The sequence below is a fragment of the Diabrotica undecimpunctata genome, chromosome 5 (genome assembly GCF_040954645.1).
Source record: "Diabrotica undecimpunctata isolate CICGRU chromosome 5, icDiaUnde3, whole genome shotgun sequence".
NCBI lineage: Eukaryota > Metazoa > Arthropoda > Insecta > Coleoptera > Chrysomelidae > Diabrotica > Diabrotica undecimpunctata.
The window spans coordinates 61,114,727-61,331,253 of NC_092807.1; the positions used below are offsets into that span (position 1 = coordinate 61,114,727).

Below are 216,527 nucleotides of genomic sequence, written 5' to 3' on the forward strand. Positions count from 1 at the left end.
GTAGAAATCTATAAGCACCCAAATAATTTTTAATCGGATAGAAGAAGGACTGAAAATTAACAAGACATGGATACCAATATTAAAATCCACAACAACCCTTCCTGACAAACACGAAGAAAGGAAAATTACTACAAACGACGACACGCCCCCTCAAGCCGAATCCAGTGGAGGGGAGGCGAGTAAGAAATATAAATGTTGCCTCCGTAGTACAACGCGGCGTCATTTTCAGGTTACAAGCGAAGCAGTAACATATTTAGAAGATGCCAACCCCTAGTGTTGGCGAAACGTCGAGAACCAATCTCAGAAGACAACGGCCTAACAGCCCAAACAAACAGTTTAACACGTTGGACGATGGCCGTGAAAGCCTAACGCAGTGTATAAATAAAATAGTTTCGAAAATTAAATAATGTATAAAATTATCGAAACAATCTTAAAAAAGCTATTATGATTTTTCCATTCTTTGATTTTTAAAACCAAAGTGACAAAAATCAGAACATATTAATTAAAAAAATATATTTCCTCATTGGGATCGAACTCGCGGCTTGTTCCAAATAGCGAGCTTTACTCATTTGACCAGTAACCTTAAATAAGAAGGCGGCTAATCAATGTCATTATTTGACAAAAACTTTATTAAGATAATTTTTTGGTTGTATTTTGTGTTTGTGTTTATTTATTTATTGTATTCCAAAAATGGAAAGGTTATTATGAATCATAGAAGTTCCACGAAGAATATTTATTTGTAAACGACTTTGGCATAATGTATATATCTACCCAATTAATATAAAATTATAATCATATTAATAAATATTAAATTTATTTTTAAAGGGAACATTTTTATTCTCGAGAGAAAAAGTGAAAGAAAATATATCTTATGTCTCTCTCTTACATATGTAATAATTTTGCCGATTCACTTCCGTACAAATTTCCAACGTCGAGCGAGCGTATAGAAGTATACCTTTAAAAAGTTTATAAGTAAAGGCCTACCATATTAGATTATTAACTTACAGATCAATTTGTAGTCTTTTAGATGTTCTAGAAACTGTAATGTTATTTAACATATAGAACAAAAAACTCAACTAACTACAAAGCACTAAAGTCCATTTATTCGTCCAATTGTTCGGTGAGTTTAACTTCCCAGGACAATGCAATACTACTCCCTCAAAGTAAAGAGGAAGTAATCTACAACGTATGCTGTAACAATTTAGTATAACCGCCAGAAAACTTAACATGTTAGTTTTCCTAAAAGAGACAAAACGCATGGTTAGAATAGCAAAATTACTAAAATTTAAATGGGAGCTGGAAGGTGGGATATTAAAACAAGTGATGGAGTTTAAATATCTATGCATCACACTATTTAGCTACGGAAAGCTTGAAACAGAAGTGAAAGATCAAGTAAATAAAGCAAATAGAGCTGCAGGTTAACTAAATAACACAACATGAAGAAATAAAAATATCGGGACAGAAATGAAAGGCAGAATTTACAAAACAGTCATCAGACCAATAATGAGATACTCGGTAGAAAGACGACCTGACATTGAGAGGACAAAAAGAATGTTACTAAAAGCAAAGCTAAAAACTGAAAAATTGCTGATAAGACACTATGGATCAAGTATGGTAGTGGATAGCATTAAGGACTAGCTACGATATAAGCCGAATGACAACAAACAGATAAGCAAAGTCGGCGAGAGACGGTTTCCCAATAGCAAGAAGATGAGTAGATAGACCACGAAAGCGATGGAAGGCCAACTTACTGCAGGTACTTTGAAAAAAAGATATTGTCGTGTTGACATAAAAAGAAGAAGAAGAAAAAGAATGAAAATTTTCTATTTCAATTCGTTGAAATACTCTGATAGGTTTACTATTCTCTAACACGTTCGTATATCTGGCTACTTCGTTAGTATTATTAAATTTTTACCTGTTTTTTAAACAATATATCAGATTTATCTGAACTTATCACATACTTTCTCTCAGACTTAGCCTACCATGTATATGTTATTTTTTTTTAATAATTTATATATATTTTATTATTTTAATAAACTTTTATTTTCCAATACAATTTGGCTTAATACGTTCTTAAATTATTATCTGTAATCTCTTCACTTATCGATTTTAGTTTACTGAATAAAGTTTAAGATATTATAAAAAAATTCCCAAATACTTAAAATGTATACTAAAGAATATGTACACAAGGTACTAGAGATAATCGTCATGTAAATTTATAAGTACTTATTTATTGTTTATGAAACTATAGGTAAGCACCTAACGATATCTCTGATTATTTACTTAAATATATTTTTTATATAAATGACTTGCTTAAATACATATACTGTACAAGAAATAAAATATCATGGAATAATACTTTCGATAAGCTTAATCCGATGTAAAGAAATTATCCAAAATAAATATGAGATAAAATTTTATAAAAAGGATAGTTAAATCGTAGGTAGCAACAATCCAGATACGCGCCTGATCAAATATAATTTAATAATGGAATACAAAAACTTCTAGAAAATCACAACAATACAAATGAATTAATTGGATTCTGATATCGACCTCTGATGTCAAACGAGGTTTAAAACAAGCTCCACATAAATCCAGTTTTTAGGTGTTAAAAAGCATCAAACTAATTACAGTTTTACTTAAAAAGTGAATCTAAGTGATTTTTCTCACCACAAGTATAAAATCTGTGAGTACAAATATTTATGTAACCTAAATAATTAACATAAGTTAAATCCACGTAAACAAGAATCAATTTTGGTTATACAGCAACAACTTTTTACCGCTACCGTTTATCAGTTCTGATATCGAGGGGACAGAACCGGTCTAGATTTTTGAGAATTATCGATGATAATAGGTTTGTTCCAACTCGATACAAAACCATTCAGTAACCGTTGAACGCATGTGCACTACATTCTATGTGTTCCAACTAGATTTGTACGATGTGCAGAATGATCCAAATATGTTCCAACTAGAAAATTGGTGATTCCGTAACAGTTTATGAACGGTCAAATCGATTCACGAATTTTTTAAGAACTGGCAGTTCTGACATGCGCAAAACAAACAATTTCCGTTTGCAGGTTATATTTAGATAAATATATTCTAAAATATGTGAGTTGAGTTGCTGTAAATATCTAAGTTTTAACTAATTTTAAATTACGACAAGGACTTTTACTAATTTTATAAAATGAGTGATATCGAAGGCGATAGTGATTTCACCAATGACGATATTAGTGAAGATGATTTAAAGTTTATATTAAACCAAGAAAGGATGAAAAACAAAAATTACTTGGGTAAGTAATAAAGTATTAAATATTTATACTTTTAGAAGTTCTTTAAAAGAGTTTTCCTTAATAATAGCAATACTTTTGTAAAAGTAAAAATAATATAGTACATATATTTCGAACACATATTAAAAAAATCATGCTCTTTTTTAATTTTAGAAGAAATAGTGGATCAATATAGCGAAAAAGTGTTTGTTGAACACTTTAGGACGTCTAGACATATTATAGCAACTTCAATTAGTGAGAGGTTTAGAGAAAGTCGCTTATATAATAACAACATGGGTCGTTTTGGAAATATTTCTGCTTATCATCAAGTAAGTGAAATTGAAATGTAACTACCATTACAAATAATTTTTAAATATAACTATCCATTTTAGATACTGATTTTTTTATGGTATATAGGACACCAAACTTCCAGTTTTAGAGATGTAGCAGATAGATTCGATATTACAATAAGTTAGTTCCGTGAATAGAATAATCAATAGGGTTACCATGTTTTTGAGTAATATATCTAGGGAAATATTGACATGGCCAACAGAAAATGAGAAAATTGTGATTGAACAGCATTTTCGAGAAAATGGTTTCCCCAATCTGATAGGTGCTCTTGATGGTAGCCATATCAAAATTGATAAACCTACAAATGACCCTAAATCTTACATGAATAGGAAAAGTTGGCTGTTTGTCTCAGTAGGATATATATATATACAAGGATTTCCACAGTTTTCACTGTATTCCTTCACTCAACCGTTTTCTCCAATTTTTCCTGTTTAGCCAGTCCCCTTCCTGTAGGTTTCTTCTGCTCATTGCTTCGTCCACCTCATCTCTGAAAGATCTTCGGGGTCTGCCTCTTTTTCTTCTTCCTATCGGGCTCCACTCTGTTATTCTATTTATCCACCGATTTTGGTCTGCTCTTCTGACATGTCCGTACCATGTTAATCTCTTCTGTTCGATGTAGTCTATTATGTCGGAGTTCATTCCCATTCTCCTCTTAATCTCCATGTTATTTATTCTGTCTCTTCTTGTTACTCTGCAGCTTCTCCTTAGGAATTCCATCTCTGTTGCTCTTATTTTGTTCTGAGTTTTATCTCAGTAGGATGTGTGTTAAAAATAAGACTTTATTTTAAAAAAAATCACAGGATATTAGGTGTAGAGTAAGTAAATCTACTGAAGGGTAAAGAAGTAGTTTTAATATGTGGATAGAATAATGATGGGTTAAAACGAAAAGATGAATCATGTAAGTAATTTGATTGCTTTCTTAATCTAAAGTAAACACCAAAATATTAGATGTCTATTGATGGCAATTGTTTTGCTCTTTTTACTGAAATAGTTTTTTTATTAACTTCTTTTATTCATTTGTAGATGCAAGTTGTTTGTGATCATAGAACAAAAATTCTAGACTTGTATTTAGGTTACCCAGAATCTGTCTATGACAGTAGAGTATTTAGAAATTCTACTCTAAATAATAATATAGAAGAAAAATGTGGGAGATTTTATATTTTATCTGACAGTGGCTATCCTTTGAAGGCCAATGTACTGACTCCATATAAAGATAGAGGAAATCTTACTCGTCGTCAACTAAATTACAATTTAAAATTGGCAAGAAACAGGTACAAAATTGAGCATTGCTTTGGCATATTCAAGCAAAGGTTTCGACAACTGTATCACCTTAAATTAAGAGACATTCCTTTTATGGTGCATTTTATTCGAGTTGCTTATCTTTAAGCAACAATTTTTATCTTGTAAATGCATTTCAATATTCTATAGATGATAACAATCCAAATCAAAATGAGAGGATTGAAGAAGTTGATTTAAATGTAAGAATGATTCGAGATAGGATAGCTAATACTTTAGCACTGTAATTATTTAATTTTACTTTTATTTTGTATTAATTTTTTATTAGAAAACTCGTTTAAATAAACCTGTTCTATTTTATTTAATAGATATTGTGAATAGTTAGTGACATAATGAAAGAAGTTTTGTGTAAGGGTTTAGATATAAGCGAGAAATAATACTACAGTTGATGGACCAAATGAAAGGCGAGGATGTTATGCTTAAGAGGAGAAAAAATAAAAAGGTAAAATAACCGAACTGTTAAGGAAACGAAGAGAGTATAGTAGAATGGATTAATTAATTCGTTTGAAATTTATCAATGACCATTTGACGGTACAAATACACTTGAAAGTTTGGAAACAAATTTATCACAAAAACCTGGGAAAATAAAATTTTTATTTAGCAACAAGTGTTTAAACAATACATGATATATTATTTGAAATACTGTTTTAAAACATGAATCAAAATTATTAATCGAACTCTATCCTACTTATGATAAAAAATATTTTCTCTACTTAAATAACATTTGTATAAAACATTTCAGTTTCAAACCCTGCACGTCCAAAAAATATGATATCATTTTTATCACTACAACATTTGCAGCTTTTTTCTTTTAGGATATTATTTTGTTCTTGGATCAAATCGTTTTTTCTTCTTAATTCAGTTAACTTTTCTTGTTCAATTTTCAGTTTTTCAGTGTAATACTGTTTTCTATCTTCCCTGATTAATTGTAGTGTCGTTTTTCTTTTAGTGCCAAATATATGGTCCATCTCTTCCAAATATTCAAAATATTTTTTCCACGACCAGTGGCTTTTTATCAATATATTTTTTATAGTTTCGTTCTATCACTCTCCATCTATTGGGGCAGTTTTCTTCAGAAATTTCTGGTATTGTAGTTTTTAATTCCTGAGCTATAATCTTCCATAAATGTTTGTTAGATTTTGTCTGTAAAGTACCTACTTTATCCTTATATTTATTATATATCTAACAATATTTTAGTTTGGATGGTTGTCTATTTAAATTCAGATTTGGGTGTGGATTCTAATGGTAGCAATCGCTGTGTTAAAACTAATTCATTGGACATATTTATTGATTTAACTGCGTTAAAAGCAAGAAACTCCATTATTTCCGCTACAAGAAAAACTTGTAAATATAACAAAATAATTATACTTAAACTATACTTACGACTTGTATCCATGATTGGTCTTCTCTCAAATTTTTAATTTTTAAACGAGCAAAATTACTCAAATATAAACAGTTTTATACGAGGAATGGAGGCCAAGTAACTATGAGATAAAGGTTTTAAAATAAAAAAGAAGAACAGTTTTACAAGCGTTCCAACTGGTATCCAATTCCAAAACTATTCAGAACTGGACATGCGCAATTCATCGTTTATGTACCAATACACGCATGATTCAAGAATACTACAAAACATCAAGTTGGAACAAACCTAATAATTAAAAATGGATAATTTTCCGCCTCTTGGGGCCCTTCAACAAGAACTAGAGCAAAGTTCATCAAATGCAAATATGAAAAAATCTTTTGCAACTGTCATAAATCAAAATATACATAAATTTCCATCCAAAACACAAGCAATAGTTTTTCCTTCGCTGGAAAATACAAAGTTGGAAGACTATCTATTTGCAGTTGGTGATTTATTTAATTTGCATTTATCTAACAAGCGAAACTTTAGATAACAATTTTCTACAAATTAACAAAGGAATAATACCTGTAAACTCTAAAAAAATTCAGGCTTGTTAATTAATGTCACCAAATGAAAGATTATTGATATCAAATGTTTGTCCTTTAATTCCACATTCAAATATTGAAAATGTACTTTCTAATTTGGAATAAACTTTGGTAACTCCAATAAATTTTTTAAAAATTGGTACATCAAATCCTAATTACAAACACATTTTCAGTTTCAGAAGGCATACTTTTATTTCTCCCCCAGTCTTATCAATACCCGACTCAATAATTGTGAATTACGAAATGACATCATATCGTATAATTCTGCCCAACTACTAAGGAAACTCAAACATCTCAAACACAAAATGTTGCTCCAACTACTTCAACTGATCCAATAGACAATGAATACATTCCTCTAATGCGAAACATATCTTCCCCGGATCCTATACTATCGACTAAACCGGATATCCATATTTTACCATCTACTCATGTTAAAGAAAGCACTGATTTTCAACAAATGTCTTACGATCCTCAAACAAACGAAATCGCTCTGAAATTATAACCCCTCCAACAAATGATACTTCAGTAAATAACCCCTTTCCAGACCCTAAATTAAAAAAGTCAAAGTCTTCAATCACAGACATAGGAACCATTAAAGTAACTGACGATATAAAAAAATTAGCTAGACGAATATATGAAGATACTTCAGTAAATCATTCAATATCTTATGAAACATTAGTAGATATACTGGAAAATGCTCATGGTATCCCTGACCCAGTAAGCTTAATAAAAACTTATACAAATGGTCTAGAAAACCTATTGAAACTTTTAAATCAACTACATGAAAATTTATCAAATATAAAATCAAAAAATAGATTCACTAGACTTCGAAACAAATTACTTAAATCCATACAATCAGAAACTAACACCGAATCCGATAACAAAATTGTAATATATATGTTATAATGGCTTTCTTATTTATCCAGTGGAACCTACGAGGGTATTACACTCGCCTTGAGATATTACAACAAATGATTAAAAAAAATACTCCATCCTCCATACTTTGTTTACAGGAAACTTATTTTAAAAATACTAAAGTTCATAAATTAAATGTGCATGTGCACTACACATGCACATATAAAAATAGAGAAAATGTATACCATGCTAGTGGTGGCGTAGCAATTTACACTCATCCATCCATCGATGTAGACATTCTTCAAATCAGTACACAACTTGAAGCGGTCGCAATTACTATCAAAGGGCCTTTAAAAATGAACATATGTAATATATACATTCCACCTACACAAAACCCAAGCAATAATGAAATCTCAGACTTGATTAAACAAATACCTTCACATCGTCTAATAGTTGGAGATTTTAATGCACATAGATACATATAGGGATCAAAAATAATTACTCCATTAGGTCATAGAATCGAAATAATGTTGGACAATTTTCAGTTAAACCTACTAAACGATGGAAGAAATAATCATTTTGACATTTCTACTGGTAAATCCTCTGCCATAGAACCTTTTAATATGTGATAAAGCAATATCAGCTACCTTATCTTGAGATGTACTTTCTGATTTAAATGATAGTGACCATTTTCCGAGTGGAATAACAAATCCAGATAGTATACAATACTCTTGTAATGTTGAAAAATGGAATATCAAAAATGCAAATTGGCAAGAGTATTATAATCTAGTTTTAAATGAAATGGATGCATTACATGAAATTTTACAATCAAATAATAATATTGATAGTTAAATTCAAGAGTTTTCCAATGTTTTATTGAATGCCGTCGAAAAAGCCGTTGGTAAAATGAATTTCAAAGAATTAAATTCGTCAATCCCTTGGTAGAAATCTGAACGTCAAGAAGCTATTGAACTTTCAAAAACAGCATTAAATCGATTCAGGAAATATAATACACTTGAAAATAAATTAGAATTCAAACGCACGAGCTAGATTTATAATTAAAAGAAGTAAACGTGAATCATGGAAAAAGGTTGTTACAGAATTAAATTCATCTACAACAATTAATAAAGTATGGCAAATGATACGAAAGATATCTGGGAAAATATCCCAAACCACATTAACTTCTTAGAAGAAAAACAAAAAATATACAATTCCCCTCTAGACATAACCAATGTTCTAGCTAATAGTTTTGAAAGATTCTCAAGTGATGATGTTCTTCCTCCAGATTTTTTGACCAAAGATAGAGAGGAATTGATATACCGCCTGATGACCTTTCTCCTTTAAATTATCCCATAACCATGGATGAATTAGAATACTCACTCAATAATACGAAAAACTCTTCTCCCTGTCCTGATAACATCCCTGCAATATTTCTACAAAAACTTCCTTCATCTGCAAAGGAACACTTGCTGAATATCTATAATAATATATGGAGACATAGCAAGTTTTAAAAAATCTGGAGTTCATCTATTGTCATCCCTATTTATAAACAAAATCAACAAAAATCTCTGTCACATTCATATCGACCTATTTCTCTAATTTGTGTTATGTGTAAAGTCCTCGAGAAAATCATATCCAACAGATTATTGTGGTTTTTAAAAAATAATGAATTACTTGCCCCGGAAGAAAGCGGATTCCGAAAATGTCGTTCAACACTGGATAATTTTATTAGTTTATAGTCTGAGATTCATAAAGCAATGGCATGTGGACAAAAATGTATCGCAGTATTTTTTGACATAACTAGAGCATTCGATACAGTTTGGCGACATGGTATTATTCAAACACTTAGTCGATGGGGAATAAAAGGTAATATAGCACAATTCATAAAAAATTTCCTATCTCATTGAACTTTTAATGAACGAGTTAACGGTACTTTATCTAATACAAAAATTCAAATAAACCGAATTCTCCAAGGATCTAATTTAAGCGTCTCCCTATTTCTTCTTGCAATAAATAATATTATCTCCACTTGTGACTTACCAGTAAAAGCTAGACTATTTGCAGATGAATTAATCATTTTTGTTAATGGGATAAATGATAAAACCCTTCAGACCCATCTACAGAAAGTGCTATGTTATCTCGAATTATGGACAAATTCCACAGGTCTTCAATTATTAACAACAAAATCAAAGGCTACGTTATTTTTAAAAAAAAGTTATATCACTCCAGAATTAAAACTATTTAATAAAGAAATATGTTGAGAAAATTGAGAAAATTAAATGTCTAGGCATGACATTTGACAACAGACTATCCTGGAACCACCACATTCATGATCTAAAAAGTACTTGTCAATCTGCACTTAACATTATAAAAACTGTTGCACACAACACGTGGGGAGCAGATAGTAAAACACTGACCCTTATGTACAAGTCATTGATTAGGTCCAAACTCGACTACGCTTGTATTATTTATGATTCAGCAAAACCATATATCGTAAAACAACTCGATCAAATACAAAATAGGGCTTTGCGAACTATACTAGGAATATCCTTAAAACACATGCTAGGCTTGACCTTCCTTTTTATGAAAGGAGAAATAGATACCTCAATGAACTTGAATTTAAATTTCAAAATACCTATTGTATACCCGATATGAACACTGTTCCCCCTTGAACTACTCCCATCCCATCTATCAATACCAAACTCTCCATATATAAAAAAGCAGATAACCCTCCCAAAGCATTATATTAATATGTCCTCCAAGAATTCAAGACATACAGTAACCATACTCTTATAGATACCGATGCCGCTAAAATTATAAAACTATAGATGGAGTGTGAGCAGCATTTATGTCTAATAAAACAAAAATATTAACGAAACTCTCTAAATTAACATCTATTTACACAGCCGAATTAACCGCTATACTCAATGCAATAAATTTTGTAGTAGAAAATAGTATCAAAAACCCTGTCCTGTCATTACTACGGATTCCCTAAGTTCTGTAATTGCTCTAAAATAACTTATATCCTAGTCATCCAAGTCTACTACTTATTAAATCAGCATTAAACCAACTGCAAACTATGAACATAAATATCAACTTTGTATGGAGTCCTTCCCATATTGGAATTGCTGGTAACGAAGGAGTAGATTCCTTGGCAAAACTAGCAATCTCGATTCCGGAAGCTGTAGAAATCAGAAGCATTCTACATCTAGATATAAAACCTATAATCAATATCTTAATAATCAATGATTGGCAGACCAAGTGGAATCATTCATAGAAAACATTCCATATTACCTTGGAAATCAACCCCAAATAGGCGTATAAATCAAACCATCCTATCTCGTCTAAGAATAGGCCACACCGCCATCACCCATAAACATCTGCTGGAGAGTGAATTAAAACCACAGTGCAACGTATGTGATATTGTGCTCAGTGTTCGCCATATTTTACTGTAGTGTCCTTTATATCGCATGGAGAGACTTCAATATAAATTACAAGATACCTCACAGGCAATATTAAGTGACGGAACTGATATGAAAAATTTGACATCATACTTACATTCCATAAATGTACTAAATAAATTGTTAAACTCTAAATTGTACAACGCCAATTATCTATAAGGCTGAGGCTGATATAAAAAATTCATTCAATAAAATGAATCGTCACAAAGTTTGCTTTTTCTTCCTGCTAGGCCTCTTATTGATGCTCTTGCCAGGTTTTTTGCTTCGCTTTTTCACTCGATAGGATTATTTTGGACAGTCACCTCGTCTTCTGGTTGTAGGTGCCTCTTTTTGAAAAGTACAGCCTGTGTCTTTTCGGAGTTTATAGCGATTTTCCATTTTAAACTTATTTAAGTGTTTGGCCGCTATCGCTGTGTCGTCGGCATACAGCCTTAGTAGTGTACCTAGTGTTCTAGGTATGTCTGCTGTGTATATCGTGTACAGTATAGGTGACAGTACCACTCCCTGTGGTACTTTAGCCTCCGTGTTACCGAGTTCGAATAGGACTTGTCCTATTCGAATTCTGAAACTACGATTGCTTAAGTACAAAGAGATTAGTCTTATCATTGCTCCCTTGTAACCATATCTTCTCGTTTTGTAGTTCAGTCCTTTATACCAGACTCTGTCGAAAGCTTTGCTTACATCTAGGAAGGCAGCTCCTGTAAATTGTTTATTATTAAATTCAGCTGCTATATACTCTGTTAATCTGAGTACTTATAGCTCACTGGAGTGTTCTGATCTAAAACCGAATTGGGCTTTGAGTATTATGTCTAGTCTGTTTGTTTCAGTTTGGAGTCTGCTGACTATTACTCTCTCTACCTCTCTACAATCTTGCTGATTGCAGGTAGTAAGCTTATTGGCCTGTAGTTTTGCGGTAATGTGCTGTCTTTTCCGGGCTGTGGTAACATTATGACATGGGCCTTTTTCCATAAGTGTGGGAATTTCTTGAGTGTTAGCATCGCATTGATTATGTTTGTTAAACATACTATGGTCGCGTTGGTAAGTATTTTAGAGCCCTGTTCGTTATTTGTTCGGGAGCAGATGCCTTCGGCCAGCTGTTTTTAATTATTTCGTTTAACTCCTATGGTTATGTAGGAGTGATGATTTCGTTTGGGTTTTCGGGTCTTTCTGTTTGTCTTTAGATTTCTTCTATGAAGTTGATGTTCTCGTCTTGGTGGTAATTTAATGTAATGAGGAGTGCTCTCTCTCTCTCGAGAGAGAGTACTCCTCACTACCTCTACTTTTTCCACTGTGGTGTAAACTATTCCGTTTTCTCCATGTAATGGAGGGATTGGCTTTCTGTCATTTCTCAGTATTCTCTGAAGCCTCCAAATATTTTTCATATTTGGTCCCTGCTCCTCCATGTCTTTTATGTGGTTTTTCCAGCTTTCACTACGGTGTTGTTGTAGTGCTGTTTTGACCTCTCTTCTGTTTAAGCCTATTTGCTCTGTTTTTGTCTGCCTGGGTTATTGTCCTTCTTGCTGTCTGCTTTGCTCTGTTCTTTTCCCTTATTAAGTCTTATGGTATATCCTTAAATCTTCCCTTGTGCATTTCTGCTTCCTCTTTTGTAGTGCTGTTTCTGTTGTGAGTGCTCGTGGATGATGTTTTCCAACTCTAGGACTCTGTCTTTTATTTCTCGTGGGTTGTCTATCACTTGAACTATATTAATTCCAGCGCTCACAAGTCTTTTAAAGTTTGCCCACTTTGTTTTTTTTTTGACTCCTTTGATTGTTATTTCTTCCTCCCACGTTTCTAGTTCTAATAGGATGGGGTTGTGGTCCGTTGTACCTTCGTTTAATGTTTGTAATTCTGTTTGTAGTCCTAGGTTTCTTGTCACTACAATGTCTATGTGTGTAGGAAGTCCGTTTCCTGGGTAATGCGTTGGGTCTGTAGGGCTCATTGCCATAACGTAGTCTTCGTTTTCTATGTATGTGTTTAGTATTCTTTCATTTCTGTTCGTAGCTCTGTCATTCCAGTTTGGGGATCTTGCATTTAGGTCCCCTATTATGGGTGTTCGTCGTTTAGGAACGTATTTAGGTCGTCTTCGATAAGTAGATCTTGTAGTCTCACGTAGGCAAATTTAATTTTTGTCCTTCTCCGCAAGAACTTCTCCTTGCCTCATTTGTACTCTTATTGTTGTTGCTTGCATAGTATTTAGTTGAGGTATTAGAATTCTGATGTGACCTACGCCTTTTTTCACTAATGTTGTTGTACCACCTGATCTTATTGTGTTATCGTTCCTCGATATGTCGTAGCTCGAAAACTTGATGTTGATAGTGTTCGTGAGCTTTGTTTCCTGTATTATCACGACATCCATTTCATATCTATTAACCAGTTCGTCTAGTATATTCTGGTTGGTCCTTATGCCTCCTGGGTTCCAGAAGCCTATCCTCAATTATCCCCTATTTGCTTGAATTAGACTGTGCTACCTAGTGCTATCTTTATGTCTGCAATCGCTTCGTGGACTATTCTAGTAACTAGCTCTTTCACAGAGCTTACTAGGTCATCTTGCTGTTGTTTGAAAATGAGAATCGTATTCTCAGTGCTTTATGCTTCTGCTGTCTGCATTTATTTACTAAACTTAAAAATCTAAATTGTCTATATTTATACGATTTGGCTCTGCATCGAAACGTCAATGGAATTTTCTATAAACATTTCAAGGTAACGATATGGTTCTCGTTGGTCGGTACTGTCTACCTGGAATTTCAGCGAAGTCATCTATTTTGAAATTAAGTAAAAAATAATCCTGGCAATAATTTTTATTTAACAAAGTAGATTACTCCTTAAGTACTGCTAAAAAGTCCATCGAGACCAGGTAATATTTTGATAAGTTTTCTTTAGAATCTTCCAGAAAATATCAAAGTACTTAATGTATATAACAAAATATGAAGCAGCTAAGAATAGACTGAGGCTTAATAATCCCCTTATTAAAACCAACTAAAGCACGAGCTGATCCGGAGTTATGTAGATCAATTTCACTCACTAACACGGTTTTAAAATATTGGAAAAAATAAATAAAAGATTGTTGTGGTTCGTAGAAAAGAATAACTTAATAATTAACGAACAAATAAATATATCGTTCTTCTTCTTCAAGTGCCCTGTCCGTTGCGAACGTTGACTATTAACATGGCAATTCTGATCTTGTTTGCGGCGCTTCTGAATAGTTCGACCGATGTAAGTCCGAACCACTTCCTCAGATTTTGGAGACACGAGTGTCCTTTCCTGCCTGGCCCTCGCTTACTGTCTATTTTTCCCTGGACAATCAATTGCAGTAGACGGTACTTATCGTGTCTTAATATGTGGCCTAGATATTCAAGCTTTCTTTGTTTAATTGTATTCACGATTTCTTTCTCCTTTCCGATTCTTTGGATTACCTCTCTATGTTGGTGACATGTTCGGTCCAGGATATCATGAAGAATGAGTCGGTACACCCACATTTCGACATAGTTTTAGGGGAAGAGACAAATCCCTGCATATGAGGAGCTTTTTCATATTGCTAAATGCTGCTCTAGCTCGTTCTATTCTCGCCTTAATTTCTGTGGCCTGTTCCCATTTTCCATTTACGTTGGTGCCAAGGTACACATAAGATTCTACATGGTCAATTAGTATGTTACTTATCCGTAACTGTCGAGCAGGCTGTTGCTTCCTGCTTATCCACTTTGTCTTCTTGAAGTTGAGGCTCAGGCCGTATTTCTCACTAACTGAATAAACTCTGTCCATTACCTGCTGTAATTCGTCTATGGTATTGGCAAGGATCATCGTTATCGTTATTTTCCATACATTTGTTAAATATTTCTTCGGAATAAATATTGAATAGGAGTGGGGATAATATACACCCCTGACGGACACCTCTTTTGATCTGCACACTTTCAGTGAGTTCGTTGCCAATTTTTGCTCTTGCTGTTTGACCCCAGTATAGGTTTGCCACAATTCGAATGTCCTTGTAGTCAATACCAGTCTTTCGCAGAATATCTATCAATTGTTCATGATTGACATTGTCAAATGCTTTTCTAAAATCCACAAAGCACAAATACACATCCTTATCAACGTCTCTACACCGCTGTATAAGCACCTGGAAAGCGAAAATTGCTTCTCTAGTCCCAAGTGCTTTCCGAAAGCCAAACTGCGATCTATCAATATTTGACTCACATTTATCATATATTCTTTTATGAATGATCTTAGTGAACGCTTTAGTGACATGATTGATTAAGCTTAAAAGTCGGTAGTCATCACAGATCTGGGCATTTGGTTTCTTCGGGATTGTAAGAAATGTTGACTGCAGCCAGTTCTCCGGGATTTCACCGCTATTATATATGTTGTTAAAAAGTTCCACCAACTTTAATATTTCGCAGGGTACATTGTCCGGACCTGCTGACTTATTATTTTTTAGTGCTGTAATGGCATCTTCTATCTCCGATTAAATGATTGAAGGTCCTCTTTCTCCTTCTCCATATAGGTGATCATCAGTCCTGTCAGATGCAAATAATTTTTCTATGTATGATTTCCATGTTTCTAAGATCGTTGATGGCTCCGAGATAAGATTTCTATCGCCATCTTTTATGCTGTTGGGTGACTTATTGAATTTTCTCTTGTTTGTCATTGATTTTATTTTTTTTTGTGCATAAATATATCGTTATAAAACCGAAATATCTTGCAGTATATTTTGACATAATAAAATCATTCGATATAGTTTGAAGGTAAGATATTTTGAACACATTAAGTCACTGGGGCGTCAAAGGCAATATTCTTCTTTTTCTTAGTGTGCCTATCCGTTACGAATGTTGGCGATCATCATGGCAATCTTTATCTTATCTGCAGCAGCGCGGAAAAGCTGCACAGATGTTGTATTGAACCAGCTTCTGAGGTTTTTTAACCAAGATGTTCTTTTTCTTCCTGGACCTCATTTTCCAAATATTTTTCCTTGCAAGATGGCTTGAAAGAAAGCATATCTGAATTCATTTCGCATATCTCCGAAGAACTATAACTTTCGGGATTTGATGGTGGTCAGTACCTCTCGGTTCTTATTCATTCTTCTGAGGACCTCCTCATTTGTGACTCGGTCAGTTTACGGGATCTTAAGCATTATCCGATATAGCCACATCACAAATGCTTCCAGTTTTTTAAACATATCTTCGTTCAAGGTCCACGATTCAACACCATAAAAAAGGATAGAGAAGACGTAGCATCGCAGCATTCTTACTTTTGTATCAAGAGAGAGGTTGTGACTCTTAAAGAAGGTCCCCATCCGATTAAAGGTGAATCTAGCTTATCCGATGCGTGCTCTAATCTCTTGGTTGTTGGTCCATTCTTCTTTTATTACAGTGCCGAGGTAGTTGTAGTGCATCACTCTTTCTACAGGGGATTGGTTGACGTAGTGGTGACCTTCTGTTATCCTTTTTTTGTTAATTTTCTTAAGCTTAAAAGGCGATATGCTCCATTTTATTTACAATTGTATAAGCAAACAAGAATTTAAAGTCCGAGTAAATAGTACTGCATCAAGCACAAAAAAAACATCAAGTAAATGGAACCTGTAAAGGATCTGTTATCAGTCCAATACTTCTGAGTTCAACTAATAAAATATTACAACATCTACCTTAACTTGTTAAAGCAAGATTATATGCTAACGATTTGGTTTTACATATATTTAAAAGTAAAAAATATATATTCTATACAAAAAACCTGCAATCTACACTAAACCACCTAGAAAATGGGTCTAAATCTGTGGAATTACAACTTTCTACAACTAAGACTAAATGTATATTATTCTCAAAATATGGGCATTTTCCAAATTCAGATCTGCGAATATATGGAAATAGTTTAGAGTATGTCGACCATATAAAATTTTTAGAAATGTTTTTTGTTAAAAAAAAAAATGAATAAAATTAAAATATTGAAAAATGAACATTATGCACATTAAGAAATATTGACAAACTATTGACAAACAGCTCAATTGAAAGTTTACACTATCTAACGGGTGAACCTTCTTTAAAATTAAGCAGAACGCATCTTTCGTTAGCTTGTGCTTCAAGCATTCAAGCAATAAAGTTGCATCTCTCTCCTTATCATATTATTAAAAAGCGTTCCAAAGAAACTTACATTGAAAGCAGTTGAATAGATCCTCCATTCTACTAGATAATTCGAAGGTACCTAACTATAGTCTGATATCCAAGTATCCAATTTCCAAAATTATTTGATGCGTTAACTAGAGCTCTATCTCCAACCTTGATGGTACCCCCTATACAATCTGAGTTAATTCCCATGAAATACAACAAATTTGAAACCTTTTATGCAATAATAAACCAATTGTTCCGTAACAAACTTTCTTGTTTTTCCGATTGTTACCACATTTATACAGATACAGATGCATTCAAATACACTAATGGTAAAGGATCAGCAGTTGTTACTTTAAATATTATAATAGACTTAAAATTAACTATCGTTCAATTGTATAATGTCTGGGGAGCTGTACACAATTCTACAAGCGTAAATTTATATAAGTGACCTCAATATCCCCAAAGCTATGATAGTTACTGATTCAGTCAGTTCATTACATACAATAAAACATCTGGTTACTAATAATTCCATATGCTATCTAATTCAACAAAAGTTACAAGCCAAACAGTAAGTTAGTTTCATTTGGATCCCATTTCATACTGGTTTACAAGGCATCGAAACAGCTGATCATCATGCACGTAAAGCAATACAAATTATGTCGTCGCTGTTACTAAATACAGTCTCGGTATTCGATATTAGGTGCTAAGTGTGTCGGAAAATAAAGGGCATCGGCTATAATCGTTTCTACACACTATTTAGACTACAATAAATTCACGATGTCTAAAAATCACGACTGTCAGTTAACGTTCGCTTATTTTCGTGTTGGGCACAGCAGAATAACTCATGATTACCTAAGTTCTAAATCAAATCAACCTTTATTTGAATATTAAATTGTGTTATGTATGTAGCACACATTATAATAAATTGTCTTAAATACATCAACGAAAGGCAAAACCATTCAATAGCTGAAAACAGCATACATCGTTAGAGAGTTGAGTTTCGCCAGAGTGCTGATATGTTAAGAACTCTACTTGGCCTTTGGGTGTGTACAAAAGGCCAACCTCCTAGAGTTATATTAGAGTATTGATCTGGAAACAACTCTACTGGCCCTAAGATGTTGAGCAAAGGCCAATTGCTTCTGCTATAGTGTTGATCTAGTGGCAGCTATTAAACAGTCTTGGAGTGTTGATCTGAGATAGAGTTGTTTCGTGACTAATTGTTAATTAGTCACTTTTCCCTCCTTGCCGGATCGTGAATTCCTTATCTTTAGCTTGTGTGTGTATAAACGCATCGTATTTTTCGTTTCGATTTTTATAACATTAATATAGTATTTATTTTTTGTAGGTATAAACAGTGGATCATAGCGCCGTCGATAAAATCGCCAGGAATAACATTTTAATTGTTATTGTACATATTATCTAGGATCTAATTTTATTTTGTTATTGTTTTTTTTTTCTAGTATATTTTTATTTAAATAAACCTGTGTTTTACTGAGTCTACTATATAAAAGAGCTACCGGTCAAATTAAGCATCAGTGAATGTAATTCTGTAGATTCCTTGTCCTTTGATTCAACAGTAATGAAAATTATCAACCTCTTCCACACCTGTCCTAACATTCTAGTTGTTACTCTCTCAAAATCTTTGCATACTCACCGGCGAGTTCTTTCTTATTGAGTGCCCTCCACAGAACCTACCAAGATCAATGAATACCATATGAACATACGTTTCTCTATTTCTATATTTTTGGTAAGAAGTATGAAAATATTAATTAACCCATTAGCGCCCATTTTTTTTTAAATCTTTAATTTTAGGGTTAATTAGATGAAAATATTAATAATTTAATCCAAAATATTAGGTTTTTCGGTTTCATGTCTTTTTTTAAATTATATGGTGTTACCATATGGTAACGCTGGGCGCTTAAGGAATTTTTATTATCGCTGAAATAATTTTTTTATTTTATTTCAATTTTTATTAAAACCAACGTTGCATGTTTGGTACATTGTTCGTCCAAATGTTGTATATCCGTGACCAGCACATTGCCTTCTACTGCTTGGTGTAACCAGAAAGGCCAATGCGATCAAAACGACGATATAGCAAGTTCTGTCTATGTAGACTAGGTCTTCCTGTATATAAGGGAGGTCTTTTATATCTTACGAAAAGGACTTAAGCCAATTCTCTCCTAAACGATAGCAAGGATATATCTTTTTTTTATATAAATGCCATGAATTAAGGTCAGCAACATTCAAAAACCATGTTACAATTGGCCAGTACCATTTTTTACTACGAATTGCTACCGAATCGGTTGAAACACATTAATCCATCAAGTCGGTACCCCCATATTTTTATTGTAATCAGCAATACAATAAGGCCGACTTACTTAAATGTGGCATTTTTATTCATAAGAAAATCTTTTGCCGTGCCCAATGCTGAACCACCACAACTCCTAGATGCCATTGTAACATCAGAGTTATCTTTCCATCGCACCAGTAACACACCGCTGTTTTTTTCTATTGCATGTTGTAAATAGCCACTATTTCTCTTAGAAAACTTTTTCTATTTTTTCCAAGGGACAGCTAGGTCGAATTCTGTTTTCCCTTATTTTTCCAAATGCGCCGTACCCCAAAAAACGTAGGTAACTAAATAAATTAAGTCCTGAGAATATTAAGTCCTTTATCTCTTCAAGCATTCGCACCAAAGGAGATGAACACTTGCCAAAAAGTTTATTAAATTTTTTATTTGAACGTGGATTTCTTCCTCGGTATAGGTCAAAGTTTACCAGATATCCAGTAGGAGTATTTAAGGACCACATTTTATAACCAAAGCGGATTGGTTTATTTCGTATAAATTGTTTACATTGATGGCGAACATCAGACTTTATCATAGACTCATCATATGATAGATTTTTGTTGGAACAAAGCTTTCAAGACATTTTGTTTTTATTCTGTCAATCAATATCCGAATTTTCCATGCTTTGTCATTAGGCTTTGTATTATCTTGCGAAATGGAAAACCTTCGAATTTGCAAAAATCTATTTAGCCCCATTAAATTAGAAACTAAAGTGTTCTTTACATCATCTTGGGTATCCCAATATATTCTCTTCGATGGTAATGGATTGTATCCCGATAGCAGGAGAGTACCTATAAAACAACGTATTTCTCCAGATGTAATGCATGGGTCAGTCTGGTTTATGGTTCATGGGTTCGTTGGGTTTCTTCCGCTAGGTAGTTTACTGTCTCATCATCAAAAAATATACTTAAGATATCAATACATAATATATTTTAATACCTAGAATAATCTTCTTCCGGAAACGAAAAACTTGCAGACTGTAAGCCGAAGCAAATTAAAAAATTACTGATTTTACTTACCTCTATCTGCACTTCTTCATTGTTAGTATTGATCCTTTCATTACTAGAAAGTTGTATTTCGGCTTGCACTCGTAGCTGCCTACCCCTAAAAATAAACACTAATTATAATATGTAGGTATATTATTATTTGTACAACTAAGCATCAGTTAGGTTATTTACGAATCCGCCTTCATCCTTATTTGGATCCTCATCTGTATCTGCACCATTTACATCTGGCAGTGTTATAAAAATATTATCGACTTGCGCGAATAATTTCTCGTCACCGTAAACCATATCTAGCGCTTCTGCTAACGAAAATCCACGACTGAAAAAAAAATACGGTAATGACTCCGTAAGCGCCCACCGCAACCATATGGTAACGGCGTACTTTGACTATTCCTGCCAAATTCGCTACATTTAATTGTTGATGAAATACAACAATTTATAATAAGTTGGGGTATAATAAACTTGGTTTTTTTTTTAAATATGCAAATATAGTTACTAGAAGACTATCAAAAATTACTTACGCAAAAACGGACGTCCATCTTTTTCTACAAACTTAAACCACACTGTCATATGACAAATGGCAAATTCTTATTTTCGTAATGCCAAATATATTTTTGGAGTTCGTTCTTTTTTGTAGGCCAAATCAGCAGCGATTTCCATCTTGTGTTCTATTGTGAATATCTTGTCTAATGTTGTTGTCAGAGGTGATCGTATAGTTTAATGAATCCTTGCTTGACACTAATTGTTGTATTTTCCAATATATCTATAATATTGCCAAAATCTAGTATATTGCGAGGACCTTGATTTCTAAAGAGGAGTGTTTCTATGTTTGTTTTTCGTACGATGATCTTCCAAGTGATGTTAAGGAGAAGTGAGGATAGGGCATCTACCTGTTTGAGAACAATATTAATTGTAAAAAAGATCGTCAGTTTTCCTTTAAGTCTTAGTGCACTTCTAGATTCCTCTACATCTCAGCCGATTAATGGTCTTTATTAAATGTCTGAATAATTGAATTTATATATAATTAAATTCCGTCATTTATTCTTGCTTGTAAGATCTTTTGTAATTTATACTGAAGTCTGTCCATGCAATATAAACGACACTCCAGTAAAATATCGCAAACACTTAACACAATATCACACTAGTAACATTGTGATTTTAATTCATCAGCAGACGTTTATGGGTGATGGTGGTATGGCCTATTTTTAGACGAAATAGGGTGGTTTGATGTAAACGCTTATTTATGATTGATTTCCAAGGTAATATGGAATGTTTACACCTAGTATAATCGCTTCAATCACTACTCCGTCATCGCCAGGGATTTGTTATTTTTTTATTTCTAAAAGTGCCGTTTTGATTTCGTATGGATTTATTTTATGCATTGGATCCCTGGTTTGTAATTTTTGACCCTGATCCCTGTCGAGGATTCGACAACACCTTAAGGATTTTGGTTCTATCTGTAGTACTGTTTTTATCTTTGGTTTTTATTATGTACATATTTTTGTTATCTATGTTGTTCGTATTTTGCCTCAAAACTTTTATACTTTTTTCTTTAATTATTTTGGTTATTTTTCTTACGTCTTTTCTGATTGATCGATGGATATCTTTATTTAATTTCTTTATTGTTGTGTAGTTGGAGCCGTATTTTTCCGTCAACTCTCTTCTTTTACCTATTAGCTCTTTGGTATTTTGGCCGAGATTTTTTTTATGGGTCAGAAAGGTCGGGCAGCACTCCTTTTCCGTTTCTGTTAGTGCCTTTGTTATAGTATCATTTGTTTGATCTATATCTTCTATTTTGTCTTGCAAGTCCTGTATATGTCAGGTTAATGTCTCTTCATAAAGGTTGTTGTTTTCTGGGGGAATCCATTTCTTTTTTCGTATTTTTAGGATTATCTTTGTTCTTTCCAATTTGACCTTTAATAGTATCTTAGCTCGGATTAATCTGTGGTCTCTTTTTATTGAAAATTTGTTGAGTACTTTGATTATTTTGTTTCTGTTTGTTATGATATAATCTATTTCATTTTTAACACTGCCATCTGAACTGATCGATGTCCATTGTCACTGAGGCTTTTTATCGGAAAATAGTTCATCATGAATAAATTTTCCTGGTGTAAAAAGTTCAGTAATCTTTGCCCTATTTTAATTCTGTCGACATAATCATACTTATCCATTGCAACTTCTGCATTATCTTATTAAAACTCCATTTTTACATTAAAGTCGCCCATAATTATTGTGTAATATGCTGGTGTGGCTTGCATTCTTTAATTTCTTCATTCGAGTGAGTAGTCGTTGGAGCATATGTCTGGATTTTCTTAAGGTTATATCTTGTATTTAGTTTAAAAATGAGGTATACAATCTTCGGGCGTGTGCTGATAATTTCAAATTAATTTTGTGTGTGCTTTCTATGTATAATAAATCCTACCTCACCATTTGAAGTGTCTTCTTCTCCTCTAAAATGTAATACTTAACCTGATTTAAGAGGAATTTGGGCTTCTTCTCATGATCTTAGTTCGTAGATGCCAATGGTATCCTATTTTATTCTTTTCAGCTCTTCCTCCAGTTCCAACATCTTATGATCTGATAATTATAAGAGTTCTAACATTGTATAAAGTAATACGCATTTGTCGCTTTTTGTAGTAGCCTGATTTTTTCCGGAGATTCTTAATACCCTCTGCTCCAAACTTGTTTCAACCGCTAACTTGGTTGGGGGTGTTAGAGGCGCTGGCGACCTTAGGCCGTTCAATAGTTTCGTCTTTTACATGCATAAGAATTAAACATATTTTATTTCTTTATTAAACAGTTTTAATTCTTAAGTGATATAACTTCTGTATTTTAAAATAACATAGCTATCGATTTTGTGGTTAATAATTGAAGACCATTAGACTTTTTTCATGATTCGAGATTCCCTAGTACGTCTTGTAGATGAGTCTGGAGAGTTTTATCATATATAACAAACTTACATTTTTTGACTTAACAAAAATAAATAATTTATCAGCAAAGAGTCTAGCTTTTAATGGTAAGTAACAAGAGGTAAACAATTTGTCAGGCATTCGTATTATGTGCCCGACCCATCTGTGTCGCTGTGTTTTATTGAACTTTACGACATCTGGTTTATTAAAGAGTTGGTATAATTTGAACTTAAATCCTTTCCGCCACTGCCCTTGATCGTTTATAACTCCAAATATTTTGCGGAGTATCTTCCGCTCGAATATTCCCAGAAGTCTTTCATTATTCTGCGTTAGAGCCCGTGTTTCCCCCCCGTATGTGAGGACCGTACTCAGCAGTGTTTTGTTTATAATAATTTAAGTTTTCCTTTGGATATTTCTTGCGTGAAATTACTTTTAAAGTCCAAAGTATGCCCTATTTGTAAGGCTTATTTGTCTTTTAATTTCTTTGCTTGTTTTATTGGTAGTAGTTACTAGCGAGCCAAGGTATGTGAAGCTGTCAGAACATTCAAAGATATGACTTTCAAATGCTGTTTTCCGTTCCTCATTTGCTATAGAATCCTTAGTAACCAACATTTACATGGTTTTGTCTTTTTTTCATTTGCTATAGAATCCTTAGTAACCAACATTTACATGGTTTTGTCTTTTTTAATGATTAGACCGGGGTGTAGGGTTGTGTTATAGAGGTAGCACCTTTTATCGGAACGACCACATCGAGCATCATAGATGGGAGATGGTTCTTGGTAACTGGTCCTCATAAGACACCTAACTCTCACTTATGGCTCCAAGTGCCACACCCCGAACAACTGCATTGGTCTGCAGGCTAAACTAAGTGAGGGTAGCCAGATATGGTGAAAATTTCACCGACCGATTGCCGGTATAAGCAATCTCACACTTACTAATCAACGGCTCTGGGCGGAAGAATTGGTAGGTGGTAGGGCACCCTTTTGTCCTGGGGTTGAGAAATCGATCTCGAAGATGGAGGAACCAATATACTGGTCAACAGCATAAGGATGTAGAAGGCAAGGGGAAACCACTACATCAAAGATCCCCATGGATATCCCTAGTAAAATCATCATGGTTTTAGAAACTAATAACGGTGTTACTGATCATGGCGCTCGGAAGCCAAGATCCGGCAGGGGAGAAGAAGACAAGGACTCTCAGGTCGTTAATAAGCGAATTCCTTGTCAAAAGAACGCAGATGAAAAAATAAGACGGTCCAACACTAGAATAGGAACAAGGAATGTTCAGAGCATGTTTCAGCCTGGTAAAATGCACAATGTTATTCAAGAAATGAACAGGTTGAATATCGATGTACTGGGTATCAGTGAAGCTAGGTGGCCCAACTCAGGTTGTTTTTCAACAGACGAAGCCACAATATATTATTCCGGTAGCGAGAATAACCAACACAGACACGGCGTGGCAGTAATAGTTATTAAAAAATCTAATAGAGCGGTGGAATGCTATTTACCTATCTCAGAAAGAGTAATGGTACTGAAGTTAGTGACATCTCATGCCAAACTGAATTTGATACAAGTTTATGCTCCTACGGCGAATGCCGACGAAGAAGTAGAATTATTTTATCGAGATATCGAAAAGGCACAAAAACAAGAGAAATCACGATAGTCCTAGGTGATCTCAATGCAAAGATTGGAAAGGGACAAAGCGGAAAGTGTGATAGGAAACTATGGTCTGGGAAATCGAAACGATTTCCCAGACCATAGAGGAGACCGTCTGTTACAATTCTGTCAAGAGCAGAACTTTATTATTACAAGCACATTTTTTATGTTACCAAACAGACGACTGTATACATGGCGATCGCCCGCAGATACATCGGAGAAAGTAGTCAGGAACCAGATAGACTACATTATGATCAATTAAAGATACCGTAATGCTGTTAAAGCCGTGAAAGCATATCCTGGATTAGTCTTGGCCTCAGATCACAATCCACTTATAGCCAAAATTACACTCACCCTTAAAAATATTAAAAGACATCAAAGAATCCCTACAATAGACACAAGAAAACTTAAAGAACCTAAAGTAAAAGAATGCCTCCAACATGAACTGCATGTGAACTGCAACAAATTGAACACAAACACCAATGATATTGACGAGTACTGGAATCGACTAAAAGATTGTCTACTGGAACCCTGTAAAGAAATACTAAAGACTTCCTCAAGGAGAAAAGAGGAATGGATGAATGACGAGATACTCAATATGATGGAACAAAGAAGACAATTTAAAAACAAGGATAACAATAAATACAGAGAGATAAACCACGAGATTAGAAAGACGATAAAGCAGGCAAAAGAAAAATACTTTGAAGAGCAATGCAAAGATATCGAAGACCTTCAAAATAAATATGATCTGTTTAACCTACACAAGAAAGTCAAAGAATTGACAGGACTAAGAAAACAAAATCCCACTTGTGCAATTCTGGATAGACACGGTACTGCTATAACACATACGGACGAGAAAATACAAAGATGGGCAGAATATATCGATGAATTGTTCGATGATGAAAGAGGAAATCTGGAGCACATAGAACTTACGTCAGAAGAAATAGGTTCATATATTACAAAAGAAGAAATATTGCACGCATTAAAAACAATAAAGAGTGGGAAAAGCCCTGGACCTGATATGCTTCCTATAGAAATCCTAAAAATTCTAGATGAGAAGCACATTGATGTTTTAGTGACACTCTTGAACCAAATTTATAGTTCAGGCGTATTACCCAAAGAGTGGTTAACATCTATTTTTATTCGTCTTCCTAAAAAGAAAAACGCAAGAGAATGCAGCGATTACCGCACCATTAGCTTAATGTCTCATACGCTAAAGTTACTACTTAAAGTCATCCATAACCGAATATATCACAAACTGCACATAAACGTTAATAATACACAATTTGGTTTTCGCAAAGACCTAGGAACACGTGAAGCTCTTTTTTCACTTAATATACTAATACAAAGATGCCTGGACGTCAATCAAGATATATACGCATGTTTTATTGACTATAATAAACCATTCGATAAAGTACGACATAAACATTTAATGAATGTCCTGAAATCAAAGAAGATTGACTACAACGACCTCAGGATCATATCAAATTTATACTATACACAGCGAGCAAAAGTACGTGTTAACGAACAGCTGTCAGAAGAAATTGAAATTAGATGTGGAGTAAGACAGGGATGCGTATTGTCGCCAATTCTTTTCAATGCCTACTCCGAAAAGGTTCTGAAAAAAGCTCTTGAGGGTAAAACAGCTGGAATAAAGGTAAATGGAGTTCCCATTAACAACATTAGATATGCGGACGACACTGTGATCTTAGCCGAAAACATTGAAGATCAGAGACTAGTGACCAGAATAGCAGAGTATGGAAAAGAGTATGGTCTAACAATGAATGTCAAGAAGACGAAATTTATGAAAATATCGAAAACTCAAAGAAATAACGAGAATCTTCTAATAAACGAAACCAACGTCGAACAACTGGACAAATATGCATACCTGGGAACAATGATTAACTCCACAAATGATTACAATCAGGAGATAAAAATAAGAATAAAAAAGGCTAGAGCAAATTTCAACAAAATGAGAAGAGTTCTATGTACCAGGGATTTAAAACTGGAACTAAGAGTTAGGTTGGCGAGGTGCTATGTTTTTTCGACTTTATTTTATGGAATGGAATCTTGGACCTTGAATGCGACATCAATGAAAAAACTGGAATCATTTGAGCTGTGGGTGTACAGAAGAATTCTGAAAATACCATGGACAGAACACGTCAAAAACAAAGAGGTTCTGGGAAGGATGAACAAAGAAATGGAAATTTTAAATTCAATAAAAACAAGAAAATTAGAATATCTCGGACATATTACACGTGGAGAGAAATACACCTTGCTCCAACTGATTATGCAGGGAAAGATCCAAGGAAAGAGAAGCATAGGAAGGCGTAGAATGTCATGGCTGCGCAACCTGAGAGAGTGGTACGGATGTACATCAAATGAACTTTTCAGAGCAGCCGTCTCAAAAGTCCGAATAGCTATGATGATTGCCGACCTCCGCCGCGGAGATGGCACTTGAAGAAGAAGAATGATTAGACCGACCTATTATGTCAGTGTCATTAAAGAAGTAAATGTGGTTTGGTGTATTTTTCCCGGATATCATTCGTACCATTTGCCACACATTATTAATTGGTGTAGATAAATTTATTTCTGAAATACACTTTTCCCATGATTTGCGTTTGCTTCTTTTAATGAAAAATATAGCTCGAAATTTGTGTCCTTTAAATTCTAATTGATTTTCAAGTGTATTTTATTTTTTTAATCGATTTAATTCTGTTTTTAAAAATTTATTGACTTCTAATTCAGAATTACACCAAGAGGCTAATGAATTTAATTGTTTTAAATTAATTTTACCGACGGCTTTTCCGGCAGCATTTAATAATGACATTTAATATTGACTATCAATATTTTTATTTGATAGTAAAATTGATATTCCATTTCACAACATTACAAGAGTATTATATACTGTCAGGAGTTGTTATTCCAGCTGGAAAGTGATCACTATCATTTAAATCAGAATTTAGCTGACAATGCTGGATTTGATCTTGAAAGGTGTACAGCAGAGGATTTACCAGTTGAAATGTCAAAATGAGTATTTCGTACATCATTTAGTGGGTTTAATTGAAAATTGTCCAAAAATATTTCAATTCTATTACCTAATGAAGTAATTTTTTTTATTCCCATATGTAATTATGTACATTAAAATCTCTAGGTATTCGACACAGTGGAGTTATTTGTTTTTTTTTTAAATCTGATATGTCAATATTGCCTGGGATTTGTGTAACTGGAATGTATATATTACATATGTTCAGTTTTGTATGCTCTTTGATGGTAATTACGACCGCTTCGACCACTTAACGAAGTTGTGTTTTGATTTGAAGAATGTCTGCGTCGATAGATGAATGAGTGTATATCACTACACTACACGAATTATGAATTTAGCAGTTTTAAAATAAGCTTCCTGTAAAAGTATGGATGGTGTATACTAGACACGTGTATTACCCTCGTACTTTTCACTGAATAATTAAGAAACCCATTATAATATGTCTTTTACGTTTTCATTATCGGATTCAGAGTTTGTTTCTGATGGTATAGATTTAAGTATTTTGTTTTGAAGTCTAGTATATTCATTTTTTGATTACCTATTTCAAAAATTTTCATGTTGTTGATTTAAAAGTTTTTATAAGTTTTTAAAAAACTTACAGAGTCAGGGGTACGATGATCATTTTTTAATATATCTGCCATAGACATATCTTGATATCATTCTATGATGTCATTTCATAAATTACAACTATTGAGTCAGGTATTGATGAGACTGGGGGAGAAATAAAAGTTTGTTGAAACTGAAAATGTGTTTGTAATTAAAATTTGATGTACTATCTAAATTAAGTTTTAAAAAATTGATTAGAGTTACCAAATTAAATCTTAAATGAGAAAGTGCGTTCTCAATAATTAAATGTGGGATTGAAGGAAAAACATTTAATATCAATAATATTTCATTAATTTACGAGTCTAATTTTTTTGGTGGTTTACAGTTATTATGTGTTTGTGAATTTGTAAAAATTTGTCAACTAAAATTTCGCTTATTAGGTAAATGAAAATTCAACCATTTGATATTCTAGAGGAGAAAAAATATTTTTGGTATACATTAAATCACTAACTGCAAACATATATTCTTCCAACTTTGTATTTGTATTTTTCAGCACATGAAAAACTAGTTCTTGGGTTTTCTATGGAAATGTAGGTACATTTACAGGTACAGGTATTTTGATTTGTGACAGTTGCAAAATTATTTCATATTCGTATTTGTGAATGGTTGTCCAGTTCATATTCAGGAGCCCCAACAGGCGGAAAATTATCCCTTTTTAATTATTATCGTCGATACATTTTAAAAACTTACTGATAATCGGTAGCAGTAAACAGTTGTTGCTTTATAACCAAAAATTGATTCTTGTTTACGCGAATTTAACTTAGAAGTTGATTATCTAGATTAAATAAATAATTGTACCCACAGGATTGATACTTGCGCTGCCGTGGAAAAATCACTTAGATTCACTTTATAATATGTAAAACTATCTGAAACTGGAATCCAGGAAAACGGAGTCTCCCAAGGATCGGTGTTAAGTGTAACTTTATTTCTTGTTGCAATTAACGATATCTTGGAACAATGTCAATAACCAGTTAAAGGAAGAATGTATGCAGACGATCTGGTTCTCCTTCTAAGAAATTATCTGACAAAACAGAACTCAGCTTCTGTAATAAAAAAACAAAATGCTTGCTCTTCTCATAAAAGTGAAAAGTGATAATTCAATTTTAACATTGAGTGGTAAGAAACTAAGAAATCAAAAAAATATGTTCTTAAAGAACTAGATGTAATTTAAAATACGGGACTGCGAGTTGCTTCGGGTGCCTTTATAACAAACCCTATACTAAGTATATGCAGGGAGTCAGGGCAAACCTCCTCTAGAATTTAGAAAATATTAAGTTTGTCGTTTGCTTGTAAAATTATATCCTCTCCAGATAACCCAGTCTAGCATAACGTTCATAACAATCGTTTCAGCAACTACTTCTCATCTCATCCCAATGCAATGCACCTGTCTATGAACGAATTATCCGATTACTTCATAAATATAGCATAATATTCCAGACAACATACTACCCTGCCGACAACCCTCGTCTTCTATGGACAATAAATAAACCACCAGTGATCACTGATCTATCAAAATTCAATAAACATAAATGCCCACCAGTCATATTAATAAACCACTTCAAAGATATTATGGATGATTTAGCTCTACCGGCTAATCTACACAGATACATCAAAAACAATGGACGAAGTGGGGGCAGCTATTTTGTCTAATACTCATAATGCTAAATTTAAGTTTCGTAACAACTGGACTATCTCCATTGCAAAACTATACGCAATCCTTAAAGCCTTAAAATTATTAACCAAACGGACCAGAGAAATTACACAATCATAACTGACTCAATGAATGCACTTTGTGACACAAAACATATACTCCATATGGTGCACAGGAAGTCAAAAACGTGGTATTAAACGTGGTTTCCATCTCATATTGGAGTACACGGTAACGAGGTTGTGGACCGTCTTACGAAGCAACGACAAGTGATGGTCAAGTTCAACCAAATAAAGTAGTGCCGAGTAATCCTAAATTGTGCTTAAAAAATATAGTTGTGCATGGCAAAACAAATGGTCGCAGTGTTCCGAAAAACTGAGTCAAATTAAAGACAATTTTTTACAAAAACAAGCATTTTTCTTACCTAAAAAAAAGTCATCTTTACTCGACTCCGACTCGGTTACACCCACCATATATATCTTTACCGAATCACAAGAGACAACCCCACATACTGCAACCAGTATCAAACCAACAGTACAGTAAAACATATTTTAACCAAATGTCAAATTTTCCAGGAAACGAGAAGTAAACTCAACCTTCCCAGCGACATGGGTGAGCTTTTTAGAGACAATAGTCATCTAAATAACATTATAAAGTTTTTAACTGCTATAGGTATAAAAGATATTTAAATTAAAATCCAGTTTGTATCACAAATTACATAGATCAATCTTCTTTCATGTTAGTATGTAATTAATATTTACCTTTCTTTGTCTTATAATGTATTTTTCATTGCTGTCGTCTATAATCTCAGTGGTTCTGACGACATTAACCCTTATCTGGGCAACACATTTTACTCACGTAACCGGCCAACTCAGGTTCGTTTGGCCCACCACTGTTTTTGAATGTACTATTCATATTTACCCATATATTTCTAATATTATTTTTTGATTTTTTATTTAAGTTAAATTTAAATTGTCTAGATTAAAAAAAAGGTGCTACTATAGTATGCGGTCTACCTCGAGGGTGCGATCTACCCGAAGGATTTGCACAAAATAATGAAACGCAAGAAAACTTTTGTAGAACAATATTTATTTAGAAGTAATAAACATTTGGAACCAAATAAAGACTTAATTAATAAATAAATAAAAACGAGAAATAAATAGATAAAAAGAGAGGTTAATGTTTACGCCTGTGGAAAAAGATTACGGTGTTGTTGCCTTTCATTATTGTGTGAAAACCCTTCTGAGGAAAGATTAAGGTAATTAGCAGCTTATATACAAAGTACTGACAAAAACAATCTTTACAAAATAAATAAAATGCATAAGTCAGAAGAATACAATTATTTTACTTTTATAAATTAATATGACAAATTAAATTATTATTAAGTATTACGTTAAAAAAAAACAATAAAAATAAAAAAACCATAGATTAGTCATTTATGTTTCTTTATTGCACTACTTACAAACTTTTTTAATTATACAGTGATCGTTACACATATTTGTACTGCATATTTTTAAAATTTGTTTTTGTTTCCTATCCTTTTTGTTGGGCACATGTGACAAGTTTTCTTTTTTTAAAACTTCCTGTAAGCATTTTTCAATACAATATTTTATTTCTCATTGTAGTCCCCTTGATTTTCTTCTCAAAATTTGAGGCAACACTAATTGTTCTGCTGTCGTTGTAAGAAACAATCTTCGCTTTTCATTCCATTGTGGATGTAAATCTGCCCAAGTAATAAATAAGGCTACCCCAGCCAGGTCTAAAATATTCACAAAAAATGCAAAAGGCCAACGGTTATTTCGTCTTTTGCATATATATTTATGTACCGTTTGGTCTAGTGTATCGACACCACATTTTGTACTATTATAATAGATTATCATATCTGATTTTTTTGTCAACATTACCTGCACAGTAAGCATTGTAATGCATGGTAGAAATGATTACGACACTTCTTTATTTTTTCGGAACGTAAGAAACAAGAGATGCTTTTGGAGTAAATCCAAAAATTAAAGATTTCTCTGAACGGTTCTTGTTTGGCAAAAATTCTCGAGAAACAAATCTCTTATTTTATTCACTGTGCCCCCAACAGTTAGTGAATTTGCCAGTAATTCATGTGCAAGAGCAAAATTAGTGAAATGGTTATCGCAAGTCACGTTCCTCTTAGAATTTTCCCTTTGGTTTCTTTTTTCTGTATATGGTATTCCACCTAAATGATAATATGTTTCCGAGTCACAGGCCCATCATATTTTCATGCCATATTTATCTGACTTTAAAGGCATATACTGCTTAAAAGGATACCTACCTCGATAAAGAATAAGTTGCTTATCTACTGTTATGTTTTTTCCTGGTAAATAGTATTTCTGAAAGTTTTGGTTGACTTGATTTCACACATCGCGTATTGCTGCAGACCTCGTGTCCTTATCGTCAAATCAAACAAATCTTGGCAAACTTTTAAATTGTTTTAACCCCATGGTAGCTTTAAATACAGTAGGTCCATAAAACTTACTCCAAAGTATATCTACATTATGAATGTTGGCATTCAGATGCCCTGCAGTTAGTAGTAGTACAATAAAGGCATATAGCTTTGTAGAGTCGCAGTATTTCAAGTTCTCTATCCCCAGGTCTTTTTCGGCTTCTTTATTTGTACATTTGACTATTTAGTTCACAATGTTTTCGTCCATAAACAAACGAAAAGAATCAACGGGATTATCTACACTTTGACCAGGGGCTAAGATTACTTTGTAAACTTTGCTTTTTATTATGTCACAGGTTCGCATACGTCCTGTTGATTGTGGTTGACTCTTCTAGTTAATTCCATCCTTAGTTTCCCAAATAACACACTCTGAAATCTGAAAACTTGTAGCTACACATTCTTCTTCGATATTACTCAATACTACTTGCTAATCATCCTTTTCACTTGCTTTCGAAAGATGATCTTCCATTTTCAGAGTCACTTTCAATGCCACCCATTTCAGCAGATTCTGCATCATCGGAATCCCATAAATTATTAGTAATATTTTGCAGTTTTACAGCTGATAATGGTTTTTGGGATATTTTATTCGAATTATATACTTTCACTGTAATTCAATATAATTTCAGGAGCTTAGTTGTCGACACCAACATCGGTATCAAACAACTGATAGCAGAAGCATTATTTATATAAAAATATGTATAGGTACCTACCTAACAACATTATAGCATTCCAACAATGATAAACAGTTTCTAAAATTCATTTAGAATATATATGACACCCATTGTAAGCCTCTCTTTATATTCACATCAAATAGAAATTTACATTGTTTGTTACACGTGTACATTTCACTATTGGATTTCTGGAATCCTAAAAGTCGTTTAGATAATCCACAAAAACATTACGTGACTGCCAGATTAACTTCTGTAAAAAAGATTTAGACTTTAGTTATAAATAAAAATAGAGTCCGACGGGCCCGTGGTGCACCTTTAAGTGACAAAATTCTTTCGACGCAATAATTTTAAAAATGATAATGAATATTTTGAATAGCTTATGACTATGTTAAAGGAGACATACTTCTAAACAAATTTAGTGGTGCATAAAATTCAATAAACTCTTTTTTATCAGTTTATGATAAAAAAATTGGCGTCTCGGGCCCATTGGACCCATCTTGCCAGGATAAGGGTTAAACAAATAAATAAAAAAAACTATCTGGATTTAAATTTTAAATTTGTATTTACGTACGACGTTTATGTCGTAATTTAATTTTGTTTTAACGTATTTTTTAAAAATAAAAATTTTGTTGTTTTAATTCATTTGATTTATTATAAAAAGGTGCTACATACAATATATCCAATTAAAAAATAAATATGGTAAAATTACAAATATTGTTTTTGTTGTGTTCATACACATAACCAATAATGATTTTTTTCTCTGTTTAAGTTGCAACATTATTATAGAGAATAAATAAACAGTCACAAATGCCATAGACAATCAACTTTCGAACTATTTTATGAGTTTAAAAAAAAAATCAGTTTAAATCTTTCACCTTGATTTATTATTTTATTGTTTCAATTTAAAGAAACATATAATTTATTAGAATAGCAGGTAGTAAAAAAAAATAATAATAAATTATAAATAAGACCATATCTCCATGTTTTAAAAGTTATAGCCGGAAATAGATAAATAATTTACAATGAATCCGTCAATGAATTTTTAAGTACGGTGGTGGCATTTACGCCGGCTAGTCGCGGGGGTGGCAAGACGCAAGCGCCTCAGAAATCGATCCGTTTTGTTGCGATATTGCATTCGAACCATTACGAAAATGTCAATTTCTTGTCAGAAATCTTGTGCCATATACAAAGAAAATGAAAGATAACAGGTCTGCACGTGCATGGGTAAGTAATTAATTGGTTAGTAGACGTTATTTTGATATCGAGCCTTGCACCTTATACCGCTGCTCGACTGGATTGCCATGCTTCATTGGTCTTGAAATAATTGGACTGTTGAATACCATGACAATAAAGCATTAATAGTGTTTTGTAGAACTTATATTTGATTAAAAAGTTGATATATTTTATTTAGTGTGGGTAAAATACATCGTTTTTTGTTTTATGATTCATGGTATGAACAAAACAATTCGATCTAAAACGACAATGAATTAGCTTCCATTACATTTTAAAAGTTGTCGAATTTCAATAATAATATTTAAATTTTCAATTGATATTTAAATAACTGCAAACACAGATTTACATTCTGACCACACTACGTCATTATTTGTGTTTATTTTTATTTCGTGAGGTTACATGTCTTAATCAAACTGCAGATTTTTGAAAAAACTTAGCTTATTTCTATAAAGCTTTAAAATCAGATCAAAATGTGTTTAGTAAAATTTAGCAATTACAATTATTTTAACAAATTTATGACTATGCATGTGTAAGTTGTTTTAAAATAATCTAAAAAAAATCATCGTTAATGTCTTTGACCGATGATAATATCTAACAGCGTTTATTTAGAATATTGTTTTTTATTTGTCCACAAAATTTCAAAATACTCATTACAAAAATGTTTTTTTTTAATGTTTATTGCACGTGTTCAATGTATATATATATATATATATATATATATATATATATATATATATATATATATATATATATATATATTGTTGTAGTACTCGTTTCTATATTTAGTATAATTTCCACTTTGTGAACATTTTTTAGTATATATTAATAATTTTTGAGAGTTTTCTTAGCATTGTTTTGAAGCAATTTTCTTGTGGCATCTTAGTACAATATAATATTTTTACCGAGAATTAACCAACATTTTAATTTAAAATATGTTTAAACATTTAAAGATATAAAACCAGCACGTCAAAATAAATATATATTTTAAAAGTAAAACTGTGGTGAATTCCCACTTTAAATAGTAAATTTTGCTTAGGGTAGAAAAACATATTTTATATGTTTTTTTTACAGTTGTCTGTGTTAAGATAAAATTTAAAGTTTTTTTATTAATTATATTTTCAGTATTTTATAAGTTGTTTTAGATATTTCGTGTATGTTTTCTAATTTGTATATGCAATAATTATAATATTTAGGAAAACCTGTATATCTGTTATATTACTTTTAACAAAGCGTTATATTATAACTTCATTCATCTTACAGTTCTCCAGCTCAATTCGAGCCTTAGACTCCCTCAACAAACCTCTTCATTCGTGACGGTCTGTACCTTCTCTTCTCCACGATCGACTTCCAACGAGATTTCTTGCGTCCATATCCACATCATCCTTCCATCGCTTTCTCGGTCTTTTAATAAGTCTGTTACCCTTCATTCTTACATGCAACATTTTTTTGGAAGCCTGTTTTCTTTATCTTAAAGACACATGGCCTGCCCATTGAACAGCGAACATACTGAGATAAAGGTGGTTATATATATATATATATATATATATATATATATATATATATATATATATATATATATATATGTTAATGTGATATTAAAAGTCAGAGGTGCGCCAAGCAATTAATTAGCTAATTAATTGATTAATTAAACTTATTTAAATGATGCAATTATGATTTTATCACACTATTTAATTCTCTTATCTCAGGGTTATATTCGTGCTTCAATATCTATGCTTTACATGTGATAGGTAAGGTCCAAAGAATACCGGAATAATAAAAAACATATATGATACAACATTATATATTGAAATAAAATTCACACTCAAATATCTTCAACAAAAAATATCTCATATAATGATTATCAAAATTTTATATACAATATAAATTAAAATTTTAAATCAAAATTGTTGTTCTAAATCTCCTGATCAAAATATTTCTATCTTTTCTAAAGTAATTAACAAAACTTTGTTAATAAAGAAAAACTGACGAATGGTAAAAAACTGATGATGAGTTGTCCGAATCCTTGTTCCTTGTAGCCTACACTATCTATTCTTAGCAGCTCCCTAGGTAATCAGCAATCTCAAAACAAATTATTGCCAGCCTCTCGTCTTTAATGATCTCCTTCAAATGCACGTATCGTTCAAAAGATGCTAGCCTCTTCTCCTCTCGATAAACTGAATATCTCGTTCCGGCCTGAACAGTGACTCTTGGAATATATAAGTAGAAAAGTATAACTTACAATATTTTACTGGATCAGCTTCCGTCAGATACACTTACTCCAAGAAAACTCACAAACATTCACTTCTAATGCTTACTATGACTTGGGAACCACCAGAGAACAACGACTGTTCGCCTTGCACCCTTGGAAAACAACTGATTTTTTTTTCTCCCTCAAAAATCTAGCTAAACTCTCATTCCTACATATTTATCCCACTTTTTTAAATCTCCTCCAATCAGAGTTCGTCACACTTATCCCCATCTACCATTTAGATAACAAACAACAATTTTACCTGCAATTATAAATTTTCTAAAAACTATTAACATGCTAATCGGTTTCTACAAATTCTTAAAAACTAACGGAGAATTATATTTTCTAAATATTCTATTCTATTGTCTTATCTGTACAAATCCATTTGGAAAACCCGCTCGCATTGTTTATGACTTCAGTTAAGCTCAGTCACGTCACTCGAATATATTTTACAAAGAAAATAATTTATGCATATATTAAATTTTATTTACTACAGGTCATCCAGGATAATGGATTTTCAATTGTTCGAAATATCTTTTATAGTTTATTAGTTGAATTACTTGCATTATTATATTTTGTTTTTTGAAATATATTAAGAGCAAACCAATATTATTTTCAATTTTACATAGCATAACAACTCCCCAGGATATCTTGAAAATTTATTTAAATGGTCTATTTAGTAATTTTTAATTTTATCTTTGGCTGATAAAATGAATCATAACAATATATATATATATATATTGTTATGATGTGTTTTTTGTTTGAATGATGAGCAATGAGTATTTTTAATAATATAATATATAGGGTTTTTATCGCGGTTCTCAAAGAATTAGCTTGTAAGTACTTTTTTTAATTATCTTTATTATAACTATTATGAAACACACATATATATCTAACCTAGCCAATGTAAATTAAAATAAACTATCTTTAAATTGATATTCTTATAAAACTAATTAAATTCTATAGACAATCTACAATTTAAACAAAACTATCTTCAAAATTGAAATTGTTATGACACTAACTAAATTATATTAACAAAATTTTGTACCTTTCTTTCACTGAATGCCTAAATGAACTGTTTTCCACTATATATATTCTAATCACCACTGAAAGTCTTCGTACTTCGGTTATCCTTGTTTTTGTGAAATTTCTTTTTTCAATTATCAGCTTCTACCAATTTAAGATATATTTTTCTTCACCAGCATCTATACACCACCAACCAAACCAGCAAACAGCATTTATATTTATTCTTCTTTTCAATATACCAATATCCAATTATTATAAGTTGATTTATACTAATCTCCAACCATAATATAATTTAATTTCTTCCAATATACCTTTTTTTATCTTCAATAATTATTTGTGTATAATTATAAATGTGCATTAAATTATATGCATAATTTTTAATCTTCATTTAACTCACTATATTAAACATTTTGACTATTTGTACTTGATTCACTGACTCTAACTAACTTTCATAATAAACTGCTTGACTTCTGACTAAAAAAACTTAAAAACTTCTTAAAACTCTTCTGACTGCACTATCTAAAACTTTTCTGACTAAAAACTTTCAAAAACTGCCATCTTGAATCCAAATCACGGGTATTTATATGTTTTTTGGATTTTCTAGAACTATCTCGTAAGATATCATGTTCCAATTTGTTCTATTTCATACTTGTATGAATTTTCTGGAACAAACCATTTCGCAAACATGGCCATCTCCGGAGATCCAGAGAATTCCATTCTTTTCTATTAATAATTTTGTTTACATTTAGGCTTTTCAGATCAGAATATATAATTAAATTAGTAACTTAACATTCTAATTTAATAAAATACACATTTCAAACAATATATTATTATAACCCACTTTATATTGTAAATATTCTTAAACGTCACTTCAGAGTATAAATATCTGTCAATCTCCGAGAGTATTTTTGGTTGCCTAAGCACATGGCTCACTTATATATATTTACAATATTAAAATACAACTTTTTACAATTATTATGCTAATTTATTAAAAATGCCCTCACATAAATATATTTTTATTAAATTCTCTAGTATATAACTTATTTAAAATAATCAAATACTTTTTTATATCTAATATTATGTAGTATATAACTTATAAATTATTTTCTATAAACCCCAATCGTCACAATACCCCAAAAATAATATTTAAAATAAATAATTTACTTATTATTTTTTTAAATATTAATTTTCTCATACCTTATTAAATTTAATAAATTAATAATTCAATTTTTTTTTTTTTTATTTAAAATGTGTTAAATACATCCCTGTTCGCTGTCTATGTCAAAACAGAGAACAACGGAGCACAGTTCGGTTATTCTATGGTCAAACTGTCATGTCAAATGGAGCAATGGATGCGATATCAGAGAATAAAATATAACCTTAATTAAAAATATAATGGATATTGTGTTCTGTTTATTTATAGACAAAATCTAGGAATTATTTCCATTCAAATAACTTTCATCAATATAAATTGGTAAGTTTTTCCACTTTATTATATTAGAAAGACATTTTTATAGCAATTATAGTATCGAACCCCAAATTATGATTTTTAGGGTATCAAACAATTTCCATATGTACAAAATTTAACAAGTATGATGTCAAATTTATTCAAAATAATGAAATCTACCATCTACCATTTAACAAATCAAGTCTATTGAATAAAATGGATATATCAGTAAGTCATTAGTGTTATTATATTCCTGAATGACTTGTGTCCGTTCTGGATCCATTTCGATTCCCTTAGTGTTAAGTTTATAACCTAGATATATGACTTCTTTTTGAAAAAATGTACATTTTTCTTGATTTATTTTTAGTCCAACTTTGTCTAATCTATTTATTATAATTTTTAGGTGTTTCTCATGATCTTCAGCCGTTTTAGAAAAAATTAATATATCATCAATGTAGTGAATTACAAAATGTTCATATTGATCCAAAATATCATGAAGACATCTACATAGAGCACTGCAAGATGATTGAAGTCCAAATGGTACTACTTTGAATTGATATACTACTCCATCTACCTGAAATCCTGTATACTGTCTACTTTTTCTTTCTAGAGGTATTAACCAGAAACTATGCTGTAAATCGATTTTAGTGAAAAATGACATTCCTGTAATTCTTCCTAATATTCCATCTATACTCATTGGTGCTTCAAATTGCTTTTCAGTAATCTTGTTAATATTCCTTGCATCCAAACATAACCTGATTTCACCTGATCTTTTTCGTACTACTACTATGGGGTTAATAAAACGTGTGTCTGCCTTCTCAATGATCCCATCTTCTAACATATTATTAATTGTTTTGTTTACTTCTTCTCTGTATTTATATGGTATTGGGTATGATTTTGTTTTAAAATCTTTTTCTTCTTTAACTTTTATACTATGGATATAATTTTGTGCAATTCTATTTTCTTTATTGACAAGTCCCTTGTGTTGCTGCAATATGGAAATGACTATTGATTTATATTCTTCAGGACAATTTAAAACTTTCATTATATCTTCTTCTTTACAAATAAAATTATTCTTCATTATGTACTCATTATTCCTTGCTTCCAATTTTACGCACTCCGCCTCGTAGGCATCCATCTGCTTAAAATTTCCATTCCTTAAATATTCACTACAATAATTATTCTTTACATTCTTCTGGGACATTTCCCTATCATCAAAATACATTTCTTCTTCATAAATATCATTATTTTCTTTTAATAATATCCTATCAACTCTTATTCCTTCTTCTACCTCATCTTTCTGCATAAATTTAATTATTTGCCCTTCCAAAGTTACCATTTTTTCTTCAAAATCTATCTTTACTTTCTTCTTTTCCAATTCATCATTTCCCATTAATATATCAACACATAAATCCTTGACAATAAATCCTTGCATATTAATTTCTTTATTAAGAATATTAAATTTAAAATTGGCTAGTTTATCAATTTCACCCAACTTCTTATTATTTGCACCAATAATTTTAATTTTTGGAATCTTTATTATATCTGATAGTTTTAATGTATTAAAAATAAAATTCTCCGAGACTAATGTACTTTCTGAACCAGTATCTATCATAATTTTAATCATTTTATTTTTGGCCAAAGCATTTATATAAATTAAATTAATAGATTCAATAATTTTCTCTTCATCTAAAGAAATAAATTCAGAAGGTTTTTCATAATAGCAATGGCCTAACTTGTAATTCAGAAAGTTTACTGCACAAAATTTGGATTATTAGAATTGTCAGATTGTATCTGACCACTTGGATCTGATGTCCTATGTCTTTCCCTACTATGACTTCTACTCACATTTTCCTGACTTGTACTACTTCGTTCCCTGTCTTCGCAGCTTCTATTCCTTCGAACACAATTTACCTGTCTGTTATAGTTAGGTCGCTCTGTATTTCTTCTATTGTCAAAATCTTGTCTATTATTATTAGTACTGTTATTAAAATGTTGTCTATTATAATTAGTATTATTATTAAAATTTTGTCTATTATAACTAGTATTATTATTAAAGTTCTGTCTATTTGGATTACTGTTAGTATTATTAAAATTTTGTAAACTATCACCATATCTATTATTATTGTTTTTCCTGTTGTTATTATTACTTGTCATATTGCCTCTTTGTATTCTTTGAATAAAATTAATGAAACTATCTATTGTTTGAATATTTTGTACAGTTACGGTTTGCACAACATCAGCATCAAAATGTCTAGATACATTTAAGACTGTTTCATCCTCTCTAAGTGGTGGTTCTAAATATTTTGCAACTGTTATCAATTTCAATGCATAATCTACCATATTTGATTTTAAATTTTGATTATACTTTCCAAAATATAGAATTTCTCTAAACTTGGCTTGCTCTAATTCACCCCAATAATAATTTAAAAATTTATTTTCAAATGTTTGAAAATTATCTAAATCATTCTCAATACTAGCAAACCAAGTTGCTGCATTGTCATTTAATGTCATTCTAATATAATCTTTAATATCATTAATATTATTCACCAATCTTAATTTATGTTTTAAACTATTTATGTATAAAATCCACAAGGAAAATAATTCCTGTAGCTGGCTGTATACCACGTATAACAAAAGAGGTTAGTCTTTGTATGTGGGTATATTTTATTTTATAAAAACCCTTAAAAGGGCAACATTACAAGCACGAACGTTTTCGGAACAACTGTTCCATCATCAGGTTAAAATGCAGGTTAACATGCCTGAGCCACCAAAATATTTGGGTAAAAACCCTTTAAATTGAAAAATGTTACCGAAGAATGTACATGATGTTTATAATATTATATGATGTTTAATATTTTAATTAGATTTTACTTCAGGTAACATACACCCATGCTTAAGTGAGTTCCAGTGTCCGGAGAGTACACCTCTTCAAACGGACTACGGTTGGCAACTGCAGTTGCCAACCGTAGTCCGTTTGAAGAGGTGTACTCTCCGGACACTGGAACTCACTTAAGCATGGGTGTATGTTACCTGAAGTAAAATCTAATTAAAATATTAAACATCATATAATATTATAAACATCATGTACATTCTTCGGTAACATTTTTCAATTTAAAGGGTTTTTACCCAAATATTTTGGTGGCTCAGGCATGTTAACCTGCATTTTAACCTGATGATGGAACAGTTGTTCCGAAAACGTTCGTGCTTGTAATGTTGCCCTTTTAAGGGTTTTTATAAAATAAAATATACCCACATACAAAGACTAACCTCTTTTATTTATGTATACTCTAGGATGCAAATTTTTTATATTACCAGAGAATTTAATCCCAATCTCATTTGTTAAATTTAAGTAAGGTCTCCCTATGTCTCTCATTTGTGAAATATCATCTATTCTCTGTTCCACATTTCTTATTTGATTACTATTTATTTGGATATTTTGTTGTATATCGTCTAATTTTTCTTCTGTGTTTCTCCTGTCTTCGTTAATTTTTACTTCTAAGTTACATTTCTGTAACTCTATTTTCTGTTCTATATCTATTTTATTATCTTGAATAATCCTCTTTACTTCTGTCCTCTCATTGTCTATCCTTTTCTTGTAGTCATTCCGTATACTTTTTATTTCATTTGCTACTTTTTTCTCTGCAGCTTCAAGTTTTTTTATCCATTTGTTTTACAATTTTATTATTATTATTTTCTATTTTCTTTTCTAATTTTCTATAATTCTCTTCCAATTTCTGTTCCATTTTTTTCATGTCTTCTTTGACTTCTTTTGAATTCTCTTCCAATTTTTTTGTATTCTCTTCCATTTTCTGTTCCATTTTTTTCATGTCTTCTTTGATTTCTTTTGAATTCTCTTCCATTGTCTTGTTCATCTGCATCATTAATGACATCAAAGCTGCCATATTGACATTTTCCTCTCTTTCTGGATTCATTTCTGCAGTATCTTGTGGAACTTGAACTAAACTCTCCTCTTGTATATGTTGTGTTTCTACTTCTACATCTTCTTCATTCTTTTTGCTTCTTGTACCTTTCTTTCCTTGAGACATTTTGAGACTTTACTTGTTCAAATATAATTAAAATTAAAATCTATACTTTTTCTTTCTACTGATAATTAATTTAATTATATGAGAGCACTTATCTTCCCAAACTAATTCTTTTAAATAGAGAGCCACCGCGTTGGGTGCCAAATTGTTATGATGTGTTTTTTGTTTGAATGATGAGCAATGAGTATTTTTAATAATATAATATATAGGGTTTTTATCGCGGTTCTCAAAGAATTAGCTTGTAAGTACTTTTTTTAATTATCTTTATTATAACTATTATGAAACACACATATATATCTAACCTAGCCAATGTAAATTAAAATAAACTATCTTTAAATTGATATTCTTATAAAACTAATTAAATTCTATAGACAATCTACAATTTAAACAAAACTATCTTCAAAATTGAAATTGTTATGACACTAACTAAATTATATTAACAAAATTTTGTACCTTTCTTTCACTGAATGCCTAAATGAACTGTTTTCCACTATATATATTCTAATCACCACTGAAAGTCTTCGTACTTCGGTTATCCTTGTTTTTGTGAAATTTCTTTTTTCAATTATCAGCTTCTACCAATTTAAGATATATTTTTCTTCACCAGCATCTATACACCACCAACCAAACCAGCAAACAGCATTTATATTTATTCTTCTTTTCAATATACCAATATCCAATTATTATAAGTTGATTTATACTAATCTCCAACCATAATATAATTTAATTTCTTCCAATATACCTTTTTTTATCTTCAATAATTATTTGTGTATAATTATAAATGTGCATTAAATTATATGCATAATTTTTAATCTTCATTTAACTCACTATATTAAACATTTTGACTATTTGTACTTGATTCACTGACTCTAACTAACTTTCATAATAAACTGCTTGACTTCTGACTAAAAAAACTTAAAAACTTCTTAAAACTCTTCTGACTGCACTATCTAAAACTTTTCTGACTAAAAACTTTCAAAAACTGCCATCTTGAATCCAAATCACGGGTATTTATATGTTTTTTGGATTTTCTAGAACTATCTCGTAAGATATCATGTTCCAATTTGTTCTATTTCATACTTGTATGAATTTTCTGGAACAAACCATTTCGCAAACATGGCCATCTCCGGAGATCCAGAGAATTCCATTCCTTTCTATTAATAATTTTGTTTACATTTAGGCTTTTCAGATCAGAATATATAATTAAATTAGTAACTTAACATTCTAATTTAATAAAATACACATTTCAAACAATATATTATTATAACCCACTTTATATTGTAAATATTCTTAAACGTCACTTCAGAGTATAAATATCTGTCAATCTCCGAGAGTATTTTTGGTTGCCTAAGCACATGGCTCACTTATATATATTTACAATATTAAAATACAACTTTTTACAATTATTATGCTAATTTATTAAAAATGCCCTCACATAAATATATTTTTATTAAATTCTCTAGTATATAACTTATTTAAAATAATCAAATACTTTTTTATATCTAATATTATGTAGTATATAACTTATAAATTATTTTCTATAAACCCCAATCGTCACAATATATATATATATATATATATATATATATATATATATATATATATATATATATATATATATATATATACATATATATAGTAGTAGTAGAAGGCAAACGAAATAGAGGTAGATCTCCCACACGATACACGGACCATATTGTTGCTACGATTATCAGAATGTGCTAGAATGGCAGAAGATATAAAAACGTGGAGGAACATTGGGAAATTGAGCTAATACCTTCATGATATCACGATACCTGCATTAGGTTAACGACTAAGAAGAAGAAGATATATATATATATATATATATATATATATATATATATATATACATAGATACTCGTATATATATGTATATATATATATATATATATATATATATATATATATATACCTGTTTCTCCTATTTATAGGACCTAGTATTCGTCTCAGTACCTTTATTAAATTTTTTGCAGTTCACAGATTTTTGACTCAATATCCAAGTTTCACATCCATAATAACTCACTATCGATCGGATTACGGTTTTGTCTGGTTCATAATGAAGTGGGCTGTATTGTCTAAGATAATTCTTAGATGATTCTTCTTATAAGCTCTGCAACGCCAATGTTGTCCTTTGTGATGTTGTCTCCTAAATAAATAAAGCCATCTACTTTTTCTAATCTGTAAACTGTCAGGCAGTGTCGTGTTGATATCTTCGATCGGCTTTTTACTAGGATTTTAGTCTTTTTTGTGTTTATTGACAGACCATTTGTTTAGCATGTGACTTAAGCTCCACATACGTATTCTCGCCTGTTGCTTTGGTTCAGCTCATGATTTTTATATCATCTGTATAGGCTGCCAGTTTTGCTGATTTATCAATAAGTGTGTTTCTGATATTTTTTTAACTACGTATTCCAGTACTGAATTAAACAGTGTTGGTACCAGCCCATCATCCTGTTTTAATCTTTGTGATTTAAAATGGGTCTGTCATCTTTAAAAACTGTACCAGGTTAACAGATTCCCAGAAATGGCTGGCGTTTGTTGGATTCACAGTAGGGGAATACATCCGAGCACATTTCCTCTTAGAAGAAGGAGGTCCTGCAAACAGATTCCTTTTTGTTATCCTGCCTACCAACTAAAACCACCCTCTTCTACTTGCGCGCAGTTGAATGTCGTACTCCGAAAGTGTACGTCTTCTTCTTCTTTTTTTTAATTACTGTTCAAATGTAATTATGTACAATATTCCATCCTTCATCTTCCATCTTCCATCTTCACAATCATCTCTCTCACATTAACAGGGCTCATACCTATTTTTCTATACATTCTGTTTCTCTCCACTGTCCATCTATTACACTTTAACATTGTGTGAGTAACAGTGTCAGAGTAATCATAGTACAGGCATTTTTTTGCATCTTTCTTAATCTATGAAGATATGTTCTGTGAGCATTTGCGTCAGGAAGTAATCTAGTCGCCTATAACCACAGCAGTCCACCCTTACGCCCGGGATCAGCATCTTGGTCCACTGATCAATATCTTGCCATACTTGCTATTCTTTCCATCTTTCTATTGATCTTTCCGTTTCTTCTCTTTTTATTTCCTTCTTCTTCAGTGCCTTATCCGGTCCGGATGTTGGCGATTATCAAGGATATCATGGTTTTGTTGACTGCTCTGCGAAACAGCTCCGCGGAGGTCATCCCAAATTATTGTCGGAGGTTTTTTAACTACGAAATACGACGGCGTCCCGGTCCTCTCCTGCCAAATACTTTACCCTGCACCGAGTTGAAGAATTCGATATTTTCTTCGTTCCGCATCACGTGCCCGACGTACTTAAGCTTACGTTGTTTGACTAAATTAACCACTTCTTTTTCTTTACTTATGCGCTGTAGGACCTCAACATTGATGACATGGTCCACATACGATATTTTTAGATCTTCCTGTATATCCACATCTCGAAGGCTTCAATCCGCTTTTTTGTGGCTTGCGTCAGTGTCCAGGCTCTAACTCCATATATTAACACTGGAAGAATGTAGCACCTCACTATCCGCATCTTGGTTCCCAAACTGAGATCCCTTCAGCACAACAATCTCAGCTTGATAAATGTAGACCGTGTCATTTTAATTCTGGATCTAATCTCTTGAGCGTAGTCCCGTTGTGAGTTGAGAGTAGTTCCGAGGTAAGTGAATCTGTCGACTCTCTGGATCTCTTCGCTGTCATTAGTGCCCCGGGATCTAAATTTGCACGGCTGAAAACCATGAATTTAGTTTTCTTAATATTAAGGTCTAGTCCGTATGTTATGCTCACAGGTATCACTTGGTCTAGTAAGGCTTGTAGATCATTTAGGCTGGTTGTTAGTAACACAGTGTCATCGGCGTAGCGGATATTATTGATGTTCACTCGAATTCCCATCTCTAGGTTTGTGAGTCCTTTAGTAAAAATTTCCTCAAAGTCCTCAGAGTATATATTGAAAAGAGTCGGCGAGAGCACACAGCCTTGCCTTACTCCGCGCATGATCATTACTTGGTCGGTCAGCTGGTCTTCGAACTTGACTAAAGCACGCTGGTTCCAGTATAAATTCATGATAACCCGAATGTCCTTCTTATTCAATCCTACTCTTTGTAGGGCGACGAACATCTTCTGGTGCTGACAACGGTCAAATACCTTTGCGTAGTCAATACAACAAATATAGACATCACAATTGACATCGCGGCATCTCTGAAGTAGGGCTTGTAAGGTAAAAAGTGCTTCACGTGTACCCATGGAATTGCGGAATTCACATTTTCTTCGCATTTCTTGTAAATTCTGGCATGTATAATTTTAAAAAAAATCTTAGGTGCATGACTTAGTTAGGTTGGCGAGGTGCTATGTTTTTTCGACTTTAGTTTATGGAATGGAATCTTGGACCTTGAATGCGACATCAATGAAAAAACTGGAATCATTCGAGCTGTGGGTGTATAGAAGAATTCTGAAAATATCGTGGACAGAACACGTCACAAACAAAGAGGTTCTGAGAAGGATAAATAAAGAAAGAGAAATTTTAAATATAATTAAAACAAAAAAATTGGAATATCTCGGACATATTACACGTGGAGAGAAATACACCTTGCTCCAACTGATTATACAGGGAAAGATCCAAGGAAAGAGAAGCATAGGGAGGACCTATGGGATATGAGTTGCTTAAATTATTGGTATCTGTCTATTAACAAAAAGACAGATACCAATAATTTAAGCATTTTATATTCATTATTGTTAACTTTGGATAAACATGAATCTACTAATACAGACAATTCATCATCAACAATATAAGTTTAATTATATATGAGATATATAATACCTCTACTACTTCTTCTAAAATAAGTCTTTTTACCTTTTCTGTTTCAAGTTCAGCGTCTATCAGGTATACTATTACCTTAACATTGTTATCATTAAGATCTAACGTTCTATCGTTTTAAGTTGGCAGTAACGAATTCACAACCAATTCTTTGTTTCTGATAAGAATGTTTCTAACCTAAATTTTATTTTATGACATGTTCTGTAATTATTTTAACATAATTTTATTTAAGTGTTCATGTATATGTGTTTTAAAGTGTTTTAAATATGTATTTGTTAAAGAACGTTTTTTAAAAAACAATTTTGGATAGTTTTCACCATCATTTGTAGGGGTCAAATGAGTTGCTCATTTCATTTGATAAACATCACGACAACCAACCTCAATTAGTGTAAGATGCAAAATAATTCCTTTTCTGTATTTTGTACTAATTTTGTTTATTGTAGCACCCTGATGATGCAAATAAAGATTTGCGAAAGCTTGGTTTACTAAAAAGAGTACTTCTTTGTCCTATCTTCCGCTGCACACCCAAATATTTGAGTTTTGTATTGTATATATATATATATATATATATATATATATATATATATATATATATATATATATAATATGCTCTCCCTACTGATCGTATTTCTATTGGGGAACCGTCTCTTGTGGTTTTTACTACTCTATTTGTTGTCATTCGGCTTATATTAACGTTCCATTCAACTCTTCTATTTCTTACCAAGTTGTTGATGTTTTCCACCTTACATCCACGTCGTATTTCTATCTATACATCTAGCTCTGTCCCATAGTGTTTTATCATTAATTTTTCTGTTTTTATCTCTGTTGTTTCTAACATCCTTTTTGTCCTCTCTGTGTCAGATCGTATTTCATTTCTTTCCCGATATTTTTATTTCTACATATTGTTTCATTCAGGCAGCCTGCAGCTCTGTTTGCTCTGTTCACTTTTTTTTAGTTTCGAGCTTTCTGTTGTTAAATAGTGTGATGCGTAGGTAATTAAACTCCATCCTTTGTTCTATTATCTGACCTTCCAGCTTTAATTTATATCTTAGTAAAGTTGCTGTTGTAAGCATGCATTTTTTCTTTTTTGGGGAAATTAACATGTTTTGCTGGCGGTTATATTAAATTAAGGATAACAGGACAAATCTCCCTGTCTTATCTCATGGCCAGCTTCAATACTGTCGGTTAGTTCTTCTTCTAGTTTTACTTTTATTGTGCTATTTTGGTAGACATTTTTAATCTTCTTGATTATTTCTAGAGGTATTTCTCTTGCGTACAATAAGTGGATAACGTCCTTTAATTTGACCCAGTCGAATGCCTTTTTAAGGTCCACGAAACATAGATATGTCGGTTTGTTGTATTCTAATGATCTCTCTTGCACTTGCATCAATATAGCGTCTGTGCATGATCTTCCCGACCTAAAACCTTGCTGTTCTTTGGTGGCAACTTTCGTTCTTAATTTTAGTGTTATGTTTATTAAAAGAATTTATCTGTAATTTTCCGGGTTCTATTTGTCTTCCTTTTTGAATAGATGTATTGGAGATTTAGTATTAGAGAGTTATTAATCTCAATGATTGAAGAATTTTATTATGTTCTATTATTTTTTGGATTAGTATTGAAGTTAGATGTTTATTTCCTAAACAAGAAGAAATCAAAAATCAATTATTGCATGCGAATGCTGCTCTCCTAGGGCCTCATCATGTCCAACTAGCATGGTTGCAGTTTTAATTGAACGGCTTAATGGCTCTGTAAACACCACAACGACTTACTCCTAGTACCTTGTTGGCATATTTGTGTCTTCAATTTTATCTTGCACTAAGGTTATTGCTCTTGCACAGCAATCCGTTGGTTTTAATGTCATTTTAATACAATTAAAAATTGTGAACTCAAAACCTTGTAATACAAAATTGGTCTGTTTGTTAAAATCAGTAAGATGACAAATTAATTTTTTGTCCCTTTTCGAACTTAAATTTTTGACTTCTTCTTCTTCTTCGTGCCACTAGGATTACTCCTGTTTGTTTGCCTCCTACTCTGTTTCAGTCGTTGTTTACTGTACATTATCTTTCCACCTTTTTGGCGGCCATCCAACGGGTCTTCTGCTATACGGCTTGTTATTTTTACAGATGTTCGCTAATCTATCTTGTCCCATTTGGTTTACATGTTCGTTCCAGTTTTTTTTTCTTGTTTTTATACACCTGTTAATATTTTGAATTTTGCCTTGTTCTCTTGTACTTCTGTTGGTTTGTCTGTCTCTTAATGATATGCCTGCTATTGATCTTAATAATCTTATTTCGATATTGTTGATTTGTTGTTTCGTATTTCTTGTATCGATCCTTGTCTGCGCTGCATATGTTAGGATTGGTCTTACTGTTGTCTTGTATACTTTCATTTTGCTTTCCGTGGTCAGATATTTTTGTTTCTTCATATGGTTTCTCGGAGGCAACCACTTACTCTTGCCGCTTTTGATGCTTGCCTTGTGGTCTCTGTTCTTATATCCCTGTCACTAATTATCTTTACTCCTAGGTAATTGAATTTCATTACTTGTTCTACAATTTTGCCGTCTATTTCTAGTTTGCATCTACGCGGCTCTTTACTGATCACTATACATTTAGTGTTTTCTACTGATATTCTTATATTAAGTTTGTTTGCTGTGATATTAAAGGTGTGGAGCTGCCTTTGTAGGTCATCTTCGTTATCAGCAATTAGTACTGCATCATCGGCATAACATAGTATCGTGATTTTATGCGCTCCCATGTGGAAATTTTTGACAAATACCTAAATTCCTATTGTTTGTAAGAATTGCCAAGATAGCTATTTATGTACCAAGGACACATGTATTTCCAGAATTGCAAGTTTCATGTGAATTCTATCAAATGATGTTATATAGTTATAATAATTTAATTCCACATTTCGTATCATTAATAATAATTGTTATTAAGAAGTTATTATTTTTTTTGTCTTTATGCCTTTGCGGGCCATAAAATGCACTTTATGCCAGCACGGACATAAAGTGTACTAGTATGTATTTAGTTACTAAGCAATAAAAACACAATTTTGTATTCAAAATAAATTTGGATATAATAGAGCAAAACTTGAATGCTATTAGTTATTATAATAATGTAAACGTTTCCACCAAATACACAAATAACCAAAGATATTAAATCGAAAATGTCAAAAACATTCTTATTTTAAACTTATATTGGGGCTTATTCTCATCGAAAATAGTCATTGTATTATGATGCCACAAGAAATAAGCTTTATAACAATATTAAATAAGTGTAGCCGTATAAATGTATATACGTTCTAAATTCCTCAAATTTTGAAATTTATAATCATCTTTATAGTTTGTAGTAAAATTTCAATCCTATCCAGATCTTGTAAAAATTACTTTTTGTTCTTTTATACCCAAATATGGTTTTTTTTATCTTGTAGTTAATGCATTCATCATCTAGTTATATCGCTCCAGGAAAATATTACAAAATTAATCAAACGGTTTTTTAATTAAATACCAATACTACAAAACTAATACTAAGTTAGTTTTGTATTACATAACGGAGCTTATTTAAATATATTCGTTCAAATATATTTGTTTATTACTAGTGCTATGAATGATAACTGATAGTAAAATCAAATATATCTTGTTATCTGTATCGTTGAACACAAGTATAAGTGTAAGATAATAGGGAAAATCACAAACATCCTAAATAAATGAGTTGTACTTAACATACCTGTGAGATTCATGACAACTAGATATATTTACACAATTTTTAAAAATAAACATAAAAAGAATCACTTAATTTTAGCAATTTACAGAGTATACTCTACCGTCTGTATAAATTACAATCCCAGTAGAGGACAAACTACCTTTTAGATTGGCAAGTCTACTCTTACGCTTCCTAGTATTTCTTTACTACCCTTAATTTCCTAAGAAAAGAAGATAACAGTTATATGATTCATAAAATCTCTATTTGTACTTTCCATCCCAAAGCCTAGACCAAAAGGTAGATAAAAATTCCTGGGGAAGGATAACAGCGACCACCACTGCTATGTTAAGGCGCACACTAAAAGAATCTGGAACGAAAAGCTGACAAGATAAACCATCAAAATCGTAGGACTATGATACCCCGTGGCTAGGAAGGGGCATTTCAGAACACGCAGTTTGGCAATTATATCCACTTTTCTGGCAGTGGAATGCAGGGTTTTACCAGTATATCTAATCTAGTCTACGAATAAGTCTCAGAAAACAAAACTCAGTCTTCAAATTTTAAGAGGGGAACGACAAAATATTTCTTCTTTAACTAGAAGGTTTTATTTCCACTCTCAAGAATATCCCAAATAGAGAGCTACCTTAACTATGCGTCGACTTTAAGAAACAAGCTGGCAACACCTCACAAAATGATAAATTGAAGGATATAGTTGTTATTATTATCTACAGATACTCTCTCATTAACAATTAACGCTTGATTCAAGAATCAAATAAGCTGACTCTATGTTTGTCAAAAAGCTGGAAATAAGTCAAAAAATACATTGATCACGTCTTTACTATTGTGGTCTATATAAGCTATAAATCTTCAGTCAACTTAGATTATATCTAGAGCGATAAATGATTCAAATTATATTGCTTTCATAGCGAAACATTAAACTCAAACCTATAACATAATGTAATAAACGATCAACGACAAATAATAAGCTGTAAATGGAAATAAGAAAGACCTTCTACGAGAAATAAAACTATGGTCTTATTAATAATGGCACATCTCAAGAAATAAGGCTAAGAAGAGGCCTATGTTTAACTTTGGACGCAGAAGGCTGAATAGTGGATGATTCCGAAACATATAAAAACATATTAAATAATGTGTAAAAGTATTAATAAACGTTTTAAGACAAATAATTACATAAGTTAAAAATATTTGATAACAGACGAGACCTTCCAAATCATTAAGAATAAAATAAATCTTTGTTAAACTGGTGTGCACCTGTAGATTTAAAGAACTAGTCCATATAGTGTCAACAAAGATAAAAAAGGAGACTCAAGGCTAAAAAAGAACAGTAATAACACAATATATGCAAGACATTTGAGAGCCATGATCAAAACAAGTAGCTGAAAAATCGGTTTAAAAAAATTAGACCCATAAAATAACATACAAACTCAAAGCAAGAACAAGAAACAAGACTGCACGGGAGCCCTTAAAACAAACAGAAGATACAGCAGCGACGTGAAAACTTTACTACTAGTATCTATATAAAGACGAATAACACCTGAAGCATATTTAATATAATTAGGATATGTTTCAATTACCTCTCAATGTAACCAACCTATTATAAAAATTTACATTACTCTGGTATATACGAGTTCATCATATTATAACAGCTGTTTTATTTGTTTTATGTAATTATAAAAGTTAATGTTCTTTTTAGGAGAAAGAATGGTGCTGCCGGCGTGGAAGTTGGGTTTCATGACATAAGAATTTGTTGTGCATAGAACACATATCGAATTGTTGCGTGCTCGATTCGTAAAATAAAGTAGCATCAAACTAGTATTTGTAAGAATGGGAAGTACATCGTCAAAATTTAAAAAATACATGCAGCATGGAGACGAGTTTGCAGCAATGCAAATTTACCAGAGTTCGCCTGAATTAAGGAAAAACTTAGATCCAAACTCTAGCTACGGCGAAAGCCACAACCATAATACTGCACTACATTATGCTGCTAAACATGGTATGTAATAATTTGTAACAATATTATTTTATTATAAAAATCTTTGGTACTTTGTATATTTTTATATATACCTATATTTCTTTCGTAGTTGTCATTTATTCGATTTGTTTTTCCAATATTTCTATTAACATTTTAAACAGTGGTTTTTAAGTCTTAAAAATTTAAAGGCGAATATAAAAAGGTTAAAAAGCTTTTAAATAGTAAGTTTCAATGATAAATAATAAATTGCTCCTAGTTCCACTTTTCATTATTTCTATACACAGTTGAAAAGTTAAATTTAGTGTATTTATCATAACTAAAGTTTATATCTACAATAATATACGTGCATGCCAAAAGAAGCGGGGCAGTCGAATATTCCGCGAAATTTAGATCGGCTGGAATAACATAAAAAAAGGAATATACCAAACACAAGGACCTTAACTTTAACATCTTAAATGGGGACCCCCACTGCTTTCATTACACACTATCTGACCCGGCGAAATTACGGCGACTTAGAATTAAATAATTTATCTAAGAAATTTACAGAAAATAAAACCAAAACAAAAACACTTAGCATGGAAAAAGTTGAATCGATTTAATACTTTCAGATAAATAAATTTTTTTTCGCGTTAAATAAATATACAACGATGACGCTTTTCCGACAATGGAATAATTTCCCATGCGCGAAACATGAAAAATCTAAGTTAATTCCGCAAACTTCCAACAGTTGACTCTGTGATTTGATTATTGTCATTGCAGAAGCCAAAAGCACGGAAAATTGTAAACGTTTAAAATTAAATGGTACTTTCGTTGAAATAGTTATTATTCGCAATATCAAGACATCCTCTAATTTGTTGATTTTTTATTCTTTGTTTATTTTTCTTTCCCCAATTCCAATGAAATCAAAAACTCTGTAGGATAGTTGACTATTCTATTTAAAGTTCTGATTTACAACTGTATCAACTAATTTGAACAAAAACAACTTTCCTAGAAGAAACTTCCGAGTAGTATAATTCAACCTACCAGATTTCATAAAAATCGGTCAAGCTATTTCAAAGAAGTGTAGCAAATAACTCTGTGACACCAGTTACTCTGTCACACTAATTTCGCTGTTAAAAAATAGGGATTGGTGATAAAAGGTGAAAATTAAGAGTTGTATGTGTTATTTATATACACATCATAAAAAATTAAAAATAAACAAAAAGTTTTTTAAAAAATAAACTTTACCCAAAGCGGTTTCGGAGGATTATGGCAACTAACACTGTCATACTACTATGATGGCTCTTAAAAATAGTGATTACGAATAGAAAGGTGAAAATTAAGGCTTATTCTATTTCTTAATCCCACACCATAAAAAATAAAAATTGTTGTAAATAAAATAAAACAAAATATTTGGGGTGAACCACTCTTACCATTACGGGTATGAAAAATAGATTACGACCAATTCTCAGACTTACCTAAGATACATCGGTCAAGCCGTTTCAATGAAGTATGGCAACTAACTCTCTCACATTAATATGACAGATAAAAATAAGGGTTGGTAATATTAGGGTGAAAATTAAGGATTGTATGTATTTTTAATGCCACATTATAAAAAAGTAAAAATAAAATTTTTTTTTTAAAAATAAATAAAAAAAATGTTTTGGGTGAACGACTCCTATCACTTGAGGATATGAAAAATATAATACGACCAATTATCAGACCTATCTAAAATACATGGGAAATTTCATAACAATTACGCCGTTTCGGAGGAGTATAGCAACTAACTCTGACAATAATATGGCTAATAAGCGATAGAAGTTCATAATAGGAGGGTGAAAAGTAGAGGATTGTATGTATTGTTTAATGCCATATTATAGAAAATTTAAAATAAGAAATTTTCTAAAAAATTCAATAAAATAAGTTTGGGGTGAACCACCCTTACCCCTTAGGAGTATGAAAAATATATTACAACCAATTCTTAAACCTAGCGAATAAATATGTAAAATTTCATAAAAATCGGTCCAGCTATTTTGAAGAAAGAAGGGCGACCAATACTGTTACATTAATCTGGCTATTATAAAAATGGGTTAGTAATAGAGCGATAAAAATTATAAAGCCTGTATGTATTTTCAGGCCGGGTCCGTCCGTGCCCGTCCTGAAATTAATCCCAAACGATAATTTTTGTTCTCGGCACTCGCGATGCGCGGACCGCACGGTATAAATACGATTTTATTGCTTTGTGAACACGAGTGCTGGTAAACAGACAGGCAGGAGATATTGTGGAGTTAATATGATATGGAGTTTTATGTGTATTACTGAAAAAAAAGAGTACTACGACATTTTGAACTTTTCGTGAAATTTTATCTTCCAATAATCCTCTGTATATTTTGAATTCTCCTTTAATTTTTCTTTTTTTCCACCTAGGATGCACACTCCATCTTATTTGTTTCCGCATTTTCTTTTCTTCCTCTTCCTTTTCATCAAGTAATAGTGACAACACAGTGAGATTTTCTATCCAAGCCGCCATATTTTTAACTATCTTTTGTACAGAAATATGTAATTAAGGTTTTCTCCTTTATTAGTCCCGGTACAATCACTGCCACAAAGCAGTTGTATGTATATTATAACATTAAAAATATCTGGACTCGACACTGAGACGAAAGGGACACGGCACGGATATATATATATATATATATATATATATATATATATATATATATATATATATAATCAACATTTAAGGAAAAATTTTATACATCCCGCAATTATTATCTGCTTTATTTTGGATAATTTTTCAATGAAAATACGATAAATACCTACCATAAGATTGGTTAATTTCAGCCAATAATGCTGTTAATTAATATAATAGTAATTTAAAAAAAGGGGCTATCTTGGCTGCTAAGGGTCCTAGAACATTGTTGTTTGGTTTTAAAAGTTGTGTTTTTTAACCAGCTTTCCAAATATTTTTTAGCCGTTTAATTTGAACTAACTTCGACAGAGTGGTTGTAAATATTTGTTTAAAAGTTTAAAAAGTACTATTTATTAATAAGTCTTGTATTGTACACAAATATAATTTTATTTATGAATATAAGTTTATTAGTACATGTCTTAAAGGCGAAAATAAGTCCTAAGATTATTAAGATCCATTTAGCCAGATTATCTGTACCAGCCTTAGCAATTAGCTCATTTTTCAAAAAATCTTATAAACAAATTAAATGTTACCAAAGCTATTCAACCAATCTGGCACATCTTTTGCACATAATTCAAACACGATAAGACTCTCAAGTTTAGGTTCATTTAAACAAATTTTAAAAAACAAAAAAAAAAGGTATTAACAATATGCAAAAACAGCGATTGTGTTGTTAATTTTGCAATAACTTTTTTGTTTATCGTCCGATTTTATTTTAACATTACTCATTTTGTGTCCCTTTTTTTATAAAAAAGTTGTCTGGTGACGTCAAATCTTTAAATAGACAAGTTTTCTAGTTATACACTAAATAATGAGTTTGAAGTTTTGATTGTTTATTAAAGAAAAGTTCCACTAAAAAATTTATGAATCCCTAGATGAAAGTCTTTTTGTAATATCAAATACTACACATTTCAACTGTCAAACCCGTCTATACAGTTGTGTCAAGTAAAAAACTAACTTAATTGACCTATCAGACGAAATACTCAAACAATTAAAAATAAAAATATAAAATGTCAACTCAGATCTATAAGTGAAGATCGGTAACTTTGAAATTGAAAAAGCGCTTAAAAAGAGAGAATAATAGAGAGAGTACCTTGCAAAGATAGCATTACCGTTAAGATGTTAAAAGAAGATAGAGGAGAAATATTAATTGAAGTATTGTACATTTTCTATTCTACGATTAATAAACATAATTTTAGAATGTTATATTCAGGAGGAAAGAAGCAAGGGCAAAAAGGGGTGGCATTCATGATACTAATGCATCTAAGAGAGAAAATTCTAAATTTCAAGCCAATATGAGAAAGGATGGCCTATGTAAGAGTCAACAACAAACCATTTAATATATCTTTTTTTCAATAAAATCCTTTATAAAAAGGTATATAAAAAACCCAGTTGGGCTATGTTAAATTGACAAAACGTTTTCGGAATAAGTATTCCATCATCAGTGTCTAGTTAATACATGGATGTAGCCACTAAATATGAGGGTAAAAACCCTTTTTAATTGCTTTATTAAAGTCCTCGTAGACATACCGTCTCAGGACTTGCAACTTAATGTAGAGTCATATGTCGCCATGTTACCAATCCAACGGTAACTTTACCATCTTAATTTTAAATTAGACATAATGTAAACTAAATTTCATTTAGTAATTTTTAAAGGGTTTTTACCCTCATATTTAGTGGCTACATCCATGTATTAACTAGACACTGATGATGGAATACTTATTCCGAAAACGTTTTGTCAATTTAACATAGCCCAACTGGGTTTTTTATATACCTTTTTATAAAGGATTTTATTGAAAAAATTTTTTAATATATGGTATACAGCCAAATACAGGAACTTAGTTTCCTTGTGGAATTTAATATATCAGTGTCGGAAAAGAGGACTTTTTACAACAAATTTTAGGAAAGCATACAATACACGAAAACACGAATGACAATGCGCAAAGACTATGTAACCAAGTAACAAGAACAAATTTGTTAAGAAGCTCAACAAAATTTGAATACCAATTTGTTTTTAATATTTAAAAAAAAGATTAAAGGACAACACAAAAAATACAAGGGCAAAACAAACGGAATAAAAAATTAAGAGGAAACAGTGATAATAGAGGATCAAAAATACAAGCAATAATACAGGGGAATTACTGAAGAGAGCTATTGACGGAGAAAACAACAGGAGAGAAAGTTAATGACGAGGAGGAAATGGTGCACGAAGAAGAAGCAGACGGAGTAGATGAAATAGAAATCAAAATTTCAAAAGAACCAACATTAAAGGAGGTTATCAAAGATCACAAAGAAGACAGTGGGACAGTACCAATGTGGATTCACAGAAAAATGATCTACAATAGATGCAATACACACAATAAAACAAATAATGGAAAAAGCAAATGAATATAAATTAGAATTGGAAATGTTTTTCATAGACTTCAAACAGGCATTTGATTTAATTAAAAGGAAAGGATTATTGACACCACTTGAAAAATTAAAAACTCCACATAAACTCAGAAAATTAATAGAAGGGGAATAATTCAGTATAAATAAAGGGATGAAACAACGAGATGACTTATCAACAATGCTATTTAATCTAGCCTTAGAATATGTACTACGAAATATAAATAAACGAAATCTGAGAACACGAGGTGGTCAAATAATCGCATATGCAGACGATATTGCTATTATTGCAAAGAACAGCAAAATAATGCAAGAAATGCTAGAAGAAATAAAAGAGAAAGGTGAGGTAATGGGACTAAAATAAATCAAGAAACGACAAATATGTTAAGATTAGGGAAAATTCCAATGAAAAAAAAATCAAAATAGGAAGTTCTGAGTTTGAAAAAGTAGAATACGTTAAATAACTAGGAGTTGCAATAAGCAAAACCGGAGAAAGGAAGTCCGCAATAAAAGAACAAATATTAGCAGCAAATAAAGCTTATTTTGAAAACAAACGATTACTTAAAAGCAAAACACTGACTAAAAAACCTAAGATAAACATTCATAACACCATAAATAGACCAATATTATTACATGCAGAAGAAACAATGACGATGTACAAAAAAGAAGACTTCAGAAGAGCGGAGAAAAAGATTATGAGAACCATACTGGGACCAATCAGAACAGAACAAAATAAATATGGAAGAAGAACAAATGCAAAAAATCAAGGAAGAACTTAAGGAAGACATCGTGACTAAAATTAAGCAATGCAGAGTTAGTTAGAAGGTTAGGTCAGTGACATACGCAATGATAGAATGGAATCCAGGAGACACAAAGAGAAGGGGAAGACTAAGATCAAAGTGACTACAAGAAGTTAAAGAAAACCTTCAAAGGGCAGCAGTCAGAGTATGGAGAGGAAAAACTAGAGACAGGAAAAAATGGAGAGATGTCGTCAAGAAGCTAACATAAATAAAAGGGGCTGATCCACCCAAGAAATAGGATCTAGAAAGCATTCGCGGTTTTACCCAACGCTGGGCTGTATAAACATTATATATATTGTACATTCTAATGAATAAAATTTTCATAAAGAAAAAGATAACTAACTGCTGGAACGAAAGACTAAAGCTATTGTTATTTAAAAAAGAGAATAAAGTATAATTAAAGTGCTACATACCCATAACTGAACGTTATGTATAATGTACTAACTTAAATTGTAACACCGAAGTAAACTTTAAAATTATAAAATTATCAGTCATAGGATCAAACTGGATTTAGAAAGATATGATAAGTAATCACCTTTTAATTATGAACCTATTAATGAAAAAAGCCAAGGAATATCACATACCCTTGTATGCTGCATTCATGGATTTTGAGGAAGAATTTAATATACTAGAATATTGAACAATAATAAATAAGACAACTATATATAACCTGAGCCAACTAAACTAAACCGGAGAGTCAGACAGGGATACCAGAAATGTTTAACCAAGAGCTCGAGGACATAATATATAAAAAACTAGACTGGAAAAACTGTAGTAATATTATAAAAGGTTAATACCTAAACAATATGCGATAGGTTGATGACATCTTACTCTTTCTAGTAAAAAGAAAGAATTGCAAAAAACGAATAAAGAACGAATCAAGAAAAATGGGATTAAAGATAAACTGTAATAAAATTAAAACTATAATCAACCAAAACGAAGACTTCATTGTTACAGTAGAACTAACAGACTCAGAATAAGTAAATGAATATGTATTCTTAAGACATATCAAATATCTGAACAAGAAAAATCAGAAGGAGAAAATTAAAAGAAAAAGCAAGCATATTGGCTTGGGCAGCATTTGGTAAACTGTCCTAAAATAAAAATACCCCCAGTATCTCAAAATGGTAGTTTTTAATTAGATGTACTACTTCTTTTTACATACAACTCTCAAACTTGGACATTATATATATATATATATATATATATATATATATATATATATATATATATATATATATATATATACATATATAACGCAAAGATCTATGCAAAGACTCTTAGCGACCACAAATCTCTCCTCAACCAATTATCTTATTTTTGAAATTGTTAAAAAAAGATTAAAATAAAGATTAACAGATGAAATAACCAAAATTAAAATAATTAAAACACACCACTATATTTTAAACTTATTTTTTAGCCCAAAGGCAAGAACATTTTTGTTCACCGTGGAACCCTCATTTAGAAATACTTCAGCTAAAAATTTCAAAACACAATCATTCGAATAATATTATTGTTCTGAAGTTTTTTTTTATTTTCAAATCAAAATATTTATATTAAAAAGGGAATCATTATATACTTATACGATAGAGTCAAAATTACCGTGTTTTAACAAAAATTCGTTCTTGGAGAAAAAAACTTTGTTAACAACTGTTTTATTAAAAAATGATTATCCTTTATCGTTTATCAATAAGGAACTTTCAACAATCAACCGAATAGAATAGAACAACTTAGAACGAGATTCTACAGCATACACAAGGAATAATACGAGGAAAATAACAATACCATACATAAAAGGATTATCAGAAAAACTTAAAAGGATAGAAAATAAATTAAATATTTTAACAACATTTAAAACAACAAACACATTGAGATCTATTTTGTGTAAAACCAAACCTAACAATGAACAAGAAAGGATAAAGAATTGCATTTATAAAATACCTTGTGAATGCAATCAGTTTTATTTAGGTGAAACATCAAGGCCATTAAATGTTAGAATATATGAACATAAATCTTATATTAAAAATAGAGAATTTGATAGATCTCAATAATGTAAAGACGCATGTTATAATGAACATAGGGTTCAATGTAGTGATTCAAATACGGATGGTAAAAAGAGAAAAATCAAAGAAGCAGCTCTAATTATGTTAAATGAGACCAATTGTGTCGCAAATTCCTCGGCAGAATGTAGTAGGGTCTGGTTACCCATATTAAAAGAGGCAGTTATTAAAAGGAAAATACCAGTATTAGTAAGTCAGTAACATATAGGGGCTCCATCATTTATGTTTTTTAAATAACAAACATATAAAATCCGAATTTGGTGTTTATTGAAAATAAACTAAATGCACGACCAAATACTTACCATGTCGGTATAGTATTATGAGGTTTTTTTTCTGGTTTTTCCCTCATAATAATTTACTATGGAACCACTAACATGAAATTTTTACTGTCATCATGGCATGTGTTTGTCTTTTTAAAGAAAAATTACATGCTATGATTTTTTCTGATGGATATTCTCAAGTTAGAGTTTATTTCATGTAAATGATTCGAATGAACTATCTTACAAGTAAAGTCGTACCAGAAACACAACTCAACAATATTGGCAATATCATTTTAAAGTCGTTTACTTTAAAATATATAATGTATGTCTGAATTGTCAATATAAATGAGTCAAACAAAATTAAATTATTAGAAGAATTTTTGACCAAGTATCTTTCCTATAAAAAAAAATAAGAGCGTTTTACGTTAAGAAAATAACATTAGGCTTATGCAGATCGCCATAACTCTCAGGAATGTGGTTTACTAGATTGTCAGAACTGCGGTTTACTTTAACTGTACAGTCAGAATAACAACTGAAGAACCACAAAGCCTTATTATCATTATGTAGTCTCAGAGAACGACATAAAATCGCTGACATACGCACACCGTATTATTTTAAGTTGCAATTAGTAATTAGATATATACATTCCAAGCGGTCCGTTTATTTGTTTTTAAATCTTTAATAGCCGGCAAAGTGCATGATTTAACTAAGCAATATTTTCTACTGATTTCTATGATTCATGGTATATGATATTCTTACCGAAAAACAAATAAACTGTCGTTACTATAATTAAAAAAGATAAAATAAAATTATCTTTTGTAAATACTATTTATTTAATTAAAATCATTTTCCCTACTTTTCATCTATTGTTTCGAATGGGCACTTTTGGTCAATTACGTTAAAAAACGTTAATTTAATTCATGTCTGTGAAAACAAAAATACAAATTATACAACCCTGAATCGTGCTTGCGTTCATCGTGGCATCGCTGCACTTCTATCGTCCATAAGAAATACATGGCCCTATCTCCGCAATGTTATTTTCTTACCGTGTAACGCTGTATAGTAGATTTCCGAAGTTGAAATTGAAACGTCAATAAACTTACTTTAACCTTTTGGCTTATTTTGGCTAAATTGTGGCTTACTTATATTTAAATAATAATTACTTCGAATGATATGCTTACAAGAAACCAATTTTTAAAGTTAATAAAGTACACAGTCGAAAAATTTCAAGTGTTTTTTTAGAAATCGAATATTATCAGCAAACTAAATCAACAAACGTCAGAGTAGCAATATACATAAAGTATTAGTATAAACTTCGATACTATACCATTACAAGTGACAACAAGAATTGTGGCAATTGCCGTCAGAGTCAGAGACACAACTAAATTTTCAATTTGCAATATGTATATTCTCTTAATCAAAATAAAAATAAAAATAAAAAATAAAAATAAAAATAAAAGCGTTTATTGCCAAATATAATTTACATGTCATTCATTTCATTCATTTTAGCCTTCTTTCTTCTTTGACGTCCCGCTCTTGCACCGTCAGCTTCTTGATGTTTTGACCTCTCGGCATCCTGGACTTCTTTGAGTGGATATGTCCTCGTCTTCTTCTGTAGGTACTAACTTATGGCACCGTAACTACTTCCCTGCTTGGCTGTTTTCCGGCAACCATCCGGCTAGACCCTGATCAGATGGTCGATCAGTCTATGGGTAGATCTATGCATCCTCTGGATCCTGTTATTCTCGAGGATACCCCTGGTCTTATGGAGTCTTCTTGTGGCCTGGTGGAAGAAATACCTGGTCCTTTTCTCGGCCACCTCCCTCAGTGGTGTATACTGGAGCCTTTCTCTGATGGTTGCGTTCGTGATTCTGTTCTCCCATGATGTTCCGTCGATGATCCGGTAGCATGAGGTTTCCGTGGCTTCTAATCTTCTCCAGTGTGTCTCTGCTATGGAACTCCACACTGGTACAGCATATAGCATCACCGATCTAACATAGGCCTGGTATAACTGAATCTTCTTGGCCTTGGACAGTGGACTGGTCCTAAAAATGAAAGGGAGAATTAGTCTTTTAGCTGCATTAGCTTTTACCTTAGTTTTTTGTGCATGCACCCGGAAGTTGAGTTTTCTGTCGAGGTGGACTCCTAGGTACTTGACTGTTTTTTCATCCTTGATTCTGTTGCCTCCTACTCTGATTTGGTTTCGTGGTGGTCTGGAACTCTGGCTGAAGACTATGAATTGCGTCTTTTGGGCGTTGATTTTTATCTTCCATTTTTCGGTGTACCTCGTGATTTTGTCCAGGTGGTTTTCTATGTCCCTGATTATTCTTCCTTCGTCTTTTCCGGATGCATACACTGATGTGTCGTCTGCATACAGAGCTGTTGAAGTTCTTGGATCTGTAGGTAAGTCTGAAACAAAAATGTTATATAAAATTGGCGATAGAATGCTGCCCTGAGGCATTCCTTCCTGAATGTCCTGGATTGCTGACATCTTTTGGTCCGCTGATACTTGGAATGTTCTGTTGGACAGGTAAGTGTCACAGATGTTCATGAGGTAGTGTGGTAGCCTAGCTTTGTCCATCTTGAAGATTAGAGCCTTTTTCCAAACCGTGTCATATGCTTTTTCTATGTCCAGTATGGCTAGTCCTGTCCTTTGTTTCCTGTTGAATCTTATTTTGGTGTCGCTGATGATTCTTGCTAGCTGCTCTTAATCGAAAAAGAAATACACTTCTTTATATAGAGGGCGCAGCAAATAAATATATAGGAATTATTAAGCGAAACAAAAATAAATATAATTCAGTATTATGATGAAATAGTAATTGAAAATAAGCCATACAACGATCCAATAATACATTTAATGAGTTTGAGCAACTCAAAACTGAAAAAATGAACTTTATAAAATTTAAAACAATAAGAGCAAATGGCAGGTATGCTGACAAAAAAGCTGAACCTGATTTTTAAAGAGAATTGGTGTCAACAATGAATAGCTTAATTCCATAAAAACAACCCTATATGAAAAAATATCAGTAAAATATTAGGATTCGCGTCTGATATTTAAATAATCTATACAAAAACAATAACATTTATAAATGTACAGAAGAAATAGGCAGTACGTTAGCCGCTGTTTATCAAAGAAACTAAAATACTGAAGAACTGAAGTTGAACATGAACTTTTTTTATTTGCAAAATACCCGCGTTAAACTGATAAGGTTATTAGCAGAACGGTAACAGTTAATTACACTTAGTAAATTAAAGTCTTTGAAAAACAAAAGTAGGTTATCTATAGTGTTTTTTAAATTTAAAATGTATTTAAAATTATTTGGTAAATGATATTTTAGTCTGTGAGGACTAAACTTTTCGCAGTTTTTCACACTAGCACACTAAGGTTCACTAAGGGGTGAACCGCACTCATCACAAGTTGGGCGCTCTTTCTTAAATAAATGTTCAAGAGAAAACTGGGTATGTGCAAGTCGTAAACGGGAAATAATTACTTGCTTTGGCCTGGATACCCCGGGTGGCTGACATGGTCCAATCTTATTTTTTATCTCCTTAAACCAGTGGTTCTTAACCTTTTCAAAGCTGGGGATCACTTGACAAATTTTAAAAAAGTCGCGGAACACCATTGTATAGGAAACATTAAATAAGGGGTGCAAATGTAAATACAAACGTAAATAAAACACGTTCTCTAACTGCAAATACATGCAAAAACAAAATATAAGGATATAAATATATTCTAAAAATAAAAATTAACAAAAAATATGTAGATTAGTAAATAAATTAACAAATTAGATGTGTGGGCATAACTAACATAATAACATAAAAATTACACAAATTTACTGCGACACTTGAGCCTGATGACTTTTTTACATGATGACAAATATTTGATGACAAATTTTAGAAAAATCCGGTCTAATATGCGATAACGCTACCCTTATTTCTTCATCAATATTCCCAAGTCTTTCACGTTTCTTTGTTTTTATGTTTGTGAAGGTTGAAATACCTAATTCACACAAGTATGAAGTTGCAAACTGTAGTAATACCTTTATTGCTCTTGTAGGAAGAAGTGGGTGTTCAGCTTGAACAGAATTCCAAAATTCTTCAAGTGACATTTCAGAAAACTTTAGTTTCAGAGTGCGATCCGTTGACAAGCCTACTAACTCTTCTTTCTCTTGTAATGATAGCTGGTATTTCGACATATTAATCGAGATAAAAGGATTTCGAATCCAATCGTAATTATCTGTATTTAGGGAAGGAAAGTAGTGATCAATTTTTTCTTCTAATGGCGTCAAATGTTCAATGATAACGAATTTCATCTCTTCAATATTTGCGCTAACACTGGGAAACATATCCAATGTACCTTTTTCGAATATGCGATTTTTCCAAAGAGATATTTTCTTTTGAAACCCTGATAATTTGTCAGTACAAGACAAAAAATTTGGATTTTCCTTGGACACTCGTGTTAATATTATTGAGCTATTTAAAAACGTCAGTCAAATATCCCAATTTGGCAAGCCAAATATTATTTTCTAAATATATTGCAAATTTATCTGTTGCTGTGTTTGTATATATGTGTTTGTTTTTTGTTTTCTTTGGTTATTTCTTTTTGGAATAGGTATCATGTGGAGTCATTCTGTAAGCTTTCGACTTTTATCTTTGTGGTGTATTCTGCTATTTTGTTATCAGATATATGTGTTTTCATTCAGATTTTGCACAATACCAATTTATGATCGGTTTCTAAGTGTATTTGTATCGTTCTTTGGGAGGAAAAAATGTATAATTAATACGTATCTCGTTTATGCTGCAGAGGTCCGTCAGAAGGTCTCCGTTTTCATTTCTGATATTTTCGTTATATCACTATTTTATTCTTGAAACTATATCATTGCCAACATGGGCGTTAAAATCACCAATAATAATTATGTATTCATCATTTGGGGTCTCGTTTATTACAGTCTGAAGGTGGTCGTAGAAGTTTTCCCTTGTGGTGGTATTTCTGTTGTTTTCTGTTGCATAGTTTGCTATCACACTCAGAGGTTTGACATCCAGTTTAATTTTTACACTTACTATTCTTTTAGAGGTATATTTACATTCTTATACTTGGTATAAACATTTTTTGTGTACTAACAGGGCGACTCCTTCTGTGGCTCTGGTTTCTTTCGCAACACCACTGTTAATTATCAGATAGTCATCTAGCATAATTTGACAGTTTCCTTTTTTTCGTCTCTTGTAGTGCACATATGTCTATATTTTTTTCTACAAGCTGTCTTGTAATTTCCTGCTCTTTAGTGTTTAGAGACTTTACGTTTCAAGTACAAATGCTAAGTATATTTCTCGTTTTCCATAAATTCGTTGTTCTCTTTCTCGCGTTAGTCGTCGTAATAAAATCATTCTTGTTTCGAGATAATATCCTGTTTTTATGACCTGTATGGTTTTTAAGTCTATCAGTAGGGTGCTAACCTGGCTGTAGACCACCTTCTCCTCTATCCGGGATTGGAACCGGCAATAATTCTGTCAAGCCACTTAATCCACCCATCAACACTGCAGACGGAGTTAGATTAAATATCACTTACAATTATAAAATCTCGAATAAGCTAGTAAACCTAGGGTGGAATAATCTAAATAAGTCAGAGAAGGTATAGTTGCAACGTTTTGCTGACACCTTTATGAGAGGATATGAAGCGGTAATACATACCATAACATTATTTCCTGAGGTAAAAAACGAGCCTTATAGTAGTTAAAACAAAACTGGTTGCACCAGTAAAGTAAACCTCAAGCACATTATCTAGGTTAGAATTCTGCGCAGCACTGCTACTTATCAGATTTATGAAAAGGACAATACAAGCAACAAATCGAAACGATATAGAAAGATCTACGTAGTATGATTTTACAATAATTCTGGGATAAATACAAAAAGAAACTAGATAATGGAAATCATTCGTAGCAAATATAGTAATGTAAATAAAAACTACAATACAACCTAACCATTATTCATTTCATTTAAATGGACATAGTAGGTACAATTAACAAAATAAAAAGAACATGAATTGGCGTTAAAATGAATTATAATCCTAAGCTCTAAATAATAGTTATGTACCAAATCGGTAAAATAACTCTTTATAGAACAGACGAGTTCGATAAACAGTGTTTGCTGACGTGGTGCATACAAAGTTTTGTCGTCGACCATAAAAACATTAAAAATAGTCATATTTTGTGTTATCTTTTTATTACACAAAAATACAAAAAAATATGTGCTTGTATATACAACAGTTTTGCTTATGTTGCGTTGTATTAAATACTAATGAACAATTTGGCATGTTATAAAAATTAATTCCTGAAGTGGAAAGTGCTTGAAATGAAAATAGTTTATTAACGTTAACGTTTACATCGGTATTAATATTACCATTAACAACTTCCCCTAAAAATTGTTCTTGCAATTTTAGCTTTAATATAAACAGATTCTTTGACATAATTTTTTGCCATCATATCACTTCTTCAGCCTCCAGGTTTTTTTAATTTTTTTTATTACTAAAACACCCCTTAAAAGGTGTCTTTTACACTGCAATCTGATTAGAAAAGTGAGCGAGCAGTTCTGTTCCGTCCTAAATTAATACTAATGAATTTTAAATTTCCTGACAATCAATTTCAGTCAGCTTGGTTGATATTAGCGGCAGATAAAGTTCTTCTTCTTTCAGTACAATAAAGTGTTACTTTACTGCCGCAAATGAGTACAATAGGTTGGTGATAAAATAAATTAATAATACGTAAACATTTTCCCAAAAATCCTTGTTTGATATAAAAAGTTCTAAAAATAAACGGCATGTATGCCGTTGCTAAAAATATTTTCTAAACAACATTCATTATAATAGAACGCCTACAAAAGATATATATTAAGTATATTATTTTCTCTTACATCCTATCGCTTGTTTTTTTTTTCAGGTATGAAACATCTACTTCGCACCTTTTTAAATGATTTGGGTGGCAACCCTAATAAGAAAAATGGTCTAAATGAAACGGTCTTACATTCTGCGTGTCAACTAGAGCAAACTAAAAGCTTCAGTGCACAAGAAAGAAGAGCAGCGTGTGTACATTTACTTCTTTATTGGAAGGGAGTTGTGTTAAATAATGGGGTACGCGAGAAAATGGACTTAAGTGCTCAAGATAAAGTAAGTACGATATCAATTAAGAGTATTAATCAGAGTCTTAATAGGTATAATAACCCGAATATTAAATGAAAAACATATTAAATGATAAAAATGTGGTGACACGAGGTTGATGTTGTAGAATATGACTTAAGGAAACATATTTTATCTCTGCTCGAAAAATGGTCAACTTGGTCCAACGGTTGAACCTTTTTTCGAGCAGAGATAAATATGTTCCCATGAAGTGATATCTTCCAACATCGACCATAGTCTATGAGTTGAGTATGCACTTTCATGTCTTCTCGGTAGCTTGACTTTTTTTTATGTTTTTTGGTGTGTAGAATCGATTTTTCGAGAGTACAATGCTGAAAACCCTTGAGATAATTTGTTATTAACAATGTAATTGTTTAAATGATTATATCTCCTCAACTATTAGAGATATTTAATTTTACCAAAATGAAAATTGTTTCTTTTATAAAAGAAATTGACAAAATTGCGTTTTGTTTTTTTTTATATTTTAGATTTTTTTTAATTAATTTCCTTTGGTAACTTGATCAATTCAGCCACGATAATGTATTTGACTACTTGAATTTGTTAATGATGTAGTTTAAATATCTAGGCATCAAATTATCTAGCTACGGAAAGCTCGAAACTGAAGTGGAAGATCAAGTGAATAGAGCAGACTACTTGAATTTTTTAATGATGGAGTTTAAATATCTAGGCATCACATTATCTAGCTACGGAAAGCTCGAAACTGAAGTGGAAGATCTAGTGAATAAAGCAAACAGAGCCGCAGGCTGCCTAAATGAAACAATATGGAAAAATAAAAATATCGGGAATGAAACAAAAGGCAGAATTTACAAAACAGTAATCAGATAAATAATGACATACACGGCCGAAACAAGACCTGACACAGAGAGAACAAAAAGGATGATAGAAACAGCAGAGATGAAGACAGAAACATTGATGATAATACACTATGAGACAAAGCTAGAAGTACAGATGTATGACGTAGATGCGAGGTAGTTACTATTTAAATGGTAATAAGCCACAATTAAAGGTTAAAGTAAGTTTATTGACTTTTCAATTTCCACTTCGGAAATCGTATATCAATCATTGGATATTCGGATGCATATAATGATGCTGCTAGTAAGTATCTATTGGAAAATCTGATAAAAGAACAAATACCTTTTATATAGAAATATGAATATGAAACTAAAAAAAAAATACAAAACAAAATAGCAACAACATATAATCAGAATGCATGAAAATCAAATTACAAATACTTAATTACCAGCAGAATGGAAAAAATTGTACAATACCCTTTGGAAAGATAAAGCGAACTTTAATTATCGAAACAGGCAACGAATGCCTAATCTTTGTACTTAAAAAGAAAAAGACTTATATGTGTTTATTATAGATCTTAAAGGTTACTTTTGAAACCGTGTTGTCCGTGTGTGTGGTATGTCTTGACGAAACAATTAAAAAGTCCTTAGACTTTTACGTAAGCTTATTTTAGTATTTTCTATTTTAGTTTACTGTGTCTCAACTACAAGGTTATTGACAGTGGGTTAATTTTGTTACTATAAATTTTACATTACATTATAATTTACAAGAACAATAAATTTTGTATTACAACTTAGTTTATCGAAGGAAATCTAGTAGAATCTAAAGTTTTAATTGGCTAAGCATCACATTCGTAAGATCTTATATAGAGTATTTAGTTCTGATGATGCACCACACCTTTAACTGGCAGGTGATTTATCCAAAGCCATCAAATACTTAGTCTGCAAACGAATAATTTGTCTCTTTTACTTAAGTTAGGTAGGTCTTCCATTGGTTTTGCTAGGATTTGGAACCTGAAAAGTGGTTTTGAGATTTGGTGCTAGCTGTATGGATTTTATGTCTGATTGGGTTATAATTGCTTTCTTTGCAGCAGTAGCGCTAGTCTCATAACATAACATGCAAACGTGTGAAGGAATCCAGATTAGTGTTGTGTTTGTTCCGAAAAAAGAGGCATTTTGTTGATTTACGTATGGCAGAAACTAATGGATCTTCGGAATATATATCTTTATTTGAGTCGATCGGGAACATTAAATCTGTACACATTGTGGTGCTCTTGGCTTTAGCTGGCTTTAGTTTGTTGTTTAGATTAAATAAGCATTTTAATGCTTTAAAAATGGCTTACAGCCCTTATGTATGAAAGTTGTTACAGAATATCCGACTCCTGTCTCAGTTTTAGATGCATCTATGTAGAGAATCTCATCATATGAATTTGTGTTGACCAGCTCTAGGAAAGATTGTCTTAGAATTTGGCTGTTGATTTAATTTTTGTGATAATTATTAAGCGATAGGTTAATTTTTAAAATGGGATTAATCCAAGGAAGAGTTGTTGACAGTATATGAGTATCTATTACTGAGAAATTAACCGGTCGTGAAAGGGTAAGTAAAATTTGAGGTAGTGTCTGGTATTTATTGTTAGGCTCACAATTATAGATATGACTTGTAAATTAGCTTATATAGGGTAGTTTTGATTCACAGACACCCTAAAAAAGTATATCAGAAAAGAAGTTTGGACTTGCGAAGCGAAAGGGAAATATACCTGTTTCACAGCGAAGGCTTTCGGCGGGACTGAATTTGAACTGCTAAATGAACAATGCTGTATTCTGACTAATGTCAAAAGTTCTTAAATTAGACTTTGATGCTGACATATATATATATATATATATATATATATATATATATATATATATATATATATATATATATATATATATATATATATATAAAGCACCCATAATCTAGTCGGGAGCAAATGAGAGATCTGTAAAGCTTAATAAGGATATTCTCATCAACTCCCAGTGATGGTTTGCTAGAGGTTTTATTAGATTTAATCTAGTTAAGCAATTAGCTTTGACGTTTAAAATCTGTGGTTTCCATGTAAGTCGATTATCAAAAATTAAACCTAGTATCTTGTGTTCATCAGCAAATGCAAGCGGAGTACCATTAAATGTAATTTAAGGTAATAATATGTTATGTGTTTTTTGACTGAATTTGAGTACTTTAATTTTTTCAGCAGAGCAATTCATACCAAAACTTATAGACTAACAAGTTAGTTTATTTAGTGCTTTTGGAATAATTATGTAGTTGTGAACATATCTTTACTTTAACAATTTAAAATCAGGTCTTTTACATATAAGTTGTAGTTCATTGGTTGTGAATATTCTTGTAAATATTAATAATAGTTATTATAAGCAAAGTGGAACTTGGAACTGATTTTTAGGGTACCCCGCTTTACTGAACATAGATTGAGGAAGCTTTTCCGTTAACTAATACTAAGCTGCGACCAAAGAGAAAATGTTTGATAAAAGATATCTTGCTTGTTTTGACAGGCGGTTGAGATCTCTGTTTGTAACATTACTAAGTTGTCAGCTGTGCTTCGAGATAGACGGAATCTGGATTAAGCTGAATCTAAAATTCTATGTTTTTCTAGATACCACATTAGTCTTTTGTTTATTAGTTATTCTAGCAACTTAGACGAATAATTGCATTTTAGTGAAATAGGACGGTAAGAATTTAAATTATTCGGGTAGTTGTTCTGTTTCTTGATTGGTATAACTACAGAGTCCCTTTATAATTTTAGAAATTTCTGTTTAGTACATATTATGTTAGGCAGTTTAAGAAGTTTTATAACGGCGGATATGGGAAGATTTTTGAGAAATTTGAAGGGGAGGTTGTTGGGACCTGCAGCTGATTTTTTGCGTATTAGAAAAAGATTTAGAAGTTTCTGTAGTGTAGAATGAGTATTTAAGATAGTAGAGTCAAATTTATTATTTTTAAGATTAATTTTTCTTTCAGACTTTGAAATGAGTTATTATGAAATATTATTAATAATAATGAATTAAAATAGAAATGTAATTCTTCCATGTTTATTGCCTTGTTTTAAGATATGCCTCGCCTTGGCTGGGTATTTACTGACTAGAACTTGTATTTACAATAATACATTGCAAAAAACGACACTAATTTACAGAGCGATAAGTACACGTTCACTCTCTATAAGCCAGTCCTGGGAAAGAAATATTGAATTTAGGTCAATATGTTGACTAGTTTACTAAAATAGCCAGAAGAGATTATTGCTACTTTTATGTAGGCTATTTAGTCAATATTTCTTGATTCGAAACGCATACATTAATTAAATTTTAAACTTGAATTATTAGGTACTAGATTAAAGTATTATTATTTATATTGTACATTTTATTTATAACATCATCACCATCATTCTGGCTTTACAACCCTGCGTGGGCCTAGCCTCCTTAAGAATTTCTCTTCAGTCATCCCTATCTATCGCCCTTCTCCGCCAAGCACGTATTCCCATAGTTCTCATGTCTTCGTCGATGTTATCAAGGAACCCAGGTCTTCCTCTTCTTTACTGACCAATGGTTCTATCGAGGAGCGTTTTTCTAGCTGGGTCATTTTGTTCCATCCGCATTACATGTCCTATCCACCTCAGACGTCCTATCTTAATATGTTTTACGATATCAGGTTCCTGGTATATTCTATAAAGTTCGAAGTTGTATCGTCTTTTCCACACTCCATTGTCATTCACTGCTCCATAGATTCGTCTTAGTACTTTTTTTTCAAAACATCCTAACATCCTTTCATTATTTTTTGTTAGAGTCCAGGTCTCTGAACCATAATGTTAGGACTGGACGTATTATTGTTTTGTAGTTTTATTTTTATATTTCTTGATATAATTGTGAATTTAAGGAGGAGATTGAGCCCAAAGTAGTATCTGTTGGCCGTGCAAATTTTGCGGTTTATCTCTGCGGTAGTATTATTTTCAGCATTAAGGAGCGCTCTCAGGTATACAAATTCATTCACTGCTTCAATGACGTCGTTTTCTATACTCTATAAGTGGTCGTAGGATTTTTGGTTGCGTACTTATTTTCATATATTTTGTTTTGTTGGTGTTTATTATTAAACCCATTTTTGTAGCTGATTCTTTTAATTCTACATACCCCTCTCGTACAGCGTTTTCCGTTGTCCCAACAATATTGATATCATCACCATAGGCCAGGATTTGCACTGATTTATTATATATTAAACCAGTGGTTGTGGTTTGTGACATACGTATTACTTTTTCCAGGGTCAGATTGAACAGTATACAGGAGAGAGTCTCTCTGGTGCAGTTCATTATTTGTTTTAAAAGGTTTACGCAGTTTCCCCTGAATTCGTACTTTACATTCAACTTTTTCAAGAGTTTCCAGCTCTTTCATTACTTTGAACATTCTTCTATTCACAGACTCGTAGGCTGGTGTGTAGTCTGCAAATCTGTGACAAGTATCAATGCCATATTCCAGTGTTTTTTCCAAAATTTGTTTCAGGGTTGCAATTTGATGAATTGTCGATTTATCACCTCTAGAACCAGCCTGGTGTTTTCCTACTATCGGTTCTGCATATGGTGCCATACAGTGACATAGTACTGTGGAAAATATTTTATACTCGCATTTAGAAGTGTAATTCCTCTGTGGTTAGAGCATTAAAAGATATCTTCTTTTTTGTGTATGGTGCAAATTATTTCAATCATTGGAGAGGGATTTCTGTGTCCATATTTCTTTTATAAAAGCTGCTGTAATGCCATAAGGGTATCATGGCCACCTACTTTATATAGTTTAGCTGGAAGATTCTCTATTCCGGGTGATTTGTTTCTGGCTAATTATATATATATATATATATATATATATATATATATATATATATATATATATATATATATATATATATATATATATATATATATATATATATATATATATATATGTTCGGATAAGTTTCCGCGGTCAGATAAATGAAACATTTGACTGTCAAACATTCCGATACCACTTCAGCCCCAGCCCAACATCATATTCAGACAGGCCACAAAATAGATTTCGAAAAAGCAAAAACCATCGCTCCCATCCGCTCATTAAAAGCGAGAATCATTCGTGAAGCTATCGAAATCGAAAAACGGCCTCACAGCTTGAACACGCGCGATGACGCGAAACGATTGCCGGCAACATGGCGACCCCTTCTTCAGCGACCTTCCGCCCACACCGCTCAGGCCACGTCAGTTCAGACCACGTCAGCGCATACCGTTCCCGCGCATACAGCGAGTATAAAAGCAGCCACACAGGGTAAGACCGGTTGTCACTCGACACTGGGGAGTAGGCAGATTGAGACCTCAGTGCCGAGAGACAGTTCTTGCAATATAGAACACGATACTGGTACGTCTCGAGTGAGGGGAGTAGGCAGATTGAGACTCCGAACTCGAACCGAACCGTATCCCTCTTGATAATGGCTCCAAAATGGGTGCCGAAACGTCGAGTTTTAAATTCTCAACGCGGTTCTTCCCGAGAACTCAGTAATTTTCATATATATATATATATATATATATATATATATATATATATATATATATATATATATATATATATATATATATATATATATATATATATATATATATATATAAATATATATACGCGAGGTTCCTACAGCCGCTTCCGCTTCTCGCATTTCGACCGCCATCGTTTTCTGTCCATCTATTGTTTTGGTATGTAATTTAAAGCTTTTATTGGCCATTTATTTTTATTCATTCGCTTCTCATCACCATACCACAGTAGTTGTCTCGTTTTAATTCTGTCTACTGAAATATACAGTATTTGTCCTCCTTCTAATATTTTTATTCCTGACATTATCTTTTTTGGATACACCACACGGTCTCCTTTTTTCGTGATCTGCCAAACTTCTGTCCCATAAGTCATAATAGGCTCTACCAAGGTTCTATATATTGTTAATTTCGTTTCTTGTCTAATATCTTTAGACGATAGTAGAGAGTTTAGAATGTTTACCACTTTTTTCTTTTTTTTTTACCGCGTTCTGTTTTCGATGTCTTTTGTGGTAGTGCCTTCTGGATATTACAGATCCGAGATAATTATATTTATTGCATGTTGTTTGTTTCTAATTTCTAACTCTGGATCTTCTTCATCATCTGCTATTTTAAGATATTTATATTTATATTGTCTTTGACCTATTCATATCAAGGCCCCATTTTTCATATTCTTTCTTTAGTTTTTTAAACATGTAGGCCATGTCTTCCTCATAATTCGCTACGACTACCTGATCATCTGCGAAAAATAAAGTTGTTACACATTTACCACCGCCTATGCCTATTTTCATTCCGGATACTTGTTTCCTCCACTACTCTAGCGATGATTTTTGCTAGTTTTTTAACTGCATCGTTAACTTCAAGAATTGTTGGTGGTTCCTTAAGTGCATGGTTAAAGTTTTTCCAGATTTCTGCATTGTCTTTTGGTTGCCTTGAATTCTTCTCTGTTAATGTTAACTTTCTTATAGAATGATCTGAATTCTTTCTCTCTGGTAAGGTTTTCTATATATTTAAGTTTAAGTTTTAAGTTTTTTAAGTTCCGTATTTAGGTGGTTTCGTTTTTTTACGAAGGCACAATTTGTGTTTCTATTTCATCTTTAACTACTGCTTCAATGTCTTCCTTTATTCTGGTCCAGTAGGAGTCTATATCTGTCTGGCCTTCTTAATTTATATTTTGATTCCTTAGTAGCCTGTTGGTGATGTTTAACGAGTACCGTTCTGCAATTGTAGCATCTCTCAGCCCTACAATTGTAGCATCTCTCAGCTTTTGCAGATTCCATTTTTTTGTATCCATTTTATTTTTTCTAATGGTGTTTGAAATTCTAGCTCTCAATATTGAGATCACTAGGCAATGATCGAAGTTTATGTTTGCGCCTCTATAACTTCTGCAGTTTATTACGTCTATTCCATGCCTTGAATCTATTAAGGAGTGATCAATCTGACTCGTTGTTCTTCCATCAGAAGAGGTCCAGGTTACCTTGTGTATGTTCCTGTGTTCAAAAGAGCGTACTAGCGACTGTCACTGTTCTTCAACTTTTCTTTTATTTCCTTTGGTTTGTCATCAGTTGGGGCATGTGCATTGATCAAACTGTAATTAAAGAATTTTCCTTTTAAGCGCAAATATCACATTATTTGGCTGTAGGCTTTAAAGTCAATAATTAGGCCTTTTATTCTTCGGTTTACAAGAAATCTCACCCCATCTATGGTATTTATAACAATGATTCAATTTAAATTATAGTTAAATTAAGTTAACTACATCGCTAGACCCATTTTCAGCAGAGATTCTTACATTAATTGATTGTATCGGATCCTTTGATAGTCCATTGTATCGGTCTATTCTAAAATACCCTTTATTGTATGTTTACTTTCAGAAATATATTAAGTTAAGCATGTTGGTCATTTTTAAAAACAAATACCAGTATCTCGCTTATTGAAGACCAACCCTTTGACCACTTATTTTGATTGACTGCAAATATTTTGTTTTTTCAATATTGTAATAATTTATATTACTTCAATAGGAATATAAAAAATATTTTTTAATGTAAGCCTTGAATAAAAAAATATTGTGAATATCAATTTACGTTAAATGAATAAAATAATCAATGCTTTGTTAATCCGTTGATATGTATTTTAAACAAGTTCGACATTTTATTTTGTATAAAATGTTGTATGCCTAGTATAAAGGTAAAACTAAGAAACTTCTTTAATTATAGGAAGGAAATACCGCTTTACATTATGCCGCACAAACTGGATTAAAAAGATGTGTAGAACTTTTATTAGCACATGGTTCTCCCCTTTTTGTAGAAAACAACGACAAACTAACTCCATGTGATTTAGCAATGCGAGGTTCCTTCCACGATATTGCTAGATTATTGGAAAGCAGGATGGTTTTTGTAAGTACACCTACAAATATTAATCAAGAGACGTAATTAAGAAATATTTTGCTTATTATCTGTAGATATATTGTAGATTGTGTAGAATAATGTAGTCTATTTAGCTCCTCAGCATCTTGTTCTACATGGTTTATTTTGTACATAATTCTTACCCTAATTTTTAAAATTTCGGAATGCCAATACTTTTAGTAGAAATTGACTTTATATGTAAGTTATACTGCAACATTATGCCGACGACACTAATAATAAATCAGCAAGTAACTCAATAGCGCTTTAATTGTGTAACTTCTTTTTTAATTGCAATTTGTATTTTTTTATTTTATTTATTACCTATAATATTTAGTCAAGAAACTGCTTGTGTAGAATATTTATTTTAAGCTCTAGTATTACCTCTATAAAATTTTTAAGAATAAGTGGCGCAATTAGTAGGCTGGTCAATTGTTTTTAGAGAATATAGACTTGTTGACCATTTATTCAACATTTTATTAAAGTCTGATTCTTCAGATTCATCTTCTGACTTAAAAATTCCCATAAAAATAATTTTCGTTTGAATTCACTCCGATAAAATTAAATAATAGATATATAGTTTTAGTTTAATTTATTAATTTAACTTCTTCTTCTTCTTTCAGATGTGTAGAAATGTGTGACAAAATGATTAAATAAATTTTATAATCCATTTTATACAAGTTTAGCTATACGGGTGTCAATAGTGCTCTACTATTATTACGTAGTATAATATAAGGTACTAGGTACTTTTAAATTGACTAAAAAGCCGAATGGCTTAAACTGTACTGTAAGTGTCCTAACCAATATTTTTTGTTAAATATTACAAATACATAGACAAAGACCTTTGTCAATAAAAAGTGCACTACGCGAATAGATCTTTTTTAGTACCCCAACCTGGACAAAAAATTTAATTCCAAAACAAAAAAAAAATCTCTACACAAACTCGGAAAATAACTAGGCAACACTAAGCATCAACCTTCTTTGTAAATCATAACAGAGGTACCAATATCTTTAAATCAAATACAAACAAGAGATTTCAAGCCACACTCCTATGAGGACTAATTTTTCCTTCCATTTTAGTTGAAAGAAGTTATATGTCTTGTGTCTAAATATATGTCCAAAATAAGATGTTTTCCATGTTTTAATAATTTTTATAGGTTCACCATTTCTATTCATACAATTTAAAAATTCATCATTTCTAACAAAGTCAGTTAATAAAATTTTTAACATCTCAAAGTTTTCTAGGCGTGATAGTAAGTCAATTGTTAGAATCTAGGCTTTAATGCCATATTGTGGGATACTGTTTTTGTAGCATTTTATCATGCGATATCATAGAGTTAGATCAAGATTTCCATTGGTGACAAATGTTTTACTTTTACAAATGCGTTTTGGGTTTGTTCTATTCCACATTTGACTTCTTGTTCCAAGCTTGAGGTCTTATGTATTCAGCATCCTAGATATTTAAACTTTTTAACTTGTTTAATAAGTTTGTCATTTACTAATATTTTTATGTTTAGATTATATTTTCTTGTGATTACCATTGTTTTTGCAGCATTAATTTTATGACCATATGTTTTACCCTCGGTAACTAACTTGTTCAGCATATTTTGTAATTATTGTTCATTTCCAATAATTAATACTGTATCGTCGGCATATCGGACGTTATTAATAATTCTTTCGTTGACTTGAATATATTCTGGTACCTCATCCATACCATGGACAGATAGGGTGAGAAACGAGGAAGTCCTAAGAAGAGCAAATACTGAGAGAGAATTGCTCAGCTTGATCAAGGCACGAATGATTGGATACCTGGGCCATATCCTGAGAGGGGAAAAATACGCAATCCCTCAACTAATTATCCAAGGAAAGATTGAGGGCAAGAGAGGAGTAGGTCGCAAACAAATGTCGTGGCTGCGAAATATAAAGAACTGGACAGGCGTAACTAACACTGGCGAACTTTTGCATGCCGCAAAAGACAGACGTCTGACCTTAAGATAATTCGCCAACACACTATAGGTGCACGGCACCATAAGAAGAAGAAGACCTCATCCAGAGCTCATGCAAATATCTTCTTGGAGTACAAGTTGAATATTAATAGTGAGAGTATACAACCTTGTCTGACTCCTTTTTGGATTTTTATATATTCTGAGTGTCCCCCATTTCTGTCTAAGTGCATGTTGGTTCTAGTAGAGTTCACGTATTATGTTTATGTCATTGAGATCGATGCATTTTACTATGTTTTATTGGGAATGAGCAACAATTTTACTTAAAAATTAATTTAAAAAAAATTTTAAATAAAATTTTAGCCTATTTTCAATAAAAAATAGTAAATTGAATTAGAATGCCAGAAAATAGCTTCAGAACAATATTGGGATCGATGGTTTGTTTGTGGAAACATTCTATTAGTTTTCATACTTGACTTTATTAAAAGCTTTTTCATAATATATAATACACACATTTATACTGGTTATAAATGTGTGTACCTGCAACCAGTATAAATATCTAGGAAGCATCATATCAGCAGATGGCAGAGTTAAGATAGATGTACAAAACCGAATAACCCAAGGGAAAAAATGCATCCGAATACTGAATTCATTACTGTGGTCTAATAAAATAAAGATGCATACCAAACTTCGCGTATACAGAGCAATTGTAGAACCAATTACTACATATGGTGCCGAATGTTGGACGATGACAAAGAATGAACGAGATAAAGTAGACGTTGTGGAAATGGATTATCTTAGAAGGTCATGTCGAGTATCGAGAATGGAAAGAATCAGGAATGAGGAAATACGAAACCGTGCAGGAATTAGAGATACTCTTTCAGATAGAATACAAGGAAGGCAATTACAATGGTATGGTCACGTGATGAGAATGGAGGAGGAGCGGTGGCCAAAGAAAGCCTTAATGTATGTTCCGCCAGAAAGAAGGAAAAGGGGAAGACCACCAAATTCCTGGAGAAGAGAAATTACAAAAACAATGCAATCTAGAGGCTTAGAAGAGGGAGATTGGAGAGATAGGAAAAGATGGAGGCTGAAATGCGGGAAGCGGCAATCGCCGTAGGACCCCCGTTATATGATGATGATGATAATACACACATATGGATCTTTTTGTTCATGGATACATTTTTTCATAAGCACAATGAAACTAAACAAGGCCTGTTAGGTTACAATTCCGTTCCTGAAATCAAATTGTCCTTAGCCCATTGTAAATTATGTTATGAATTGTTTTCCAATTTTATTGTTTTTTAATGCGTATTTTATTTCTGATGTTAGAATGGGTAAATTCTTGTTACAAAAGTTTCATTTTATTTCGATTTATCTCACATAGAAGAAGTCATTTGGGGAAAAAGAAAAAGTATTAAACTTCTACAATATTCAAGATGCCATCGACAAATCATGAAATATCTAGTGAAGTCTGGAACGTCAGAAAACGTATATAAACAGATGTTGTTGGCAGTTTGGAACAGTTGTAATTATTTAGTTAATATAAGTTTATAGTTGTCATTCTGTTAAACTATTGTAACAATTTCGAGTTTAAACTAAAGTTATTTTAAAGACATGTAACATTGGTGACAGCGGTAAGATGGAAGAGATATTAAACAATTAATTGTGAATGTTTGACACTAGATCTATTGATTTAATAAAAAAATATATACGTCTGGACTCCCGGCATTATTTTTTAAAATAAAAGAGGAAAAAGAGAAGCGTAGGAAGGTGAATGAGAAACGTAGACAAAAAGGGGTATAGCTGAAGAAGAAGCAAAGACAAGAATAAGAAGAGTTAAAGGAAAAGCGTGAGCAAGAAGAAGAAAACAGGCATAGACAAGACGAAGAAGAGAGGTTTAGAAAAATAGAGGTAGAAATCATAAATGGTTTGTCTCAAATTAACGAAAATTTTAAGTTAGAGTTAAGTCAAATTACCAGTAGAATATATAAATTCGAAGAACAACAGAATGACATTAAAACGATATTAGAACAACAACAATACTATTTAGAAAATAATTAAATTTGACCATAGCGCGTTGCGGTGGCTAATGAATTTTATAAAGCCAGACGGACAAGTTGCTAGGTGGATAGAGAGACTCCAAAAGTATAATTTCGACGTAGAACATTGAAAAGAGCGTCTCCATAACAATTCCGATATTCTTTTCAAACGGGCGACCCTGTTTTTAATATACCACTAATGTAAAAGACTGGAGGATAAAATGAACATAACCGAAGAAGTAAGTGTCCAGATAACAACAGTTACACAGAAAGAAGATAATGATTAGACTTCCCTGGAAGATCTGAGAAAGAGTCAAAAGGAAGATATCGAATTGAAAGTTATACTAGAATAGCTTAAAAATGGAGTAAAAGCTCTTTGGTAGGAAATAACCAAATAAAGTGGAACTATAAAGGCCTACTGAGATGAATGAGAATATATGTATCTTTCCAATGGTTTATTACATCGGAAGTGGGAAACTTTCGATGGAGTACGAACAGTTCAACAATAGGTGCTGCCAACATCACACATTAAAAGTATGTGTTGCAATTACTTCATAGCAGTCTTTCTGGAGAACATTTTGGTGTCAAAGGGACACTGGCCAGAGTTCGGGACAGATTTTACTAAATCAATTGTCGACGAAATGTAAAAGGGTGGTGTAAAAAATGTGATTTATATAACGGTAGAAAAGGCCCTAGAAAAGAAGTCGTGATAAAATGGTACAATATCTTTTTGAAGAGCCTTTAAAACGACTTGCAATGAATATTCTCGGTCCACTTCAGATGACTTCAGAGAGCAAACAAGTACTTAATTGTGTAATGGATTTTTTTTCACAATAGCCTAAAATTGTATTCCTTTCTTATTAGGAAGCAACTACATTAGCAAAAGAATTTATAACACACTTCATATCAAGATATGAAGTTCTTTTAGAGTTACATTGTGATCAAGGACGAAATTTTGAATTATAATTATGGCAAGAATTAATGAAAATCTTGGTTGTTAAAAAAATCGCACTACGCCTCTACATCCTCATTCAGACGGAATGATCGAAAGATATAATAAAACTGTTTGTCAATACCTTTCAATGTTTGTCGCGGATAATCAAAAATATTGGGTTACTTTAATTACTCTATTCCTGTTAGCCTATAGAAGTTCTGAATATGAGGACCCCAATTATTCTCCATCGACAATCTCTGGAAGAGAAATAAAGCTTCCTCAAGATCTTATTTTTGAAAGATTTTCTTTCTGCAAAAAGAATGTTCATCCACGATATACATCGAATTTAAAAGAAAAATTGTAAAATTTTATGAATTTGCTAGTAAAAATTAGAAAGTTCAAAGTGATAAAGTCAAGGCCAGGCTCGACATACATGCCACAGGTGCAATATTCGAAAGAGTTGACCCAGTATGGATATATGTACAATTCCACAAGTAAGAAAGGGCTTTGTCAACTTCAACGAAACTGGGAAGGCCTGTACACCGTCTTGCAGAAAATAAATGATCTAATCTATTACATCCAGTTTTAGTCTAGAAGTAAACCCAAGGTTGTGTTGTATTATCAAGAGATTAGCTCCATGCCATGGAACTATTATCTAAGAGTAGATTTTGTATATGTTTTTCATTCGTCGTTTATTTCTTCTAATGTTAAGACTTCATTAATAATTGTTAGTGTATCACACTGCCTCTTATTTCTACTGGGGCGGTTCGATAAGTACTTAGCCTACAAAATAACAACGAATATTTTGGAAAAGTGGTGATTTATTTCTTAACATAGTCTGATTTTAGCTCGATACACTTGACCCAACGATGCTCCCACTTTTTTAATTTTTCTGAAAAATACGTTGGCTCGAGGTTTGCAACGTAGAGTTCCATGATGGCGATGATCTACTCATTGGACTTAATTTTTTGTCCGGCGAGTGCCTTTTTTAACCTTTTTGGAAACAAAAAGAAGTTGCACTGGGGGGAGTCGCAATTCGACCAGTTTTGCCATGGCGACGGTGGAGGTATGAGCAGGTGCGTTGTCATGGTGAAAGGGCACTTTTTTCTCCTCCAAAAATAGGCCAAATAATTCGGCGTAATAGAGCCCTATAATCGTTTTGCCCTTCTACAGGTAGTTTATGTAGATCACTACTTGTGAATCCCAGAAAATGGCTGCTATCATCTTTCCTGGCAATAAGATAGTCTTCGCCTTCTTTGAAGCACGTTTGACGGGTGCTATCCACTGTTTTGACTGTTTTTTGGTGTCTGGTAACACCCATTGGATCCAAGTTTCATCGACGATTACGAATCGACGTAGAAGCTCCTTCGGATTACGCTTAAATACCATTAAACACTGCTCTGAAAAGGTTTCACACTTGAGCTTGTTGTCCGGAGTGAGCAAACGCTGCACCCAACGCGACGACAGCTTTCTCATGTCCAAACTTTCATGCAGGATATGACAGGCGCAATCTTTGGAGATACCTCCTGTCTCAGCTATCTCGCACACTTTCAGTCAGCCGTCTGCCAATACAAGATTGTGAATTTTTGACACGTTATTTTTCGTGGTAGCTGTGTATTCGAAATTATATAGATATCAGAAATTTACAGGAAAGAAGTGAAAAATCAGATCCAAAGCTTATTGGATTTAAAAATTATCAGACCTTTAGATTTCTCTTGGTCTTTTGGTCTAAGTAGTTCCAAGGAAAATGAACGATTTACAGAATTCCAAGTTTAGAGTCATCATAGACCACCAACGGATTAATGCTATCACACTTGGTGAACGTAAAGGGCCAAATCTAAATGGCGAAGGCGACAACCAAAAAATCAAGTTTAACACAAAAAATTGATTGGTAAACTAGTAAAGATGAGTGAAACGAGATGGTGATTCGGAAGACGAGAAATGTAGCTGAAGTAAAAAAATACATGGATCACCCGGAAAGGATCCGAAAAATTGGAAAAAATACGGTAAGGTTTAATAATTATGCTAACGATAAAAATAAGGGAACTATGAGAAGATCAAAGAGAGGATAAAGCTAAAATGAAGAAAATGAAGAAAAATAAAAAGCGATAAAAGTGATAGAATTGCAAAATAAAATAGATAGAATGGAAAAGGACAAAAAAAGAAATATTACAATACCTTAAGGAAATAGATACATATAACCAAAATAAAATAAAAGAAAAGGTACAAGATTTTTTAAACAATACTATAAGAATTAATACAAAGCTAAGGAGTGCAAGTAAAATTGGAAATAAAGCCTGTTTAATGAGCTTCTAAACGCAACGGACAAAGAAAGAATAATGAAAACCAAAAATAAGCTAAAAGAAATTAAGGGAAAAAATATTTATAAACTGTGATATGGACAAAACTAAATGTTCATACATAAATAAAACAGGGCAAAATCGCATTGAAGGCAAAAAAAAGTTAAATCAGATTCCAAAAAATACAAATAAATGATGAGGAATGGATATAAAATAAAAATTAAGAACCATAAAAAAAAAATAGAAAATCAAAACATAAACCAAAAAAACTAACAGAGGTAAATGAAACGACATTAACACAGGTAATGGACAAGCCGATGATTTGGATTAAAGATGACAAGAAAAGTATAACAAACTTGGGTTAGAGAAACAAATGAAATGAAAAAAATTAAAGAACTAATTCGAGAAATAAAGAAATATAAAATAGACATATTAGCTATAAAAGAAACAAAACAATTAGATACAGAAATAGTAGAAATAGAGGATATAATATTTTTTAAATGTAGTGGGAGAACAGATAGTTAAGAACAGGTTTTATGATACAAAAAAGATGGAAAAACAGAGTGATGAATTTTAATCCGATATCAGATAGAATGTGTACAATCAGGTTAAAAGGTGATCAGAAAAACATAAGAGTAATAAATGTTGATGCACCAATATATGTTTTACAGCAGAAGACAAAGATGCATTCTATGAACAGCTACAAAGAGAATATGAAAAAATACCAGGATTTAATATTAAAACAGTAATGGAAGACTGCAATGCTAAAGTGGGAAAAGAGGATATAGGTATATGAAAATATAACACTAAAATACAGCGATCATGACATATCGAATTATAACGGTCAAAGAATTATAGGTTTTGCGGCAGAGATCCAAATTGTAATAAAAAGCATACAATTACGCAGAAAAAATACAAACAAAGGAACATGGATTTCCAAGGATAAAAAGACAATTGTTCAAGTAGACCACACATTAACATAGAAAAACATGCACGCAATATAATAAATATAAAAAGTATAAAATCAGCGGAATGTAACTCGTACCATTTTTTTGTAAGAGCAGGATAAAATGAATTTGAATATAAAGAATGATAATAAAAACGAACAATGAATTTCCATTAAGCTAAACAAAGAAACAGAAATATTAGACTCGTAAGAAACGTGGAAAAGAACAAAAGAAGCAGTTTTAAACACAAAGAAAGAAACCTTAATGAAAACTGATAGAAATCACAAAACAAAAAATGGTATTATGAGGAATACCAAAAAATAGCCGCAGCAAATAAAAAATAAAAATAGAAAATTTAACAAATAATAGTTATAGCAGCAGACAAGAATACATAGAATTAAGTAATCATTTTACTAGGAATCAGTTCATGAAGAATAATGAAGAAACAATGAGATATGAACCAGGAAAAAAATAAGAAATTGGCAAACTTACTTGATATAACTATTAAACAAAAATCAAGAAGAAACGAAAATAATCCCTTAAATTAAAAATGATCCCATAGTAGTAGAAATACTTACAGAGAAAGAAACAGAAAAAAAACTAAAGGGACTAAAAAATAATAAAAGCCCAGGAATAACAGAAATATCGGTGGAATGATAAAAGCATTAAAAAAAGGCTACATAAAGAAATACATAATCTTATAAGAGGCATATCGGAAGCAGAAAAAATGCCAACAAAGTGGGCCGTAGCAAGGATACGCCCAATACAGAAAAAAGATGATAAAACGGGATGTGAAAACTGTAGAGGCATCGCGTTACTAGAAGTAGTTTACAAAATTTTGAAACAAATGATAACAAAAAAAGCTAAAGCAATATACAAAAAAGATATTCGGTGAATATCACAAAGGTTTTAGAATCAATAGGTCGACGATAGACCAAATATTTGCAATAAAAAAATACACACTACGTATTACGAACATAAAATAAGAGTATGTGCCCTATTCGTTGACTTTAAGCAAGCCTACGATAGGGTAAAGAGACAACAGATGTGTAAATTAAAAGAAAAGTTGGGCCTACCTAAATAATAATAATAACACAACAAACGAAATATATAAGGGTCATAAATCAAACAATTTTAAAACAAAGGAAGGATTACGACAAGAAGGCCCACTATAAACGACTCTCTTTATTATGATACTAAAAGGAATAATCAGAAAAAGTAAAATAAATGTGCAATAAACAATTTTTTAAAATGCACATCAATGTATAGCGGTCGCACTCAACCTAACGCTAATAATAACAAATACAATAGAACTAAAAATAATAATAAACAATATGACAAACTAGGTAAAAAATTTGGACTTCTAATAAACAAAGAAAAGACAAAATACATAATAATGGGAAAAACTGATAAAGAAAAGGAACACAATTTTACATTGGGATAGAAGGAGAAAATACATGTATAATTAAGGGAGCTTTAGAATTTACTTATCTCGTTAGTTACCTAGATAAAAAAGGGCATGAGGAAGGAGAGATAAAAGCAAGAATAGCCAAAGAAAACAAAAAGTATGGAGCATTACGATCATTTATTAAATCCAAATATGTCTTAAGAAAAAAATCAGAATCTACAAAACAGTTATCAGGTCTACAGCCACATACGCATGCGGAACATGGGTGCTTAAAAAATCAGAAATATACCTTTTAGAAAAATGGGAGAGAAAGATACAAATATATAAAAGTGTGAAAATAGATGGTCAATGACGAAGAAGGAATGATAAAAATCGTGAAAAACTGTATAATAAATCAAAAATAACGACGGTAATTAAAGCACAGAAAATAAAATATTTAGAACACATTGAAAGAATGAGAAGGGAAAGAATACCAAAAGCAAATACAAAATAGACGAAAAGGTAGACCAAGAAGAAAAAGAAAGAACGGTGGATATGAAGACCTAAAAAAAAGTAATATTGATAATTGAAAAGAAATCAATCGGTGGAAGTGGCAAAGAAACATATGGAAAGACTATAAGATGTAAGAGATGATAATGTATTTTATATGAATAAATGGTAATTGTAATATAAAAATTACCTTCAGCCTTAGAACTTCAAGGCCTGTTGAGCTTTATAAATAAATATGTAATATGAAAAATGTTTGAAGTATCTTGTCAATATTATCATATTTCGTACAAGTCTTTAGGAGCGTCTAGTGTATTTAAAAGAAGTATTTCAACGACTTAAATTGACCAACTTAAAAATAAATAAACTTTATAAAAAAAAATTGTAATTGGACCTTTAAACAATTAAAAACAATTTTGGGCATTTTGGTCTACTATAGGAAATGTAATAAATACTTTTCGTAAGTACGACAAGTACAGTCAAACCTTTACAACTTAAAAAACAATGCTGAAATTCATTCAAGTAAATCAGATTACATTTAGTGTTTTGAAACTTTTTAACAAACGAGTCTATACTACAGTTTCTGGACTTTTGCAGTTTTTAAAGCATATCTCTAAATAAATCAGAGGTTATCTACTTCACAACCTACAAAATGTTACTGGCTATATTATGCGCTGTTTAATATTTCCCTCAGTAATATTTGCTTCACCATTATCACTGGTGATATAGCGCTAAAGTGTCCGTTTTCTCTGAAATATCTCAACTCTAAACTAGTTAAGTATCATCTAAAATTAAAAGTGGACTATCGCGAAATAATCTTTAAAAAAAATTGCTTAATTACAAATTGCGACAATTTATCTAAAATAGGACAAAGCGTCAACAAAACGTAATATTTATAACCCCATTACACATAACTACAGAGTACACACAGAGAATTACACATAGAAAAATTCAACAAAAAATTACAATTTAGTCTGACACCAAATTATTAATTATTAATTATTTTTAATGGGAACTAACTACAATTGCTTCTTTTTCTTGTGGTGCCTATCCCTTACGGATGTTGGCTACTAGCATGGTAATTCTAACTTTATTGACGACCGCAGCTCGAAATAGTCCTGAAGTGGTCAAGGAAAACCATTTTCGTAAGTTCTGGAGCCAAGCTATTCTTCTTTTTCCTGGTCCCCTCTTTCCGTAGACCTTTCCCTGTAATATAAGTTGCAGCAGGTTATATCTATGATCGTTTCGCATTATATGTCCAAGATATTCTAGCTTGCATTGTTCACTGTGGATATAATTTTACATGTTTTATCCATCCGAGGTAGAACCTCAATGTTTATTGGTCCACCCAGGAGAACTACAATTGCAATTAAAAAAAATATTTTAACGTTTCGATTTCCACTTCGGAAGTTGTTCTCAAAATACAAATTATACAAATTATTTTTTGTAACTTCTAGTAATTAAACTTATTTTTTTTATTCATATTGACCATTTAGACATATATTATACATTTTAAAGTCAATGACTTTAAAATGATACTTTCAATATTTTTGAGTTGCATTTCTGATAACTGTATTGGTAAGTACCGTTCATTAGATTTCAAAAAGTTTAACTTTAACTTGAGAATATCTATCGTCATTGTATGTGATTTGACTTTAAAAAGCAACCTCAATGAATCATGACAGTAAAATTTTTTCTTCTTTCTAATTTGAAACTATACTTACCTCCTAGTAGTCAATTAATGTAACAGTGTTAATTACTTTCGATTTTTGTTGTTATTAAATATGGTAAATTTCGATTTAAATAATATCAAGCCACTTATGCCCCTATTTGACTGACGATATAATTTAATCAACAAGATTCACCAAACGAGAAACAGAAAGAAAAATTGAAACAACAAGATGTCAAACAGAACTATGAAACAGAAATAACACAAACACTGACAAACACAGGCAGTCTAGGTACCGAAGAACATTGGGAAGAAATCAAAACAAAAGTTATTGACACAGCAAGAAAAATCATAGGCAAGAAAAAGAAAAATAGAAAAAGGGAATGGTTCAATGACGAGTGTAATAAGGCCATACAGAAAAGAAATGAAGAACACAAGAAATATATGGAAAGAAGAACCACAGAAAGAAGGGCAAGTTACCAAGATGCAAGACGGAGGGCAGATAAAATTTGCCGAACAGAGAAAAGAAAATACGAAAACGGCAATATACAGAAAATGGAAGAAAATCTTCAAAGCAACAATATAAGACAGGCGTACAGATATCTACGCAATTTAAGAGAAGGATACAAACCCTGAACAAATCTATGCAGAAATCAATAAGGGCAAATAACCAGTGATCCTAAAGAAATAAAATCAGTCTGGAAAACCTATTTCCAAACTCTTTTAGAGACACAAGAAAATAAAGAGCATATGGATATGCATAACAATGAGGGAGACACCGAAAATAGAGAACCCACAACGATGGAAGAGGTAAAACAGGCAATACGAGCACAAAAGAACAATAAGGCTCCAGGTATTGACAACGTCCCCCCTGAGCTATATAAATTAGGTGGCGATCACCTAGTAAGATAAATGCATGTGGTCATGAACAAGATTTGGAATGACGAAATGATCCCTAATGATTGGAAAACCGGGATTATATGCCCAATCTATAAAAAAAAGGGACAAACTGAAATGCGAAAATTATCGCGGCATAACCCTCTTGTGCACGGCGTACAAAATTTTTACTTACATACTAAACAAACGACTCCAACAACTAACTGAAAATATTGTCGGGGAATATCAAACCGGTTTCCGACAAGGAAGATCTAGAACTGACTAATTATTCACAGTGAAAGAAATCTTAAACAAATCGTGGGAATACGACATGACGTCCACAACATATTCATAGATTTCAAACAAGCCTACGACTCAATTAATAGGAACAAGAACAGAAGAGGCGGCAGAATTCACAATTAAAATCAAGGGCAATAGAGACCGGACTAGAAATAAATATTCAAAAGACAAAAAAGTTAACACAGAAAAGAGCTAAGGAAAACAGACGCACAGTTGAATTAGAGGACGATATTGAAACGGTAGAAAGTTTCACATATTTAAGAGTTACATTAAACACGGATGGAACAGAAAAACCAGAAATCCAAAGAAGAATAGTAAAGGGAAACAAAGCTTATTTTTCACTCGATCATGTGTTTTGCTCCAAAAACACACACTGGAGACCGAAAATCAGGGTCTACAAAACTATTATCAGACCAATAGTACGTTATAGATGCGATACATGGGTGATGACAGAAGAGACAAAAAGAAAACTGGAAGTCTTCGAAAGAAAAGTCCTAAGAAAGATATTTGGACATATTACCGAAAACGGAATATGGAGATCCAGGTATAACCATGAACTCTACCAACTGTTCAAAGAGACACCGATCTCATAATTCGTTAAACTTCAGAGACTTCGCTAGGCTGGTCATGTAATAAGAATGGAGAGAAAAATTGCCGAAAAGAGCCCTTGATAGTAAAATGCAGGGCGCAAGACCAAAAGGAAGGCCACGGAAAAGATGGGAGGATTAAGTGGCAGCGGACGCGCAAAATTTGCTAGATGTGAGAACCTGAAGAAGATCGGCGCGGGACCGACAAGGTTGGAGGCATAGTTTGGAGGAGGCCAAGGCCCGATTTGGGCTGTAGCGCCATTGGAGAGAGAGATGATTCAATCAAGAAAATTAACATTTTTTCAATCATGACACTCGCTTGATAGAGATTATATATAAAAATGACTCTATTTTTGACCAGAATAACTAACATTGATCTTTCTCATCAGAAAAAATTAAAACATTTTAATTAAAATATAAATTACCATATTTTGCATTCGGAGATTTTCATAATTTTTTACTTTCGCTTTTAGGCAGGAAGTTCTAACGTAGTAAATGAAGACGAGATATTAAGTGAACAGGAAGTATACAGTGGTTTAAGAAGTCAAGATCTTCAGGAAGCAAAAGATCAATTATTAGTAGATACATCGGATATGTTGAAGGTACCACTGTTTACAGCCGAAGCTCTCTTAAGAAATAATGGTAATATCTTAGGAATAAATTTAAACAAGGAAATATAAATATAACAATTTATTGTAGAATGGTCAAGAGAGTTATTGTTGGAAAAATGGATGAAAGATCCAGTTGATTGTTGTCAACAGGCTGGCGTACAAGCCCCATCGTCAACGCAAACCGGTACGTCAATCGAATCAAGTACATCTACGGAGTCCAATGCAACTGAGGACGTAGAATTTCTGGTATGTATGTAAAATGTACATGGTTTTTTTATATAAAATATTTTTGTTGTAATCTTTTGATGTAAATATACGTGCTGTTTTTATCATTTACCAAAAATATTTATTTAATTATAATGAAAATGTTTATACATCCAACGTAGAAAGAAATGCATATCGAAATGGATATTCTATGATCATGAATATGTCGACAAAAGATAGTTGTCTGTTTGTCGGCAGTCATTAAGTAAGATGTTTCCCGAAAAGAATGGTTCCTTATAAGCCACTTTGTAATATATAATTTTATATTTGCAATTATTTGGGTTTTGCTTGCATTTATTCTGAGACCAACTTTTAATAAGGCATTTATTAATTCAAGCATCTGTTTTGTGCATTAGCGATGTTGTCTGTGATAATACCGATGCCATCTGTGAATCTAAAGTGAATTATCTTTCGACGTCATTATTAATGCCTCTATTTATCCAAGACAATAAATAAAACCAGTTTGTTTCGTATTCAACAACAATTATAAAAATGTTTTGGCAAAATCGTATTTTCTTGTCTAATTCCTCTGCCTACTGTAATTTTCACTTTGTTTTATGAAGTTTTACAGTTATGGTGGCATTACTAGATATTATGTAATATATAAGACTTCTATGTATCTGTAATCTACTCTACATTGTTATTTAGGTAATTGGGTAATTTACGAAACAATTTTGACCCAGTATAAAATTTAACTTTTAATAAACAAACTTACACAAAATAAATTATTACTCTTAAAGCTACCAGGCAAAAAAAAGTACAAGTCGACAAACTAGCTCCAATTAGGAAAATTTACGACGAGTTTGTATCCAATGTGTCCCAACATTACAATATGTCAGCATTCACCACGATTGACGAAAAACTCGAAGCATTTCGAAGTAAATGTTCTTTCAAAATTTATATGCCTAAAAACCGAATCACTACGGAATAAAAATATATACCTTAGTGGACGCTAAAATGTTTTACACTGTAAATTTTGAAGTGTACATAGGAAAACAGCATGCTGGACCATTGCAACGGGATACTTTGAATTTAGCATAAGTGTCTCGTCTTTGTTCACCTATTTTGGGATCAAATAGAAATGTCACGCTTGACAACTTTTTTATTAGCTTACCTCTGACGGAGATACTAAGGCAACATCGTCTTACTACAATTGGGACATTACGTCAAAATAAACGTAATACCTCTTCAAAGTTACTAGCAAGACCAGAAAAATCCATTTTGTTTTCTTTTAGAGATAAGTGTACGCTCGTTTCGTATTCTCCAAAACGAAAAAGAAATATCCTGTTAGTATCGACTATGCATTACGATGATGCTGTTGACGAGGAAACTGGCAAACTGGAAATAATCATGGACTAAAACGAAACAAAAGGCGGTGTCGACGTTGTTGACAAAATGTGCGAAGCCTACAATTGCGCTCGTGCAACTCGTCGTTGGCCAATGGTCATTTTTTATGGTGCCATTACCGTTGCTGGAATAAATAGTTACAACATTTACACCTCGAATACCCAAACAAAAATCGATAGAAGAAAATTCTTAGAAAATTTAGGATTTCGGTTACTTAGCCCACATATTCGTCGACGAACACAACAGCAAAACAATCCCAGGATAATCCGTTTACGTCTGTCTGAAATATGTGGTAGAGAAACTGAGAATATTGCTCATAGACGATGTACGTACTGCAGCACTACAAAAAGTCGAAGAACAAGATATTCTTGTGCAAACTGTAAAAAATATTTGTGTCTAGAACATCTGACGGGATTATGTAGGCATTGTTTTGAAAATTATGGTGCCCAAAATTTGGAATAGTTTCAGTAATCTGTGTAAATTTTGAGAAAGTAAAATTTTATTTTCCCTGTTTACTAACATACAAGTAACTGATTTATGTTTTAGTGGAACCAGAATTTATTTTTTTTTATAATTATTTTGATTTTATTAAAAGCCTGTTCATAAAAATGACACTTTTTTTTAATACCCCTTAAAATTATTAAAATAACAAAAAAATGATAGATTTCATATATTTGTATAGAGAATAATATACACAATTATATTATTATTACAAATATTTATCACCTACAGCTAAATTTCTATTTTTTTTTTATTTTAGAAAAAGTCGGTTTATTAGATCGACGTTATCGAAAATTTTAAAATTTTTCACGTTATCTGCGGAAGGCTAAGCATTCTCTGGAATAAAGCTATTCTGTTGATTTTGAAAATGTACAGATTTAAAAAAAAAAGAAATAAGCTACAATAAAATATGTATGTTGAAAATAATTAACATAAAAATGATCAGAATTGTATCCATAATACGACTGACGTAAAAGATCTGTTCAATATGTATCACAACTTAATAAATATAAGTTGTTCTTATGCACAATTGGCAGATATTTTAAAATCGACTGTGGTATTGAATAAATAAAGCTTCTGGGTCCTTAGTAACAAAAACTTATAACGAAATATATTTCAATTAATTAAGTACTTTATTTCGTTATATCACGTTTTATACATTTCACGACTAAATCGAAAAATATTTATAAACACAGGTCCGAGACCTACACTACCGTAATCTCTGGAAAACTGATCAAGAGTTGTTAGACATAGATAGATTAATAGGTTTGATGAGGTGGATTTTTGGCCTATTTCCCTGCGACCTTTTCAGTATTGTAGTCCTCTAATGCTAGATGACATTATCTATTCTGTCCCTTTTAAAAAGGTCTAATATTTTCGAGACTTAACCTTCCATGTAGGTTTTTGTCGTTACTCTTTCTTCGCCTAATGTAAAGAACCGCATATTAGCCAGGCTGTTACAGTGACACAAAATGTGCTCTGCTGTTTTTTCATCTAGGTTACAATCTGCATAAATAAATAAAACTCATATTTTCTAAAACTGAGACCCGCAGTGCTGACTCATACTACTTATTTCCATTTAAGATTGTATTGTAATCGAAGTTTGCAAGGGTGTTCATACTTATTTGCATTTAAGATTGTATTGTAATCGAAGTTTGCAAGGGTGGTCATATTATTTTTATAAATTCTTGTACAAAACAGAGATAAAAATGCATCGATATAATTTTTCTGTTTTGAATAACCCTGTATGAAGGGCCTTGGAATCTTTTGTCATAAAAACCGTGCTCCCATACATGTTCAAATCGAGTATAATATGTTTTTTGTTTAATTTTAGTGTGAAATCTGCCTTTTTACTGTTACAAATTGGGATCAACCAGTACACATGTCTTGCAAACATACCTTCTGCAAAATATGTTGGGAAACTTACTTAACCACCAAAATCCAAGAAGGCGATGCTCACCACATTTTATGTCCAGCTTTTGAATGTGATATTTTAGTGCCAGTAGAGCTAATAGAAAAACTAGTAACCCCAGAAGTAGCCAGACGTTACCTGCAATTCGATATTAAGGTATGTGACTTAAAATTTATTTTTAACAAAATTTAAAGAGATGTTCTGTTAATTACTGTTTTTATTCATCATTACCATATTAAGTATTGATGTTCCTGAATTTGTGTTACACCATACTTTTTAACGCAACTCATTATTGGTTATTAATTCTTTTTTTAAATTGGTTTGTTAATTTATAGCACTACTATATTTAAACCTGCGGTTTAATATTTCTTAAGGGAATGTTTGTTATTTGAAAATGTTTTAAAATATGTGCCCTGGTTTTTTTTTATTTTAATGTTATGTGTAATAATTTTTTATTTTGGATCTGTTATTACTTTTGGTTATGTTCAGCAGAAGTTTGTTACTTGGAAAAAGTAATATTAAGTACTGTGTAGGTTTCCATATATACACATATTTTTCCTCTTCGTTTAAATCTTTTTTATTATATTTTCACAAGTTTGCACGTTGGGACAACTGGGAATAAATAATATTAAGCAGCTGAATCCTCAATAAATCCCAGGATATAATTTCATAGTTGCAGCTATTCTAAAACACCTTCTTAAAAATGCACTCGTATTATTGACGTTAACATTTAACGATGTATACTTTGTCAAAATCTTGGAATGACTTTGAAAATCGTACAATCGGTACGCCCACTTGATGCGCAGCAAAATTACCAGAAATTATCTTAGTAAGATTTGGAAACTACGTTTAAATATCAGGTATTCAAACTCTCAAGTATTCAAGGACTCTTTAATTTTGTCCTTAGAAGTTGATCCAGTAAAAGCCGATGGAAAACTTCATAATAAGGTCAATGTAAGAGTAAATCTAGTTAATTCATCAAATGTATTATTTGCAATCATTGTCATCATCATGCAACCTCTTCTGTCCACTGCTAGACATATGTCTCTCCCATTTTTTGCCACTCTTCGCGGTTCTGTGCTTCTTGTTGCAATATTTGCAATAAGATAGAGTAATTATTGTTCATCAGACAACATGAACAATATTCTCATAATTACAAGATCATACTAAATCCAACCTAGATAAATGACAAAGAACTTTCGGAATTCAGTAAATCCTCTAATCCCAATATTCTTGTACCGATGAATGTTGAAAGTATACGACGAAAATGTAATGGCATGTCTCGAAAAACAGACTACCAATAGTCAGAAATACGTATACTCGTCTACGGTTGCCTTCCATCGATATACCTACTATTTTGTTTTTTGTTTTCCTGTTTTGCGAGACATGCCATTACATTTTACTTTTTTACTTTTATTATTTACTCGCATGAACTTTTTTTTATTTAATTTAAACGTTTTAAGGTTTGGCATTCCTTTTCTCAGGCAGCTGTAGCTTCCTCCGTGGTTATTGTTAGTTGTTGCCCTAGTAAAAACCACCAGGGTCTTCTAATTCTAATGCCACAAATTTGTTGCATTGGTTCTGTGGTGATCCTTTTCCAAGTTAACATGCTCCTTTTTTAACACCGTAGTACGGTATACACCGTACTGAGGACGACTAGTAGTCAAAAATATGTATATACGGTTGCCTTCCATCAATATACTATTTTGTTTATTGTTTTTCTGTTTTGCGAGACATGCCATTACATTTTACATGTATATATATATATATATATATATATTTATATATATATATATATATATATATATATATATATATTTATATATATATATATATATATATATATATATATATATATATATATATATATATATATATATATGTATATATAGGTTATTCCACGAATATACGACTATTTTGAATTATTGCGACAACGAATATTTTACTGTGCAAGTAGAAGTATGAAAGTAAATTGGTCTAATTATTATTCCAATAAAAAGGATCTACTGTTAGTATGACATTTAAACTAAAATTATTTCAGTTAATAGATGTTCAGATAGACACAAAATTGTGAAATTTATTCCGAAAATATCTAAATATCTATGAGGCCAAGTTCATCCAGTCATCCAGTCATCCAGTCATCCTGTCCAATCCAGTTCATCAGACATTTGGGTTGGTTTTCGGTGAAATGTAAACACCAAAGAGGCGTGCCGGGTTTCTTTGATATTACATTATTTTATTACTTTATTAGGTACTACAACTGTAATAAAAAGAAATATACTATTTTTAATATAAATGAAAAGAAATTGGCAGAACGATGGTTCAGAAACCAGAAAAAGAATCTAATATTTCACTTTGTTAGTTTTAAATATTTGTTTGCTTTGAGTGGATGTACTCTTAAAAGTTTCGAAAGTAATGGGTATAACATACCGGCTATTGATAGTTAAAGTACCGAGTCGTTACAGATATTAAAAAGTAACGAAAATTTACATACAGCTTTATATATCGCCGACTGATTTTAGCTTTAAAAGCCGTCCGTATAGAGGTGTCCGATAAGAAAGAGTTTAGTGTAGTGTATTTGTTTATTGAAGCCAAAAATGCCGAGACGTGTTTTAAATGAAGACAACTTTATATTTAATGTACTTTCTTATTTTATTGCTGAGAAAACCAACGGGGGCCCTTTGCGACCAGTTCAGTCCGTACATAAACGTGTGTGTGATGCACTCTGTATTAGTGAAACAAAACTAAAGTCGGTTTTGCAAAAAGCAAAAAAAAGTGTACAAAGTGAACAAAATGCCGCACAATATAAATCTCGCCGACAACCAAAGACTATAGATCTTCCCGAAGGTTGCAAATTTGAAATCCGTGAGAATATATAAAATGCGCGAAAAGAAAGAAAATTAGAGAATCAGTAAGTTTATTGGTGTTTTTAATACTAATTGAATATTCGACTAAATAAATTACACTATTTAATCACTTAAGTATTGTAACACTTCGTTTAAATCACTTAATTTAAAAAACAACTTGTATACAATACTAAACTCAATGATAGTAATTATATACTTTAAAATCTGAATTACAACTACTGTTCTATATTATTTATATAGAAATAAAAAATAAAAAATAAAAAAAACTATCAACTCTATATTATTTATATCATGACTATATTTAAATCTAAGGTTTATATCTGTCATAACAGTATTATATATTATATATATATATATATATATATATATATATATATATATATATATATATATATATATATATATATACAGTGTGACCCATTTAGATTGGAAACACCTCTATAAAATTTGAAGTTGTTAACCGATTTTAACCAAATTTTCTTTTAATGTCATGTAATAAAAGGTCTATTGCGGGACAAAATATGAAATATTTTGTTAAATTTTAACGGCAGTCTACGATACTTTTTCTTCGTCGAAAATGGAGAATTTGTATTAGCGATTTTTTTATTAAAAAAATTTCTACGCCACTGGATTAAGAGTGTCTTCATATAGCTATGACAAAAATTTCATTAAAATATATTTATTAATAACGAAGTTATGACAACTTAAAATTTTAAAACTCACTAAGCTAAGAGTCAAAAAAGAACACCCTGTATCAACAGATAACCATAAAACTAATTATTTTTCAAATAATTTTAATAATAAACCACTACTAAACAAAAAAATGTTTAAAATAGCATAAAAATTTAATGCAAGTAACGCACTTACATTATTATTAACTTTACATGCTACAGCTTTAATCTCAGTTGCCATGACAACGATATTACTGTATGACATTATTTATGTCATACAAATTTCAGTGCTAGCATAAATTTATCCATAATATCTGCAACAATATTTACTTCAAATTCTTTTAACAATATTTTGTGTCATGGCTGCAAGATTAAGTTTGAGAGACAAAATTGAAATTATACGTCTTTTGGGAGATAACGATAGAAGTGCCAGGGAAGTTTGTACAATATTTAATGACAGACATGTGGATCGTCCTAATATTAGTTGCGGTACGGCAAACAAAATAAATAGAATATTTAATGAATATGGTGCACTATCAAAACTAATTTTAAAAAATAACCCGTTACAAAGAAGAAGAGGAAATGATCAAATCATTTTAGATCATATCAGAAATAACCCTAATGCCAGTTTAAGGAATGCCAGTTTATATTTGAATGTGCCTCGAGAGAGTATTCGGCGATGTATTAAGGTAAATAATATTAAACCTTTCAAACCAAAATTCTTACACACATTACAAGAAGGCGACGAAGCAAAACGTTTAGAATATTGTTTATGGGTCCAAGGGGAATATTTAAACAATATAAATTTTCTAAAAAACGTGTTGTTTACCGACGAAGCCACTTTCACTACAAATGGAGTAGTATCATCACAGAATTGTCGCTATTGGACAGCAGATAATCCCCATTGGGTAATAAACTGTAAAAGCCAGTATTCTCAAAAAATCAATGTCTGGTGTGGTATACTGAACGAGCGAGTTATTGGTCCTTTCTTTTTTGAAGAAAACTTGAACTCACAGAACTTTTTAGAATTTTTAAACACCCACTTGTGGAATATTCTTTATGAGATTTCAATTAATGGACGATTAAATTTGTATATCCAGTTGGATGGGTGTCCTGTTCATTAAGCCAGAACCGTGAAGCAATGGCTAAATGAAAATTATCCGAACCGTTGGATAGGCCGGGGTAGTCCGTTGACAGATTGGCTACCCAGATCTCACAATTTTAGACTTCTTTCTCTGGGGAGTTATCAAACAAAAAGTTTACCAAACCCGTGCAAGAGACGTAAACGAACTTCGTACAAGAATTCGACAGGCATGTGCAGAAATTACTCCCCAACAACTAAGAAATGTAATTAGAAATATTCATAAACGCTACGACAAATGTATCCAATTAGATGGTGGATTGGTAAAGGCAACTGGGATTTAAACTAAAATTATGTTTCCATGTTTCTGTTAATACAGAGTGTTTTTTTTAACGTTAATACATAGTTTTTTTCTTAGTGAGTTTTAAAATTTTAAGTTGTCATAACTTCGTTATTAATAAATATATTTTAATGAAATTTTTGTTATAGCTATTTGAAGCCACTCTAAATCCAGTGGCGTAGAAATTTTTTTACTAAAAAAATCGCTAATACAAATTCTCCATTTTCGACGAAGAAAAAGTATCGTAGACTGCCGTGAAAATTTAACTAAATATTTCATATTTTGTCCCGCAATAGACCTTTTATTACATGACTTTAAAAAAAAATTTGGTTAAAATCGGTTAACAACTTCAAATTTTATAGAGGTGTTTCCAATCTAAATGGGTCACACTGTATATATGTATATACATGTATATATATATATATATATATATATATATATATATATATATATATATATATATATATATATATATATATATATATGTATATATATGTATATACATGTATATATATATATATAAACAAACAAATATCCAGTATTTCTTATATATATATATATATATATATATATATATATATATATATATATATATATAAATTTTACTACTTTTAGGCATTTGTGGAAAGTAACAAGAGCATAAAATGGTGTCCAATACCTGGTTGTGGTCGCGCTGTTAGACTTCCAGAAGCAGAGAGGACAACCACCAACTCAAATAAAAAACCGTTACCCACGACGTCACATGCTGTTGATTGTGGTAATGCGCATTTCTTTTGCTGGGAGTGTTTAGGTAACTGAATTTATTAATCTTTGTAGCTATTCGTTCTAGTGTGCATATTTTTAACTTCTCAGACCAATAAACAGGATGTCATCAAATGTTCTGTAGAAAATAAAAGTGTTCAAAATACTTCCTAAAAGAGAAAAAATATAAATTAGAAAATGCAAGTTTTAGGCACTGAATTAATATCTTCCAATTAATTTAGTAAGGTATTTATTAAAAAGCCCAAAAAATCTAAGCCTAGTTTTTGATTTTTCTAGAGATTTAAGCCCTAAAAATCTTACGAACAAGCTAAATTTTGCTGAGTTTTGCTGAATTTTGACCCCAAAAAAGATGCAGAAAAGGTTACCACTTTTACCCGCTTCCCCCTAAAATCTCCTCTGTAGAGGGGTATCAACGCAAAAAAATCGGTTTACCAAAAATCTGTAGGCCGTAAAAAAAATGTTTTAAATAAAAAATGTAGCTGAGATAATTTTAAAGAAAAATGTTTATTAACATAACACTTTTTGCGTAGAAAGAACCGTTATCTTAGAAACAACGCTTGAAGCGAGTCAAAATGCATTTTAAAGGTGAAGAGCGCAGCTTTTGTATGCAATGTTTGTGTTTTGCCGCAAATGAGGTCGGTTTCTATAAAGCTGTTTAATAAATAAACTTTGGACATGAGGACATTTTACAAAGATACTTAATCCGTCGTAAAAAGAAATTCAAATTATTCTGCTCGTTGGCCTATTAGCAACATCACTTTTTTTTTAATAATGAAGTTCCCAATATGGCAGTCGATATCAACGACAGAAACAATGTTTGTGAAGAGCGACAAAAGTTGCATCAATTACACAAGATCAAAAAAGTAGTAATTCTTTATTATATTATAATAATTTTATTTAACAAAACAATAAAAAAAATTGTATGAAGGTATGGAGTCCCATGGAGGTAGTAGTATAAAGCAACCTATGATGATATAAGAGCATCTTTAAATTACTACCCAGAGTGGTTTCTTGTGTTTAGGACATAAATTATATCGTTCACTTAGATATATTTAGTATACTACAAATTGTATACGCCCTCTTGTAGATAATAAAAATATTGATAATTTACAGATTTTATCAGTAGGCTGTGTAAAACGATTTGGTAGAATTTGGCATTAAGTGATCTTCGAATAGTTGAACATTTGGTCCTTGTACTTTTCTGATCTCATAGGCAAGGTTCTTGCGATTTGTTAGTATAAACACTTATGTTAGTGAATATTATTAGAAGCAATAAACAACAGATAAAAAGTAGTATTTTTTGAATTTCCTTAGGTTCTTAGAATATCCTAACATTCAGAATAGTTTACTAACGGAAAATATAGTATTAAGACTTTACGTAAACTCGAATATTTCATTTGAAGCTCCCAAAGAAACCGCTATTACTATCTTTTATCAAATGTGGTCGAAAACATTTGTTATATTCAGTGAAGGTCGATTTCTTAGAGATGATCTCAAACACGTTATAGATAAAACCATACAAAGAAAGTGTATATTTTATAAAAACGTTACAAAATAAAAAAAGTACAAGGGTTTAAAGTAAGGTAAATTCTTATCTAGTAATAAATCTTTGTGTTCGGGATTATAATAATTTAATTAATTAGAATAATGTCACTATTGTCTAACCCAGTTTAACACAACATTTACCATAAAAATTTAACAACTGGTTTTATTCATGAATATCGTATTATTGTTTTATATTCTTTCACCTACAGACAGTAGAAAGGAATAATAAAGTTGTGACCTAAACATTAGCAGAAGTTTATGGGGCTACTGCCAGAAATGGTTTTATTCGTACACGTCTGTTAGATCTATTACACCCTAAAATTATGCATATTATGTTTGAAAGCAAACTTTACGCTCTACCCTAGTTTACATTCCAAGTATGCTTGAACTCTAAATTTAAGGCAAAATAATATCGAAGAACTGTTTTTTGAAATACATTGGTATTTATGTATAGCCGTAAACAATAATCTGTTTTTGTAGGATAATAAAACATGGGCGGGTTTAGTATTATTTATTTTCATTTTTTTCCCAAGTTTGGAGTTCTTTTAAGTAATGTTGCAGGAAATATTTTTCATGGTCTTTCAGAAAGTACTAAGTGAAGTAAAAATTTCTAAAGAAGTTTCATCCATCGATGTTATATATTTAAAAAAAAAAAATGCTTATAATTATAATGAAAGTATATCTGAAGATGATGATATATTCTAACCTTAAACGATTACCAATTTGTCAGTGATTATCAGTGAATTGGAGGTTGATTAACTTTTAGCCTTGGTGTTCTAGACGACAGCCATATTGTGGGTAAAAGATGTGAGGGTGGATGTTTTGACCCATTGAAATTTTAAACTATGATTATTCTTCTTCTTCTTATAGTGCCGTGCATCTATAGTGCGTTGGCGAATTATCTTACGGCCAGACGTCCTTCTTTTGCGGCATGCAAAAGATCGCCAGTGTTATTTATGCCTGTCCAGTTCTTTATGTTCCTTAGCCACGACATTTGTTTGCGACCTCTCTTCTCTTGCCTTTATCTTTCCCTGGATGATTATTTGAGTATATATTTCGTACCTTGATCAAATTGAGTACTTCTCTCTTAGTATTTGCCTTTCTTAAGACTTTTATGTTTCTCACCCTATCTGGCCATTGTATGCGGAACATTCTTCGCAACATCCACATTTTGAAGGCCTCCCACTTATTAATGTAAAGTACTCTTAACGTCCATGTTTCGATGCCGTATAAGAATATGGACCATACATAGCATTTAACCATCCTGTAGCCGAGATTAAAGGAAAGATTGCGGTTACAAAGTAGCGGTTTAAATTTAATAAAAGCTTGTCTTGTTTGTTCGGTACGGCATTTTATTTTTTGTTGAGGATCCCATTGGTCATTCATCATCATTCCCAAGTATTTAAATGTTTTCACTTGATCGATTGGAGCATTATCTACTTGGAGTTTTATTCTTAAAAGTGCATTTTTCCTTATTGCCATGTGTTTAGTTTTTCCAGCATTTATCTTCAAGGTATATATTGTTCCTACGGTGTTTATTGTATTTAACATCAATTGCATATCATGTTCGTTGTCTGTTATTATCGCGGTGTCGTCGGCGTAATGAATGTTATTTATCGGCAACCCGTTTACCTTCATTCCACACTCAGAGCCTTCCAGTGCCTCTGCAAAAATGTTCTTCACATAGAGATTGAACAGCACAGGAGACAAAATACATCCCTGTCGAACCCTTCTTAAAATTTTAAATTCTTCTGTGTTGGTTGATTTGTTCATTCTCACTCGTGCTTTTTGATTCCAATAGAGATTCTGCATAACTTATAACATATCTTTCTCGTCAATATTAGCGCTATGTAGCATTTTTATCATTGAGTCGTGGTTTAGTATTAGACGCTTTTTCGTAATTAAGAAATGTTATGATTATATCCTTTCGTTGATCCATGCAGTTTTGTAAAGATAGTTCAAACATTTCTAACCATGGAGCTGCGCAAAGGTGGAGTCAAATTCACGTATAGGCAGAAAAGTTCTATTGTAAGTGGAATTATACATTGCATAGTATTATGCGTTTCGCATGAAAGTGGGGACTAAACCAAATTTCGTCTACTGCGCCGTGGTCAGGAGTGCTTGAACTATCTCTACAAGCGTATTAGCCCGCTCTTAAAACCAAATTGTGTCTCCCGCTTAAATCTTCCAGCTTTCTAAACATGTTTATTCTAAGTGTTCAGTATTATTTATATGTGCTGTAAACGTTTGTCTGTGTGTAGAGTGTTTCTGAGTGAACGTATGTTGTGTGTTGCATATGTACCTATTGTGTACGATACGATACAGGATGATGTATATATAGGGTTTCTTAGTCCACTATTGTTGGTATATTTTGATCTTTTTTGTGTGTTGTTAGGTTTTTGAGTGTTTCTTGACTCCTTGAGCTCTTTTCTCATTTTTTTAATTCAATATTATAAAATTTGTTGTTTATAAATAAGAATGAGTAGTCATTATTTGTTAATACCCTTTGTTTAGGCTTTTTCCTTCTTGAAATACATTTTTCCGTCGACCGTCCATTTATGATCAATTTTAACACCCCCAAAATCATTGATTAATGACCCCTATTAATGAATGATTTTCTATTAATGAACGATTTTATTATACGCAACACAACATACATTGCTTGCATAAATTATTTAAACGCTCTGTGATTGGCAACCTGTGGTGTAGGCAACCAAACATTGGTTATATTCCCACTAAAAAATTAATTTAAAATGAAGTAGCCGCTGTTAGTACTATCTGTCATTGTATGTCATTATTTACTTTATTGTTTAAAATTCTGTGTATTTAAAAAATCAAAGGATGGATATTGACGAAGAGTTTAATTTAACTCCACCAGAATTTAACTTCTTCTATCACAGAATTTACAGAGGTCCAAGAAGACTTAAATATAAATTTGTCAAAATGCTATACACCAGATAATCATTTATCAATATCTTCCTTCAATTTCAGTAATTGCACCATTTCGAATATTAATTTTTACTATAATAAAACAACCACTAAGGAAACTTTGAATAAAGTCAATGAAAGCTGAAAAAATTGTTGTTTATCGTTAAGTAAATAAATATTTAAACTAAGATATCTTTATTTCTGAAAAGTACCGTCGACGGAAAAGTTTTGTAACGAACTCGTGAATTAAAATGGCGATTAACAATCTCGAACATTAACGCGCTCGCTTCGCTCACGCGTTAAAATATCTCAATTGTTAATCGCCCTTATTAATACACTTGTTGGTTTAATAACTATTAATTAGAGCAATGGCTTTAGCCTTTATTATGTGTTTATTTTTTTGATGTTTATGTTGTAGTTGGAGTGGTAATTTAAATATCTGTTAGTGTGGGTTGCTTTTCTGTAAACTTTGATTTTATGATCTGTGTCTTTTTTGTGAGTAACACCTCCAGAAAATGGACTAAATTGTAATATCCTTTTTTATGTTTTATTTCATTGATTCTTCTTTATTGTTGACTTCCATTAGAAATTTATTTAAAGCTTCTAGTCTTAAAGGCCAAATGGAGAACATATTATTTATATTACTTTAACATACTGTGAGTTGTGTGTGTATTTATGTACAATGTTTTGTTCGAAATCCCCCATGAATATATCTGCTAATAATGGAGATAGAAATAATTATCTAGTTGTAAATAAGTATTGTCTTTTTAAAGTGTACGTATCAGTTTTAATAAAGCTATTAACATTTTGCAAACAAAAAGACAAGTAAAATGAAAAAGACAGAAAAGATTTGATTTCACGTTCAAAGCGTCTATGTATCTGTTGATACGTATTTCGACTTAATAAGTCTCATCAGAACAGTTATTCAAAGGCGTTCTTAACAAGAAGACAAGTCTTCTGCTTCTTCTGTCACAAGTGCCAGGTCTTATTCTTTGTGTTAGGTCGGAAACACGACCGGACACAGAAAGGACCAAAGAAATGCTAGACACAGCAGAGATGATAACCATTAGAAAAATCTATAGTAAGACATTATAAGAACTAGAAGTACCGATATACGACGTAGATGCAAGGTGAAAAACATCAAGGACTGTGTAAGAAATAGAAGAGTAGAATGGAACGATCATATAAGCAAAATCAAAACAAATAGGGTAGTAAAGACAACGATGAACGGTTTCTCTAGAGGAAAATGATAAGTGGAAAGTTTACGAAAAAGATGAAACGACAAAAAACGAAGAAGAAGAATTAGAAGAAAAGTTATAATTAGCTTTTCCTAAGGTAAAAACATCATTTTCAGATTTTTATTAACCATAAGCATGCTATTGCCTACAAAATCAATTCCAAGTAAGTCAACCATCAATTTTGAAAAACATAACCTACTAACAACAACTTGTTGATCATATATTATAGCAGATTTTTTAAAAATAATCTTGTTTTGAACAAATTCTGAAGTGGAAAGCGAAACTTCAAACATTACTTAGTTAAAAATGTAATTTTTATTACAAGCAATTGCAGTTTAATCCCATATAAATATAATATTTAAAATTATATTCCAAATATATTATTAAAAAAAAATAATATTAAATAAATAAATTTTAAATAAAGATATACCATTTTTCACACCTTTATTTTAATGTATTTAATGCTAGTATAGCAAAACTTATTTGAAAACCAGTTTTTAAATCGAAATTAGATGCAAATAGTTTATCCAGATACAAACTTATTATTCAGTCGATTTTATTATGAAAAAACTGATGATTTGTTAATTCATAAATAATAATTACAAAGCATAATTTATTTTATGAATACAGTCTATTTAATCATGCTAGTTATTCATAAGGATTTTTACAGGTGAAGCACACGCACCATCAGGTTGTAAACAATGGCGAGAATGGCAGCTAAAAATTAGTGAAATAAAACCCGAGGAATTAAAAGCTTCTTGTAGTGGTTCAGAAGATGCGGCAAACTGTCTTTGGTTGGTGACTAATTCTAAACCTTGTCCTAGTTGTAAAAGTCCCATTCAGAAAAACGAAGGCTGTAATCATATGAAGTGTTCAAAGGTGAGACATAAATTATTATTAAATTTGCAAAATTTCTGCGCATATTTATACTCCTTGTATGGTGTAATATATTGTTTTGTTAAGACTAATATATTGTTAAATGTATTCAACTGCATTTAGTAGTAGGAATCTTCGGATTTTGGAACTTAAAAGAAAAGAGGAAATGGGTTCGTAAAATTTTGTAAAAAATACAATTTTCACTTATAAATATGTGCATTTTCTTCTAGAAGATTATAAATTCTCTGGTAGTGTACAGCAATATTATTAAAAATATCGTAAGGTACCAAATTGACATATTAAAGTTACCAAGCGGTTTATAAATTCAATAAAATTCGTGAAAACTTATCCGAGTGCAGATATTTATTTCGAGCATGAACTTCTAGTGTTGGTCTTAAAAATAAGACAAAGAAGAAGAAAAATTTAAAAATTATAAAAAACTAGACACGATTAGCTTAAAAATAGTTAATGATTGAACTGTATAATAGATAGAACGGTAGTCTAAAATACTTACCTTATTCTTACTTACTATAAATGATTTACACTGATCTATAGAACTCTGATCTATAGAACCAATACAGTACTCTTTAGATACTTTTATACAAAACATACAACATTATTAACCTGTATGCGTCCACTGCTGGACATATTTCTCCCTTAGCTCTGTCCATCTGTCTCTGTCTTGTGCGTCTTGCATTCAGTTATTGCTAAGACGCTTCAAATCGCCAGTCCATCTAGTTGGTGGGCGTCCTCTGTTTCGTATTGCTTCTTGTCTTGGTCTCCACTCGACAATTCGTTTTGTCCATCGGTTGTCTGATAATCTGGCGACGTGTCCTGTTCAATTCCATTTTAGCGACGCGATTTTTTCGATGGAGTCTGTTGGTTTTGTTCTACGACGTGTTTCTTCATTTGGGATTCGGTATCTCAGAGAGACACCCAACATATTTCGCTTCTTACCCCTCTGAGTCACGCGAATCTTATTGACTACCTTTTTTGTGAGTTAATATTTTCGCTCCATAAGTGAGTACAGATAACACATTTTGATCAAAGATTTTCCTTTTGAATCATATTGGTAGATCTGATTTAAATACATAGTTTAATTTACCAAACGCTGTCGAGGCTTATCTTATGCGACGTAGGAGCTCACATGTTTGTGTATCTGTGCCCAACCGAATTATGCCCTAAGGACTTAGAAGATGTAGTCTGCACATTATCTCTTCCATCAACAGCAATATTGCGATTTAGCACCAGATTAGTCATTATTTACGTCTTGTTTATATTAATCTTTAGTCCGACCTCCAAGGAAGCGTGAATAATTTCTCTAACATTATTATTGCATCATTCATATCTTAAATGACAGCTTATCTCTATTTATGTTGATACTATGCTCGTTCAGACGTGCTTTCTTACAAAATATGTTCTAAAAGCGTCGTAAATAGCTTTGGAGAGTCGATGTCTCCTTGTCGTACTCGTTGTATACAGAATTTATTTGTTTCTTGTTCCGATAGTCTTACGCTAGCTGTGGTATTTTGGTAGATATATTTGATTATGTAGTGTAGCGATGGTCTATTCGGTATTCCGTCAATGCTTTAACATTTTCTGATGGCGTATGGTATCGAATTCTTTCTCGTAGTCGACAAATATCAATGCCAATGGTTTGTTGTATTCTGCAGACTTCTCTATCAGGTTCTTTATCACTAGTAACTGGTCTTTAGTGCTGTATCTTGATCTAAATTTAGCTTGTTCTCTAGGCTGATAGAAGTTTAATTTAGCGTCCAGTCTTTTTTTGATAATTTTTGTGAAAAGTTTATATATGTGTGAAAGCAAACTAATAGAACGGTAGTTTTTTAGATCTATTATATCTCCTTGCTTGTGTAATAAAATAGTAACTGCATTGTTGCATTGGGAAGGAGTTTTTCCTTGGTAAATGCATTCGGTAAAAAGCTTGCCAAAGTCTGGATAATTTTATTTCCACCTAGTTTTATCGCTTCGATCACTACTCATAGCCAGGGGATTTGTTATTTTTCATTTTTAAGGGTACCTTTTTGATACAAAATATACAGACAGTAAATAAATCATGAAACAAACTCATTAGTTTGCAAAGAATTCACATTTTACAATAATCCTGAAACAGTTCAATTTTTAATTTAAATGACGAATTTTTTAATAATATGCGAACATGATGACGTCATCAGATTTGACGGGGTGACGTAATTGTTAATGTAGGCTTTGTTTTACTGTATTTGAAAGGTATTTTAATATTATATTCAGTAATGGTATACTGTTATTTCAGTCAACTATGATTTCTTAGAAGTAAACAAAAATTTATATTATTTTTGAGTTTTAGAATTTGCTACTCCTGTTAAAAATGATGAACAACAATCTGTTGTAGTTTAATATTTTAGTTGGGACACCCAGTAGTTAATAAACTTTATGTTTTATTAAAAAAGGATAATGATAAAGAAATACACAAAAAACCAACACCAATTATTAATCGTCAAAAAATCAAGTTGCTATTAGTCGATCAAAATAAAGTTGCATATCATTTAAAATATCAGTTGTAGTTTTGTCATATACATAAAATTTCAAGTAAAAAAGTTTTAGAAGCAAATTATGGCTACTTTAAGCAAAACCCAACGCATAGAAATTGTAATTATTATAGGTTGTGAAAAACAGTTGCGAATTGTTTAATGCCATGTATCCAGACAGACGTTTTAACGAAGTTCATATACTAGCAAAATTAAATATATCTGTTAAAATGACACAGCTAGCGTAAGACTATCTAAACAAAAAGGAAATACATTTTGGATACAGCTAGGATTCTGGATAGAGCTAGGAGTCTGGATTCAGCTAGGTCTTTACAAAGTTATTCACGACGCTTTTAGAACATACTTGTAAAAAGGCAGATCTGAACGAGCATGGTATTAACATAAATGGAGAGAATGTCAGTTATTAAAGATTTGCAGATGATATCATCATTATAGCTGATCGTATAGATGATGCAATATTATTGTTTAAAAATTAATATCATGCTTCCTTGAAGGTCAGAGTTGAGAGATGAAACTCTTAATGTTAGAAGTATCGCAGGATCTCGCTGATTTCATGCAGCGGAAAAGGATTTGTAGACTTTTTGTGCAAGAAACTCGTTGGAAAGATAAGCTAAGAGAACTTGATAAAAGATGCAAGTTAATATTTTAGTAGTTCAGACAGTCACTGCAGAAATGGAATTAAGTATTATTTTAAACAACAAATAGAAGAAACATCTTGTAAGGATAAATAAAGAATAAAAAGTGACCAACTGAATACAGGTAATACCAACGTAAACATCATATGTGCCTACGTCCCCACAGGTAGGGGAAAATAAGGAAAAGAAAGAATTTTAAAGGGTGCTTGATTGCGAGATGCTAGAAATTCCTGTAGACGAAAAGAGTTTTATTGGAGGTGATTTGAATCGACATATCGGTAGAGAAAGAGCAGAAATAGAAAGCGTTAATGAAGGTTTGGGAATAGGAATAAAAAATAATAAAGGGAATAGTATGATTGACTTTGCAGTGGCATAAAATTTGACTGTCATTAATACGTTCTTTATGAAGACTGACGACCAGTGTTTTATCTACAGTAGCGGAGGAAGAAAAAGATAAGGAGCTTACAGTAGTTTTAAGAGTAGACTGCTGGAAAAGCTTAAAAAAAGATAAGGTAAATGACTGGTTGAAAGCCAACACGTTACGTATAAAATTACACGAGTGGTAAAAGATGTCCTAGAAAAAACATCTGGTAAAGGGACTCCTAGGACAAAGGATGCCTTGTTTGCTTGGAGAAAGTAGATCGAGAAATAAAGTTAGAAAAAAGAGAGCTACATTTGATATTTATTGATCTTGAAAAAGAGTACGATACATATGGGTTCCAGAGAAGTATGTATGGCTTGTGACGAATTATGTATAAGGGAGCGTACACCAAAGCAGGGACTGCTGTCAGATTGAACAAAAGCTTTACAATGACGGTTGGTTTGCATCAAGGCTCTTCACTGAGTACTTACCTGTTTAATATTGTCATGGATATACTGACAGAGAAAGTAAGGGAGGGGGCTCCTTGGTCAATGTTCTTTGCTGATGATATCGTGTTAGTGAAGGAGAGCAAAGCAATGTTGGATGAGACGGTGGAGTATTGGATAAGGGCTATTAAATAGGAAGGACTTAAGGTTAGCAGGTTAAAAACGGGTATATGTGGTTGGGAGGAACATAGTATTGTTTGTAAAAACTAGGACAAGTAGGAGAATTTAAATACCTTGGCTCCTACATAATGAAAAATGCGACAATGAATCGAAACATTGCCCACAGGATACAGGTTGGTTGGTTTAACTGAAAGCGAATAAGCGGGGTACTTTGTGATCGACAAATCGAGTATGGTGAGACCAGCGTTAGTTTATGGCGGTGAAGTATGGCATGTAAAGCAGATTCAGTAAAACAAGATAAGGATAGCTGTAATGAAAATGTTACAGTGGATATTGGGTTATACTAGAAAGGACAGGATCAGAAACACCTTGATTAGGGAAAGTGCCGGGGTGACTACAGTGTTAAAAAAGATTAAAGAAAAAAAACTGCAACGGTTTGGTCATCTCAGACTTGAAAAACTATAAAAACTATATAGGGTGAAGGATAGAGCTTTTGGAAGTTAATGGAAGGAGAAGAAAAAGAAAACCGATAAGAAGACGACAGGACTGTGTGGCAGAAGACTTAAGAGGGAAAGGTTTAGGTGAAGCAGATCCGATGGACAGAAATAAGTGGCTACAAAAAGTAAGGAACAGGGACCCCTGAAAGGGAAAAAGCTAAAAAAGAATAAGGACAATACGTATTGTCGAGTAGAGACCAAGACAAGAAACACTACTGAGCAGAGGACGCCCACCAACCAGATGACTTGACGATCTAAAGCGTATTAGCAGTAACTGGATGGCAAGTCGCACAAGACAGAGACAGATGGAAAGAGCTGGGGGACACCTATATCCAAAAGAAAACGCATACAGGTTGATGATGAAATCCCATATAAACACAATAATTAATTTAGATATGCCACAAGAACCTAGTTTCAAAACCTTATCAGCATTCATACTGTGATGCTATCACAATTTGGTGGGAATCTCCTAGACTCTTCAAGTTACTAATGAATAAAATCCAAGAAATAGATCTAGACCAAAAATTGATCTGCACTGTTATAGTTTGGTCATTGGATCAGAAATGATAAGTACTACATTCTTAAGGTTATAGTTTAAGTTAAATTAAAAGAAAAGAGTAACAAGAAGTTTAATTTGCTATGATGACATGGGACTTGCAGTAGAACAACTCACCTTCATTATTTTTCGTAAAACTACATAAAGTCATCCTTCAAAGTTTTGTTTTTATCCCGTGTTTACTTACAACTTTGCACTTAATATTTTTTATTGTATAAATGTTAAAAACCTTTCAGAGACATTCCTACTGTAATCAATTTTCGCGAAAAACGTTTTTAGTTAAATGAAAGCAAGTTTCATAAAGGGATAGCAATATTGCAAAATATTGATTCTATATTACTTATAAAATGTAATATTTGGGTATTTAAACTAAAAGTTCATATTTATTACAATTTATTTTACTTATCTATTTCCAGTGCAAATTCGACTTTTGTTGGGTATGCCAAGAGTCATGGAAACGTCATAGTTCTGCAACAGGAGGATATTTTAGGTGTAATCGTTTTGAAGCTGTTTTAAAAGCTGATGAAAAGCAGGGCACGCTAATAATTGAAGCTTTAGATCGTAATAATCAGATGCAGGAAATGTCCCGTTTTCTACACTTTTATACTAGATTTAGAAATCACGAAAATAGTCAAAAATTAGAAGAATCTCTTATGACTTGCGTAAAGCAAAAAATGGAAATTTTGGCTAATAGTTTTGGAACAACAAAGGCAGATGGTAAATAAGCTTTATTCTTTTTACTGTAGAATGATCCCAAATGTAAAATCTGGTTTCCTCACTATGTTTATACTTGCCTGTTAATTTTATTGTTATTTTAATGGTATTGTTGTGAATTTATTAATTGTTATGTCTTTAATTTATAATGTCTTTACTAATTTATTATATTGTTCCTACTTTAATTTATTAAAAGGCACGATAATTTATATAAGTTTATTTATCACTACATATACAATAATTTATTAGTAGGCGAGCGTAACAATAATACCGCGAGCGCGAATCTTCTTTATTAACTGTTTTCAAAATAAAAGTTCCCTCATATTTATACGAAAACAGCTGCTCTAGAACTTGATGGATGTTGACCTCAATTGACCTGGTTTCGCCTCGAATGGACAAGCCTAATTCCGGAAGATTCGAATGGAACCAGTTTTTTATTACTTGGGGTTTATGGTCGAAAAGTCTCGTATAATCTAAAACATATTAGCATTAGTCATCATATATTTTACAGTTATTTTTAGGCCAGGATAGTTATCGTAACATTGCCCCCCTCTTAAAAGATGGTTCCTCCTGGAACCTTTTCGGGACTGGAACCGGAACTGCATGCTGGTATCGGCAACTGGACCCTCTTTTACAACTTCCAGTTGTATAAAAATGACAAGGGACGGTTTTCTCTCCGCACCAGTAACTATGCGGATTGCAACAGACTAACACCTGGACTTCGGTGTCTTTGAAGATCTCCTCCACCATATTTCGGATAACCCTCCAATCTAATTGGCGGTACTCCAACTTTGGTATGGCTAACTTTTGCACGTCGGACTCTAGTACGTGCTCTCTCAATTGAAGTAAGGCTTCCCATACATCTCGGTAGGTAGGTTGGTCACGGGCAGTGTCTTTTGTCACCAGGTAGAAAAGGTAACGTGATGCATCTTGGAGCTTCAAGGTTTTACCGGTAGCTGGCACTTGGCATTGAAGTTCTGCAACTCGACCAAACTTCCTTCGAAAGACGGATGCCAACCCTGGTGCGTCTTTGATACTGGCCGGGATGGTAAGGGCCAGCGAGTAGTCATCGGGGAGCGCGAGTAGATCTTGCTTTTCTTCAGTGGTAACACCATGTCTCGCTTTACCGGTACCTCCATAGGCACCCATGAATTCCTCAAACGTGAGGTCAGACACATCGTAGACTTGGTTTACTTCCACTTCTTCATCTACGTCGTGGTCACCTTCGAAAGATGCCAACCGGTTATGGTGTACTATCATCGGCTTTCCCCTCGGAATCTTGCTTATTCGGTAGATGACATCGTTGATCTTCTCCATAATGAGGTATGGACCTTCCCAAAACTGCTGCAATTTGGGAGAACAACCTTTTCGCTTCTTGGGATTATACAGCCACACTTTGTCGTTCTTCTTAAAGCAACCCTTTTCGGCTTGTGTATCGTACCGTTTCTTCATTCTGTCGCTAGCGATCTGAAGGTGGGAACGGACCAACTCATGTACATCGTCCATTCTTCTCCGTAATTCGATCACATAATCTTCACCTGCTACATCTTCTCCAGGTTTACATCCAAACTCGAGATCACAAGGTAGTCGCATTTCGCGTCCGAATAGGACTTTGGCTGGTGTCTGGCCTGTTGATTCGTTAACAGCAGATCTGTAGGCCATTGTGAAGAACGGAAGGTATTGGTCCCAGTCTCGCTGATGATCGGACACCATCTTTGTCAAATACTTGCCAACTGTCCTATTCATTCGTTCTACCATACCATCCGATTGCGGATGATACGCGGTAGTTCTTGTTTTCTTCATGCCTAGTCTATCACATATTCCTTGGAATAGATCGCTTTCGAAGTTCCTGCCTTGGTCACTATGTATCTCCAAAGGCACTCCAAATCGGCTGATATATTCTTGGATCAACTTATCTGCAACGGTGGCGGCCTTCTGGTCGGGAAGTGCGTAAATCTCGACCCACTTAGTGAAGTAATACATTACTACCAGCATGTACTTGCCTCCGTTTTCACTTTCTGGAAATGGCCCAGCGATGTCCAAAGCTATTCTTTCAAACGGGCTTCCAACATTATATTGTCTCATAGGAGCTCTCCTTTTTCGGTAAGGCCCGTTACTCGTGGCACAAATAGTACATTTCTTACACCAGTCTTTTACATCGTCGGAACTGTTCATCCAATAAAACCGTTCCCGAATTCGCTGAAGGGTTTTCCTTACACCAAAATGCCCTCCCGATGGACTGTCGTGTAACTGACGAAGTACTTCCGCTATTCTGCTCTTTGGGATCACCAACTGTCTTCTCTTTTCCGAACCGTCATCATTTTCCAGGACTCGTTTGAGCAAGCCATCTTCGATGATAAATGAGTCCCACTGGGCCCAATACGTCTTAACTACTGAGCATAGGTTTGATATTTCCTGCCAAGGTGGTCGACGGTTTTCCTCTTTCCATTTTCGGATTTTCTGTATAACTGGATCTCTCTCTTGTTCTTCCCTTATCTTAGTAGGCGTCCAGTCGTCGTTGACAATCGTCGTTCTTAGCACTGCTGCTTCCTTGGATTCCGTTTTGTTGCAGTGGGAACACTCTGCTGGGCATGGCCTTCTGGAAAGAGAATCAGCGTTTCTGTGGCTAACTCCGGCCCGGTGCTCAATCTTAAAATCGTATTCTTGGAGTCGTTCGATCCACCTGGCTATCTGACCCTCTGGATTCTTAAACTGCATCAACCACTTAAGGGCGGCATGGTCGGTTCGGATTAGAAACTTTCTGCCATAGAGGTATTGATAGAAGTGCTCTACTGATTTCACTACTGCTAGAAGTTCTCTTCTCGTGACGCAATAATTCCGTTCAGGTTTTGAAAGAACTTTACTAAAATATCCGAGAACTCGTTCCTGTCCTCCTTGAATCTGAGACAGCACTCCTCCAATTCCCACATTACTTGCGTCCGTATCTAAGATGAACTCTCCTTCTGGCAGTGGATACCCTAAAATTGGTGCTGTTATTAAATGCTTTTTCAACGTTTCAAATGCATTTTGGCAGTCTATATCCCAGCGGTATTCTCTTGCTTCCTCTGTAAGTCGCGTTAATGGCTTAGCGATATCTGCAAACTTCTTAATAAACCTCCGGTAGTAAGTACATAGTCCAAGAAAACTTCTCACTTGATGTTTGTCAGTTGGTTTTGGCCATTCCTTAATGGAATCGATTTTTCCCTTATCCACGGCCACTCCTTCTTTACTGACTATATGACCCAGATAATTGACTTTACCTTGAAATAGCTGGCACTTCTTGGGGTTTAGCATCAATTGGGCAGCTTTAAGTCGATTAAAAACGTTTTCTAAATTCCTCAAATGATCTTCGAATGTCTCCCCCAAGACGATTATGTCATCTAAATAAACCAGGCATGTTTTCCAAGATAACCCTCTCAACACATTTTCCATAAGCCTCTCAAATGTCGCAGGAGCATTATAAAGTCCAAATGGCATAACGTTGAATTGCCACAATCCAGATCCTGTGGTGAAGGCTGTCTTTTCTTTATCGACTGGGTCCATTTCTACCTGCCAGTATCCAGACTTCAAATCTAAAGTAGAAAACAATTTACTTCCAGCCAATGTGTCCAATGTGTCATCGATCCGAGGCAGAGGATAACTATCTTTCTTGGTAACGTTGTTCAGCAAACGGTAATCCACACAGAACCTCGTCGTTCCGTCTTTCTTCTTAACCAGGACCACCGGAGAGACCCATGGACTCGTAGAAGGTTCTATCACCCCGTCTTTCTTCATTTCCTGAACAATCGTTTCAGCTTCCTCTCTCTTCGCCTGTGGTAATCGTCGAGCTGTTTGACGAATTGGCTTAGCATTACCAGTATCAATTTTATGCTTAACAACGGTAGTTCTTCCCGTCTTTCCTCCTTTCGGTACGAAAATTTCACGATACTGCCGAAGAAATTCCCTTAATTTCCTTTTCTCCATCTGATTTAGAGACTGTCCTGCAACTGCAACCATTTGGTCGAATTTGTCATTGGAATTATCAGATGTTGTCGCCTGACGGATTATGGATGTCACAGGTACACAAGTTCCTACCTTTGTCTCTTTCTTGATGGTCACTGGGTAGTCGTTAACATTGATAAGTCTCACAGGAATTTCTTTAGCCGAAGTCACCAATTCCTTTCCAATTATGATTCCACGGCCAACCTCATCGTCGTGGTTCCAAGGCTCCATCATAACAGGTCTCCCTTCGTCCACAATTCCCTGTAGCCGCGCTACTATGATCGTTTCGCTTCTCGCAGGCACGACTGTATCTTCTTTAATGGCTGCTTGCACAGTGTTGTCATTATGTGGATGGAGAAATACTTCCTCGTTGCCAACTTTGATTACCTTATTCTTAAAATCCAATTGGAATCCATGCATATTCATTACGTCCATTCCTAATATAACATCCTCTTCGATGTCAGCAACTATAACAGTATGGACAAACTTTTCTGCTCCAATTCCCAATTGTACTTGGATTTCTCCATGAATGTTGGCATTTTCACCTGTAGCGGTCCGAAGTCGCAACCTCGTTGGTAACAGTTTCTTTCGGCTGTTTATAACTGTCGGGCGTATAATGGTTCTGGTCGCTCCGGTATCCACCAACAACGTATGCTTTTTACCATTTATGTCTCCATCTACATATACACTATCTTCACGACATTTCAAAGAAGCTATTAGTATGAGAGGGTCTTTGGAAAAGTTCTGGGTCGAAGCTGCCCCCCTAAGGCTGACCCGTTCTAGTTTTCCTGATGGTGAGTTTCTTGATTTGCGTCGTACCTAGGGTGCTTACAGGAGCTTCGTACGTGTCCTATTTCGCCACAATTCCAGCATCTGATGGTCTTCGTTTTCTTGTATGTCATGCTTTTCATCATATTAACGAGCTGGTCAAGTTTATCTTCATCTCCTTCCTCTTTTACAGTCCTAACTTTACTGTACCCGCCAGAGGCCTGCGTAGCTGACTCGTATTCGAGGGCGGCGCATAAGACATCAACCAGCGTCTTGTGACGAGCTAATCGCAGTGTTCTCTGCATTTCATGATCACGAAGACCATCAATAAACGTTTGAACGGCCAATTTTTCCATCATGTCTTCGGGAGCTGTTGGATAAGCATATCGTACTAATCTGGCAATATCTACCTCATATTCTTGAAGAGCCTCATCTTTCTTCTGTCTACGATTTTTAAGCTGTGACTGATATACATGCTCCAAATGTTCGTGGCCATATCGCATATTTAACCTCTTCTTCAGTTGTTCGAAATCATCGGTCTCCTCTACGGCTATGGTCTGAAGCACATCTAAGGCATCTCCTCGAAGAGCGATAGTCAGGTTTACCGCCTTTTCTTTTTCAGACCATCCATTTGCTCTTGCGGCTGATTCGAACTGTTTCATGTAGTTGTTCCATGACGATTTTCCATCGAAAGTTGGGACTTTCACATGGACAGAACCTCCACTTCCTTCAAATTTCGGCCGTGTTTCCAACTTACATTTCGTCTCTTCTTCTTTTGTCTCCACTGTAATTGGATTGTTTCCTCTCTCTGCTGTCCCTGTTTCCTCCATCTTCCTTTCCATCTCTTTAATCTTTTCTTCGAAGGCCAACATATCGGCAGCAACTTGGTTTTTTAACGAAGACACTCTATCGTCAAGAGCAGATATCTCTGAAGTGACTTTAGAGATGTTAGCAGAAACTTTGCTTTCCAGAGAAGAAATCTCGTTAGAAACTTTGCTTTCTAAAGAAGCGATGTCGCCGGATACTTTGTTCTCCAATGATGCGATGTCGCCGGAAACTTTGGCTACATCACCAGAAACTTTGGCTACATCAGAAGAAACTTTCGAAATATCGTCAGAAACTTTGTTCTCTAATGATGCGATGTCACCAGAAACTTTGGCTACATCAGAAGATACCTTCGAAATATCGTCAGAAACTTTGTTCTCTAATTTCGAAATCGACGAGATAACAGCATCTTCAAATATATAAGTCTCTGGATCTAGTCCTTCTTCTAGCAAAGCGTTCTTTAGTCGTTGGACTAACTCAGCCTTTTTTCCGGTAGAAGCTAATTCTCTGTCTTCGAGATGTCTTCTTAAATTAGTCACTGTCAGCTCAAAAATGGTCGTCATTTTCACAATTTATAAATATTCACTTGTATTATTATTATAAGTCTAATTTATGTTCGATCTCACTTCTGGCACCATTTGTTGTGAATTTATTAATTGTTATGTCTTTAATTTATAATGTCTTTACTAATTTATTATATTGTTCCTACTTTAATTTATTAAAAGGCACGATAATTTATATAAGTTTATTTATCACTACATATACAATAATTTATTAGTAGGCGAGCGTAACAATAATACCGCGAGCGCGAATCTTCTTTATTAACTGTTTTCAAAATAAAAGTTCCCTCATATTTATACGAAAACAGCTGCTCTAGAACTTGATGGATGTTGACCTCAATTGACCTGGTTTCGCCTCGAATGGACAGGCCTAATTCCGAAAGATTCGAATGGAACCAGTTTTTTATTACTTGGGGTTTATGGTCGAAAAGTCTCGTATAATCTAAAACATATTAGCATTAGTCATCATATATTTTACAGTTATTTTTAGGCCAGGATAGTTATCGTAACAGTATTATTCATAATATATTATCATGTTCTAAGAGGTTGGCCTCTAATATGTATATCATCAGATTAATTGAAATAGTTAAACTTTCTATTACACCGCTATTTATTATTTGTATATTATATTGAAAATATCAGTTGGATGTTATGTATATATATATATATATATATCATCATCATCATCATGTGCAGCTTTATCAACCGTTTCCAATTACGGTGCAGCCTCCCTTATTTCAATGTTATTCTATGTTCTTATTATTATTCGACGATGTCTTAGTTATACGTTGTTCTAATAATTTGCGCTCATTTGCGCCCATATTTTTCTATCTTGTGCTATTCGAGACCACGTTGTTCCTGTTAATTTTCTAATATCATAATCCCATCTGAGATTTGGGCGCCTCTTTGGTCTCTTAGCGTTCCTGGGGTACCACATAGTTGTTCTAGTGGTCCATCTGTTATCTGTTCTTCTTGCCATATGTCCTGCCCATTGCCATTTCAGGGATTTTATTCTTTGGATTACATCAGTCACCTGGGTTTGCCTCCGTATCCATTCAATTCTTTTACGATCCCTCTTTGTTATCCCTAGCATACATCTTTCCATTGCTCTTTGAGTTACTTGGAGTTTCGACGTTATTTCTCTCTTTAATATCCAAGTTTCACATCCATATGTCAAGACGGGTAATATGCATTGATCAAATACTCTCTTCTTGAGGTATAGTGGCATTTTGGACTTGAAGACTAATGGAATTTCGTCCGAATGCTGACCACGCTTGTTTTATTCGTCTGTTGATTTCCGGAAGTAGTGATCCCGATTTATGTATGAGCTGTCCCAGGTATATGTATTCATCTACTACTTCTAGCGAGGTTTCATTAATTTTTATTTCCACGTTGGCTATATATATATATATATATATATATATATATATATATATATATATATATATATATATATATATATATATGAAAATTACTTAGTTCTCGGGAAGAACCGCGTTGAGAATTTATTACTCGACGTTTCCGCACCCATTTTGGAGCCATTATCAAGAGTGATACGGTTCGGCTCGAGTTCGGGGTCTCAATCTGCCTGCTCCCTTCACGTACCAGTATCGTGTTCTATATTGCAAGAACTGTCTCTCGGCACTAAGGTCTCAATCTGCCTACTCCTCAGTATCGAGTGACAACCGTCTTACCCTGTGTGGCTGCTTTTATATTCGCTGTATGCGCGCAAACGGTATGCGCTGACGTGATCTGAACTGACGTGGCCTGAGCGGTGTGGGCATGAGGTCGCTGAAGCAGGGGTCGCCATGTTGCCGGCAATCGTTTCGCGTCATCGCGCGTGTTCAAGCTGTTAGGTCGTTTTTCGATTTCGATAGCTTCACGAATGATTCTCGATTTTAAGGAGCGGATGGGAGCAATGGTTTTTGCTTTTTCGAAATCTGTTTTGTGGCCTGTTTGAATATGATGTTGGGCTAAGGCTGAAGTAGTATCGGAATGTTTGACAAATATAGAATGTTCGTAAATACGGTTATGGATTCGTCGGTTTGTCTGTCCGATGTATGTACGTGGGCAACTGGAACAGGGTATCTCGTAGACACCATAGTCTTCATTAGGGATTTAGTCTTTTACGGATCTGACGAGATTGGACAATTTGGAGTGAGTAGTGAAGATGGTTTTGATATTTAGAGGAAGAAGAGTTCTACTGATCTTATCAGTGACACCTTTAATAAAAGGTAGAAAGATTTTGGGTTGATCCGGCGACAAGGTTTCTTTTTTGGATGGAATGGGGTTTAGATGTTTTTGAATGCTCTTATTGATTTGGGTTTTGTGGCAGCCGTTGTGTAAGAGTGTTTGCCTTATTGAATTAATTTCGGATAACCTATAATTGTTGTCGCTAAGTCTTATGGAACGAGAAATGAGAGTGTTGACAACTTAATTGAGTTGGGCGGGGTGATGATGTGACTGGGCATTAAGATATCGGTTTGTATGAGTGGGTTTCCGGTACACGGAATAGGAAAAACTGTGAGGTAAGTTTTTCTGAATAAGAACATCAAGGAATGGCAAAGACGCTTCAGACTCAACTGCCATCGTGAATTGAATACTAGGATGTATTCCATTCAGGTGGGAGAGGAAGAGATCTAACGTGTCTTTACCATGAGGCCAAATGACAAAAGTGTCATCAACATACCGTAACCACCAGGTGGGTTTGAGATTTGATGAGGACAGGGCTGCTGTTTCGAAATGTTCCATGAAAATATAAGCTATTACGGGAGAGAGGGGAGATCCCATTGGGGCACCTTTAATTTGACGATAGAAATGATTTTGGAATGAAAAGTATGTATTAGACATGCAGTGTTTTATAAGAGATAGTGTGTCTTGGGGGATTTGATGTTTAGAGTCCAAGATGGAAATGGTTTCATCGATGGGAATGTTGGTGAACAAAGAAACAATGTCAAAACTAACTAGTATATCTGAGGGTGAAATAGAAATATTTTTCAGAAGATCAATAAAATGAAAAGAGTTTTTAACAAAAGACGAAGCTTTTTCGGCTAATGGTTGTAAGGATAAAGCGAGATGTTTCGACGATGGGTCTTAGGGGAACATTGGGCTTATGGATTTGTGGAAGGCCGTATATCTTTGTAATTCGGGATGATTTTTTTCTCTGGGTATAAGAGATTTTTTGATGTCTGAAGGTAGAGTAGACTTATTTATGATGGATTTGGTCGTTTTTTTCCAGATAGGTGGTTAGATCGTTTGGGACGCGTTTAGCGAAAAATACAATTTTAAACTTCCACTTAAACACCCTGTCTCTTTTTTAATATCATCATTTTATTAAAGCAAGTTGGCTTAAATCGTAATATTTTAAAGTGCAGAATCTACGATTTCTGTTTGTATAATTACTTAAGGACCACCCTGTATATAATTTGTTATTTCCTGATCGTGAAATTTTAAATAAAAACTTTTTTAATTTCTGGGTATGTCTGTGTGTTATAAATTCTTCTTCTTCTTCTTCAAGTTCCTCGCCTATCGGAGATTGGAGATCATTCTGGCAATTATAAGTTTGTTGGTTACGCGCCTGAATAGTTCAATTGAACTGCATCCAAACCATTCGCGGAGATTGCGTAGCCACGAGATTTTACGTCTTCCTACGCTTCTTCTGTCCTTGATTTTACCCTGCATTATATTCCTTAGTAGTTCGTATTTTTCACCTCTCATGATGTGCCCCAAGTATTTCAATTTCCAGATTTTTATGGAATTTAAAACTTCGCATTGTTATCTTAGTTGTTTGAGAACTTGTTCGTTTGTTTTGATATTGATATCATAATATTTTTAAAATACGTCGGTAACACCACATTTCGAATGCTTCTAGGTTTTTAATGTTGGATTTTTTAAGTGTCCAAGCTTCAACCCTATACAAAAGGGTAGAGAAAATATAACATTGAAGCATTCTTATTCGGAGCGATATATTGATATCGCGATTAAAAAAAATTTTTTCTCATTCTATTAAAAGTTGACCGTGCAATTTCAATGCGGCATCTTATTTCTTTTGTCTGATCAGTATCTTCTGTGATCCATGCTCCAAGGTATTTGTACGAAGATATTTGTTCAATTTCTGTATTATCTAGTACAAGCTTACCTTTGATGTTTTTTTGCTTTTGTAAATACCATGAACTTGGTTTTCTTCAAATTTATTTTTAGTCCATAATCGTTGCAATATATATTTAGTTGTTCAGCAAGGTGTTGCAGTTCTTCTAGTCTTCCTGTTAGAAGGACGGTGTCGTCAGCTTATCTCATGTTATTAAGTGGCTCAGCGTTTATTATAAGGCCCTCACTGACCTCGGCAAACGCTAATTCTGAGATGGCTTCACTGTATAAATTGAATAATAAGAGTGATAAAATACACCCTTGGCTTTACAGAGGTTACATATGATTCTAATGTCTCTACTGTCTATATTTTTATTTAATAAAATTTCTTTAAGTCGGTTATGCTGCACCTTGTCAAATGCCTTCTCAAAATCAATGAAGCAGGAATATACTTCCTGATTTATATCTAAGCATCTCTGCGAAAGAACACTTACTGCAAACAGTGCATCTCGTGTTTCCAGTCCTTTCCTTAATCCCATTTGTGTATTACCTATGCCTTCATCTAATTTCTTATGTATTCTATTGTGAATTACTTTTAAAAACAATTTCAAGGCATGACTCATTAAGGCTATGGTGCGATGTTCATTGCACTCCTTTGCATTGGGTTTTTTTTGGTAGCAGTATGCATGTTGATTGGAGCCATTCTTTAGGTATTATACGTGTTCTATAAATGGTATTGAATAGATCCAAAAGAAGATCAATAGATTCAGTATTCATAATTTTGAGTAATTCGATAGGAACTTCATCAGGCCCGGGAGATTTACCAACTTTAGCTTGTTTCATTGCATATTCAATTTCTTCTCCTCCTTAAATTCTTTTGGTGCTTCTGTTCTCTCTTTGTCTTTAAAAAGTTGTGCTATATATTGTATCCATCTCTGCCTTTTTTGGTTTATATTTGTTATAAGTGCACCACTTTCATCTTTTAGTTGCCTAGTTTGAAGTGTTTTTCTTATTCCTGTTAATTATCTATTTCTTTTCTGCATGTTAAAAAAGTAATATTTTTTCTCAATTTCTTTTATTTCTTGGCACTGCTCATGTAACATTATCTCCTTAGCTTCTTTTATTCTCTTTTTAATTACTCGATCAGTTTCATTATATTTATTAGGATATTTTGTTTTAAATGATTTTCTTTCATTCATTAATAGTAATATTTCTTCAGTCATCCAGTCTTTATTTTTTCTTTGGTTTTAAGTTTTCATTTGCTGTTTTAATTATTGCTACTTTTATATTTTCCCATTTCTAATTAATGTTATAACTACTTTTATTCAGTTCTTGGGAATTACGTAGATTTTCAGTAAGAGTTTTTACAGTTTGTTCCTTTGTTTGTAGTTCCCTTAATCTCTTAATATCAAATCTACTTTGTGTGGGTTTTTTAACCAGTTTTAATTTGATTCGTAATGTGACTACTATGGAATTATGGTCTGAACCGATGTCTGCTCTAGGGTCAGTTTTGGCAGACAGTATAAAATTATGAAATCTTTGTCAAATAAGGACAAAGTTAATTTGATTTCGGATTATTCGATTCGTTGTATCACCGGGAGATTTCCATGTATACAATCTTCTTTTTGGTAGCTTAAAAAGTGTATTAGCTATTACAAATTCTTCCGTCTGGCAAAATTGTATCAAACGGTCACCAGGTTCATTTATATTTCCTAGACCGTATTCCCCCACATATCCATCCACTCTTCCCTGGCTAACTTTGGCATTGAAGTCTTTGGCATAGAAGGCATTGTTATAAATAAATACATTTAATTCTTGCTTAAACGTCTCGGCTATTTGCCATTTTCAATAAGCACTTTATTTTACGAACATTACATTACACAATTATATTTTATGTATTTATATATATATATATATATATATATATATATATATATATATATATATATATATATATATTTCACATGTATAATGTCCTCCCTAAGAGTAAAGCATAAAATTCATAATTTTGTTTCTGATAGTGTTTGGAAAAAGTCACAAAAATAGGTCGATTTTTATTTATAAATTTTAATTGTTTTGTTGCCCATCTAATTGTTTATAGTTATGTAGGTTATAACATTATCGACTAAATATAAGACTATGTTGAATAGAAAAAATGAGTAGTCCATTAAGGGACAAATTTCACGGTTTAGAGTTTAGGTATCCTTCTCTAATTACGTTAGTGAATATTCGTGGAAATCTTTCAGAATAAATTTTGGGGAATGTAGCACATAATAATATAACAGTTATACGGAAAAGACATTTTATTTAATCAAATGTTCAAAATAACCACCATTATCCATCTGAGAGTTGCCAATTCGTTGTTCGAATCCATCAGTGACATTCTGATTATTATTATGAGCGATACTTCAAATGTCTTCTCTAGTTAGGTTAGGTTAGATATAATTTGAGTGGGCGCTTACCCATCTACTTGATCTAAGAAGTCTATTGTGGCTCAGCCGTGAGTTAAAGTTGTCGTTTCAGTCCAACCTTTTTAACAAAGTCTGGTATGGCCTTAGGTGACACTTTTACGAAGTCGTAGGGATCTAGTTCATAATGCTTAAATATATTGAGTCTTATCCTATCCAACCCTGGACAGTTGTACATAATATGTTTCGCCATCTCGTCATCAACCTACTAGTATCTGCAATTGGCACTTTGGAGAAAAAGTAAGACTAATCGACCAGTAGGATTTAGGTGGGGCGTTGTCTTGTCGCCCTATTTTGTGTATGTACACTAGTCTTTACAGTGGTCCAAGTCTTCGGTATATAACTTGGTGCTATCCTAGCCCTAAAAATTTTCATTAGAGTGGGCACTACAATGTCAAATCATTTTTGTAGTAGGGTAGGAAATATTTTATCCTTTCCAGGATATATAAAAGGAGCAAAGTGGTTTATGGTCCACTTTACATTCTCCAGTTTAATGTTAATTGCAAGAAATTCGCAATCGTCTTTCCTAGAATATTTAGGCTGTTCTAGGTGTTCAGCCTGAGTCTGCCCATCAATAATTAATAGAAAAACTTATATGTTTTTAACAAACATATAAGTACACTATAATAAACATATAAGAAAAACAAAAGCGCTTAGCTATTTAATAAATTTTACACACTCCAAAAATACTTTTCTTATCAATTCTTTGATTCATCAATAATTGTTGAACCTGAGAAATGGTTCTATACTAAGAGTTCTAGCGTTTTTATTGTAGATTTGGCAAAGGTTCCATCAGGTTTTTTAAATGGGCTTGGTCCCTGTGCCAAATCCTTAAAACCAATTTTGTAGATTCTCGTGCTGGCAGATATATCTGAATTACTATGACATAACCTTTTTCAAGATTTCCTTTTCGCTTTTCCTACCTCTTTATTGTATTTAGTAACAGTTTTTTAGTACATTTCGCAGTTACTTAATTCTTGGGATTTAATTATTATACTCCTTATTTATTTTTATATTTTTTCTTGTTTTCTGCTTCACCAAGAGGTTTGTCTTTTATTCATCTTAGTTTTGCTTGGGTAGTTCTCTTGGTATGCTGTGAATATTTTTTACCTGATTTGATCATTTGCCTCTTTAAAATTTATTAATGTTTTGATATTACCAATAATTGTATTTCCTATCTTTGTTAAAAAAATCGGTTCGATATACTTTCCAATTTGTACTTCGTATCTCTATAGCCAGTTAAGGATGATTTATCTAAGTAAGGTAATGTAAGGTAAAATCAATGTGTCCATGATCTTAGCTCGATGTCCAACGTCTTGTATTTTTTTGCTTATAAAGGTGGATTTATTGCCTTTATGATTTAGTATAAGCCCCTTCTCTAGAGTGTCGTTAAAAAGGTATTCACCTCTTTCGTTCGTCCTTGTACATCTTCATAGCATGTCATGTGAGTTGGCATCACAGCTAATGATCACCTGTAGTCCATTTCTCCTACAATGTTTGATTACTTTTCGTATCGCCATAGGATCAGTTGCAGGTTTATTACCTGGGAAGTATACACATCTTCCGTGCAGAAATCAGAACATAAGATGTGACTAATATCTTTCCTAAGTACAATACACGCTCTGGGTTTTATCATGTTTTATCCCATTTACGAATCTTCTACAAATGGTTTACTAATCAGCCTTGGCTTTTTGAAGATTTGCCTGTATGAATTTATATATTCATTGTTTCCTCTAGAGGAAATCCTGTCTTGAGGAGGCAATTTGGCCTTTAGAGAGGTGTTTAGTTGCATTTTCTTTTGTTTTCATGATTGCTGTTCTTATGAGAAGGAGGATGCTGCCCCTATCTCTTTAGCCGGTCCTCTTAAACTTTTCGAAGAGTTTGGGTATTTCCCACTTGCTTCTGTTTTTTGGGCCTTGATTGCTCTGAGGAGGAAGAGGTCTCCTTTCTCCTGTCATCCTTTAGTCTAATAATGATCTGACCAAAGACGACAATGGCTAGTGCGTTGTTTTAGCTAAATGATTTTCTTAGCCTATTTACATATATTTTGCATTTTATATAATTGCAATCAAAAATCTAAGGAGGTCAAATCTGGAGAACGTGGTGGCCAGTTATTAAACGCTCTTCAATCTATTCATCGATTTGAAATTATTCTTGATAATTCCGAATATCATTCGAAAAATAAAACAGGGTACTATCTTTTTAAAACTAGATGTTATTAGACGATATATCCGGATTATCTGTATGAAAAAAGATGACTACGAAGACTATGATAAGGTCAAAATATAAAAAGTCTCAGAAAACATTTGCATACAAATTGCCATCAAAAAAATATGCGTCCACTATCCGATTTCTAACAATTCCAGCCCAAACATGATTTTTTTGTGACACTTGTGTATAACATTTTTGAAACAAATATAGATTTTTTGAAGTATAAAAGCGTGTATTTTTTGTATGTTGAGATCTGCGTTCTCTTCCATCCAGCTTGGTATTTCTTCCAAGCAAATTTGTATAAAATATTTGACAATGTACAAAATAAAATAAATGAAACTATTGCTAGGGTTAAATAAATATTTAAAAGATCATTTAAATAATCTTATGAAACAGTAACATTTTTATGAAAAAATATTATTCATATAAATGACGCAAAAAAAGTAATCCTAGAGATCTTCCATTTAGAAATATAAATCAAAGAGTTGAAGGATTTCTTTCTTAAGGTGTTGCTTTTCAAAATAATGAATATATTCATATCTTATGGACACAGTGTATATAAATGAAGAACCTACGTAACTACGTAACGTTGTTTTGCTACAGGGTAACATTAGTTTCTCTATCTATCGATTGTGATCTGTACTTGATGATATGTCCATGCCAGGTTAATGTATTCTATTAATCAATTTTTTCTTAATAAAATTAAAAATATCTTTACTTTATTTTTTTATTACTTATTTTTAGTTTACTTTTCTTTGGTATGTATTTTGTGTATACCGTATGCTTATCAGCTCGTCCAATATTTTGGTGATTTTACTTGCATCTTACATTACCAATAATTTACTAATTTTTTTACCATTTTCTTTTGAATATTTCAATTTGCTTTAATCGTAGCTTACAAAATACTAACTTTCATTTTACAAACATTTATTAAAACTTTTTTACCTTTTTAGAAAATGTTGACAAAAGTACCAAATTTATAGAGGATGGTGTACGAGAACTACTCAAAGCAAGAAGAGTTTTATGTGGTTCTTACGTTTATGGCTATTACCTCGAAGACGACGGATACAACAAAACTATTTTTGAGTTTATGCAGGTAGGTTAATCATTCCTGGAAAAGAAAAACTATTGCTAAATGCTTATCATAATTGTATTTGCAAATATTTTTACATCCACAGTATTTCTATTACAAGTGTGTATAAATGTAATTGCCTTGCCAAAAAATCGCATTATTTATAAACACCATAATTAATACACAAATCTGCAACTAATTAAAAGATAAACTAAAGAAGCTTAATCTATCTACCTGGTAAAATCACTGGAATAAAGTTACTTGAACGCTGCATATATCAAACCCTCAGTAAACGTATTTACCTCTCCCGTTTATCTCGAAAATACACTCAGGTGCAAAAAAATCGATCCATGGGTATTATTTGCTGAAAAAAGAAAACGTTTGAAGATATTAGTTTTAAATTCGGTATATATGTAAAAGTATATGTTAGATTTAAATAATTTTTACAGATTATCAAAAAAAAAAAACATTTATTTATAGAGACATACGCCAAAACTCAAAAATACAAGAATGTTCAAAAATTTCTGAAATTAAGAAAAATATTGATAATAAATTATTATCTAGTGTTTTCCCCTCGGGCCCTTATAATAGCCTGTACACGTCTAGGCAATGAGGTAATTAACCTCTGGATATCAAATTAATCGAATTGGTCCCATATTTCTTGAAGAGCCGCTGTAAGTTCAGCCAAGTTGTTTGGACAGGGTACTCGTGCTGGAAGACGTTTTTCCATCATATCCCATAAATGTTCTATGGGATTGAGATCGGGACTGCAAGCTGGCCAGTTCATACGGACAATTCCCACCTCCTTAATATATTGGTTGACGGTTCTAGCACGATGAGGACGCGCGTTGTCGTCCATAAAAATAAAATTAGGTCCAATGAAAGGAGCAAAAGTTACCACAAGCTGATCTAAAATACTTGTTATGTATCTTGCAGCAGTCACAGAACCTCTATCTACAATAACTAAACCAGTATGGGCTTCTGAACTAATACCACCCCAAACCATAACGGAGCCCCCCCAATAACTTATTCTTTCCGCAATATAACATTGAAAATATCGCTCTCCGTGTCTTCTCCAAACCCTTTCTCTGCCGTCTGGTGACCTCAGACAAAATCTGGACTCATCTAAGAACAATACATTGCTCCAATCTGCATCACTCTAGTTTTCATGTTCTCTTGCAAAAACAAGGCGAGCTCTGCGATGTTTTATGGATAGTATTGAAGATAGGGCTGGCCTTCTGGATAATAAATTACCTTCTACAAGTCGTCGACGAACTGTCCATCTGCTTACATCCACATTTCTCACTTCGCTCAGACGATTTGCCAGTTCAACTGAAGTTAGATGCCGATTTCTCAAACATGATGAGACCAGAAATCGATTATCTCTTTCGGATGTTACCCTTCTACAACCTGATCTTGGTCTTCTTGTGAAGTTACCGGTGTCGCTAAAACGCCGAACTGCTCTTTGAACCTAAGAGCGACTAACACCCAACATTTCAGCTGCATAATATTGGCTACGACCATCTTGAACTAAAGTCACTGCCCTTGCAACATCTGTCGGAGTTAGAGACATTTAGAAAGAATAATTAAATAAAAATATAACACTTTTTGAAAATAAAATTACTACACTAGTATGGTTGTTGAATTAAAAACAACATTCAATAAATAACTAGTTGCTTTAGACCCTTTTTGACAAAAACCTGAAATACCAATTTGTTTTAAGAAATATAAAAAGCAATATTAAAAATATTATTTTATTTCTCGTATACGAGGGTACACCTAAATTTACATACGTAATTTAATGTCTTTAAAATTGAGTATACAACTTCAAACAAATAAGAATTAAGGAATGGATCGATGTTTTTGCATCTGAGTGTATGACAATCATATGGAGAATTTATAGAACATACCTGTTGAATTCCTATCTGATAATATCATCTCCACAATTATCACTGTAACAGGACTTTTCGAATCATATACTCATCGTATGTCCATTTTATGCCTAAATACGCCAACAGCTCGCTATTAGTTCCATCTTCAAAGGAGGCACGGCACATAAAAAATCAACAATGTCATCAATTTACTAAAAAAATCTGTTAAAAACTGTTAAAAAAAAAAATATAAGTGTTATTTATTTTTTAAACTATATTATTTGTAATTTATCATGTAACCTGTAAGCTGTAAACTGTAACTTGCGCTAATGATCATTGATGGCACATGCACAATTTATTGTTTTATCACAGTTTAACCCCTAAATCGCACCACCAAACTACTAATTTGCGTGTAAATTTGGATTTAGATTATACTTACCCCCCACTTTAAAATAGAACTTGTACCGTTGGTTACTTTTTCTTTTTTAGGGGTGAAAACGAGCCCTATTAGAAAAAATCATACAATTGTGAATTTAACAAATTTGAAATTATTTAATTATACAGTGACATTTAATTTAGATTTTTTTTTCTGTTTTAGTTTTTTACTACATAATTTCTACCCTTATGAAAACCACCCCTTGCGAAGAAATTCGAATAGTAGTAGTATTTTTTTTTTTCATTGAAACTATAAACAAAATAATTTTTTTAATCAAAATGGTATGAATTTATTTTATTTTAACTTAAAAAACAGCCCTTATTAAAAGCCACTTTTTAAGGTTTTAGTTGAAGGGGCTTAACCGAGTCATTAATCACGAGTGTATGCAAACTTTAAACAGCAATATATTAACCAATGTCTGTCTTACAGAAAAACAAATAAACTAAAATGTTCAAAAAGCAAAACCCATATTTATTTACTTTTTAAGATGTTTCATGCCACTAATATTATTTAAGTTGTTTTAAATAAAAGGCATATGTTTCAAAAAAATTTCTTTTAATTTAAAACCAAATTTTTTCAAAAATAAGCACTTTAAACCGATCAAACTTACAGATCATATAAAAAATACATAAATCAAGCATATACATAAATAAAATATTAAGCTTTTTTATACCTTTAAATACCTTTAAAAAGTTTTAATGAGTTTACCCCGAAAAGTGCTTCGTTTTTTGGTTATTGCAGATTGAAATATTCGATTTCTAATTTGACTAATAAGAATCTACTATTCAGGTACTCTGCTTCTACTAAGTCTGTAGACTTTATTTTATAAGTAAACAATTTTTTTTTGTTTTTTTTATAAGCTACATTTTTGCTTTAAACATATTTTTTTTTCGACAATGTGGTTTTTATTTTAAAAAATAAATATTTTCACTCCCAAATAATTGCTTATAATTAGTCAATTTATCTATTTTCGTACTTATTTTGAAAGTATGTGTTTTTACCCCCGAGAAAATGTGACTTTGACCCATAAGTAAAGGCAACGCTGGGCTTAGTCCAAAAGTGAAGTAGAGGGAAAAGGAACCTAAATCCAAATTTTTAATCAAATCAGTCGTGACGAGGAAAATTCCACTTCGGTCATTTACTAGAGTATTGAAACTAGCTAAGCCAATAGGTGTAAAAACCTTTGAATTACATAACAATCGTGGTTAATTGTAATAATATAATGCCATGAGGCGATGTTGTAGGATTTCATATAAAGGGAACACATCTTTACTGTCCAAAAAAATAATATTTATCACAATTTATTTTTAAATATTTAAATAAAACTCCCTGCCTGTCAAAAAGGAACAATATTTTCTCCAAGCTTAATTCATCATATTTTGACATCAAAATTAAAATAAAATTGACTGTATCTATTATTTTTCTTCGAGTGAATGCTTATACATTTTTCCCTTCATTTCCATTCTATTCTTGTCTTTGCTTCCTTCGCTTCTATTATCCTTGTGGTTAAAGCGTTTTGAATTTTTTTCATTTCATTTCCAACTAAAACTCTATCCAGGAGATGTTATTGATTTATCTGTTGTCTAATTTCTTTACTGCTGTTTCTATCAATTTTGGTCTATCCGACAATCGTCAGTTCTTTCATTTCTTTGACGGAGTAATACATTTTTTTGGTATATAATATCCATACTTGCAGTAATATATATAATAGATGGGGCAACTATTGCGTCAAAAACTTTATTTAAATATTATATTTAGTTTTTATCTTCCTAATATTGTTCAATATAATCCATACTGTACGTTAGTTGGCTTCCTTCGTTTTTTATTGTATCTTAGTCTATTTTTCCGTCATAAAAAATTATAGACTTAATAAAGACTTAACTATAGAGATGATTATATGTTTCTAATTTTTTTAATTATATGTGAAGAATTCGACAGGTCATTTTATTTAACAATAAAACACTGAAACCTTTTGTTTTCAAAACCTCCACAAAATTTATTATTATTGATTATCACTACAGCTGTTTCCACAGAGTGCCTTTTTCAAGTGATCTGTTATTTTGGGTATAAATAATAAAGATTATATAGTCTTTAACCGAATAAGTTGAGAAGAAGAGAACCGTTTGTTTCGAGTTGGGCATCAGAATTATGTCCGTATTTTTTAATTTGCTAATTTTCATAGATTTTAATAAAGATAGCTTAGAACCTGTATTTTGAATGTGAAGAATTTGAAATTGGTCATAAAAATAGTGATTATAGTCTAGAATGCGAAGTGCGTAGGTAGAATTTGGTTTTTTATTATTGACAGCCCTTTTGTGTTCTGCTATCTATTTGTTTGAAGTTCTACCAGTTTGACCGATGTAAGTTTTTAGGTAGTCGCCACATTTAAGTTTGTATAAACCACTGCGTAAGCTTATAGTTTGGGCTGTTGGTGTTCTTAATATATTTTCCTAAGTTGTTTGTTGTGAAAGAGTTGGTATTATTACTTTCTTTTAAATGTGTTTGGCTATTTTTGTTATGGTATGGTAGGCTGCCAATTTATGTTTTGTAAAATAGAATGATAGATTGTGTATACATGTGTCAGTATGGATAGGTTTATAAAATACGAAGAACTCATGTTTGTTTTTATGTTTGATAATTTTTAAATTTAGAAAATGTATGAATTAATTCTGTTTTGTTTCTATTGTATATTTATTAAGAATATGGAGTGAATTAATATACGGTAAGAATTGGTCAAGTTGCCTGTTATAGACAACCTGACCAATTCTTTGAACAGAAAACTGTCGTAAATTAGTGCATCTACTTATAAGTATAAGTACCATGGTACTAATACAAATATTACTGGTTTTATTAACTTTTCCTGCTCAGTAATACTTATATATTTTTAAATCTTCTTTTTTTATGATATTTCGAATTTTTATATAATATAGACATTTTTAAATAAACTATTTAAGTAAGTTGTAGCATAATATTTTTAACTAGTTGATTTTACAGAATGAGTTAGAAGAAGTAACGGAAAAGTTAAGTGAAATGATAGCTAGACCTTATTTGCGCACACCAAAGGCTGTGATAATTCAAACGTCTGCTCTGGCGAGAAGAAAAAGACACGAGTTCGTGAGAGCTATTGAACAGGGACTTATACCTCCTGAAACCCCGCCGGCACTTAGAAAACAGAAGTGTTTAGATGTAAGTTAACAAAGATTTTATTATAACACGGTTTTATGATAAAATTCTAGTTTTTATTAAATTTACCTATTAGATGATGTTTAGAAGTATTAAGTAATACATTTGCATCTGTACTTTTTGATTAATTTGGACACTGCTTTAAATTTGTATAAGGTAAGTTCGGGATAAATGGCCATACTTAAAGAGATGACCTGGCAATGCTTAATATTCTTTACATTTAATAACAGATATCTGCGTGTGTATAAAATAAAGACACTTTATATATCCAAACTGCAAAGTGACAACATATTATATTGCTTTACATTATTACAAATATATAAGTAAAACCATAGACATATAATACAAATAGACTTCTTCTTCTTCCATTGCCCTATCCGTTTCGGACGTTGGCTATTAACAAGGCTATTTTCAGGCCTCTGAACAGTTCGGTCGATGTTAGTCCGAACCATTGTCGCAGGTTATGCATCCATGAGTGTCGTCTTCTTCCCGGTCCCCTCCTACTGTCGATTCTTCCTTGGACTATTAACTGTAGCAACCGGTACTTAGTATGCCTCATGACATGTCCGAAGTACTCAAGCTTTCGTTTCTTTACGGTGAAGATTATTTCTTTGCTTTTGCCTATTCTCTGCATTACTTCCACGTTAGTGATGTGGTCTGTCCAGGATATCCGAAGAATACGGCGATATATCCACAGCTCAAAGGATTCTAGTTTCTTCAGGGTGGCTTCCGTTGTGGTCCATGCCTCTGCTCCATAGAACAAGACCGGGAAGACATAACACTTGACCAGTCTTAATTTTAGTTCCATTGAGATTTTGCTTGTGAACCACTTTTTGAACGCGTTTCGCGTGTTTTCAATTCGTGATCTTATTTCTGTTGACTGGTCCCATTTTGTGTTGACTATGGTTTCAAGGTATGTGTATGTCTCCACTTGTTCTATTTTTCGGTTGTTTAATGTCAATTGCATCGGAGGTTGTTGTGTTCTGCTGATGAGCATGCCTTTAGTTTTGGTTGTATTGAGTTCTAAACCATATTCTTGACTTGCTGTGTGTATGCTTTGCATGAGTCTTTGAAGCTCGTTGCAGTCATTTGCGATAATAACTGTGTCGTCAGCATATCTAATATTATTGATTACCTCTCCGTTTACTTTGATACCCTCCGAAACTTCTCCCAGTGCTTCTCTGAAGATTTGTTCAGAGTATATATTGAACAGGAGCGGCGAGAGGACGCATCCCTGTCGTACACCCTTTTTAATATCTACCTTCCCACTGTGTTAGTTGCCCATCTTTATCTTAGCACTTTGGTTCCGATAGAGACTGGTTATTATGCGCAGATCCTTGCCATCAATATGCATCTTCCTGAGCATTTCCATGAGTTTATCATGTTTGACCTTGTCAAACGCCTTGGAGAAGTCGATGAAGCACAAGTGGACGTCCTTGTGCATGTCTCTGCATATTTGAATTAAAACTTGCAGACTGAAGATCGCCTCTCTTGTGCCCAATGTGCTTCGGAATCCGACATGTGACTCCGATATATTTGCTTCGCATTTGTTATATATTCTATTGTGTATGATTTTGGTGAAAACTTTGGTAATGTGATTTATCAAGCTTATTAAGCGGTGTTGATCACAGTGTTTTGCACTTGGTGTTTTAGGTATGGCTACAAAGGTCGATCGAAGCCATTCCTCCGGAATCTCCCCTTTGTCGTAAATAGACAAATAGACTGAGTGCTACAATACAGTCGTGTTCTGCCAGTGCGACAGAGAAAACTTACGCAAAGTAATGCCTGCATGCCTTTCTAATTTGCCAGATTTATGGACCACGTGACCTAAATAATAAATGAGAAGGTCAGCTAGTCGATAAACCCCGCCCATTAAAAAGAGATGCAGGGACCCACTTGTGTCAGTTATCTCTAGCGCACTGATATATATATATATATATATATATATATATATATATATATATATATATATATATATATATATATATATATATATATATATATATATATATATATATATATATATATATATATATATATATATATATATATATATATATATATATATATATATATATATATATATATATATATATATATATATATATATATATATATATATATATATATATATATATATATATATATATATATATATATATATATATATATATATATATATATATATATATATATATATAGGTCAGCTAGTCGATAAACCCCGCCCATTAAAAAGAGATGCAGGGACCCACTTGTGTCAGTTATCTCTAGCGCACTGATATATATATATATATATATATATATATATATATATATATATATATATATATATATATATATATATATATATATATATATATATATATATGCTGTCACTATTTTTCCGGGATTGACTCCGCGTTGTAAAATGCTGGTTTTCTTGAAAACCATTGTTTTGGCGACGTTTCGGCAAGGTCTCACTTGCCATTCTCAAGCCTGGTGGATCTACTTCTCGTCGTTACTCGATTAGTACTGGTCGACTGGGCATTTCGGCGCTCGTTTAAATACTCTCTCGGCGGCGCGCGGGCTCTTGTGATTGGTCCTGCCTGTGTGCGAGTGGGCGGGGCCTTGTCTGGCGGTCTCGCTGTTTGTTTTTTCTGTACGTTAACTAAAGTTGAATTTTTTTGGACGGTTCTTTGCAGAGCTGGTTTCCATGTTGTTGGTAGTCTTTGGGCATCATCTCGAGTGTTTAGGTTATTTGGATGTTTTTCTATTTCTATGGCTTCCCTGATTATTCGCTTGGTTTTGTGTTCGATGTTCGCTAGCATTGTTGTCTGTTCTAGATCGATTGTGTGCCCTGTTGTTAGGGCATGTTGTGCAAGGGAAGATGTCTTTTCTTGCTTTGCAATAGCGTTTCGATGTTCTTCTCGTCTTACTTGAATTCTTCGATTAGTCTGTCCGATGTAGGATTTGTCGCAGTCTCCACAGGGAATCTTGTACACTCCTTGGTTTTCTAGTGGGATTTTGGTTTTTGCGGAGTTAAGCATATTAGAAATTTTCTTATCCGTGTTGAATATTGTCTCTATTTTATGTTTTCTTAGGACTCTACTGATTTTTTCCGTAGTGCCCTTCACGTACGGTAAAATCGTCTTAGCAATAGGTTTTTCTTTTTCTTCTGTTGATTCTTTGCTTTTTCCTCCTTGTGATTTTTGTGCCTTTTCAATTGTGTACGTGGTGAAGCCATTTTTTCTTAATGCTGTTTTGACCGTTTTCATTTCTTTGTTCCTGTGTTCTTCATCTGTTAATCTTTCTGATCTTATAGTCAGGGTTTTGATGACTGACTGCAGTTGTGCAGGATGGTGGTGTGAGTCAGCGTGTAGATATCTGTCGGTGTGTGTTGGTTTTCTGTATACCGTGTATCCTAAAGTTCCATCTGTTTTCTTGATTATTAAAACATCCAAAAACGGTAGCTGTTGGTCTTTCTCTAGTTCCATAGTAAACTGAATTTTGGGGTGGATGGTGTTAATGTGATTTAGGAATGTATTTAGTTTTTCTTCCCCATGTGTCCAGATAATGAAGGTGTCGTCCACGTATCTCAACCATAGTTTCGGTTTATACTCTGCCGTTGTTATTGCTCGTATTTCTATTTCTTGCATAAACAGATTTGCTATCACCGGTGACAGTGGTGAACCCATGGGTGCTCCCTCGACTTGTTTGTACCTTTGGTCTTTGTATATGAAATATGTGTTGTTGAGGCAGTGTCTCGTTAGGTTTAGTGTATCCGGTGGTATTGGGTATTTTTTTCCTATAATCTCTAACGATTCTTCTACTGGGACGTTAGTAAAAAGTGACACCACGTCAAAACTCACTAGCAAATGTCCCGGGTCAAGAGTCACGTCCTTTATACGCTCGATGAAGTGGCCTGCGTTCTTGACGTAAGAATCCGCTTCCTCTGCGTACGGTTGTAACTGATTGGCTAAGAACTTTGCGAGCGGCTGTGTGGGTGATCCGATTGAACTAACTATTGGTCGTAGTGGCATGAAAACAATGGTTTTCAAGAAAACCAGCATTTTACAACGCGGAGTCAATCCCGGAAAAATAGTGACAGCACATATAGCTCCCGCGGAAACCTCAAAACAAACATATACATATATATATATATATATATATATATATATATATATATATATATATATATCTATATATATATATATATATATTATATATTATATATATACATATATATATAATATATATATAATATATATATATATATATATATATATATATATATATATATATATATATATATATATATATATATATATGTATACATATAATATATCTTATATAATATATCTTTAAGGAATATGACCGTTTAATTTAATAATTCACTTACGAGTGCACATTTTTTTATATATAATATATTATATATATATATATATATATATATATATATATATATATATATATATATATATATATATATATATATATATATATATATATATATATATATATATATATATATATATATATATATTACACAACGCCGTAATATAACATAGGTCTACACGTTAGGATGCGCTTAGTCTACCTGGTATCATTTTGTCTGACAACATCTTCCACTCAACATTAGTTCAATGAAGCAGCGTGTTGTACTAAGTCATCCAGTTTTGTTTGTCTACGTAGTGTAAACCATACAGTTATTGGACACTTTAGAAACTTAAGAAAATTTCAACTTTAAAAATTCCTAATTCACATTGTTGTCTGCAGATTAAATTAAAATTTATACAAAACGTAGTCCAAACACTTTATTACAATATGGCTAAAAGGATTTAAATAAAGTGTTATCTTTTTTGTCAATAGATATTTATTAAAAATAGTTACAAAAATTATAGTTATTGGACAGTTTATTTAGTTACAGGACACTCAAAATTAGTTATTGGACAACTGCTTTAACACAATAATAAACTAGAAACAAATGATAATTACAAGAAAAACCAAATATTTCTGTGCAGTGTGGGGTACCTATATCGAACACACAGAACAACACTGAATTATGTAGAAAAATCGCAAAAACGATTTTTTCACATAACAACCAAGTTAAAAAAATGCCGCATATACCACAAATACCGGTGTATTTATATCTAATAACATATCCAACAGATGGCGCTCTAAGTCTCTGTTCTTGGTGACGGCACAAGTAGGCTGATACCACGTGTAGGCAATTATTGTGAGTTGCAGCTTGTTAGACCTAGAGACCGGACGTAGAGCGTTTATGCAACAGTGAATTATTTTCAGTTAATATAGTGTTGTTGAATAAAAAACAAACAGTTTGTTGAATTATTATGTAATAATTTTCTGTATTGGTGACTGTGTTAAAACGCTTGTTTAATACTATATTTAAGTAGTGCTGTATTGTTGGCAAAGGTAAGATTTTTTTTGTATTTTTTAAAACAATTCAGTATTGTTCTTAAAAAGTAAACATAATTGAAATAATGCACTTTTAATGGTAGATTTTAATAACATCCTAATTACAATCAAAAATTATAATAAATTATATCTTTATACACTGTATAGTTACTTATTCTATAAAATAAGAGAAACATTGTCTGAATTAGTATTATTTTCTATTAACATTCAGATAAATTATTATTAATTATAAATATTAATAATAAATTAATTTGAGATAATGCACTATTGTTCAATACATTAAGTTAATAATTTTTATTTTGCAGATGATGAGAGGCCGTGGTCTTCTACTGCTGGAAAAGGCTAGAGAAGCCAAAACAAAAGATATTACACCTTTTGTTTAACAAAACAGCGTTTAAGAGGATATCTTTTTATCTAGAGGGAACTTTTACGTTGAAGCGTCAATAGACAAGACAACAACAGAAGCTGTGTTATCTCATGGATCATCAGATAAAGAGGTAGCCCATTCTTATTTACCACAAAATAGCGATAAAGACGAGTTTATAGATGATTTGGATGCAGATCCCACTTTCGTTGTGCCTGTCAAGCATATTTCTCGGCCCCTTGCAATCTCTAGAAGATCATCTCCGTCTTCGAGTTCGTCGTCAGACTCCAGCTCATCTTCGTCAAGCTCCAGTAACTCAAGAAGTTTATCTGAAATACATTTGCTAGACCAGGTCCTTCTTCAGCAAACAGTCAAGATAATTTCCATTCTACTCACGCAGCCATATCTTCCACATCTGCTAGTAAGACTGCTCCACCAATTAGCGAACCAAAATTATGTAGAAAAAGAAAACGAAACCCTTCTGGCTGGAAGTCCAAGATTGCCAAAACATTGCGGAACACAGGTAATGCGTATGTTTCGTTAACAAATCCTACAAAAATGATCGCTGAGCGTCAAATACGTCCACCTTGCGGCGACGAAAAGTGTAAGTGTAAGTTAAATTGCAAAACGAAAATAGACGAAACGTTAAGACAGAGTATTTTTAGTTTTGGCAGCTAGGCAATTTAAAGAGGCAAAGAAAATACATATTCAGACATACAGAAGACATTAAACCAAAGTATAGGTACATAACTTCTTAAAAATTAAGGGCTTTAAATTCAGCTTACTATTTCGAAATAACTAACGTTAAAGTTAAAGTATGTGAAGAGTTTTTTAAAACAACGCTGAGCATCTGTAATAGATATATTAAAACAGCCTTGTCAAAGAAAACACGTGATGGTTTTATAGAACCTGATGCACGTGGAAAGCATGGTCATCAGCGCAAAATTGACACTGAAATAAAAAATAGTGTGATTAATTTTATAAATTCGATTCCTAGAATAGAGTCCCATTATTTATGAGCCCAAACTACTAGGGAATACATCTCAAGTGATAAATATTTGGCAGATTTGTATCGAGATTACGAGAGAAAAATAGTTTAACCTCTGCTTTAGCTTCAACTTTCAGTCGATTTTTAAATGAGAAGTTTAATATTTTCTTTCACATTCCCAAGAAAGATCAGTGCGACCTATGCGAAAGCTATAGAAATGCCAATGATGAGGGTAAGGCAAAACTGTGGAACAGTTATAATAGCCATCGCAAAGAAAAAGAATTGTCTAGATTAGAAAAAGAAGCTGACAAAAACAAAAATGACGTCATCGTAGCTGTATACGACCTGCAGGCAGTCATGCAGGTTCCCAAAAACCTAGTTTCTCTTTTCTTTTATAAATCTAGGATCAACTGTCTTAACTTAAGAGTAAGTGATTTAAACGTAAAGAATGTTGTATGTTATTTTTGGGATGAGACCGAAGATAAGCGTGGTGCCACTGAGATAGGTAGTTGCGTTCTTAAATACATTCAAATGGTACTTAAAAAGATTGTTCCTAATACTGACGTGGATATTGTATTCTACAGTAATAATTGCTGCGGGTAACAAGAAAGTAAATACTTATTATCCGTCTATGTTTATGCAGTCCATAATCTAAGAGTTAATTCTATAACCCATAAATTTTGTATCCGCGGACACTCACAAAATAAAGGGGATAATATTCACTGTGTCATAGAAAAACAGATAAAAAGATATTTAAGGTCTGGCCCTATTTATTGTCCACAGCAATATGCTACATTAATTCGCATTGCCAAAAAACAGGAATGTCTTATCTGGTAAAAGAGTTAACATTCAAAGATTTTTACGAGCTTAAAGTTCTTCAAGAATCTTGGGGCAATAATTTCAATACAGATGAGGACAATAATCAAGTCAAATGGCATGACATTAAACAGATTCGCGTTGAAAAGCAACATCCTCTAGCTTTCTTCTACAAAACATCGTATGGAGATACCTACTTTGATAAAGTCTGTGTACGAAATCGTTCAAGGCGGTTCAAAGACCAAGATTTTTTATCCAATGTTGATTAAAGCATATCCTCAAAAGCCGTCTGTAGGCGAAAATAAAAAAAAAGATATTAAAGAGATAATTGAAAAAATATAATACCCGCTACATATGTTAACTCCTTTTGTAAGACTGCAATAAAATAGTTTATACCAGTTAAAAAGCGAGACTCAAGTTCCTACGGCGTTAGTTATATAAGAAGCTTTTTTCATTTAACAGTTATTTTTATAAAAAAAATATTGTTTACTTTCAGGTAGTGAATATACCAGTAGTTTAACCGTTATGTCAATACCCAAGTACCTGATACGGGAGTCTATACTCGTGCTACCCAGGTACCCGGCATTGTTTCGGTAAACTTCGCTTGTACATTCCGAAAATTAACAGACAATTGGGATTTTTCTTTGTTTGCTATCAGTGTTTATTTAACTGTGCTTACAAGTTGTTAATATTTTTGTGACTATATGCGTGTTTTATGTTGTAATTACTTGTAATAATGGCAAGAAGAGAAGTGAGTTCTAGCGAATTTAGAAGGTAAGTTATTACTGTTTATTTTTACAATGTTTTATACATAAATCATTCAATTTTAGAATGACGTATGAAAAGCAACAGAAGTACTTGCAACAATTTATAGACGATATAGATGAGGAAGTAGACAAAAATATCGAAAACCAGGAATCAGATGAGGACTATGTTTCGCAAAGCAAACCGGATGGAGATGAAGCTTCTGACGTAGAGGACGTTTTTACTGATATCAGTAATAAGATTGAAATGGATACCGACGGCGACGATAGTAGTGATGAAGATTTTGACGATTTTCAAGAAAGTTCTTCCCAAAGTGATGTTCTGGTTGCAAAAGATAAAACGATTTGGCAACGAAAACCGTTTACTGCAAGTCGAACACTGAAACGTAACCTTTTGCGTGAAAAAACGGGCCCAGTACGTTCTACTAAAACTCTTTCGATTAGAGATACATTCAAATGTGTTTTCAGTGACGTAATGTGTGACATAAGTATACGCGAAACCAATCGAAAAGCTAATAGCGTTTGTGAAAAGTATAATGTTGAAAACCCCGACAAACCTCGAAATGTTTGGAAGTCACTCACAACAGAAGAATTTGATGCATACTTAGGTATTCTTATTACAGCAGGAGTACGGCATTCAAATTCAGAGCACTCGAAAGATTTATGGAAAACAGACTCTCATCCTTTCTACCGAGCAAGTATGGGCATAAATCGCTTTTGGAGCATCAGCAGATTCTTACGGTTTGACAATGAAAAAACACGTGCAGAACGTTTGCTAAATGATAAAGCTGCAGCTATTACAGATATATTCCATCTTCTCAATGATAATTTACGTCGTAACTATGTACCGTCGGATTCTCTTACTGTGGATAAACAGTTATTTCCTTTTAGAGGTAGGACACGTTTCACGCAATATATGCCAGCAAAACCTGCCAAGTATGGCATCAAGGTTTGGTGGGTTTGTGACGCCAATAATTCGTATCTACTTACTGGACAAATTTATACTGGAAAAAATTCGACTGGACGTGAAACTAATCAAGGTGAACGCGTAGTAAAAGATTTGTGTTACCGATACAAAAATTCTGGACGAAACATAACAATGGATAATTTTTTTACAGCTCTTCCACTAGCCCGTCTCCTGTTGTCTTGGAATTTATCATTAGTTGGTACTTTGAAAAGAAACAAACCATATATTCCACAAGAAATGCTGCCTTCGCCAGAGCGTGAGCCTGAATCGTCATTACACGGATTCAGTGCAGATCGTGTTACTATTTGTTCATATGTACCAAAAAAGAAAAAAAGCGTTATCTTGCTGTCAACAATGCATGACAACGATAATGTAAGTGGCCCAAAAAATAAACCTGAAATAATTCAGTTCTACAATACAATTAAAGGAGACGTAGACAACATGGACAAAATGGTTTCTCATTATTCCACTAAACGCAGAACTTTGCGTTGGCCAGTAGCCTTCTTTTACAATATCCTAGACGTAGCTTGCCTAGCAACCTATATAATTTATACAAAGAATAATCCACAGAGTTCTACTGAAACCAGTAAGCGTAGAATTTTTCTACAAGTCTGGAATTGAGTGTATGTTAGGAAAACCTCTACCTACAGATTCAAGTAATACTGCAGAGTCATTACCACTTCGAGATTCCACTGGACGCCTCAAAATTGTTGGAAACTGCTACATTTGTATGTCTTTAGCGAAAAAGCAGCTAAGAAAGACACGAAAATCATTTAATGTTTGTAATCGTCCACTATGCAACGAACACTCAGTAAATATAAGTAAGTGTGGACAATGTGTTTAAAATGTAACTTTTACTTATGTTTCCATATCACTTTTATTATAAAAAAAACTAGACAGAGCTTCATAATTTACTAAACATTAGTGTTACCCGGGTGCCACGGGTGTGGACGTAATGGTGTAAAAACTTTGACAGGTAATTTTAATATATTATATACATTTTTTTCTTTGGTTTTTATTATAAATCTCTTCATTCTAAATAATTTTAGGAATAACTAGAAGCTCGAATAAAAATATTTATACTATCGTCAATGATTCAGATAAAACAATTACCAAGGATACCCAGGTACCTGAGTATAGACACAAAGGTTAATCAAATTTGTGATGTTAATACATAAATGATTCTAAGAGAACTTTAATAAGACTGATTAAATTTACTTAATTAGTATTTACTGGTAAATAATAATACATAATTACATACTTTGCAATACATAACAGGTACTTAGTAAATACTACGGTTTTGTAATATGCCATCAATCAAATACTACAGAGATATTTATACTTATGTGATGAAGTAAAAAGAAGTTTTTATGTTGGTTAAAACTGAAAAAAATGACTTGTGTGTTTCTTATTTTATTGTTTGGTCTTACATTTTTTGTTTGTTTAATGTAACCCCATGGAAAAAATATAAGTTGTTATATTAGTATATTTTGGTGTTTTATTTTACTGTAAATGTGTAAGAAATAAACGAATACGTCGTTATTGTAAATTAAATCTTCATCAACCAACAGTAAAACATCAGTGCATTATTTTAAAATCAATCAGTAATAGGCACGCAACTCGAAATAATAATTTTTTATTTAGTGAAGTCATTCCCTAATAGTTAATTAACTTAAAAAAGTTTCAATTTTTTTTATTTATTTATTTTTACTTACCTAACTATAGAATACTATATACGCAATGCATTCTTCTCATGAAATGTTTGGAACCTTGCCAATTACTCTGATATAGCATGACATACCAGTTTTTTGTCAATTCTGAAAAATGAGCTATTTGGACTTAGTGCAGTGTTGTTCTAGTCGTGCGATATACAGTTGACACAATTAAATTTTATAATTGCTTCTGTGCTTCTTTGTATTGAGTGAAAAGTTCGTCAATGTCTTCATCCTCACTGTCTTGGTTACTGTTATTAGCATCGGAATCACTATCCTGCAGATTGAAGCAGTTGTAATATGTAAATAGATCACCATACTTAGGTATGTGCTATCTATGCTTAACAGTAATACAACATTCGTGATAATAAGGACTGCAGTTATCGCATTTTAATTTATTCAATTGAATAGCATTTGAACAAATAAAACTTTTGACTTTTTTTTAATTCTTTTTGTTGCTACACTGGTTTTTGGTTAATTTTTCTTCTCTTTTTCGTTTCCTTTCTTGTTTTTTTTGCTCTTCTTTTAATTCCTCCTTTTTTAACATTTCTTGATATCGTGCAGATGTAATAGCAAAAGAAAGTCGTTCCGTGTTACGTTTATTTTTTCTTTCCGGTGCAGTAGGAGAAGTTAAAAAATTACCCAACAATTCGTATTTAACAATAATTTTACTTGTAGAGAGTAAGTCATAAACATTAGTTTTATATTGTTGAATATGGATATCATTGGTACTAGTACTCTCAGAAATATTTACATTTTCAGTACCACTTTGTTCTGATGTTTTTATTTTAGTATTTTAAACGGGAGATGTGATAGCTATATTTTAAATAACACCTAATAATGTTTGTGTCTCTATTTTTTAAAACAATTGGGTTATTCGAATGTTTTGGATCATGTTCAAAAAAATTCCAAATTTTAAACAACAAATTCAAATTAGCGTCGCTAGGTAGATTATTCTTTGGATTTTTTTTTTAATTCTCTAATCTATGAACTTTTTCGGGACCCAAGATATTTACAAAATTATTATAGTTCATCTTGGGTTTCTTTTAATGATCTGAAATGATTAAATTAGTCAATAGCATCTGCTATAAATGGAAACAATCCGCAAACCTTGAAACCATGGTTGTAAAATCTTTAACTGCAATTACTTCAATCTGCAGTTTATTACACAATAGACTTAATTGGTAATATAAGTGACTCTTGTACCCATCCACAAAAATAATAACTGGAAGCTTAATATTATTTTCAATTAGGTGGGGGTAAAAAACATTCGCAATATACTGATAGAATGTCTCTGCCGTCGTCCCACCATTATAGCTTCTGCCCACACCCCATTTAAGCTTAATGCTTTCAGCCACTTTTTCCCGGAATACGCTGATAAGGATAAATAACCATAGGCACGCAAATTTTACCATATGCTGAAGACGTAAACATCACAGTGACGTTTTCTTTTAAACAGCTTTTTTCAACAATATAAACATTTTTTGTACGGCAGCTTCATATACATGTCTGCATCAAAATTTGACTTAAATCTACTGAACTCTGTGCATAACACTTCTATTCGTCTTTGCTTAGGCGCTTTCAAATCTAGTCCCATACATAGCCTTTTCTGCGAGGCTAATGAACCACCTCTCTGGATTTGACGATCTTCTTCAATCTTACTTTGCTTCCGTATCCGCAAACTCATCCAATCCAGTCTACCATTTAAATACTTCAACATCGCCTCCGGAGACCCCGCAAAGAATCCAATCAATAATAGACATCCAGAAATTAACTCTAAGAAATACCATTGACCTTACTAAAACACATCCCTTCCCAATCCCGGATACCCCGCCTTGGAATAGACCAATCCCACATTCAATCACTTGTCTATTAGAATACAGTAAACATGAAACCTCAAGCCTTCTCATAAGGCAATACTTCAAAGAAATTATAAGCAAGTACCAATTCCAAACAATTCTGTATACAGATGCCTCCAAAAGCGAAGCAGGCGTTGGGTGTGCCGTTACCACACGTGATGAAGTAATAAAATCATCTTTTTTACCGAATTTATGCAGCGTATATACTGGAGAACTTTATGCGATGCTAGAGGCTTTTAAAAAACTAAAAACAGATCGTAAAAACCAAGCAATATGCACAGACTTCCTGTCGTCACTACAATCGATAAAAAGCCTATACTCTCAGCATCCCTTAGTTCAAGAAATCCATAGGTCACACAATGCACTTGATTTTCAAGGTGTAGATGTCACGATCATCTAGCTACCATCCCATGTCGGCATCCTTGGTAATGAAAAAGCAGTCCAACCAGCCAAGTAAGCTTCTTGTGTAAACAGTCAATCCTCAAAAGCTCAACATATTCAAATCCGTAATGACCTAAAGCAAATTTTCAAGCAACAACAATATTATACCTGGCAAACCCACTGGAACACAATCAAGAGTGCATTACATGAGATCCGGCAGACTGTTGAAAAATTTGAACTTCCAAATATGTCTAGAAACGAAAAAGCTGTCATCCGAAGATTAAGAATAGTACATACCCGATGCACACATGAATATTTAATGAAATCCGAGCCGGAGCCCAATTGCCAAATCTGCTCAAGTGTATTAACCGTGAAACATATCCTGATCGAGTGTCCCCGGTACGCAAAACACAGAGTGCAACATAAACTTAAGTCAAATATCAAAGACGTTGTAAACTCGCCCGATCAAGTCTTTAACCTAATTGGTTTCTTGAAAGACATTCAGTTGTTCAACAGATTATGACCCCTTGTTTTCCATGTATTTTTCCCTTAACTTATATCTTAGTGATAAAACTATTGTATTATTTAGTCATAGGTTCTAAGCTTATAGATTAACTGTAGCAATTAGTAACATGTATTTATTGTAATAATTATTGTACACAATATTGTTTGTGTCAATGGCCATTGCAGCCAAGATACATTAATTTAAATAAAAAAAAATAAAAAAAAACATTTTTTGAACCTTTCATAGCAAATACTTTTCCACTAGATGGACATATTTGAAATCCTGACTCATCTCCATTAAAAATTCTTGATGGATCAGTTAGAACTTCTGCTAGATGTTTTCATTTCATTGAAACACAGGTTTCAATATTTTTAAACCAGTTTTTGATGTCTTGTTTAGATACACAAGAATTAGTTGCTGTCTCACCTTCACTTGTCCTTTTAGGAACCTTTGAATGTCCCTTCAAAAATCCTTAAAATAAATCAAACGATAAATAAACATTAAACTACATTTTTTTGGTGACTTATTTTTAACCATCCATCTCCAGGTCGATTATCTGTTATTAGGTTATTGGGGCGCGGATTTTTAGATAAAAATTTCTGCACGCTGCTTTTTAAATCGTTAGCCATTTTGAGGAAACCATTTGAAGCGGTTTCTTGTATCCATCTGGAATATTGAATGTAAAATCAAATAATGCTATGGATTAAGATTAATTAAATGAACGTACCTAACCAGAGTATTCTCCTCCTCGCATGTTAAAATCGGAGATGGTCCAAGTGTATCTTTATGTTCCGGATGTTTTAATTTAAATTCTATAGTGGACTTCGAAATTCCATATTTTTTTTTAGCTGTTCTATATTCATTCATTCCCATTTTGGACATCCTTAACAGCTTCTATAAGTTTAATCTTATCGTATTTTCTAAGTTTAGGTATTTTACTACAATCCAAAAAAATCAATTTAGTGATTGGACGGTCAAATTTACTTATTGGACAGCGGTCCAATAACTGTCAAATCGATTACTATTTTAATTTTACTGCTATCTTCAGTTAATTATAAGCAAACCCGTTGAAAATTGTAGAAATATGTGGTAAGTATAATTATCTAGTGATTGGTCTGGTATCCCATAATAGAATTCAGCAAGTTTTCTAGTTTAGTTAATGGACATTCGTAATTAAAGTCGAATTAAAATCCCTATTACTGTACGCTATCTACCTTAGGGACTTAAGTGCCTTTACTACACCCTTTTAAATAAAAACACAAACTTACCTTAAAAATACTTCACTTCACTCATATAACCTAAAAATATTTACCGCCAAAATCACAGAACCCGTTAAAAGCAGAATATAGACATAAGATTGTACGTAATATAGAAACGAGTAGTGCCACCTAGTGAAATATACTCTTGTTAGCACTTGCAGAAATCTTATAATCATAAGTTAATTCTGTAATGTCCAATAACTGTCTCGTGTCCAATAATTGGCGTTTTACAGTATTTCTTTAGTAGTAAGTAGTCGTAAAGTTATGTTAGGGATGCTTACCGTAATACTAGATCTACTAGATCTATACCGTACTAGATGTATACCGTAATACTAGATCTAAGCGAGAAGGTAACATGAACTTTACTTTTTACTAAGTGTTACTTTCATTTTGTTGGCTTCTTTTATATTTAACGCAATTGTCTCTAAACCAACTGGAAGGATAAAACAATTAAAAACTTTTGCCTTGAGAATTGTGGAAATGTTAGATAATAATTGTTCTTCAGGACAATTACTTTGCAACAAGTTTGCCAGCAGCAGTATATGTCATACGGATCCTTTGGTCTACTTTCACGTGTTGGTATTCTCTGCTTAACTTTATTAGATCAGGCAGGTAAATATATTCTTCCACCCTTTGTATCATGTCCTTCCTCACAGTAACTGGTACTTCCTCTAGAGTAAGAATCTTAGCGTGTTGGTTTTCTCTGCTCAACTTTATTAGATTAGCCAGGTAAATATATTCTTCCACCCTTTGTATCACGTCCTTCCCCACAGTAACTGGTACTTCCTCTAGAGTAAGAATCTTAGCCTTTGTTAGATTTCTATTTAAGCATATTCTTTTTAAAACATCTCTTAATTCTTAAAACATTTCTTGTAGCTGCTTGAGCTCGCTTATAATTATAACGATATCTTCCGCAAAGCGGCGATGACTCACATATTCATTATCAGTGAAGAGTTAAACCTTTTTGTTCTCACTTTCCTCACTCCTCTCTAATGTGTATTTTATTTGATTTTGGGTTCTCATCAATTTTTATTTTTCATGTAGCGTTTACAAACATATGATTTCCTAGGTTCTAATATTTCAAGTCTATAACTATGATTTCTATTGCTTCGAATATGGACCAAAGTTTAACTGAATCAAAGGTCTTGTGATTGTCAACAAAGTCTCAGTGTAGTGGTATATTGTATTCGTTGCATATGCCTATTTTAATAATTATCAAAAGGGATTTTATAAAGTTTAACACAACAAAAGAATAGATATCCTGCAAGGTAGTGGAGTTAAAACGGACAAAGTGAAAATTTGTTGAGGAGCCCGACCGCGATGTCTACTGCCACCTGTCCTATTCAATATGTGCTTAGGGGTGATTTGCCAATAAACAGTATAAGAATATAATAAAGTAGAAATAATATTAAATGGCAAACGAATAAACAATTTAAAATATTTCAATAATTTTTTGAAATTAGTTGAATGTAGTTCAGTTCGAGACAAGATCCCAAATCGCCAGCTACGACAAAGAACAGGAGCGGCTGATGCAGTAGAGAGAGTAGCAACACTGAAATGGAACTGGGCAGGTCATGTGGCTCGAATGACAGATAATAGATGGATAAAACGGATACTGGAATGGAGAACAAGAGATGATGCCTACCGAAGCAGAGGTCGTCCACCAACACGTTGGACTGACGATCTAAAACTTTGTCATAGGCATTGGATGCAAGAGTCACAAGATCGAAATAGATGGAAAATTATGAGGGAGATCTATGTCCAGCAGTGGATAAGCGAAGATTAAATGATGTGATGTGATGAGTTGAATTTAGTAAGAAATATGACCCAGAACTTATTAACACCAAAAAAAACAAAAGTCTGGATAATAAGAAAATTAAAAATTCTTTTTTTAAATCTAAATATAAGTAAAAAAGTTGGAGTATGTCTTGTAAACATTGCTATTTTATGTCTATAATAAAACCATCTGCCAGGAAGCTCTTTTAGAAGCACATTAAGAAATTGCAGTCAACATAGAGGTCGTTAACAATATGCAGACATACAAAAAGTAGATTTCCTAGTCTAATAACAGGAAAAAAAACGACTTCTTTCAAATATACATATTGATTGCATTAATTACGGCATAAAAATCAATAACCAGAAAAAGTGCTATGTCATAGAAGAAAATAGCAAGAGGTTATGTTAACTGTAAAGCGAAGAAAACTTGAATATTTGAACCACCTAATGTGAGTACAAAAATAACTGCTTACTTCATAATAACATGCAGGGGAAAATATAGGAGAAACGAAATCCAGGCCATAGAATAATGTCTTGGTTGCGGAATTTGAGAGAGTGATTACTTGTACCATGAATGAGTTATTTAGATAAGGTATAAGATCAGTATAGTAGAGGTGTGCTTATTAGTTCTTTTAGACGAACTAGTTCAAGAGAACTATTTCACAAAAATGTTCAGTGAACTAGTTCGCGAAAGAACTATTTGTAGGACCGAAATCGAAATCCAACCCTAACATAACTGGTTGCCAGATGTTTCGTCTTATCGTCACACAAGCTCTCGCCGGCCGCCCGTTTTCTTCGGTCTTCGGTTTTCAGTCAGTCTTTCACTACCATACACGTAGTTCGGGTTCGGAACCATTTCTTTCGATCGTATATTTAGGTTTAAATGTTTTAAATTTATTTCTCAAATGTTTTGCAAATAACATTTTTTTTGTTTGCAAAAACTTATTAAGATTTGTTTTTTATTAATCGTTTTAAATATAAATATGGTTCACGTATGATTTATTTTTATATTTACGTATATTTAAACTCATAGGTATCTATAATTAGGTTATTTCTAAAAGAACCTTTACAAAAAAAAAATCATATAACACATTTTCATTCTCACTTTTACATAAAATTATATTTTATGTAAATGCATCAATCATTTTAACCACAACTAACAATTTTTATTTCAAAATTACAATACGAGAAACAACACAGCATGGCAACGTATAAGCTAATGCATGAGCATAAGATCCGAATCATTATGACGTTAAGATAAGACTGTTTATGTTATTGTCACATTCATAAGAATTATTATCTGTTATCTGAGGCTAATCGGCATTTTTTTTAAACTAGTCAGTCCATCCCATTCACAAAATAATAAATATATGATCTCATTCATTCACTATTTTGTTCTTTAGAAGTTGAGACACAATTTATAATTCAAATCGTTCGCAGTGAACTAGTTCCATAAAAATTAATGAACTAGTTCAATTAGTTCAGTTGAAAGAATCGTTCATTTGAACTATTTGGATGGTGAACTACACATCTCTACAGTATAGCCATGACGATTCCTAATTTCCGACACGAGTGGCACAACAACAAATAATAATATGTCATCATTAATTCTAGTCATTGTTTGTATTATATTCGATGTTTTATATACTACGTTGTTTATTTTAATTGTAATCTCAAATTCGTGTTAATATTTTTTGTTAAGTTTAGCAGCTATTACAAGGTATTTTGTTGTGAGTAGCTTTGCTATTAATAAGAAAATCACAAACTATAAAATAGATTAAAAACAGTTAGCATATTAGCATTTTGATTTAAATCAGAATTTAATTCTCACTATGTTATACTTTTTTTATTTCAGTCTGATCTATCCCAAACCTCTGAATGGTTAAAAGACTGCGAACTATAATTAGGTTATTTCTAAAAGAACCTTTACAAAAAAAAAATCATATAACACATTTTCATTCTCACTTTTACATAAAATTATATTTTATGTAAATGCATCAATTATTTTAACCACAACTAACAATTTTTATTTCAAAATTACAATACGAGAAACAACACAGCATGGCAACGTATAAGCTAATGCATGAGCATAAGATCCGAATCATTATGACGTTAAGATAAGACTGTTTATGTTATTGTCACATTCATAAGAATTATTATCTGTTATCTGAGGCTAATCGGCATTTTTTTTAAACTAGTCAGTCCATCCCATTCACAAAATAATAAATATATGATCTCATTCATTCACTATTTTGTTCTTTAGAAGTTGAGACACAATTTATAATTCAAATCGTTCGCAGTGAACTAGTTCCATAAAAATTAATGAACTAGTTCAATTAGTTCAGTTGAAAGAATCGTTCATTTGAACTATTTGGATGGTGAACTACACATCTCTACAGTATAGCCATGACGATTCCTAATTTCCGACACGAGTGGCACAACAACAAATAATAATATGTCATCATTAATTCTAGTCATTGTTTGTATTATATTCGATGTTTTATATACTACGTTGTTTATTTTAATTGTAATCTCAAATTCGTGTAAATATTTTTTGTTAAGTTTAGCAGCTATTACAAGGTATTTTGTTGTGAGTAGCTTTGCTATTAATAAGAAAATCACAAACTATAAAATAGATTAAAAACAGTTAGCATATTAGCATTTTGATTTAAATCAGAATTTAATTCTCACTATGTTATACTTTTTTTATTTCAGTCTGATCTATCCCAAACCTCTGAATGGTTAAAAGACTGCGAATGGCCTGAATACGATACAGACGAAGAGACTGATATGGGTGTTACTCACAAACATTTCCCTTGTACCTGTAGATCCCCAATTAAAGATCATCAGCGTAATTTAGTTTGTCCGCGGAGCTTTCGAAGTAGGTGCAAAATATAAACAAACGTTTTGGTGAATAAAAATCCTTTTCATTTTTAGAAGGTTCAGACTACAACATGGAACTCATAATAGCTCTAGAGATGTCACGTTTACAGATGATAGAAGATAGAATGAAACAACAGGCTCAGCAAACTCAAGTGGTTACTCCTGATCCAAGCTCGAATAATAGCAACGAAAGTGGAGATGATCAACTTAAGCTTGCTATCCAGCTGAGCCTTCAAGAATCCACTATACCAAGTTGCAAACAAAGCGAATTAAAAAGAACTACAATGGTTAAAACAAATGCGGAGTTAACAGTAGATTATTTTTTAAAATCTTTAGCAAACCATAACATAGATCTTAAAGCAATTCAGAAATTAAAAGAGCAAGAACAAGTAGATATTATATTACCTCCAGCAGGTAATGAAGATGGGAGGTTTCAGATTTCTGATATTCATGAAAATGGTATGTATGCTCGTAATGTATAATTGTTTTTGTAATTAAATTGCTAGTAACGCATGTACCTACTTATTATATCATTTTATGCATATGCTCATACAGTACATTTATGTGTCGGCGAAGTATACTCCTTCAATGACTCACCAGTTGGAAACTTACTCGTTTCGAAGATCATTACTAAATACTCATTATTATAATCATTAATTTTATTAGTTACCCACTTCATCCAAAGAGTGCTTAAACGGCTTCAATAATGACAAAACTATAAACTTTTTACAAAATGCAAGACTTCTTCACAAAATATAGTGTAACATATTAACATTTATGTAATTGATTGTACCATGCTAATAACCCCTAGTGTTTGAAGCAATTTTGTAAATAAAAAAAAAAAATTTTATTAGTTAATCAGTATACGTAAATTTGCTGGCCAATACGTTCACATAAGTAAGTTTTAAAAATATTTCACTATAAAAAATATGCAAACAAAATTGTCTTTTCTTCAAATTTTAGTTATGGCTTACTTTCTCGGACAAAAGTCGACATTTTTTTAAAATAAATATCGACGGTCGATTTATTTCCAGTCTACTATACTTATGTTAAGTAAGGCACGCTATCGTATGGTAGCAAACAATGTTGATAGTTAAAAACTAAGATTTTTTTATTATGAGAAAAAAACACTAACCACTATCACTTTTTGTTTCTTCCAGTTTGTTTGACGGATTGATGTATGAAATTTCTACTATATTCGATATTTGCTCAATCGTTTTATCTTCTATATTCTGTATCTGTATCTGTAGAGTAGGGAGGGCGAGTTAAGTTTCACAGCACTTAGGCCACAATTGACCCATTGTGCATCCTCCCAGGGAGCTGTCACCCTTAGCTCATTGTCCATCCTGCCAATTCTAGGAAGGTGGACAAGTCACCAGGAGACATCTCTCTTATGTGGGCAGGTGTTGGCCAGGACTCGCCGAACGCGTACTCTCGTATTAACGATAACTCTGGGCATTCACATAGGACATGCTCTACAGTTTCGTCTTCTCGTTCACACTTCCTACATAGAGGTGTGTCTGCTAGCCCCAGTGTATGGAGGTGTTTGCTTAGTTGACAATGACCAGTTAAAAAACCAACTGCCAAACGTAGGTTTTTCCTGGTCATTCCCAAGTACTTCTTAGATGTTGACTCTTCAAGGTTACTTAGTGTTACCCTGGCAAGTTTACATCCTTTCCCTTCTTCCCATCTTTTTACGGTTTGAGTATGGGAGTGACATTTGACAATTTCCGCGATTGTTGTAGTTGACCAACCAAAAAGATCCCCAGGTCCTAAGAGTCTTAGGCCTGCCGCCTTCCTAGCTAATTGGTCAGCAATGCGGTTGCCTTTATTCCTATTGTGTCCTTTAACCCACCTCAGGATGATGGTATTACCATCCGAAGCTTGGGTTAGTGACTTGTGACACTCCATTACTAAACCTGATGTGACACGTGGTCTATTCAAGGTTAGTAGCGCTTGTCTGCTATCTGTGCAGATGATTATAGTTTTACCTGCTATACCTTTTTGGGTTATCTCTTTTGCGGCTATGGAGATACCAGTCAGTTCTGTCTGAACTTTACTGTCACTTTATTCTTAGGTTCAGTGATCTGGAGTATATCCCGCATCCTGAGCCTTCTTTCATTTTGGAGCCATCGGTGTATATGCAATAGGCATTTGCCACGTTTGTCTCCATGTACTGTCCTGTTTCAATTTTGTAGGGTTTGTTGAAGACAAACTTTGGTTCAATTGAGTCGCAGCCTGCCTGTAGAAGTGGTAACGCATCCAACTCTTCTCGCCAGAAACGAGTTCTCAATTGTCCCATTCCTACATCAAGGTTTGCACCAGCTGAGCGCAGTCGCATCATTGTCACTAGCGCCACCTCTTTGACATATATATCTAGAGGCGTGATGCCAATGATCACTCCATTGCAGCAGTTGGTGTTGTTTTCATGGCACCTGTTATATTTATGCAAGCCATCCGCTGAATATGGTTTAGTTTGTTAATCGCTGTTGCCTGTAGCACTTTTGGTACCCAAGCAATAGCTCCGTAAGTTAGCATTGGCCTAATGACAGCGGTGTAGACCCAGGCGATCACCCTGGGCGTGAGGCCCCAGGTGCGTCCGACCGTTCGTCGACACTGCTCATAGGCAATATATGCTCTTTTAGCTCTACCATCTAAGTGTGAGTTCCATGTTAACTTCTTGTCAAGGGTAATACCAAGGTACTTCACCTCGTCAGAAAAATTTAGACTGTAGTTTAGAATCCTTGGGGGTATTAAGCCCGTGATTCTTCTTTTCCTGGCAAAGAGGACCATCTCAGTTTTCTTTGGATTTATAGATAGTGAGTGTTCCTTGCACCATGTTTCTATTAGTCGGAGAGCAACTTGTGATCTCTCACATAGTGTGCTCTCAAACTTACCGCTTTGCAGGACAGCAATATCGTCTGCATAGGCTATTGTGTAGAAACCCTTGCTGCTGAGTTGGTCAACCAGGGTATCTAGAACTATGTTCCAGAGTAGTGGTGATAGCACCCCTCCCTGTGGACAGCCCCTCGTAACCATGCCTCTAACAGAAACGTCTTCTACATTTATGCTTATTGCTCTATTAGAGAGCATACTGAATATCCATTCGCTTATGGCCAGGGGAACATTCCTGACGTTGAGCTGTTGGGTGATAGTTGGGAATGTGGTTTTATCAAACGCTCCCTCAATGTCTATGAATATACCTAGGGTGGATTCTTTATTATCCAGCGATCTTTCAATTCTTCCCACTACATGATGCAGTGCAGAATCGGTAGATCTTCCCGAAGTATATGCATGTTGATTTGGGTGAAGTGGGTTATGGACCAGAACTTCATCCCTTATGTACCTCTCGCATAGCCTTTCCATCGTTTTCAACAGAAAGGATGTTAGGCTAATTGGTCGGAAAGCCTTTGGTAGGGTGTAGTCCATCCTACCTGGTTTTGGTATGAAGACCACACGTACCTCTCTCCACTTCCTAGGAATATATCTCAGAACCAAAGAGGCTCTGAATATTTCCACGAGGTGCGGCAGAAGGATATCCAGTCCCCACCGTAGTAGGGCTGGATATATGCCGTCAGGCCCTGGTGATTTGAAAGGGGTGAAGCACAATATGGCCCATTTTACCTTTTCCTCATTAATCATTGTTCTGGCGAGATGCCAGTCGTTTGTTGACGGTATGATTGCTTCTTCCATCCGGTTTGGTGCTGTTGAGACACTAGAACCGGGAAAGTGTGTTTTCATCAGGACCTCAGCACTTTCGCGAAGGTTGGAAGTTTTATTCCCATCTTCCTTCGTTAGTATGCCGACATGCCGATGTGGGTCCTTTGAGAGCGCTTTTTGTAACCTGGAAGCCTGCGGGAAATCTTCGATTTCCTCACAGAAGGTTCTCCAAGCAGCTCTTTGTCTTTGTCTGCAGACTTTTTTAAACTCTCTGAGATTTGATTGGTAAGAATCCCAATCCTCTTTGAGTTTGGTGCGTTTTGCTCTATTAAAAGCTGTTCTTGCTGTCTTCCTAAGGTGTTCCAATTCAGTGCACCACCAAGAGTTGGTTTTGCGACTTTCCTGGACCATCCTTATTGGACAGGATTTTTTATAAGCATAGCTTATTTTGTTTTGGATAGATACCGCATACCTTTCCAATTCTGTATTAGTTCCTGGAGTTGAAGCCCTTTCATTCCGCAGAGCATCTTCTAAGAGTCGGTTGTAGAGTTCTACATCCGTCCTCTTAGGGTCGCGCGATTTGATAAGGCTTTTTTCCAGACTAATATTATAGGTTAGCCAGCGGTGGTCGGACATAGAAATATCCTCCGATACCTGCCAGTTCTGAATTTTATTCGATATTTCAGCTGTTGCCAGCGTGATATCGATGACTGTTTGGCTACGAACATTAATAAAGGTAGGTTCGGTGCCCTTATTTAAGATATACAAATCTTTTATAGTAATATAGTTATAAAGAGACTTACCTCGGGCGTTGTTATCTCTGCTGCCCCAGCCTAGATGGTGAGAGTTCGAATCGCAGCCGATAATAAGTTCTACCTTCTGACTGAGACAATGGTCTACCAGATCTTCCATTTCCCTTGTTGGTGGTAGGGTGGCTGCATCTGAGGGTAGGTAGACTGATGCTAGTATCAACTCTCTATTTTTGCCCTTTCCCCATGGGCACTTCACTTTAACCGCAGTTACGTCTGAGGTGCAAAACTGCGCCATAGGGGAGGCTTTGATTTTTCTGGGAACATATATTGCTGTTCTCGGTTGTTGATTGCTTGGTAAGCTGAAAATTTGACCGTTTAGGCTGCTAAGACCAGTTATTTTGGTCTTATTTATCCAAGGTTCTTGGATTAGTGCTTTAGTGACCTTATTTTTTTCGACATCCTTGCCCATGGCTTAGGTATCGTTTCGGCTCTTTTTAGGTGTCCATTTCCTCCTCAGTTGAGGAGGGGGCAGCCTCAGTTATTTCGGAACTTCCTCCGCAGAGTTCGTCAACCATCATTTGATGATCTTCTCCCTGCTGTGGGACCAGGGTTGTCTCAGTCTCAGCAACCGCAGTCGGTTGCCGCGTGTCTGAGGTTCCTGGTTCCGAGGAGGTATCCTGCACTTTGCTTGTGCTTGTTTTTAGATACAATGAGGTAAACGTGCAGCTCAGCCTCATTGCCCTTTTCCTAAGGACAACCATGTCATCGTCTCCGATTCCGAAGACAAACAGGTGTCCTTTAGGATCCTTTTTTACCTCATGGTGAAAAGTGCACCATCTCGCGACTGCCATGTCTGGATTTTGCGCCGCTAACCTCCGCAGCACTCTTTCTGGGTCATCAGAGGTGCTAATAGCATCCTCCGGGATCCATAGAGAGGCTTTGGTAAGTTTTGGGAGCTTATCCTGACTGACAACAGCCAGTGATGCTTCCTCCCACGGTTTGAGGTCAGATGTAGCCTTTTCCAGCCATGCAAGCGCCTCATCGTCATCACAGACTACTCTGATGATCTCACCTGAGTAAGTCCACGACTTGAACGTGGGTGCTTTTACCTGGCTGCTCGAGGGTGACAAGATTGTTCTGTCCAATTCCTCGATTAGGCTTTGTTTGATAAGGTTTGCCCGGTCGGCGGTGACCTTTCCATACGGGTTTAACTTATCTATAATAGCAACCTTAAGATGTCTTAAGGTAGCTTCGGCGAAGCTTTGGGAAGGCGCAGCGGTGTTTCCACCACCGCGTGACTTCTTATGCTTCCTCGGCGTGCCCTCCGTGGAGGTACTTGGGCGAAGGCGCTTCACACCGGGGGCTGTTGGTTCCTGTCCTCTTTTGGAGGTGGAACCGTTGTCAGCCTCCGATGTGGGCATCTTCACCTTTGTTTTGGGAGGGGCTGGAGAGGGATGAGCTGCTCCCGTGGGTGCTTTTCCCATCGCCTCTCTGGCCTTCTTCCTTCTTTTTGCCTCGGCGCCGCTAATTCTGTGGCGTTTTGGCCGGTTTTCCCGAGGTGGTCCTTGTCCATCCTCCGCTTGGGCCGAAGCTTGAGGTGAACATTGCTGTTCATCCTTAGCTCCGGCTTCAGGCTGAGGTGAACGTTTTGGTCCAGCCTCCGGTTTGGCCGAGATTAGAGGTGAACATTGCTGTCCATCCTTATCTGCGGCTTCAGACTGAGGTGAACGTTTTGGTCCAACCTCAGAATTTGGTTTTGGTTTTTTATTTTTCGTATACATGTTGTTCCCACGAGTAGCTAGGGAAAGCTTGGTCGCCCCTGGCAGAGTCCCGCATTACCAGGGGAAGGCTTTATACAGTGGGGTTTGCCTGGTTCCCCAGGGGGATCGTTCACGACCACATAAAACCCTGTGGCCATACAGCCATCGGCACGATTACCTCACACCTTAGCTTGGGTAGGCTGCTTCTTGGTCGCTGAAACAGTTCTTCCCTTCCTAGTCTCTCGAATACCTGGGAAAGATTCCCAGATACCCCAGAGGGCTATGTGGTGACAGGAACTGTTCTAGCGTGGTCGTTTCACACGTTTCTATACTTCCCATTCACTAGGCCTAGCCCGTTTATAGGGGGTACCTTCATTCAACAGAGAGCTCCTTATTAGGGAGATCCCATTCATTCACACACACATACTTGTTCCACTTCCTACGCCAGACTACAGCCCTGTCTGAACAGTCAGCTTAAGCCTCCGAACCAACGTCAAGGTCCTGCAGCCCCTATCGGAGGTATCTTCTATATTATTTTTTCATCTCTTATTTGATGTTTATCAAATTGGTTTCGTCTATTGGTCAATTATATAAAGTATAATATTTAATATACCGGTCCAATTATTTTTATCTACATTTTTATATATTACTGATTAGTAATAGCAGAGATACTTGTCATGGAACAAAAAGGGGCACGTCTGGAGCCAGCGCTGGACGTGATAGCATGCGGGACGTCGGTGGCAGGGTGTTGAGGAGGCGGGCCCCTGTCATACAATCAGCTACAGCTCAACAACAAGAAGAACCACAAGTAAGCCATACAACAGGAGCTCCACTCTCTGAAGGTGCTGCTCTGCAACATTAGCCGGCGCTCACTTAAGCAGAAGGACGAAAGAAGCGCATGAAATGGACTGTGTTTATAAACGAGAACATTTTGCTCTTTTATTACAAGGTCAAGGTTCACAATATGGATGCCAAACCCAAGAAATCATCTTATATCTTACAGGGGGCTGTCAGGCGTTTATCGGTACTGATTATAAAGAACGCCATGGCTCAGTAGAAAAGATTGTCCACCTAGAAATAGTTGACAAACTGTGACTTCTCTAAACCGACCATCTTCCTTATTATCAATAGGTTCCTAACAAAATGCTTTCAGATGACAACTACAAGCTATACTGGGATCGACTTGTGCTCACAGGCCAACCAGTGACGCATAATAGACCCGATCTCATACTAGTTAATAAACTTACTAGACAAACAACACTTATTGACGTGGCGATACTTAACACCAATAATTTGCGTGTTAAATACAACGAAAAGATTGCCTAGTACAGATATCTATAAATACAAATCAGGAGACAATGCAGAATGGAAAGCATTCAGACAGTACCTATTATTCTATCTACTACTGGTGTTATTCCCAAAAACCTCCTAGAAAAGATAAAACAGCTAAACAGGTCAAAATGAACTTCTCTATAAGGTCATCCAGAAAGCTGTGCTCATCGCGACATTCAGATGTATACGAAAATGTTTGAGAAATACTTCGAGAAATTAAGTCACCTAAGTTTCGACAACACAGAAGGAGTACCACCAGAGCTCAATCCTTGATGGGATGAGTGAAATTTCCCCTTAGAGGGAGTGTGAGTCGTATCTTTTAAATGGTTCTTTTTAAATTTCTTATTATTTATAGACAATGCCCAGTGAATTAAAAACAAGGCTAACTTGGGTTTTAAGAGCCGTAGAAAATCATGTTTTTTATTCGTGTAAAAATATCTATATGACGAATAAAAAAACGAACTTCCTACATTTTATTGCGTCTGAGTTATTTTAGTTGTTTATGAGCTTAAAACCACAGTACTTTTGCAAACCTATTTTACAATATTTAGCATAAACTTTTTAATAGGTAAATAATTTAATATCAATAAATAAGCTTTTTTCTTCAATTCGGTGCCTTCAGTCATAAAATTCATTTAAACCCAATAGTTTGCGCATAGTAACACAGATGATTATTTAAAGGAATTCTATGAATTCTTCTTATTTTAAAAGGAATTTCTATGCTTTTTCAGTAGAATGGTGTCAAATTTCCATATAATTTACGGGTCTTCACCTTTAGTATCAAATATCGATCTTACATTGTTTTTATATTGTTTATACACATTGTGTTTATTACATCTTGTTATTACCAAATTTATCAAAAGCGGTTGCTAGATACCTGTATGAACGAGTTTCATGGAAAAATCGTTAGTCCCTTGGTCTATAATTGAAGTATTTGATGTGACTAGCTTTATGACCAATAGTTCCAGCCAAAACAAATTGAGCTGGTCCTAGAAATTGAACGTGTTGTGAAACGAGTAAGTTTTACCTCTAGGTGTCTTCTTAATGGCAGTTACAATTACAAGCTAAATTTTAATTAATTATCACACTAAACTCACGCGTATGTAATAAATATGATACAATCCAAACCCGGAAGATAATTAATTAGTTGATAATTCGGTCTCTAGTTATAAAAACCTGTGATTTTACTTGTGAGCGTCTTGTTTAGGATACTTCTTTCGTTATGTCTTTCGAATAAATGCTTTTAAATGTTTATATAAATCTCTTTAAAATAATTTTAGGCTATGCTTTTGAAGACGTTGATGATGAATATGATTGTGATGTTAGTTTAAAACGATCTTATTCTACTGGAGATCTGTGTGTACGTAGAAGTAGTAGGGCTCGAATCCGTACGAACATGGACGAACCGCGTTACCATTTAGATTCAGATCACAGCAGTCAGCACGAAGACAAGCCAGAAGATTTAGTACGAAGGTTGATGGCACTACCAGCTGCATCTATACGTACAAAACAATTTCTTCTTCTGCACACTTCCTATCCTGAAGAAGACAGCCAAGGACAGAGCTCTGTAGAAGACACTACTACCTCTGATTCCATAAACGCTGATCCGGAGAGTTTATGTGCAACGAAAATTACACAAAAAGAAAGCCCAAGTAAGTATTGTGAAAATAATAAAGATATAAAACATATCACAATTTTTATTATGCGACGTACTTACGTACAACTGAAAAATCAAGAACTTGAATATTTATATGGATAGTAGGATTGTCATATATGTTTTGTTATCTCCAAATATGGTTAACTCTTTCTAAGTTCTAACTCTTGTTGAAACTCAGAAAATCCCGTTTATATTTAATTTATTATACTCCTTGTGATTATTTTGACTCTGGAGTAATTTTTAATGTTTCCAAAGTTCGTAAGTAAGTTCGTCCTAATCTGCCAGACTATTTCTTATAGCATCTGCCTAACATCGCACATTTTTTATTTTCTCTAAACAAATTAATACCTCGATTTATACTCGAAAGGTATTAAATAAAAATGCTGATTGCGAATATACCTCAAAGAGTTGGCTATATTTCTGTTTATTCGGTTTTGGACTATCTGGTGCAAGCAAAGTTACTTATTTTCACTAGTAGAGCCCCACGTTTGTAACCCATAACATACTGATTTGAGTATTTATTTACTTATATGTATTTGTTTTTTATTGTAAGTTGTGAGCTTCTTCCTAATATTTCATTAATCTTTCTCATATTTGAGTTTCAGTTCTTTGTTTATCGTTTTAATATTTTCCTCTCTTTCTTGGTTTCCTCTCTTGGAACTGTTTTCTTTTAAAGAACAGTTTTATTGTTTACTAGAACTAGGTCATTAATAATATATTTAAAATTAAAATCTATATGGTCAGACCTCCCTTCATTTAATTTTTATGCGGCATTTATTATTTCAAGTATTTATTTAGAAGGAAGACCTGAACATCATCGAAGTTGACGACCCAGAAAATAACAATCCTTAACCGACAAGGGGAAACATTTTATGACGAATTACAACAAGTAGTAGACCAAGTCAGAGGGAAGATAATAATATTGGGGAATTTTAACGCTTGAATAGGTAATCAAGTAATACCTGGAACTAAGCAAAAACATAACGAGAATGTTAAAAACGAAAATTGAGAACTGATGATAAACTTCTGCACGAATAACGAACTTGAATAAAAAATACATTGTTTGACCACAAAGACCAACACAAATATACATTCAATAATACCCGTGGACAAAGATATATTATAGATTATGATAATCAACAAAGATATACATTTATCAAAAATAATCGACTTAAGATGCCTTAACTCAGCACAAGTAGGTAGCGACCATAGCCTAGTATTATGTAAAATAAGAATCATCCTGAAATACCTCACACCCAAGAGAGCGGCGCCAACACAAACAAAAATCAAAGTCGAAGGACTAAATACGGAATCCACGGAATACTTAGACATGAAAAGAGAATATCAGAGAAGATCGCTGGGAATGAAATATTAAAAAAGTATAACATTCAGGAAAGCTGGGAAAAACTCAAAAATAACATAACCAACGCAGCAACAGAATCACTTGGAGAGAGGTAACTAACGAACACTAACATATCAAAAAAGAAAACCTCTTGGTTTAGAAAGGAAGTGAAGACAAAATATAAAGAAAAGAAGAAGAAGAAGTCTTTGTACAATAGAGAATCAAAAAACAGAACAGGCATACAACCACTATAAACGAATCAAAAATGAAACGAATACTTTAGTTAGAAAATAAAAAAACACTAGCAGAGCTTTTCAAAACAGATGGAATACGACTTCTACGAAACACAAAAAGAAATATAGAGAATAATCAGAGGACAAAGAAAATAGATAAACAAACTAATAAAAACGAAACATTTTTAGACGAAATCATGAGAAGACTACTTTCGATCTCTATTTGTTAATGGTGACGATAATGAACCACAAACACCAGAGGTGAAGACAAACGAAGAAATAAATATCAAAGAGAAAGAGGTAAATGAAGCGTTAAGGAAATTAAAAAATAGAAAATCACCAGGAGAGAACAGAATACAGGATGAGCTCATAATGTACGGTAAACAAATCCCCTTCGTTGGCTCAGTGAAGATGTTCGTTCAGTTGTAATGGAAACACCAAATAATAGTAGCAGAGTTTATTGTTGAGACGTACACTATGGGTGTTGACCCGGGATTACTTTGAGTAGAGACTGATGAAGTTGATCGTTGAAGACTATCAAGATCGTTGAGTGAATATTGATTGAATGCTCTTCTAGGCAAGAGATATTAGTTTTATATAAACTTTAATTGGGTCAATATTTTCGCGGACCTCGCGTGACATGTGTATTTAATTTATGTAAATTGTTTAACTTTGTCAGCACTTTTGACTGATGTCCAAATTATATTATTGATAATAATTGACCAAATGTGTATGTAACCTAATTAACTACGTGTGTGTATTTAATAACAAATAGATTCATTCGGTCTACTGGGTGATAAAATTATACTGTCCAATTTCGGATATGAATTCTAAAGATTTAATATTGGACATACTGCGGAATCGGGCAATCTGGCCCAAGTGTCAATACTCAAAGTTTACATATAAGTATTATATAACATAGTAAAATTCAAACATGATAAATTATAAATAGTTTAAGAATAATCAATAATCTTCCAACCGTACCCTAGCTATCAATGTCCGACTCTATCTCTAGATTAAAATTAGGGCAATTGGATGAAAATGTGGAAAGTGGGATGTCAACTTGGGAAGTCGACGGTACATTGTTGTGCCGATTACTAACTAATACAGGTACTTCCTGTTCGTTAGTCTGAGTTTGTGGATTCCCTGAACGACATAGTCGTGCAACAGGACGGTACTTCCATAACGTGAGTATCCCAATTATTACCATTATAGTAATGATCCCGGTGGCCACAAAATAATGCCAATTAGATTCGTGAATCGATCGCCACTGCGTATGCGTCATTTCTTGTTCCAGACTCTCCTCCTCAAGTAACACATGACGTAGCTCTCCTCCTGGTATGTCAAGGTAGGTGTTTAGAGGCGTGTTAAACTTGCGGGGTGTCCTCGCCACCAGTTGGGCCACGGGAGTGATTGGCGACTTCAGGTAACTCGTCACTGCTCTGTCCACCCCACTGCTAGTGGGGAGTAATATAATATTTTTCGTTTGGGCGATACATTTGTGTGAAAGCTTCAGGAATGTGACTCGTTCCAGTACTCTTTCGCTCCGATTTCCATCGCAAATAATGGATATGTGTATCGTGACTGGCGTGATAACTAGCCAGAGGTTGGGAGTACCCATCTTACTCCATTGAGCTGTCTGTATTGTCCTGGCTACCACTGGACATGTGCTATTCTTAGATCGCTCATAAATTTCTTCAAGTATGCAGTTTGGTTGGGTATCCATGTTTCTTATAGCCGTTGGTGAGCACGCTATCTGCGCCTTTGTCAACAGTAAGCACCTTTCTCTATCTTCCGCGGTCAATTCGAAGTAGTCCAGTGTGTTATAATCTACGACCAGTAGATTCCTTGGGGCGACAAATGTGCGCAACACCGACCCCTCAACGTTAAGTGGTATGGCCGTGACTTTGAGCATGCTGTACTTATTTTTCCCTGTCACTATAAAGTAGCCGATGACTGTTATATATCTGTCGTCATGACTGACTTCTGTTTCTATAATGGGTTGTCGTCGTATTTCGACCCCTTGAGGCAGTATCTGCCCTGCTTTCCCTATTAATTTGGTTATTTCACCCGGTTTCACTATATCAATGAAGTGTCCGTGGTTATAGTGAAGGTTTAATATTCCCTCGTAAAATTGAGTATATTCGTTTATGAAGTTAATAACTTGTAATGCTATCGTTTGTATTCGTAACGTGCTATATTCGGTTTCTAGTTTTTGTGCTTTGTCTTCTACTTCGTTAAGTCCTTTAGATATTTCTTGTAGACCTGTGATTAGTGCTTTGTTAAACTTGTTTATTTGCTCGTTTATCCTGTTCTCTGTGTGATTGATTGATGTTATTGTTTCTAACATTATCTTCGCCTGGTGCTGTGATCCCTTTATTAGCTCCTTTTGGTTATTATCTAATGCTTCAATGTTACCGTAGGCTTCGTCATTGACTCCAAATACTGAGGTTAATATTGTTCCTAATATTCCTCTTCTTTCCCTTCCTTTTATTTCTACTGTCAACCCCTCGCTTACTGACTCCGCCTTTCTTTGTCCTTCCTCTAACTTCTCTATTATATCCTTAGAATTCACGATTTTTATCTCATGACACAGTTCTCGTACGCTTTGTATCATATTTCCTATTAGTTGGTGCTCTGTTCGAATTCTTCCTTTTTCGAGTAACACCTTTATTCGAAATGTTCCCCGGTCTATGACGACCTCTCCAAGGTCTTCTGTGAAAAATCCTGGTACCGGATTATATATTTTATACGGTTCTGCCTTTATGGGTTTTAACATCGTTAAAAACATTATAGCTACTAGTATTTTCTTCCATCTTAGTGCTGCTGCCTTCTTCGGCTTTCCCTGTTTCTCTTCTTCCAGTCGTATTAGCTTATGTATGGGTCTTTTAGTCAGTTTCCCGTTTGCCTTCCTCACTGTTACTACTCTGGTTAATCCCTCCGCTCCAGGGTGTGTTTCTGTTACCCTCGCTAATGGCCATCTGCCTGGAGGTGTATCCTCTTCTTTAATTATAACTATTTCTTCTTCTTTTATGTTAGGGTGCGCCTTATGCCATCTATTTCTCTGTTGTAATTGGTGCAGGTATTCCTGTTTCCAAATTTTCCAGAAGTCTCTTTTTATTTTCTCCAATAATCTTCACCTCGTCGGCATCTTCAAATAAGTCGTAAGCTCTTCTTCCCGATTTGGTGATATAATTTCTCTCCCTATAAGGAAGTGAGCTGGTGTCAGGGCTATTTTCCCTTCAGGGTCTTCTGATGACCCACATAATGGTCTCGAATTCATACATGCTTCTATTTGTGCCAGCACCGTACTCAATTCTTCATATGTTAGAACTGTTTCCCCGATGATTCTTTTCGAGTGATATTTCATTATTCGCACTGCGCTCTCCCATAATCCTCCGAAATGTGGTGCATATGCAGGTATGACATGCCACTGGGTACCTAGTGCCAGTAATCCTTGTTTTATCTCGTCATCTATTTTTTGATTTTCTTTTTTCAACAAATTTGCTGTTCCTACGAATGTGGTTCCGTTATCGCTGTATACGTTGTTGCACTGTCCTCTGCGTGCCGTAAATCTCTTGAACGCTGCGATAAATGCATCCGTAGACATATCGCTCACTACCTCAAGGTGTACTGCCTTCGTTGACAGACACACAAATACTGAGATGTAGCCCTTATAGCTCCTCTGTCCTCTGCCTCTCGTGGTACTTATTTTTATTGGCCCGGCATAATCTATCCCTGTGTTAGTAAAGGGATGACTCGGGTTCACTCTGTCTTTCGGTAGATCTCCCATTAATTGTTGTGCTGCTTGGCTTTTATACCTCCTGCACCTTAAACATTTTGCTAGATGATCTTTCACGGTTCTTCTGCCGTTGATTATCCAGTATTTCCTTTTTATGTACTGTAGTGTTTGTTGTAATCCGCTATGTAGATTTCTTGCGTGACTATCTGTTATAAGTAACTTTGTTAATGCACTATCCTTTGGCAAAATTATCGGATGTTTTTCTCCGTACTTTAGATTCGTGTGTCTCAATCTTCCGGTGACTCTTAGAATTCTTTGTCTATTCAGGAATGGTACCAATGACGCTAATTTATTTTTCTTGTCTAATTGCTGTTTCTTCTCCAGCTTATTTATTTCTTGTTTGAAGTAGGCATGCTGTGTGTGCTTTATCACCTTTAATAGCGTTTCCTCTAATTCTTGGACTGTAAGCTGACTTTGTCCATTGTCCTTCTTTTTTCTGGATTTGTCTGCAAATCTCCTAGAATATGAAAGTACTCTTCTCATTCTTTCTAAATTTGAGAATCTCTCGCATATGTTCTCCTTTATCGTTGTCGTGTGCACAGTTATTTTCGTTTTGACTTCCTCCTCATTTGTCTCTGGTATTTCTTCTGATTCCTGCGTTAAAGTTTTGTTACTAGTCAGCCAAGTTGGTCCCTTCCACCATAGCTCTGCTTCTAATAATTCTGATGCGGTACTTCCACGTGAGGGGATGTCCGCTGGATTTTCCTTTGTATCTACCTTATGCCAATTTTTCGGTCCTATAACGCGTCTTATTTCCTCTACTCTGTTGGCGACGAACATTTTCCACCTTTTTGGTGATCTCCTTATCCAAGCCAGGGTTATCGTTGAGTCCGACCATGCATATACCTCAATGTTTTCCCTGTTCAATGCTTGTAGGGTTTTCTTCATTAAATTTGCTAGTAGTACCGCGGCACACAGCTCGAGCCTCGGTAACGTCGTTTTCCCTTTCAATGGTGCGACTTTCGATTTTGCTATCATTAGATTCGTTTTAATTTCTGGGCCTAATACCCTTGAGTAGATTACCGCTCCATATCCTTTCATAGACGCATCTGCAAATCCATGTAGTTCTACTCTGTTTATCTTGCTTAAGTTGTTCCACCTGGGCAATGTTATTTTCTCCAGATTTACTAATTGCGCCTGGTATGTATTCCACCTGCTTTGTTGGTTGCTAGTTAATTCTTTATCCCAACTGGTCTTTTGCTCCCATAATTCCTGTATGAACATTTTCGCCTGAATTACTACAGGTGCTATCCATCCCAGTGGGTCGTATAATTTTGCCACTTCTGACAGTACGTGTCTTTTCGTTATTTTCTGTTCCTATTTCCGCTTGCTTAACGTATATACTTTCCATGATTATTTTTATAAATTTTTACATTCAGCGGTAAATATATTAGACAATACGAAATGTACGTTATATATTAAATAAGTATACCTGTACTATAACACCTTCTTTTCTATCGGAATGTGCAATTTAGCGAAATATGAGTTTGACCTTGCCTGCTGTGCTATTCTTTGTACTGAGGTAGGTCAAGATGTAAACGACACACTCTAACAATGATATATATTAAAATAAATGAAATTATTTGCTACGTAATTATTTTAATTTTTCGAAATAAAGTATTTAATTGAAATTAAAAGCAAGCTATATGTATGAACGTTTCTATTTTCAAATTGTCATACAAAATTACTGTTTAGTAAATTATAGTTGTAAATGACGTTTATTTTTTGTTTTATCAATTCTCTGTATTATTTAAATGGTATACATACTAAAATACATTATTATACGATTGATAGAGTGGAGATTGTTGTTCTAAACTGTTAAATTGTAATAAAAAAAAAACTTGTTAAATTGTAAGATTGTAAAAGTTGGAAGATTTTGTAATTATTCAAAAACTTACGGTTTTTTGTGTTCTTAGACGTTGAGGATCCCTCGCTTCTGGTGGGTTCTGCAATCGGTCCTGTCCTTTGGCTGCTCTGCGGCTCTAGTATGGCTCTCGGCTTTGGTACTGCTCTCGGCACTAGTGTGGCTCTCGGCTTTGGTACTGCTCTCGGCTCTAGTATGACTCTCGGCTTTGGTACTGCTCTCGGCTCTAGTATGGCTCTCGGCTTTGGTACTGCTCTCGGCTCTAGTATGGCTCTCGGCTTTGGTACTGCTCTCGGCTCTAGTATGGCTCTCGGCTTTGGTACTGCTCTCGGCTCTAGTGTGGCTCTCGGCTTTGGTACTGCTCTCGGCTCTAGTATGGCTCTCGGCTTTGGTACTGCTCTCGGCTCTAGTGTGGCTCTCGGCTTTGGTACTGCTCTCGGCTCTAGTACTGCTCTCGTTCTCCCGGGTCCAGTGGTCTCTCTCTGCTACTGAGGGTGTTGCTGGCGTGGACTATATAGGCTCTCTCAAACTTCCTTGAAGTATTCTGTTTCTCGATAGGACCATGAACAAATCCCCTTCGTTGGCTCAGTGAAGATGTTCGTTCAGTTGTAATGGAAACACCAAATAATAGTAGCAGAGTTTATTGTAGAGACGTACACTATGGGTGTTGACCCGGGATTACTTTGAGTAGAGACTCATGAAGTTGATCGTTGAAGACTATCAAGTTCGTTGAGTGAATATTGATTGAATGCTCTTCTAGGCAAGAGATATTAGTTTTATATAAACTTTAATTGGGTCAATATTTTCGCGGACCTCCCGTGACATGTGTATTTAATTTATGTAAATTGTTTAACTTTGTCAGCACTTTTGACTGATGTCCAAATTATATTATTGATAATTGACCAAATGTGTATGTAACCTAATTAACTACGTGTGTGTATTTAATAACAAATAGATTCATTCGGTCTACTGGGTGATAAAATTATACTGTCCAATTTCGGATATGAATTCTAAAGATTTGATATTGGACATACGGAGAGCCAAATCTGACCAAATAGCTCAAAAAAAATAGGACAAAACAGAATTCCTCAAGAATGAAGATCAAAAAGAATAAGATTATTAAACACAACACTAAAATTAACAATCAACCAAAATGATAACTAATAAAAGGTTTTATGTCGGAAATATCATGCATCGCGCTATATTTATAATGAGACAAGTGCAAGAGTAATCATTAGAATACATCAAACTGGCACATCAATGTTTCGTGGACTAAGAAGGCATTTGATCGAATCAAATTAAAGTATGATATCCACTTATTGTACGCAAGAGTGATACCTCTACCAATATTGAAAACTATCGAAAATATCTACCAAAACAACACAATAAAAGTAAAAGTAGAAGAATTACCTCACCCTATTAAAACTGGCAATGAGATAAGACAGGAAGATTCTCTGAGTCCTCTTTTGTTCATCCTTATTATGTATAAAATAAAAAAAAGTAAGAACTCATAAAGGATACCAAATGGGAGAAAAATTCACATGAAATAATCTGCTATTCAGACGACGCAATACTGCTCTCTCAAAGTGAAGATGATTTACAACGTATAGTGCTACCATATTTCTTTATAACTCATTAATATTCAGCTTAGCGGGATGCTATTGTTCCGAGGTGTAAAATTCCATAAACAAGAAATCTACCTGTTTTATGGAATGATCTCTTGTTATGTAATTTCATATCTGAGACAAAAGCACCCGGCTGAGCTAAATAATAATGAGTCTTTTAGAAATATGATAGTACTATACGCTGCACCAATTTAATATAACCGCCAGAAAATTTAACATATTAATTTCCCCCCAAAATAAATGCATTGTTAAAAAAACAAATTTACTATGATGTAAATTAGAGCTGGAAGGTCAGATAATAGAACAAGTGATGGACTTAAATATCTAGGCATCACATGTCTCGCGCTACGGAAATCTCGAAACCGAAGTGGAAGATCAAGTAAATAGAGCAAAAAGAGCTGCAGGTTATCTAAATAAAACAATATAAAGAAGTGAAAATATCGGAAAGGAAACGAAAGGCAGAATTTACAAGTCATCAGATCAATAATGACCTACGCGGCATAAATACGACCTGACACACAGAGGACAAAAAGGACGTAAGAAACAGCAGAGATGAAATATTGATGGTAAAACACTACAGGGACAGACAGGGACAGCGCTAGAAGTACAGATATACGACGTAGATGCCAGGTCTAAGCACTAAAAAAAATATATAACAGTGGAATGGAACGATCATACAAGCCGAACGATAACAAATAGAGAATAGAGAGAAGTAAAGACGGCAAGAGACGCTTCCCCAATAGTAAGATGATCAGTAGGAAGACCACGAAAACGATGGATCGACAAATCGCTTTACATTGAAAAACAGACAGGCCTACATAAAAAGAAGAATAAGAAGTATTTATTTTGTTTACTACGTTTTATCTATGTTTGGTCATCTCTTTGACGATTTGATGCTTTTAATATTTTCTGTAAAAAATATATCACAACTATATAATAAATACTGTATTTCGTGGTTCACTTTAAATGTTCTATCTTTCAAGTATAAGGGTATTAGCTGAACGTAGTAAGTGGTTAGGTATTATTTGATTTTTGGTAGCACATTTAACGTTTCTGTTAAAATTTAATATAAAATGAAATTTTATGAACCACAATATCTAGCATTGTTGCTTAAAAGTTGTTGCTTTTGATATCTTCTTCTTCTTCATCAGCCTTCATTCATCCATTGTTGGACATAGGCCTCCTCCAATTGTTTCCACGCTTCCCTATCTTTTGCAATTCTCATCCACTGCTTTCCAGCTACAGCTGTTATATCGTCTATCCATCTCTTTTTGGGTCTTCCCACGCTTCTTTTTGTTTCTCGAGGTCTCCAGAATGTCACTTTATGAGACCATCTGTTGGTGTCTTGTCTTGCTACATGTGCTACCCATTGCCATCTCAATGTCGCTATTTTTTCCATGATGTCGGTTACTTTAGTTCTTCGACGTATTTCGGTGTTAGGAATTTTGTCTCTGAGGCTTATATTTAACATGGCCCTCTCCATGGCCCGTTGAGTTACTCTTAATTGTTCTGCCATTTTTCTTGTTATTGCCATAGTTTCCAATCCATAAGTTGCAACTGGTAGTATACAAGTGTCATAGGTTTTTCGTTTTAAGTGTATTGGGATTTTTCTGTCTTTTAAAATGAAGCTCAACTTCCCAAAAGCAGCCCATGATAATTGTGTCCTTCTTTTAATTTCTAGGGTTTGATTTTCCTTTTCGTTTTTAATTGCATGTCCTAGATATATATATTGTTCTACCTTTTCTACATTGATGTTATCTATCGTGATGTTTTCTAGGCTATTGCTTAATATCTTTGTTTTGTCGAGATTCATTTTTAATCCTATTTGATTCGATTTGTAATTTAAATCTTGTAGCATTGATTTTAGTTCATGGATATCTGTGCTTATTAGTACTATGTCGTCTGCGAAACGCAAATGGTTAAGATATACTCCATCTATTTTTAATCCCTTTTCGACCCAATTTAGTTTTTTGAAGACATTTTCTAATGCCAAAGTAAATAACTTGGGTGAGATGGTGTCACCCTGTCTCACGCCTTTGCCAAGGTCTATTTTCATAGTTTCCAGATCATCATCTATTTTTACGTGAAAAGTAGCATGATCGTATATATTCTTAAGGAGGGCAGCATATCTTGAATCTACTTTGGCGTCGTCCAATGCTGTTAAGAAAGCCCATTTCTCGATACTGTCGAATGCTTTGTGATAATCGACAAATGCCAGATGTAGTGGTATGTTGTACTCTATTGTTTTTTCAATAACTGTCCGGATTGTTTGCAAGTGATCGATAGTGCTAAAACCCTTACGAATGCCTGCTTGCTCCACCGGTTGGTATGCATCTAGCTTAGCTGTCAATCTATTTGTTATTATTCGGGTTAGTAGTTTGTAAAGGTGTGACAACAAGCTTATTGGTCGGTAGTTTTCTATATTTGCGGCGTCTCCTTTTTTATGGAGTAGAATGACTTCCGCATTTTTCCATGCTTTTGGTATTTGTCCTTCCAATAGGCATTTATTCAGTAATGCTCTCATTACCTCTTCTAATGCAGTGCCTCCCATTTTTAGCATCTCTGAAGTAATTTTATCTTCTCCTGGTGTTTTCCCATTTTTCATTTGTTTTAGGGCGGCTCTAATTTCTGATCTTATTATTTCAGGGAGATCCTCTGAGCCCACATTTAAGATATGTTTTGTTGGTATACCGGGGTTCGGAATAGTAGAAGTATACAGCTTCTCGTAAAATTTTCGGATTTCTCTAACGATTTCTTCCTTATGCGAGCACAATGTTCCACGGTCGTCTTTTATCTTTATGATTTTATTCCTGCCAGCGGATTTACATGTTTTTAGTACTTTCATGTTCTTATTGTTCTCTATGGTTTCAAGAATCTGGTTTGTTCTATAAGCTCTGAGGTCTTTTCGAATATTTTTCTTAACGCTTCTGTTGAGCGCTTTATAGTCCGGGTTATCTCTGTTGGTTCTTCTTCTTTTCTCTATCTGTTCTAGAGTCTCGGGTTTTAGTTTAGCTTCTTTTTGTTTTCTTATTCTGCAACAAAGTTTCTTAGTGACTGTTTGTATGTCTTTAGTTTAGCTTTTGATATATATATATATATATATATATATATATATATATATATATATATATATATATATATATATATATATATATATATATATCATCATCATCCAGCCCCGTTTTCACATCCATTGTTGGATATAGGCCTCCTCCAAACGTCTCCAGTTCTCTCTATCTCTAGCTGCTGCAATCCAGTTTGTTTCTATTCTCCTTAGGTCGTCGGTCCATCGGGTGGGTGGTCTGCCTCGACTTCGCTTGTCGGCTCTTGGTCTCCACTCCAATAATCTCTTCGTCCATCTTCCGTCTTCCATTCTAGCAACATGTCCAGCCCATATATATATATATATATATATATATATATATATATATATATATATATATATATATATATATATATATATATATAATGTAGTGTTAAAAGTCAAATAGCTAGTTTTACAGTTTCAAGAAACTATGTTTACTTTTTAATAGCAGAAACAAAAGTATTGGTTATTTAAATGAAAAACAGTTTACATAAGATGCTTAAATTGAGATCACTCCACTTTTTGGCAAGTAGCCAAACTTACAACTAAACATGCTAATCCATGCTCCATGCTCCTTAGTGTGGAGTAACAGTGTCGATAGTCTGGAACGGAACCATATGGCTTCAAAATGGGTGCCTAAATTTCGAGGTTTAAATAAGTGATGGATCTATTTTTTGTGTGTAGTGATAGTGTGTAGATATGTGTAGTTTTTGATTTAAAATTTTATTAATTGTTTGTTTGTTGTACCCATTGTTTACTGCTATTTACTTAATGATATTTAATTCTGTCTAAAGTTGTATTTTGACATCCGAATTTCTATTTATCTATGTAACCTGCTATGATAGGCTAAAAGTTTATGTTGTGTAGGATGAGATGATATATTGTGTATAATCCTGTCAGTATGGGTAGGTTTATGAAATACGAAGAACTCATGTTTATTTTTAAGTCTGATGATTTTAAAATCTAAACAATTAATGAATTGATTATGTTCTGTTTCTATTGTAAATTCAATATGACTAGAATGAATTAATATACGATAACAATTGATTAAGTTATCTGTTAGTTCCTGTAAAACATACCAGTGCATCGTCTACGTATCTCCACCAATATAAAAACTGTTTGAATACGGGATGTTTTAAAATCTTTGTCTCTAGATGATTCAAAAAAATGTTCGATAGAAATGGGTTTGGAGGATTACCATACATTACAAATCCTGCACTGTTATTTGTGTATATTTTATTATTAGATTTAAAAAAGTTTATGCAAAGGTCTTTAGGGCCCTAATTCAAAGTTTTGATTTATGCAAATTTCGAAAAGATGTAAAATTTCAGATGTAATGATTGGATTTGTCCACAACTTAAACATTACAAGTTTACTACTTACAACTTCACTACAACTTACTACTTTAAACTTTACTTTAAGCTTACTTACTTTAAAGATGTAATCCATATTCTTTATAATAGAGAAGCTTCCCTAAATATTATAAAAAATATCGAAAACATTTACCAAAACAACAAAATGGAAGTCAGAATACATGGACAACTTACAGAACCTATAGATGTAGGCAGCGGGATAAGACAAGGGGATTCATTGGGCCCCATGCTCTTCAATTTGACCATGGATGAAATCATCATTAGGGTTAACAAAGAAAGAGGATACAGAATGGAAAACAAAGAAATCAAAATACTCTGTTACGGACGATGCAAAATTTATAGCCAAGATGAAGATAGTTTGCAAAGACTGGTCCACAGATTTAACATAAGAGCAAAAGAATTTAATATGACAATCTCATCTTAAAAAACTAAAACAAGAGTAGTCAGCCAAGAATCAATCAGATTTAAAATAGAAATTCATGGCATCAGTATTGAACAGGTAATGGAAATAAAATATCTGGGAATAACGCTGTCTAGCTATGGAGACCTGGACAAAGAAGTGAGAGATCAAGTACAAAATGCAAATATACTGGCAGGATGCCTTAATAACACTATAATAAGGCCAGTGTAAAACCAGTAATGACATATGCCTCAGAAACAAGACCCTACACAGCCACAACGCAAAGGCTACTGGAAGCGGTCGAGATGAGAGTAATGAGAAGAATTACTGGAAATACGGTGAGAGATCGAAAGAGAAGTGAAGACATTGAAAGAAAATGTAACGTACAGTATAAAAATAAATGAACATAAAATAGAAAAAAAGAATGGAATAACCACAAAAGCAGAATGAAAGAGACCCGTGTCGTAAAAATAGCAAGAGAAAGTCACCAATCGACAGAAGAAGTATTGGACGACCGCGCAAAAGATGGAGTGAGAACCTTTCACATAGGTATTAATCCGCTAATGATCAAGCAGAATTGCTTATAAAGAGGAAAAAGAAGAAGAAGATCTAGAGACAAAGATTTTAAAACATCCCGTATTCAAACAGTTTTTATATTAGTGGAGATACGTATACAATGTACTGGTATGTTTTACAGGAACTAACAGACAACTTAATCAATTTTTATCATATAATAATTCACTCCATAGTCATATTGAATTTACAATAGAAAGAGAACAAAATCGATCCATTAATTTTTTAGATTTAAAAATCATCAGACTTGAAAATAAATATGAGTTCTCCATATTTCATAAACCTACCCATACTGACACGACTATACACAATTCGTCATCCCATCCTACACAACGTAAACTGGCAGCCTGTTAGCATGTTACATAGAGTAATAGAAATCCCGATGTTAAAATACAACTTTGAGACAGAATTAAAATATCATTATGCAAATATCAGTAAACAATGGGTACAATGAACATACAATTAATAAAATTTTAAATTAAAAACTACACAAGAAAGCTCTGAAATTAGTGTTTTAACCACCGGAGAAAAAATCCAGTACCTTCTTCTCGATTACATATATAGGCAAAATAACAACAAAAATAGCCAAACACATAAGAAAGATAGAAATAACACCAGCTGTTAGAACGAACAACGACTTATTCAAATGTATTAAAAACAACAAGAGCCAAAATAAAAATCACTTGCGCATTGGTGTATACAAACTTAAATGTGGCGGCTGCCCAAAAACTTACATTGGACAAACTGGTAGAAACGTATGGCAAAACATAAAAGGGCTTTCAATAATAGGAAAACAGATTCTACATACTCACTTCACCTTCTAGATCATATTCATTCTTTTAATGACGAATTTCAAATTCTTCACATGCAAAATAAAGGCCTTAAGCTATCTTTATTAGAATCTATGCAAATTAACAAATTAAAAAACAGACATAATTCTGAATGACCAACTTGGGACAAACAGTCCTCCCCTCCTCAACCTATTTCGTAAAGACTATAAATTGTAAACACATCCAAAAATAGATCACTTGAGAAAGGCACTTTGTCGAAACAGCTGTAATGATAAAATATTATGATAAATTTTGTGAAAAATTTGAAAACAAAGTCGAGTTTTAAATTCTCAACGCAATTCTTCCCAAAACTTACTTTTAAGAGTCATTTTTGATATGCACATGTTTTAAACATCTGTCTACCTATACTTAACTGTATCGTGGGTGTCATATTAAGTTTTATCTAAATAGTAAATTTCCCTACTTTCTTGCCTATATTTAGTAATTTTATAATTTATATCAATCAATTTTATAATTTATACCACTCAACGAGAGAATAATTAAAATGCATATAGACATATACGGTAAAGAGACAGTGATACTCGGAGTATATGCACCAACAGACGATTCCCCGAGAGTAGAAAAAGAACATTTCACGGAACAACTTCAACATCAAATAGATCTAATTAAGAAGAACGAGAAGATAATTATAACAGGAGACCCTAACGGCAGAACCGGAAGGAAAGAAAACGATAAAGTAGTGGGGAGATTTGGAGAGGATGAACAAAACGATAACGGAGAACGTCTGATTAAATTATGCGAACTTAACAACCTAAAAATCACCAACGGATTCTTCAGACATAAAAATATTCATAAATATACATAAACGCAAGAAACACGAAAGCTGAAATCGATAATAGACTACATAATAATCAAACAAGGTACCACAATAAAGATCAAAGATGTGCGAATCAGAAGAGGAGCAGAATGTGGAACGGACCATAAACTACTGACAGCAAAAATGGGCATTAATTGGAAACATAACAAGACCCCTCTACAAAAGAACCGTTGAACACTATATGAGAAAAACAATACAATAGAACTACTCCAAGAACAATCAATAAGAGAACTATACCATCAACGTCTAGACCAAAAATTTATAGAATTAATATGATACAATGGATATTTCAGAAATCCATAAATGGAGAACAACTCCCAAAGGAATGGACGGAGGCATATATGATATCTATATTTAAGAAAGGAGATAGAAAACGATGCGAAAACTGCCGAAGAATAAGCGTAATATCATCAATAGGAAGATTAAATGGGAAGATACTGCAGGAAAAGATAGAGCAAGCAATAAAAGGCAAAATCGGGGAGGACTATGGGAGGCAATGTACAAATTAGAAATACAGACGGAATTAGAAATATAGAAGCCTCAAAAGCTCCGTATAAAGAAAATCAAGTGTCCATTAAAATGGGAATAAGAATCATAGGAGACTTCACCACAACAAAAGGGCTCCTGCAGGGTTGTTCCACATCTCCAACCCTATTCAAAATATACTTAGAGAAAGCCTTGACTACATGGAAAAGAAAATGCGACGGCATGGGAGTACCGGTACGGAACGAATACCTATATACGTTAAGCTTAGCAAACGATCAAGTAGTGATTGTACAAGACCAAGACGACCTCAGCTACATGATAAAGAAACTACAAGAAGAATATACCAAGGCTGGTCTAGATATTAACTTCGCGAAAACAGAGTACCTATCTATAAGTGAAGAAGACATAGAAGATCTACAGATTGATGACAACGTAACAATTAAAGGAAAGGATAAATTCAAATACTTCGGGTTTATAATCACGAAAAAGGCAACAACAGAGGAAAAAATTACACAAAGATTAGGACAAACAAGAACAGCAATCCGACAATTTAACTCAGTATGGTGGGATAGACACCTAAATATGAAGAAAAAAACACAGATTTATAAAACATTAGTGCGAAGTATTATGACATATGGGGCTGAAAATTGGATCATAAACAAGAAAAACAGCAGCAAGATAGTAGCAACAGAGATGGAATGCCTGCGAATATGCTGCAGAGTAACAAGAAGAAATAGGAGAAGTAATGACGAAATAAAGCAAAGAACGTCAATAGAAACAGACATACTAACACACATAGAACAAAAAGACTAAAGTGGTATGGACATGTAAGAAGAACTAGTGACAGCAGATGGATAAGGGGAATAACCGAGTGGAGCCCTATAGGAAGGAGGAAAAGAGGGACGACCCCGAAAATCCAGGAGGAACGAAGTAAACGACGCCATGAGTAAGAGAGGCCTAAACGATGGAGAATGGGACAACAGAGAGAGATGGAAACGGTTGAGCGAGGGAAGGCAGTGAATACTGTAGAATCCCTGAATGTATATATAATTTATAAATTTAAAGTCCATTTCCTTTATCCAATTTTGAAGAGTTTTCTTAAAGCAGTTCATAATCCGACCGGTTGTTTCCAATTTTGTTCTTATTATTTCTGTTGTAGGTATTTCATTGTTTTTGTAGTAATCATGTGTAGTAGTAATATATTATATTTTTAAATAGTTATGAGTGAATCATGTAGAGATCGTAAAAATTTGTACTCAGATTTCTTGTTTCGATTATAGGGTTCATTTCTAACTATTTTGTATAGTTAAAAGGGAAATTTATGTTAAATCAGTTGCTAGTGCCAACAGTTTTTAATTGGAGGTGAATTTTATATATAGATTTTTGTACACATTGAAACATACTTTTTTTTTATTTAAATGTAGTCGTATCTTCTTTACGGTTACTTATTTTTTGTAGGAATAACATTTAGACCGGCACTGGCACTGACACTTTCTAAAATATCAATGTTGTTATCATACGCAATATTTACCCCATTGTCCCACGGACGTTATATAACTATTCAAAATAATTAAATTAACACAAACAACACTTTAAACACTACCACCCAAATGCCAAATCACTATTTAAAATAATTAAACTTCAGCAACAAACGTCTGTCCGCACAGACCAGTCTGTGCGAACCGGTGAATGTAAATAATGATTAGGTCAAACGTTCCGCTCTTAAAGTAATTCTACTATATTTCTTACGTATAATATACCAAATACCAAGCTAATTAATTGTTATTATTCTTTAAGTATTTATGTATTTTATTAATTTAATGTATATTTTTTAGATAAAAGTCAAAATTACGACGACGAAACTAAAAAGACTGAACAATCAGCCAAAATTGCGGAATGTAAAAAACAAACCCATAACCCCTTTTCTTCCTTAAAAACTAAACTGTGTTCAGCACATATACCTAAACCAAGCTGTTTTTCCAAAATCGCTGTGAATAAAACCATTGACCGGTTGGACGAAAGTAACACTTCTAATAAACAATTTAGTAGCAATAGTGAACAAAAACATTATGACAGTACTAAAGCTAAGCAAAAAGAAGATGGTGATAAGAAGTACGTCATTATTAGTGAATGTAAAAGTGAAAAACAAAGTCCAAAGAAGCACCATAAAACTTGTAGAAAAAGTATATTCTCGAAGTCAACCGGATTTTTAGTGGAGGAACAGAAAAAAGCTAGTAGAGGTAAGTATTATGGTATTTATTATGACGTTTTATTATTTATCAACAGGTAATACCCAACGTAAAAATAAGGGTATAAAGGGACCCGGCACTTTTCCTATCTAAAATAGGTTTTACAGAGATATAGCTTTTGTCATGCTGATCAAAAGTTGTCTTGAGCCAAGACTCGGAAATCAATTGTTTCTGAGTTACAGAGTTTCAAACTGTCGGTTTTTAGTCCTTTTAAATAAAACATATTTGTAAAATATACAGTTTTAGTAAATACCTGCAGCTAACTTTAAGGAGAGATTCTGCATGAACAATAATGATAGTTTGATATATAAATGTATGGCCGCAAATGCTTCATATTTCGAGATACGGCGTGTTGAATTTTTTTTAGAAACTAATGATTTATTTATTGCCCTGAAACTGGTTGAGATATGAAAAGGAAATTTGGTGAGTTGTAAGAGTTGGTTATTGCTCATATTTTGACATACAATTAGTAATTTTATATTTATCATTGGCGTGACGGCAGCGCCAATGATACCAAACGATACCATAATTATACTGCTCCAAAATGCAAGTGGCGCGCATACGGTCTCAATTTTTTTTAAAGAATAAAATCGTAAAATCTTTCTTATTTTTTTTATATGATGCGCCATTTTTATGAAAAAATAATAAAATATCTTAACGCGTACTTTTAATTTCTTAATTTCTTTAATAGAATATCAAGAACTATCCAATTTAATACCATTAAACCAGAACAATAACAAAAAGTATCACTAATTTAATTTTTAATAGACGCCCAACTATAAAAAATATTCAAAATTACCTTCCTGAAACGTGAGACAAGTTACCTAATTGGTTGTCGTATTCGTGCAAATATTTCTGGTGCTTTATTATTTAATTATGTAAAAGTGTTTTAGTTAAATTGACTGTCACTTCTCAGAGAGGTAGTTTTTGTCATGCTGATCAAAAGTTTTCAGTGCTTCAAGACCCAAAAATAAATTTTTCTGGGTTATAGAGCTTCAAAATGTCGGTTTTTAGTCGGATTTTCAAAATAGTAAATTTGAAAACGTAAGTACCGAGATATTCCACCGGGATATCCACGTGTATATCCTACCCAAGAGATCCCACTTTGTTTTTGACAGGAATCACTGAAATGTCATTCCTATACTATATTCATGTTTATTTAGATTAAGATGACTTATATTGAATATGTGTGACGTTTCCAAATTTATGATTTTTTGAAAAATCGAATAAAAACCGAGATTTGTTAAGCCCTATAACTGAGAAACAATTTGAGTTTGAAACTAAGAGTTGCAAATTGTGTCACATTTCAGGGAGGTAATTTTTTGTGACTACGCGGATATTTAAAGTGATATTAGTGGTACTTTCTGTTATTTTTTTATTTTATTTTTTTTGTATTAGATAGTTGTTGAGATTGAATTAAAGGATTGAAAATTACGCGTTATGTTTTTTTTTGCCTCATATGAGAAAAAAATTAATTTTTTCACAAAAATTAAATGGAGCATTAAAAAATGTTTTTTATTTGAAAAATCTCAGTGGCGTACAATTTTTTTTATTGGGACCGTTACCCGTACGCCCGCCAATGATGAATAAAAAATTTCTAATTGTATGTCAAAATATGCACAATTACTAACTCTTGAAACCTAACAAACTTCGTTTGCGTATCTCAACCAGTTTCAGGTCAATAAATAAATCGTTAGTTTGTAAGAACAATTTAAACACCATGTATTTTGAAAAAGGAAGCATTTGCGGGCATACATCTAAATAGCAAAAGCCATTATTGTTCATTCCAAATCACTTTCTGAAGTTAGTTGTACGTATATACTTAAACTGAAATTAAAAAGACTAAAAACCGACACAATGAACCTCTGTAAGTCAGAGACAATGTCAGAGTCTTGTTGCAATAATAACGTTTGATCAACATGACTAAAGCTCCTCCTCCTCATTCTTTAAGCCCTTGTCAGAGTGTAGTGACACTATAAATATTGTTTGCTGGCTGCGATCCTGTGCCATATAGACGACTTTATATAGGGATTTTCTTACCACAGTTTTCATTTTGTCTGCGATCGTATTGGAGATCTTTCTCTTGGTCTTCGGCCTTCTACATTTCCTTCTACTAACAATAGTGCCATGGTCCCTGTTCTTCTAGCTATGTGTCCAAAGTAAATTAGTTATGCTCGTTTTACTTTTTTTAATAGCCTGTATTTTATATAAAGCTCTTCTAAAATTGACAGGTTGGTTCTATATTCTATTAGCTGCTAATATAAGTGTATCATCTGCGTATTACAGGTTGCTGATTTTTCTGCCTCCTATAGTGATTTATTCCTTTATCCCATTCGTCTAGTACTTTTCTCATTATATATTCAAAATATATATTGTACAATAATGGTGATAGTATGCAGCCCTGTCTAGTTCCTTTCTTTGTTTTGAACTCATCTGAGTATATTCCGTGTATTTTAACTTTGTCTGAGTTATTATCATACAGATTTCTAACTAGGTGGTTAGGTACTCCCATATTTTCCATTATACTTTAGAGGGGATCCCATTTTACTAAATAGAAAATCTTTGTGTAATCTACGAAACAGAGCAGCATCAGTATGTTTTGTTCTCTTGCTTTTTCTATTATCTGTCTGGTGTTCAGTATCAGCTTCCGCATTCCGTTTCCTGGTACGAATCCCCATTGTTCTTTGGCTATCTGTGGGAGTAGCAAGTTCTTTAGCCCTTAATTGATCATATGTAGCACGACTTTGCTTGCACGAGGAATAAGGGTAATAGTTGCATATTTGTTGCATACGGATTGTGATCCTTTTTATGGATAGGGATAAATGTTGATTCGCACCACTAATCAGGCCGGTCATCTGTGATCCATATTATGTTGCACATATCGAGTATTATACCTACGCCGTTCTCGCCCATTGCTTCTAGAGTCTCCGCTGGTATGCCATTGATCCCTGGGGATTTTTTGTTTTTTAGTTGGTTGAGAGCCCTCTTTACAACCACTCGGATTATTGGTTCTGCCTCTCTAATTGCATGTTTTTTGTGTTCTAAGACTAATGGATCTTTTAAAGTGTCTTTGTATAGTTCTGAGCAGTAATTTTTCTAAGCCTCTGTAATGCTCTCTATGTCGGCTTTTACTTGTCCATTATTACATGTTTGCATATTGCTCCAGTTCTTTATATGGTTGTTTTTATCTCTGGTGCACATACCTTGTATTCTCATGTTGAGTTTCGCTATTTCTTGAGTGTAGCTTTCTGTTTTTGTGGTAGGTTGTAGCAAAAAATAGTCATAGTTGTAGTTTTTTTTTCAGTTTAAGCCAATTTTAATAAAGTTTTAGCCAATTTTACTGAAACTTCTACATAAGAAAAATGTCAGGGTACTTTAGACTAAATAAGAATATCATAGGTATAAAAATATCTTGTCTTTAATCTTTTACCAAAGTTGATTCGTTGTATTCTAAATTCAGGTCGATTCAATTGGTCGGTTAATATTATATTCTATAATATACCGACCGAATTAGTTTTATTTGAATTTTGTATAAATTATTTGAATTACTTCTTCTAATTCTTCTAATTTTGGCTGTCTTTCTTTCGATCTATCTGTCGATGAAGTTTTGCTACAATTATACGTAATTTCTTCAGAACTACGACATACGGTTGCTCAGAAAAACTCAAGTAATTAAAGTACTCTTCAAATAATTTGCACATTACTTGCACAATTGTTTGGTAAGAACCCCACTGTCTTATTTTTAGACAACTTCAAGACGTATTTATTTAATGTGACTGGTCCTAGGACCTTATGAAATTTCAAGAAAAAAAAATTTTGAATCTGAACCGAAAGCTAAAAGTATTCTGATACTATTATTTAAGTTGCACCTCTTGTTCTCATCCCACTGGCAGTTACATATAATTTTGTAATAACCTGTAGTACCGGTTTTATGACGTTGTATATGATAAGATAATGGTGACTGCATTGCAGTGAACTAATAAAGATTTATGTTTTTAATCTTTATTTTTATATTGATCATGTTGAATGAACTTTCATGAAAATCGAAAAAATAATAAAATTATTTAGTTAAAGTGATATATCAATCGTGACAAACAAAAGGTTGTTCTTCATTCTCTAATAGAGTAACGGATCCTCATGGAACTGATAAACATAACAAAATATTGTGCTTTGTAGTTTGGAAACAGGACGTTAAGCTTCCACTTCCATTTTTTTCCCTTTTAGCTATGAGGCTATGAGTTTAGCGTTCCCTGAATTTTCTTTCTGTATGGACGAGATTTCTTCTCCTTCTCTCCTTGCCCTTCTGACTTTTTTTCACCAGCCTATTTAGATATTTAGAATTAGTGTTATGTTTACTTAATTGAGTTCTCGTTTTTAATGTTATCAAACCACTTTTAAATGGTAGCCTTAAAATCAAAATATTAAGTCTTTTGAATATTGTATCATTATGCTATAATAACACAAAATACTGATTGTGTTCAAAAAAATAGAGCTAAGAGGAACTACCACATTAAAGGAGTTTTACTGTTTCATATGGTCAATGGACTCCCAAATATTAGAAAACTGCGAAGTGCTATCATTTAAAGTGGTGCAATTTTGACAAAGGAGTGGATTTGTCCTTATCCTAGTGCATAAAGATATGTGCATTTGGATGTGTTACCTTTTAAAACCAAAAATATATTTTTTTTCACTAAAATATATTCAAAAAACCAAGCAAAAAAAGGAACACGTGCGTTTTTATTTTTGCCCCATAACTTTTTTCCACGGTGCCATAGATATAGGCATTGCTTCAGAAAATACAGCTTTTATACTTTTTCTTCAAACTGAGGTTTAGTAGAAGTCTTTAGAATTTACTGTGTTCCAGATTCGATTTTTCAAATTTCGCCATCAACACCATTTTTTGGACAAATTCTTTAGTTTTTCGCAAACATTATTATATATATTTTTTCTACACAAGTTTAGATATATTCAGTAAAAATAAAAATCCATTTTCTTTAAAATTGTCTATTGCAGAAGGGTTTAGAAGTTATTTTAAGCAGAATATGATTTTTCACTTTTCTACTTTTAACGATTAGTCCTAAGTTTTATAAAACTTCTCATTATAACTTTTTTTTACAACATTTAGGTTTATGCATTACCAAATAAAAAAGGAAAGTAAAAAACTGAGAGTAAGAGCACTGAGATGCTACGTGTTTTCGATACTGCAATATGGGCTTGAAAGCTGGACATTAAAGCAAGAACACATAAATAAGTTACAGTCCTTTGAAATGTGGTGTTACAGGAGGATGCTTAGAATAGCATGGGTACAGAAGAAAACTAACACGGAAGTATTGCGAGAAATGGGCAAATAATGCGAAATAATAAACACAATAAAAATAAGAAAGTTACAATATCTGGGACACGTAATGAGGGGACACCGATATGAACTGCTAAGGCTGATAATACAGGGAAAGATAAGAGGAGAAAGGAGTATAGGAAGAAGGAGAGTGTCATGGTTGAAGAATTTAAGGAACTGGTTTAAATGCAGTTCTATCTTCAGAGCAGCAGTAGATAGAGTAAAGATAGTGATGATCATATCCAACCTACGGTCGGAAGACGGCACTTAAAGAAGAAGAAATAAAAAAGAAAGCCTATTTTCTCTACTTTAAAATAGTCTATTGTAAAATATTCTAGGACTATCGGTAACCAAGATGTAATCAAATTGTATATGTTTAGGAAAAAAATACTCTAGTCGTTAGTGACGAAAATGCCACTGAACCTCTACAAATCATACAAACAAGCTGAATTTTGTCGACAATATTAATTTTGAGATCACGAAAAAGATGCAAAAAAAAATTGTACAGTAGGCAATACTGGAGACTAGTGCGAAGCTTTATACTATATTTTCTGCATTTTCTAAATTATATAGTATGATCAAATTTTTATAATAATAAGATTTTAAATCTACATACATTTATATTAAGTGAAAAAAAATTTTACTTAAATTTTTCTTTACTTGAAACAAGAAACAAAAAAAACTTTAAACTTTTGATTAGCCTAACAAAACCTCAGTTCTTAAATTTGAATGCTAATGACCATGATGTCAAAACCGATCCTTCACAGATATAAAATTCAATTGTACAAAACACTTACAGCTTATTTTCTTATTGAGTTGTATGTTGGAACATACCCAGAAAAATCCAGTCTCCTCAACGATGTGATCACTCCTTTTTGGCACCTAGGCTCCTTCCTAACGTCTCTGCAAACCTGCTGCACTAACCAAAAACACCTGATGCACTTCTCCAAAAACTCAACTACTTATTTATGACACAAGGACCTCCTTTTGTCAACTTGATGCCGTAAAACTACTTTCACAAATCTTCACAAAATGCCAACGGTAGATACAAGGACCTCTTTCAATCTACTTGCTATCTCCTTCTGCAAAACTATTCAATTCTTTTCACAATGCCGGTATCCAACTTACGAACCACACCCTATCTTGAGACAAACGACTGTTTCCTTCGATGACCAAATTATAACTGACTTCTCCGGTTCTCATGATCGGCTCACAAATTCCCATTTAAAAACGACCGTCCAATCAAAAGCTCAAATTGTGTTTACCATGATTTTAGAAAAGCCTAATTTCGGTTTCAGAGAAAAACTAAATAGCTTACTTTAAAATTGGTTTTGTCAATACACAATTTATACATATTTCAAAAGATTAGAATATGGTCATTTAATACTCGAATATACAAACAATAAAAAGATTAACTTACAGGTAAAATGTCTTCTAATTCTAAACAAAGGTTTTTTGATAATTTTGTTTGAAACGGAAAAAGGTCGTTTGGCAAACAAATTTCTATTCTTATCTACACTAAATCTTATCTTAAATTACTATATACAATTTGTTTATATTGATATCTTAAAATTTTATTTCGATGGATTTTTTTATTTATTTTTCTTTGGTTGGGAAAGAAGAAACAACAAAAAAAAAAAAAATATATATATATATATATATATATATATATATATATATATATATATATATATATATATATATATATATATGTGTGTGTGTGTGTGTGTGAGTGTATGTGTACAGGCAATGTCTACTATTTAGCGGAGTTTTATGTTTTTAAGTGTATTTGAAAATTTTGAAAATTTTTTTTAAATATTCATTATTTTTTAGGATTATCATCCAATCTCCGCATTAAAATATGTGATAGCCCTTTATCCAACACCGAATACTTTTTAGAAACAGATAGTTCAAATGAATACGAAAGCGAGACTGGTATTCCAAAGTCTCCTACATTATTCATATCTGGTGTATCGATATCCCGTACACCTGAACCAAAATCGACAGGCGTTAACTTTATACAAGCTGGAAGATCATCTAGGTCGTCGAGTTTTAGCATACCATTGCCTTTAAGTTCCTGTTCTTTGAATATATCAAGTACGAGTCTTAACAATTATTCTTCTTTACCTCCTGAACCGTACACTCCGTCTCTGGTCAAATCATGTACGCCGATAACTTCTAGGTAAGAAATACATTTTATTATTGAAACTAATATAGACTATTTTAATGACACAAGCTTTTAAATGTCTTATTAAATTATATTTTATATTATAAATATGATAGTGTAGCGACAAGCTAATTACGAATAATTATAACTTTTCTATTCAAAAATTAAATAACAGATATCATATTAAAATTTACATTTTTACAGTTGGTAATATTTATACAAAAATATATTTATTTCTTCTTTAACCTTGCAGGCGTTGCATTTTTCATGTATGTGAAACGAAATATTATATTTCAAACAATGACATCACAAGAGACCAGGTCGATAATCTTTGAGTTTATCGTCTGGCTTTTAAAACAAAGAATGGTGTGTTTACTTTTAGTAATCAATCAGTCACAATTGGCATCGGTCCGCGATACATACAAAAATACCTTCCCTTCGAGAATTAATTACGTTTTACGAAAATAAATATTATAACTTTTTTACCGTAAAATATTGTATCCGCAACATCATATCATCCTAAGTTTATAAATAAATAGGTGACAATAAAAATGTTTAAACAAGTTTTTAACTCTCGTTACTTATTTATTGGTTGGGAGGTTCAAACCGAAATGAACACTTATTCATTTATTACGCTTTTGCATTTAATAATTTCAAAATTATTTATTACTATATAATAATTGTTTATTATGTATTATTTGTTTACAACAATTTAAGTATTTATTTAGGTCATATTGAAAATTCCGATGTATTGAAAAATATTATATGAATTTTTGTATAAATTTTATAGTTCTACAACAAATCACGAAGATTTTCAAATCATGTAGGTAAAAGAAATATCAAAAATATGTCAATAAGCACGACTATTCATGGTCGTTGATGTTGGAGATATCATCTCCAACATCTGGTATTGTTTAATCCTCCACTACACGTGCTCTATTTTCTTTCGCAACTACATTAGTAATCCATACGTACTGGACCTCTTCAAAAGCAATATTATTTGAAAATAGTGTTATTGTTTTAGTAAGGTTTTATTAGTACCAGGCAAAAAACTAATCACTAAACCTACCAATTTTCCTCAGTAAGATCAGTGAAATATTTTACATTCGATTTGGGAAAGATGAGAGAAATGAGTTTACATTTGTTACTCGAGGGTTTACGAGGTCGCTAAACAAGACTATGATAACAACAATGGTCCTCATGCTTTCTGTTGTACAGGGAGAACCACGTCTCTTGGAGTATGATAATTTCATTTTAGATCAGTCAACAGTCATAACTCATAGGTTTTCGAGGTCACTGCTGTGGCGCACCCGGGGGGGGTGGGGGTTTGGGGGTTAAAACTTCCCAGGGCATACAAACTAAACAACATATAAAGAATAGTAGTAAAATGTAACTTGTTTTTCACTCATAATACAAAAAAATCCAAAACGCTGATTGAATAATTAGCTTTAGAATTAGATTAAAATAATCACTTAAAGTATGTAGAACACAATAATTATTGTATTATTGTATAAATACACAACAATTAATACACAATAATTAATAATATTTTTCATTATATTTAGATATTAATTCCTAATATTAGGCTTATGAAAAAGTAGACAGAACGAGTCTGTTGCGAGTAGCATGCGCCTACAGGACTGTATCTGCGGCGGCCTTGTGGACTATCACGGGTTGTGTTCCTCTGTATGTATTGGCAGTAGAAAAGAAACATCTCTATGGGAGAAGAAAGCATTTGACAACAGCTATAAAAAAAAGAAAAAAAGGAAAGATTATTGGAAAGATGGCAAAAAGAGTGGAACAACAAGGAAGATGTTGCTCAGTAGACAAAGATGCTGATCCCGAGCCTAAGGGACTGGATAGATTGTCTGTTTTAGGGCGTATCTTCATAGGTTTAGAAAGAGATACAGATAAATGCCTGTACTGCGAATATTTCGACATTGTTACTCACACAATGCTGAAGTGTAATAGATGTACAGTGAAGAGAAACAGAATGTATAAAGAAATAGGTATGAACCCTGTGACTGTAAGTGAGATGATCGTGAAGATGACGGGAAATACGGAGGGATGGAATAGTGTTCACAATTACATCCGAGCAATCATTAAAAAGAAAGAAGAAGAAGAGAAACACGAACCGAGCTAACGACAGAGATAAGATCTAATTACTATTTTAATGGGAATAAGTCGCAATTGAAGGTTAAAATAAGTTTATTGACGTTTGAATTTTTGATCTTTGATCTTGCACTGATAACTTGTTTATACTCCAACAATTAATAGAAAAAAGAATAGCAGTTAGTACCGAAGAACATCTGGCCTTCATCGACCTAGAAAAGGTGTACGATACTGTTCCAAGACCTAAATTGTGGCAAGCTTAACAACAACTCGAGATTACCATACCTTTTAGGAATAATCACAGAAGTATACAGGGATAAAACTACTTACCTAAAAATCGGATATAGACTATCAGAGCCAATAAAAGTAACTAAAGGACTAAAACAAGGATGCAGTATGTCACCCTTACTGTTTAATTTATATATTGAGGTAGCCCTCCAAAATTGGAAAAAACCCTGCCAGGGACTGGGAATTCTCATAGGAAATGACGTACTGTCCTTCCTGAACTTTGCGGATGACCAAGTCATCCTAGCTCAAGATTCTTATGATCCAGAATTTATGATAAAGCGTCTATAGAGAAAATATTTAAAATGGGGGTTACAAGTCAGCATGAAGAAAACAGGATATTTACTTAGTTATCAATTCAGATGCAAGGTTTGAAGTGTTGATAGACGAGAACGTGTAGATCAAACAAGTGGAAAAATTTAAATATTTAGGTCCACTCATTGCTAAGAACGGTTTGGGAGAAACCGAAATTAAACACGAATTAATCAGGGACGTAAAACTGTAGGATGTCTGAACTTCTTATAGTGGGATCACATTTCCAAAAGGAACAAAAAACATAGGACAAATCATGGTTGAATCAGTTCTTTGTTATGGCTCTAAAGTATGCACAATTAATGCAGGCCTGAAGAGATGATTGTTGGCAGTTGAAATAGATTATTTGAGAAGAAGTGCTGGAACATCAAGGCAGTAAAGGAAGACCAACGAATCTATAAGGAATAACATGAATGCTACAGAAACGGTCATTGACAGAATAGAAAGAAGAGGTTCAAAATGGTTTGACATCTATTGAGAATTCCTGACGAACCTTGGCCCCAAAAACTTCACAAATTGAAGCCCCCTAAAAAAAGAAAAAGAGGTAGACCTCGACGCTCATGGAACGAAGGAATTGGAAGAGCGATGGAATAGAGAGGTTTGGAGGAGGAGCATGCCTTGTACTGGGAGGATTTGCGGAGCAGAACGGGAATACGGCGATAGCCGTCTACAAAATGTATTGTATTTACAAGTTAGATTAATGTCAAACGTCAATAACCTTATTTTAACCTTCAATTGTGGCTTATTCCCATTAAAATAGTAATTACTTTAATTACCATAAGAAAATAGCTTCAAAACAATAGTTAAGGTCTAAATAAGAGAAGGGAGTGTTCAAAAATGTCGTCAGCCTTACAGTGGACACTCCACTTTCGGAGTACGGTACATGCGACAGTCAACTGCGCACAAGTAAGACAGGGTGGTTTTAGTTGGTAGGCAGGATTATAGATACCTGAATGCGTAGCGGTTTGGCACCGCTATCTTTAGTACTTTAAATTAAACTAAAACCTAAATTTTAGGGACTCAAAATAGAGGTATCATAAAAAAATTTCAGAACCCCCCCTAAGACTAATTCTGGGTACGCCACTGGGTCACTGAATATAATATGATAACGACGACGTTCCTCAAGCTACTTGATGCCCATGGTGGAGCTTGTCTCCTGAAGTTTTATCTTATTTTTATTCAAAATCCGTCGAAGGTCAGTATAATACTTGGAAGGTTTTCGAGATCTCTGAACACGACTATTTTGACGTCGATGATTGTCGAAGTACCTTAGTACACAGCGTGAACCTCGTATTTTTTCAAGTTTTATGTTAGTTTTATTCGAAATAAGTCAAAAGTCATTATTAGGAGATTTAAGAGGTCAATAAATACGAATATTATGACAGCAGTGATCCTCGAGCTACATAACGCTCAGTATGGACCTCGTCTTTTAGAGTTTAATCTTGTTTTTATTCGAAATTAGTCAGAAGTCTTTACTCGGAGGTTTTTGGGGTTACTGATCACAAAAATTACTTAGTATATGATGTCCAGTATGGGCCTCGTCTCCTGAAGTTTTTTAATAATTTGTTATTTACGATTTTTATTGTCTTAAAACCTTTTTTATAAACCTCTGCGCTAAAAATTATAGCTGTAATAATTAGATGAGAAATGTATAAAAATATACTGATCCAATTAACTAGTGTATCTAGAATAAATAATAAATTAATAAAATTTAAGGTTTTCACAGCCAGAGTCAGAATTAATCTTATTTTTGACCACCTACCTATATGCAGGTCAATTTAAACATTTAGTTAACCTTGTAGGTAGTTACTTGCACTTATTTTCTCGCTTAATATTAACACAATATGCAAAATTTTAATAAAGCAGTAAATTTTAAATCAAGCTTACATACTTTTCTCTATTCCAGATCAAATCTTCAGACCCCAAGCACAAGTCCATCCAGGTCCATTACCGAGAATGGAAAAACTAGGAGCGCTAACGAACCTGAGAGAGAAAGAGAAATGTTTAGGTAATTATAAAAAGCTTTAGATGCACACAAAGAATTCTTTGTTTTTAAATATAGTAGTAGTGGAATAGGTTTTGTCAACTATATTATAAAAATTGGCCTTAGTGCACAAATTATTAGAGACAAAAAGAGTTTCTGTGATAGATGTAATCTAACAAAACTAAAAAACTGTTTTTTAGCTAAAACCTGTTTCAGACTTCTTAATACTTCCATATTCGCTTGCACTTTATAATATGTAATAGTTGTTTTGGTAAAGTCCTACCAGAGATCTAAGAGAGTTATTAATATTTATTATCGATAAGTGTCTACGGAAGGTAGCGAGGGATCGCCTCTGGACAGGATCGTACTTTTATTTTCGATTTGCATTACTATCATTTTCTACTAAAGTTATAATAGTTGCAAAAATATTTACATACACTACATTCACATATTAACAAAACTTTATCATTTCTAAATACAGTACAAAAAGAACAGGGGCAAAAATATTTTAGAAAAAATTATTTTTAAAATTGAGGTGTATCTGAAAGCTGGTTTTATACCGTTATAAACTGAATTTAAACATATTTACATAAATTACGTATACGAGTACATAGAAAGTTTACTATTTATAAATAGAATTCAGATAGTACTTACATTCAAAAAAAATTACATGGACAAGTCAGTTTCACTATCACTGTCGTTATCTAGATCTATAATAATTGTTTCTTTGAGCAACCTATCTGCATTTTTCCAGCTGTCATTGGTTATTTTCTCCATTTCTAATTAAATTAGACAAACCACAGATGAATTTAGGGTAAGCGAAACATTACTTCTACTTACCAATGATTTTAGCTCATGCCATATCTGTTTAATAGGATTGAACTTGCAATAGTAAGGAGCAAGTCTTAATACTTTGTGACCCATTTCTTCCGCCAAATTGTCGAATTCTTCCATAGAAATAATATTGTTTTCTGATGGAAAATGATTTTAAAGTTATTGTTTTTAAGAATAATTATCTTTATAATATATAATTATTTTTCAGCACATATTCCTGGATTCTAAGTTTGGTGTTATTAGAACATGGAACTTTTGTCGGCCTACAACTGTGGTAGCTGGCATTGTCTATCACAATTACACTGTTTGGTGCTATATTTGGCAATAATTTTGTTGAAAACCAGTTCTCAAATAATTATGATGTGGTGTCATCATGATAGTCGACACGGGAGTCCCTAATGTTTGTGTATGACAGGGCTAAAGCATTAGGTTTTTTTTCCTGCATTGATTATTGTAATACGTTTTCCTTTATTTGATGAAGCTTTTGTTCTACAGCGACAAGAAGAATCTGCCCAACCACATTTTGGAATGGCATGAGTGTCAAACTACGTACCATCCAGATAAACAATTTCTCTTTTATTGTTTTTATGAATGTCGTCCATATTTGTAGAAAAGCAGATTCCATAATCACTTGGCGTTTATAGATCGTTTTTATTTTAAAGCGGTTTTTTAGAAGACATTACCTTACTGTCTCACTGCAGCACATGATTCATGTGTCAACTTTCTGCAACATACATAGGCATAATGGTTTTTAACGTGGAGATCATCTATTATTCATACATGTTATAAATTTTTCTTTTAAAGTATAAGTACTGGGGTCTCGGTTATTTCCGTTTAACAACTGTAGAATGTTTCTTTTTTTTGCGAAAAGTTGCAATAATTGTTAGTTTGTACTGATCTTTGAATACCTTCTTTGCTAAGCTAACTAATGTAAACCAGTTGTTCATGGTAATATTTCTATTACTACCATGGATTGATTTTGTAAATGCTTTACCAAAATATGTACCCAATGGTAAACCATTTGTATTGGATTTCTTGACTAAATAAGAAAGAGAGACAATGATTCTATATTGCGAAGAGCTGTCACAGATCATTAAGATTTTACCACCATACGAATTAGGTTTATCAATTAAATACATTTTAAAGGGGCATCGTCCTCGAAATACTAGTAACTTCATCAATGGTCAGATGATAAGGCAGGTGGCAATAAAAATATCCCATATTTTGCGTGTATACGCAAAATGATCATCTTGCTATGTTTCTTTCCGTGTTTTCTTTTTATCGAACCTAAAACTGTTTATGAGATAAAATAGACGGTTTAGGTTTGATTTCGTTACAACATACCACCATTCGCTGATATGCCTAGACAAATTGGCATGACGTGGATACAATTATAAATCCCCATGAGATTGCATTTGTCGTCTGCTTACTTTGCAACGTTAGAAAGTACAGATTTAGACTAAATCCTAAATTCAATTTTCGATTTATATTCTGTTTATGAAAATTTTGCTAATATATTACTGTCAAATATATATTTCGTGGATAGATGTTTATCTTTATTTGCTGCAAACTTTATCAAAATTGCCAATAAATCTTTTAGCTTATTTCTACTAATGTCAAAAATTTTGGCACCACAAAGACTACCTTTGTAAATATTACCATCTACTCCATTAAACTGAACTCGAAATTAAATAGCAAAAAATTGAAAAAATACTAAAATATTACAAAAGGTTACAAGAAAAGTTTGCAAATAAATGGAAAGAACTCCAGTTGAAAAGCGAAAATAAGGTAATCGAACATTTGTGAACAATAGGGATGTTCACTAATTTTTAAATATAGTTAAATTCAATAGATTATAAAGTATATAAACATATAGTAAACATGAAATTGTTTAAAAATATATATGTTTTAAGATAAATCAATTTTTAATTTTAATTTTGATGGAGGCTAGAAAAACGGCTTCTCGCAGCGAGGCTACAGTGTGTGACGTCAGCAGTCGTATGTACAACTTGTGTATACGTATTTACGAAGTGTAACCGTATTTATACAGTGATAATGAAGCCAAATAAGTGGTGTTTTGTTCCGGGGTGTCTAAATACATCTAGAAACAATTCTGAGAAGATTTTTATTACAGTTCCAAACAATTTAAACCGTAAAAAGAAATGGTTTGTTGCAGCTAGAAGTGACATCAAGGAAGTGTCAATAAAAACTAAGTTTTTCTGTTGTGAAGATCACTTTAATGTAAGTTATGGATCGTGTTTCTAAATAATTAGTTTTTAAATTACTAATTTTTACCCAATTCTATAAGTTTTAGATTTAGGTTAGCTTGGTTATAAAAAAATAAATTATAAAAATTCTCAATACTGATCAAAGTAATAATGCATACAGTAAAAGTAAAATGCACTGAAATGGTCACATATGGATATGGCTATGAATTTATATTATATTAAAATCATTAATCATTTAGTTAAAATTATAAAATGGTTACCTAGTTTGAAAATATTTTTAATACACCTAAGCAAGGTAAAGTACCTAATAGCCAGCCAATGTAGCCATGCATACAAACAACTTTGACTTACTTTTTTTGGAGACAAGCGTTTATTTATTTTTTAGCTTGAAGAAGACATGGAAAATTATATGGAATATAGACTCAGTAAAGTTGCTGCTCGAATGAAACCTGAAGTAGTTCCACATATATTTACTTGTCAGCTAGACAAAAAAAAACTACCTTCCGGCCAAGTAGTGAAAGCAGAGGCAGAAAAAGAAAAATAGAAGACATTTTAGTGGAATCTGAGTTGTCAACAATTAAGTCAGTATTACCTGAAGATATACCAGACAATCAATATCCAAGTAATTCATACCAGGCCAAGGATCATACTGAAAATATAGAAACTTTGTCACAACCTGTTAAAGTTGACTTTGGTTGTCAGGCCAATTCACTGCATTACCGTTGTAAGTCAACACAAGTGTCAGGGCAGTTAAAAAATAGTGTAAAAGATATTGCAACTTCACCCATAAAACTTGTGATTCCTATTAAATCTGTTATTGAGAAAAGTATACATGAAAAGTTGTATTCTGATGATGACAGCAGCGTAGATAATGAGGTCCCTTAAGCTAGCGGGGACACATGAGCGGAATCCAATTTAACCTACGTAATATTTTTTCACCAATTTTTCACTAATTTATTACCACCCTAATAATTTTTCACCACCAAACCAACCTTAAGGGGAGCGATTCTGCTGGCTAAAGGTTCAAGCTAGCAGAATTCAAAAAAAAAACTTTTTGTTGATGGCATATTTTTTCACCAATTTTTCACTAATTTATTACCACCCTAATAATTTTTCACCACCAAACCACCCTTAATGGGAGCGATTCTGCTGGCTTAAGGTTTAAGCTAGCAGAATTCAAAAAAAAAACTTTTTGTTGATGGCATATTTTTTCACCCATTTTTCACTAATTTATTACCACCCTAATATTTTTTCACCACCAAACCACCCTTAATGGGAACGATTCTGCTGGCTTAAGGTTCAAGCTAGCAGAATTCAGAAAAAAAACTTTTTGTTGATGGCATATTTTTTCACTAATTTTTCACTAATTTATTACCACCCTAATAATTTTTCACCACCAAACCACCCTTAATGGGAGCGATTCTGCTGGCCTAATGTTTAAGCTAGCAGAATTCAAAAAAAAAACTTTTTGTTGATGGCATATTTTTTCATCAATTTTTCACTAATTTATTACCACCCTAATATTTTTTCACCATCAAACCACCCTTAAGGGGAGCGATTCTGCTGGCTTACAGTTCAAGCTAGCAGAATTAAAAGAAATATTTATAACATACCACAGTGTTCTGCTAGGTTTTTACGAATTTATTACAACTTTAGTAATTTTTCACCCCTTACTACCCCTTTAACAAAAATTAAATAAATTTGTTTTTTCAAAAATACTTCAATACATTTACACGGTGTGTGTGTGTGTGTGTGCGAGTGTGTGTGTGTGAAAAATACTTCTGTTGTAATAATTGGTATATTTAATTAAAAATTACTACTTACCTATTACTTATTAATTACTTACTAAAAGTACTACAAATTTCACTGAAGATGGACTGATAAGTCCGAAAACGTTTTGAACTTAATCCTTTAGGATTTTTAATATTTAATTAAATATACCAATCACAACAATGTTTTACTTCAATGTTCGAGTTTTTTAACTATATGATATACAGCCAACTCACGGGAATGATCCTTTTTTATGTTGTAAAATTTTGTTAAAAAATAATCAATGTACAAAACAACAATATTGCAATGTTTAGCATATAAAAAAGTTGGTGAAGTTGGTGTTTGTGTAAATTCTAGCATTTAAAGATGTAAACTACTTTCCTTATGTGAATTTCTAGTATTTATGGAAATTATCTTCCACCCTGACACATACGGATTTCAAGATTGGAGGGTTATTGGAAAACAGATCTGCTATTCAACTTAAAATCTTTTTTGCAGAACATCGGAAGAGATCTTTTTCTTATAATTTTAAGGTGCTTAATCTTCATCCATAATCCAATGGGACCAATGTTATTCCTGAAGATCGGTTTTATAGAATAAGAACAGTTATAGACTGTTTAATAATAAAATGACTGCTCTGCGTTATCCAGTAAAAGAATTATCGCTAGATGAATCGATGGTACCGTGGAAAGTTAGATTTAGTTTTAAACAATATACTAAACAAAAGACATAAAAGACGATATCAAGATTAGAATTAATTCGTAAATTAATTTATAAAAAAGCAAAGAAACTTTTTACCTATATTCAACTGACAATGAATGAAAAATCGACAAAGAATTAAAATACAAATATCTTTAAATTTTTAAAATGCTGCTAATATAAATTTGTTTTACTACGCAAATAATCTATATCAGCTGTTCTGACCAACCGGTAATTTCGGTTTCATTTGAATAGACCTACTTAAAATATTTATATCCTAAAATGTTTTCCAATATAAATTCTTTATGTTATACACCTAATCTTAAAATTATGTTTTGACCAATCGTTAATACTCTTCTTATTTAAATAATATTAAAATATTAAATACTTAAATTATTTTTCAAATTTTCATCTACCTAATGAATACAAATATTTTAACAATAGGTGCGCACGGTCCCGACGACCCTCCTTTACAATCAGATAAATAATGTAATAGACGTAATAAAATAATTTCAATTTGAATATTTCTTACCTGGTAATTTATTCTGTGAAATATAAAAATTCCATTGTATTTACTAAAACTCAACTTGATTTCAGTTATTTTATATTCATAAAAGGGACTAACGATTCGATTTCGCTTAGCCATGTAATACGACTCGAATCGAGAGTCAATTTTTTAAAACAGGTAAAATTTATAGTTTTTGGGATAAAGTGTTTTCATATTTTTAATATTTAAACATTGAAAAAATAAATATTAGTTAGTATAGAATAACATTTGAAAATATTTTTCAATTAGGGTAGTTGAGAAAAACATGACTAGGCTATTAAAAATATAGTAAAATTCTAGCAGAGCACTCTTGTGTTTTCAAAAAGATTTTTTATTCACCTAGCGTCAATGTGTATCTTGTTGACTGTTTCCCATTAACTGAGGCAAGCAATTTATATTTTCAGTTACAAGTAGAATACAGTAAAATTATAAAAATAGATTTTTTATCACCTTAAATTTTAACGTAGTAGAATTATTGACTCCTCATAGAGGGTAGTTGAAGGGTGAAAAATTACTAGGATGGTAATGTATTAGTACAAATCTAGCATAATACCGTAGTATCTCATATTTCCGAAAAGACTTGCTTTGCATTCAACCAGCGTAAATGTGTAGATGGTGGAATTGGTGAAGTTGGTTAACAATTGGTAAAAACCAACCAGAGAGTTTCTTATTTTATTTATAAATAGTATTTAGTAAAATTATAAAACAAAACTTTTTCACCTTTAATTTAAACGTAGCAGAACTATTGACTTCCACTAAGGGTTAGTAAAGGGATAAAAAATTACTAAGTTGGTAATAAATTCGTAAAAACCTAGCAAAACACTGTGGCATATTATAAATATGTTTTTTTAATTCTGCTAGCTTGAACCTTAAGCCAGCAGACTCGCTCCCATTAAGGGGGGTTTGGTGGTGAAAAATTATTAGGGTGGTAATAAATTAGTGAAAAATTGGTGAAAAAATATGCCATCAACAAAAAGTTTTTTTTTTTGAATTCTGCTAGCTTGAACCTTAAGCCAGCAGAATCGCTCCCATTAAGGGGGGTTTGGTGGTGAAAAATTATTAGGGTGGTAATAAATTAGTGAAAAATTGGTGAAAAAATATGCCATCAACAAAAAGTTTTTTTTATGAATTCTGCTAGCTTGAACCTTAAGCCAGCAGAATCGCTCCCATTAAGGGTGGTTTGGTGGTGAAAAATTATTAGGGTGGTAATAAATTAGTGAAAAATTGGTGAAAAAATATGCCATCAACAAAAAGTTTTTTTTTTGAATTCTGCTAGCTTGAACCTTAAGCCAGCAGAATCGCTCCCCTTAAGGTTGGTTTGGTGGTGAACAATTATTAGGGTGGTAATAAATTAGTGAAAAATTGGTGAAAAAATATGCCATCAACAAAAAGATTTTTTATTTTATTATTCTGCTAGCTTGAACCTTAAGCCAGCAGAATCGCTCCCATTAAGGGTGGTTTGGTGGTGAAAAATTATTAGGGTGGTAATAAATTAGTGAAAAATGGGTGAAAAAATCTGCCATCAATAAAAAGTTTCTTTTTTGAATTCTGCTAGCTTAAATCTTAAGCCAGCAGAATCGCTCCCCTTAAGGTTGGTTTGGTGGTGAAAAATTATTAGGGTGGTAATAAATTAGTGAAAAATGGGTGAAAAAATATTACGTAGGTTAAATTGGATTCCGCTCATGTGTCCCCGCTAGCTTAAGGGTCCTTAGATAATGACACACCAATAACAAATGTATTGGACTTGGATATTTGGCATCCTCCCAATGACAGCAGTGAAAGTAGTGAGGCTATAGAGGACAAAAGGCAGATGCAACTTAATTTTCGCAACTTATTTATTAATATAATTGAAGAAAAACTGCGTATGTATACTGGCATTCCAAGGAAAATAAAGGCATCCTGGATGTGTTAGAAAAAAAGTGCATGTTGAAGAAACAGTTCATATATTTGACATTATATAAAATCAAAACTAATAATTCATTTGAAAAGATTGGTGATTTGTTTGGTGTTTCGAAAACATATGCCAGCAATATATTTCACAATACAGTATGTGTTTTAGCGCAGTTTATGAAGAAACTTATCTTTTGGCCATCAGCAATTTCTATAAAAAGAAATCTACCAATTCAGCTTAGGCTAAGTTTCTCCAAGGTACAATCAATTATAGACTGTTTGGAAATTCAAATTCAAAAACCAAGCTCAGCTAAACAGCAAGTGTTGACTTGGTCTGATTATAAAAAATGCAATACCATATAATATCTTATTTCAGCAACACCAGATGGATTAATAAACTTTGTATCAAAAGGTTATGGAGGACGTGCTAGTGACGCTATAATATTTGAAAACTCAAAGTTTCTAAATGAACTCCCTGAAAGTTGTGAAATGATGGCTGATAGGGGATTCAAAAGAATTGAGACTTTTTTAAATAAAAAAACTGTAGTTTAGTGAGGCCTTCAAGTATCACAAGTAGAGAAAAGATGACAAAAGAAGATGTTCTACTCACCAAGAGAATCGCAAGTGTTCGGATTCACATTGAACGTGTGATAAAACGTATTAGAGACTTCAAAATGCTTAGTCCACATGCAACTGTAAATATAGATTTAGTGCAAAAACTTGATGACATAATAATTATAGTCTGTGCAATTATTAACTTACAAAAGCCCATAATTAATGACACCCATAACCTTGAATTAACATAATTATAATACCATAACAACTTATTAACTATGGTCATTTACAACTAAAATTATTTAAAACTATTATATTTAATTATTTACATCAGTCAAAAAATAAAAGCACAGATTCTTAGCGGTAATAAGTGCTTTTATGCATACAAAGACTTAATAAAAAGTAAGTGACTGAATCGTGAGTCTAAGCTTAGAATCTACAAAACAGTAATTACACCAGTGGTCACATATGGATGTGAAACGTGGACCCTCTCAACCACTGATGACAATCAACTGAGAATATTTCTGAGACCAAGACTCACAATGGGTTGTAGCACCATTAGAAAAAGAAGAAGAAGATTTAATTATTTACAGCTACTGTACAATAACGGAAATACATTATTTTTTCAAAAAGAAAGTGCATTTTAAATTAAACTTTATGTAAATTCTGCATCATAAATCACTTCCATTATAGTACACTCATTTGTGGTCTCAAAATCCGGATGTGCAACACAAAAATACCCTTTCACAATATTTCTAGCTAACATCTGAAGATTTATTTGAGCCAAGTATTTTTTATTTTCACAAGGAAACTAAGTTCCTGTGTTTGGCTGTATACCATATATTAAAAAATTTTTGAATAAAATCCTTTATAAAAAGGTATATAAAAAACCCAGTTGGGCTATGTTAAATTGGCAAAACGTTTTCGGAATAAGTATTCCATCATCAGTACCAAGTTAATACATGGATGTAGCCACTAAATATGGGGTTAAAAACCCTTTAAAAATTGTTAATTGAAATTTACTTTGATCAGATAAAAGGCATATATCGAGCACAGTTTAATTAAATCTTGCCCAAGTACTTTCGATCCCTAGATCATCTTCAGGGGCATTTCGTCAATTGTGGCCTATCCGGCAAGAACAAGATGTCATAAACATAAAATTGTACATTACACTACACTACAAATAGACAAACAAACACTTTAAAATAATTTAAGGGAGGCTACATTGCTTGAAGAAGTCGGAGACAGAACATTCTGTCTCCGACTTCTTCAAGCAATGTAGCCTCCCTTAAATTATTTTAAAGTGTTTGTTTGTCTATTTGTAGTGTAGTGTAATGTACAATTTTATGTTTATGACATCTTGTTCTTGCCGGATAGGCCACAATTGACGAAATGCCCCTGAAGATGATCTAGGGATCGAAAGTACTTGGGCAAGATTTAATTAAACTGTGCTCGATATATGCCTTTTATCTGATCAAAGTTCATTTATTCGAGCATTCAACCTTATATTTATTTAATTGAAATTTAGTTTACATTATGTCTGTTTTACAATTTAGATGGTAAAGTTACCGTTGGATTGGTAACATGGTGACATATGACTCTGCAATAAGTTGCAAGTCCTGAGACGGTATGTCTACGAGGACTTCAATAAAGCAATTGAGTTGCTTTATTGAAGTCCTCGTAGACATACCGTCTCAGGACTTGCAACTTATTGCAGAGTCATATGTCACCATGTTACCAATCCAACGGTAACTTTACCATCTAAATTGTAAAACAGACATAATGTAAACTAAATTTCAATTAGCAATTTTTAAAGGGTTTTTAACCCCATATTTAGTGGCTACATCCATGTATTAACTTGGTACTGATGATGGAATACTTATTCCGAAAACGTTTTGCCAATTTAACATAGCCCAACTGGGTTTTTTATATACCTTTTTATAAAGGATTTTATTCAAAAATTATTTTTTATTTATCTCCTTATTTTTAATATATCTCTGGAGTGATTTGTCTGAGGTAGGACACTTTACCTCCACAACAGCATCTTCAGTCACTCCATCAGGAGATGCCCCAATAACACCATATTCTCTTAAAATTGTCAAACCACAGGATTTTATATTTGCATTTATTTTTTTTCTAACTTGCATAATAACTGGCTTTTCTAGTTTTTTCCCTCTCTTTGTAGCAAATGTATCAAATTTTTTAGCCACTCCAATAATTTGATTAATTAGAGAGCCACTTGATTTCTTACAAACAGCCATTTCATATAATTTTGATGCAGTTATTCTTCCATACCGCAGCTCAAACCAGAGGGAATCTTCACTTTGTGTGTGGCTTAACTCAGAAATTTTTGTATAATATCTGGATTTACATGCTTGTTACAAAAATTGACAAAACTATCAGCTGATTGATCTAAATCACTGCTTATAAATTCAATCAATAATTGATGAACAGATAATTTTCTTACTTCAGAAAGATCTCTATGGTGGGCATTTAAAGGGCATGAATAGTTTCCTATTCTTATATCCTCTAGCACATCTTCAAAAAATCCTGCAGTGTTAGGACTGGTTGTGGAGTTTTTCTTGATTTTTTTTCCTATATGAATAGCTTCAATATATTTTTCATGAGCTCCTACTTGTGCTAATGGGGCTTTCTTCCAGTAACATACCACTTCTGTAGGGGCAGGCTCCTCAGACCGTCGGTGGAGCCACATTAAAAATGCAATGGCATGTTTGAATACTCCAGAAGAAGCTACACAACTGATGCAGGACACTTAGACAGTCAGAGACAGAGTTCAAAATAAAAGTAAAACTTTATTGTCTTCCTTAAATTAAATTGACAAAAATCTTATGTACATATTTACAATTTGGTTTAGTCTTCTCAGTACCTGGCCTATTTACTCAAATTAAGCTTGACCTTGTCATATGGAACTAGTATTATCGACAAGCGAGTGTGTATCTGAAATTTTACGGTAACGTTGTATCGATTTAATAACAGCGGACGATAGGTACAAAGAAAGGAAAGGAACTCAACACGTCCCTTAAGTGATTCGGGTTAATAGGACACTCCTCGACAGTCTCAACACAACTGTTTCAGAGTACGGGTAGTGAAGAGCTCAACACGCACTTCGGATAGCGGCGGTAAAAGGAAAGGAAACAACTTGTGAACTCAACACGTCCACAAGCCGGGGTAGGGAAGAAGAGAACCTTCAGTCAACACCTGTCGATTCTGTCTCTGTGAGGAAATGTTGCCGTTTATATAGCGGAGCTTTGCCCTTTCTACTGTCGATACACTCCTACTTCATGGGTTGGTTCGCGCGCACGCTGGTTTAACGGTGATGGCTTGGACTCATCGTTACACCCCCTCTTCCTGGGAAAAAAAAATTTTGGAACAAAATTTTTTTTTATTTTTATTCCTTGCCAGGTACTTGGTTACCCTAAAAAAAATTTACAATACATCGAAATAAAAAATGTCCGCCCTAAAAAAATATAAATATCGTCTTCTTAAACAAAAAATCGTCTTCCTCTCTCTTAAAAAAAAACGTCTTCCTTCGTGAGGCTTCAATTATTGGTTTTTATCCTCAGCACCTGGTTCGGGAGTCTCAGTCTGTATTTTTTTCCTTTATGCTGCGGCGGAACTAGTGAGAGCAGCGGGATTGACACTGGAATTGACTGGACTTTCTGAATTTTTGTGATGCCCATGGTTGGTTCATCGAAAAGGTTCTTGAATTTGGAAATAGCCTTTATCAGGGGCTCGCAGCCTTTGCCCGGGGTGTTAGGTTTTGGTGTGTTCCCTAATGGTGATATTAATTCTGGAACGGTGTATGGTGGCGGCGTAACTGTGCCGTCCATTTCTATGTCACTGTTATATATTTCTAATGTATCTGACATTGTATTTGAAGGTAACTGTAAACTGTATTAAAATATACTGTCACTACTTGGTGTTGACTGTAAGTGCTTGGACTGATTAAGGAGTAGGGAAATCGGTAAATGCGGGTTTTAGGTCTTTGATATGAGCTGTTATTGTACGGTTTTTATCGTCGTGTTTTAATTTGAATATTACATTAGAACACACTTTTGTTATAGTATATGGGCCTGAAAATTTCGGTGCTAATTTGGCGTTAAAATTTTTGGCGGCATTTGAGAGTTGGTATTCCCTTTTCATGACTTTGTCGTTTATTGTGGGTTTCCACTCTCTTCGTCGTAAGTTGTAGTAATGGCTTTGAGTTGTAAAAGCTTTTGCCAGGTTTGTACGTACTAGTTCGAATGTTTCTCGTAGTTTATGCCATTTTATGTTTTGATCGGTATGTTGTGTGTCGTTTGGGGTGTTTACGACTTTACTTGGAATTTCTAGTTCGTGTCCAAAGTTCAGGAAGGCTGGGGAGAAACCCGTTGAATCGTGTTTAGCTGTATTATATGCGAATAGTAGTTCTGGAAGGCTCGTGTCCCATTTCTTATGGTTATTATCGCAGAACTGAGCTATCATTGTTTTGATTACTCTGTTTGTTCTTTCTACTGGATTATTCTGGGGAGAATATGGCGGAATGTTTCTTTTAGAAATCTGGAATTCGTCTAGCAACTTTCGTACTTCCCTGTTATCGTATGTTCTTGCGTTGTCTGATATTAGTTCTTTGGGTGATCCGAATCTCATAATGATTTTATCTTTTAAGTTCTGACAGACTGATTTTGCTGTGGCTGTTCTGATCGGTATGGCTTCGACCCATTTTGAAAATGTGTCCTGGAATGTCATTATATATTTGTTTCCTTTGCTGGATGTTGAAAGGGGTCCTATGATGTCGGTTGAAACGGTGTGCCATGGATGTGGCGGAATTTGTGTAGATTGCATGCGGCCTGGAGTTAAGCTTTGTTGCGGCTTAAATTGCTGACAGTTCTTGCAGTTCCTGACGAACTTTGCGGCGTCTTTAAACATCCCTGGCCAGTAGTATTTTCTAGCTAGGCGGGTTATTGTTTTGGCTATTCCTAGATGTCCTGCGGTCGGTTGCTCGTGGTTTTCTGCCAGGAGTTGTTGTCTCTTGTGGTTTGGGATGCATAGTTCCCAGGGGTTGGATACCTCTGTCTCTTTTAAATCGTATTTGTCCCAGAAGTGTCGATAGAGAAGTCCATCTTTGATAGAGTAGTCTGGAAATAGTTGCGGATTTGTCTGGATTTTATTTAAAGCTTTATTGTACCATTCGTCGGGTTCTACATCTTCTACGTTTATTATGCAAACCAGATCTACTGGTTCTCTAGAGAGCGCGTCGGCCAGGACGTTCTGGGAGCCCTTTCTGTAAATGACATCGAAGTCAAATTGTTGCAGCAGCATTGCCCATCTAGCTATTCTACCTGTAGGGTTTTCCATTGTTTGTAAGTATCGTAGACTTTGATGATCTGTGATAATTGAAAATGGGTATCCTTCGATGTAGGGTTTCATCTTTTCTATACCGAAGATGATCGCTAGTAGTTCTTTTTCTGTAACGCTGTAATTTTTTTCAGCATGTGTTAGGGTTCGACTTGCGTAAGCGATGACTTGTTCCTGTCCTTCGTCGTTTGTTTGTACTAAAGCTACTCCTAAACCGTGGTTCGAAGCGTCAGATTGTAAAAAAAATCTTTTCTGGAAGTCCGGGCAGATCAGTATTGGAGCTTGTGTCAGTAGTAATTTTATTTTGTTAAATGCTTCCTCTTGGTCTCTGTCCCAAGTCCAATGTTGTTTTTTCTTTAGTAGCTTTGTTAAAGGGGCTGCAGTTCGTGAAAAATCTTTTATAAATCTCCTATACCATGAGATGATGCCCAAAAATCGGCGTAGTTGTTTAACGGTTTTTGGCGCGGGATATTCGACTATAGTCTATTTTGTCTTGTTGTCGTCCACATTTATTCCCGTTTTGTTTACTACATGGCCTAAATAATTTATCTCTTCTTTGCAGAATTTACATTTGTCTATATTAATTCGTAGTTTGGCCTGCTGTAGTCTGTGAAGTACTTCTTTCAAGTTTTCCATATGTTCCTCGAACGTTTTCCCCAGTACTATTATGTCGTCTAAATAGGCGAATGCATGGGGTTCCATTTCTGGGCCGATTACTGTATCTAGTAATCGTTGAAAAGTAGCGGAGGCGGCGTGTAATCCGAATGGAAGTACTTTGAACTGGAATAGTCCTTTTCCTGGTGCTATGAAAGCGGTCAAGGGTTTGCTTGCTTCGGAAAGTGGTACTTGCCAATATCCATTTTTTAGATCTAACGTGGTAAAATATTTTGCAGATTTTAACTTTTCTAGGATATGATTGATGTACGGTAATGGGTAGGCATCTTTTTCTGAGATGTCGTTGATTTTCCTAAAATCGATGCAAAATCTGTATCCGTTGTTATCCTTGTTTTTTACTAGAACGATGGGGGAACTGTACGGGCTATTAGATTTTTCTATCACGTTCTCTTCTAGCATCTTATCTATCTCATCGTTTATGATCTTCTGCATTGCCGGGTTTTGGGGCCTGTATCTTTGTTTGATCGGTGTATTATGTTTGAGTTTTATTGTATGTTCGGTTAGATGTGTTGTTCCTTTAATTTGTTTAAATTTCTCCAATTCTGTTAGTAATAATTCCTGTAATTGTTTTTTTTTCGGTATTGTTTAGTGTAGTACTGATGTCGAGCTGTTCTCGTATCGGACTGTTCGTGAATTCCGGTATGTATGACGGAATATCTTCGGTCTGGTCGTCGGCCGCGGTGTCGGTCGGTAGTTCGGTATATCTTCGGTCTGGTTGTCGACCGCGGTATCGGTCGGTAGTCGGTATATTTTCGGTGTGGTCTTCGACCGCGGTATCGGTCGGTAGTCGGTAGGTCGTTTTGTTATATATTTTGCTTCTCTGTTGGAGCGGATATCTTGCGGTTGGTGTTTCGTTGACCCTGGAATTGGTCGGTATTCGGTTATTGTCTGCATTATACGATCTGGATCCGTGTTCTGTACTGGTTGGGCATTGTTCTCTCCTTCTTACGCGATTTCTATTTAAGATGTTTGATAAATCAAGGCCCCATCTTGTTATTTCATGCATTCCCAGTACTACTTCTGAAGCTAGGTTTGGTAAAAAATGTAGCTTGGCATTTCTCCAAACGTTGTCTATGGAACATTTTGCTGTAAAACAGATTTCTATGTTGCTGGTTTTTCCATCTGCCAGCGTGATCTTTAAAGCTTTTCTGTCGCTTTTTGTTCCACATTGTTCCAATATTTTTTTACCTTTTTGTCCTATAAACGAATTTTGGGCTCCTGTGTCTATTAGTGCTCTTAACTTTTTACCGTTGCTAAACGTTATCGTTGTGTGGGGTCGTTGATCTGTATAGTGTGCGTAGCTGGAGGTTGTTAGGGAGGACTCTAAATGCTGACTGGGTTGCCTCCTTCTTGTCCAGTCCTGTTGGAGTTTTCCGGTCGGCTTCTACATTGGCAGTTATTGGAAGTTGTTCCTCGGGTTCCGCAATGGCTGCAGAAGAGTACAGCAATAGCTCTGCAGTTTCTTCTATTGTGGCCTCTGCGGCCGCATCTCCAACAACAAGTCTGTCTGTCGAAATTCTGTATTTTGTTATTACGACTATTTGCCTGTGTCCAGTCACACCGTGTATTGTTTCTGTTGTATATTTCTTTTTGGACCATATCATATTCTTCCGCTAGTCTGATGATGTCCTGTGTTGACGATACGTCTTGCCTCTTTATATACAACTTGTATTTCGGGTTCATATTGATGTATATCCTGTTTAGTTCTTCTTGGTGATTGAATTCACCATGTCTTCTGATCATTGTTTGAATATCAATGATGTAGTCTTTTACACCTTCGTTGTTTCGTTGGAGTCGGTTCCGGATTTGAGCTTCCAGAGATTGTGTGAGAACGGAGGAAACGAAGAAATTGCGGAAATCTTGTTCGAAGTCTTTTAATTCGTTCCAATATTTATTATTGTTTCTGTACCATAGTAATGCTTTCCCGTTTAATGTTTCTGGTAGAGATTGTAAAACGTGGGTGTCTTGTAGGCCGTAAGCTGTCTGGAGTTCTTTCAACCGTTCTATGAATTCTATTGGGTCTCTTGAACCGTCAAAGTGTAACCCCCATTTGCGTACTATTTCCATCTTTCTTTGTCTGTCTTCCATCTGGTTTTCTTCTATTTCCTCTGGGTTTTGGCCTTTTTGAGTTGGTGCCTTGATGATCGCAACTAATCTCGCTCTTAGCTCGCTGAAATTCCCTTCCGTCGGCTGTTCTCTGTCTGTTAATTCGGCTATAAGTTCGTCTTTCTTTAATAGGTACACCCAACTAACCTTCGACGTTTCCGGAGCGTCTGTCATTATTGAACTGTGAATCACCCTGTCTTTGATTAAAATTTGAAATGTAGTACTGTCTTATGAAAATAAAATTCGGAATTCGGTCGGTATTATTGTTTAAAACGTATTTTTCTGCTAGGGCGCCATTTGTGATGTCCTCTCGTGGGAGTCACTATCCGGGTAGCTTTTAGACAGTCAGAGACAGAGTTCAAAATAAAAATAAATCTTTATTGTCTTCCTTAAATTAAATTGACAAAAATCTTATGTACATATTTACAATTTGGTTTAGTCTTCTCAGTACCTGGCCTATTTACTCAAATTAAGCTTGACCTTGTCATATGGAACTAGTCTTATCGACAAGCGAGTGTGTATCTGAAATTTTACGGTAACGTTGTATCGATTTAATAACAGCGGACGATTCGGTTTAATAGGACACTCCTCGACAGTCTCAACACGACTGTTTCAGAGTACGGGTAGTGAAGAGCTCAACACGCACTTCGGATAGCGGCGGTAAAAGGAAAGGAAACAACTTGTGAACTCAACACGTCCACAAGCCGGGGTAGGGAAGAAGAGAACCTTCAGTCAACACCTGTCGATTCTGTCTCTGTGAGGAAATGTTGCCGTTTATATAGCGGAGCTTTGCCCTTTCTACTGTCGATACACTCCTACTTCATGGGTTGGTTCGCGCGCACGCTGGTTTAACGGTGATGGCTTGGACTCATCGTTACAAGAGCATTTACAAAATAAGGCTTGTCTCTAATTTTATGTTCGGGGCATATTCTTGCCTTCACTATGCACTTATTTTCTGTCATCTTTACTTGGATATATCCAATGGCTGAGTCCCCATAACTTTCTCTAGCAGAGCTAAAAACAAACATTTTATTTATTATAAACCACTAAGCAGTATTAATTATTATGATAAAGAATGATCTTATTTTTGCAGTTACATTTTACAATAATAACCTTTTTCATATTAAGTATATTCTCTATTCATAGGTTTGATAACGATTTTTTATATTTGGAACCAATAAAACTTTAAACACAATGTTTGTTGAATAATTAAAAGTTACATTTGGATTGCTTAAAATTTGTTTTAATAAAAAATGTTCACCTTCAAAGTATAAAAATGACTTGAGTACTAACTATATTTCAATGACAATAAAAGCCAATTAAAGGTATAACGATCGATTTAGAATTGGTAATTATTATTTAAAAGTAATACTCACTGGCTTGTTTTGATTCCACTACTCTGTGGTTGATTTATTTCTTTACAAGATGCCAAAAAATCAGACATCATTGTAACATCTACAGTAGGTAGGTTATGTGAATCAGCTTTCTGAAAACCTTCTTCCATTTTATTTATTTATTTGCACCACCCAAAATATGTGCTTAGAAACAGTCTACACACTTTAAACTACACAAATTCGCTATAAAACTCAACTTTAATGCTGATAAAGCAAGAACAAAACAAAATTAAATGAACTAAAATAATGTCAAGTAGGGTAAACAATAACACTGGGAATGGCGCGCGCTGAAGTGTACGACTAGTGACGTCAGGCCAATAGAGGAGCGTTCTTGAAATTTAAATTATTGCGAGATTTCTAATGAAGTTTGTTTATAGATAGGCTTGTTTAATTTTTTTATATGTTAGACAATTATTCCTAGGGTGTGTCTTAATCGTTTTACATGTTTTAAATGACTATTTAATTTTTTGTGAACATCCCTATTAGAACATGATTATAACATTTGGTGGCGGTGACGTTCTTGTGCAACTTGGGCCAATGCTGAGTGTACTAGCGCTGAAAAAGCGTCAGTTTATATTTGTAACGCATGATCACTATAAAAGAATGTTCAAATATTAAAATTAAATATATTTCCAAATATGAGTATTTGGTCGATTTTGCCTTATATCATGGTCGATATTATCTTACCGGTCGAAATTACCTGATTTTTTTCCTCTTTTTAAAAAAGTATGTTATAAAAAAATATATTGGTTTTTTAGCAAAAACAAATAAAAAAACTCATAATGGATAAATTAAAAAAGCACAAATCCCATGTTGGTCATCTTATTACAAAGATTACTACTTGAAATTTTTAATAGCGCTTAAGCGGACCATATTCTCCCACTCTTCCCTAAGGATCTTAAATAAATATTAATTATCTTTAAACCGAAAGTGGACAACAATTAACTTACGTACAAAAAGTTCAGAAATTTATGAAAGTTTAACTTTAAATAAATACGCTAATAGAACTCATGACCTACCCTAATTAAGATTCTTTTGGATGGGTCGACATAAGTTTATTTTACCTAAAACCCTATGAAATTGACTCGTTTATGATCTTATCTTATCTTTTCGTCTGCGCTTTGCACTGCAAACAAATATAATTTGAAAAATGCTATTCTTAAATTATTTTTTTATTCAGGTTTCCAAAATCATCCACAGATGGAGCTCTTAGTTCCGTTCTTCACGTTCAGGAATCCAATTTAAGTTCAGATGATTTTCATGAAGCTCTTTTCCTATTAGAAAGATCTCAAGTAAGAGATTCAAAAAGAAGAAAGAAATCAAAGAAGAGAGAAAAAGGAGAGAAAGGGGAGAAAGGAGAGAAAGGAGAAAAAGACGAGAAAAAAGAAGATCAAAGCTCTGTTCTTTAAATGAAAAGACTGTTATTTGTTAAGTGATTTGTTTAATGAAAAAACGTGATTTTGTGATACAGTGACCAAAATGTTGATCTTGTTATGTACTACTTCAGCATTTTGTACACCAAAACCTTATTCTAATAATTATTAATGTATGTACTGAATTAAAATTAAATATTTCAATGAAAATACGTAAAACGATTAAAGAATAACACTGAAGAATCACTTCCAGCAAATTTAGTTTTAAAATACTCGTACAGCGAGGTTCATGTTATAGTACACCTACTAAAATTACAATTTTTTTAATAACTAAACAACAAGGTTATTAAATAGGTAATTATCCTTACATTTTTCCCATTTGATTACAAGGTAAATTACATGCAGAAAACAAAATGTTTTTAAAAGAAAGGTATTTTAATATAAGTATTTAAGTTTAATTTTTTTTACATAGAAAACTATTTGAATAAAATAAATTAAAGCTTGAAATCTATGAACACAGAATATTTTTGTTTTCAATATTTTAATCGTATTCAAATCAATAGGCGGAAACTTATTAGACTATACGTAAAGAACGAAAATTTTAGAAAAGTGGTGATTTATTTCTGAACATTGTCTTCTTTTACCTTGATAAATTTGACTCAGCGATCCTCCAACTTCTTTAAACTATTGAAAAATATGTTTTCTGGAGGTATGCAAAATAGGCCTCTATGGCCGCAATGACCTCCGCATTCGACTCAAGTTTTTATTCGTTGAGTGACTTTTTTAAGTTTGGAAACAAAACGAAGTCGTACCTGGAGAATACCGTGGCTAGGGCAGAAGTTCGTAGCCCAATTCGACCAATTTGACCATGGCGACGGGGGAGGTGTGTGCCGGTGCGTTGCCGTAGAGAAGAGCACTCATTCTTCGCCAAATAAGGCTGAGTTTGTTTTCTTTAATTCATAGTCTAATGGGCTTAATAATTCGGCACAATCGAGCTTTGTGATCAGTTTGCCCCTTTATAGATAGTCAATGTAGATCACAGGTTGCGAATCCCAGAAAACGGTGGCCATTAACTTTTCGGTCAAAACAACAGCCTTCGCCTTCATCGGTGAAGTACGCTAGGAGCACGTTTGTCGGCTGAAGACCACTGCTTAGACCATTATTTGGTCTCTGGTAGATATAAGTGTCAAACAGCGTCAAACATTGCTTTGAAACAATCTCAAGGTTAGGCTTGTTGTCCGGAAGGAACAAATCCGACATCCATCGCGCCGATAGCTTTCTTATGTCCAAAATTCCATACAGGATATAACCCATCCACCAGGATTTAATTGGCGGTTTGTCAATAAAACATCATAGATTTTTTTACGTTAGCCACTTTTGAGGTTTTTGTTAACTCATTAAACCAACTTTTGACCATCGCCTTCGAAGAATAATAAAAGGAAACGAAGGAAGGAAAAGAGTCACCGCACGCAGTATAAAAGCGTTCTTTGATTTAACTGCGTGATTTTGCTTTCAAAACCAAGAATCCAACCACCGGCAGATATTGCTTTATTTTAATTTTTTTTAATTTTTCTAAAATCCTCGGATCCCTCCTGCTTTCAAACGCAATCAAAACAAAATATCAAAGTCGATTGGGCTTAAATTTTGACATTAACTATCTACGAGAATGTTCTACACTATAGTAAATTTCCTTTGCGATAGTGGCGCCA

At 33.3% G+C, this 216,527-nt stretch overlaps 1 protein-coding gene across 1 annotated transcript; it reads left to right on the forward strand.

The window, feature by feature from the left end:
• Window positions 1–34,760: 34,760 nt before the first annotated feature.
• Window positions 34,761–215,048, forward strand: LOC140441343 (ankyrin repeat and IBR domain-containing protein 1-like). Its single transcript, XM_072531999.1, has 19 exons — window positions 34,761–34,851; window positions 53,892–54,191; window positions 69,283–69,509; window positions 78,126–78,305; window positions 92,277–92,445; window positions 92,503–92,660; window positions 95,860–96,093; window positions 101,512–101,686; window positions 108,040–108,248; window positions 113,886–114,186; window positions 130,036–130,178; window positions 135,456–135,647; window positions 155,166–155,331; window positions 155,388–155,792; window positions 164,118–164,489; window positions 182,781–183,185; window positions 190,363–190,711; window positions 195,312–195,413; window positions 214,626–215,048. The coding sequence occupies exons 2-19, from the start codon at window positions 54,023–54,025 to the stop codon at window positions 214,852–214,854; spliced, it is 4,185 nt and encodes a 1,394-aa protein (XP_072388100.1). The 5' UTR covers window positions 34,761–34,851; window positions 53,892–54,022; the 3' UTR covers window positions 214,855–215,048.
• Window positions 215,049–216,527: the final 1,479 nt, after the last annotated feature.

Coding starts and splice junctions, on each gene's coding strand:
- LOC140441343 (XM_072531999.1), top strand. CDS start 54,023: ATGGGAAGTACATCGTCAAAATTTAAAAAATACATGCAGCATGGAGAC. Junction 114,187..130,035: donor TGGAACAACAAAGGCAGATG/GTAAATAAGCTT, acceptor TTACCTTTTTAG/AAAATGTTGACAAAAGTACC. Junction 155,332..155,387: donor TTGTCCGCGGAGCTTTCGAA/GTAGGTGCAAAA, acceptor TTTCATTTTTAG/AAGGTTCAGACTACAACATG.